Source organism: Sesamum indicum, linkage group LG10 (assembly GCF_026168435.1).
Source record: "Sesamum indicum cultivar Baizhima isolate 11 linkage group LG10, ASM2616843v1, whole genome shotgun sequence".
NCBI lineage: Eukaryota > Viridiplantae > Streptophyta > Magnoliopsida > Lamiales > Pedaliaceae > Sesamum > Sesamum indicum.
In genome coordinates this window covers 1534434-1747147 of record NC_142666.1, presented here as the reverse complement: position 1 = coordinate 1747147, position 212714 = coordinate 1534434, and the positions used below count along the sequence as shown (strand labels likewise).

Below are 212714 nucleotides of genomic sequence, written 5' to 3'. Positions count from 1 at the left end.
ACAAAATACCAAAAATACCCTTAATGAAGGCATTTTAGTCATTTGAAACTTAAGATCCACGTCTCACCAGAAGCGGGTTGGATAAACCCATCTTTGCTACCGAAGACCGAAGACCGAATTCAGGGAGGGCCGTTCGATTGAAGACGCCCATCAACCTGATAAAGACACGTGGCCCAAGCAACAGTATCCAGCTGAGCCTATAAATGTCCCGGCGCATTATTTATAGAGATAACTGAGATTAGCTATTTTCGATTTATTGTCTCCAGTTTGCATATTTTTACCTCGAACCATTCTAACTTGAGCGTAGGAGGATTGTTGTCGGGGACGCACCCGACGAGCCTCACGTTCGTTTTTATCCTCAGGACTCAAACACTCAATTTTGGGAGAGTATGTGACCGTGATCGATCCAACCAATCGGAGTCGTATATTTCGAGTGAGATCAGAGTGTATACTTGTAATGTTTATACTCAAAAACCATACTTACTGTTTGAACCCACTACCATTAGGTTTACTCTCTCACAGATCAAAAACTCCAACAACCATCAATCCATTCTTCACCCGATTATCGTTAGTATGCTGACTTGCCTGCGGACATTTATCTTCAAGTCCTCCATGGCAGAACTCATCTGCTCCAGCTCCAGCAAACCTAACCACAGGGGGCGTTCCACAATTCAACTTCCGTTTCCAGTTCATCAAGAATTTGGCCTGAATTCAAGTTTAGCTCCAAAACCCTCTGATGATCCACAATCAAATGGCAAAAACAGGGGTGAAGCCGGACTGAGAAAACTTAAGGCGATTTGAACACCACAAAGCGTGCAGATTTTGCCAGCATTTTTAAAGAGCCCGGATCTACGTTTTTATGGCTATTTATTACGAAAGCTGGCCATGCATGTTGTTGTGTGGACAGTTTTTGTTTCAATGTTGCTTTGCATTTTAGACCAGATTTGTGAGTCAGGAAATCCATGCATTAGAAAATCTTGCAAAGTTAACGCATGGATTTCTGAGGTAGAATGTACTTTTAGCTGGCATTATAGGAAGCTACTTAACTGTTTTCATGCAATAAAAGTTGTCATCCAAAGACTAATTCTTTCATTAACTTAATTTTTTGAGTAAATTACAAGTTTTTCTCAAAATTTAGCATGATTGCAAATATTTTTTGTTGTTTAAAAAATTACCAAGTACCTTAATTTTAACAATCATTCAACAATTAATCTCCATTACATTTTAGTCCATTTTTTATAATGAATCGACTAAAATACCTTGTGAACCACAAATTATAATTTTGCTTATTTTTCTTAAACTTTCTGAAGTCTTTTTATGGACTAAATTAACAATTTATCAAATTTTTTCATCAATTTTGTCTTATTTTTTTATAATTTTTTAATTTATTTTTTGGGGAAAAAAAAAAGAAAAAAAAACATCCAGTGAGGTAAAATTGACAATTTTGAACGTCATCCAAAAATTACGTAATTCAATCAAACGTTAGAAACATACTTACAATTTTTCAAATGACAAAAAAATATCCACAATTATGTTAAATCCTCGCAAGAGGGTCATTGTAATTCATCTTAATTTTTCCAACAGTCGAACCTAATAATTCAGTACGACGAAGAGAATCATAAACGTCGGGAGAAGAACTGATGAACATTTCCCATAAACTTTGCATGTACTGCACAATAAGCAGGTGGGAAATGATCAGTGAGCTACATCACAAGTACACGTCAGAAGCATCTTTTCTACCAGGAAAAGCCAAGATCATAATAATTTATTAGTGCTACCAAGAAACATCAGTATGTAGGTACAGAGAGTCCCATTCAGGGGATCACAACTTTGTCATACATGTGGAGCACATATTTACTTGACAAAACAATTAGTTGCATCATACATGGTAATAGCTAGTGTACATCTGCCGTCATACAGTATCTATCTCAAGCAATATTTGAGAAAACCATGCACCATTAGCGTATAACGCCTGAATCAAGACTTGCTTCAGAAGATCTGTTATCTTTAGGAAAAAAATGAGATCCGAATGTTCTATGCAATATGAAGACAATTGTCATCACCTTCTTTTGGAGATAGGTCGTAAAAAACTGATGAAAAGAATATGTTTCAAGAACTTATGGTTGTCTGAAAAGAGAGATCCTTCAGCTGCTGGGGATCAACATCAGAGGGTGCACGAGTAAGGGCGCATTGGGCAGTCGTCGTCTTTGGGAAAGCTATAACATCCCTTATGGAATTCGTACCTGCCAATAGCATCGCCAGTCTATCCAACCCATAAGCAATACCTCCTGCACAATAGCATACCAGTCATAAGACTAGATCCAAATAACCTACATATCAAGCAATTAGAAAAATCCTCCATCCTTAAGAAGTTCAATTAATCAAAATAATCTTCTGATATATGCTGCTATTTTCTTCAATTAAAATTATCTTTTCCCAGACATGAATATTTTCCAACACCTGAGCAAATCCCTATAGTTGATTGAACAAAAATACAAAATGCCAATAGTTGATAACATGTAGCTTTCTACCAATTCTGGTAAAACAAGCTCAAATCTCCCAAATGCTGATTTCCCTGGTACCTTCTGCGTTTGTTATGTTCTATTAATTTCAATTTTCATGTAGGCAGACACATAGATCTGTAAGCCCCATTTGACATAAGCAGGATATTTATGATTTTAGATACTTCCAGAATAAAGTCAGTAAATACCGTGAGGAGGAGCACCCATGTCCAGAGCCTCCAAAAGATACCCAAACTTCGCTTCAGCCTACAGAAAAAATTAAGGGGACACATAATGTAATCGTACAAAAACTTACATTGATTGAATTTCAATTTGATATGTACAGCCTGAAGTTGTTGAATTTTTGTCAACTCATATTAGAAGTTATTTCCCTTTCTTTCCTACGTGTCATTCTTGGGAAAGAAAAGGAGAACCAAATATTTCAAGATGGGAAGCCGAAATTGAAATGAGCATCTGGTCAATCTCCCTAAAGAAAATTTATGACACACTATCGCTTTACAATGTAAATAGGTAACAAAAAGTTAATCTTGCTTTACAATCTACAAAAGCAGCCAAAATTCCAAAAAGTTCAAACGGTTTCTATAATCAGAAAACAATAAAACCTTCTGTGGTGATCTCAGTTCTAAACAGCATACTTGGAGAGCACAAGGATCTGCTCACCTGTTCACGAGAAATTCCAACTATTTCCAAAACCTTTTCTTGCACCTCCCTCTTGTAAATTCTCAAGCTTCCTCCACCAATCTGACAAAAGAAAGTAAAACACATTTTAAAGTGTTTTTCTCATAATTTGAACTGCTACTTCTAAAGCAAATCAAGACTCATGTACCTCAACACCATTGTAGACCATGTCATAAGCTAAGGCACGGGCAGAGGCAAGGTCCTTCATATCATCAGGGTTAGGGGCGGTGAAAGGATGATGCAAGGCCTAAAAAAGGAATAAAAACCAAGTTAGAACATCCCCAAGTTCTTTAGCCACCTTTAGAACTTGACGGTACAGTACATGCTTTCAGCTTTATCATTAAGGAAGCAACCCACACATGACAATTATACCACGATATTTCCACCCAAATCAGCATCCAAGTAAATGCACCTACTAACTTCAGTAATTGACAAATACAAAAAACAAATTATTATTTATCCAGATAAACAACAAAGGTAGTCATACTAATGGACTAAGATATTCTGACATCACAATAAAGCTCAAATATCTGAATTTAGAGCAAAATCAAGTTTAATGAGATCAAATTGTGTTGCAGCCGCCAATATTACAGTTCTATGTTTCATCGTAACACAAATGAAAACTAACAAGGTGTGTGTTAAGCAATATTCTTTCTCAATATTTCTGCTGAAATGAAATTGAGATAATAGGAACATGGCACAAACCTCAAGCCTTTCCTCAGATTCGTTCCACTCAAACATTGGAAAATCAGTAACCCAGAGGATCGAGTGCTTTGACTAATAACCACAGAGATAAACAATATAACAGTTAGAGAAGAAAAGAGCTAATCAAGGAAATCTTGTTCAGTTAAATTCATGAGAGAAAAAGTTACAAGCCAACGACTTACAGGATCAATCAAGCCCAACTCATGCGCTACATGAAGCCTCAGCCTATCTAAAATTTTGTTAACTGATGCATGGTTACCCACAGCAAACAGTACTAGATCCCCAGAATCAGCGGATAACTGTCTCAGTAATTGATTTCGAGCAGTGGTGTCCAAACTTGATACTAATGCAGGAATGCCTTCAAGGGTGCCTGCAATAGTATATTTATGTCGATAACGGCAACTTTTGCAAGGACATGCAATGCACATATGATGTATAAGGTGCATCTTTGTTACCATCATTTGAGACCTTTAAGAATGGTAAACCCTTTGCTCCAGATTTAATAGCTTCATTGTAGATATCTCCCTTTTTTAGAGCACTATTTGAGTAGCTTTTGGCTCCTGAAGGAACACATATTGCTTTAATAATACCCCCACTAGACAAGGTATCTGCAAAAACTTTGAAGGAGGAGTTCCTAAAAACATCAGATACCTGCAGATGCAACACAATTTCATCAAAAAACCCACAAAAATAAATAAAAAACCAATATAAATGTTCTTGATACACTTAAGTCACATGCAATTAAATTGAACCAGCCACCTATAAGGAGGATGAATTAGAATTTGTTAAATCCAACAGTCAGACAGGATAATTTCCTTACCAAGCCAATACAAATGACAACAAAACAGTAAGACATATCAACAAGGAGATTACATCTTTTAATTCAAGATCAAAACGCATATCTGGTCTGTCTGAACCATATCTTCTCATAGCTTCAGAATATGTGAGCCTCGGAAAAGGATTTGGCAATTCAACTCCTTTGATCTCCAGGAAAACCTGCAATAAATTTTATTTGGTCACCACTGGCCCTATATAATTGGAAAAAACAATCTATTGTATATCAGTAACTGTAGAATATAACGAAATATCCACATAATAAGGAACACACGAGCCAACATACCAGTGTCAAAAGGAATGCCACCAGTTACCAACCTTAGCATCCATGAAAAACAAAGCTAACTATTTTCAGGACTAACAAGTAATTCTGTTTACATTACACTTTTGAAGCTCCAAGAAATCCAATAGAAAATTATGCAAGAAAATGTCTTCACTAGACTAACTATAATAGTTAATTGCAGTTGAAGAATTTGAATTTATAGCATAAGGACGCGAATTAGGCATTGATCAACCAGAACTGGAGTCTGGGCCCCCTAATCAAAGACTGGTCTGACCAAGTTCTAGGCCCACAAACCTATTAGCAAACACAGGCCAGATAAGATATACTATTCTCAGGACTCTTCTCAATTAAACTCCATTCTATTATACATCAATCTTTCATTGGCATCTTTAGACCTCCAGCACTAACGAAATATTGATGAATCCATGACCAATCTAACAAACCTTTCTAATCAAATCTTCATTGAGTGTCAGCATGTTCTCAAGAGGGGTGAACGCCATTTCCATGTCCAGCTGTGTAAATTCGGGTTGCCTATCTGCTCTTAGATCTTCATCTCTGAAACATCTGCAAAGCAATAATACAAACATGAATCTGTATCATATTCATGTTAGATAGACGTATTCATTCCAATGCAAGCACATCTGCAGAATGTGAGTACTCGTCCAAGATAAACTAAAAGAATTTTTTGCTTGGAATTCAGGACACCAACCAAAATTATAGGCACTACCTAGATTGCAAATTGCAAGTGGGGGAAATTGGTGCAGCACAAATGGTAGGTTGATAGCTTAAAAAAAGTGATGTAACAAGAAGCATGGTACGCAAAAGAAAAAGAAATGAAAGATCAAATATCTGATAAACAAATTTAATACCTTGCTATTTGGTAGTATTTATCAAAACCAGAGACCATTAGCATCTGCTTGAAGAGCTGTGGACTTTGAGGCAAAGCATAAAATGTTCCAGGCTTCATAGAGAAGACGAAAGCATCAGAACTTCATTCCATGATGAAAATCACTTACTCAACAGATTAATGAGAAGACAAAAGTATGATGATTGTAGAACTAAACTCCTCTTGATGTAGTTGCAGTGCCCCAAAAAAGACGTGTTCTTTTATTCTAAAGAAACAAATTCCGCTTAGAAGCCATTTTTATCATAGAGTTGAACAATTTTCCCATAGCTAAGCAAGTCAATAAAAGAATAAAGCCAGAAAATACTCATAGTAATGAGCAAAACATTTGATTTAGCATATTTCCATTAAAACAGCATGGAAAGGGAATTTCAATACAAAATATGATTGAATGGTACATCGTAACAATCTCAAGCACACAAATGATGGATATAGTATGCAGTCAGTGAAGCCAAAATTAGGGTGTAACACGGTAACATTGACCCTTACCTTAATTAACTCAAGGAAGAATAACATCATAACAATGATGAAGGGAAAATTGAGGCAATGCATTACAAAGTACTGATCTTTTCCCTCAAGCATATGAACCAACAGTCCATTCAATACCAGAGTATGAAAATTTTAACTTCAAGCAGTTCAATCTGAAATAAACTAGTAAAAGATACCTGAATTCTCGATGGCACTAAATAATCCCTTGCTCCTTCTGGAGTGGATCTAGAGAGAATTGGAGTCTCGATCTACCTTATAGCCATTAAGAGGTCAGGATCAACACCAAGAATTACACTAGATACAGAAGCACACTTCAATATCTGCATTTTCTTGTATAAATAAGCTTAATTTGGTATTCATCGTATCATTCAAATGAACTGAGAAACAGAGTGAATACCTCCACAAAACCATGCACATCCTCAAGGTATCGTCGAATGAGTTTCACCACTCTATGCCGCAACATTATATTGGAATTCATATGAGGACGTCGTAAGTCAAGGCAACGATATCTGTGTGAAAGTCAGAAAGTGAAGCTTTTTAGTTAGTTAGATATGGCAATGATTATAGAACTCAAATTCTTAACAAAACAACCATAGTAGCATCTGCAGGCCTCTGAATCAGAAGTAAGTTTTCCTTTCCCTACGGAGCACTTATTCTAATTAATATAGTTGTTGTTAGTGAAAGCATAGAACAGATGGGCCTACTTTTTTTCATAAGTTGGCCATAGACGAAACATTGAAGAGGAGTTGAAGTAAATAGAATTTTCATGAAGATTGAAAGTGAAGGGGCAAACTCTTTACTACTAAAACTGAAGTCTCTCATAATGTTACAAAATCATGGTCATTCCTTGTCTCACGACCTCCAACCCTCATTCCCAACAAGAAACAAGCACAGAGCATAAGCAAGATAATATCAATCTTGAACAACATCAAGTAACTTCAATCAATTTTTAATGCCATGAAATGGAAAGCTAAAAATATTCAAACACCAATTTACTTTTCACATCGATAATTTGCAGCTGGCAGAATGAGAGATTCATAAATTATCTTTATAGTGAGAACTGTAGCATATTGACTCATTCATCCAACTGATCAACTCCAGGAATGGCAATATAACTGCAGCGCACAAACTTTAAATGCTGAAGATATACAATTAAAATCTTCACTTGATCATGTACTTTATAGTCAAATGTTTTCTTGAAAAAATAAACATAGAAACAATCTAGGGAAAATTTTACAATTTAGCATACCAATTACTGACCGCAGAGTCAAAATGGTACGAGGATTACCTCAGTCTGATTTCCTCTTTAGTTGAATCTTTGGCATCGTCTGCAGTAGTAACCAAAAAAGGCAACTTAGATCTCACTGCATTCAACACATGGACATGCTCTGCGGCAACCTGGGCGTATAACCAGTGCATGAAACTGATTAAAGAAGTGGTAGTTGATCAGTCTAAACCATTTTCATTAGCTCATGTCTTGGCAAATAACAAAGTACAAAGGACTAGGTTCTCAAGGGAAAGTTCTCTCCTATCCTTCATTTCTGCAAAGAAAATCCCACTGCAGCCTATCGTCTATAATTGATTAACCAGCTCTGAGAAAATAATATAATTTCTTTGCTATTTTAGAGTTTAACCACAAAAGCACGAAAGAGGCCCGTACCATCTTGAACAAAGTTAACCCATTAGATTTTAAGTGCTCCACAAGGAGCCCGGCTGCAAGTAACTTATGCATTTACAAATAAATGCGCCTCAGAATGTAGCAGAAAACCAAGGGAAAATTCACCTCTATGAAGCCAGTCTTCATTTTTTTATTGATTGACTCAATTGGCCGCAGCCTAACTACACCTTCCACTGCGATTACATACTCGAGCCTCAAGTCATTCACAACCAAATGAGCCTCTGGGAACTCATCTGGAAGCGTAGTAACCTGATCATATTTTCAAAAGACAAAAAAGGGAACAAGATGAAAAGAAGAAATCATCAAAGACAACAATCAGAATTAATCGACAGAATAAATGAATGTACAGAGAAAAGGGGGAAAAGTAGAAGAAAATGAACCTGAACAATTCCGGTATGGTCACGGAGACTAAGGAAAGTGAGACCACCATGAACACGGTGGAGGGCCACCCACCCACAAAGGCGAACCCGTCTGCCAACGTCAGGTTCGGACAATTCACCGCAGAAAGCAGTGCGGCCGACCCATTCGAGTGAATTTACATTGGTGTCAGCGGAGGAAGAGAGGGGTTGTGTGGGAGGGGGGACACTGAGAGTTTCGGAAGAGGAAGCAGAAGCAGATACGGAGGAAAAAGCGCGTCTCCGTAGGAGTTCAGACGGAGTCAATTTGGGGCGCCGGAAAGGGAGGAAGAGAAGAGGGAGAGGTATAAGAACGGAGGACCTGGCGCGAAGGGCCACGGCGGGGAGGGAGCGGAGGAGAAGGGACATGGCGAAGGTGGAGAAGAGAGAGAATTAAACAGGCTTATCTTTTGCAATTGCGAGGGTTTAAGGATTCGGGAGAGTTATCCGTTGGAAATCTCGGGGGTCCGATAGTTCAGTTCGGATCCTACAAGTTAACTAAAAGGGTCAAAAATAAATTAATAGTAACTTACGACCAGTTTTTTCATAAATTTAAATATAATTATAATTATACTTATTTAAAAAATTATTTACTTTTTAATTTGAATGAATGATCGACAATTAGTCTAATTTCTTAGTCTCTTGAAACATTTTATTTTTTTAATTAACCAAAATATCCATAACAATTATGAATTACAATTTTATTATTTTATAAATTTTTTTGAATTATTTTATGAATAAAGTGAACAAATTCTTTTATATCCATCTCTGCCAAATTGTAAATATTTAAATGTTTTAAAAATATAAAAAAAAAAGAAAAAGAAAGTTGACAATTTCATTCCAGTCCTCTTCATAAATTGCATAATTTTATCAAATAATACTGGGTTATTGATATTTTTTTAAACAACAAGGGTTTATTCATAATTATCAAATCATTGGAAGCTTGTTGCAATTTTAACATAATTCAAATTACTCGATACTTGATTGGAATCAATCGATAAAAGTTCGTTTAGATTTAATTTGTTAAACTTAACAAACCAAACTTGAACAAAAAAAATTCAATTCGATTAGTGCAAAACAATAAAATGTATTTACAAATATCAAATTAATCAAGCCCGACTCAAATTTGATTTAATTAATACTTGTTATAAGCCCAGTAATGATTTAAATATATTTGAATAATGATATGTTGGATTCGTCAAATCATTTAGTGGGTGTTCGGAAGAGCTTTTATTGAAGTAATTAGTCGCAGTTAACGCTCACGGTACTCACACGCATAGTTTTTTAACTGTAAGTCAAGACAAATACAAAAGTTCTTTTAAATGTAAATAAAATAAAATTATATATCTATGACTTGGAATTCATTTATTATGTAGATAGAATGAGTTGACATAGAAGCATTGACTTCCTATATATTATATTGCATAGTTGGTCTTTGCCATGTTTATTGTAATTCATGGTTAATTGTATGTTTTCAACGAGGAGTATTTGAAATGATCATAATAGTGCTGATTAGAAAGGAAAAAATTAAAAGGGATTAAAGAATTTTATTTAATTTTATTTTGTTTTTATACTTATACTTAAAAATTTGTGCGCGCTTTTGGTGCTAGTATGTACACAAAATGTCAAAATTGTGAAAAAACCTCTGCAGATGGACCACTATTCCCAACGAGAAACATAGTCCACAAAGATAGTGTCAGTCTCCGACGCCATGAACAGGATCGCTTCAATTTCTCCGAGGCACCCGGAGAAGTTTCAGAGGCAAAAATAGTCCGTCAAGTTTGTTAGTGTTTCTTGATTTCGCTTCAGTTTTTCCTCTGGGTTTTTCGTATTTTCTGTTTTCAGGACTGGGTTTTGATTTTGGGTTGTGTGTATGTGGTGAATAATCGGAGTATCTAAGAAGAAGTTCGGTGGGGAAAGAAGGCACAGTTTCTTGTTTGAAATGTTTTCAAGAAAAAAGGAACAATGAGAAAGATCACAGTTCAAAACCGGCAAAACTCCGAAAAGAGATTGTAAGAAATTCATGTTCCCTACGATTTCATCAGCCTCAAAGTTCAGCCCATACCCAGAAAGAAAGTCTTTTTGGAGAGAAAACGGTCTTGTTCGGACCTCAACCTTATTGTCCGATGGAAAAGCATGTTTTCCTATGACTTGTCTTCAATTCATGAAGCTTTGGAGTCAAAACTTGAAATAGACTCTGGTCAGAACCAGATTAACATTGCAGGTTATTTGGACTAAAATTCAGTGTAAAGAGAGGCTATTTCCAATTTCCAGACCTTTCAAGGGGCCAAAGGTTGAGGCGCATTGCTGATTTTGATACTAACTATATGGGTTCAAGTTTAAAGAACAAGGCTTCGTTTTCGTCCCCCTTGTTCTCTATAACACTGCTAGATTTCCATCCTTCCTTGCCTCTCTGTGATCCTAAAACCGATTACTTATCTCCAAGAGCCAAATTTCATCATTAGAAACCGGACCCCAGAATCGAAATTCTCTTGAACAAAGAAAATGGGTTGGATCCAGATGCACTCAAGCAGAAGATAGTGTTATGGCATAAATTATCTCTGAAGACTTTACACAGTCCGAGAATAGTCTGGCAGGGTCCTGACGAAGATTTAAGGAAGAAGGAAGAGCTGGAGGTTTCTTCAGCTGGCATGGTAATAAAAGCAGAGGAACTGAAGAGAAACCTCATTGTTCTGAACCTTATCAATCCTCACCAATCAGTACAACTTTCAATAATGAAATATTTTAGGATAATTTGGCACATAAAGAGGAAGAGAAATTATGGGCCCCTCTCTAGATTAACATTCTTCTCAGTAATTCTGACTTTCTTAATTGCATGTGGAACAATTTCTCTCACCCCTTGTCCCGCCCTCAATGAGCTTGTTCTCAAAGAGGTTGGCTTATCCGATTGCAGTGTTTTAGATGACCAATTAAGAATTATGTTGTTTGCAAAAGTTTAACTTTTATAAGCCAACAAGACATATTGATCAGTTCTCAGGTACAATTTATGTCTTTTATCTCTAAGCTGAATATTGAGATCAGTGAAGGTGGAAAACTAGCTCAGCAATATGATGTTTGGAACGAGGACGACTTTCTGAAGAGTCCAATCAAGGAGGAATTCTTAGAATCTTGAAGAAGACAAGTTTGTGGAGCAAACGTTGTAATAGACTCATTCCAAGAGGAAGCATATGCTGAACCTGATCCAGTGAGATCTTTGAGAAGGAACTCGGCGCACAACATGATGACATGTTAGAAACTGAAGAAATATCCTCTGGAATAGAGCTTGGTAATGCTTGCAAACTGCTGAGAGTGAAAAAGAGGTTGTCTCTTGTATTGCAACTGAACAATCTGGCTAAAAGTTCAATGACGATCAATTAGGCGCTATACTGCAGGATCAGGAAAGTAAAACTGAAGCCAAACTGGGTAATATCTGAAAGACCTACAGTTGAGAAGTTTTGTGGTGTGACAAACATCTTGGTTTTTCTGTCAGCCCTGTTATTACTTTACTGAAGAAAGAAAGCCCAAGAAAAGTTGACTCACTAAACCATTGTATACAAAGTTGGGAGATGCTGGATTCACGGAATTGGAGAATCAGTAGACAAATTTCATAAGCATTCTATCCTGGGTATTCTTTTCTTCTCTCTGGCTTTGTTGGGAGTTGCAACATTAATTTATCAGCACAAGGCAAATTCCAGCTTGGCTGGTGCTTATGGGCAATTTGATTCACTTGTTGGCGCTGAGTGTATTTACCAAGACAAGCCATTTTCTCAGGATTGGGAAATGGAGCTCGATTTGATTGGTGATTACCCTTCAGATATGACAGGTTTGCAAAGAAAGGGATGAGAGGAACAGGTGAAGTTCAAAGCTTGGAAACAAGGAAGTATTCCAAAGGGCAATCATTGGCTTCTTCAACATATCCACGGGCTCACCTTCCTATTCATATGGATGATTCACCACTTTTAAGATGACGCCAATCAAGGATGTTAGTAGAATGCCAACTTCAACTATTAGTTTTTTTGGTCATTAAATATCTCAAATATTTACACTACATATTCTATTAATTTTACAGGCCAATGGAGACAAGGAAATCATAACACCAGTCAGGTGATCAGGTCGAATAACAATTTGTCAGATGTTCGATATAATTTGAGTCGATCTCTTGAAGAAACAGCAGAGTTCTGATGCGAAACCAAATATAACCTAGTTGCTAACTTAGCTTTAGTGCTTCACTGCTTGTAATTTTGCACACTAACATATTGATTTTTACCTAAATCTTTGAATGCCTACCCTTAAGGCATTATTTTTCAGAACTTTGGGATTATTGCTGGGGCTTATTATGCCACAAGCTCTGCAGCCATTGATGTTCGTGTGGCTGATGCCGCGCCTCATTGGATGGATTCTTGACCAGGTTGGCAGTTTCTAAGTATGTGCCAGAATCATTTGTCAAATTAATTAGTTCAAAAGATGACTGCAGTTTATGAGCTTGTGATGCATATCTACATAATTACCATGCTACTTTTGTACTCCTTCATGCAGTAGATACTCGTGAGCCACGCAATCTGGTTCATGTCTGTTTTATGCATTACATCCCTTGCTTCGCAACCTGTTCAACATACTAATGTGTATGGCTACATAACGTCTCTGCTCCTTCCGCGAACATCCTCTTGGTTTGCTTATACAACATGTCATTGGGCCGTGAACAGATAATCATGTGGATTTGGTGCCATCTGCAATTGGAGATGCATCATAATTGAGGTTTCTTCTTTTGCACGCTCAACTTTTTTATCTTGATCTTGCATGAACTTTATATTATTCTTTGTTGGTATTTATAAGTCCAAGTTAAGGTTAAAATTAATAGCCCTGATCGGCTTCATGACAGTATAATTGTCGTTTCTTAACGGCTTTCCTTTTCTGTCAGGCAGTTGTAATCACTGCCCTCTATATCCACCTACAAATAAATGATATTTATATCTGTTGATCTTTCCAGGGCACACAAGCTACAGGAATGAATATTTGTTTCGACTCTAAATAGCTATGTTGTCTTCCTGCTAGACGAGTATGATGGCATCATAGTTGTTTAATTTTGACTTCATAAATTGGCAGGAGCAGTGAATTTTAAAATCTATAGATTCGAAGAATTTTATGATATTGCAGTTAAGGTGCCAAAGGATCGCCTGCTCAATCAATACAAACAAATATATTTCTCCAAATTTACCCTTTTCAACTAGTTGCTTTATGTTGTAGACACCAATCCGACATCCTAGAAAACTCTTTGGGGCGTCTTGGTGTGTTCATGAAACGACATACCTAACAGTTACTTAACTTTTCCATGCACAGGCATGGCTGTAATCTACCGGTGGCTTGAGTATAAGTACATTTTGGTGCCTTGCCTGTTCGTGCTTCTTCCAGGAAAGGCGATATCCCTGCAAAAGATTAGGTTACTCTGTCGGGAGATGACCGGTTTCCTCTAGCTTGTGTATTCTTCCATGAGTTTCCTTACTCATTGTTCCCAGATAGAGGACGGACATTTGTAAATAGCAAGCCGATGAACATTTTATGTTGTATGTATACTCATAATTGAGTTGATTGAATTACATAATTTGAGTGCCTGTTATTGCATTGTTGAAATTCAGCTTAAGGCATTAAAAAAAGAACTCATATTTGGACATAGTACATAGAAGACACATAATCAAGAAACCTTAATACTATTAATACCATTGTCTGAACAATTTTTGGTTATTTTCTTCACAAAGAAAGACCCAATTTTGAGCAACTAAAATCAGGAAAAAATCTTTGAAAATTTAAGAAAAGGGCATTGAGTAGAAAATAAAAAAGAAAGTCCCAAGAAGAAGAAAGCCCAAAAAGAAAAAAAGGAAATGGAAATTTGAATGGAAGAAGAGTGCAAGAACAGAGCAGGTGTATAAAGGCACAATCTCCGCCGCAAGAATGCTGAAAGGGGAAAGCGGAGAGTGATGAAACTTCACGTGGATGGGTTTTTTGTCAGGGCATATATAAATATTCCAGTGGGTTACAGTTTCGTCTCGTCAAGACTGCCCCAAAAACCCACCCAAAAACTCTCTGTCCCATGTTATATATATACCCTCAGAATCATTTATCATTACTACCAAACCTGCGTTACGTTCCAATCCCATTCATCTGCATTAATTGGTCCGCTCCTCTCTCCCTCTGTTATATGTATTACAGCGGCCTGCGGCTGCATTCGCAGAACGGGACCTCTTCTCTTCTGTTCCAATGTAATTCATTTTGACGCTCTCAGCCTTCCAGTTTTCTTGAAATATTGGGTGATGAAAACTTGTTAGTTTTTCACTTTTGAATGTATGGAAACTGCGCTTTTTGTTTTATCATTGGGTTGAAGAGTAGTTCAATTCTTGGCTTCTTGATTGAATTCTTGGTTGGTTTTTTCTGGAATCAAGTTTTAGAAGTGTTCTCTTGTTTTTCTCGGGTAAAAGATGTCTAGAGAACAGCACGTTTTTTCCCCCCTCCAGTTTTTAGTTTCTTTAGGGTTTTCCTTAAAGATGGTGGGTTGTTCTTTTCTTGGTTGATTTCTTTCAAGAATTTGGTTGGCCTGCCAAGGCAGGGTTTAGTTGTTTATTAACTGCTGCACCACTCAGGGATGTTCTTGATTGAATTCAAGTTTTTCAATGATCTTCTTTATGGTTTTTATTGAACTTTAGGATGTAAGAATTGGAGTGAGAATGCAGATTTTTGTTTTAACGAAAAAAATGCACCCCAAGAAGATCATGCGGTTCTTAGATAAAAAGTGGCTATTCTTCTTTCTCTTTGGGTTTCATCCATTTTAAACTGGGACCTGCAGAGGAGGTTTACCTTTCTGGTTTTTTAAGTTACAGCCATCCGCATATATCTTCAAATAAAGCCTGATTATGCATTAGTTATAGAATTTCTATGGCAAATCAAGGAAACAGAAAGGGCTTGTATGAAAATACTAGGCATGCATTTCTAACTAGGTATTTTATCATTATCACGGATCTGTTTCTTTTGATCCCTTTATTGGTTGTTAGGTATGACTAACTCCATCTTGTTGTCAGCATGGTTCAAAACTTTAATATTGGAACATATGTGGATATTGTTTTGTATGTTCTTTTGGTAGTGGTCATGACTCACAAGGAAAATATGTTATGGTCACCTGTACAACTAAATTAACAGTCGCGTATTGAATTGACAGTTGTTAATGTTTTCATTAAGTGCTAACCGAGGACATAACTTGTCTTAGCCTTATCATTGCTTTATCTGCCACTTTTATCGTATTCTTTCTCACTTCTTGTTTCTTTGCAATGAAACTGAGCTCTTGTGACAATTTGCACATTCTTAATTTATAAAATATAGAGTTTTCTAAAACTAATTTACTAATATTTTGTGTTTTTCATGGTTGTTTCAGAAATTGGTCATTTGCCTGAAATGGCCAATAACTCCCAGTCCACAGGCATGCAGGTATCAAATTTAAAATGCTTTCTTAATAATATAGTTTGATAATGGTTTCTACTTAAGCACATATTCTTGACGTATTTGGTGCACATTAGTTGATTATGTATTATTACATGTGAAGTAGTTTGCCATTATTATTACGTTAACGTGATTAAATGCTATTCCCATTCCTGTAAAAGATAGTTTAGTTATCTAACCATTTATATTTGAAGTATAATTATTATGGTCGAAGCTGCTAATGAAGTAATGTGGCTCATGTATGCTTACATCTAAACATGCACATGCAGGTGTTCGTGCATGTCTTCTGTATGTATTATTGCCTTGGAATTCTAGTGTGGGCATAGACGTTTGACGTTTTTCGTAAGGGGGGTTGACAATTGTGCAATAATAGCAAATAGTGTGGTAGTATAATGCCACGGATATTGTCAGAATTCAATGGGAACGCTTCCGAAGTACTTGGAGTTATGATTTGTCACACATGTCTTATTTGGATACATTTTTCAACTGTGTTTCCTAGATCAAACTTACAACAATTTAATTTGTTCCTCTCTTAACTTGTCAACTATATGATCCATATCATAGAATCCTTAACTTTGTTTTCATACTGTAGCATGATAAAGTGACAGGCTTTGTATTATGTTTCTAAGGAAATTTACAGCTCATAGTAGGAGTGTAAGGCATTATATTCCTTTCTGTTTATCTTCTATTCTTCTGAGGATATCCTGTGTTTTTAGTCAGGTGACACAATACACTTGCTTCTAGCTTTTGTTCTTTCTGGTCTGAAATCGGCTTTCGTCTAACTATTTTCTGTTTCTATGCTTCCTTAACTAATTACTTTTGTCTCCATTTACATGATTATTGGGAAAAGCCTGTTCGGCCCCATATAATTGGTCATGTGGGTCCTCCAAATCCTCTTCCTCCCATGTCAATGCAAGTAAGGTTACTTTGTTTCTAATTTCATATTTTGTTACTGGTAATATCCACACTGTTAATCCATTCTTTTGTTTTAGTTCCGACCTGTAGCTCCACCGCCGCCACCACAACCATTTGTTCCAGTGCCGCCTCAGCAATTTCAGGCAGGTGGACATTCAAACATGGGAATGCCACCACATCCTCCACCAATCCAGTATCCTCAAGCAGTGCCACCTCCACAACAGCAGCCACCCCCTCAAAGACCCAGTATTCCAGGACATGGTCTGCCACAAGGACCACCACTTCCAGCGCCAGATTTCCAGCCCAACAGACCTGTGATGTCTGCTCCTCCGCAGCCTCAAATCTCCAATAATTTCATGCCTAGTTTTGGTGGTCCCAGAATTTCTCATGTGTCATACAGTGTAATCCTTTTTCTTGGCTCTATTAGTTATGAAATTGGTCTAGCTAGCAAAATTTATATCCTTGAACACTTCTGTTTAGTTATCCTCGTCATCTGGTGGCCAACAACAAATCAATGTGGTCTCCACGGCACAGCATCTACCGATGTCCCAGACAGAGGCTCCCAACTTTCCCGCTGTTGGGCAACCTTGGTATCCTACTGGAAATCAGAATGTGCAACCAGTTTTGCCTATGCAACAACCTGTGGAACAAAGTGCTGGGGAACAAACATGGTCTTCAACTGTGACCCAGAACATAAAGCCTGTCACTCCTTTGCAGCAGAATGGTGAGCAAAATGCTGGGACGCAACAATGGTTTCCAAGTGGGAATCAAAATGTGCAATCTAATACACCTCAGCAGAATGAGGAACAAAGTGCTAGCATGGTCAGTCTAATGAGAATTTACAGAAGTTACTTAAATGTTTTTGTGATTAATTGTGTTCTGCCATATAACCTCATTTCTATCAGAAATAAGATTCTACATGTTTTTTTTTTATTTCAGGGGACGAATACTCTGCCTGACCTAGCCAAAACAGATTGGAGAGAGTACACCTCTCGTGATGGGAAAAAGTATGTGACTGTTAAGCTAGTTAAATTGTGATTTCAAATTTGATTGGAATTCCCTCTATCTTGTATTAAATATTGCTGTTCTGAGCCGGATAGCGACTCCATGTATGTATATGATTATGTCTCTACAACTTGAGACAGCACTCTGATAGCTTCTGCACAAAATGGAATTACCTCATAAGAGCAGTTTAACTGTTTATTTTATCATAGGAATAACAGAGTAACAAATTATGCTTCACGTTTTCATTTCATCCACGGACTATACGCCTCTTGTTCTTTGAAAGCAAATACCTTTTTGATCAATTTGTGGAAGGAGAGACATGCATTTACATTTACGTGTCATTATGAACCATTATATGCATGTTTCTTACAGCTCGTAGTTTTTTTCTCTCTTCTAGGCAAAGGATCTGTCTGTTGGGTAAGCAATAGGATCTCTCTTTTCTTGAACATGTATGGTGGGTTTTAGTGGTCTTTCTGGCGAGCTTGATATTCTTTACTAGTAAACTATAACATTGGTTTCTGGAAGCTTTGCCGTGAAACTCCTCTGAACGATAATCATTATGTTTCTTTTAAGTTTAACCAGGAAAGAAACACATGCCAACTTTCAGGAACATGCTGCCCTTAAAAGCGTACAGCCATTTTTGTTCCTTCTCTCTACATGATATGCGAAAGAGCGTTAGAGAATTCACATCTATGTTTCTTTAGGATTTTAACCATGACGCGTGGAGGCACTGAATGATCTAAAACGAGGCACATGGATTTTTCGATGTACTGCCTTTCATTGTCAATCAGTTTTTCTTGTCGTTTACTTCTTCTCTATAATTAAAGTTGACTTGGGTAATTACTAGTTTCTTGCAAGTCGTGGAGGAGCTTGCGTAGATAAAATTTGTAGCCTTGTTGAAGAGAATAAATATAGTTACTTTTAATGCTGTATATGCATTAATTGCTGTTTCTTTTTTTTATATACATGGTGCATATTGGGTTCTGTATCTTTGATCGTTTGCATTTTCTCTCTAACGAGGAGAAATATGGTTTGACATGTGGTGATGGGTTAACAATACTCCAGGAGAGATGGTGAAGTTGTAAGCGAAGCTGGAGTATTTACCCAAAAAAAGGACGTTTTCAAATTTAAATCTCTAGTCTTTACCAAGAAGTAGTTATAAAACACATGTTTTATTGAGAAAATCATGATAAGATCCTGTTTAGATTCCTGTCCTACTTCTGTTATTACATTTGTTAATATTATAGCACATGTAAAATGCAGATACTATTACAACAAAAGGACAAGGGTTTCTTCATGGGAGAAGCCTTTAGAATTGATGACGCCAACTGAGGTGAGTCAACAGTTGACCTATGCTTTAGATACCATGTTTCTGTTATGCATTGTCTTTATTGTGCTGGTACTAGCACGAGATGTTCCTTCACTATCTTTTCTTTGACACAAATGTCTATGACAACTTTTTCTTACTCTTGAAATAAGATATATTAATATTAAGTGAAAATAGAAATATATACACTTTATATAACTTGGGTCAAGGGGCAGACCTTCAACTTGGCCTATTATTCTTATACTGCATCGGCATTCAAAGTTTTTGCATCATTTACTAATACTTAGTTTCTCTAGTTCGTATGTCTTATGTGAGTTTGTAACAAGTAAATTTAGAGAATATTAATTATTTCTTTGGTGCATGAAAGTCTGCATAAAATGTAATGCTATACATTGAAATGACACATTCCTTTCCTGGAGTTTGATATTCTCCTGCTTTTTTGCATGTGCCACTGATTCAGCTTTTATGACTGCAGAGGGCTGATGCATCTACTGACTGGAGAGAAATCACTACTCCTGAGGGAAGAAGGTGTTTGTATTAATAGTTTTCCAGTGTTTGAGACTTTCTTCTGTTGCAGTTGTAAAAGATCCTATATCTACATTGTTTACATGAATTATGCTGACTCTCTTAGATTTTACTACAGGTTTTACTTTAATAAGGTGACCAAACAATCAAAATGGGCTATTCCAGACGAAGTCAAGGTATTTAATCTGATCAACTAGATATATATCATGTAAAGTATCAACAGAGAACTATCATGACTTTTGCTAGGCTATTCATTGTTTAACACTCATGAACTTGTGTATAGTTGGCTCGTGAGCGAGCTAATATGACTTCAAGTGAAGGGACACCGACAATAAAGGATGTAAATTCATATGCATCTGCTGCTGTTTCTGTTTCTGGGACCGAAGTAGCAAACCACAATGCAGATAATTTATCTTTCTCAGCTCCAGAAATGGTGTCAAGCCCAGTTTCTGTTACACCTCCTGTTAATCCTGAACTTGCAGCGGCTTCTGGATCATCAAGCATACAAGAGGAGGTTGCTAATTTAAAATCAGATGCAACTGGAGTGCACACTCCAGGGGAAATTGCCACATCAACAGTTGTGTCAGACCCTCCTGTGCCCGTTGCTATGGCCACTTCCATGTCTACACCAATGTATCACATGTTTCCTTTTACTTATTGATGTTATGCAAGGAGTCTTTGTGATTGGTTGTAATAATGGCTTGCTTTCAATGCTGTTTCATTTCAGGAGAATCTCCAATAAGTCGCCTCAGGATGCTGCACCTTCTTCTGTAGACACTTTTGCAGAGAGTGTAGAGGTTAACATGTGGCTTCTGTACTCGTTCTATTTCTTTTTTTTCTCCTTCACTGAGTAGAAAAAGATGCATTTCTTCACTGCCATTATATTAGTCATTCATTCATCTGCAGGGAGCCGATACAAGTGCAGGAATTTCTGGAAGTGGAGGCAACAATGCACCAGAAGTGAAAAAAGTAGAGCATGGACCTTTAGTCTATGAGAGTAAAGAGGTATAGCTGATTGGCCAGTGTCTTGTGACTTAATTAAGTATATGGTAACTTTGCTCAAGACCTTAAGTTGAATAAGGAAAAGACCATTAAGAAAGTTGCTTGTTAATCATTTATCTAAGTCGACATGATTGCAACTTGTCTCTTCCTCTTCCTCTCATTCTGTCCTTGGATTTTTACTTAGGGGGCAAAGAATGCTTTCAAAGCTCTATTGGAAACAGCAAATGTTGGGCCTGACTGGAACTGGGACCAGGTCTGTTGCTTCTTCTTTACAATTTCTAGTTATTAGTCCGAAATCTATATACATAAATAATAAATATAAGCAGGCTATGAGAGTGATAATAAATGACCGGAGATATGGTGCACTGAAAACTCTTGGAGAGCGAAAGCAAACTTTCAATGAGGTAAATCCTTATGATCACAACAATGAAGTTGTTTTGATGGTTATATTCTGTTACTCATGTCAAATAATTGCCAACAGTTGTGTTCTACTTTGAGCATATGATTATTCATTGTGTTTATGATCTCTGTTTCAGTTTATTGGGCAGAAGAAGAAACAGGAAGCTGAAGAGAAACGAGCTAGGCAGAAGAAAGCAAGGGAAAATTTCAAGAAAATGTTACAAGTAAGTTGATTTTTTGCTTTGTCATTATGCCAAAAGCATGTCTAATCACATATCTTGAGGAAAAAAGAAGATATTATTTATGCTTCACTCAAATGTCTGTGGCCTTTGATATACCCAGGAATCTAAAGATCTGACGTCATCGACGAGATGGAGGTCTGTCTTTGTCTTTGTCTTCGTCTTCTTATGAGTGTGTACAAATGGGCATGTATTTTTACATGGTTGTCATCTGTTATATATTAACTTCTTGGACTACTGTTCAGCAAAGCAATATCTATGTTCGAAAAAGACGAACGTTTTCAAGCTGTTGAACGAGCTAAAGATCGCGAAGACCTCTTTGAAGACCATTTAGAGGAGCTTAAGAGAAAGGTAATTTACTGTTCTCTTAGCTAGTAAGCAGATTTAGGCGGATGTCCAAGCTCCCAATTGCTGGTTTGACTAATTTGTCTATTATTGGCTAGGAGTTCTTTATATTAAAGTTTTGTTATTTATTTTTTGTATTGCTTTTTAGTAAATTTTTCTATTTTGGGGACATTTGTATCTGAATGTTCTTTTTTATTTATACTCAGTAAGCACCCTTGAGCATATACTGGGCTGTACGTAAGTGTGGGAGAATTTTCTTATCTTAATTGATGCCATCTGAAAGTGTTCTTTTTGTTACTTCTGATATTTCATCTCTGAAACACCCAAGTCCCATTCTATACTCTGAGAGATTAGATTGGATGCAACTCTTTCAAACCTCTGACCTTTTTGCTTACACATTGTTTATCTTGATTAGGAACGGGCAAAGGCTTTGGAGGAGCACAAACGTCATAAAGCTGAATATTTGGAATTTTTAAAGTCTTGCGACTTTATCAAGGTGTGCTGCTTCGTTTATATTATTTTTACTCCAATGCTTTACCAACAGATACTGTATTTGCTTCTATATTACCTTATTTACTCAGGCAAGCAGTCAATGGAGAAAAGTTCAGAATCGCTTAGAAGCTGATGAGAGATGTTCACGCCTTGAAAAAATAGAACGCTTGGAAATCTTCCAAGTAACACTTATTCTGCATTTCGATAAAATTATGAATCAAAACATCTGCAGCATGATAATTTTCAGATATGTGGTTAGTATAGTTGAATTGGCATGTTTCAGGAATACATACGAGATCTAGAGATGGAAGAAGAAGAACAGAGGAAGCTGCGTATGGTAAGTTACTCATGGATTTCCTATGGTAGTCTGGATTATTAGCATGTTCTCAGTTCTCTCTATATTTCTCTGTCTGTCTATCTCTGCTTCCCCTTACAATAAAAAAACATGCACAACAAATAGGAGGAACAGAGGAAAGCAGAGCGTAAAAATCGTGATGAGTTTCGGAAGCTGATGGAGGAACATGTTGCCGGTGGCATTCTTACTGCCAATTCTCATTGGCGAGACTATTGCATGAAGGTTCTGTTCTGTTTCCTTATCCGCATGGTTGGACGAAAATATTCTTTTTGCTTTCTGTTTGAACTTCGACATGATTTTAGGTTAAAGATGCCCCTGCCTATCTGGCTGTATCTTCAAACACCTCAGGGTCTACTGCAAAAGATCTCTTTGATGATGTTATAGATGACCTTGAGAAACAGGTAGTTGAAGTTGGCTATTCTTACTTTTGTATTTCTTTCTCTAAAAGTATCTATGTTTTGAGAATTGATCTAGAAATTGTAGAATAGACCGATAGTCTCACATCATTTTGTTGCTATTGCTATTGCTATTTCTTATGTGTCATTCCTATCTGGTTTAGTTAAATAATCCAATCACACATTTAATCACTTTTTATCCTATCATGCATATATCCCATGCAAAAAGTAATTTACAATTGTAGTCTGTCAAAATGATTACTTCTGTTCTTTCTCCTTTCACTTTGACATAATGCCATAATAAGTATTTGTTTGATAATTGAATTGCAGTATATGGAGGATAAGGAGAGAATAGAGGAAACAATAAAGAGTGTAAAGGTATTAAAATGTCTTCTTCGTTTTGGACCGACTGACACGTTGAATTGGAGAATGAATGAGCTTGACTACCTTATTTGCCTCTTTCTAATTGCGCACGAAAAAGCTTCAGGCTATCTGATCCGTAAATGATGTCAATTGAACCTCTCTCCTTTAATCTTCCCTAGTACTAATTATTACAGTTAACTAACGTCCTGCTGGCAAATCATAGTGTACCTATGTTCTAACAAATCAATTTACAAAACCTGCATGGTGCCAGATATCCTTGTCAATGAACTGGACTTTTGAAGACTTCAAGGGTGCGCTCCCCAAAGAGATTAGCCCAAAACCAATATCGGATATCAACTTGAAGGTAACATTTTCCTCTTGATAATCATTTCTATGCATGATAATGTCAAAATTATGCTTCCATAGAACATGAGAAAAAATTGTGATGCATGTTTCCCACCATAACTTTTAGTACCTACTGTTTATTTGTTTTGGATATTGAAAACCCGTGGAAGCAAGAGAGTACATTCGAAGCACTGGTTATAGTATAAATCAGTCCCCAGGTATATGTTTTTTAGTCCTACGCTTAAGTCTAAATTTGTCCAGACATGCATGATAAAAGTTCCTATATATTCTCTTATGTCCATTATATTGGTGTAAGGTTAACCAAAGATATGTGACAACTGACAAGGTTATCCACTGCTGGTTGAAAGTACAATACCAATTCGGTTTACCAATGGGTTGGAGAGTGACCAAAATTACTTTCCTGCTAAGCTTGTTTTATGGTGCTCACTGCCATAGTAGTTAATGGCGCACTAGGGCGCGCGCCATGGCGGGAGGCGGGAGAGGCAAATTTGGGTTATCGTTTTTGTTGAATGCCTTCATTTATACATAGATCTTGTATCAGATTGATTCAGAGCAAGTAGAATTTGGGTGTGTGTGTGCGCGCGCGCGTAAACACACACCCACTCTCAAACTTATTCATGTTATGGTTTTTATGCATTTACTTATCTCCTCTTTTATATCTTGAAAATCTGATTTATAAGTCACTGTTTGCAGCTTATCTTTGAGGAGTTACTAGAAATTACCAAGGAGAAAGGAGAAAAGGAAGCTAAGAAGCGTAAGCGTCTAGCTGAAGATATCTATGAATTCCTTTTTACTTCAAAGGTATACAGAGCTATGAGTTCATCGGCAGATCAGTTGCTTTTGCTTATCATTTTTGTTCTATGTATCTTTAACTTGTGCTTTTAAATAGGAAATAACATCATCTTCAAAGTGGGAAGACTGCAAACCACTTGTTGAAGAGAGGTAAACACTTTATCTGCTGACCAATTATCTAGAAAATGTTGGGTTTTTCTCAAAATGTTGATGAACTGTTTCTGCATTGTTTACTTGGGTGTTTGGTGCTTAATCCCCACCAGCTTTACATATCGAGTTAAATATGTCCTTGGACAGGTTCATAGGGGAAGAGAGCTTTTTCCGAGAAATCTTTGATAAGGTCATTATTGAACTTAAAGAGAAGGCAAAAGGGAAGGAGCGCAAGCGAAAAGAGGAAAAGGTATGCAAATCTAGCTTGATTATCTTTTGCCATCTCTGGCTTGCCATTAGAAGCATTAGCCATCCGTTTCCCAATGTGCTGAAGCTTAGCAACTTCATTGTGTGAATGTTGCACAAAATTCAGCACACCAGTTATGTTAATTGCTCTGCTCTCTGCTGTATAAGTCCTTAACTGTGTCTTCATCTAGATACCTCGGATTTCTATTTATATTATTTGAAAATTTGTAATTCTAAATTGCTAAAAGAACTGGCCATTTTGCAGGCTAAGAAGGAGAAGGAGAGAAAGGATAAGGAGAAGAAGGAAAAGGAGAGAAAAAATAAAGACAGAGGAGGTGAGAGCAGAAAGGGTAAAGAGAGATATAAAATAGACGAGACAGATAGTGATGAATCCGAGTCTTACAGTTTGGAAGAGAAGAAAAGGTCAAAGGAAAGGAATAAGAAACATCAGAAGCGAAGAATGGGTTCTTTTGATGATACGAGTTTGGATGATGATGAGAAAGACCGGTCCAGGTCTCATAGACACAGCTCAGATTCCAAAAAGCCCAAGCAGGTATCTTCATTTATCTGACTTTTTATACACGTCAAAAGCATTAATCCTTCAGCTCGTGTACGGGAATAACATTTTTAAGATGTAAATCTTTTAATTCGACAGAAGGAGAAGGAGAAACAAACATGGAGTTCGGAAGCGGATTCTGAAAGCCAAAGCAAGAGACACAAGAAGGACCATTGGGATGCCTCTGATAAGAATACTGATCACGAGGAGAATAAAGATGGGGAGTTTGGTGAGGATGGAGAGGTCCAGTAGCATGTACTTGCTGGGGTGTTCAGTGTTGACAAGCTCGCTTGCCGATTTATTTATGTGATATCGGTTAGATCTATTTCCTTCTCTGTGTACTAAATTATAACCCCGAAGAGGTTAGTTTTTCTAAATCTGGTCCTCAATCTATATAGAAGCTTGAAGCTTAATTATACAGTTTACTTAAAATTTGAACAGTGATTGCAACTTCTATTTTTGTGGGGATTTTATTTTATTTAAACAATGATGGTTGTTCAGCTGTATCTATATTTCCAGGTGCTTCATGTACTTTGTTATTTTCCTTGGTGCATGCTTGATCAATGCAATGCTCATACTGTCATATACTACACAGCACTTCTAATTTTCTATTTGCATATTTGGTTGGTGCGATGTGTATATACTTTCAAATGGTTGGTGCATTCTTTTCTTACTGCCGAGCATTTTTCAGTTATTCAGAAACAGTGAAAATTTTGGTGGGTTGAAATTATCTGCCGACTCAAGTCAGAATTTTGCTTAGGATGATAGTACTGGAACACATTTACTCTTTCTTTGGGCGATATCTGTTTCATAGATGTGTTTGTTTTGAGAAAATGCAATAGCTAGTTCTTAAGATGATCATCGTGTTGGAACACTTTTACCATTTCTTTGGGCAATATTCGTTCGGACCTGCACTTACGTCTGGTTACCTACGTCTGCGTTCGTGCTGTAGAATTATGTTGTTGGTAGTTTATGACAAGAATGGTTGCAATAGGGATATGTAACAACTTGAATTTTGTTTATGATTAGTTTTTGGTGTTTTATGAATGTAGAAGAGAGAAATATTTGTTTGTACGACTGCAGATAGGACTCACTTTGGGATAGCTGAGGGTGAGGCATTCAAGTAAAAGCGTGTTTTCAGCTACTCTGGATTATTCTAGATGATTTTGAATAACTTCTCTGGTCTTGATGTTTCAGTTTAATCATTTACAATGATTTCTCCTGAAATTTGGTACAATTATGAATACTTCTCGTTGTTTGAAAAATTACAAATACTCCCTGATATTTGATGAAATTATGTAATTCTTGGATGGAGGTATAAAATTATCAATTTTGTCCTTATTGTATTTTTTAAAAAAAATTAAAAATTTGTAAAAAAAAATTGGATGGATTTTGGATGGAAAAAATTTAAAAATTATAAGACAAATTATCCATTTAGTCCATAAAAAATTACAAAATAATAAAATAATTAAAAGGGTATTTTGGTCAGTTCATCATAAAAATAGATGAAAACTTAACGAATTGGGCTAATTGTTAGACAACTGTTAAAATTAGGGGTATTGGTAAGTTTTCTAACAACAAGTGTGTATACGTAATTATGTCAAACTTAAGGGGAAGTAATTATAATTTATCTTAATAATAATAAATTTTTGGTGCTATGTCAGATTCTAGAAGAATAAAATTAAATTTTTGTGGGTAATAAATCCCAACCATATAATAAACAATAGATAGAGATGAAAGCTTGAAAAGTTAAAATACCAATTAAATTTTTAAAAAATAGATAATTACATATACACTCCTGATTTATCGTCTATTATACAAATCATTAATATTTTTTAAAAAATTATATTTACACCCACTAAAAACGATAACACCAATATACAAATTATCTCTACTTTTTGAAAAATTAAACGTACACTCTTTAGAAACATTAATATATTACATAAACTATCTCTGTTTTTTATTATCATAGATGATTTATGTAATTATACAAAGAATATGAACTATTTATGTAAATAAATCATAGATAATGGAGTGTGAAATGTAATTATTCCTAAAAAGAAAAAAAGCACATAATATTAATGAAATTAAAGGCATAGAAGCTTCTCCCAAAATAATGTATATCTACGCTCTTACTTTTCATCTTCAAACCAACCCCACCATTATTTATATTTTAATTGTCAACTCTCCCTACTTTTCCATCCCCAAAATACATAAATAAAATAAAGATAATTTTATTTTCATTTAATTTAATTTACGTCATGGGCTTTTAAAATATATATATATATATATATATATATATATTTCAAGAATGAAAAATTATTATGTGTGTGAAAGTGAATATTTTATACGTGTGATCTATATACGTACAGCGGTATGATACAATATGTGATATTAATTCATAATAGAAGATTCGAACTTATGTTGAACAAATTAAAGAAGTATAATTTTCAATTTGACTCAATTTATTTAATTTAATTTAATTTTTATAGTATGATCCGGTTCATTTATTTTTCCATTGAAATGAGTTGTAGGCTTAATTATTTTTGTCACGGGTCTGGTTTTACGATAAATAGTAAATCAGAAATTAAGGTTAGGAATGGTACAACGTACAACTTGGAAAACATTCCACGTCTCGTGATCAGGTCTATATTATGTGAACCAAATTATAGTAAAAATTCGCTAACTTTTATTAGAAAATAATTAATTTTTTCGCATACGTAGTTTACAAAGATTAAACTTGACAAAAATGACGATTACATCATTCAGCCCATCTAGTTTATTTTAATAATTATTATAATTGTGACTTTAGTAGTAATAATTATTACTTAATTATTAGTTATTGTTAATGTTTATAATCAATATTACAGTTTATGACACTACTGTATTATTTACTTTTATTGTTGTTGTTGTGTCACAAAATATTACAACGGGTTGTCTCCGGTGCATCAGTAAATGACAGAATTGCCCTTCCCTTCCCTCCTATAAATTCACTATAATTCCCTCACTTTCCTCCTACATATTCAACTCCACAGTTACACAGCCAGGTCTTAAACTCGACCATGGCAAGAATCACCTCCCTTTGCGTGATCACAACCCTCCTCCTCCTCTCTCTAACACTATCCCGGTCCCTCGCCCGACCGGCCCCCTCGTTCCACGACGTTACTCCCATGGAAACTCACAACCAGGTACGCATCCTACCTATGTATTTCTGTCCAAATCAGATGTTTCAATATTGCAAATCTCATGTTATATTTAATATACAAACGTCACGTGTATAAAATCTTATTTGCAAATAATTATATATGGTGCAGAAGGTGAGTGTGGAAGGAGATGTGTGTGAGGGAGAGGGCGAAGATGAATGCATGATGAGAAGAACACTTGAAGCCAACCTTGACTACATCTACACACAGAGACAAAAGCAACCATGAGGAATTTTCCACTTTTTTTTCATACTATATACGTACCTATGTGTATTCTTGTCGATCTACTACGTACTTTTTTGTCTTCTGCATAGTTTATTTTGCCTACGTATACAGGGTTTTTCTTTATATACGTGATATGTATCTGTAGAGTACGTTAGTCGTTTTTAATTAGAAAATCTCTTTTTTGTGTATCATTCGGATGGTAATTCTATGTTAGTCCTAATTTTGGTATAGTATTAAACAATACGTACACCTCCCCTTGTATCTTATTACATATATATATCGTATTATTACACAGTTCTTATAATTTAATCGTCAATAATCAGTATATTAATTATCAATATTAAACACTTATAGCTAACATCAATTGCTATTAGAATAGATCTGCAATAACATGTCGATATCGAGCCCTTAATCTCATGATCATGATACCTCAACTTTGTGTACGCATTCAAAGTCGTTTATTTAGCTCAATGGTTGAGAACTAGTTGTTCAAGTGAGAAAGTCGTAAACTCAATTTTCTTTATCTGCACGGAAAAAATATTGATGGGTAATTTATAAGTATCGACATAAATGACTATTCCCCATAAAATCTATCTTGATTCATAATGATGTATATACATGTTGGTTCATAGCACATATGTATGTATGGTGAAAGCTAGATGACCATAAGACATGCCAATAGAACTTTCGGCGCAATAGCTGTCCAATTATTAATGTAGCATGCAACACATTTGGCGTCCTGTTGCACGACGTATTGTGCTTTGGTTTGCATATAAACTTCACGTTTTGGGTTATTATTATTGAAAAATTGTGTCTGATTATAAAGAAGAGATTTTGAGGGTTATAAGCTGTTTAAACTCTTTGTATGCAATTAATATGAGGATGCTTGCCTACATCATAATTTTTGGAATAAAACATCAAATTTTAATTGAATAATTTTTTATTTTTTTATTTTGAAAAAAGGAGATATTTTACATTTCTCTAATAAGTGGTTTTGGTTAAATTTTGCGAGTACAAGTAATAATGGTAAGCAATGATGGATGCATCTGTATCTGTATGTGGTGCTGCCTTTTGAGGGAGCAATTAATATTCATATGGGCATCAACTGTATGTATGACCCATCTACCAGTGAAGCATGCACCATAAACATAATCATCATCATCATCATATGCAGACAATCAAATCATATCCACTCCACCAAAGTTTACTACCAATAATAACAATTGCCCCCACATTTATCCCATGATTAAATTTAATTTTGTCTATTTGCACATTTATTTCTTTTTCACTAAGCACATAATTAAATAATTAATTAATTATGCATATATATATATATTCATTACACACATTTTTGTACAGATTTTATTATTTAGGTTCAATTTCGCTCGATAATTGTATAATTGACTATAAGATAATTAATTATGATAGAATCGATTTTGGAAAAAAAAATATGCTGGTGTTTGAATTCATAATTAATTATGTAAATAAAGATTGGAATTAAATTTAAAAACTAATATTATTTTTAAGGTTATAAATTAATGAAGGAATTAAAAAAATATAGAATGGATTTATTAATAAAGAAGCAATCAAACATACCGGTATTAATTTTGTGCTGGTAAATAGGAAATAATGGCTAGACATTGTAAATAATTAGCCTATTACATCTACAACTACTAGGATTTGAAACCCAAACATCTATTGACGATGTCTTAGTTTCATGGTTGTGGATGAGGTTTTATTATAAGTTTTTAAGTCATAGATTCGAGTTCTACCGATATGTATTTGTCAATATTGTGTTATTTGATGTGAGTTTATTATAATTTATATTTTAATTTTTTTGTTATATTAAATTACATCAATATATATATATATATTTGAAGTGAAAGCGATACATTATTATTTTTTGGTAAATGTAAGTTTTATTAATAAAACAAGATCGTACAGTACAACAGTGCTCAACTGGTGGTTTCTCTCTCGACAAACCAAAGGCTACGCCATAATCTATATAACGCACATGAACTAATAAAACAAACACTTATTAGAATTAGATTTATCATATAATTTGTTATTTTTCTTAAACTGTGTACTAAATTTGATATCAAATGTAATGTATTTATTATGTAATTAGTTCAAGTCTGATCAAAACTAATTCAAACTAAATTTTTCTTTTTGAAGAGAGAGTCGTTTCTAGTTTGAACAAAAATATAATTTAATAATAAATATGTTATATTTATCATATAATTAATTCAAATTTAACGAAACTCAACTTTTATATAGAATTTTGCCGGTCAATTGAGTCTAACCTACTTGAAACACAGCCACTTTCTGCGAACCAACGGCTAAACCGGTAAACTACCCTAATGCAGCAATGCTTATCATCGTACCTGCCACGCTTGTCTCAGGGTAATTATTCTGTTTTTCATATACAATTTAATATATTCAAAATATGAAATATTAATTAATTAAACATATTAACAGTTTTCAAATTTAAAAAAAAAATAAATAAATCAAATATTATTATTATGAAATATAACATCCACCAATACTATTTTTTCTTAAGAAAAAGTAAAAATATATTAATCGCCTTGAAACATAAGTTTTCTCCGAGTCCTAATAATTGTTTGGGCATTTATTTTATTTTATGTAAGTTAATAATAATTGATTATTTCATTATTCTTTGCGATATGATTGTCACAGAGGATTATATTGATGTATTTATTAGTTTATTGAAATATTGACGTGGCGATGAAATTATCATTTTATAAGGGTGAATTACAACGGGTCATAATTATAAATACTCCTTCATTTTTTGAAAATTTACAAATACCCTTTGAAATTATGAATACTCTAACAAATACTCCTTTGTAACAACTGATTGTAAGGAGGTATTTATAATTAAAGAAAATATTTATAATTTATTAAAATATGAAAAAAATACTTTTAATTATGACAAATTTCAGGAAATTTGTTACGATTTATCATTTGTATAAAAAAAACAAAAAAGAAAAAAGAAAAGGAGTCCTCAAAGTAATAATTTGTGGGCCATGTTTGGACCAGTTGGATTGGCTTGGGCTTATTTCAAAATCTGCTTGACCCAAAATATAGCCCAGTTCAGTGGTCTGGGCCCTTTTGAAACCAAAAGACTAAGTAAAACGAGCCTCACTAATTTCAAGTAAAGAAGGAATCGTTGTCTTGTGCAACACTATAATTCCCATTAATATAAATATATATTTATTTTGTAACAATTTCTGATTTTTTGTTTCTTTGAATATATATAATACACTACTATCCACAGTGTCCTAGAATCCCCCCCCCCAACCATCCATCAAACACGATCTGATTTTTAGAACAATGATATATATCATTTAATTTTAATAAAAAAATATGTGTCAATTATTCATAAACTTGGCATAACATTAATATTTCTAAAAAAGGAAGGCCCACGAAGCCGAAGGAAGGAACCCAACAAGGTCAGGTCCTCTGAGCCAACCACCCCATGACCTAAGGATCCACTCGAGGAGCCAGATTAGGCTCGAGAGCCCTTGTAGCCCACTTGCGTAGCAACTGACCTATGCCTGAGGGGACCGACCACCACATGGGAGAGCTCTCGCATAAACCAACTCAGTCAAGACGTCCACCAACTACCAGATGAGACTCTTGAATATCTAGGAAGTTTTTCATTTTAAATCTTGTGAAATTTAAATTTAATGATTTCGAGTTGGACTATCTGAACGAGCAACTCTTTACTCACACCAAGCATGAAAACGAAATCGAATGGGTGAGAATGAAAACGAAATCGAATGGGTGAGAAAGAGAAGGGATGCTTGTTGAGTTCCTTCTCAAGGTAAGCAGCTTATGCAATATTTGAAGAGTGTAGAAGATATTAGTTGAAGAAGAGTCATCAAAAGTGTATTCAAGAAAGGTTCCTTCTGGGGTGGGGATGCTGAGGGAAAGAAGCAAGAAATATCACACAATGTGAATATGAATGAATACCGCCACCAAATATCAAACCCACTTGCACCCGGACCCGGATGTGTTCTGTTCTCCCCCAATAACACTCTCTTCTAATGTACAAACTACAAAGTGCTCATCTCACATTTCAGACTACTATTTGGGCTAAAAAAATAATCAAATTATTCGATAATCGATTGAATCGATTGATAAAAATTTATTTAAATTTGATTTGTTAAATTTAATAAATCAAATTTGAACAAAAAAATTTATTCTGTAAACTTTTGAACTCGGCTCGAGCTTGATTCGGTTAATGCAAAAATAGTAAAATATACTTAAAAATATTAAATTACTCTAGCTCGACTCGAGTTTGATCCAATTAAAGCTCGTTTGAGCCCAACTAGAATAATAATCAAACCAAATTCAAACAAAATTTTTTGAAGCTCAATAGTAATTCAAGCAAGTTTGAACAATAATGTATTCGGCTCGACTCGAATCATTTACACCCCCTAACGACCATTAACATATTCGGAATAAATTTCTTGATGCAGATAACCTAACAATTTTTACATTTTCTGCTAGATTTAAAACTTATTGATGGAGCCGAAATCTTAAGATTTAAGAATTTTAATTTGAATGATTCGTTTTAAATCGTTAAAAAAACTCGAATTTATTACATTGTTCACTGTATATACATGTCATATCAAAGTGTTAATTTTCATACAATCAGGTAACATTAGAATTATTCTATCTAATTGATGCGAAGAATCTCTTCAAAATCAATTCTGATCGAATTGAACCAATCATATAATATGTATAATATATTTATTATATAATTAATTATTCTTCCTAAATTTGCATTAATAATTAATATATTACACTTAATTAATTAAAATCTGCCAAACCCGATTTTTGGCTATAATTTCCCCTAAATGATGTTGACAACCTAACGTAGCGTGCCCGAGATTTTATTCGGTGTAGATGCGTTTAAGTTGTCTAAACAGTTTTAATAGGATTGTTATCATAGAAAAGGTCAATTCAAGAGTCCGCACTTGACAGTTGACACACAAAATTCGGGCTGCTTATGTTCTGCCTCCAAAACAAGGCTTTGTTTACATATGTTTTCATTTTTTTATTTTTTTTTGTGATAATTACTCTCTATTTCTTTGAGACTTAATCAAATTACACGTAAATTTTATGTGGTTTGAAAAATTATATTTAATACATTTGAATGTTGCTTTCATCTAAAACAATGAGTCATCCTATTAGTTAAAATTCACTGAATTTGGTTATAGTAACAAAAAAAAAAAAAATACAAATTCATATTTACCTCAATTGACTTATTACTAATTTATTGCATGTCAGATGGAATTTTTTATGACCAAATTACCCTTATTCATCTTCCTATGTTAATACATGCACAGAGGTATATTTTCACTGTTATAAGGGTAATTTAGTTAGAAAAAAAATATTTGACTTTTAATAAGTCATTAGTAAGACAATTAAAGGTAAATAACAATCCCCATTTAGTTTTTTGTTAATATGAATAAATCAATTGAATTTCGAGTAACGGAGGGACATATTTATAAGACATAAGCAAATTCCAGAGGTACTAGATGCAATTTTAGACCACCAAAATTTACATGTAACTACATCAAACGTTAGGGGAGATGAGTGCAATTTTCTCTTTTTTTTTTTTTTTATCCCTTCTTGACAAGGTTGTTCCTAAGCCCACTAGACTAAAGACTAATCCCCACTATAAGTTTGTAGTTGCTACTGGCTGAGAAAATTTACAAATTTAGTGATTAATATAGAAAAGGGACAATTCAACTGTCTTCCCATCAAATTTAGTATAATTACATATAAACTTTACGTGGTTTAAGAAATTACATGTTAATATGTTTAACGTCTGTTTCTATTTAATAATTAGATTATTCATTAATCAAAATTCATCAAATTTGCTAATATTAGAAAAAATTGAATGAAATTCTATATTTACCATCAGTTGACTTATTAGTGACTTCTTGCAAGTCAACTAATTTTTTTCTGACCAAATTATTCTTATAAATTTTCATACACTAATGCATATGAGGAGGTTGCGGGTTGATATGAATTTCTATTCTTTTTTTTTTTTCGGGCTAATATCAAAAAATTTAGTAAATTTTGACTGATGGATGCTTTTATTTGTATTAGTAACAACAAATGTCAGGAATACTAAATCTTATTGTACTTAATAATAATGTGAATCGCATAATTAAGGGAATATTTTAGAGGTGGCATTTGGTATTCTCATCTCAAGCATGTGTTAGTTGAATCCGCCAATTGGACCAATATTCAAATTTGATCCTTCCTTCCTTTCTTTCTTTCTTTTTTTTTTTTTTTAAGGCCAAGTTGGACCAAATTTGCATTATTACACTTGTTATATGATTAAGTCATTCTTTTTTTATTGTATATCAGTTGCGTAATATCATCAATTATTGTAGTCTAGTGGTTAAGGTAAAAAATTGTCATAGTCGCGATATGAGTTTGAATCCTTAGTAACTACACGCACGTCTTGACCTGTGTGTTTGTTGATTTCTCATATGATTAAACTTAGTTTTAGAGGATAATAGATCAACTGAAAGAATCCTAACCAGCACATATGACGCAGACACAATTCTCCCCAAACGAATTTGTTGAACGCCACCCTGTTTTCTCGTTTTATAATAAGTACATATATATATATATTAATCACATAATGAATCATAGTAAATGTATTACAATTCATTTATGATGAATTTCCCCTTGATTTGGAGAGTATTAAAAGAAATGAACAATTTGGTTGCTCTATAATTAAGAAAATTAAATGAGCAGATCATACTTAGGAAAATGCCCATCTACAATTACAAAAACAACACATGATATGTACATCTGTTCATGACTGTACCTATGTTCATACCTTTGTTGTCTTTAAAGTAATAATAATATATATTTATTTATTTATTTAAAAAAAAAGGTAGCATAATTGGTGTTAAATTCAAGGAGAAAATCAATGCACTATTTTGTTGGGTTGTACAACAAGCTTTCGCTGCCAAACTGGCCTTACCTTCTTCCTGTTTTTATATGAGAGATAGATACTTTGTTTTTTACTAAAATAAATTCATTTTATTTTTATAATTGATTTTTATTTATGATAATTAGCAATAGTTCATATACTAAATTTTATGAAATATTTAAGTAAAATGGTATTTATATATATATTAATTGGGCCTGTCGATTGCATAATTAATTATAAAAGATAATAAATTTTAGAAAAAAAAATGATTATATTGTTTGAATTCATAATTTCATAATTGATTATATAAATGCAGATTGTAATTAAATTTCAAAATTAATCTTACCGAAGGATTTGCGAAATTGTATAATGGGACATAATAGATAATTAATAAAAAATAACTGCAGTTGAATTAAAAGTTATAAATTCTAATTTTTATCAGAGTGTGGTTTTGATTTAATTTAACCCAAAAAATAATTATTAAAAGACGGGCCTTACGCCATCAAGAAATTACATTTACAGGTAATATATAAATTGAGTTTGCTCAAGTACAGGCTAAAACTGTCAATGAAGTATGGTTCAATTTATGAAGTTGAGGCCTAATATCTCTTAGGTTAAGATTTTGAAGCTCACTATCGCATGAGATATTATTCTATTTTAATAGTAATTTAAATATAATTATTTAATATTGATAATTATTATATAATTGTTATCATTCTCAATATATTTTAAATAAAAATACTTAATATTAATTAAAAAATAATAATTAATCACTTTTACTTAAAAAGAGTTACAGGCTAAAAGAAGAAATAATATAAAGGTGAGTTGGTTGTATTTGTTTAGGAGTAGAATAAGAAGAGGTTCACATGGAATGCAACACGCCAACATCCTTCCTTTTACTAGTTGATGATGATGATGATGAAGATGAGGAGATTTTACTTAGGCATGAAGTCATCTGTACGCGCATTCTACACGAATACTGTCTCCCGTAATTAAAATTTAATTAAATAATTAAATAAAATTTAGCTCTCTCTCTCTCTCTCTCTCACCCTTATAAACCCCCCGTCTCTCTCGCTCTCTCTCCCCACTATACATGCGTCTCGCTCCGCCCATTTTCTCTCTCTAGATAGGAAAATATCCTCTCTATTTTCCTACTTCAGAATCATTTACATTTCTCTCTCTTCCCATCCAAAGGAAGACAAAAGGTTCAAACATAAAATCATGAGTTATTACAATCAGAATCAACCCCCCGTCGGTGTTCCTCCCCCTCAAGGCAAGTCTTTCCGATGTAATTTTTTTTTAATTATTTTGACCTGATTAAGCATTTGGGTATATGATGGGTTGATCTGTTTTTATTGATGTACAGGATATCCGCCGGAGGGGTACCCGAAGGACGCCTATCCGCCGCCGGGTTACCCGCCTCAAGGGTACCCGCAGGGCTACCCTCCCCAGGGATACCCGCCGCAGTACGCGCCCCAGTACGCTCAGCAGCCGCCGCCTCAACAACACCAGTCCAGCAGCCCCGGGTTCATGGAGGGATGGTAGGCAAACTCTGCGGAATTTGTAATCATTATTTACTGCATGCGTGTGAATTTGTTGATTTGATTGGTGGAACTGTATGCGTTGGACTCAGATCTGGGGGATCTGGGGGGCTTGTCTGTGTTTATTGTTTGACGGCGGGTCAACGCGTTTGCCTGCTCACGTTTCTTAGCCTTCCCTCCCCCGTCGGTGGGTGGATCCGTAAGGGTTCTGGCTTCCCACCTTCTACGTGAAAAAGTCAATTCCCGAAGTTGCCCCTGATTCTTACCTTTCTAGTTTTCATGGACTTTTGTTTATTCACTAAACAATTCTTGATATTTATAAAAAAAATTGACGTATAATTTTCTAATAATTTAATGTAAATACAGGCGTCTGAGTATAAATAATTAATTAAATTTGGCTAAATTATATTGTTCCTTACTTAGTTTCATATAAATACACAAATACCTTCTGTCTTTTATAAAATTATAGCTACACCCCTAAAGGGTGTTAAGTGTAATATTTTTCAAGATATGGTTGGTTAAGTTTTGTCTATGAATATAGGGTGTCTTTTATAGAGTTATAGCTACATTTTTCAGAGTGTGATTGTGTAAATTTTATCTTTGAATATGGGGTGCAGCTGAAATTATAAATATAACAGCAAGGGGTGTATTTATAATTTTGAGAAAGACAAGGGATGTTTCTGTATTTTGTCCAATGACCCTTTAATTTTGATCAATATTAATTGCTTGTATTTCATGAAAAAAGAGAGAGCCAATGAAAATTGATTGATGTTGTTGTTTGTGAAATTGGCAGTTTGGCTGCTCTATGCTGCTGTTGCCTGCTGGATGCATGCTTCTGATGAAAGAGAAAGTGTAGAGAGGGATTCTTTTGATCAGAGCAGACAAGAAAAAGAAAACAAGTTGAAAGAATTATTGCTCTCTGATTTTGCTTCCATTGTAAAGGGTCTTCCTCAAATTATCACCTCTATCTATCTTCTGCCCTTTGAAAATAATGTGATGAACTTGATCTGGATTTCTTCCTTCCTTGCGACAGTAATGGATTTTTGCGCTTTCAACTTGGTTTACTAGAATCTGTCTGCTTTGCTTTCTATTGTTGTGTAAATTTCTCGGAGATTTCCCCTCCTCTTATTGAACATATTGCCTTGTTGTTATGGTTGTGAGTTGTCGTTAATTCATCAACGGTTGTTTGTCCTGTTGGTTCTGATCGTGTCCTGAATGTCGATATGATTTGGTCTTTTGATTGAATATGATTGGGAATTGGGTATTAGGGGGTGGAATTATCCATGGTTTTAGCAAAGATTAAATTGTTAAAATGTTGGTCTAAGCTATTTTTTTTTTCAGTGGTTGGGTTAGAACATTTTAGAGGTTTGGTAATAGTGAGTGTCAGGTGTTCTGTTTCAGATTCGTGACAGTCCCAAGTCAACCCAGACATTATTATCCAATTAAAATCCCAGTTTCCTCGAAGGTTGCGCCTACCTTCTCGTTATCCACTAATATTTTTCCTATTACTTTTTTTAATGTCTTTAACGACACCGCGTGATTATTTTTTATTGCATAAACTCTTTCTATTATTAAATAAATTAATTATTACGGCAAGTTGTTCAATACAACAATGTCATTATCCATCGTTTGTATTATGGATTATATTTTTTTTAAAATTAGTATAAAAATAATAAATATACCGTTAAGATTGTAGTTATAATTCAAATACACTTTTATTTTATGGTAAATTTTGCACAATTACTCTTTTAAAAACATTACACCACTATTTGATTTAGAGGATATACGGTAATTTGTCAAAGTACATGAGATATGAGGGTAATAAATTTAATTTTAGGAGAATTGATTTAATTTATGTTTTCTTCATATATATATATATATTTTTAAATTTTATGACTATGCAAACGGTGCATGGTTCTTGATAATTCCGACAAGCAGTGTTGTCGGAACTCCAATAAGAGATTCAAAATGTGCCATTATAAGTACACTATCTAAGTTCTTTTTTAATTTAAATGCGTGTATTGATTATTGACAAGCTATGATAATATCAGTAATGAAAATATTAAAATTGGTTGGTGGAAATTATTTTTGTATTACGAAAATATGTATTTGAAGGTGAGATAAAAATATAATTTTAATAATTAATAAAAGGGGGTGTGAAAAATTATTGACTGAGTAATTATATTCGTAGTATTGCGTTGTAAACAAGCACTAGCAGCAAAGATGCAATTAAATTGTGAGTTTGAGTTTCACTAGATGTGTGAGAATTTGTTTTTTTTTTTTATTTTTTTTGTGAGTTTAAATATTAAAGTATTGATTGAACCAATATATTATTCAATTATTCAAAAAACATTGATGTCATAATGCAATTATTGCTTCTATTTAAAAAATTTATTAATATATATATATATATATATATATATATTGATATTTACACTATGTTTAAATTGATAAACTAAAAAGACTTAAATTATTACCAAAAAAATATTAAACTTATTTAGAATTTTTTTTATTACAATGAATTTTATTGTATTCCTGAACCCTCAGTTTAAGTTATTTTTTGAATAATTTGATTTTTTTGTTAAATCTTATTATTAAATTTAAATATCTTTTATTAAATATAAATTTAATAAATCTATTTCACATTACTTTATTGTACTAATTATTTCAGGTGCAGTTATTATTGGTTAAATGAACCATTTATTATTTTATTCAAAATAAGTAAATAGCCCAAAAAAACAAAAAAAAAAAAGCTTAGAAAGAGAAACTCACCATTCTTTTCACTAAAGAGGAGTGAAGAACTGAAGCTACAAGTCTACAACTACTAGTCCACCATAACCAACCAAGAATTTTAGGAGTTTTTTTAAGTTTGCATGCTCATAGTTTTACATAGCCATTCATTCCATATTCATCGAAAATAAGAAGTTTGAATGATTTATAAGTCCTAAAATTTTATTTTCTTAGCGAGATGTATTTACATGACAAAATTATGAGGTTCATACGATACCAGACTAGATAATATCTCGCGCAACGAGGCACAGATCGAGCAACAAGTACCATCAATATTGAAACAACCAGATTGAGAATTAAAAATTGAATTTAAGTACGTAAGGTACCAAAGTTTCAGAGTTGTTAATATCTTACCTTAATAAAATACCGATCGAATTGCAAACAACACCAATATTAAGACGACTAGAATGAAAATTGAAAAATGAAAATTAATTAAGTGTCTGTTACCAAAGTTGATCAACCTGCACCAAAATATCTTGATTTAGAATTTATTTTTTTTTTTTTTTTTTTGTGCTACATTAATTCAAGTTGTTGGGGGTAAAAACCCAAAAGTCAATACTCAAGTTTGTAGAAAGAGTTGTCAACTTATTTTAAGATTCTGGAAGCCCATCAAACATTGAATTATGTTAGGTGTGAACATGTAAATACGACATATATCTTACTATATTAAATCGTAAAATTTATATTATACTGATGTGGTATGATTTTTTTCAATATAAAGCGTTGAAATTCAAAATCGGAGCATCTGAACTTGATTTTACTAGTATAGAAAGGAATATGACAATTGTTATTTTGATTTTGTGTACAGATAATAGTCCCGTAAGTTATGTTTCGAGTTATTTTTTTAAATTTTTTTTCAGAATGTGTATAAAAAACAGAAAGGCCTATACAGTACTAATATAAAGGCCTTTTCAAGACGAGCAAATATATGTATTAATATAAAAAATAAAGAATAAAAATGATGGTTTGTGATACCGCGACATTTTATTGTATTAATAATATTCCCATTATTTTATTCTTTATTTTTTTTTAATTTTTTAAATAAAATATGATGTATTAATTTATATTTATCATGTATTTTAAAATATAAAATAATATTTATTATATCTTTCTACAAGGGCTAGTAAAAAAATAAGAAGAATGGGGTGCATTGGAGACACCGAGAAGCGGAGTATTTGAGCAAGTGAAGCTGTTTGTCGCATTGAACGGCACATTGGGGTGGAAGTGGAACGAATATTCTCAACAATTTGGGAGTTTTATATAAATAATATAAATGGAGCAAAGTTCCAAGCAATTTCACATGCCTGCAGCTTCTGCTGTTTAACTTATAATCACTGATTCTCGTTGCATGTGATTTTTACGAGCATATAAAAAAACATGCAGCATAAAATAATAAGAACAAACAAACTTATAATAGTGAATTGTAATAAATATGGTCAATGAGGTGTATATTTGGCGAAATTGAGGCACCATAGTCTTAGAGATCATAGGTTCCAACCCCACTTTATGCGTAGAATGTTGTGTCCACTGAATAGTAGGTGTTGTTTCTATTGTAATAGTAGTGATTTTTTAAATAGCGTCATGCTTCTTTAGTGTACGTGGCAACTCTAAGATAAAATCCATAGTAATCGTTTTCCACTTCCATTCTAATATTGATAAAGGTCAAAGTTTACCTATCGACGCCTGATGTTCTGCTTTTATCTGCTGGCATGTCATACATTTAGTTACAAATTCAGCCATATCCTTCTTCATTATCTGCCACCAGTAGTAAGGTCTTAAATTCCGATACATTTTTACAGTACCAGGATGCATAGCATATGGTGCATCGTGAGCTTCTCGCAAAATCTCTTCTCGTAACCCATTTACGTCCGGCACACAAACTCATATCCCATTTGCCATCATTCCATCACCTCTTTCGAAAAATTTGATTTCTTACCTTATTCCATCCTTTCCATCATCCGTAACAAGGATCTCAAATCTGTGCTTATCTGATCTGATTTACAAACTCTGGCTTGAGTTGCAAAGCTGCCAACACACTTGCTATCTGATCAATCTCCAATTTTGTATTCATAGATATCATCTCCAGTAGCAATGTCTGATTGCGACTCCCCAAAAATTGACTAATGTACTTAAACTCTTTCTACTCAACGCATCTGCTGCCACGTTCGCCTTCCTTAAATGGAAATCAATAGTGCAATCATAATTCTTTAAAATAGTTCTATCTTAATTAATAATTTCATATAAATAAGAATTTAAAATTTAAATTATTTTGTAAAACATAGTATAAAATAAGAATAAAGGTTTAATTTTTTTTGAATAAATCATTCAAACAGATCCCAAAAATTTGTTATTAGGGATTTAAGATCTCGGACTTCAATTCCATTCATTCGAACATAACATTAGAAAATTCCAGTGGTTTCATTTTTAAGTTTATTTTTGGTAGAACAATGTTTATTCCACAAATTCCACCAAAAATTTTGATTTGACAAAACACTAAATCGAATTTCTTGTTAAAATTATTATATATATATATATATAGTTAAAAATTTTAATAATTAAAATGACAAAAATAGTATACAAGATAACCAATTTGGTTGACAAGACGTGTATGGACCAAAATATCCTCAAATATATTTATTTTCAAACAAATGAACGTCTCTTTAAGTTTTTCTAGCAATAATGTTATATTGATGCACATTTAACATTAATAAAAACTGCTTAAGAAAATCTTAGTTATGATTAATTATTTATTTTATTTCATATAATTAAATAAAACTAATAAAATATAAATTATACATACACATTGAGTGTGCTCCGATAACCGGTATATATAAATTACAATACACAATATCAATTTACAACCAATACAAATAATTACCAGAAAAACTCTAAAAAAAAAAGGTAAATTATAACAAGAAAACGATCAATACACCAGATTAAATCCGATTTTCTATTTCAACGTCTATTACTTATTTTACTCTATTTAATATATATACATCACGTGTATAAAATTTTTTCTCATATAAAATATATGATGTTATTTTTATATACTTGCGTATATATGTTGAATGAAATAGAAAATAAAATAAGATTTGCAAGAGAATATATGATGAGTCTACCGTACCCCAGAAACATGCATGAAAAACCGTGCTTACGGCTTATATTATCATCTCAAAAATTCGTCATATCCAAACTAAACAAAAAAGAAAAAAGAAAAAAAAAATAAATACAGAAATTGTCCCTGCTTAATTATACCATGTACGACGTAGGAAAACAAACGAGACAATGAACAACTTATTACAGAGAGAGAGAGAGAGAGATATCTAGAGAGATGTGGATGTTCATGATTCGGCAGCTATTTGAACAGAAGTGGAGATGGCGGCGGGGTCTTTCTCGGAGTCGGATTCCAGCTGGCTGTAGTTTCCCTTGGCCTTGACGAGCTGGATGTGGTGGTGCTTGCAGTAGAGCACCCCCTCGTGTGCGATGTAGTTCGACGGAGATATGGTGCACCCGCCGTGGCTGCACTTGAAGCACGCCTTGTGGTACGCCGTCCCGTTCACCGACACCTTCTCGATGGGATACACTGTCTTGTTGCACCCCACGCACTTGTCCTTCGTCCCTCCGAACATGCTCGAAACCTTGCTTGCATTCTGTTTGGTTTTATGTCAATCAAAACAGTTCAAGCATATATAGCTATAATTAATTTACATACTGTTATCATGTTAAGACAATCACCTCATTTTCCAGGGGTTTTTCTGGCTTTACCACTTTCGGTGTCCCTGAAAGAATCGATTCGGCCGTAATTAGGCATGCATGCACGAATGGGGATCGAGAAAGAATAGGATGGATGATGAAAGGGTTAGGTGTATATGTACCTTCGAAACTTTTGTCGAGGCTGCCGGTTCTCTTGAAGAGCTGATCAAAGTGGGGGCGGCAGTAGAGAACGCCCTCGAAAGAGTTGTAGTTGCTGAGCTTAAGGGTGCCGTTGCAGTGATGACAGCGAAAACATGCCTTGTGATAGATGCGGTTGTCGGCGGCCAATTTATCGACCAGATAGACAGTGCCATTGCAAGCTGTGCATTTCTGGTTTGTACCTGCGAATGCCATTCTTGTTTTATTTGATTATAGGGAAGGGAGAGAAAAAGAGAACAATATGTAGAATTTCAATACAGATTAATTCTCAATTGTTCTCTTTTCCTCCTCTTTTCTACGGGACTCTCTCTGCTTTGCGAATGTGTTGTTTATGTGTTTAGTAATTGGGTGTTTTTATAAGTGGAGGGGGCAGTGAAATGCGGGGGATGGAGAGTGTGACACCATTATTTCACCGAACTCTAAGTACGTAATTCTGTTGCGGATGATTGGAGGTGGGGTTGAAATATTGTTATTATTTATGCGGAAGCAAACTTTTTCAAAAGAAATTGCAATTAACGAATTTATTGTAAAAAGAAAAATTATAATTCAAATTGAATTTGAACTAATTATACAACAGATGTAATATATTTAAGGTGGGATTAGTGTTTAGTTTAGAGAAAATTGATTAGAAAATGGTATGTTCTAAGAAATAGGAATATAATTACGTGGTCAATAATTGGACATCAAGAGGGCATTTGGTCTAGTGGTATGATTCTCGCTTCGGGTGCGAGAGGTCCCGAGTTCGATTCTCGGAATGCCCCAATCTTAATTTTTATAATATTTTCCCACACTGATTTTCTTTCTTTCTTTTTTTTTTTATAACACCGCAGCTGCTGTCTGAATTTTTCTGCGTCTCCGAGTAACAAATGTACACAATAAGTAGCTTAAAGTACAAGCCCTGGAAGCCCCCTTATGCTTGACTGAAATTCATATATACTTCAATCTCAGATAGAAAGTAGTTCAAATCAAACTCAAAGAGAAGTAGCATCCATCCATCAAGTATGAACCATTCTTGCAGGCCCCTTCAACTAAAAACCATGTAAATTAAACACCACGTAAACCAAATTTGTGTATCTTGTCTCATTTCAGACAAATAAATCGTACATGGCGCATGCACGCTGATTCACCAATTTCCCAAATCAACAAAAAGAGCATAGAAGTGAGAAAGTGCTCCAAATATATTACTCATTCATCTTCAAAAGAGATCAAAGTAGTTGTGATTGAGCAATAGGTTTTCACACTACTCCTTGATGAAAATGTTATGAGAGTGATGTACGTAGCAGCAGCTGAACACAAACACTTGTTGCCTAGCAAAGGAACAAGGGACCTCAATCTTCTTTACAACATCATCATTCTACTCACACAAGCCAAGATAACAAGAGTTGTATTAGAATAAGGAAAAATGCAATTTACTCCCATATAATACGAAAAATGAGTAAAAAAACTCTCTGTAAAATATAAAATAGCAAATCATCCTCTGTGTTTTGAAAAAAGAAGTAAATTACCCACTCTATCAATTCCATTGATAGAAAAACTTGTTTCATTTTTTGAAATATAGTAGAATAATTTGCTAAGAAAAATTTTCACATGTAGATATTTGTTCATTTCACATATTACAAAGGGTAAATTGCATTAAAACCTATAGAAATATCACTAAGTTTCATATTTCTTTGATAATATAATTTAAACAAAAACTTGGATAACTGCAGGGCATTTGGTCTAGTGGTATGATTCTCGCTTTGGGTGCGAGAGGTCCCGAGTTCGATTCTCGGAATGCCCCTTTTTCCCATCAATATCCTACATATAATAATGGTGCTGAAAATCTATCATATTCGACATAATGTTAAAAGGAGTTTGCACTAATTACCTGCCCTACCCCTACTTGCTCACATATTGCATTATGTTCTTAAATTTTTTTAAAAAGATTGCACTTTTACTTAAATACATACTTTAAAAATTAAACAATCATCCTAATTTCACCTCAAATCTTATTTTCCATACAATTTCTATTCATCCTACCTTCCCACTTAAGTTTTATTTTCGATTTATTTCCTAATGCTTCTAAACAACAATGCATCATGTCCACAAAATTTTACATACAAACCTAATTTCAAGAAGCTAAAAATGTTGTTGAATTGATCAAAACCTAACTCAATTAGTAAAGTTTAAATCCCACGAAGATTATGGACCCAAATATTATAGTTGTTTTTATTTATGTATAGTTAATTAATTACAAATAGTTAATGCTGATAATTGATATATTAATTATTATTTACTCAAATTCATAAGATAATTATAATTGATTCAATGTCTTATGCCCCAAAATATACATGGTCCAATAAGAAACCTAACATGAAAAAGTCCTAGGAGAATCCAAGATTACATGCGGACTAGGGAGGAAAAGACCTCAAGCCCAAATCTCCAAAAAGGGTTTATTCAATGAAGAAGGCTGAGGAGGCGTAAGAAAGCCCATGGAAAGCTCAGGGAGGATACTGATGTGCCGGAGAAATACCTAGCTACTCACATATGTTTGGACTCCAAGTAGACAACATGAATGACAACCACTTTGCCATTTAGGATGCCCAAGAATATAGGAGGATCTTGGACTTGTTTCAACAGCCACCTAAGAATCGGAGAAGCTTATCCCGTGAGGAGTCTTATTGTCTTGATGAAAGAGCTTCCAATAATCAATAATTCAAACGGAGAGATTACCATAATCATTGAAGTCTATCTCTTAGCAATTGCTTTCTCAAGTCCCTAGGAGGATGGACTCCCATAGCCGAAAGGAGGCGAGGACTATAAAAGAGGGTCTTCCTCTATAGTAAAGGGTAACTTGTTCTAAATCATTCACAATCATAAAACAATATGGCACAAAGCACTTCAATATTCTATACAACATTATTTGCAACTTAATTATTATTTTCATCACTGTTTACCGATTTGAGTACCAATAAAATAGTAACGTATTTTTTGCAAGTCTCTTTTCCAAAACTGGTGAAAACCCTAAAAACCTCAAATTAGACATGCCCAAATGAGTAATTTTATGGTTGAACAACATGCAAACAAAAATATTAAAAAAATAAAAACGACCAAGTTGGAAAATTATAACCTTTTCAATTAAATGTGTCAAAGTATATGTGGGCATATCCCGGACACTATCAAGGGGAAACATTTTTCTTCTCCCCACACATTATTAGTCTCTATATCTCATTCTCCAACCTATACACTAAACTTCAAATGGAACAAGTCTTTTGCATTCTTGTTTGGCAGAACACTAAATTTCTTCAAATTAGAAAATTTGTTAGTCTTAGGGTGACTGATTTTGGCTTCGTATTCGCCATGGTAAAGTGAAGCTTCAAACAGGCCCTTGGAATTTGTGGTTCCCTGCACACCATCTGCCTGAGCCCATTGCCCTCTGACCTTGTCCACAACGTTGCCGGTTGCCAAGTTTCTGAAATTGTTGTCCGTCAAACACATCCTGTAGCACCCCCGCGGACTCCATGCTGCCCAAATTATTATTCCTTGCACCGCGTAGTGCGAGTGAAGCTCCCATAGGATTTGTTCCAAGTAATTTGCCTGCACAAGTTACAAATTACACATTACCTTGTGTTAGAAACTTTGGTTCAATGTCTTCAGCAAGAGAAATTGTCCGTTTTAACTTTTAGGAGAATAATCAGACGATTAACCCATAAACACCTGTGATAAGTTGTTTGCAGATGATTTTGACCACAATGTGGAAGGACAATGAACATCATCCCTCAAACTAGGAGCTTGAGATAGCAACTAAATGTCTCAACATGCCACAAGATTATGGTACATTGTAATAAAAATAAAAATGACAAATTACATTTTTGCCCTTAAAGTTGAGTTACAATACACGAATATCTCCTATATTTTGCAAAATTGTAAATGTATATTTTGGCCTGATGTATAAGTTGAGTTACAACCAAAAATTAACATTTACCTGATTGGGGCCGGCGGAGACATCCAGTTCAGTGACCCAAATGGGCAATTTGGCAGATGCAAGGGTATCAATAGCAGACCTTATATAGGGCAGATTGGCATAAGAGAAATGGCCCTCCAGACCAATCCCCAATGGACCATTATACCCCTGGTTCCTTAGCTGATTTATCTTCTGCAAATATTTGGAGGGCGATGAAGCTCCATCCTTGCTCTCTTCAATGGTGTTGTACTCGTTCAGGAACGGCGTCGTTCTGGAGTCAATCTCGTTCGCCTTCTGGTAGAAAACGTTGGATGCGTTGTAGCCCAGCCTGCTCTCGAAGAAGTTGTAGTGCAGGTTCTCGTTCACGACATCCCAGTGAAAGAGCTGCCCTTTGTATCTGCCCACCACCGAGTATATTCTCCTATTCGCAGCTGCCCACAAGTCGTTCGTCGAAAGTCCACCGACCCACGAAGGCTGGTATCGTGGGTCGTTCCAGAAAACGTTGTGCCCACGAACAGCGGCGCCGTGGGACCTGGCGAACTGCACCAGGGCGTCGGAGACGGAGTAGTCTTCGGAGCCGCGGGATCTTTCGTTGGAGTACCTGTTTGATGTAATTCAAATTATTGGAGTTGTGTTGTTTGGTTGAATGGAGTGGTGGGGCGGGTTCGGACTATTAAATTATTGAATTACCATTTGAGTTCGTTCTCGAAGACGGTGTGTTTGAATCTTGATGACCACCAGCTCTGGTACGCGGAGTTTCGGAGGATGTTTTGGTTGATCGCGCAGCCCAATGGGAAGTTCGGCCGCCGTTGTTTGATGGAAACCGTCGCGTTTGCAATGGGCCGGCCATACTGATCCACCGCCTGGAATTTCACCCTACTCTTGCGTACCTGCATCGCGAAATATACATATTGTTTTAGGAATTTCTTCATTTGCAGAACAATCTGGAAGAAAATTAAGGTTCTTGGACTAGTCATGAATTACAAAGATTGTACCTTCTCAATGCTCTGTTGTTGGTGGGATTTCCACTCTTCGTGTGTAAATGGTTGCAAGGAGATGCTGTCTGCCCAAATATCAACTTCTGTATTGTTGCTCTGGGAAAAGAAAGGGTGTCAAAAAAATTGCGGAATTCAGACAGTCGTAATTGAGAATGATGGAAGAAGAGGCGACAAACCTGAAAGAACAAGTCTGCCGGGCCAGATGCATTGACTACAACACCACCCTTAAGCATCGACCAGCAGCCCTTTTGCGCCGTCACCCATCCGGCAGTTTCATAGCTGTGTTGTGTCTTGAAAACAGCTGCTATGTCAGCATTCCCGTCGCTTACTTGTAACCAGGCTGCAATAATTCAAACCATTTTAGCATGTACGTCATAAACGGAGGAGGTTTTATGGTTAGAAGTATCAAGTAATAATCTCCTCTCTAGCATTTTTAAGCAAGAATCTAAAGACTTCCTCTGATCCCAAATGTGACTGCTTCGTGAAATCTGAGGTTTTCTTGGATAATGTTGACAAGAAAATGTATGCATGAAACTAACACAATTAAGTACCCGAGAAGGTGTAAAGTTTATCCTTGTCTAAATCGAACTTCTGCGTGAAACTATGAAAGGGTTGGTGTCTCTTAGAAGCAACAATGTAGTTGTTGCCGTCATGGGACGACTGTCCATGCTCAACTTTCGCGTCTCCAAAAGTTGTCCAGCCCTTCAATCCATCCTTCAGTTCCGGGTTCAAAACTATCCCTCCATCATACTGAGGCCTTAGAGGCTTCGCCAAACACTGAATTCAAACACATTTCCAGGACAAAAATGAATCTTTTTGTACAATATAGTAAATGTATGTGATTAATCACTTTTTTCGAACTGTAACCAATCCCAACAGGTATAATTAATTCAAGTCTCTGGCCAAACTCGTTTCGGATTTGAAAAATGATGTATTAACTTGAAAGATCAAATTATATTTCTTGGACTTGCCTCGTGTGTGAATGTGTGATCGTAAGGCACTGCATGAACCCTAAAACCTGCAAGATTCAGACAAAAAAATACTGGTAAGTATAAGGATTTTTTCCCCTCCTTTTTTTGGTTGGAGTTTGAATGAAAGAGATCAAAATGAAATGGGATTAGTACCAAACAGGAGATTAAGAAGGAAAACGAGGAAGAAAGACATTAGGAGCTGCTTGGAAGCCATTGTTGGTTGTCTGAATGTAGGGTTTATGAGCAATGCCATGCACGTTTTATAATGGAAGATGATCACTGAAATCTTCCTATATTGGAAGAATCATACTGAAATTTCACTGTGTTTCCGTGTGCTTACCATAAATCAGAAATGTCTTTGCATTTCTTACAGAAATGGACTCCGATATTCTTGCCGATAATTCTGTTCATGCAAAGAAGAATATTAATTATATATAGCAAAGATGTTAAAATTAGCGTCCAACTAATTAATAAGAAAAGTTCTTGCTAAAATTCATTATTAATCTACATTATTTAATATAAGAAATTTCCTTACTATAATGAATTTAGCAGTGAGTTATAATTTAAGTTGTTTTCTTGTAATGTCTGCTATAAATAAACAGATGGGATTTCTTGGAATCGAAAATCTGATGGAAGTTTGGTTAGTTTAATTTCTGAAGTATGATAATTACTATGGAGAATCTAATTATGAAACTAAATTTTGATTGCGAGGTTTGTGGTAATCATTAGAAACTAATTGTAGAATAATTTGATTTCTCTGTTTGTTTATTGAGAATTAGTACTTAATTAGGGAGTAACTACTTTTCTTTATCTTTGAATTATCAATTTGATGCATATGATCTGCTTTACGTATTGTAGTAAGAGGGTTTTTACTTTAATTAATTGTATCTACTTCAACCAAATTCTGATTTTTTTTTATGATTTTATTTTTCTTGTTTCTTAAAAAAAAAAAACGTGTGATGGTTAACCATATTTAAATGTAGTTGATATAATTCCTAAACTTAGATACTAATCTATATAAAGAAATTAACGTTCATTTGAAATGAATTGAAAGGAAACTCACTAAATTCTACATTTTAAAAAAATTGATTTTTTCTTTTTGGGAGATGTAATTTTAGTCTTGTACCCTATGGGTGACAATTTTTGTTATGCGTGATGAATTAAATTTTGTAATTTAGTCTTGTAAATTAAAATTTTAATAATTTTAATCTTATTTCTGTTAATTTGGTCGAAAAATTGCATGTGGCTTGTACGGGAGAATTGCAATTTTGGTCCCATAACTTACCCCATTTTTTATTTTGGTCCCATTGTTTGATCTCTCACCACATTTGGTCCCATATGTGTTAAAAAATTTGCAATTTTAGTCTCATTGACAGTTTTCGTCCAATTATTCATGGAATGGACACGTGCTCCGTTATTTAACCCATGGTTGACTGAAAGAGTTGGGACCAGAGACAGAAATCAAGCATTTTCCCAAAATCTCGAACACAAACCTTAGCCCCTCTCACATCAGACTTGATTTGCAGCAAATTGGGTGAAAAATTATGAAGAAATTTCAGAAATCGGGAAGGAAAATAGCGTTTACTTGATAGGGGCTCATTTGCAATGTCCAGATAGTCGGCAGAATTTGTTGGGTATCCACCGCTAGATTACTATGAGTTTTCCTTTTTAGTTTTTATTTGTAAAAATTATTGTATTGTGGTTTGAGATTGTATTGGATGTTGATATATATATATATATATATATATGTGTGTGTGTGTGTGAGGGAGCCTCGAGCCCAGCACCACCAGCTGAGGGTGCCTCGAGTATGGGCTCGACACCGTCAGCTCGAGGAATTGTGAGTCAGGCACTGGGCATCGCCAGCTCGAGCAGCACCACCAAGTGCAGCTCGAGGCACTGCCTTGAGCTGGGCTCATGCTGCACTGCCTGGTGCACCAGCACCACCACCTCGAGCTAGGTTGACGCACAGCTAACGCCCATCACCGCCAAATCAATGTTGGGTGTGCTGACCTCGAGTAGCACCGCCAGCTCGAGCTGGACATCTCCTCCAACCCAACCTCAAGCTAGACTCGAGCTGAACCCGCCAAGTGCGGACTTGAGCACCCCAACTGTCGTGGTTCACCACCACCCTTTCCCTACCGTCTGACCCAATAATTTGGGCCACCTTCATTAATAACATTGGGCTTGGGTTATAAATATTGGGCTTATTAACTAGTTCAATATTGAGACAAATAATTGTTCAAACTAAGTGAAGACCTAAATACTACACCACCATTAGATATTTCATCCGATAGTGAGGGGGTATATGATGTATATATTGTTAATACACATTTAATTTCAAGAGAAAAAAAGTAATTTTTTTATATATAACCCCTGCAATAAATACATACACTCTACCATACTACATAAATTCCAACACCACTATAAATAGCAAAAATATAATTTTTTAGAAGGACCACTATTCGTTGATTGTGACTACACTTACTAAAAAATCCCACAAAAATTATGTTTTCACCTAATGAGCTATTATGTCGCGGGTAAAATTTTCATTTCATCCTTTCGTAAAACTCTCAACCACATCAAAAAGCAAAAATGAAAAGAAGAAGAGGAGGAAGCAACAGAACCTTCATTATATAAGTTTCAAATTTTATTACAGGCAAAGAAGAATGAAAAACACAAAAATTTCAAAAGACGATGCGTTTGCCGGGAGTCGAACCCGGGTCTATTGCTTGGAAGGCAATTATCCTAACCGTTGGACTACAAACGCTAGCTGTTGTTCCATAAATTGTTATTCTTAGTTACAATTCATGCCCATGTTTGGTCGATATTCAGCCACATTTGCTGCTGCAGTTCAAAAATCCAGCAACATTTCACAAACCTCTCAGCAATAATCCAAATCCATGGAGCTACCAACAACTCTCAAGAATCCACTCCCTTCCTTCCCTCCTCCAAGAACTCCCATCAAAATCCCTATCAACAACTATACACTCCCTTCATCCCCCAATCCAATCACACCAAAAACCCATCTCAAAACAAATCCATACGAACCACCCACTCCCACAATGTCCGACATCTTGGCCGCTTCCAGAGCGCAGAATCTGGACCTTCAGCTCCAGACGTTCGGCCCCTTTTTCAGGGTCACGGCTCGAAGCTTGGGGACCCGGAGGGAACTGGGCAGGGCTGAGGGGGTGATTAGGTTTTGGTTTGGTGGGAAAATTCTGCATTTGGATTCAATGAAGCTGCGAAGGGAGACGGTGGGAATGGAGAAATCGATATTTGGGATTGGTTTGTTTGTTGGAGCGGTGGCGATCAGGCATGGGTTTGAGTGTGGGTGCCGGAAGGCTGAGCTGCTCGCCATCAATGACACTCATCTTTACCATTCCAAGGTGCGTACTTGCCGCTTACCTTGTTTGCTGTCGTCTTCAGCTTTTGCGCTGCTTTTCTGTAAGCACAATTTAATGACAAATTAAATTTGTCATAATTATAAATATTTGATTGCAAAATTACAAAATGGCATTTTCCGTCCCAGTAAGTTAGCCTTTCTGTGATTGTACTCCCACTAAAATATTTAGAATTCTACGAAAACAACTTTAATTATCCTCAAAAGCTCATGCCATAGAGATGCTTTTTCCACAAAAAAAAAAAATTTAACGGAATTAAGACTTGGAATTAAAATTACAAAATTTTGAGAGTTATATAGAATGTAATATGGTGGACTGAAAAACAATGGTAATAAAATCGTAAAAAGACAATCATTTGTTTGAACTAAGATTTTGGTGTCCCACATAGGAACATCAAGACCATCTATTTGTTTAGACTATGATGATGATGATGATATAGTTGTGTGTTTGCAGCTGGTGAGGTTTTACAAGAGAATAGGGTTCAGGGAAGTGTACGAGGTAACAGGTTCATCACTTGGAGATTTCACCCACATGCTGGTGTGGGGTGGCGTTGGAACTCGGATGGACGCTGATCTTCATCATCTCATCACCAAATGGTGCTCCAGGTTTAAACCCAAATCAACTGTGGATGCGGCCTAATTTAATTGATATTGAGACGTTATTAATTTAGATTTATGGATTCAAATCACACCCATAATAGTAGGTGTTGATTAAATATAATTATATGATATTGATAATTATTGATATAAATATTTGGTATTGATAATTATAATTGATTTATTTATATGTGCTTGATACGTCAAAGGGTATTCGGATTGAATTTTTTTTATTTCATTTAGTACATACAAATTATGTGTGTAAAATTTGGGTCATGTTAGGATGGTCGAGTTTTCTTATATTCAGAAATACTAATCTAAAAATTCAAATTGCACTTTTTTAATTGTGCTTGATATGTATATAATTTTTTTCAAAATTACAAATAATGCGAATTTTATACATATAAATAGTGTATATATAAAATACAGTATGAAATATAGTATGATAATAATTTATAATAAAGGTTCATACTCTAAATTAAAATACAATAAACAAAAGGAGGAAATTAATCACTTGAATTAATTAGCTTGATTAACTACAATTATCCAATTAGTTAAGGTGATTAAGAGGATGTTTAGCTAAATTATTTACAAAATATAATAAATTAATAATATTTTATTTAATAAATATATTAAAATATTTTTTAAAAATAAAATAATAAAATTTATAAAATATTTTGAGCAGTTTATAAATTCACACAAACACTCGTGACGAACGATATCCATTGGTTCGGGCCAATAGTTCTTGAAAGAGCCCATCCAAGAGCCCAATCACTTAATCCATTAAGCAAACATAAACCCGACCCATATCAAAATATACCCAGCCCAGACCCGTTTTAGAGACGCTTCGCGATAAAAAACAATCTGAAAGTATAGTACGAACAAACTTTGATCCTCCTCAGTGGATTGGCTTTTAGGGATTTCTGCAGCCCTCCAACGCCGCAGGCGTAGAGACGAAGTGGTGTCGCGAGCTGACTGAGTGAGTAATTTACTCTCCTTTTTCTCTCAAATTAACACTAATGTCACGGCGAGAAGACCGTAGCTCGGAGTCTAAGCGCCGCCGTTCGCGGTTTGACCGTGAGCCCAGGTAAATCGAGAGTCCATTTTTGCGCTGTGTTGAATTGTTTTTCTTTTGTGTAATCTAATGGGAATAGTTCAATTTCGAATGATCCATTCTGCTGTTGTGTGATGCAAGCCCCAAGAGATCTCGGAGGGATGGTAAACCAGAAACTGAAAGGTCCGCGGCGCAGGCGGAGCCGGATAAAGATCGACTGGACCGGGATCATAAGCACCGTCGTCGGCTCCAGGACCACTTGCCTCTTGAGGCCCCAGTTTACCACGATCCGAAGGTTGAATCTGGAACCTTGGGCAAGGAATCTGAAAACAGAAATGAGGGACACCGGGGAGGTAGAAGGCATTCTTCCGATCCAACTAAAGTACCTCAGTCCCGATCGTACTTTGAGGTACTGTTGCTGATTATATACGTTATTGTAGAACCACATGATGTTTGTGCTTCCTTTATCATCTACTAAAGCATGCATGAGCTGATATTTCTCTCTGTATAATCTTTTTGGATGCCAGGTCTTTTGAGAAGCATTTCCTCTGCCATCATTGATCATTGCAAATTGCTTTATATGCTATGTTTTGAATAGTATGATTATGTGGAACTATAGCTACAGTAGTTCCGCTTCCCATGGTCTGGATATTCGGGAAGTTCTGCACATGGGTGAGCGGGTAGTATAAAAATGGATCATCCTCGTTGGAGTGTGTTCAATAGTTTCATTCTCAATTGTTATGGTCGAAATTGCATGGTGGCCTGTAGTCTAACATTTATGGTAGATCTAATTTCAACCTTTTGCCACTTAAAATATGGTATTTTCCACTCAAACAGCAACTGAAGCCAGATAGATGTTGGCTCCATCTCCTAGAATTGGTTGTTTGAACTCGATTTATTGCTAAATTACCGTTGACGTGTTCAAAAGTAGTTGAACCTTCTAAAAGTTCTGTAATGTCATGCGATGAATCTCTCAATGTTTTAGTTGAAAGAAGGGAAAAAGTGCACAAGCTTCGTCTGTGCATAGTTTGGTTGTGACCCATTCTGCAAACCCTTTTATCTGGGCATTTGCTTTCTGTTCAGCCTGGTGACTTCGAGTAGCTCCATTTATATAACAGTGTTAGGCCTGCCTGTGCATGTCTTATAACAGCACGATGACCGAGGTAGTGCTGGGCGAGATGGGAGAAGCTTCAGTCGCAGGACAGAGAATGGTAAGCTTTTATTTAATTAAGTGTTACTGAGTGATTGTTGAAGGAGTGTAGTTTGGGAGGTTATTTGATGCGTCTACTTTTGTGATTTTCTTCAGTTGTGTGGAGGTTCTTCTGCAATCTTGATTTAGAAAAAGATGAGAACATCTGTGCAATGATTTCTTTGAAACCTAAAGACAATGAGATATTTGTCAAGTTCATTTTGTTTAAATTTTAGAATTTTGTTCGGCTATTTACTCCTGCTATTGAGCCTCTCTCTTCTATATTTAATATTTGAGAAATATGTACTGCCTCTCTCTATTAATCAATTCTGAGAAGCAATAATAGAAAGTTCTTTAAGTGTTTTGTGTATCTCTTATATCAAGAACTGATCTTTTAAATCCATATTCTTCTCAAGAACGTGGATGGTGGAGAGATCCTAAGGAGCAGGAAAATGACACGGCAATAGACAAAACTGTACCAAGAGCCACACATCAGAAGGATGAGAAAGGTAAAGATAGCAGGGAAGACAATCATGTCTGGCGCCATGATGGGTACTTTGAAATGGAAGCAAATCCAAAACCTACCGTACGGAAAAGGCCTTCCTTTAGAGAGCAAAAGATTCCTGCTGATCCTGAGAAAACCAACAAAGCATCAACTGCTCCTGGGACAACCAACAATCAAGATCATGCTTTAGAAAGTGGAAGACGTGATGAGAGAGAGCATGCCTCCCGCCATTCTGACAAACCTGAGAGACCATTTGCAGGGGACAGGGAGTTGAACAGGGCTCAATCTTGGAGGGGCAATTTTTCATCCAGAGATAGGTCTGGTGCAAACGGTAGATACAGAGGCAGAGATAGGTTTATGCCCAGGCAAAGCTATCGGCCAACTGGCGGCCGTGTTGAGAAATGGAAGCATGATCTTTACACTGAGGCCAACAGGAGTCCTTCCCCAAAGAATGAAGAAGATCAGATTTCAAAAATTGAAGCTCTCCTGGCTTCATAAATGTTCTGAATTTGGTACATTTCCCCTTATGCTGCTACGCACCCTCTCCCCTTTTCCTTCCCAGAAGCTTACTTCTGAGCAGTAGTTTGGTGAAGAACTAAGTAGCTTTTTGCAGATCTGCTTTGCATTGTGGATGATATGCTCCATTTGTGTATCAAACAATTAGTCTTTTTTTGTAATTGGCTTTGTTGCCGTCTATGATGTAGGCGGCTTTACAATTGCACAAAACATCATGCTTCTAACACAAAAAGTATGTTACTCCCACCAACGCTGATAATTGTTTTGATGGCATTGATTTTGATCGCCACTGCGGTACAGGTATGCCCGGGATTAAAGCAAAAATGTTGGATAATTGTTGATGCCAACTGACACATTGGGTTCTTCCAAGAACAAAGAAGGCAAAAGAAAAGCGAACTCAAATATACACTTGTACCATAAGCAACATTACATGGTTGTTCCATAAAATCTACAATTACAACACCCATAAACGTAATACATCAGTTCTATATTGTTTGAAACAACATAAAAATAAAAGAATTAACTCAAAGGATCAAACCCATTCTGGACTCCAATTCAGGCCTTTCTTGTTGCATTTCTTCATCTGCGGTAGTTATTAGTCCTTTCAGAAACTTGATAATGTGAGGCAGAAGTAAAACCCCTATGCCTCAACCCCTTATCAGCGTTCGAAGGAGAGGCCGCGGGACCTCTGGCGGCGAAGCTCTTCGCATGGGGTAGATGCTCCGAACCCGACGAGAAATCAACGGTAGACGACGGCTGGAATTCCGAGCGAGTACGGCGGTGGGAGGAACCCTCCACGGCGTCTCCGGCGAGGAGGAGGTGGTAGCTCCGCCCGTTGGTGGAGTTCTCGGAGAGGCACCGGTAAGCGTTTTGAGGCCTTTGCTTCTTCATGGCGTGGAGAAGCAACGGGATTAAGCCTTCCATCTTGCGGCGGACGGCGGCTGATCTTGGTTACGCTCCGGCGGCGGTTTGATCTGCGGACTGATTTGATGTTAAGCTAAAGTAGAGATTATCGTACAAAATGTGTTGTGATGAATGTGAAGTTAAACTCTGGGCATAAATGAATTTATAGTTGGTATCCTGATCAGTTTAGTTGAAAAGTCAGGGGATTACGAGGGTAGTGTGAATTCATATATTGACATTCATATCCTTCAACTAGATATTTATTTATAGACAATGTACTCTGATTTGAAAAGTTCCACTCTCCTTCTCAATTTATATATTATATATATATAAAATCAATCATTAATTATGAACTAATAAAATAATTTTTCCTACAACATAACTAAAAATTCTAAATTAATGAGAAATATAACAATCAATTATATTTAAAAATAAAAAAATATTTAATTTGATACCACTAATTTAATAAAAAATAAAATTATTATTTTCATCAAATAAAAAAAATCTGTCGATTTAATCCCACTAACATAAAAAAATGCTTATAAATTAATTCACACATATTTTCACTAAAAAACTGAAAATTAAAAATAAAAACACAACCAAATATAGGGTATAATTTTCAGAACTTGTTTAGAACAAGGCTTGACCTTGACCTCATTATTCCAACAAGATAAAAAGAACAACGAAAAAAAAGAAATATGGAAGTCATTTTGCAAAGAAGTGGGGCTATTTAAGTAAATTCAAATAATGGGGAGGATAACGAAACGACAAGCACAAAAGTCAAATACGTTGACTGAATTCGCCCATGCTCATCCACAGAGAGTAGCGTGTCCGGGTCGTGATTTTATTGCTTTAGTTTTTTGACTGCTTAAATCCCAATTCCAACAAACTCCGGCGGCCAAACAAACCCTCTTTAAAGCACGTGCCGTTTTTTAACCTTAATCAATTTAAAATAAGGTACAATTATACTCTTTTTTTTAAATTTATAATAATTATATTTAATTTTTTTGTGATTTAAAAAATTATATTTAATATTTTTTAAGTCTGCTTTCGAATAATAAATAAGTTTATTCTTTAATTAAAATTTATTAAATTTACTGATATTAGACGAATCAAATTTTAAGAATATTAAATATAAATTTTCAAATTATAAAAAATTTATATATAATTATATTAAATTTTAAGAGAATAAACAATAATTAAGCCTTAAAATAATTACACCAAGCGACATATCCTTGCACAATCCAATCCAGCGTTGACTTGGAATACCAAGTGGGTGCAGTGACGTAGTCATTTTCATTAGCTGGACTGCACCGATTGATATATATGTCAGTTTCAAAACCCAGTTTCAGCTGCTAACTTTGAACAATTTTATTTTCATCCAGTTGTCATATTAAAATTGGATACTAAATTGGATCAATTCATTTATTAAAAGTAATTAATTAAATTTGTTAGCTAGGCTTCTAACGACCCATCCTTTAGGCCTCCCTAATTATTAGTGACGGGTCATAGCCCAAAGGTTGGGGGCCTAACGTGGTGGGTACTGACTTGGATCCGACTATGTCTCGGGTTCATATTTCACATTGAAATGGTGTAGCTGTTGTGTGTTTTGTCCATCTCCAACACTTTGCTGCAACTGATTTATCAATTTAAACAGATGAGTTTTCAAGTTGTAAGCATTCAAGGTTGTCAGGAGTAGGGTTGAAATTCCATTGTAATCATAATGCTAGGGCAAAATGCCAAGGTTCAAGTACTGGAAAATTTTCAGCTTTCTGTTCTTTAAATTCTTTCAGTTTGTGTTCTTGCTTGCTATTTTAGCATCTCACTGTGTGTCTGTTTGATTTTGATGGGAAAGTTTCTTGAAATTGGTCGGTTATGTCTTGAATTGGGATGAATATGGAAGTGGGTTCAAGTTGTTCCCACTTCTGTACGTGTTGTCGCCACATTCCAAATTTCAAGAAAATCAACAACTTGAAAATCTAACCTTTTGATTCTTATACTTGTTCTCTTCTGACAAAAGTAGGGTTTACATGATTGTTGTAAGAATACATGTTTATGGCGAGGTGTTAATACAGTGAGAAATAACCTGTTTGTAGTGTAGTTCGTACTAGTTTGAAGAACTGTACTTGTTCATGCGTTTTGATATTCATGGTGTAAATTACAGCATGTTGATGGATTTTGCTGTTTGTAGGTCCTAACTGCAGCTGAATACTAGCATGTAATTTCAGAAATAATCTCTATTGTATTACTCCAACTGGTGCAATAGAGGCCATGGATAAGTTTTTGGATGATTTATTCGCCAAAAGGTGCTTCTTGGTCGAGAATGATATATTTGACTTCTCATTCTATTTAAATTTTCCCAGTTCCCTTGATGGTTAATTGAGTATCTTTTCTCCTTAGGGGTTCTGTAAGAGAGGGAGCATTATCTTCGATTGTTGATGGCCTCAATTTGAACTATCTCCACCAGTTTGCTGGGAAAAAGTTAGAGCATCAACTAGATTGTGGAATGATTTTACTCTTACAAATAAAATTTGGAGTAACGTGCGTTTTTGCACTTTAAGATGACTTTCTTTCTAATAATCTACTTTGCAGTTTTGCGACTTTACTATACCGATGTCTAAATTCTTTCAAGAAGGGATCTTCCAAGGAGATTGTTTTAGCTTCTCGTGCCCTTGGTTATTTTCTATTCCTACGTAGCACTTCTTTTATATATATTTTCATTTATAACAGTTGCATTGTGCTTAGAATGACTTCTTCATTCATGTGTCTATGCAGGTCTCTTGTCAATCACTGTAGGTTGTGGGGATAATGCTCATGAACTTTACAAGGAGTCACTTCCACTTATATCACAAGCTCTGAGATCTAGGACTGAATCATTATTGTTATCTGTATGTATGATACTTGGTAATGGATGTGTAGATACAAGAGTTACCTACCAGTCAATTTTTTGCCTTGCCTATAGTGTTCTATATTTTACCCTCTTATTTTTCTTTCTGTTAATTACTTTCCTTTTCTTGTTTTTTTGTTTTTTCGTTTTTGTGGGGGTGGGGGTTGCGGGGGTGTTTATGTTATTTGTTTTAGGTGATCGACTGTTTAGCTATTGCCACTTTCGTTGGTGCAAATGATTTCGAGGAGACAGAAGCTGCGATGCAGATAATATGGCACTTTATTAATTTGAAACCAGGTGATAATGTAAGCGTGTTCCATGCCAAACCCCAAATTTTAGGCTGTTAAGTCGTATGATCAGTGTTATTTATTATATCAATAGGCTGAAGCCAAACATGGTGAACAATCAGATTTTGCAGCTAACTTTACCGAGTTTCTGCATACTTGTCTAGCACAGTATAGTATTTGTACATAGTGAATATATTAACATATATTTACTGATTTTGTTATTTTTTTCATCTATGATGTTTTTCTGGGTTTTGATCTCAGGTTGTAGTCAGTAAACAGCCAGCTTCTGTTCTGTCTGCTGCTATCTCTACGTGGTCACTTCTTCTCACAACTGTCAATGGCTGGAACCTTAATCACAATTACTGGCGGGGGTAAAGTAGATGTCATGAGTATGATGCATGTGGTGACAAACTTATATATCTTTGAAGTAACTGAGGGGCATCCATATGTAGATAATTGCTACTTATTCATGGTTCTATCTTTTGCACACGAAACTGTTATCCAGCATAAAACTTTCTTCCCTGTCCTTGAACAGAGCAATTCCCTACTTTCTGAATCTACTAGAAGTGGATGATCAATCTGTTTGCATGGTGGCTGGTCAGGCTATTGCTTTAATATGTGAAATGGGATTTCTCGAGAAATTTGCTGGTAATCTCACGACTGATGAAATTAGTTTGAACGAAAAGGGAAAAAACATTAAGGACCAGGATTACTCTATACAAGAATTACAAGAAATTGTGAGCAATCATGCCAAGAGAGTTTTGAGACAAAATTCACTTCAGAGTGCAGCTACAAAAACTGTGAATGGATGGAGCAACTTTTCCCAGAATTTTTTGGAAGCTTTAGAGGTATTACTCTACCTTGTACAGAGTTACCAAATAAAAATCTTTCTATGAGATCTATTTTTACATCTTCACACTTTTAGGATGGTCGTTTTCATGAAGCTTCTTTGAAGATTGGCAAACATAGGTTGCAGTTACATTCATTGTCCCAATTACTGCAGGTACTTATTATTTACATGACGGACAGTTTTCATTCTCCCATACTTGGTTACTTAAATCTTTTATCTTTTTATAGGTTAACTTTATCAAGCGTTTCCTAGGACGTGGATTTGTACCTCACATGGTGGTAGGTTGGGATCGTCTTTCTTACTATTTTTGTAACACTTCCTTTTGTGATAATCACCTTGTGAGTTATACCTTATGACGCCCCTATTTAAACAGGAAAATGAATTTCTGCATGATGTTTTCAACTTCACACCAAGAAAACAAGAATCAGGGGTGGAACTCTATAGTTCTGAGAGAGAAGAGGTTTAGTTTGTATTCAATTATAATTTATGAGAATCGTTGCAAAGTGTTTTGCTGATCTGAGTTGTGACTGTTGAGTATTGATTGGTTCTAGTGCTCTCTGTAGTTGCCACAAATCATCTATGGAATGATCGCGTTTGTCTGTTTTATTTGAATTTTAGGCGGTTGTCCATCTTTTTGTGCCTGAAACCAGACAAAGAGATGGCGAAGATGACTTTGGGGTAAGTTTTTCAAACTTATTGTTGCGTAGTTTTTTCTTCCTCTTCTTCTCATCAAGTACAGACTCGACCATGATTGCAGCTGTAGTTTTGGTTTTCACTTGTTTGTGTTTCTTTTCTCCACGCAATGCAGCGGGCTCACAGGCCACAGAGATCTGCTTACCGCAAAGCAAAGACTCAACTCTTGAACAAGCAGCGCATGCTAAAAGGTTATTATCATCATTCTTTTTCTCCTAAAATAATTTCTCAAGGTCTTGTTGCCAAGATAAAAATGTCCGGTTTAATTTAAAACAAGAAGAGAAAAACGAGACAGTTAATGGTAGCAGTTTCAAATACCCCTTTTTAAATGATCCAAGAAAAACTTCATGTGATGTTTTTTTGTATTAATTAACACTCTGAATGAAGTCGTAAGTTCATCACAGAAACAAGCTAGTAATCTCATAGTTGATCAAGAATCTCCAAGACTTTCTCTATTATTATACTGACACAGTTTTCTGCTATTTTATGTGTGTGTGGACAATCAGGGGAAGAACTTCGGCCATATGATGATTGATGTTGGAGACAAAGCGCTGCAATTACGACATGAATGTAGTAACTCTACCTTCAGTAGCATGTTATGAATTCTTTGCCTATTCACATTTATGGGCTCTTTGTAAGACTAATGTTTCTACCATGCTCTGCATGTTGTACTTCATAACTAGAACCAGTTGTGGACATTAACTTGAATACTGTGTTTATCAATTGCCAAGATTTCTTATTCATCTTTAAGTTTTCAATGTTATATACCATATTGTTACTGAAAATACAGTTGGAGTATTTGGAGGACTAATTCTCAAACTGATTCACTCGTTTCACTATATAGATAGATTGTTCTGCTTCTAGTGGAACAACTACTGCAAAATATTCTATACCAGCAAATTAGTGCTGAAAAAAAGTGTGTAGAAGTTAGTTTGCACTGGTGTCTTTGCTGCTTGTTATTTGATAAAATTAAGAGTGATTGAAGAAATCTGACCATATTGGAAGGACGGGTTGTTCTCTACAATGTTCATAAATTTTGTCCAATAGACAGACAGCAAGAAGCTGGAGTAGCTCAGTTGGTTAGAGCGTGTGGCTGTTAACCACAAGGTCGAAGGTTCAAGCCCTTCCTCTAGCGATCATTATTTTCCTGTTTTCATAAACCAAATTTTTACTTTATGGCATTGTCTTAATATGATTTCTATGCCTCATTTTGCTCTACTACTCACCCCTCAAAAACTCCATGCTTCCTTCCCAATTTCCATACATATAAACCTATTACTTTTACCTTTATTATAACATCAATATCATTTTATTTATTTTCATCTTTTGTCATGATATTTATTACATTATTATTTAAGTATTTTTAGAAAGAAAAAACACCAAAACTAACTTGAAGACATAAACATCTTTGTATAAGTATCTCTATAGAGCTTTGCTTGCATTACAACAAATCTCGTGGAAGGGCAGTGTAATATCGCTTTGTTTATTTATATTTTAATGAGGTGAGAATGAGATTATAGAAAATTAGACCCAAGTTCATGATGAGGAAGACAAACCATAGTGGAATTTGACGTCAAGACAATTCACGACGACTTCTGCAGTACTTAAATTGTAGATCGTTGAGGGAGAAGGTTATATGGTACATGGCCCATTCAACATATTTAGGAACTTATTTATTCTGTGGTTGATGATTTTAGAGAAACTGGCGGACGATGATGAACAAACCAACCGTGGTTACAACTAGAAAACACGGACTGTGTGCTTTATAATGATTAAGTTCACTTAGTTGTTCCTTGAACGGGGCCGTCGGATGCTTTGGATTAGCAAGAAATGGAGGAGGAAGCATATGAATATGATCAATACAACATAGCTGGCAACTCTCGCATCTACAATTTATCATAATCTGGGCCGAAAGGAATCAAAGGAGTTGTAAAATTATATAAGTACATCACTTGAGGGGACTAGAGTAATATACCTCATGAGTTCTTTATGTAAAATTTCATTATTAAATAGAGTGTGTATTCATAATTACAACTACAACATCAATTAATGTACTCATAAGTTGTAATTTTGCAAAGAACAAGAAATATTTGTATAACTAAATCTAACTAAAAAGCGTCAATTAATATAATTTACCTTAATTTATAGGCATTCATAGTTTATTTGGTTTCTAATTTTCCCTTTTAAAAAATAAAATAAATATTGGGTTTAACTTTTATGATTATGGTAATATTGCAATAAAAATTGAATAATCGATATTATCAATTATTAATTATTAATTTATTTATTTATTAACAAATATTAGATTATTGGTAATCCAATGCTATATTTGATTGTTTACTGAAAAGGACTAAAAAAAAAAAAAAAAACACGTGCAATTGATAATTGTTTTCTTTGACCTCTAAACCGACAATAACCTACCATGTATCACGTTTAAGAGAATTATTAATTTTTAGGATTAATTCTTGACCCCTTTCAAATATGAAATTATGTTTTTTTTACATAAATTTTAAAAATTATACTTACACCTCGTTCGGCTATTTACAATTTAGAATTGTTCCATCTTGACTAGATTTTGAATAAAAATAATTGATATCAACAAAAGAAGCACACAAACTTTTAATTTACCTCTTGATTCAGTATTTCGTATAAATAATTGATAATATAACTATTTTTTAATTTCTAATTTTTATCGTATGGTAATAATTTGTAAATAATATTTTATTATAATTATAATATTTTAAATTTACACCTTAATAAGCAAAAAGTTATTATTCGATATTTTTTTGTCAATAAATTATATAAAATATTAAAATGCGGGATAAAATTAAAATAATCCCTATATAATATTATCCTTTTGTCTATTCCTTAATTCACACGTTGACGACTTTCATTTCTATTTCCCACTGTTCTCAAGACAGAGAGAAAAAGAAGAGCATTCCCGTTATTGTAAATTTAACTCCCTTCTCTCTTCACCAACTCATCAAGATTTTCCATCCTTTTCAAGCCTCGATCCACCCAAAAATTCACGGACTCGCACACTTACTGCGCGTTTGAGTTGATATTTGCCAGAGTACCAGGAAAACAAAGGAGAAACCCCCTTTAAATTTCTAGAAGCTAGCAAATCTCGGATTTTTACTTGCTGCTTCTGGAAGTAGAAGGAAATGGGGTGCTCTATAAGGTTAAAATTTGCGAATTTGTTGGGGTTTTGGGTGCTGATTTTCACACAAGCGGTTGTGGGTCGGTTCGTGGTGGAGAAGAACAGCTTGAGGGTGACGTCACCAGAGAGCATTAAGGGGACTCACGACAGCGCCATTGGCAACTTTGGGATTCCACAGTATGGGGGAAGTATGGCTGGAATCGTGGTGTATCCCAAGGATAATAGGAAAGGGTGCAAAAATTTTGATGATTTTGGGATTTCTTTCAAGGCTAAAGCTGGGGCTATGCCGAACTTTGTGCTTGTTGATCGTGGAGGTACATGATTTTTTCTTGGGAGTTTCTTATCTTTTTTCTCTTTTTTTTTTTTATTTCAGGCTTTGTTTCTTTAAACATTTATCGAGATGCCCTTTTCGTTATCTTTGTTAATTTCTTAGTTCAGCTTCAATTTGATGTTTCTTTGAGGTATAGGTCGAGTATGTTTCTTCTTCTTCTTCTTTTTGTCTGAGGTTAATTTGTTAGATACTGGCAAGGACCTTTTCATCGCCGACAGTTAATTTGCTAGTTGGATTGAATTTGAAGTTTGTTCCTTCAATTTAAGTCAAATTGATTGTCTGAGGTGACTTTATAGATTTCTATTTGTACCCTTTTGATTAATTCAGATAATTTCCTTATCCATGTGAATCAAACAGTTCTCTTCTTGGGGTCGTACTGTTTGCCAAAAATTTTATTTTCTGGAGCAGCATTTGTGTTTTTAATTTAATTGAATTTTTGAAAACTTTTTGCTCGTTTAATTTACAGAGTTGGAGAGATTTCTTTAGATTTCTTGATGTTTTAGTTTGTAAATTTCCCTTTTAAGTTTGGGTTCTCGTTTTCCTTGCATTAGATGCTTGGAAATATGGCCTTCATAGTTAGAGGTGTCTTTTGAGTAATATGATTCATGTCTAAGCTGTTTAAGGTACCCTTTTGGTTGCATTCTGAATTAACTAATTTATCCGTCTTGATTGAATTCAATTTTTTGGTTCTTTCTGGAAATAGCAGTTTTGCCAATTATAGGAGTCATGTTTTACCACGCCTCTTCATTAAGTTTTTTCATGATTTCTGTTTTTTCTATAATTTCTATCGCATAGAGGTTTCAATTGTGAAACTCTTTTATAAGCACTTCTGCTTTGGATTTCAGTTTTGTGAAGTTGGGGTTGTGTGCTTATATGTATGCCTCCTTTTGTGTGTGTGTGAGAGCAAAAGCACAACCTCGAATATGTACTAAGATGGGTATTTGGGTGCTAATATATTTTACTGGATCAAATTGTACGTATCTCCATTGACTTTCTCCTGCACTGCAGATTGCTTTTTTGCTTTAAAGGTGTGGAATGCCCAAAATGCCGGTGCTGCTGCAGTTCTAGTGGCTGACGACCTTGATGAACCATTAATCACAATGGACTCACCTGAAGAGGATGCAGCGTCTGCCAAATATATTGTGAACATAACAATACCATCTGCATTGGTTGATAAAAATTTCGGTGAAAAATTAAAGCAAGCAATCAGTGGAGGGGATATGGTGAATGTGAATCTTGACTGGAGAGAAGCTGTTCCTCACCCAGATGATCGAGTTGAATATGAACTGTGGAGTAACAGCAATGATGAGTGTGGGGTTAAGTGTGACATGCTGATGGAGTTTGTGAAGGATTTTAAGGGTGCAGCCCAGGTTCTTGAAAAGGGTGGTTATACTCAATTTACCCCTCATTATATTACTTGGTATTGCCCTCAGGCATTCACCATAAGCAAACAATGCAAATCTCAATGCATCAACCATGGAAGATATTGTGCTCCAGACCCTGAACAAGATTTCAGCACTGGTTATGAAGGAAAGGATGTGGTTCTTGAGAACTTGAGACAACTATGTGTGTTCAGAGTGGCCAATGAGACCAAAAAACCATGGATCTGGTGGGACTATGTCACTGATTTCCAAATCAGATGCCCCATGAAGGAGAAGAAATACAACAAGGAATGTGCTGAAGGTGTCATCAGATCTTTAGGTAACTTTTCATGCCTCTCATTGTTAACACACATGTCTTTATTTTGGAATAATCATATACCATTGTTGCCTGCTTATTAGGGCTTGATCTGAAAAAAATTGAAAAATGCATGGGTGACCCTGATGCTGATTCGGACAATCCTGTTCTGAAGGAAGAGCAGGATGCTCAAGTGAGTATTATGATGAACTTTCAATGTAAAACGTGAATCAACAGAATTGCTGTTGCATTTATGTAATGTAATTATGTTTACATGATGGATCATGTAAAATGTCTGACAAGTAAGAGTTCTGCAGATTGGAAAAGGATCACGTGGTGATGTGACGATACTTCCTACCCTAGTCGTGAATAACCGACAATATCGAGGTCTGTTCGTTGAAAAAGGTAATTCCCATGGGGTAGTCTTAATATCATTCTTGCTAATGCCCATGCTTTACAGGGAAATTGGAAAAAGGTGCTGTTTTGAAGGCATTATGTGCTGGTTTTGAGGAAACCACCGAGCCATCTGTTTGCTTAACTGGTGGTACGTTGCCTTTAGAGTAAATGCAGATATTGATATGAGAGTATGTACATACATGATCAACTTGGAATTGTGCTTTTTAACTGCAGATGTAGAAACCAATGAGTGCTTGGAGAACAATGGTGGCTGTTGGCAAGACACAACCGCTAATATTACAGCTTGCAAGGTGCTTGTTTTGATAGTTTGCTGATTTTGTCTTTTGCATTTTCAATTTCTAACATATGTATGTGCACATTCAGGACACATTTAGAGGAAGAGTGTGTGAATGCCCTGTAGTCAACGGTGTGCAGTTTAAGGGAGATGGCTATAGCTCTTGTGTTGGTATGTTGATTTGTTGTGCTTATAGCAAATAGTTTCCATCAATCATCTGGAAAATGGCTATTGGAAGCAGCTGCATGTTGGAAGTCCTTTATCTGCTCGCATAAACTCATTATGCTTGAATCGGAATAGCTTCAAATCGCATAAACATCTATGCTTGAATTTGAATAGCTTTGCAAACATTTAATATATTTACTATGTACAAAAATGTCCTTTAGTTAATCTTCGTCGTAGGAATTTATAAACCAAATATTGTTGGCTTGACTTCCCGGTTTAACAGAATGCTTTAAAAAACATGATAGCACTAGCACTTGTGCAATGTACTATTGTCATGCAAAGATTCACCATCTGCTATTATGTATAGTTGAAGTGAACTTTTTGTTTATAGACAATTATTAAACAGATTGATTGTTATATTTAATGCTCACATCTTCAAGTAACTGCAGTGTCATGCCATATAAATATAGACAATCAGTTTCCAATCAATTGAACTATAATTCCTGATTGTTAAGATGTGCACTTATGATTCTTGAACAGAACCATTAATTCTGGTGCACATTGCTTTTTAGCATGCATATTTTTAGTGAATCATGTCTCGTCATGTTTTATCTTGTAGAGTTAAGATAGTTTATTTCTTCTACAAACTACTGTGATTCTAATCTTGAATAAATCATTCCATATGCAGCAAGTGGACCTGGGCGATGCAAAATCAGTCATGGAGGCTGTTGGCACGAAAACAGAAATGGAATCACTTTCTCTGCTTGCGTGGTTGGTTAATCTTGCAAATGCCTGAATATGTTCCAAATCCCGAAGTTAAAAATTGGATTAAATGGATATATTTTTTTTTATATTTTCTCAACAGGATAATGAAGAGGGAAAGTGTACATGCCCCCCAGGCTTTAGAGGTGATGGTGTCAAGAGTTGTGTAGGTAAAACAACTTTCTTCATTTGTGTATCACACTTTTACATCCTGGACTCATACAAGGATGATCTGCATTTTAAATGGATATTAATGCCTATACCATTTAATGTGTCTTCACCACTCAACCCGTGTCAACATATATGCTTTAATTAAGTTCCTGTTCTTAGATTTGTCAATTCTGTCACTCACTTAGAACCATATGACGCATCCCCGGTAACCGTGGGAGTCAGAGAAAAGTATTGCTAGTTGATGCCTACTATAGTCACTATTTCTGCCCTACCTATGATTTTTATCCTAAGTATCTGATACACAAAATATATGCCCTCCAGTTGAAAAATGTGAAAACCGAAGCTAATCAAGAAATTCTTGTGCAGCTATCTGCACTTTTCTGGTTGAACTGCTCTGCTTCCCTGATTCATTTTTGAACATACAGATATCGATGAATGCAAGGAGAAGAAAGCCTGCCAATGCCCTGAATGCAGCTGCAAGAATACATGGGGCAGTTATGAGTGCGCTTGTAGCGGGGACTTGTTGTATATCAGGGAGCACGACACCTGCATAAGTCGGTTCACTTGCACATTTTTGTTACTTTGTGTCTTTATAAGGTGCTCCCCTAATCTTTGATTTATATCTGTTCTGTTTCTTGTACAGGTAAAACAACAGCCGAGGTCAAGTCTGCGTGGACTGCAGTTTGGATTATTTTGATTGGATTAGCTATGGCTGCTGGCGGAGCGTATCTTGTGTACAAATATCGGTTGAGGGTATGTTTTCTACATACAGAATGTTGGAAATCAATTTCAGTCTCCAAAATTAAAGGTTTTGCTAGAAATCCCTTGTTTTTCCTTTACTAATGACTATCACCGGTTGCATATTTCAGTCGTACATGGACTCAGAGATACGGGCTATAATGGCACAATACATGCCTCTAGACAGCCAAAACGAAGTCCCAAATCATGTACATGAAGATCGTGCCTGAAAATGATGCTCAACCGTCACTCCTCCTCATGTTGGGGCTTGAGCAACTGACCATCTGTTCCCAACCAAGGTTTTCAAAGGTGGAATCATATATATTTGTAAAGTTTGTCGGATAATAAGTAAAACAAGAATCGTCCTGGTTTTTTTCTTTCATACGGAGCATATGTCCAAATCAGGATTGTGTTGGGGCACACAGGAAAAATGATAGGTCAATCTATTTAGATTCTAGGTTGTGCCCTTTTAGATTAATTACAAGTGTATGAATCATGCTCGTCTCTTGCATAGATGTATCCTTGGTCGTGACTGCATGTTTCTTGAGAGTCAACTTTATTGTTTACGCCAAAATGCTGTATTAATTAATATTGTTGCTCTCGGTGAATGGTGTTAAAATGTCCATGACAATTGATGGCTTTGTTGGAGCAACCTGGGATTTCTTACATGTAATAATCTTGGCAGTGAGGTTGTACTCTGTTCCTATGCGGATGATTTTGTGGTCGTACCCGATATTTTCTGTACTGGGTGTATCAACCGTTGCAATATCTTCTTTATTTTTAAGGAACGATGATGATGTATGTTGCAATCATCTAACTATTCAGCGTATAATCCTCAACATCGGCAGACGCATAATGCTTGAATTAATGTGGTTGAGGGATGGAAGTCTTGGTATTTGCAATTGCGGCCCTCATTTTGTTTAAGATTCAATACGGGCGAGAGATCGTTAGCACAAAGATACCGAAAAAAGAAAGATTTGAAAATATAATAAGTTAATTAAAACAGTGTAGGTAAATCCAAGGATTATCGGAAGGGCCAAAATCAACGTCTTTTGTTGAACAAGTGTAAAAAATGTTAGGGATTTGTTTCTATCTAATTCTAAGGTGTTCTTTTTTTAATTTTATTTTGAATAATATATACAAAAAAAAAATAGAGGTTTTCATATGTTGTATGGAGGCGAACTCAATGGAGTTAGCAATAACAATCCTTGTACTGTGAAAAAAAATATACAAAATTTGATGAAATTGTTCACTTAGATTGTAGGATTTTTAAATAAAATCTAATAATGTTTTTGTAATAGCTGGGGTCATGCACACATTATCTGATGTTCAGTTTCTCATAAAATCTACTGTCATACGGATATGACAATACCAAAAATTTAAAAATTAGAACACAACACAGCTATATATAATATATTTTTATTTTTTCATAAAATTAAAATATGCAATGTGGAAAAGATCAAGATATAACATAAAATAAGTATGTCTTACATTTAAATTCTTAATTAAATGTGGCTTCAAAAATATAATTAATCAGTTTATTTTAAAAAATACGTAATGAAAAATTTCTAATCATCCAGATTAATTAAATCATCACGACCATCTCTTGAATTTTTAATAATTTCATCCCAATACTTTTGTCTGAGATGAGTGATTGAATTCTTTTTTATTTTTTATTTAGCTCAAAACTCCTTTTTTTTTTCCTCTTAAGACAGCTCAAGACTTTTTGAAATTATAAAAAACCTTAAACATGTCCAAACACGCCTCTAAATCATATTCGATACCGCATCTTTTTTCTTGTATTTTATATTTGGGACATGTAAATGCCTTGTTCACGTCTTACAGTGCACTGAGTAATTTTTTAAAGTATGCGTACATTATAGAATAAGATAGTTCAAACATACAAATCTTGGAACAAATTTTTGGAAAATATAAGTATGTAAGATGAGCACATATAATTAGCCTTTCTCAGAAAATTCTTTAAATGATTAATTAATTATTTTTTATAGCAACAGAAAGATAAATGCATTAATCTTCAAAATATATTCAAATGAAACAAACAGAACCTTAAATAAAAAGAAACAGAATGCAAAAACATTCTTCAAAATCCCACATTTTATATATTAATTAAAGTTAACATCATCATATTATAATAATCACAACTCTTCTCCTCATCACACATTTGATCACCACCAACCCATCCATACAAGTGCCTAAATGAACAAAGAATGATTAGTTATGTTTTTATATTCTCTTTTCAAAAAAACATTACGAAAATTGGCAACCAAGTTTCTATCATGTGGTAGTTATTCAAAGAAAATTCAGCACCATCAAGCCATCATCTTCATCTTCATCAGGGCTGTGATTTCGGAGTGGGAATCTTTAAATCAAGCCCTATGTCCATCCCATTGTAAGCAATAGGAGCATACATCCACATATCATCAGAGCTCAAAAGCTGCATTTATGGTGAAAAAATTTCCAGCATTAGTATAACAAACACAAGTGACGCTATGCTCATGATGACTCTCATCCAAGACATTTCCTTTACCTTAATCTGAAGCTGCAAGAACTTTACATATTGGACAGCCTCTTCAAGCATTGTGCTTATGTCAACCTGTTGTAACAAGACTGTCTAAGAATTCTCTTCCACATTGAAAAGAGGCTATACATCATAAATTCAGTTTTGTTCGGCTATGCTTTCTTACCTTGGTTCCATTAGGAACGAGGTTCTGCAAGATTCTTAGCCGTTCGTTTATTCGTTCTCTTCTTTTCTACAAGATTATGGAAAGAATATCATTAGACGGGTCGACAATCTAAAATTATTGATTATTAAACACTTTTAAGATAATTACCCTAGCGTAGAGGCTCTGAGGATCGGTAGCTGATCCCCTGCTGGCTCGTGTTTTTCCGCTTAAGTTGAGAGCCCCGCTGACCTGCGAGCTGGAGCTTGAGGCCACTCCATTCAGTTCTTGTGAAGCGTTGGACTCATCTTCCGAGCAGCAGCTGCTTGAGCTCTGCCTATGAAGCATCAAACTGGTATTATTATTATTATTATCTTCGTCGTTCTCGTCATCAACTTTGACACATTTCTTGAGTTTCATGCTTCTTTTGCTCCTCTGGAACTGGCATTGCATAAAAGCGCAATAAGAAAAAGGGGAAATTATATCAGATTCCACAGCATGAGATGGGTAAAATGCTAATCATAAAATGTGAAAAAGCTCTTTTTTACTTACTCCTCCAGGGATTCCAGGTCTTTTCTTGGATATCTCCGGAGGGCTGCTGGTTTTATCTTCCTTCAATGGCTGAAAATTCTTCCCTTGAAGAACGTCTTCAGGCAGTTTCTCGTCCGACTCCATACTGTCATTGCTGACATCCTGGTTTAGGAAGTGGTTCCTTTCCATTACATTGTCAGTAAAAGGAACTCGGGAGCTATTGTTAAAGTAATCCATTGTCATGATATTGTTATTAGTCAGAAAAAATTGATGAGAGCCGCTAGGATAGTAGCTTTCATGGCTTGAAGAGGGGAAAATAACGCTACTCCCTCCACTATAACTACTCCCTTGTGCAAAAGAATACATATTAGTAATGTTAGTTTCGTCCGATGAGTACATTGCAGCATTCTCACTGACGCTGGTCATGTTCAGATTTGATTCACGAGCAGGCCAAAAAGTAGAAGAGACAGCAAAATTAGAAGCAGCACCATTTGGCACCTCACTTGGAAGTGAACAGTTACCAAGCAATTGCGCCATGAAATCAGCCTCCTCAGAAGACATCCCATTGAAGGAGGAGTTCCATTCCCCTTCAGAAATTGTTCCTACAGTTTCCATGTTCTTCTTGCAGGAATTCAAAGCCTAAAGAGGATGTCTTTCTTTGCTTTTGACTATCAAAGACAAGCTCAATGCTTGGAGATGTTGAGGAACGGAGACGACATATTTATACTCTTAGCCACAATAAAATAACGTCATCAGTAGAGATATACCCTATAGAAAAAGTTTTTTCAATTCTTAATGAATTAATTTATATATGCAAGGAGGTCCCACTTTCTTAATCAAATAACAAGAATACGAGCTGGGACATATACCAACTCAAGGAGACCAAGTTCAGCCAATAATGGGCAAAATATTGTAACCTTTCAGAACCTTAAGAAACACATTAAGATATTCCAATCATTTGATCAACCACAAAGGATTAACTGCCATCAGTTAGTGTCAAATATCAGGCTTTTTAAACAAGAAACTGGGATTCAGATATGGGGAAGGGAGGATTCCAAATCGCACCTGGCAATCTAGAGAACGTGCGGGTCCTTTTCGTAACATCACAAATTGTTTAATTAACAGGATGAGAATGTCATATCATGTAGATGAAAGAATGAATGTGGAGGTGAGTCTGAAAATCTTAAAACTGTTTGGAGCAGCCCCCAGACACATCTTTTCCAACTCCTGTCCCCAATGCTCCTAATTCCAAAGAAAATGTCGTGAGCAGACACTGCACGAGCATCTGGTCATTAACCAGTTCATTAACCTATATTGTTTCAGACTCCTCATAATTAAGATCATATACAAAGATTACCAAATTAAAGGATCTCATCATACCAGCATGACTAAAAATGCTTACTCTGTAAAACAGACTGAGCATATCAACAAAATCATAGTTGAGGAACCAATAATTAATCTTGGACATAGGCAATGATTGGAAAATTTAATCCAGTTAACCCAAATTTACAGACCACAAGTCAGGTCACTGAAAACCAACAACTTTAGAAACTACTATAGAAACCTCCACATTACATAAGTACATGAATGATACAATGATGAGATGTTAAAGAAGAACATGATTAAAGGTTACATGACTCTCTACAGGTAATCAGCTAGATTATCAAATCTATATCAATGTTTACTTGAGAAAGTTAGAGAGCCAATAACATCAAAATATCCTCAGAATCTACAGCCAATATAGCAAGAATTAAAAATCCTGTATGTTCTTTTTAAAATAAAGACAGTAGATTCAAACACGCGTAAATTGAAAATTATCTGAATATAATATATGAAATATACTTAGTTGTCACTCTACACAGAATCCAACAGCTGGGCATCTTTATAAATAAATAACTTCTCCTAAATCCTTTTGAAATAAAGGGTTATTCCCACAGAAGATATTCTAGCAAATTGACAATGTATATGATGATACACAAGTAAATGGATGCTCCATACTTTTAAGAATCGCCTTCTCTTTTACAACATTAAGATAGACTAATCACTGAATTTATCATGCGTCCGATGCAGCTGCTTAAAGTAAAGCTTATAGAAGCCACTTTTCCTGAAAATAGAATAAATTTCCTAGTAAAAACAATTTCTCCAGGGAAATCCCTATTAGCGGCAATACACAACATAAAGACAAATGAAAAGTATCATATATTTTCAGTTCTATGTGTTGTAAACCTATTTATGAAATTAAACTGAACTATGTTACACACTTCTAGAAAAATTATTACAATTAACTTAATTCAGCGTTCCAGGAAAGAAGTCGAACACCCTCTCAAAAAAAAAGAAGAAGAAGTCGACACAACAAAAAGCCATATAATTAAAAGAATATAAAATATTTGTTTTCCACTATATACTGCCGTTAATATATTGATTGTAACCAATAACATTGGCCTCGTCAGTGAGATATTATCATTTGTCAGAAGTTATAATAGAAACTAATATATATGGTCTTATATTATGCTATCTGGGGAAAGTAACATGCCTCATAATCGGGACAGAAATACATTCTAACAAGCAAAGAGTTTGGGAGACTGAATCTAGATCTAATTATGCTTCACATTCAAGATATCCTACAATGCAATAAATTCCTCAAGCAAATCCTTAATTGATTATTCAAATCAATCCCAATTCTCCTATCCACATTGTCACCAACTCAAGCATTATAATTTTTAGTGCGACATTTTGTCGTTCTTTGGGCCATTTAGGCCTGTGAAACAGTCAGGCCCGAATGCTAAGAAAAATAAAGAAACATGAGATCAAATGCCGGTATAATTGAAGAAACTACTCATTTTCTAACAGAAACATGAGATCAAATGCTTGATGAAACTCCTTTCCATTGTTTTACTCGATAACCTGATTTTATTTTCCATTATCTGATTATAAAAACTCAAGTCAAGATTCATTTGTTCCATACTTAACGATGAGCAGCAAACACATTAAAATAAAACTAAACAAGTTCATTGGTTAAGTTTTCTTCAATCCCAATAGAATAACTGAAACCACTCGTAAATTGCATCAATATATGCGATGGAAAAGCATAGGCACTACTATTTGGGGGAAGATGGCTTTCAATCGCACTGAAAAAGAATCAAGATCCATTTCCCGCCAAAAGGGGGAGGCCCTTTCATGAATATAAATATATACAGAGTGTGGATTATCGGGAGTGAAAGGCAGAGTTGGATACCTTGAAGAGTGTGTAGGGTTGGCGAAGACTGGGGGGTGGGAAAGACCCAAGATGCCGGCGCTGTTCACGGTTCAAACACGCGTCGAATCGCCATCACACGGATATCTTTGCTTCCCCGGACCCCCCCCCCCCCTTTTTTTATAATTCTGCTTCCTTTCTTTAATTCAAAATGATTAGGTGTGCATATACCCTAATTTGGTAGTGCAAATAAATTATTTGTGAATTAGGGGCGTAAATGAATTAGGTCGAGCTTGAGTTAACCTTTTTTTTTTTCTTTTTAAAATGGTAATTATGTACATAATTATATTAAATTCCCACAAACTAAACAATATATTAATTCAAACAATACATCAGTATGACAAAAAATAATTAACAAAATGCAATAACTCATATAAGTGAGACAAAAATACCCCCATAAAGCCCAAAGTGACTAGAATGCATGACATCGAACTTGTTCATGGGACCTCAACTTTAACCGAAAAACTATTTTTTGGCTCAATTTTGTGGACTACTAAACAGTTCAAATGTCTTGACCGTCTTCAAGAGAAGAGTCTAGCATTTCACTATTGTCATTGTTGAAATTCTGTCATTTTAACCACGAGCCGTTCTTTTGTTTTTTAATTTTTTTAGTCGGCTTTACTTATTCTTATCATATTTTCTATAGATATTATTTAGGCCTGAAAATTTTCTAAATTTATTATTAGGGTTTAGTGCTATTTTTTGACTCAGTTTCACGAACTTCTAAAATAGTTCAAATTTTAGTAGTTTTAGACCTGTTTCACCTAGATTAGAATTACATGAGGAGTTATGGGACGATCTATACCTATTGTTTCGATCGACTTCGAGAAGAGAATCCAACCCTTACTATTGTTATTGTCGAAATTCCATCATTTCGACCAGCCAAAACCTTTCTTTAAATTTGTCTATTTTTTAAGTTGGCTTTTCTTATTTGCATATATTCTATTAGGCTAAAACGCATTTTATCCCTTGTATTTTGTTGAAATAGTTAAAAACCCTCTGTGTTTTCAAAATAGATAAAAACCTTCCTGTGTTAAACTTAGCAAAAAATACCCATTTCATTTATAATTAATGGAATGCGTTACACTTGCTCATTATGCATTTGGGGATATTTTTTAGCTGTTTTTTTTTTATCTTTTTTGGTGTTTTTGACTAAAATACCCTCATCTTGTTTATATATTTACATGTACATCTATTACTTGTTTTGAGTTACTTTTTATGCATTTTCATCTATCTAAAAAATAAAATAAATATGAAAAAAAATATAATTTTTTTTTAATTTTATAATTTAAATTAACATCAAAGTATAAAACTTAAATAGTAAATTCAATTTTCAAATTTAAAATATCTTAATTAATATAAATGTTAGTAATTGTAAAACTTATAAAATATTAATAATTTAAATTATTCTTTACTTCAAAGTATTTAATAAATTATATTTAAATTTAAATACTTTTTATAATTATTAAAACTGAAATTAAAACTTTCCTTTAATGATATTTAAAATAAATTATTTTTAATTTAATTAATATAACTTTTTAGTTAATTTAAAATTCAAAATTAAAAAATTAAAAAAAAATAGGGATGGTGGACGCCGCAATCCCCCAAAGGGCGATGATACCCAGAACTGTCGTAGCCCAGAACAGTAGATTTGTACAACGACGAGTCGTACAAATTTGATGTTGTCGCCCCCTTATGCTGGAGGTTGGGCAGTGTGGAAGGGTGGCGACGTGTTGGGAGGGAGGGGTGGACTGTGGAGAGGGTAGTAGATGGGGTTTTAGCCTATTTTTAAAATAGATGGGGTTTTGAGCTGACTTTTTAAAACACAGGAAAATTTTATGCATTTTAGATTGTTCTATTACTATTATTTGGCTAAATTCTTTCTAACCCCTTTGTGTTTTCCTAAATTAACTGAAAAATCCCCTGTAATTTGAAAATAAGCAAATAAACAATCTCATATTTTTAAACCCCTGCCGTTAGGAATTGACAAAACGAGCTTTCACACGCTAATGGTGCAGTTGGAGGGGACTGTTTTAGCGTCCTTACATGATTTTTATTGCCATTATGATTAAAATGCTCCTATATGATTATATAATAGTTTTTGGGTATTTTTTTTACTTATTTTTAACTTATTTTGAGTGTTTCTTTTTAATTCATTTTCATCTCTCTAAAAAATTAAAAATTTCTTTTAAATATTTTTATTTAGAAATACAAAAACATTATATAAATTTGTTAATATTTAATAATTTAAATTAATAAATTAAATTAAAATAACAATACAAAATTTAAATCTTAACAAATATGGATATCAATTAATTAAAAAAATTATACATTATTATAGTTAAATTAGTATTATATATTTATAGTTAAATTAGTATTATGTATTTTAAAAAAATAAAAAAAAATCGAGGGTGGCGGCCGTCTTTCTTTTGTCTGGCCGTCGCCCTCTTTTTGTCTTTTTTTTATGGGTGATGCCGTTGTCGCTAGATCGCCCTCTAAAACAATTCAAATTTTAGCAGTTTCAAGTCTATTTTATCTAAACAGGGATTGTGGATGGAGTTAATGGATGACGTACCTATTGTTTTGATTGTATTTGAGAGAGGAATTCACCCTCACCACTGTCGTCAAAAGGGGTTACCATTCGTAACAAAATTCCATCATTTCGACCGTCGTCCGGGCCTGTTTTCAGATAGATCTCAATTTTAGTCAAATAAAATTTATTTGATATATAATAAATCAATAATAAATCATCGCAAACAAAAAATAGATTTTTATTTAATTTTCTTTCTTTAATACCAACAAAATCAATAAATTTTGACCAACTAATGAATCTATTTATAAGCATAAGCAAATATCATAGATACTAAACGTAATATTTAAAATCATAGAAAATTTATATGTAATTATATTAAATTTAAAAAAAAAATAGTGTAACTATTCTTTATAAAAAAAATAAATAAATAAGCCGCTGCTTGAGTGAAAGTAGTGATTGATATTTTAAGAAAGAGACAAGAGTAGAAGACAGTTAAAAACTGAATAATGCAGCGGACCAATACGCACGATCTTCATTATTATTATTATTATTAAATTAAAAACATAGATAGAGAGAAGGGGAATGATGATGTCAGGACGTATGATGAATCAGATTGCAACGTTGTTGGTTGTTGGGCGTTGAGAATATTGTACACCACACACACCCTGCACGTTCCCCCCCTCCTCTACCAATCACTTCTAACTACCCCCCACCCCATCCCCTATTATATTATATTTTGTTTTCGTATAAATTAAATTTAACTCAATCAATTATATAACAACTATAATTTTAATTATTATATTATTGATTGCTATAAAAAAAAATCCATTTCCTTATTAGTTTTTTGTAAAAAAAAAAAAAAAAAAAACTCGATATTTACCATTCCTAATGATTCGTCGGATGACATCATACATCAATTATATTTTTAGCACCTCAATTAAATTACTTGTAACCTACATTATTTTATTTCCAATAAAATAATAAATATAAATAGCACTTGGTAATAATTTAATTCCACTCGAGGTGCACTTGTTTAAGTAAAAGAAATTATAAATAAAAAAGAAACACATTAATTTTGTGGTGCCTAATTAAATATATGGGTTAACCTCATAATTCAGTTTTAATAATTAATTTTTCGTGGCAGAGAGAGAGAGGGAGAGTGTTGGAATGGGAGTAGCAGCATAATTATCATTAATTAATTAGTAATTATAGCTAATTCGAGTCGCCACATTAGAGTCTTGGAATAAGTACAATTAGTTATACAATTATTGGAATCGAGGAAGTAGACGTACAAATGGAATCAATTTCTCAGTCAATTCTTCATCTTGATAATCCAAATCAAGATATGCTTTCTTTAAAAAATAATATAAAATTAGTAATTATATTCTTTTATCCTATAATTATCGATCATTAGTATTTTTTATCATACAACTTACTTTATTTACACATTTAATTTTTTTTTTTGATGTATTTACTCCTAAACATATTACGTTTTGTTATTTTTTTTTCAAATTTAGTTATTTTGTTAACAATTTTGGTGCTAACAATTTGTCAACACATGAGATGTAAATGCATGGCCAATTTTATCAATAAATGACCAAATATGAGATGTTTAGAAATAAATTCGTCAAAAAAGAACTAAATGTATAAATAAAATAAGGGATGAATTGCATAATAACCCCTCGTGTTTTCAAAATTTAGCTGAAAACTCTCATGTGTTAAAAAAATAGTGTAAACAATATATATGTTAGTTGTAATTGACGGTGTTCAAATTTTTACTGAATTGTTCGTTATATGTTTCTTATATAGCCATTGAGAAAGGAGATCTTAGAGCTTATAAGTCGCTCAAACTCCTTATTTGCAATTAATGTGTAGCACTTGTCTACACTAATAAATATATTATATTATGCTCGGGATACGATTAGTTTGGAATGCAGCTTTCTATGATTTTTTAAATAGTAATTTTTTTGCTCTTGATAATATTTATGTATCTTTTTCCCATAATTCTTTATACAATAGTTTTTTTGTTTGTATGATATATATAAGGGAGACATGGGGAGCATTACAACCTCCAAATAATCTAAATAACATCATGAAAAACAAATTCCTCCATAAAAATAATGTTGTTGTGGGAGTGGTTGTTATGACACTAAAAGTTTATACTTACTATATATTGGATGTACATGTGAATTAATTTTTAAGTTTCTTTACATACTATTTTTCAAGACTTTCCTCTTATAACAATTTTCCCACTTTAAAATTCAAATTTGCCTTTTTTTTCATGTGTTCATAATATAGATGATGAAATAGATCCATAGGGATTGTTGAAAAAAATCCCTTAATCATTGAAATTATAGGATAAAATGCAGACATCCCCCTTCCCCCAACATATGGGGTCGTTTGTATTCTGCCCCCAACTTTTTGTTTTTCACAATTCTCAATTCAACTTTTAATTTTGTTGCACTTTGTAATTTTGAGAAATTAATAATAAAATATTCTGCCCACGCATATTCACGCACCTAAGAGGGATTTTGGATCGAGTATTGAAAGGGTTAAAAGCCAATTGGGGTAATTTGCACTTTGTCCGCCAACCTTTTAAAAAAATAGGAATAAATTTATCAAAAATTGGAGAAAATTTCCAAAAAGTCAAATGCCTGATTTACAGATAAACAACTTCACATTACAAGTTAAAATCAAATCAAAAAGGCATGTGCAACTTCAGGTGTGAAACCCCTAATTAAATCGGACAAGAAATTTAAGCTTCACTCACAAACCAAATACTTCAACACCACCCCAAAATCGACACAATATTACAAAGATTAGAAAAAATCCAGATGAGAAAATAAGAAACACTCACCGACCTAATTAAGAAATTAAACTCTAACAACCCAAATGAAAAAAATCACGAAAGAGTTCAATTTCACAATAATATCAAATACACTCAAATTATATAAAGGAAGCAAAATCAAACCCAAAAAAGAAAGAAAAAAAATTAAAGAAAAATCATGTGTATTTTATGTTGGTGCTATCATCAGGCATATGTGTGTATTTCAGTCGGCGCCAATACTACATTTAACTTGTAACGTGAAGTTGTTTATCTATAGATCAGGCATTAAATTTTCTAATTTTCTCCATTTTTCAGAACTTTTCTCTATTTTTCAATTTATTTTCTTTTTTATTTTATAAAAAAACTAGAGGTAAAGTGCAAATGACCCCATATGTTAGGATAGTGTTTGCATATAACCCTTATAGTTTTATCGAACCCAACTTTGCCTTCAGAGACATAAACATACGTGAATGGAGTATTCCATCATTATTCCCCAAAAAATATAAAGTGCAACAAAATTAAAAGATTGGATGAGGAAGTGTAAAAAAAAGAAAAAGAAACACATTAGGCGACAAACTGCAAATGACCCTATATATTGCGGAGATCTCTTCATTTACCCGAAATTATATTATAATTTTAATAAATTCATTGAAAAGAACACTAAATATCCGTATCGGATATAACGGCGTTTTATTTTATTCTTTTTCTCATTCCTTGATTAATGTCTTTTGGATATTATTGAATTTTATATCTGATTAAATTTGATAAATTAGCCGTTGTAGCACGCTGCTACTACTTGCATATAATAAATAATATTTTATGTTTTAAAATATATAATGAATAAATTACTGCATAAAAACCAACATATCATATTTTTAAAAAAGAAAGGAAGCAACAAAGAAAAATAAGAAAGAAAATCAATTTAGGGGTATGTTTATTGGCATAATAATAAAATTGGTGTTGTGGTATAACCATCGATTGTGAGAGAAAAAATTCTTATATATATATAGTATAGATGAAATGCAACAATATTGACTAGCGGCGATCACTATGTGATATTATTTTTTCTAAAACTACTTTGAGATTGAATTGCGATTTGCGGTATCACAAAATAATTTATCAAATTGTCAATTTAAAAACCTAAAGCCAAAGTGCAGTTTTATGTTGCTTTAAGCAGTTTTGCGGTTCAACATTTATAATAAAAATAAAATATTAAGAGTACCAGAAAGCAAAATTATTTATAATAAGAAATTCTGTAAATGACAAAAAGTAACTTTGTATCAAAATATTTAAAGTAAAATACATAATCATTTAAGAATATATATTACTAAAGCTTCTAAGCAATAAAAAGTAACAAATATTTAGAATAATCAAAATTCAAATGCACATAGTTCAACAATATGTATAGCTAAAAGTTTTTTAAAGACATTTTAAAAAATCACATTATATATATTTGATAGTTTGTGTTTCGACGACTTTCTTAGTTGAAAATTATCACCAAACCAATAAATACAGTGCAATTTTATTCTAAATTTAAAATCTTGATTTGTTCAATAAATCAAAATAAATAGTTAGATTTAGATCCCAGTTTAATCGATTTTTGAAATTTTTTTTACTATCCCTATATCTCTCTATATATATATATATATAATTTTATACATATTAATGAATTTCATTTTATATCCTTAAAATAGTAGCTTGTTGACTTTGCTTATAATAAAGTGAGTTCATGTTCTTCTCATTATGAATACTACATGATCAATTGCAAAATTAAATAATTAACATCTCATTTTAGCATATTCGAATATCCCTTAGTATTAATTACTAAAAATTAACATAAATGGAGTTCCATGTATTGGTAATTAGCTAATAATAGCTGACTTTGGACATTTTTAAGTGTTTCCAACTTTCAGACATATATTGCTCAAGACACCCAATAATCGAATAGTATATATATACATATGGATGACTTTCACATGGTTATAATATATAAAAATCAAGAAATTGCCCTTTCATTCTAAGATGTGTAATAATATACGTAAACTAAGTTTCATAACACTATAATTCGTTAATAATGTAAACATTTTATCATAAAAATTATGCATTCGAGTCCCATGAATTAATGTAAAATGTATGTTTTATCGTTGTACATAATCTACCTATTGTTGTTTCCATTATGACTTGCGCATTTCCACCTAAAAACAACATAAACTCCTTCGTCTAATCATGTGAATTAACATAACGGTAGTAAGGAACGTTAATGGTGCTACGTATGCACAACCACACGCTTGTAACACTAAATTAAATGCACATATATTATGATACGAGCATTTCGATAAATTATTTGATTAAATTATAACTCACTTTCTTAATCATGATTAGTACTATAATAATAACGGTCCAATTACAACTACTTCCGCAGGAAAATAAATGTAATTATACCTAACAAATGATCAAATTAGGAAATCCAAACTTTGTTATATAAAATATATAGACATAAATAAATTTATGGAGTCATTAAAAATTATTTGTATAATTTTATTATATATTATGATAGTCATATACACACCCAAACTAGAATGCAGTTTTCTTTAAAAAGGATCCCAACTTATATATGCCATTCATATTTATATAAGGGATCATAATATCGTAAAAGTTGAGGATTTTTTATAAAATTAGAAATGAAAGTAAATCATATTTCTTTCGCTCATTTCATGCCATTCAAATTAAAAATTATAAAATCTCTCTCCAAAAGTTCCTTAAAATTAGGAATGCTACATATTCTTGCAAGATAATGATCAGTCAACGACTCAATACACGCAAATTAAGGATTAAATTTGTGCGCAGAACAACAGACTGGATGGAATGAAGGGTACCGTCATCATTGAATTTGGAATCTTGAACAGACCGCCGATGATAAACAGGAGGAAAATAAGGATGACGTTATATCATGATGTCCCTTATGCCCTAGGCGACACACTGCTATATCTGGTATATGCTAATTGCTAGCTATGTCTCCTTATTATTAAAACGAAAAGTAAAATATGTGGCAACATCTAATTGTCATGTATACTGCAAACTTAGTGTAATATCCATGGAACCAACTGAAAATTAGCATATTGTGTGGAGATACTCACTCCTCACAACCCAAAATATACATCACTTTCAAACCTTCAATATTTGCATAAGTTTCCATTATTGTAATATATATATATATATATATATATATAATATCAATTTTTGATTGTATTGGAACTGTAAAGTTTCCTTTTGACTCAAACCTATAAGATATTAAACAATATATTTCATCAGGTTACTTGTGACTTAATTAGCTAGCTGACTAAGTTACTATTATTTCAATTATTCAAATACTGTCAATTAAGTACAATGGCTTAAGTCTTTACAACTTCCAGCAAGTATTTTCAAATTCCAATGTTTTTTTGAATTATATATAGTTTTGTGCGCAACATTTTAAAGCGTCTCTTATGTCAAATTTAAATTTTTTGTCGCTAACTCAATTAATTAGAAAATTTAACCGTTACGAAATGTCTCTCGTTCACTTATCAATAGCATGTTAGAAATTAAATTCAGTTTATGTTGGATCAAACATAAACCAGCCACCGACAACCTTTAATACACCCACATCAAATGACAAGCTCTATGTTCTCAATAAGGTTTAAACTCGTGACCTTCTAATAAAGAATTAAAACGAATATGGGGTCCGCAAACTTAGTGTTACAACACTATATATATATATATATATATATAGAAATTTTACTTTATTCTCTTATTTTTTTAAAATTTATTATATGTCTATTTGATCTCATCATACGTTGTGGAGTATATAAGTAAGGACATGGAAAGTGACGAGTAACATGAGTAGAATGAAGGCGTTGTTTGTTCTCCTTTCTTTCAATTACTAAATGTTTTTAAAGGGTTGACATATAAATTGTCAAATACTAAAAAAAGTAGATTGAAAAAAACGAAATTGAACTGTTGATGTTAATTGTAAATGTAAGAAAATTGAAGTGTCTATATCACTTCAGAGTTCAAACATTTGACATGTACAACATGGGTTCTCAGTTTCTATGGAAGACTTTTGTTGTTTGATATTTTATTCTATAGTCAAAATTCTTTTTCTTTTGGGGGGAGGAGAGAGATCTATGGCTATGCTATTTTTTTTTTTTTTACTGATAATGGTAAAATAAATTACAATAATTCAATTTCGGAACTAAACTCAATTCAATCAATGTATCAAACTGACAGTAATAAATAAACTACAAAGACTCATATAAAATGAAATAAATGCCCACATATTTAGAGGAACTCGAAGCCATAACCTCAAACTTATTCATGAGAAATCAATTTTTAAACTAGTGAAACTCAGACGATCGCGTGTTTGGGCTAGCACTCTGCAAAGATGCTTTGGTTGGTGGAAACAGCCCGCTAAATCTAAGGCTTCTGACCCAATTTGGAGATGATTTGGCGTTGGGCTTCACCAATATAAGCCTAAATTTAGCTCCGCTTGTTTAAAGAAAACCATAGCCTAAATTGGATTTCAATATATGATTAGGAATAATTATATATCTCTTGATCTATGATCTATTCACAACAATCAGTCATGTTTTTTTGTATAATTATAAAAACCACTCCTGCCAACAAAAAAAAAAAAAAAAGGAGCAATTTGTACAATGATGTTGATATTTTTAATTTTGAGCAAGAATTTTGCCCAGTATTATATAACTGATCTATATATTTCCACAACTAAATGAAATAGAAGCACAGGTGCTGAGGTACGTGTAAAAACTAAAAGTGAACCGCATTATATCATGAGAGAGAGAGGGGAGATATTAAAAATGCAGTATAAACTAGAATTTTACATGACGACCGTACTGTACTTTGACTACAGATCTCAACAATTTGCCGTGAAAAGCTCCTCGACACTAAACTCCATATAGAGGGAAGGCAAGGAAAAGAGAAATAAGGGTCGAAATGATCTTATGGACACTACTAAAACATGGTACTTTATGCTCTATCACACACAATTCAATAAATCCTATTTCAAATAAAGAATTCTCAAGATTTTCTCTTCTTCATTCAAAACACCCCAACCTAGCCTGCACCGCCATATATGTCGTGATAGCCCATCAAGGTTGGTCACTGTAGCCCTTCACCACCCAGATCATCACCCAGACCGCGTTGAGCAATTCTGTAATACAGAATACCCATTGTTGCCATACACGCCCTGTACATGTACAAAACAAGAAAACCTTACACCTCAACATAATTGAACCAAATCAAATATATTATTATAAAAGAGTCCAACACAAAAAATTAGCAGCAACTATATTCTATCTCCACTCCTTGCTGTAGGACAACAAATTGCTAATTATTTCTTTCTTCCGAATTCATGGCTAGAAGTCCGCCACAAGATAATATAAGTGATATACATATATCAAGAGAAACAGCAACCTGCAACCTACACTTAATTTGTACGAATCCAAATTTAAACCGTGATGTAGCTAATGTCCATGAAAGGCAAAGCTCCTTTATCAATTCACTCGAAACAAGAAACAGAGGGAAAAGTTAAGTCGAATTGCTGTCACTTAAATTTCACAAAGTTGCCAACTTCATTTGACCTATCCAAATTCCTGTAAAAAAACATTTCTCCCATATTCGCAAGGTAAAATATGCAGATACCTAATGCTCCAGTCATATATAAATTTTTAAAAGAAAAAATAAACAAGAGAAATAGGTGGGAAAAGCAAAAACAAGAAAGAGTGGAGATATTACATGATGGCTGTAACTAAGAGTATTTTCCTTGGGTCCATTCTTGAACTCCTACGATGTCTTAAACGACCTTCTGGGGCATCATCAGCATGAGAGACATCTTTTTGTGGCGGAGCAGTCACTGGTAGAGTTGGCAATGCACTTGACCAGAATGGAAGCAACGACCTAAGGAACTTGTGGCGAAATGTACCTGTAATTTATAATTCAATATGCTTGGGTGCCTCCAGTTTAGCAGAATGAAAAGACTTGAGTTTTGACATGGAAATTTTAAGTTTATAATTTACTTTTCTTTTAAAAAAAAAAAAAAAAAGAAAATCACAATGCCAAGACATAGGACTGCAGGTTCAGAATTCGTTAAAGGAAAAAGCTCATGTCCAACCAAACAGCTCCAGTTTAGCAAAGGACGAGCACTAGCCACATATGGCATGGCCAATGCAGAAGCGCAGAGAAACAATTCAGTGGAATCATAGTAAATTGAGCAAAAATTCTATTGTTTCAGAACAAAAAACACTACAGACCACAACAACAGAAGAAAGATCACCAGAAAATGCAAATAAGTTCCTTGTCTTTCCATGTACCCAAGGCAAAGCTACTAAAAGGTAACAGAAGATAAAAGGAATAAGATAGCCAAAACGGCTTCCACTGACCTCTTCGTGAGTACTTCTTTCTGTTCCCATCTTCATCATCTGCATAATATGAGGCCTCTGAGTTCTGCCTTTCAACTTGCACTGCACTCTTTCTTGTGGTTGCACCGGGCTGGGCAACAAAAGAGTGTGAGAAACCACTAGACCGACTTACAGAAATATACCTCATAAGACATGGAAGTGAACAGTGAGCGATACAAGAATGAAACAAACATCAACGTAACTTACACCACCAGCGGGATTTGTGCTTTTCATGAAATTGGAATCATGATTAGGTAAAGATGATGTTGCTGAGCTAGGTTCATCTATCTCCACAATACCCAAATCCACAGGTCTTGCAGTAGAAGCCGCATCTTTTCCAAAAGGAAAATTTCCACCATTGTATTCTCCGCCTCCAGCAGCAGAGGCCTGAATCAGTGGTTCTGAGGCAAACGCAGGTGGAGGACTTCGGGACTCTGTTCCATGCAATGGAACTGGATGGTTCCCAAACAAGTTCTTCTCCAAACCAGTCTGCAAACAATCATGGTCATTATCAGATGTGATATGTGAAGAAATTAAACTTTCTCAATGCCCCTGAAACACAGTACAGATACATCACCACTGCCCACTCACACATTAGGAAATGTATAATGAAAACATACAGAAAAGAAAACTAAAATCCCGAGGATAACAGCGTGATGCAAGTAAATCATTCATCAACTGGTAGAAATATGATTAAAGGACAATGAGTTCACAACCGAAAGTGTGTTTGAAGCCAAGGACTTTGACCTATGAAAGAAAATTGCATAACGACCTATTCCCTAGTCACATAATCTGAGGCGAGAAAGCTGAGCACAAAGATGAAACTAAGCCAAGAATCAACTGAAACATAAATGACTAAACTTGCTCAAAGGATAGCATAAATGACACTAAAATAATGAACCTGTCAGCTTGCAAAAGAGCCAGCCTCCACCTAATTAGTAGTTTATATGCATCAAAATCATGCAAAGAGACAAGAATGCTCTTGGCTGCACTTCTAGCAAAGAACAAGATTTTTACCTGCATAATTGCTTCTCTCAGCTTCGAATGAAGACGAGATCCTGAATCTCTGACGCTTTTTGGAGGCCATATCTGAAAAAGGCCACATACCAGCAGTCAGTCCAAGCTATCAATGAATTTAGGGATATTAGACAAGTACACATCCACGAAAGATTCTTATCATGGCTGGCTTAAAATATGCCATCGCAATTCAGCTATGGAGCTAAAATACTTTAATCCAAAGGTAATTAAATTCTCTAAAACTTTCAACTTGTAAAGTTAATTATCTTTATCAGTGGATGTCATACAAGGAAAACCAATTTGCCTTTTTAAGCTTGTCTCCCCCCCCCCCCCCCTCCAAAAAAAAAAACTTAACAGGTAGGTGCAAAAGCTATGGCCTTGATTTGATCTAATATCTTACGGATTATAAGTAGACAGATGACTTTTCTAATGAGGATACATCTCATCATAGGTACTGTTCCCAACTGAAATACGAAAACCAACATCGTAAAACTAATCCTGCAAACAAAGCATATGGCAATATAAACAATCTCATATTTGATTATAAGTGGCAGCAAAAATGGCTGAGAAACTCTTAAGCAAAAGGACCCACGCATTACAACTTCTCTCATTCTTGATCTCCCTTCAGGACTTTCTAAAGGTTGATGAAGAAAGGGCTCTGTACTTACCAATAAAATTATTTCTCTCTCTACATAACTTCTCTTCTATTCTTAGAATAACAGTATCAAATGACTTTTAAAATGAGAACTACCACAACATGGATGCTATTACACTATCATCATTTCCAAATTATGATTTATTATGTCATGTCCATTGTCCAGTATAAAACTCAGCTTTCATTTGCAAAGTTCATCAAAGTACTGCATGCTGAGTGCATCCTTTTCAAAGTTAAAACAGGAAACAAGACTCATATTGCGGCCTAAATTCTTATGAAAACCTCATGCAAAGAGTTGCAGGCCACCTGTCAGCAAGACCCAAGATAAAGGGTATACAAACTCAGGTTTACAATTATGTTTACACAACATTGAACATCCTAAAACAAATCAAACTCAAGAAGTTATCATCACAATGGGCTTGGACTAAACAACTAATAGTGGACAAAATAATATGAAAATGGAGAGATATTCCATGAGCAGAACATACCGAAGTTGAACAGGTTGGACAGACATATCCAGCAGGAGCAGTGTGTGGAGGAAAACTTTTAATGTGTGAAACTAAGCAATTTGTATGTATAACATCTGCATAATTCAAGCATGAGATAGATATGCAGAATCAGAGGGGGGGGGGGGGGGGGCGGAAAGCTATTTTCAAATTGAAAGCAAAGAAAAATAAAATTTAAATATATAAGTGCAGGGTTACATACGCAAGCAACCCAATCGAGTAGTTTGCGGGTCTGTTCCTTCAGCAAGGGCAGCTTGACACTGGCAGCATTTAGGAGGCCAATCATACTCTCCATCAATTACCCACTCGGAGTATGAACGCACCTAAAATGGACCAATTTTCCGTTTTCAGATTTTACTGAACATAAACATCCGCTAATAGAATTCTGAATTGAAATAAGCATACCACACAAATTTGGTGTTCTGGAAAGCATATACATTCCCCACAAACGGGCACCTTGTGGACGAAGCAATACAATTTAGTCGCCTAAAAACCCAAAAAACAATGAACGCGTTAATTCTCACGCTAGCAAAAAGCAAAACAATTCTTCATCATCACCCAATACCACATCTCGATCAATAATCAAGGCACTGAATTCCACTGCTTGAAACTACATCAATAATGGAAAAAAGCATAACTCTACAAAAAAATCACACTCGATCGATCACAAGTCACCATACAGCTCACAAATCCAAGTTTACAAATATCAATTAGGAACTAAACTGAAATTGAAAGATCTCCTGATTTCATTGAAGAAAAAAATGCGAGTACGATCTGATCTAAACCTGGCAAAACGGAGATTATACAACGCTTCATCAAATCAGAACCTCAAAAATCCAGACCAAAACTCAGTAACTAAATTCCACATCGGTGTGTATGCAGATTACAAGCAGTACCTTACGACATTTACAGACCACCATTGCATTGAGCAGCTACGGAACAGAGGAAAATGGAGATCGAGATTGAATCTAGGGGGGTTTTGGATGATTTACGAGGAGAATTTTATTGTGATGGAAAACGGAAAGTGCAGTGGTAGTAAATTAGTAATAATATTAATAGTTGATGAAATTCGGAGCATCAGATTTTTGTATCTCATTTGTTTTTGTATCACAATCTCTGATTCGGTTCTAAAATTGAACGGGAGGGATAGATGGATGAATAAGCCTACAGTCCTATGGTGTATTGATGACGTCGAAAGTGCCTACTCGGCATGGAGAGATAGATTCAGCCCATTGAAGTTGATTAACAATATATGGGCTATTTGTGTTCTATATGGGTTCATTTCTTGGCCCATCTAGGAAGCCCAAATTAGAATAGACAAACAGCCCAATATGTAGGAAGGGTCTAAGGTCACTTTGGTCTGGGCCGAATCTCACGTCAATATTGGGTCAGGCTCTTCAATTTTGGACTTCACAGCCGAATTTTAACTGAGATCACGAAAATTTTATACTAGTGTATTTTTTTCCTTAGCTTGGTTCTCTGTCGTATTGAATTTCTTTTAGCATTACGTTGAAACAAAACATTAATATATTTAGACAAAGTAATGTAAATATATATATATATGTATTTGTGTATGAATGCACACTTGTAATATTTCTATAATAATCATCGACTTCGCATTCCTCTCATGATATTGTCTCGCAACAATTTTATGGTTTATGAATAGATCATCATGCACCTAATTTGGAATGCACAAAGAGAAAAACAAGAATATATCATTCTCCTCAAGTTACTCTTCTCTATATCTCTTATATAACTGTAGGAGTAATGAGCAAACAACTTCAAATTTTCTAAGTTTATAACAATGCTAAACTATTTTTGGGTGTTTTATTTGGACAACACTTTTCTTTGATGGTCTTTTTATCCAAGCAGATGACATTAGGAAAAAGAAAACGAAAAAACATTAAGATATTTGAACTGTTAGTGATCTCTTTTTCCACAAAAATATATAACAAAGATGGCATTGGGAATTTTGGCAGTACCTGCAAGCAAATAGACAGAATATGTCCCATTCTGCAACTGATTATAAACTTAGACGGCGTCGGCAACGGTTACTGTCTATTTCACCTATCATTATGTGTAAATTGTAATAATATTCTATTTCTAACTTCTAAGCATATTACAAAGTCTCAAGTCCATCCCCCATCAAGAATCAGAGCAATCAACGAGAAAAATGATTTTGATAACAACCAATCTATAGTTCAGAAATATTACAAAACGATCTGGAAATTTGCAATGTTCATGTAGCAGGATTGGGCAGCGCTTTTGGCTTTGGCTTGACTTCTACTTCATTTACACTACGCACAAATATGGCATCTGGCTCATGGCTGCAAAAATAGTAAAAATAAAAGATATGTAGAGGGGTTAAGAGGTTAATATTGAGAGAAGCTGTAAGATAAAGGAGTTCTTACTCTTTATCTCCCTCTTCATATGTATAACTTGATGCGACTGCCAATAATCTACCATCTCTGCTAAACGACAAAGCTGCTATGCTTGTTGGGTACTTGGTATACTTCACAGCAACCAAGTCCAGGCAGATACAGAACAAAACTCAGCATATTGCAAACAAGACGGAAGAAATTAAAGCCTAGTTCCTAATTTCTTTTACCTGATACAACCTCTTCTTGTTGTTTCCATCCCATACGTTAACATAACCATCACAACCTCCAGTGGCAAAAGTACCATATCTACATGCAGCAGTTTAAAGAAACAGTGAGAAAGAGTGCACAAGCCATCTTCAGCATAAGGATATTGAGTCTCCATCACCAGCAATTTTAATTCATAGAATAAACTCGTATAAACCAAATCCTTTTTTTGAGTGAGGAGAAATCTCCAGAATTGTGCAACCATCCAACCATTTTGATGGATAGTCTGTGGCATGCTGGTCCAAGATTGCTTCAAACTTTAAACACAATGTCGAAAGCATGATCAACTGTTCACAAGACTTGCATTGGATAATGAAGCTCTAGTACCTTGTTCTCCAGATTATTTTACCCTTTCCCAAATGAGTATTCATAGTAATAATCGCTATTCTCCCTTTTTCTCTCCTTTTTACAAGTTAACATGATTCCCACCCAATATCTCATACTGAAGGTCATCATCAAAAATGTGGTCCAATTACTTTTTCAGTATTTTACGAATTGCAGCTCAGTTCTTCATGCAACCCGCACAGTGACTTTCATGAGTGAATCTAAAACTGCAGGAACATGATATCAAAACACTCTGCAACTTACATAGGGTGAAATGCAATGGCATTCACCGGGTACACAATATCTCTTCCTGCTTCTGATTTTCGATGACATTTAAATGCATACCTGCACACAACAACAGCAACAAGATGGGGAAATATTACAAAGTTATGCAACATTGAGAAAAAATGAAATTAAGCATGACTTCTGTATGAACTTGTATCTACTTCAATGTTATTTGTTAATTGTGTCATAAAAATCTTTCAACGACCAAGCAAAAGCTCCTGATATAAATTATAAGTAGCAAGAAACTAGAATCAGAATGTTTTGGCAGAAAAAGTTTGAAGAAAATTAGACATCATTTTGCTCTTCCATCAACAGTAGTATTTACAATCTATATTAATATTAGTATCTGGTACAAGGGCACACATAATAGACATTTAAAAAGATGTTAACTTGTGTACATAATCATTTTTTAAAGGGTTCACAAGATCATGAATTACTAATTTACACACTCCCATAGGATACAATGTAATACATACTTTTTCGATTGACCAGCCTCGGAGAGATCAAAAAACTCCATTGCGACACGTCCTTCAACAGAACTAAGAGCATAACCTGGAAATCATAGTAATTAGTAACAATGAAAAAGATCATTTCCCAACCTGTTATTTAGTCATTGAAGTTGCAGAAATCTTTTCTTTCCATAACTCGTTTAGGTTGGAGCCCAACTATCTTTTCTGTCTATAATCGATATAAAGCAGTGTACTTTGATACTACAATTGGCCAAAGTGCAGCAGGACAACTCATCAATTTCTACGAGTAGCATAGGTTGAACAAATACACTTTCTAGACAAGATAAGTTAATCCCCTCTAACCACTAGGCTGACAGTCAACAACATAAACAAGAATTTAGTATACACACCTGTCCCATTAGGATAACATCGAACACATCTTGTTTGGTATTTCAGAGAAGATTCCCTCCGTTGTTCAGGTTGAGACATGTTCCGAAGATCATACACATTTACATGTCTTCCAGCAGTAGCAACGACCAAACGATTGCCAACAAGAGACAAAGAATACACACGCTCAGGTTGAGAATATGTTCCAACAAGAGAGCGTTCCTGACCACTTGCACCTCTGGGGTCCCAACACTTTAAGGTTTTGTCCCAACTACCAGTAATGACTTGACCTAAACAACTTAACGCAAAGAATTAGAAGTAATAGAACTAGAACAACTCCATGCATGTGCTACATGGAAACATGGTCGGTAGAGATGGGAGATTATAGATTACCACATACAGCAAATAATTAATAACTACTCAACTTAAATTCACAATGAAAGACCTTGCAATGAAGATTTGTTTACTTGCTGAAAGGATATGTTCATTAACTTTCTATACTGACATTGCTTAGATTTTTTATTGCAGAGCTAAAAATATAAGATGCAAAATGGCACTAAATGGGTTAAATACAATTTACCCCCCTGTGTTAATGGAAAAGTGCAAAAAAAACCCTGTGAAAAAACAAAGTGCAACTTACCATCCGTGACACTAAAAATGATGCAATTTACAGGAGGGAGGTAAATTGCATCATTCTTAGTGTCACGGGTGGTAAGTTGCACTTTGTTTTTTTCACAGGAGTTTGCAGTTTTCCATTAACACAGGGAAGTAAATTGTATTTAACCTGGGGCTAAATCATAACATAAGCAAAAAGCCTTAAGCTAATCATAGGATCAACTGGCAAGTTCAAGACCTCAAAACCACATAATAAAACGTTTCTAGATAATTGATGTTATCCAGTGAGAAAACTCTATCTTTCGAGCAAGCCTCCAGATAGAAGAAGCCAAATGGTAGAAAAAGTTTCCGTCGATATTTTGAAGGAAAGACTGCAACTAAGATGACACTTTGAGTAAATATATGACAATTTAACTTCTGTAGCTATAGCTTGTTCAGTTTTGTGAATGAAACATCAGCAAAAGCATGTTCTAGCACCAAATAACCAAATAAGAATCTATTTTGGCAATCACAGAAAACTTAAGTAATATCAGTATAACAAAATAAACTGAAAGGCATTCAGTACCTGAAAGTGAATTATATGGTACTGCATGAAAGGAACAAAGGTTGTGATGCTCTAAATACTTTCCGGCAAACTAAATTATACAACAACATATAGGCACAGAATTCTGGAATTTAAGTATAGCATGGAAAATATTGACTAGGAAAACAAGAAATTCAGATATCACCATGTTGAGTTAGAGGGACAAACACAGCAGCCTCTTGTATGTATGTTGATTTCATCTGCGTAGCAATTGCTAACCAAGTACACAAATAGCTACTCCCGCACATTTTCTCATGTTTGGAATTTTTCAGGCTTTTTAAATAGTTCAAGCAAAATTAATCATCTTAGGAAATCTCTTTGAATGTCCCACTGTTCAGCAGATATGCCAGCTCAAGAAAAGGTTGCCCAGAACAATAACAAGGCAATGATAGGAAACACCCACCCGTTCCATATGAGTATTCAACACAACGAACAGGTGCATCATGTCTCCCCAAAACATCTTCCCTATTGTAGTTGAACACTAGCCTGGAGCACAGACACATCCAATTTCCATAAACATGTCAAAATCACTCCTATTACCAAATAATTACAAACATATGAAACTGCGGAATTCAATCAAAACCAAATATCAGTACAAGGAATTAACTCAAAATGGTAACCCTAGTACCAGAAACCGAAGATAAAAGCTAAATCAATTGTAAAGGTAGAAAGAACCGGGAAGAAAAGTTGGAAATCACCTTCTGACAGTGTGGTCAGCACAAGCACTAAAGCCTGAAGAATCATCATGAAAGCAACAATCCAGCACCGGACCTCCGTGCATAAACTCTCCCCTAAGCGCATTGGCGCTCGCGTCGTACAGTCGAACACTCTAACAAACAAATTAAGAGAAACTAATAATAAAAGAAAAACAAGGGAAACTCGAAAATTAAGTGGAAGATAAGTCATAGCAACCTTGTCCCAGGAGGAAACGAGGAGGTGGTCACTATGGTTGGAGAAACGGAGGTTGGAAATGCCGTCCGTGGGAGGGCTCGAGAGCTCTCTCCCCGTGGATGGAGGCGGCGGCGGCGCCGTCATAATCAAGTAGAGATTGTGTGTTAGGTCACTAGGGTTTTAGTGCAGCGAGATCAGATTAGGATTTCAAAAATAGCAGTGAGAAGGAAGAGGAAGAGGAAGAGAAGAAGGTATCCGCCGCTATCCAGAATTCAAATTCAAACTCAAAACTCACCACTTTGCTTTCCACGTTATTGCTCGACGACCTTCCTTCTCCTTCTTACTACTAAAATTTCTCCATTTATTTTATTTTTCGAATAATTACATTTTACATATGTACATACTCTCTTTATATGAATTTTCTTTATTTTTTTATAATTACTCATATATTCATAAAAAATATTATATTGTTTTTTTAAAAAATGTAGACATCATTGTATAAATTATTTCTATTTTTTTTACTGTTAACGTGTAACCAGTAATTATGTAAAAAATATAAATAATTTATTTAAATAAATCATAAATCATGGATGCTAATATAATTATTCTTTTATTTTTTACAAACAAAACTAAGAGGTTTCTATTTTTTTTATTTTCAATTTTCCAACTTGCAACGTACTTTTTAATTTATTATAAGTAAAAACGATATATGAAGTGAACAAATATCTATATTAATATAAAAAGAAAATGTACTTTTTTACGCACGAACGTGGTTATAAGACAAGTCAGTAATAAATTAATAGATGGTAAATATCAGTTTTCATTCAAAATTTTTATTAATATCAGCAAATTTTGTGAATTTTGACTAATTGATGGACTTATTTGTTAGATGAAAGCAAACTTCAAGAGTATTAAACATAACTTTTCAAACCACCGAGGGTTTACGTAAAATTACACCAAACCTCATAGAATAGGAGTGTAATTATTTCTTAATTATAAGAATATTTTTACATTTTATAATTCTTAAAATTCATTATGTTCAAAATATATTGGTTACGCCATCGATCGTGTTAGTGCCTTGTCATTCGGGTACAGGTGCTATGTCCAAATTATTTAACAGGCCATTTGAAACTGCATAAAATAATTTGTTTAAATATTATTTTTTAATACATAGTTATGTAAAAATTATTTTTTTAATTTATTTTCTCAAATTCAAATTCATCAATCCAAATACAACCTAACAGAAAATACAAATTCGAATCTAATGAGCAAATCAGCTGTATGACGACTTATCATAAACAGCCAATAATAAAACGAATTTAATACAGTTTGTAAATGGTCAAGTTATCTCCTATAAAAAATAGCATTTACTTTCCAGTGTTTTTTTTATTTTAAATATAGCAATTTATCTTCCTATCTAAGGAGGTAAACTATTTTATTTTAAAAATGGATACTTACACTCTCCTACTCCGGGATTTGGTGAATTACACGTAGACCTCATGTGATTTGAAAAATTATATCTAGTACGCCTAACACTACAAAAAAAGGCGAAATTTGGGGCGAGTTTTGAAATAATTTTTTTTTTATCTTTGGAATGATTTTCAGAACACATAACTTATTTGCAGCGAATTTTGGAACAATTTTGGAACGGATCGAAGTCTATCCTTACAGATGGCGTCGCATAAATTTAGGAACGGTTAAGGCAAAATCGTTCCTATTTGGGATGGCAACTGTAACTCTCATTGGAAACCTTTCCTAATATTGAATTTGTCTGATCTTTTTTATTTTTTGAATTAGAACGATTTTTATGGATTTTGGAACAGCTAAATTAATTTTATCGAATAACTTTTAGAACGGTATTTGTAATATCCCTGCCTAAATTTTGAAATTGGTTTTATTTGTATTGGTGATAAATATAGGAACGAGTTTTGGAACTGTACGGTGCAACGGACTTAGGAATACGTTTGTAGAACTGTTTTAGTAATGATATTAGGAACGGTCTTTCTTAGTATGGAACACATATTAGAAACTAAAATAGCAATGATATTTGGAACGCTTACCCACCAATTAAGAACACTTGTTTGAAATAGTTGTAGCAATGGTGTTTGGAACAGTAACACGTTTTTATAACTGTTTTCGTAACGGTATTTGGATGATTATTTATTTAAATTTGTAATATTTTTTTTGCCATTACTAAAACCGTTTGAAATTTTTTAATTTTGTAATTTATTTATAATTACTTAATATATTTAATAAATTTGAATAAATAAATAAATTTATAAATTTTATATATAATTAAATTAATTTTTAATTAATTATATTTATGAATTTAATTAATTGGATAAATATAAAATAATGGAATGTAATAAACATTATGAAATATGAATAATTAAAAAAAAATTATTAATATAAACAAATATTTAATTACAAAAATAAAAAATTATAAAACTTAATCTAACCCCTCCTCATTAGCGACGTCCATATCATCCTAATTTGAGCCTGGGTGGTTTGTCAAAGGCGATGCTATGGTCGAGGAGGATGCCAGCATCTCCCCCATCATGGCCATCATGTCGACTATCATGACCTCGAGGAGACTAAAGCCTATTTATCATTCTCGCTCGGGAGCCAAAACGAACACGCCTGCTACCTTCTGTACTGGACCTTCGACCAGGCACCTTTTGTCGAATCTCCACCAAGCATTACACTCGAATAGTTGACCGGCTGAAAAGAAAGACGACCTCACCTTCTCGTACATGGTGTCAGTGAGAGATATTTTAGTATCCCCCGTTGACCTTCTTTTGTAGATAGAATCTTCAATGGGCGTCCTCTATGGCGGGGTTTGTAGGTGAGGATGGCGATGGTGATGTGAATGTGTGGCTGGAGATGTGGGCCTCAGAACCAAAACCGAATACTCGGCTCATGTTCTTGCCCCCGACTAGAGCCGGCTACATTTGCTGCTCTGTCCTCGCCGTCGAAGCCTTCGATTCAGTGGGGGCATCATGGTCCTCGATTGTATGCTGAGACTGACGATCCTCCAGCATATGGACCGTCTCCTACAAAACAAATAAAGTTATTAGTACTTTTAATGAGAATTAATTTTTTAAAAAATAATATTAATTAGTTTAGCTACTTACCGCCACCTCCGCCGCCCTCGGCCCTCTCCAGCCGTCGTTTTTTTCTTGTAACACATCTTGAATAATTTCATCTACTTGGGTGGCCGGCCGAGCTTTGTCTCCTATAGAAAAAAAAAATAGTTAGCATCGTATTTATAAAATAATGATAAAGAATATAAAATACTATTATTTACTTACCAACTTCCTCTTGTGCATGTCGACAGAGGGAGACTCCCCCTAATACATAGTCAAGGACGCCATAGAATTCGCCGCCCGGGTTGCCTTATTCTTCGAGGACTCATGGTGGAAGTTCTCGTTGGCCTAGTGCGTCTGGAGCTAGAGTCATACCTCGTTAGCCAACCAAAGTGGCCTGACCAGGCTGGACCGACGACGAAAAAAGTCTTTAGATATACCTGCCGACCCACATGTGAAAGACCCGGAACATGGACTCATCTTCACAGTCCCGCCAGTAGATTATATGCAATAATAAAATTAAACATAACATTAGTAAAATTTATTAAATAATTAGATAAAATCAAATTAATTTAAAATTAATTATTTTCATGATCTCGAAACAGAGATGCTGGTGCTTTGGAGGCACCTACTTCATACACGACCATGGGTGGGGAAAATATCCTCACACGATCGCATTGATCCGCTCGTGGAAGTGACGATCAGTCTTGAAAGGACATATTATATTAGACATTTTTAAGATAAAATAATACTTAAAAAATTAGGTAACCAAATTACTTCGAGTCATTGGGACTGATGTACTGGCGCGCTAATAGTGGGGGGACTGATGGTGGTGGTGGAGCAGCCGCTGGGGTGGTAGATTGCTGTAATGTCTCATCAGCTGCCTGTGTGGCTCCAGATGTTTCAGCATCATCTAGAGTCTGTGGGGCGGGGGACAATGCAGTCATATCAGGTGGTGTGGATGGTCGAATGACTGCTTCCCCCAACCTAGGAAGCCCGATGGTGCTGGTGGAAATGGTGGGCCACGACCACGTCCTCGACCACACGATACAGGAGGCGTACTACTATACATGATCTAAACAAACTATTGAGAAATCCTAGTCTAAATTTTTTTATTATTAACATTAATATGTAAATAAAAAATATATAATAATTCTTACACATCAAAATATTATCATGAAGTTATGATTACTCATTAATTATTTAAAAATGTATAATTCCCTTGTGCACATATACATATGGGTCAAACATTGCTATAAGCTTGTTTAGCCTGTTACATGAACTTTTTGTTATAGTACTTATTAAGTTTATCCATTTTTTCTATCAAAACATTGTCTTTTGTTGACAGGTGAAAATAGATAAATCTAACGAGTTCTACTAGTGAAATTCACTTGATGGGCTAAACAAGATTAAAGACACGGGTGATCTATTTGTACGTGGTTACAAAAAAACTATACATTTTTTAAATAATTATAAATTATTAGAAATATTGTCCTCAATTTGTTTATTGAGAGTATTGTTATAATTTTTGTGATTATTATGTAAATATGTTAATATTGGAGAAGTTGATCTAAATTTTTTATTATTGACATTATTATGTAAAAATATTGGTCTAATTTTTGTGATTATTTATATTTATTATCTAAAAATATTAATATTATGGAAATTGGTTTAATTTTTTTGATTACTGACATTATTATGTAAAAATATTATTATTGAGAATATTGGTGTAATTTTTGTGGTTATTTGTATTTATTATGTAGAAATGTTAATATTGGGGAAGTTGGTCTAATTTTTTTTTATTATTGACATTATTATGTAAAAATATTATTATTAGAAATATTGTCCTAATTTTTGTGATTATTATGTAAATATGTTAACATTGGAGAAATTGGGCTAATGTCATGTAAAAAAATAATATTACACATAAATTGCATAAATTGCTCAATAAATTATACATAAATCGCATAAATTACACGAAATTACACAAAATTTCTATAATTGCAGAAATTACATAAAATAAATTTTAAAATTACAGTAATTCTTATACAACTATATATTTCTATAATTGCAATAATTACATAAAATAAATTTTTTTACAGAAATTTTTTAAAAATCACCCAAAAATTACAGAAATTTTTTAAAAATCAGAAAAAGTTGATAGAAAAATTTTAAAAATACAAAAAACTTACAGAAAATTTTTAGAATTACCAAAAGTTATGAATTTTTTTTAAATTTAAAAAATGTATAAAAATTATAAAATTTCAGAAATATATTCTGAAAATTTCAAAGAAAAATTCTGTTATATTTTATAAAATATATTCTGAAAGTATTTTTAGAATTTTTTTTCCTAAAATGTCTGTTCAAAAATTTTCAAAAAATGGGAGAATTTTTTTTTTTTACAAGATGGAGGTATATATTTTTACGAAAATGGGGGATTTATTTTTTTACGAAAATAGGTGAAATTTTTAGACGAAAATGGGGGGGAGGGGGGGGAAAAATGTGGGAACAAAAAGAAAAAATGGTGGAGGGATCAAAACACAAAAAAAAAAAATGAGAAGAGTGAAAGACTTATCTCTACAGTCGTGAGGACAGCGTGGGAGGCGAAGGGTCGAGAAAGGGAGAGTGAGGGCGAGAAAGTAAGGAAGAAAAAAAGAATATGTTAAGTGTTGTATATATATATTAATTTTGGAACGTGCATTTTTAAAAAACTGTGCTAAACATCGTTCTAACAAAAATTGTTTCTATTTTATAACGTATCCAAAAAAACCGTTCCTATAATAAATAAGTAATAAATCAATTGGGGGTAGATATAAATTTTTTTATTTTTGACTTTTTTGTGAACATTGGTAAATTCGGTGAATTTTAACTAATTAAAAGACTTATTATTAATTTACAATAAGAGAAAAGTTCCTTACATTTTTTTCATAAGAAAAAGACATAATCGGTATCCAAAAGAAGTAGACACAAGTTCCTAAAACGAAAAAGGGAAAAAGGGAAGACAAAATGTGTATTGTAATTGTAGGTAGGTAGATGCATGAGTCGGTTTTAGTTGCAAGAAATACGGACCACTACTTCATCAAAACTCATCTAGCTACGTACTTGGATGTCATTAATTACACGTTAATCACCACCAATGGCCTTTCCCTTGCCTTGCCTAACAACATTAATTTTGTTCTCTTTTTCATGTACCTAACTATGTGTATTAGTGGCTCAGAAACAATTATATATGGTTCGTGGAAAGAGGTTTTATGCAACTCTTTTTCATTTGTTAGGACAAAAGTCACCCAATCTTTATTCTTCAATGTTGATGTCCTCTCTTGTGTTTATGTCTTACTCCCCCTACCCTTGTAATAATTTAGGGAAAACCAAATTTGATAATTGCATGATTAAGAAAAATGTAATTTAGAATGACGAGAATAATAAGATTTCATACTAGATGGATAAAAGCTGAAATTACTCATTGGTCCCTCGATAAGAAATGCCAACCATAAGAAGAGAATTAAATAAAGGATAAAAACGGGATTACACACTTGTTACTGTGAATGTAATGAAGGATGGAGACTTGAGGAACAAAATCCTCTCATCTGATGTTAGGACCTTTATGAGGGATATATCAATGCAAAATACTCTTTACAAAATAAGGATTCGCGTATTTTGAACTCTTGTAAAGGCACACTCATTTTGACCCGCGAACCCATAACCACAACTATTGATCATCAAGTACCTACGAGTTCGAGATCAAGGCAAGTAGAATCGTAAAAGTATGAACACCCCACAATTATTTTGAACCACAATACATCATTATCACTTTCCACAAAGCATTTTTTCACTAACTTAAGCATCAAAGGATTCTTTATGTGGACCACCCAACAGCCCTGCCAATCTGCTCTTGTTTTTCAAGTTTCCAAAAATCTCTAATACGAATTATTCCCTTGAAATGACCTAACTCCAATTTGGATCAACATCTGTTCAATTTTAAAAATTTTGAAATGAACAATTTTTAAAATTATTTTTATAAGTATTTGGATTATTTCTTGTAAGAATGTCGATAATATTGCACATGACGTCACGAGGTCGCAAATGGAGATGCTAATAATCAATTACTGATGCAGTGTGGGTTTTTAATTAAATTCGGGTAAGGGCCATATCATGTGTGTATAGGGTATTCTTACCTAGACAAACACCAAGTGCCACGTGGCCTGGCCGGTCAACCGGGAAGGTCCGGTGCTGTTGTCGTCTCCAAGTAATTAAACAGTTACCTTCCGCGCTTTATTTTACTTGTCCCAAGCAATCAGTTAACGGCCAAAAAACAAGATGCAACCTCCACGTGTCCAGTAAGAAATTCGCTCCTGTAATGAAGAGTTCCACGTGTCGTTGCGTGCCGTGTGGTGGAGCCAGGCGTCCACTTGCCTGCCGGTGACGTTATCAGTTGTTCAGTCCTCTCAGTTGTGTGAGTGAGCCACTCTCTTACCTGTGAATTGACAGAATCACCCTTGGATTGTAGCTGTGTTTGAAATATATATGGTTTGAAATTTAAAGCTTTATTTTTCATTTCAAATATATGGTTCAAATTATATTTTAAGAGATATTGTTCAATTTTTTTATATTAAAAAAATAATTAGATGGTTTCGACTCCAATCCCCCACAAGAAAAAAAACATATCCAGTAATTATAAATGTATTTTTTATTATTTGAGAAATTATAAATACCCTCATTAAATTAATAATTATCTAATAAATATCTCTTATAATGAATTGCTCGATGGAGTATTGGCTAAACAACTATTAATTTCAAAGAGGTATTTATAATGTTTCGAACAAGAAGTAAGTATTGACACCCATCGTTGATTAAAAAATTACAAATACCCCCTCAATAAAATTAATGATTGTCTAACAAATACCTCCATACAATGGCCTGTCACGAGGGGGTAATCGTTAGACAATCATTAATTTCATATATATATTTATAACTTTTTAAATAACATGAGAATATTTATAATTATGACAAATTTTAAAAAAAAAATTTGTAATTCACCCAACAAGATAAATATTGTTCATCATATAATAATCAGGGGAGGAGAAAAAAAAAAAAAAAAAGGACCATAAGGGTAACAACGGTAATTCGTAGTAGTGGTGGTACGCCAAATCTTTTTCATATATATTTTGGATAGAAGAAGAATAATAGGAGTTCACTTCCGTAAAGTTCTAGAAAATGCGAGGAGAAGGATAGGTATGGCCAATCATTGCACACGTGGCCACCATTGGATGTTTCTTCTTCACACTCAAACTAACAAGTGGCTTTCTAGATACCCGTACCCGTAACCAAACCCGAACCCGGTTCCAATACCGAAAAGCGCCTCTCCTTTCTGAACTGGGAAAGTGAAACTTCTGCTTACTTACATTGAATATTCTTAATTTAAGAAGAGCGTGTCCGTGTGTGTGTGTGTGTGTGTGTGTGTAATTGCGATAAGGATCAAACGCTGGAGCGGCAAACTCAAACAAGTAATTAGAAGCTTAAACCAGCACATGATAATAACCGTCAAAACAATATTTTATTTTAATTTCATATTATTTTATTTCCACCTTATTTCGATTATTTACTGTTTTAATTAAAAAAAAATAGGGTAAATGACATTTTTCCGTATTTTCATTTCAACTTTGCAAAATTCATACTTAATTATATATGACTATTTTTCAATTGATTTTTATATTGAAAATTATCATTGTAATGCATATGTGGCTTTTAAGGGTAATGCATGAGTAAAATAATTGCGAAGTGCATGTGATGTTTTTTCTAGCCAAAAGATCGATCGAGAAATAATCATACATGATAAAGTACAAATTTCGCAAAGTTGAGATAATATGATAACCAACAAAAGAAAATTTAAATGACAAAATATTGTACAATTGACGTTATTCTAATGAAAAAATATAATTAACCCTCGAAAAAATTATTACGTAAAAAAAATTATTTAAATAGTCATAAATATTAAAAAGAAAATTCCAAAAAAAATCGAAAATCGAAAATCAAATTCAATTGAATTTTGTTTATTATGTAAATTGTGGTGAAATATCAGTACTACTTGCATTATTTTTGTATTTTTATTTACACAACAATTTTTTTATTTTTAAAAATTAAAATTAAAGTTGAGTAGACGCGTTGTGTTAGTTTTTGAGGTGGAAAAAGTCCTTGGAGTGGAAGCAAACTTATCTCAACTGTGGAGGCGGTCGGTCACCAGTCTTCTCTCACAGTCACACACACCCACACTTGTACACATACTCGGTGACGTCCACTACACCACCCTCATATGTCAACATACCCCCACCATATCATCCTCTCTTTAATTAATTATAAATAAATAAATAAACTATGTCAACACCTTTAAGATTAACTCTAATTACACTATTATTTTTTCGGAAACACTCTTTCAATAAAGTTTTGCAATTAAATAATTAAATTTATTTATAATTACAATTATAATGTGTTTTTAATTTTGTCTTTGACAAATTAAATATATATTTTTTGGATGTTAATATAATTTCAGCTTGAAAATTATGAGTTTGATTTTCTTCATTAGTTTGAGAAATTAATAAGTAATTTAAAAGGATGATCCAATTACAAGTTCGATTTATGATTTATTTATAAAAATATTCTTTTTGTCTTAACAACAAAAAATTAGGAATAGTTTCTTTAAAGTTATTGACGTTTATAGGGGTATATATATAATTTTTAATAAAAAAAAATAATTTGTGTATTTACGACAACGTTTTTTATGGGTGTATGTTTAACTTTTCAAAAGGTAGGAATAATTTGTACAAATAGACTATAGATCAGTAGATATAAATATAATTATTTTTAATTTTAATTTAAATTTATAATTTCATGATTTATGGTGGTGATTGAAATTAAAGTGAGTCAAAATTTTATTTTAAAATAATAATAATAATAAATAAAGTTAAACTTAGTTGAGAAGTAGTGTAATTTGTGGGAAAAATAGAGAATAGTAGATATCGTATTCTAGAGTTATAGTAAACCTTTCCTTCCTCCACCGCCATTCCAACGCAACGCAACTCCCACTTCAATTCCTCTCTCTCCCTCTCTCTCTCTCTCTGCGTATATATATATATATAAGGGGATACTCTCTCTCACTCTCCCTCCACTTCACACCTTCGACTTCAACGTAATCTCTCTCTTCACGCCTTTGGATAATTCCGGCGTCTCCAGTTTCTCTTCACACACACACGCAGTCAATCATGACTCTCGAAGCTTTGACTCGTCCGGCGCCGGCGGGGACGCTGCCTTCTTTCCGCCGTCACGATTTTGAGCCTGAATCGTGGAGGAGATCAGCCAAGCGCTCCAAGAGAGTATCAGATGAGGAGTATATAGCTGGCTGTCTCGTTATGCTAGCTAGGAGCGGCGGAGACGCCTCCCCCTCCGGCGATCCCGCCGCCGATGATTCCGAGAAACAGACGGAGGTTGTTTCTCCTTCTCCGGTTCTCCATTCGTCCCTGAAGGATAATTGTTATAGGTGCAATGTTTGCGAAAAGGTTTTCCCGTCGTACCAAGCTCTCGGTGGCCATAAAGCCAGCCACCGCAGTAAACCGCCGACGGCGTCCGTAACCGCCACCACGGAGACGTCTAATTATACATCTGGTACCAATTACTCAAGTGGCCGGCCTCACGCGTGCTCCATCTGCCACAAGACTTTTCCGACCGGCCAAGCATTGGGCGGCCACAAGCGCAAGCATTACGAGGGCGTAATCGGCAGAAGCACCGGCGCTAAGGGTGGTGTAATTTCCACCGACGGTGGCAGCAGCTTGAGCGGCGTCACCAGTTCCGACGGCGGCGCAACCAGTATCTCCCACGGCGACGGTGATGGGCATCATGCGACTCTGATCCGCCGGAATTTGGACTTGAATTTGCCGCCCCCGCCAGAACTTGATTTGAGTCTTTACTTGGCGTGAATCGTTTAGATTCTTGGTTTTTTGCGGCAAATTCTTTTGATTGTGTGCAACTTCATGTGTAGTTACCTCAATTTGCAGTCAATTGGTTTGATTGAATTGGTTAATTCAGCAACGCAAGTAGAGTTCCGTATTTGGTAGGGAATTAGTTTGAATTTGGATGCAGATTTGAGCATTTCATGTATAGTACTCACACATTTGTTTCTATTAGCTTGAGGCTCAGGTACGAACTAAAAAAAAATATTTACGATTGTCTAAATTAATATAAAAATATTCCTCGTGACTTTTAATTGTGCCAAAACTCTTTAGGGTTACATTTGATTGGAAGATCGATTTCAAATAATTTTATATTAAAAGTTCTATAATCTAAACAAATTTAAAGGCTTTGTTTCGAGGGAGTTGTAATTTTTACCTTCTAAATCGTAGAGTGTATATCAAGAATCAAAACTAGAGGAGATTGGTAAAATTTGAAGACAAGTAATTGGATTTGGAAAAATTCCCATTTGATTCCACCACACGGTCATTATTCACTTTTAGCTTGACACTTTTTAATTTTAAAATTATAAAATTTTGATACTATGTCCTTAAATATTAACAAATCATTAATCAATGATTATTGACTTAATTATAAATGTCCAAATTTTTATTTATTCCCATATATATATAATTTTTTTTAAAAATTAATATTTAACATACTAAGATAATAATGTCAAATTTTAGAATTTTTGGACTAAAAGTGTCAATTCCGTAAAACGAAGTCAACAGTGAGGATGGTCTTATCTATGAGACCAAAAGTGTCATTTTGCCTCTTATTTATAATCCGATATTTGGATTGATGAATTTGAAAATTACAAATTTTTCGAACCTATTAGGATAAATTATGCTATAAAAGATTCTAGATATTTAAACTTTCTTTTTGAACTATATATTGAATTACTATAATGAATCACAAACTCATTTGAATAGAATTATTTAAAATACTTACTCTAGATTTATTTAAAATTAATGTCGTCTAGAATACTTTTACTAGTTTTCAATATCTTTCTTTATTATTATTGTTATTGTTGTTTTGATTTGTTTTTTTTTAAAAGAAAAAGTATACTACATATAAATCTAAGTTTTTGAACACTTTATATTGTCAAAAAAATTATTTAATGTGAAGCCTTATGATCAAAGTCCTACCCCTTCCACAGCAATGAATGTTTGATAACAATATTCCCAAAAATCTTTTTTTTGAATTAATTATTTGAAAAACATGATGTTAATTATGAAATAATTTGATTGGAGTGGAGAGAACAACAATGATATGATTAATTAATAATATAGATATATAGATATTGCATATGAGGAGAGGTCCAAAATTGCCCTCCGAAAATTAATTAAATGCTGAGATAATTATGCCTAATATGAGTCCCACCCCAACTCAATTAAAGCTCAAAGTTCCTATGTATAAAGTGAGGTAGAGTGTTTGGCTAAATGTATTTAAGACATGGTATAACCTTTTTCATATTTTAAACCCTTATAAAATGTTGAATTTTATTATGGAAGGAAAAACTATAATGGGATTTCTTAAGGTTCAGTACAATTATAAATATTTTGCTCGTTGTCTGAAAATTTATGAATATCTTTTTAATTTTTGATGAAATTATGTAATTATTTGGTGAAGGTTTGGAATTGTTAACTTTGTCCATACTAATTTTTTTTCTTGAGAGATTATATAAATAAATTGGACTAGATGGATGGAAAAATTTTAAAAATTATAAAAATAAAATCTAATTAGTCCTTAAAAAAATTAAAAAATAAGTAAAATTATAATTTATAATTCACAAGACATTTTGGTTAATTTAATACTATAAAAAATTGATGGAAACCTAATGTAGACTAACGAATTGAGCTATGTGTTAGACAGTCGTTTAAACCAGGAGAGTTTTGATGATTTTGCAGCCAACGAGGGAGTATTTGTAATCATGTCGACTCTGGAGAGCTCATTGTAATTTATTTATTATTAAAGTCCAACTTGCATATTACACCCTTATGTTTTTAAAAGTCAGCTAAAACCCCCTTGTGCTATAAAAATAGGCAAAAAAAACCCTCTCTATTTTCTAAAACTTTGTGCAACTCCTTCCGTTAGAAGTTAATATAATGTAAAGTGTACCCGCTGGTGGTGCGAGTGGGTATGATTTTCTCTGCGAATTTTGATAATTTTTTGCTATAAACTGACAAAATACCCCTATATTGTGTTTTAAATTACCATGATCTAATATATGTGTTTTAACTTTATTTTTAATTGATTTGTTTTTTTGTATTTTCATCCCTCCTAATTAAATATATTTATTTAAATATCAAAATACAAAACAATGTATATATTTTTTTATAAATTTAATTTAAATAAAAATTATATTAAAAACACAATACAAAGTATATTATGTTTTAAAATTTAAATATTATATCAATGTAATGTTAATGAACAACAACAGGATATTTGATTAACTAATTTAAATTAATATTTAAATAAATTATGTACTATAAATAATTTAAATTTAAATGACTATTATATGTATTTACAATGAAAATTTAATACTTGTTTTAATAATTTTTAAATTTTTTTATCATTTTCAAATTTCTCTTTCTCTAAATTAAATTTTAAATTTATTAGAAAAAAAAAATGAGCGACGGCAACGATCGTGTCACCGTCGCCCAAAGTACCGCGATGGTCGCCCATTTCAACACAATTGGGGGGCGCCCATGGGGATTTTGGCGACTGCGACCGCATGCAATTGGGGGTAATGTAGTTGTCGCCCTCCTCTGCGCTGGGCTGGGAGAAGGGGGGAACTGGTGGCGGGCGGCCTATTTTGTATTTTTATAAATAATATTTTATATTTTATAATTATAAATATATAAAAATTGATTAAATCTTAATCTTAAATAATTTAGATCTAATAGTTGAGATGTATTGATTAAATTTTACGGTTGTTACTCAATAAAAAAAATTCAACAGTAATGAAAAAAATAATATATAATTGATAAGGGCATAACAATCTTTTGATAAAAAAAAATTAATGTCGTTAGCTTCAATTAACGGTGAGGGGTGAGTCTGCTATATTTGAAAAAATAAAGAGAATCTTTTACCTATTTTTAAAACACAAGAAGATTTTTAACTAACTTTTGAAAATACAGAGGGTAATATGCAATTTGGCCATTATTAAAATATGAAAAATTACCCGAGTCTTTGTATCGCAATAACATATGTATATTTATACTAGTCGAATATTAACATTGATGCATAATTGATATTTGTAATTTAGCCCGAATTTTGGAGTGTACGTAAAGCACATAATTAAACTCTTGCTTTCTCTATTGTTCTAACCCGAATTGCCACCTCTTACTCTCCCTCTCTCTCAACTTGTAACTAAATAAAAAAGATTGGAATCAAAATCCAATAATACAAAATAACAATATATTATTTATAATTAATATAAAAATCTTTAGTGTACAGCTCAAAAATACAATTAAAGATATACACTTTCTATTCTTATCTAAATCCTTAAAGAAAACTTAAACCCTAAACGTTATCTTATAATTCGTCACTTATCTTCTCTCTCTTGATTATTAATTTCCTTTTAAATCCTCACTAATAAATAAAGAAATTTCTTGGAATTGTGGGTCCCCCATGTGAATTTGTTACCATATAATAATATACTTAATTCTACATAGTTAGTTTCTGTAATATAGACATCTTACTATTACCTACCTTAATTGGAAGCCAAAACACGCATATACACCTTCAGTAGGTGTATTTCATGTTCACTACAACACTCCCACTCCCACTCTTCCCCGAATTAATCAACATGCACTGGAATAGAATTTGAGGAGTTTGGATTTATATAAGTCCCTCCCAATCTCTCACCATCATTCCATCATACGTTTATCAAAATTATTATTATAATTCTTTTTCGGTTTCGATGCCATGAGTTTTTAGACTATGAATGTCATGCGTACTCTACCCGTGGTGTTGCCTCCCACTCAGCCCAGCCTCCGCTATTGCTGTTTTGATGATGTTGATCAGTTTTGGAGTGTTGATTCATGGCCTGAAGCTGAGCAGTGCAAAATAATGGATGATTGTCTGTCGGAGGAGGAAGAGATTGTGGCGGAGTGCCTACTCATGCTCGCCCAAAGTGGTGGTGGGTTCTGCGTTTCATCGTCATCGCTCGAAGCTTTGACTCCTCCGGCGCCGGCCCAGACGCTGCCTTCTTTCCGTCGCCACGACGTTGGGCCTGAATCGTGGATGAGAGCCAAGCGCTCCAAGCGGGTATCGGATGAGGCGTATATAGCTGGTTGTCTCGTTATACTAGCAAGGAGCGACGATCATCCCACCAGTCCCGCCACAGATGATTCGGAGAAACAGACGGAGGTTGTTTCTCCTTCTCCGGTTAATTGTTACAAGTGCAGTGTTTGCGATAAGGTTTTCCCGTCGTACCAAGCTCTCGGTGGCCATAAAGCCAGCCACCGTAGTAAACCGCCGACGGCCAGCGATACCGCCACCATCGAGACGTCTAAATATACAGCTGGTACCAGTTACTCAAGTGGCCGGCCTCACGCGTGCACCATCTGCCACAAGACTTTTCCGACCGGCCAAGCATTGGGCGGCCACAAGCGCAAGCATTACGAGGGTGTAATCGGCAGAAGCGCCGGCGCTAAGAGTGGTATAAATTCCACGGACGGTGGCAGCAGCTTGAGCGGCGTCACCAGCTCCGACGGCGGCGCAACCAGTATCACCCACGGCGATGGTGATGGGCATCATGCAACTCCGATCCGCCGGAATTTGGACTTGAATCTGCCGCCCCCTCCAGAACTTGATTCTTGGTTTATTGGGGCCAAATTACCTTAATTTGTATTGCAATTGGTTGAATTGAATTCGTCAATTCAGCAAGCAACTAGAGTTCCGTAGTTGGAATTTTTGCATCAAAATAATATATATATATATATATATATATATATATAATTGATATTAACACGGATACATAATTGATATTTCTTTTTTAGTTAATTACAATGATTATTTTCATTCATATAACTCAAGTAGCAAATAAAATTCTGAAAAATTACGTAGGAATAAAATCATCATCCGCCATTATGTCTAAAATAAAACTTAAAACCATATAGATATATAAATGCTATTAAAATTTAATATAGCAATAAGGATATTTTTGTGTCATGAAATGTTGTTCTTATAGAGTCCTATTGAAATTGAATTTAACAATTAAATCTGGTCTACGATTTAAAATAATCCGCACACGTACTGAAAATGGAATTAGTCAAAAATTGCAATGTGGTCAGAATTTTGGGCTCTCGAGACGCACATACTAAAATCCGAGTAGATTTGTAATTTTGGAAGGATTTATTCTTCATGTACCAAATTTTTTAAGTTGTAGAGCTTACTTATTAAATTTAATTCTAACATGACTAAAATTGCCACCCATGAGATCAAAATTGCCAAATCATTCCTAATGTGTTCCACTATGACTTTATTAGGTATATTAAGCCCTGAAAATTTATAATTTTAGTCTCGTAATTATAGAGTGATAGTAATTTTGGTTATATTGGAATTGAATTTGGCAATTAAATCTTATAATTTAAAAAAATTGGCACATCAAGCTTAAATACCTCGAAGATTGCAATTGGCAATATTACCAACTCATATGAACACCAAATTACAATTTTCAGCAAATTCATCCTTAGGGGTGGCAATTGGACCCAAACACGCCCTGAATGGGATGGGATCAAGTACACAAAATAGGGCTCGGGGCGGATAGCAGGTTATAAAATTAGGACTAGTTCAAAATCAGGATTGGTCTTGAATCCAGTTTTGATTCTTGATATACACTCTACGATTTAAAAGAATTGTAATCCAAACTATTTATTTTGCAATTTTATAACTTCTTTAAAAAAAATTGCCAAACATTTTTTGAACTTATATTAACATCTCAAACGATCCAATAAGAATGTCTTAAAAGCTTATTAATTCAACCAAACACCATCTTAATTAAATAAAAGCATTGTAATCAAATCCAATCATATATATACATATTATAGATAACATTAAGCATTTCTTATCGATAAAGTTTATAATTATATACATATATTAAATCTAAAAATTGAAGCTAATGAGGAGTCATCGCTGGTCAAACTAACTTTTTTGTAAAATTAATAGTATAACAGTATCTGTAATGCACAGTAGAAGAGTTTAATTAAGAGTGTAATACTGTAGGACAGCTTAATTAAGGAAAACATGCTTATCCTAAACCTTACCTTGTAATTCTACAGTCTCAATCTATACAGTTGTATTTCATGCTCACTACAACACTCCCACTCCCACGCTCACTCTCACTCTATCTCTTCTTTACCCAATCGGGTTAAGATTAGGAGTTTGAGTTTATATAAATCCCTGCCAATCTCTCATGATCCTCACTTCACACTTTTTTTTTCAAAAATTATTGTTCTAATTCGCTTTCGATTTTGATGGTATGGGTTCTAAAATTGTGAGTGCTATGCCTCCTTGGGCAGCGGTTGTGCCGCCCACTCAGCACTGCCGCCGCCGGTTCTTTGATGATGTTGATCAGCCTCCAAGTGTTGATTCATGGCCTGAAGCGAAACGAATCAAGATAATGGATGATTGTGTGACGGAGGAGGAAGAGTTTGTGGCGGACTGTCTACTCATGCTCGCTAGAAGCGGCGGTGGGTTCTGCATTGCATCGTCGTCCACTGAAGCCAATTCCTCCTCTGTCGCCGGGAGTATGGAGGGAAATCAGCCAACTGCGGCCGTTGATACCAAGAAAGATCAAGAACACTCTTATTCCACCGATGCAGCCATCATCACAGCCTCCAGTTCCGCCGCCGAAAGAAACGCGACCGTGTCCAGTGATACGAACACTAGTTCCACCACCGTCCGCTCCTCGGCCCTGAAAAATTCTCACGAGTGCAACATATGTGGTAAAATTTGTCCATCACACCAAGCACTCGGCGGCCACAAAACCAGCCACCGCCCCAAGCCGCAAAGCACCCCCCTCTCGTCATCCAACAGCCGCCAACGGAACGCCGTCCCAAGTGGCAGGATTCACCAGTGCATTATCTGTGAAAAGATTTTCCCCACCGGTCAGGCACTCGGCGGCCACATGCGGAAGCACTACGAAGGAACAATCGGCGGCGGCGGTTCCAGTCGCGTCACCGTCTCCGTCAACCGAAAGTTCGACCTAAACCTTCCTCCGCCACCGGAATTTGGCTCTGAAGATGTAGAAAGTGCTTAATTTCCCGCGTTTTTCCGAATAAAGTGGTTTTTCTTTAATGAAAATGTAATAGCAGAAAAGTAGGTTATTTTGCAATTTTCCCACAGCTGAAGGGTTGATGTGTGAATTCTTGATTCCTTGACGGAACAAACAGTTATTGTAATTTCAATAATAAAATTTGTATTATTACATCTTATTATGTGTCACCAGTGTTAATTGCTATAATACTTCAATGCCTGAAAAAAAAGATTTGGAGAACATGCACTCTTCTTTGCATTAGCATCGAATTTAAATCAATTCTATGAAAAGCACAATACACTTTATAGTATGATTGGAATGATAGATCTTTTAATTTGATTCAATTTGAATTAATCATATGATACTTCTTTTGGTGTGATTGATTTAAAATTCTCAATCATAAATTCTTTACATTTGTTTGAATAATTCAATGATTTACACGATTTTTAAATTTTTCAATTCTCCTTTTCAACTATATTTTAAATTCTTTTAATATAAAATTATTTTATTTCATTTCAAATTCATTCCTCAAGTTCAGACCATTCCATCCAAACATACATAAATCTCAGTGATGTTGCCTTATTGTATATGAGGAACAATTTTCAGCACAAACACAATCATTTACTAAGGATAAAGCCTAAATTATTTTTCTTTTTATCCCATTTGTTAAAAAGAGTTTTCAAGTTAGTTCTCTATAATTTTTATTGTCAATTTTTAATGACGAATATTATTATAATCGTTAATATCAAATATGAATATCTAACAAATACCAACAACAAAATAATGATATATTTGTTTAACAAATATCTACTGTTAAAGTAGAATTGCACATACTATTAAAATAGAAGTATTCCGCACATACGAGGAATTCAAACCCAAGATTTTAGAGTCATAAGCCTCAATCTCGCCAATTAAACAAGACCTGATCCGCAGTTGATATTTAAACTTGTATTGCACAGTTGAGACAAGGTAGCCCAATTGGGCGTAAACTTGTAGAAGAGGGGCAGTATTAGCCCATAAACCAATACAAGAGAGCCCAGATCTTGATAGACTTAAGCCCAATCCATAAAAAGAGAGAAGCCCAAGCCCAAGACCGATCTTGTGGGTCACTACATATTGTTCATGTTTTTCTTCATATATAATAATTTTCAACTAATATTTCATTTTTTCTCTCATAAAATGATTAAATTTGAATTTACATGAATAAAATGTAATTTATATAACAAATTAATTTTTAAGGAAGAAAAAAGTATAAATAAACAATAATGTGGTCGATTCATATTTTGCCTACAAAACGTAATTTTTCCAAGGTTTTGAGTTTTAATACGGACAGTATTAAAATTGACTTATTATTGGATTTTTTTTATCAATATATTTAACCAAACTTTACTAAAAAAATATATATTAAATTGTTATATTTATCTTTTACTTAAAATTGTGTTTTGACTCCCCCTCTTTTTTTGGCGGAAATAATCATTATTTATTTTATTTTTTATTCTAAAATAATATTTTATATTGCATATATATATATATATATATTATGCAAGTGAAAGTAGTTTAAAATATGTTTTGAGAGCTACCTACTCCCGGAGTAAGAGTCAAAAGTCGCGAGACATGTTGTGCAGAAGGCGCGCGGGCGCACATGGCGACGAACTAAAAGTTATAAAAGAAGTGCGACTTTTGGTGAGGTACACATGAGACATTAATTTTTTTCATTTTAATATGTGTGAAAGACAAGACATTAGTTGTCTTTAATCCTTCGACGACTAACTACAATTAATTTGCGTAATCCCATCCTAATTCTTCTCGACAGCTCTGTCTCGTCTTTTTGGGATTGTTTTAAGTATAAGCCAACTCATATATCATATAGTCTTTAAGACTTATTTTTTTTAATAAGCCATTTTTCAGAACAAACACTACAGTGTATTCATAAATGGTGAATTGTGGCGTAACAACACCAAATTTTAAAATATCGATAATAATATTATTATTTATTTATTCAAATTATACACGTTATTTTGCCGTCAATTTATTATTTTTTTATCCCTAACTTTCTCTCATATTTATCACTGATTTAATTTTTAATTTTTGGATTTAGTTTTTTAAAAATTTGGATCGCTTTCAGTTGAGAAACTTTAATCAAATCAAATTTGGTGGAGTTGAACTATTCCTAACAAGGTATATTATATTGTCATATCTATGTTGCACAGATGCTGACACGATAGCTCAAAAAATTTCAAAATATTAAGACATGATAAGACACTCACACGGCTATATATATTTGTATATAAAATAGTTTTTCATTATATATATTCTCATTTTTTTTATAAAACTAAAATATTCAATATGAAAAATATTAAAATTTAATATAAAATAAGCATGTCTTATATATAAATTTCTTACATGGCTTCAAAAAATATACATACTCAATTTATTTTAAAGAAGTATGCAATGAAAAAATTCTAATAACCAAATTAGTTAAATTTTCGTGACCATCTCTCGAATTTTTAGTAAGTCCATTACAAAATTTTTAGTTTGTACTCTTTTTCTTTTTTATAAAATTATATATAAAAAAAAATTCTAGATGTGTTCAAGATGTGTCAGATATCGTGTTTATTTAACTTTTTTTTATTTTATATTTTTGAATATACGAATGCCTTGTCCGATATATGTGTGAGTCGTTTCTAATGTGCTCATATCCGACCCATGTTTGATATTATATCAAGTAAATTTTTAAGAGTGACTTTTCTATTCTAATTAGAAAGATAAATTAATTGCATATAAGTATAATATATACATATATATATCAAAATCGAGTTTGAATAAACAGAAATTCCAAATGGCACATTTGTAGAAAAATAGGTGATTAATTTTTTTTTTTTTTGAGAAATACTATTTGCCATGGCCTAATTTTATCCAAATTAATAATTGAATACCATAATTTTTACTAAAATTACGGGAATAAAATATAAAAATAGTTGATTGTATATAATGATAAAAATTAAAGTCCATCATTGCCAGCTATACATAATAATTAATGTAAATTTATTTTAGACAAGATCGATTTTAGTTTAGTACAAAAAGATGAATGAAAAATTATCATAAATAATTCAATCTTTATTAAAAAATAATAATAATTCAATTCATCAAAATACAATCTCATGAGTTACAACACAAATCCACTGATCAAATAATACAGACATCCACACTTGTACACTTTGATTTCGGTACTGATTTCATGATATAAGATATTTTTTTATTTAAATTAGGTTTGATCGATTAAATCAATCATTGAGTAAGTGTATACACTTAATATGTGATTGTCACTTTATTTAAATTGTATACTAATTATATGATAAATATTTTTTTTTATCATATAATTAGTTTAAATTTGACCAAACCTAATTTGAGTTAAATTTATAATAGAGAGGAAAAAAATAAAAAATGCATGATTTGGAGCTAATTTTCGTTGTAAACAATTTAATTTAAATCTTATTTTGACTAGTAATTGCCATGAGAAGGTGGCCCACCATGCATTCCTCCGCCCGCTGCACTGATTTCTCCGCTTCCATAACCATGTGCCGGGACGGCAGCGCCGCCAATTTCTCCTCCATGATGACTGGAAGCTTCTTCTGGTTCACATGAAGCAGCTGCTGCTGGAACCATGATAGGCTTCTTTCTTTTCTTGGCTAAGCAAAAGAGGCCAACTGCAAGGAATGCGAGGAAGAACAAGCCACCCAAAGAAACGCAAACTGCAATTATGGTAGTGTGGTTGTTCCCGCCCCCGCCGCCGCTGGGAGGCGGCGTCACAAGAGTGTTAGACGGTGGTGAAAATGGGGTGAGGGTGTTGGGACTTGGTGGAGAGAATGACGATGGAGGTATTGGTGGGTAATGATCATATGCAGGAGGATATGATGGGGCTCCTGGCTTGGTTGGTGGATGTGGATAATATGGCGGATAAGCAGGTGTCTCCGGTGGATAATTTGGTGATCCTGGAGGGGATTTTGGCGGCGCAGCCGGGCCACCTGGTGGTGTTTTCGGTGGATAAGCAGGTGTTGGTGGCTTTTCAGGAGCACCAGGCTTTTCTGACGGCGACGGTGGATGCTTTGGTGAACCTGGCGGCGATTTTGGGGGCGCAGCCGGGCCATTTGGTGGTGTTTTTGGTGGATAAGCAGGTGTTTCGGGCTTTGGTGGCTTTCCAGGAGCACCAGGTTTTTCTGATGGCGACGGTGGATAATTTGGTGATCCTGGCGGCGGTTTTGGTGGCGAAACCGGGCCACCTGGCTGTGTTTTTGGTGGATAAGCAGGCGTTTCTGGCTTTGGTGGCTTCTCAGGAGCTCCAGGTTTTTCTGCTGGCGAGGGTGGATAATTTGGTGATCCTGGTGGCGATTTTGGTGGATAAGCAGGTGTTTCCGGCGTTGGTGGCTTCACAGGACCACCAGGTTTCGATGCTGGTGATGGTGGATAGTTTGGTGATCCTGGCGGCGATTTTGGTGGTGCAGCCGGGCCACTCGGTGGTGTTTTTGGTGGATATGTTGGTGTTTTCGGTGGATGCGGGGCAGGTGCTTCCGGCTTTGGTGGCTTTACAGGAACACCAGGTTTGGCTGGTGATGGTGGACAATTCGGTGATCCTGGCGGACTTTTTGGCGGCGTAGTCGGGGCACCTGGTGGTGTCTTTGGTGGATACGGTGATTTCGGCGGCGGTTTTGGTGGCGCAACCGGACTGACTGGCGGCGTTTTTGGTGGATGAGCAGGCGTTGCCGGCTTTGGTGGCTTCACAGGAACACTCGGTTTTGGTCCTGGTGATGGCGGGTTATTACACGGTGGTTTTGACGGCGTTTTCGGTGGAGCACTCGGGACAGCTGGTGGCGTTTTCGGATGCGCAGAGGGGCTGGGAGATTTTGGTGGCCGGTGATGAGATGGCTGCGGGGTTGGTGGTGTTACAGGACTCCCCGTAGGTGTTGGCGGAGAAGCGCCGCCTGGTGGGTGATGGTGACCACAGTGTTCTTTGTGGTGGCAATGTGGAGAATGTGGAGGAGGAGGTGGAGGAGAAGGAGTACATGGAGGAGGAGGAGGAGGGGTATCGCACGGCGGAGAAGGTGGCGGAGGGGATGGTGGCGGAGGAGAATAGTATGGATAAGCCATTTTCTTGATGCTTTTGACAGCAGGCATTTTCGTTTCTTTTCCCACTTGAGGGCTCTGTTTGGATAACAGTCTCTATATATATAGGCCATGGACGAAGAAACCACCAAGAACCTTAAGCTTTCAAAAACAAAATAATAATAATAAATTATAGAGAAGTAGTAATTAATTACGTAATCTTTTTAATTATTTGCTCCAAAAATTGGTCATATTCAATTACAAGCTCAGAATTCAAAAATATAATTCTTTGACGTTCAATATTTTTTATACAAATATATAATTACATGAGTTGTATTCATTCAACTTGAGCCTAATTAAATTCTTGAAAACCTCAATTCAGACTTTAGAAATAGTTGATTCCTGTAATCATGTCATTTGCATACGACTTAGAGAAGTACAGCCTAACTTTGGTGGACCACAAATTAACTATTGCATGCTCCAATTATTGCAAATTCATCAAGTCGCTCATTTTTATTTTTTATTTTTTATAAATTAAAGTTGTCAAAACCACATGTGAAAACACCAAAAAAAATAAAAATAATTGAGGAATAAATTATTGAGATTGAGGAATTAGGGCTGCTTTTGCATTATTCACATGTCTAAAACTATATATATATGGGTAGGTGGCTTCATTTTCATGTACCCTTAAGTCACAATGTATTTGATTTTAAGGCCAACAGCTTATATGAATTATATTCATAAATCAATTATTGAAAAATAAGAATTTGCATGAAAAAGAATATTATTGCATTACACAGTCTCGACTACTATTATCCTTTCCTAAAACGTTTAAACCATTTTTATTCAACAATTGTGTCTCTACATTATTTGGAACATGCATGTTTCATTTTCCGCGTTTTAACCCACATAACAGATTCGAAATTACTACAATTGATTTGGCGCACATTTTCAGGTGTTTTTTCAGTGATATTTGAAGTCGTGATATAAAAAATAGTTATATATATAATTATTATTATTATTATTATTATTGTAAAGATAAACTTGTAGAAAAGAAAAAGAAAAAAATAATTAATAATAGAGAGAAGTGATCCATAAAAAAATAAAGAGAACTAATTATTTCATGTGCTTATTTGAAGTTTGGACCACGAATTGAGTCTATATGTATATGTAGACAAAAATAGTTCACCTCAGTGCATGAATTTTAGTACAAATTGACAACTCTATTGGTGGACGTCAATATCCTACTTTTGTCCAATGTTTTTCTTTTCTTTCGGTTCTGCAATAATAATTCATGTCGATTTCGGAATCAAATCATACCATACAAATGTACGTGTGATATATGTGACCTTTCAAGGATATTTTCGGGCTTGATTTAATTTGCGTGAATAACATAAGTATGAAAACGTACAAATTCAACATTTTGTTGTTAATAAATTTGTTCTCCTGTGTCGGAAAAATTCTCATTCAAATCAAATTTCATTTCATAAAATTAATTACATTGTAAGTGTTTTGAACTCGTTCTGTGATTAGTTGATTTTTTTTTAAATTATATTTTAAATTAAATTTACACTCCTTGAAATTATATCAAATTATACAAACCACTCCATATCTTTTATAAAATTACAGCTATTGATTTTGAATTAAAATCAGGGTTGGTTATACTTAGACCCCCCTCTAAACATGCAAACTTATCTATTTTCTTAAATAAGGTTTGAAATTACAATTACAATCCATCTGAAAATTCTCCGAATACACCTAACTTCTGTTAGGGTTTGAACAAAAAATGTTGATGTTAACAAAAAACATGCATAAAATTTTTATTGTGCCCTTCATTTAACCTTCTCATATATATATTTGTACTATAAAGGGATATATATATATATATATGGAGTTTACTGAGGAGAAATTTTTTTAATTTTTCTCCTCATTACACTTTGTTCCTTATATGTACAAAATTATTACATGATAATGTTAAATGGGGAGTAAAATTAAAAACTTATGTAATCTTTTTGATAAAATCAGCATTTTTTGTTGAAATCCTAACGAAAGGGAGTCGAACGTAAACAATGAATTTTGGCCCATAGGGATGTAAGTGTAATTTTGTATTTTTTTTTTTTTTGAAAATTTAAATTACCCACTATGAAAATTATTTTTCTTTGATTATGAGCCACAAGAAATATTTTTGCCGTGATTTTTATCCAGAATAAATATTTTAACCACGCACATAAAAATCACGATCAACAATCATTATATAATTATAATTAATAATTATTTATTTTTAACCATAACAATTATGATCGTGAAATGTCAAAATTCTTGTAGTGATACTAAAACCAGAGCCTGTTAAGACATGCCCACCTTCTTCAGGCCTTGGCCCAAACCATAGTTACTACACAGCATCATCACAAATTAATGAATTATTTCATGTATATGATAAAAGTTAAGCAGTCAGACGCGATGAAATTATAATTGTGAGTTTATTAAAATATATAAATTTATAAAAAAAAATAAATATAGAAGACATGAGAAAAAAAAATAGAATAGTGGGTTGAGAGATTTTATTTAATAATTTTAAAATAATTAAAAATATTAAAATTACTATTACGGGCCATTATTTTTTTTAAAGAATAAAATGATAAAATGGGACGATCAAAATTTGATAAGATTAATGAATTTTTCTTTATAATAATATATATTACAAGGATAGAGAGACATGTTTTGATGCAATTTTGGAAGTGGTAGAGGGGTAGTATTGTAAATTAACTAGAATAACAATCGAGTTAGTTTCTATAAGCCCCTTAAGTCTTAATAAATAGTATAGATTATTATATGTTAAAAATTGTAATATATTTATTATTTATTAAAAGGTAAAATGTAGATTGCCTAAAATGCCCCTAACTGTATTCATCCACAAATTATGATATTTTTCATTTATATATATTTACTATTAATTTATTTTATAGTTTTGATAGATTACTCAATATATATTTCTTTTTTAATTTATGCAGATGTATTGAATATGTTTCAACTGCTGGTCTGTATATTGATTGAACGAGAGCAACATACATTAATTATTATTGGTCGAAAATGTGTGGACTAAAATACCCTCAAATATATTTATTTTTCCACAATCTCTTTATAATTACTTTTTATTTATGAATATTTAAGGTTCGATTGTTTTGTCATTTATATTTATTAATTAATTATTTTGTATTTCTTTATTTTATTAAATTAAATTATGTACATTCATTGAATATGCTTTGCTCCGTAAAATAATAATTAGAGTGAGGGGCGTGTGTGTAATTTGGATTCCAGCAAATATAAAAACCCAGATTTAACCCTGATAAGAATTTTGTAATCGAAGTGGAATCGCGCAAATTAGTAAGAAATTGGAAAGGGTATTATCGTCTTTCGGGTGCCTTCTTGCTGTTCCAGCACTCCTCTATATATTCCCCCATCTTGAAATCTAGGGTATAAAAAGCCCCAATTCCCCTCCCTCGCTTTCCCTCTCTTCTCTCTCCCTCTCTCTCTAAAACCCCTTTAAATTTCTGAATCAATAAGGACAAATCGAGCGGAATACGGGGTGAATTTTGTATTCCTTTATGATTAAATGTTTGATTTGGTGATTTTTCGGGGAGCTGACATAATACCTTTTCGATGCGGTTTCTGTAGGGTAATACTGTTGTTGGAGAAGGATGGCGACTTTTGAGCTTTATAGGAGATCGACGATCGGGATGTGTTTGACGGAAACGCTGGATCAGATGGTTTCCAGTGGAGTTCTCAGCCCCGAACTCGCCATTCAAGTTCTGATTCAATTTGATAAGGTGATAGCTTTCTATTGTTTTATTTATTATTGGTGGTTACGGCATCCTTGCGCTACGTGGTTTAGAATTAATTATCATGAAACAGGTCGATTTCATTGTAAAATTATTAATTGATTGTTGGAAGACCGAATTAGAAGTAAATATCAGCACTCCTCTTTTGAATCTAAGATTTGATGAAGAGAAGATAACGGAAAGTACAATCAATTTCACTAGCTTTTGGTTGCTAACAAAATTGAGTAATATTTTTTTGTTTACATTGTAAATGTAATTAGCATCATCAAAATGGGAACGGAATTCAGGTGTAGATTACCAAGGATCTTTCCAGCTATATTTTTATGGTATGTGGTCTCTTCAAAAACTACACCCAGTAAAATGTTTTCTTCAATGTTTTCATCACTCAAGTTCCAAAGTCCAATGGTAAACTTGTACAGGATGGAGATTGGAGATTTTTGGAGTATGGCCTATTAGAAATTGTCCAATGTCATATAGTCAAAATTTGAACAACTATCATGCAAGAATGGGTTTGAAACTTGATGGTTAATGTTTACTTGAAGTTTGGTTCCTTGATTATTTGCTGGCCCTCACCTATTAATTGCACACGCACAGTGCGCTTAAATTAACTTTAATCTTGTTGCTTCCTTGGTTTGCAGTCGATGACTGAAGCTCTAGAAAGTGAGGTGAAGAGCAAGGTTTCAATTAAGGTAAATGGCTTTGCATTTTATGGAAAAGGATATTGTTAAGAACTCCATGTCTGTGCATCTGCATTGATTACAAGTGATGTGAATTAAGTCACTTAGTGGCTGGGGAAGTTGACTTTTTGGATATCTGTGCCTTTATGCTTGTGCGTGTGTATTGTTATGCTCCTGAGAGCATTGGTTGTTTGAAACTGAAAATCAGTTCATTGATTTATTGTGGATCTTATTATTATTATTATGAGACAATAGATTGAAGAGTATGTTCTCAAGTTAATGACTAATATTGTTAGTAGTGGAATAGATGTATGTAGTCACAACTTCTCTATAGGTAACATTGATTTATTTAATGTTATTGTATAAAAGCAGCAAATAAAGTGAACAAATGGTAATATTATGTGAAACTAAACCAGTGGCTAAGTTTCAAGGGGATATGTGCATTATGGTGCTAAATCTGCAAATTTCCAGCAACTATTCCGGTGATACTTTTGGTTTAAGCTCCTGTTGAACTTGGTATGTATTGCCTCTCATCTTATATATTGTCATGCTTCGTAGAAAATAGTTTTTGAATCTCGAGTACTTTCTCTGGTGGAACTGGTCCTTGATTAATTGGTTAATTGCTTTACACCTTATTTGGCTTCATAGATTATTTTGCATTTAGTTACCTATTTGAAAAGTGTGATGTTAACAAGAAAAAAGGCAGAGCTGCCACTGAAGATACCAACCAATCTTTTGGAAGTTCTTTGATGGTAGCACGATTATTTGGCTTCCGCTTTCTCCAATTTTTATAGTCTCTCTCTATTTTAGTGGGCTTAAAATGTGTAGTCCTTGTAATTGTTTGAAGCCCTCGTACATGCATTGTCTCTGTTTGTTCTTTCTGCTACTTCAATTTTGGGGTGGAAGTGCTGAATGATACAACTCTATGCATTTTGTCTTCTCCATCGCCTTGCTGCTACAGGGACATCTTCACACCTACCGATTCTGTGACAATGTTTGGACCTTCATCTTACAAAACGCTCAGCTCAAAAGTGAGGAAGGCCAAGAAACTGTTGATTCTGTCAAGATTGTGGCATGCGACTCCAAGTTACTAACTCAGTAAAAGATGAATTGATTATAGTTTTTATTTGGATCTGCTAGTGATGGAGAACGATGTCTCAACACTCAGCAGAGGAGATGCTGTGAGAAAATCTGGAGTTGACTCCGAACTGTATTATGTGGTAATATAGTCGAGGAGGGGAGTTCGTGTACTTTCTATGCTCGCGAGCTAAACTTATACTCTACTGTAATGGCTCTATCCTGAATGGGTATATTTCGTCTTATTCCCCTTGAGACCCCTATAGTTCATTTACCCGGAATTCTTGATGCTGTTATTTTCCACCATGTGTTCTTTCCCTTATATAATTTTCGTAATTCTCAGGTGTAATTCTCATGTTTGCATGTCCAAATTGGGAACATTGGCCTGGGCCACGACAGGTTTCATTAAAAAAAGTTCATATGGAACTGGCAGTTAGGTCCTCTAAGAGCCCGATTGCTCAGCCCTCTTACATTAGTTGAAGTTAATAAAATATACGGTAAATTATATTTTACTATTCGAATTATACCCGTTTTTACATTTCGTTATCGAAACTTTTTTTTATGTCAACTACCATTTTAACTTTGCGAAATTTGTACTTTCCAAATATGATTGTCTTTTTGTTGATTTTTTTTGTCGGAAAAAACATCATATGTTGTGCATATGTGTTCACGTCACATAACTCTTAAACATCATATGCACATTGCATGTGATGTTTTTTCGATAAAAAAATTAATAGTTATAAATGCCAAAGTATAAAATTTTATAAAGTTGAGATGGTAAGTTAACACAAAAAAATTTAGATGTCAAAATTTTAAAATAATAATAATTCAAATAATAAAATATAATTTTGAATGAGTTTGAATATAAAAAATTTAAGTGTTGAAACAAGACAAGCTCATTGTGATTGGGGTGGATGTGATTTTAAATTAATCAATAATTTTAAATCAAATAAAAAAATAATATACAAATATCATTATAAAAATTAACTAAATATTTATATTAATAAGATTCAAACTCATAATTTTTTTATGGTGAAATCTCAATTTTATTACTCAAAGAAATTTGGTTGCACCAACACTCAATTGAAGGATGTATCAAGTACACATATGACATCTAAGCCACGTGCATTAAACGTAGTGAAGTACACTTTTTTAATTAATTGCATTATTATTGATGCCTAATACGAATTTGTGAGACGTGGACGTTAATATTGCTGCATGAATTCGATCTAATTAGCTGCTTCTAAAAAAATTTGAGAGTTTCGATTGAAGTCCTTACGTGGACAGTTTACTTTCGTATGTTTCGAAATTTCTTTTTCTTTTCTATTTATGTGTGACGTAGCTCTCTAAGAGAGCGTTCCTTTTTCTTTTTTCTTTTTTTTTTGGTAAATTTACATACTTTTAAACAAAAAAGATATTTGAAAGTTTATAATAAAACACTGAAAAATCTTTCGTGATTTTTTTCCGATAATGAGCTTATAAGATAAAAAAAATAAGAGGGTACGAGCTTATAAGTCTTTTTAAATAGACTAAGAGTATTCTTCAGTTTATTTTTAAAACTCTTACAAGATTTTTTTATTCTGGACACATTAATTATAAATTATTATTACTAACATCTAATAAACTTCATAATCTTATTTTATTTCATTTTTTTATAAATTTATTTTTAAAATAAGATCTAAAAATATTTTGTAAAATGTACGAGCTTGTAAATATTTTAAATTAGTTAGCCAGACACTCTCTATTTATTTTTTGTTTCTTTTTTTATGTGATGAGCTGTAATAAAAAATTATTAAATAATAAAAAAATAACTTATGCTTCCATCCATTGTTCAAGTGCTACTTTTTTGGGGATTTTAATTTTTTATATTTATATAAAAATGGTATTTACATGATTATAATAATATTTTAATAAAATTAATAGTATATTGATTTAATCGAGACATCAATATAACAAATAATAATTAAATGATTGCATGATAAGTATCCATATATTTAATGAAATTTCAGTCTTAATAACCAAATTAAGGCATTATTAATATTTTTTTAGAGAAATTAAATATCTAACAACAACAATAATAATTAGTAGTTGTTTGAAATTTCTGACTGTAATCATAGTGGGCATAGTCAGCAGCATGTGTAAATGTGGCGTGCAAGAATAAAAAGCTTGTAATATACACTATTATTATAAATTTCAAATATATATATATATATATTTAAAGCCAATAACAGATTTGATATCGAGAAATAAAAATTGAATTTATTTCACAAATTTATATTTTCAGTCCTGTAAATATAAATATATCGTACTTTTATTTTTTTTATTTGTTAAAAAAATCATATTTAATTCTATAAATTATATAATTTTGATGTGTAATTACTTAGTTATCAAATTAAGTCCCGTATTTATTTGTATAAAATTGATAATTAGTTCTTTAATTAATTAAATTTGAGGCTTTAGGAAACAAAAACATGTAATTCCTCTTTATGTAAGAAACAGAGAGAATAATTGAGATGATGATATGTACTATGAAAATGCCTAAAAATTTGACAGGAAATAATAAATAAGTCAGAATGCTGTTTCTTGTACATGATGATGGGTTTCAAGACACAGAGTTTGAACTCTCAACGGTAACTAACCAAACTGAGTTTGTCAGTAAATTACTTGGACAGGTCTTTGTAATAATTATTACTTTTGTAGTGAAAGTAAATTATTAAGAAAAAATGGGTTTGCTTAAAAATTAAATAAAGTTGGAGTAAGTAATAATTGTTTCAGATTGAATTATCTCGTAATTAGTTATCATGCAATCTTCCACCCAAAATGACCCTTTTTAAATTCACAAATAAACTCTAAAAATTACTACAAAATAACTCTTCACCTTTGGCTTAAATTAGTGCGAATTAGATAGTTCAAAAAAATATAAATAATAAGTTAAGAATTTTCAAGAGAAAAATGCAAATAAATCCGTTGTGAATTGTGATACTGCCAATGTTTTAAAATTCGGATCAGTTATCAAATCGAAAAATTCAGTGGATTATGGGTCACTGGTTCAATCGTTGGTTCAACCATAGTCGAACCGGTGACGTTATATATATATATGTAATAAATAATTATAAAATAAAAAAAAATAACTTTAATAATTAAATAATATAAATATACTTAATCATTTTGTCTTTTTTAAAATATTTTTCTCTTTACAATTTATATTTTTAATAATATATGCTTATAATTAACATAAAATAGATATGTAATAAACTAATACAACAAATGTAGTATAAAAATACAAGAAAGGGGAAGAAAATTAGGACTTAAGCCTATTTTTAAAACAGGCAAAGATCATACCGGTTCACATGACCCCAAACCGGGGTCCAACCGTCTGGTCGGTCGATTCTCTACAAAAACACGATTTTTGGCTCTCACACCAAATTTTGCCTTTCATCCAACCTATTTTCGGTTAACAGTTTAGGAGGTTCGACCTGACGGTCTCGATTAAGTTTTAAAATATTGAATACTGCAAATGAATAAATTATTCTCTTATAAAAAAAATAATAATTTATCTTCCTGTATTTTAAAATGAAGTAATTTATCTACACGAAGAGGGAAGAAAATTGCAATTCACCCTTATTTTAAAAGAAAAGTTGATATACTGCGTAAATTACGCTGGTTATAAATCTCAAACACTGTTCACTGTGGACAACTTTGTCTCCGAAATAAAATTAACAGTAATTTTAGTTGTAAACTAAAAATTACAACTAAAAAATTATAATGGGTTTTCACCTTTATTTTTATCTTGGCTAAGAAAAAAGAAAAGGGAGAAATTCTCGTGATTTTCTTGATTCACTCTTCGTTGGTGTCTGTGCAAAATGATTTTCGGTTTGCCATAAACTAGTAAATTGAATGCGGGTTTAGTTCCATTATTGCTAGTTCTTGCGAATGCATAAATTATTATATATAAAAAAGAGTTCTTGGAGATTCTTGGCGTTCTTAGTGGGTTTCTTGTGTTCCCATGCACGAGCTGTTCATGTAGACAGTCAGAGTGGAAACGGGGCTTTCTGGGTTCTAATATCTTGAAATGCATTATTGATTCTTCTACTTATTTTCTCCGATCTTGCGTGATTCTCACAGCACATGCTGATGCTGGTCATGTGTTGATAATTTTTTTTTTTTTACCCTCGTGGGCCTGATTTCTGCGCTTTTTCTGAGATGATTCTTTTTCTGTTGCTGAGATTCTGATGTTTGATTTTCCATAAATGAGATTGGTACTTTTTAATAATGCATTAGAGAAATCTGTATATTCTGTGATCCTCGCTTTCCGCCTTGGCAATACCTATACGGAGAGATGCTTGTTGTCTACCGTTTTGGTGGTTGATTTCTATTGATACCAATGTGCTGTTTTGCCTTTGCAGGTCTTCTTCTTCCAATCTTGAACTGCAGAAATAATTGCATGCCACATGTTTGATGTGTTTCCGATTTGTTTATTGGGGTTTGGGACTTGAACCTTTTGAGCCCTCCTTTATTTGGTGAAGTAAATCTTTATGTTATGATGTGTTTTGTTAAAGAAATGCTGTTAACGGAAACAGAGTAAAGAAAAGGGTGGTGTGAGAGTGAGAAAGAAAGATAAAGAAATAGGAGTAGTCAGCTTGAGTGGTAGTGGCAGCTGCCTCTGGCTTTGGGGAATAATTTAGTGTGTAAGTCTGTTGGTAGTGTCTCCTGTGCTGACTAGGCGAGCCCGGAGTCCGTGGGCTTTGCCGCCGAACAAGGAAACAATCTCTTCTGTTTCTCTCTTCATACTCAAGTTGAACCATTTCTTTAAAAACTAAAAAATCTGTACTATTCTCTATTCTCTATATCTCTGGAAATTGCTCCTGCTTTGGTTGGTGTTAAGAATTGGTCTTATAAAGCATGTATCCTTCTTCTCTTTGAGTCTCCATTGCTTTCCTCCTGAAGTTCAAGAAATTGGCTATATTCAGAAATTTGGTCCCCACGCCTAGAACCCTTCATTCTTTGCCATTTACAGGGCTTGTTTCCTTGATTCGAAACATGTTGGACAATTGGGGTTGAGTTATACGTGGTAGTGTGTTTTGCTGTGTGGAGTTGATTTAGTATGCAAGCGTAGTTTTGAAGTATCGGAGCGAAAAACGACTCGTTGAGTTGGCAGGATGAAGTTTATGAAGCTTGGGTCGAAACCTGATTGCTTTCAGGGTGATGGGAACAACAGAAGGTTAGATCTTTATTACCCATCTCAAAATGGTTGATATTTGTAGTTGTTTCTTAGTGATATTATTGTCATGTAGTTCAACTGCTAGTAATTGCTTTTGATTTGTGGTTTAAGGCCTATCTTTGCTTAATAAAAGAATTAGCTACTGAAGTCGTTTTAACTGTATCCATTTCTGTTGAACTTCCATCTCGTGATCCTTACACTTTGTATTAGTTGTCTAGTTTCTTTCATCATTAACTTTTGCCTCTTCCAGGGAAGTGTGGATCCGTGGGCTTACTTGTAGACCCAGAATTCAGTATTATCTGAAAGATGATTTTTCTTCTTTATAGACTTCCATTGGGTTGTCCAAAGTTCATTAAATTACTGTCTTAAGGAATGATGCGAGTCCAAGTCTACAAGATTTATGATAGGAAAGTATATGCTATTGGTTTCAAACTCAAGTTAATTATGAAACCGTGTATGTCACTGTCGATCACTCTCCCTCTAGACATTTCTAGTCAACATGGTTGATTTTTTTGTTTTCGTGCATTTGTATTTAAAGTCAAGAGTTGTTAACACTTAAAGCCAACATTTTCACCAGCAGATATGTGGCTACTGAGATGGAGACAGATTTTGTAGTTCATGTAGCCGATGTGAAGTTCCACCTTCACAAGGTATGATTCTTGCATTATCTTATATATAAGCAATCACATGCAGCAATTCGTCCTGTGTCTCTGCTTTGTTGAGTATGAATATCGTGGCCGCTTTAACACTTAGCAACGACTTCTTATTGATCAATTCGGAGAGACAGGAGTTTCAGATCATGCATTTTAAGAAGTGTTCTTTTTTTTTTTTACCTTGTTCACATTCTTACTGAAGTGAAACTCAATGGCGTATAGTGTTCTGAAATGCTGATTTGTTGCTAAAATGGATTCTGCAGTTCCCTCTTCTCTCAAAATGTGCATGCTTACAAAAATTGGTGTCATCTGCTAATGAAGGAAACAGCGACGAAGTCCACATCCCCGATATTCCTGGTGGTCCCAGCGCCTTCGAAATATGTGCCAAGTTCTGTTATGGGATGACCGTCAATGTAAATGCTTATAATGTCGTGTCAGTACGTTGTGCGGCTGAGTACCTGGAAATGAACGAGATGATCGAGAAGGGTAATCTCATCTATAAGATTGATGTTTTCATCAACTCTACCATTTTAAGAAGCTGGAAGGACTCTATTATAGCTCTTCAGACCACAAAATCCTCACTACCGTTGTCTGAGGAACTGAAGTTAATAAGCCGCTTCATCGATGCTATTGCTTCCAAGGCATCGGTTGACATTTCAGACGTGGATTGGTCTTATACCTATAACCGGAGGAAGAACGTCGAGGAAAATGGGAATGATCCCAGTTGGAATGGCGTCAGAAGCCGAACAGTGCCAAATGATTGGTGGGTCGAGGACTTATGCGACCTTGAGATAGACTTGTATAAGCGGGTTATTGCCAGCATAAAGAACAAAGGAGTAATGCCCAATGAAGTGATTGGCGAAGCTCTAAAAGCTTATGCTTATCGAAAGCTACCAAACTCTGGCAACAAGGGTGTAATCCAATATAACGATGTCTTAAAAGCGCGTGCAATATTGGATACAATTGTGTGGCTTTTACCTGTGCAAAAAGGCAACGTCTCATGTAGTTTCTTGCTAAAGTTGTTAAAAGCAGCTGTATCAGTAAATTCAGGAGAAATGGTGAAAATGGGGCTAGTGAAAAGAATAGGGCAGCAATTGGAGGAAGCCTCTGTTAATGATCTACTAATCCGAGCTTGTGATGGGGAAGCAATGATGTATGATGCTGTTTTAGTCCAGAAAATACTTGAAGAATACATTATACAAGATCGGAATGCTCAAACTGAAATGGAGAATGGCGATGAAATTGAGGAGATTGGAACTCCGGGAATCTTGTCAGATGCTTCAAAGCTGATGGTGGCGAAGCTAATTGATGGTTATCTTGCTGAGATTGCCAAAGATCCTAATCTACCTCTGTCGATGTTCGTTGGTATAGCAGAGATGGTCTCTAGCTTTCCGAGACCGGTACATGATGCTCTATATCAGGCTATTGATACATATCTCAAGGTAAGTTCCTCTTCAAATATTTAATATTCTATGCAGTTTCTTGAGAATCATATCTGGTCAACTGATCGGGTTGTTTTCCGGCAGGAGCATCCAGGGATCAACAAGAGCGAGAAGAAAAGAATATGCAAGCTGATGGACTGCAAGAAGCTCTCAGCAGACGCCTGCATGCACGCTGTACAAAACGAGAGACTTCCTCTACGTGTTGTTGTACAGGTGCTCTTCTTTGAGCAAGCCCGTGCTGCCACTTCATCCGGCTGCAGCACACCCGATCTAGCCAAAGCTGTCAAAGACCTGAACTGCGGCTCGTACAGGAGCTCAAGATCAGCAACAGCTAATGCCGATGAAGACTGGGAGGCTATTGCCTCAGCGGAAGAACTCAGAACCCTCAGAGGAGAGCTGGCAGCCTTTAGACTGGGAAACAGCGATAGAAGTAGTGCAGAAAATAGGATGAGCAACGCTGACAAGACTGCCATCGGTAAAATGAAAGGTTTAATCATGTCGAAGAAGATGTTGTCGAAAATCTGGTCGAATAAAGTTGGTCAGGCTGAGAACAGCGGCTCGGATTCATCGGACAGTCTCGGCTCGACTAACCAAGACGACGTTAAGTGTACACCCCCGCGGAAAGGGAGGAATTCTGTTTCTTAGTATGAATAAACCTAGAAATATTTAGATTTTGCTGGTCATGCTTTGTTCTCTCAAAATGACATTAGAATGCTACAAGATTAGTTGTTCTTTTGCTTGAATCAAGAATATAGGCTATGGTCTGGAGGACTTAATGATGTCTCTAATGCAGAAAAAGCAATTGGTGCAAAAATCACTCTATTACTACATTTTGATTGTCAAATGCTCTCTGCGACAAGAAGTAATGTAAGACCAAAACTGGCAATCACTACATGATTGATTGGGGTATTTTCATTATAGATAAAATTGCAAATTACACTGATATTTAGTGTAATCACTAATATGCTAATTTATGTTTTAAATTAGGTTAACATTCCCTCTAAAACTACGAAATTATACTTTTTTTTCATTCAAACCCTAACGGAGGGTATCAATTGTAATGGAAGAACTTTTGAAGGGCGTACAAATATAATTTCGATTTTTTGTATTTGTTTATGTTGCATTTGGATTAATAGATATTTGATTTCAAATCATTAAGGACATTACAATATATTTAGATCGACGGATTTAGAATTCTATTCTATCACTACTCGACAAAATATAGTTTAAAATTAGAATGGAATGATTTTGAAATAATTTAAAATCTTCCAAACAAATTAAAAAGATATGTATTTGAAATTCATAAATCCAAATACAACTTTAAATTATTCCACATTCCAAATCTTTCAAATATACAACTATAAATTTTAAAACTATGTTTTATGAAATATTTAATAAATTCAAATACATTTAATACAAGAACATTTAAAATACTTCTTTTTCTTCTTTCAAATCATCCAATCCAAATAAAGCATTAAATAATTTCTATAATAGTTGCATTATAAATAAATTCACATTGAAATTTTTTTGAAATTAGATACACAACAATTACATGTTAATATTTTTAAAAATAAAGTATTTATATCCTATTTTTAACGGTCTTTTAACAACTAATCAAATTCGTTAGTCTCCATTAATTTTTCATCTATTCTTTATAGTAAGTTGATTAAAATATCCTTGTGGACTAAATTATATCTAACTGGTTTGATTTTTTTAAAAAAATGATACAGAGTAAAATTGACAATTTCAAATTTTTATTTAAAACTTAAGTAATTTTATCAAATATCAATGATACTAGTAATTTTTTAAATAATGAGAAATATTTATAATTAGACAGTATATGTGAGAAGTTGGTTGTAATTTACGTGAATAAATTACGGATCAAGCTTTACTTTCAGTTAGATGGAGAATTGTATGTTTTTAGACATTTATTAAAAACTTTGGTAGTCAATCTACAAATATGTGAAATTTTGGGCACCTAATAGCAATTGTACTTTAATGTAAGGACCAGAACGTCATTTCCACGACGGACAACGGGAAGACGACGAAGCAAAGCAGTAAGTAGCTAGCTTTTTACTGCAAGGTTTTTCCCGTCTGGTAAAACTGGCTTTGTTACTTAAGAACAGTAAATCCTTGAAACCGCGTTCGTGAACTGAACTTGGCCCAAAGCAGAAATTTAACTGCAGATAAAAAGCTTCTCTGAGTGCTGAATTACTTCTCTTGTTTGTGAAATCGTCATTTTTTGCTGTAAATTTTTGTATGATTTCATCGTAATAATAGAGTCGAAATATATTCCGCGATCTGTACAAAGCTTTGCCTTTCCTCTCTCTCTCTCTGTCTGTCTGTCTCCGTCTCTCTGGAAGACCGCCATAATTCTTTCGTGCTCTGATTTTGTCTCTTACAGGGAGCTCCGCCGTTGTTGGTCCTTGTTTCTGCCGAGGTGACTTTTCTTTTTCTTTTCCTATGTTTCATTTGTGTTGAATTGATGGCTTTACGGTTACTTTGATCAATCATTCTCTGTCACATTCGGAATCATTCAGTTAGTAATTCGATGAGGAGTTCATGATTTAGCTGGACTTTTTGCTGCATTTATGGTTTTTTGTTTGAACTTGTTTCGTTATTCTGTTCATGATCTAAACGATGACTGTAAGGCTCTGGTGGTTTTTAGTGAAGTAACTGTGAATTTTGCTAGGTTATATGACAAGCTTTTGGTGAATGGTAATAATCAATCTTTTAAGTTAGGGCGGAGGGTTTTACTGCTCATTTTTGCGGTTGATTTTTGTCGTGATTCACCTAGGTGTTAGAAGTGGAGAATTTTCTACAGGATAAATACTATAGCAGAACTTGTTGAAGGATTTGTAATTTCTACAGATGACAAGAAATCGAGTAGAGAAAAGAAGAAGTTAACAGCTCACCACATGCAATAGACCCTATCACTTATCGTTTTTGCTTGTGTATGAGAATTGAGCCTAAACCATTTGCTAGCGGTTACATGTATCTCTCTCTGTAGTTGTGTGTATATATGTGCGTATCTTAACTTTGCTGGCTGAGCTTTATGAATAGACATTGATAAAGTTGTAGTATATTAGATCAAAATTTAAAACTGAACTCCCTTTCTCTCTCTCACTCTCCCCTTTCTTGTCAGTCTTTTCTATTTCTTCTTGTTATATACTTTTTGGGTCCATGATCACGGACAAGAATTGGCTTTTTCATGTTAATTAATCTAGTCATAGAGACCGTGGGCATCTTGTTATCTTGGTGGAATAGACTGAAAGATTGCCTGATAATATACTTTTAGAGTTTATTGTAATAAGGTGCAGGACTGCATTTCTTGAAAAGAATTAATGGACTAAGCAATTAGACATTTAGCTTGGATTCAGTCTATTAATCTACTTTAGATGTTGAATTGAAATCTAACTGATTTACATTTTTAGTTCTTACTATATGGGGTTATATGAATGGAAATACATTCTTGCAGGCCCTGTTTCATTTATCAGTCAAATTTTGGTTCAAATTGCCACATTGTTTTGATTTTAACTCCTGTTCACTATCAAGTTAGTAAAAAGTTTCAGACTCGACATGCAGTATTCTACGGCGTTCTAGCGTTTTTTAAAATTATCCGCCTTCAGCCTTCTGCAAACCAATTTGTAGCCTCCACTTTAGCATCCTCCACATTTCTGATTTTACGTAAAATAGGGAACAAAACTGAAAACTACTTTATGTGGTTCATAATTTCAATTTAAACAGTTGTACCTCTCAATTTTGAGCTGTTCCTTCAAAGTTTGGAACTTGCTGGCTACTGCATTATGTGGATGCGGGATGCATGCAGATCATGAGTTCATATGTTTGTGGTCAACCAGAAGTCATGGTGCTACGCATTTTCAACTTGATTAAGTTGATTCTGATTGGACATCTTTTATTTAGTTTATAGTTTCAAGTTATGGGTGGTGAAGGCTTTTGATATTTTGAATTGAACTCAGATGAAAGAGACTAAAGGTGGGACAAGGACTGATAGATTTTCTAAATCTCCATCAGCTGATTCCGGTCCACTTGTTTTAGACATTGATGATTTTAAGGTGATGCCTCAAACTCTTGTGAGTGTGTGCGCGTGGCCGAATCTGTGTATCTAGTTCGACTTTACCCATTCAGCTAATTATGCTGCGATCTGCTTGTCTATATCATGTAGGGTGACTTTTCATTCGATGCCTTGTTCGGAAACTTAGTTAATGAGCTGCTGCCTTCTTATTTAGAAGACGATACAGATGCTACCGATGGACCTGGTGCAAGTGATGCTATGGCCAATGGTCATTTGCGAACTCCTTCTGATTCTGGAAAATTAGCACAAGGGCTATCAAGCCCGTTATTTCCTGAAGTAGATGCTCTATTATCTTTGTTTAAGAATTCATGTAAGCAGTTGACTGACCTTAGGAAACAGGTAAAACTTAACATGATCTTTTCAGTTTTGTGTTACTTGCTGGATCACCTTTCTAATATTGATGCCTGCCTGAAGATTGACGGGAAGCTCTATGATCTCAAAAAGGAAGTTGCTGCCCAAGACTCTAAGCACCGAAAGACACTTGCTGAGGTTAGTTAGACACTGTTATGCACATATTCCTTTTAATTACTCTAATGGCCGTACTACCTATAGAATACTTTTGATATCCTACTAATGATCTTGGTTTCTTTTCCATGTATATGCAGCTGGAAAAGGGTGTTGATGGTTTGTTTGACAGTTTTGCAAGGTTGGATTCACGTATATCAAGTGTTGGCCAAACTGCTGCTAAGATAGGTGACCATCTGCAGGTAAAGCTTGCCATAGACTATATTTTGTTTCTTCCTTTAGTTTTTTTTTTTTTTTCTTGAAATTTATTCTGCGTAAAACTAATCCAGAACCTCATCCCTCTTCTTTCTCCCCTAATGCTATTTCAACTTATTGCCTCAATGATTTATTCCCAGACCCCAATCTTGGTTGATTTAAATTTTGATATTTATTTTTTCAGAGCGCTGATGCTCAGCGAGAAACTGCCAGTCAAACTATTGATCTCATTAAGGTAAATACTTGATAAATGGGTTTAAAGATATGACAAGCAATGTTGTATTCCCCATAAGTGGCACTAAGGAATTGTATCCTGCAGTACTTGATGGAGTTCAACAGCAGTCCCGGTGACCTAATGGAACTGTCACCTCTATTTTCTGATGATAGTAGAGTAGCTGAAGCAGCTGCAATTGCACAGAAATTGAGTAAGATGTCCTTTTCCTGCTGGACATTTTAGCATCATACTACCCTTGGTATTTCTGTCATACTTTTACAATTCTTGGTATTCTGTTAAATTGTGGTGCGTTTCACAGAAACATGTGATTTTATATCAGTATCAGACACTAGGGACTAGACATCTCAATTCTGTAAGTTTGTGTATTGTATTTGCTTTTTACCATTTTAGTCCTGAAGGCTCAAGTGGTGAGTTGATTCTGATCTGATACAAGCCATAGGGTGTTTCTTTTGGTAACCTTTTGTTCTTCATCAAAATCTAGCTTAACTGCTCTAGCAAATTGGATCCACTTCTGTATTTCTTGATTCTACTGACAATTCTTGCCGCGTTGAAGCTTTAGTGCTGATAATGCTGATTATTGTCTTAATAATTGTTTTCAATAGTTACACCCAGTAAACTACAGCTAATGGATTACTCAGAGAATTTGCTATTGAATTCTGAAAAAGGACATAGAAGTAGAAGAGTGATAAGTACATAAGATGAAAGACATAGTGAAAATTGATTTGCAAATGCACGAGCACTTCCTTGAAGCAAATACCGCTCTTGGTGTATTTGATTGTAAATACGTGAAAATAACAAGCTCTATTTTAGGATCATTTGCCGAGGACGATATTGGAAGACAAGGCATTACTTCATCAGTTGTGGGGAATGCAACAGCAAGCAGAGGATTGGAAGTGGCAGTTGCTAATCTCCAAGAATATTGCAATGGTATGATATGTCTCATTTCTTATTTATTATTTTAGCATCAATAAATATTGTTAGAAACCCTAAGACTTATGTTTGCTATTCCGCAAATGCGCATCCAGAACTTGAAAACAGATTGTTGGCCAGATTTGATGCAGCATCGCAGAAACGGGAATTGTCTACAATGGCAGAATGTGCAAAAATTTTGTCACAGGTAATTTGGTAATTTATGTGCCAGATTATGTGTAGCTATCATTGTGCTGCTAAACTTATTCAGTATTCATATCAAGGAACTAAAACCCATGATCTTAAACAAGGAATAGTGGTCCTTTTCTAAAGATTATTTATTGTACGGATAGGGTCGTTTTTCTTATCCCCCTTCCTTTTCTCTCATTTGGTAATTTTTTTGGGTGGCGGGCAATGCTTAGGCAGCTCTTTATATTTTTATTGAATTATATGTATAGGTTTGTGTTTCGTGAAAACTTTCCTTTCAGCATATTGCTTCATATATGCTGACTGGATTCTCTAAGAAATAATGAAACTTTGCTGTTTGTCATATTTGTTAAAAGTTTACCGTTTGACATGTTACTTTTGGAATTCAGTTCAACAGGGGTACCAGTGCTATGCAACACTATGTGGGATTACGTCCGATGTTTGATTTGGAGGTTATGAATGAAGATGCCAGATTGGTTCTCGGTGACCCCGGTTCTCAGCCTAGTCCTAGCAATGTTGCCCGTGGACTCTCTTCATTGTACAAAGAAATTACAGGTTTGAATCAGAATGACTCAATTGATATGATGAAAGTTGCAGGCTTTGGAATCTTTCCCTGATTTAGTATGATGGGCTTGCAGACACTGTACGGAAAGAAGCAGCAACGATAACAGCAGTATTTCCTTCACCAAATGATGTCATGTCAATATTGGTTCAGGTATTCCTGCATATCTGTTCTATTCTTGCATTTGATAGGCCTTGGCATTCTGTGTTCAGCGTTCAGGTTGTTCCACATAAGCATCAGGGTCGGATGCACCATTTGATATTTTCTGAATTTTATACCTCTCATTTGTACAGAAGAAAAACTGATATGGAAGTCCTATTAAGAGATTTATATAGGTGGTTCAGCACTAACTCTCTAAGGCCAGATAGTAACATGATTTCTGGAAGAAGAAATAAGACCTGACAACAATAAAACCCTGCATCCTTGAAATGAGTAAATGTCTCTATTGGCAAATTGTATATGAGAATGCTTAATACAATATGCAAACTTAAGCAAATCAAGAATAATGTTCATAGTCACGCAAACAACCAAAGCTCTCCAAACTTTTCCCAAAGAGGCAAAATTCTGTGTACTTAATATGTTCCCTTATTTCGTTGTTCCCGTATGATCCTTTATTGGAAGCATCCGACCCAACATCTTGTACCAAACTTATATTTTGAATTTATGATTAAGTAAATAACACCATTTGTATGCTTTTCCTTTCAAACATCTCACTCCAAGTCTTGCAGGTTCTTTTCTATGTTCCTTCTTTGCATAGAGTTTAAGAGGATTTTAGTGGGATGTATGAATACAGTGGTTTCGAGATTCATCTTTTACTATTCTTGATATTTTTCCATGCAGCGCGTTTTGGAAGACAGAGTTCCTAAGCTCCTTGACAAGCTGTTGGTAAAACCATCTCTACTTAATCCACCGCCAATGGAAGAAGGGGGACTTATATTAGTGAGTTCCATCTGCAGCTTCTAACTGCTCTTATGAATTCAATATTGAGCTGTTTTAACGCAGCTTTGTTTTATTCTCCTCAGTATCTTAGGATGCTAGCAGTGGCATACGAGAAAACGCAGGACCTTGCTAAAGATTTAAGTGGTGTGGGATGTGGTGATTTGGATGTTGAAGGTACAGATATGGAATTTCTAGATACTTATTAGTCAAAAGGCTTCACCACAAGAATTGAACTTTTTTGGTGATCTGATGCTTTATTCAGCAGATTCACTTCACATATAAATTGTTCTCCTGATGATACAAAAATTTAGTTTTATGTACTTATATGATTTACTAATCATTTGGTTAAATTTCCTATGCACTATCCATATTTTGAAAAATCGAAGTGTCAATACTTACGAAGTTGGGGAAAAAGTATGATAGTCAGAAGCACATATTAAGCTGTCAATTCTTGCGCAAATTATGACTATGTTGATATGGTTTGAGTATGGGAAACTTGACAAACACCCCTTTTGAAGGGGGAAAAAGGAAAGAAACTGAGTGGACATTTTTTGTATCTTTTCCTAGCAAAGCAGAGTGGAACAAACTCTCTTAGCAGTCACTGTTGACAAGTGTTTGAAATCTTTATGCTCACATGACTTCTGAACAAGAGATGTGGTATTAGCAGAGTGTTGGAGGCATTTACATAAATGTTGTTTATATGTCTTGTTCAGGCTTAACAGAGTCACTATTTCTTCCCCATAAAGATATATACATAGAATACGAGCAGGCTTCTCTCAGGCAACTGTATAAATCAAAGGTGCAGTCAAAACTGTTGATCTCTATTTCTCCATCCTCTCATGCACTTTAGCCTGGTAGCTTTTACCTACTACAATCGACATGACAAATTGCTTTCCATGAATTCTTTTTCAATGGGAAAAAATGATATTGTGCAGATGGAGGAACTACGTGCTGAAAGCCAGCAGTCATCTGAATCAACGGGGACAATTGGGCGTTCAAAAGGAGCTTCCATATCATCTTCCCAGCAGCAGATATCCGTCACAGTGGTTACTGAGTTTGTACGCTGGAATGAAGAAGCTATATCTAGAGCTACTTTGTTTTCATCACAGGTATATATGCTTTTTGTGTTGGGTATTTTGAGGTTGATGATTATTATAACTAAGTTTAGCTAAAATTTGGAGTGTAACCTTGAGTCTGGCAATTCATTCAAGTTGGATATAAAAGGTGATTTTCAAACTAGTATTATGTAGCCTGAATAATTGCGTAATGCATAGAGCTCAACTAGGATGATTGAAGTCAGTTCTGTGTATTCTGGTATACAGATTCCTCTAGTGCTGTGATTGGAGTTTATGGAGTTGTAGCTTACTTTTTCTTCTTTGCTTCTTTCTCCTTACTGAGAGGGTGGGGCATGTAAGTCCCTGTCTTTGGCTGGGGCTTCCTATTCTTCTAGTTCTTGTGTATATCTGGAAGAAACATATCCATGTGCTGCATATTGGGGATCCAGAATGGTGATGATTGCTTGTAGCATAGTTTTGCTTGCCACCTTCAATCGAGAGGCTATGTATCTTTGTTTGCATCCCCTGTTTTTATCTCCTTTTGTTAGCTTCAGTTTTATTTTGCAACCAGAAAAAGAGCAAAAAGAAAAGATGTTGGCACCAAAAAACCATGATTTTCTTCAAAGATTAAGTTCCTGTTAAAGTGATTTATGAATCTTCACATTCCTCAGTGTAAGTCTATAGTTAGTTTCCATAGGTTCATATCCCTGATTCTAACTCATATTCTGTTAGCTTAGATTTACTTAATAACCAGAAAGCTGATAAATCAATAAGTTGAGGACCACATATGTCATGACTGCATTATGTCTTCACACTTGAGTCTCTGTCACCTTTCATAAAAAGAGACTTCTGGTATGAGTAATTATATGAATTTTGGCATCACACATTAGTTTGAATAGGTAATTGTTTTTTCATGGGTTCATAACTTAATGAAATCTCTTCATTATGCAGCCTGCTACCCTTGCCGCTAATGTGCGGGCTGTTTTCACTTGCCTTTTGGATCAGGTAATTCGCTCCCCCCCCCCCCCGGCTTTTGAGTTTAGCACCCTCCTTCCATATTCTAGCGCCTTTCTTCTTGTATACTTCTAGTGACTATGATTTGGCCGATTTTCATTCTCTTCACCATCTTCAGGTCAGTCTATATATAACAGAAGGTCTGGAAAGAGCTCGAGATAGTCTGACTGAAGCTGCATCATTGAGGGAGCGATTTGTATTGGGAACTAGCGTTAGTCGAAGAGTTGCAGCGGCAGCTGCTTCAGCTGTACTGAATCACTTCATATCTTTTGTTTTTATTTCACTTTACATCCTTTATTTATAACCTCTAGTGTTTTGCAGAATGTGTAGTCTGCTAGACAAATTTAAGCAGCAGACTTCTTATTATATGAAGATTAGTAAGTGTTCAGTTTGAGATCTTTATTGTCCTATGTAGGCAGAAGCTGCTGCTGCAGCTGGTGAAAGCAGTTTCAGATCTTTTATGGTTGCTGTACAGCGCTGTGGAAGTAGTGTTGCTATTGTTCAGCAAGTAAGTTTTGCTGGCTGTTATATTGTTCCCTGATGATGTTCATCAGAATTGGGATATATTTCATTAGTGTTGCACTCTTATCGTGCAGTACTTTGCAAACTCGATTTCTCGACTGTTGCTACCTGTGGATGGTGCACATGCTGCTTCCTGTGAAGAAATGGCCTCAGCAATGTCCAGTGCTGAAGGTGCCGCCTACAAGGGGCTTCAGCAGTGCATCGAAACAGTGATGGCTGAGGTTTGTAACTAAGGTTTCTTCCTGTGTTTGAAATGCTGAATGAGACATTTCCACCCTTGCTATGAATTTGAGAGCTGGTTGCACCAATCTGCTTAAAATTTTGATGTCTCTCTCTAGCCTCCTTCCATTACTTGGATTTTTAAGTACTTGACCCTTGAAAATCTTGAAGGTTGAGCGATTGCTATCAGCTGAACAAAAAGCAACAGACTATCGGTCACCTGATGATGGCATTGCTCCTGATCACCGGCCAACAAATGCCTGCACAAGGTGTGAAATTGGGTCACTTCTAGTTTTTGCTATTTATGAAATGATATGAATCAATCAAAATTTTGTTTTTTTTAGTGCTATGTTTCATGAATCATCATGTGGTAGCATTTCTGGATTTCCATCGTGGATATTTTTCTTCCTTTATTTTCCTAATTTATCATCAAACAACATCACCACATATGTCCACTCATAATATTACACTTAGCACGTCTGTTTCTCATACCAGGGTTGTTGCTTATCTATCCCGGGTGCTTGAGTCCGCTTTCACAGCCCTTGAAGGCCTTAACAAACAAGCATTCCTAACTGAGCTGGTACGGTACTTTCTTTTGAGCAATATAGGGTTCTGGTTAGCAGCATGGTTTTCAGTTGCTACCTAATGTTAGTCCACTGATCTATCATGTTTAGAAAGATTTCCTTCATGGCTTTGTCATGTCTCACCTTAAGTTATAGAGTCATTGAGATCCTTTCCTTAAATTCATTTCAAATACAAATCTCCCATCCAAATATAATATTAGGTAATTCACAAGTATAATGTGAGGCTTGTTCTTCCAATTGAACTTTACCTCGTGAATCAATTGATGGTTATTATTATTTTTTGAACTGTGTGCTACAGGTGAAACTATCCAGTATTCACCAGAAAAATTAGTAGCCTATATTTGAAGCTTCATCGACTAATTTGACATTTAAGCAAATGATTTAAATGGAAATTGCAGTATCATTGGACAATCTGAAGCTTCTAACATAAATGGGATTTTGAAATAGTAACTTGTGGAATTTTCAGGGAAATCGCCTGCATAAGGTGCTGCTGAATCATTGGCAGAAGTTCACTTTTAATCCGAGGTAATTCCTGATCTATGTGTAGCTTGCAATTCAAGAGCTACCTTCTGGTTGCATACTTGATGAATACACTATTCAAGACCCCTAGGCATGAATCTGCATTACCCCCTTCTGTCTTCAAGGGAAGCATTCCCTTAGCTCACACAGTGATCAAGATCAAATGCTTTCCAAAACAAATGAGATACTGAAGAAAGGCATCAATTATGTCAAATTGAACCTGAAATCTTATAGGAAGGGAAAATAATCAGTATTATGTTAATGTTGCTTCAAGAATTATTTTCTTGTTGCTGTTAGCTTGAGTGAGAAGAGGTGCAAGTTTTTTTTTATCTGAGTGTTAACTACTACATCTGTAGGCAATGTTCTTTCGCATTAATTCCCCTTCCACCCATCATATCTAAAAATTATCTTTGCTTCAACGAAACGACAAGAAAAATTATAACAGATTCTGGTTATATTTACCTTGCAGATTAATAAATGGCTAAATTCAGTTTGATGGTTTGTTGAGCCCATTAACTTGGGGAAAAAAAAAAGTAATTCTAGCTTCCCCCTCTCTGCTGCTTTTTGAAACTATACTGCCTCATTTTTTTCATGTATGTGACATCTGCAGTGGAGGGTTACGGCTTAAGCGTGATATAACAGAGTATGGGGAATTTGTTCGCAGTTTTAATGCTCCCACAGTAGATGAAAAGTTTGAGTTGCTGGGCATGTAAGTAACTTCATTACATGTTCACTCTATCCTACAGAAAAAGGAAGCAAGCTACGATCTAATACTTTTGTATTGATTAACTGCCATAATTATCTCCAGCATGGCCAATGTCTTTATTGTTGCTCCTGAAAGTCTGTCAACTCTATTCGAGGGAACACCAAGCATCCGAAAGGATGCGCAAAGGTAGAACTTTTCTCCATCATATCTGCACCTAAACATTACATTAAGGGGGTGTTTGGCTAAGCTTATATAAAATATTTTGTATGCTCATACATGTTATGACATTTATTTAGAGCTTAGTAGATGTTACATCTTATTTTAAAATAAGTTATGTAGTGTTTGGATAAAATAAGATGCAACCTATTACTCCATTTTGTAATTAATTTGAAGGAGTTTGACAAAATTTTAAAAACAAGTTAAGAACTCTCTTTTTTTTTTTTTTCCAAAACGAGCTTATAAGTTCTTAGTATCTTGCTTTTGGATTTTATAAGCTGTTTTTCTAAAAAAAATTATCAAATGTTTTGTAATATCTTATTCGACGTCAAAAACATCGTATAAGATGTTCTGAAGAAGCTTACAAGCTGACCCTAACACCCTCTAAATATGGCCCAAAACTACACATGCACATGAATACCTGCATTTGTTATTTATGCACTTTCCATTGGAGAATCTCCAGAATTCTCGACCACTTTGTGCAGTTACTGCCTAAATTTGTGAAAACTTGCTGATATATTTGATTTAAGTTGCCATACTTCCTATATATATACATATATTCTTTTATTGGTCTTTCCTATCACTCATTATTTGTTTGTATCATGACAAATTGGAATGGCTGCAAATCAGGTTCATTCAGCTCAGAGACGACTACAAAAGCGCAAAGCTGGCAGCTAAGCTCAGCTCTCTGTGGCCTAGCTCTAGTTAATGTGGAAATGGCCTCCTGCCGAAGTGAATAGATATCTGTGTACCATTGCTTAGCTGTTCACAGAGTTCTCCACCCCATGTAGGAAAGCTAACTGTGTTTGTGTGGAAGCGAGCAGCCATGTAGTTTTGCGAGGTCAGCCACGAGCATTCGTTCGTACTGTGAATCGTCTCTTCTGTTGTTAGAAATTATTTCTCATTCATCATCTTCTAAAAGAAGTCATGCGTGTAGACTATTTAATCTACAGGGTGTAACTCAGAAGGCTTGTATTTATGTGTTGATAATTACTTTGTATGTATGTAATTGCTCTGCGAGTAGTGTTGTAAGATTGAGTTACGGGCTTGCTAATTGCGAGTGCAGAAGATATATCCTCTTCTGAAATGCATCGGAAGTCTACTTTTAAACTGTTGATTATCATATTCTCTCTGCCCTTTTTTCTCTCTTGGGCCTTTCATTTAGGGTTATAAATGACTTGAATTGAACCGAACACATTTTAAAATTTTTGTTCAAGTTTGATTATTAAATCTAATAAATCGAATTTGAATGAGTTTTTATCAATCGATTTTATTCAATTATCGAATAATTTGATTTATTAATTTAAGTTGGTAGAGCATGGGGTGAAACTACAAGTCAAATCCACTGGCAGTTTTCTCGTTTTGCTTTCCATTAAAATAAGATGCCATTGATTGGTCGAAACATAAGAAAATGAGTTTATGATAAAAAAAACCATTTATGGAAAGTCGGTATCATGCCACCTTGATATTACGTCATAGCCTTTTAGCCTAACACCAATTATATTCACAAAACAAAAATCCTTAGGAATCTACTAGAAACCCATCAAACTAACAAACCATAATTTCCATAACCCCCAACGCATGTGTAATTTATATTACTTTAACATATATGTGTTGTCAAACTTATTATATATCGATAATCTATAGACATTTTCAGTTCAAAGTTTCATAATCTGAACACCTCCTCTGCAATATAAAATATTTATTTAGTTCCCTCAAAAAAACTATTTTTTTTAAGTTCAAGTAACGAATCATTATTTTTTAAATAAATAAATTATAATCATCAATATTAAATATTATTATTAAAGCATAATAGTATCATACATATTGATGAATTTATAGTAATGAAACCTCAATTTCATTAATTAAATTAGACATGATCAACTTATTTCCTTCAATTGAAAACTGGTCCCCACATTGCTTCGAAAATATACAAGTGAGTGCATGCGAACGTGGGGGGTTGAATATTTGCTTATGAACTACAAATTAAATAACAAATCTAAAATGTTATCCACAACAAGTTACAAAACTTTGAAATAATCGACTCATAATTTTATTTTGGGTGTTTCCCCAAACATTTCTCCGCATATCCAATGACCTTGTTCTATAAATTTAATCAAATAAAACTTGACTATATATACACTAATATAACAAGAAAAGCCCATCCATACTCACAAATGACCATTAATGACACCGTCACATCAATTTTTTGTGAGGTGAAAAATGCTTCATAACAAAATAACTGACTACATTAATTGATAATTTTTTTCTTCCTTTCTTTTTATTAATGTAATGTAATGACTTATATATTTTACTCTTATTTATAATATATTTTAAAGTATGAAAAATTATATTATATGCACACAAAAATAACATGTCACAATAGTTAGTATATCTCAATATTAACCGATAATTAAATTCCAGAATAGGGTGAGATCAACCGTCTTAATATTACTCATCTAAAAATATTTAATTTTGAAGTTCTGATGGGATGCGATGCATTAGTACTGGTATAAAAGCAGCGTGGACAGACATGTCATTGTTATGATGGATGGATGAGAAATTGTTGCATCATGAAAAAATTACAATGACTAGTTGTGGCTCTCTAGAGAGTGTAAAACATTACTTGTCTCTCTATTCCTTGGAGGGTCAAAATTCTTGCAACAAAGAAGCCATTTAGCAACCCCCCACCCCACCCACTTCAAATCTTAGCAAAGACAATATTGTGGACTATATGAGCTGCTCAAAATTCAGTCACAAGTGGTCCACTCCCACATTTTATAACACCCAAAACCAATCATCAAAGTAATGATTTCATTAATTATTATTACTATGATTCTTGATTCATATGTGGATTAAGACATTTCGGATAGGGTTAAGAGGACACGTACACTAATCAAAACTACAACTTCGATGATTTTTTTTTGTATGTTTATACATGTTGGGAAATATATATATATATATATATATATACACACAATTATACACCTACAAGATAATTTAAATAATTAAAATTTTGTTTGAGGTGGGAGGATTATTGAAATTCATTGATTTATATATATATATAGAACATAGACAAAGACATGAAGTCATTTCCCATCTGACCCAATGAGCTTGGGGCGGTTTGTCCAACAAATATATATAGTCAATCAAGAATTTTGAATTCATTATTTTAATTATAGATAATTATATTTACATCCTTTAATTTATGATTTATTTATATAAAATGTTCTTGTATTTTTAAAAATTATACATACACCTGCTAGAAATATTAATATTATTCACATAATTCATCTTTGGTTTTTAAAAAAAACGACACATATATCTCCCAAAAGTATTAATATCATTACACAAACCATCACTGTTTACGGAGAAAAACAGAGATCGTTTATATAAATAAACCATAAACAAAACATATAAATGTAATTATCCCTATTAGTTATGTTGTTACTTAATGCTATGATATGATGATGAAGTTTAAGATTATTTTATTTAAAAAAGAAAAGAAATAAAGGTTGTAAGATTCTTACAAGTACAAATTAAAGGCTAGAAGATTCTTAAATGAATCATTGATCCTCGAGCAAGAAGAGGAAAATGGATGTCAACCAACGTTCCAACTGTCGCACTTTCTCATGCATTAATGAGTGTACTAAGTTCATATGAATAATGGCTGGTCCCAACACAAGTATTTTATTACCAAAATTTACGTAATTTGTACAGAAAAATATACTCATAATTATAGTCCAGACAATGGTTGAAAGGAAAACTCTTACTCAAATTAGGTTGTCCAGCCAAATCAATTATATTGGCAAATATATTAATATATTTGTTATGTGATTGATTATTTTGTTTGAACTATACACTTATAACGCAATAAGCGTATTACAAATTTATATATATCATATAATTGACTCTAGTCTGATCAAACTCCGGAACAGATTAAAATTTTCTTGATAAGGGAAAATACTTGCCACATAATGCATTTATTCATATACCCTTGTCCTAAAATAATGATTCCAATATATGAAAGTTGAGAAATTTTCAAATTTTTATAGAATTCTATTGTATAATTACTAAAGTTAATAGTCTTAATTTTTATTACTTTAATTGATACAAAATTTTTACAAAAATAAAATAATTTAAGAAATGAAAACCATATATATATATATAATAATTTCTCAAATGGCTTCCAATTAATTATAAAAACAAATTACATGTATATTAAATAATTTTAATTAAAGTAGAAAAGTAAGTGGGGAAAGGGGTTTTAAAAGGAGGAAGTGAAAGATGAGTCATATATACATATATAAGTATGTATCTAACACCACACTATATATATGTAAAGACAAGGAATATTACCTAAACTTTGTCCTAGAAATAATGAGTCCTTACATGCTACTCAAAGGTCAATCTTTGTTGCATTCTTATTGAATGGAAGAATATTTGTGAATAAGATAACCTTATACATTATTACTGTTGGATAGTTTCAATTCAATTTTATTAGTTGAATGCTCTCAGAACTCTCGTCGCCCTCACAAGAACAAAGCTTTGCCAAAACATGGGAGAAAGCGCAGCCATTCTGATCCTAGTTGGCTAGAGTAAGAAGTAATCGAGTGATGTTGAAAAATCAACTAATCGATTGTGATTATGGGTGAAATGACGTCACTCGAACCCATAACTAGTCCGTTCTAATCCCTGAAATGTGTTGATATATGTTATTTTTATAATTTCTTTTAAATATATAGATGATACGAATTTCGTGTATGCACATGACATGTATGATCACTCGAGTTAATATGACTTTCAACAATGCAGCAGTGTTGTGTTCACATTGTCATTACCAACAATTAGTGACACATGTACGATAATAATATGTGAAAATAAAAATAAAGAATTAAATTACAAGGTAGGCATGTGTTGCAAACTAAGGTACGTAGTACTACATAATAAAAATAATGTATATTCTGACAAGAAAGGAAATAGAAATGGAAAGGGGCGGAAAGAGAAAGCCCACAGCCTTTCGCGGAGACACGGAGCCGTTCTCTCTTGCCCAACACCTTTGGAACCCCCTCCAACGGCCGCCTTCCCCCAATGTTTATTTATTTATTAAATTATTTCTTCAAAACCCTAGTTGCTTTTAACCTAATTTTATTAAATTGAAAACCCTAAAGGGATTACATAAGATAAAATCAAAACTTACCCTAGTTTAGTTTACTCCGTCGATTTTTTAGAATATTAGAATTGCATGGAATGGATTTACCATTTTCTCCCCACCACAAACAAGCATGAATTTACCATTTTCTCCCCCACCACAAACAAGCATGAATCTCCCCTCTATATATTCCTCATGCTCTCCTCCAAATTCTTCCCTAAAACACACATACACACTCTCTAACATTTCTCCGCGTATTCATATACCGATCTTGGGTTTCCGTTGATATAATAACTCGAAAGGGATCAAGTACAAATCTGCAGATAACTTTTGTTAGTTTGATATTGAGATTTCTCTTCATTTGTATGTATAGCTGAAGGAATCACCATCATGAGCTGCAACGGCTGCAGAGTACTCCGAAAAGGCTGCAACGACAACTGCATTCTCAGGCAGAGTTTACAAGGCATCGATACCCCTCAAGCCCAAGCAAACGCCACCGTTTTCGTCGCCAAGTTCTTCGGCCGCGCCGGGCTCATGTCATTCCTCTCTTCTGTACCTGAATCCCAACGACCTGGTATTTATTTTTCACTCCTTTGATTTTCTTTTTTTTTAAAAAAAAAAAGAAATTGGAGTTGTGAATCGATTTTTTGCTGATGATTATTTAATTTGCAGCTCTTTTTCAGTCGTTGTTGTTTGAAGCGTGCGGGAGGACAGTGAATCCGGTGAACGGAGCGGTGGGGTTGTTGTGGACGGGGAACTGGCACGTGTGCCAGTCGGCGGTGGAGACTGTGCTCCGAGGCGGAGTTCTCGGCCCCTTGCCGGAGTTCTCCGTGTCGGACGAAAGTTTGGAATCTAATAACAATGACTTGTACGGTTCGCGCGATTTGAACATGAGGCTCAAGAGGAAAGTGTTTGATATTGAAAATCAGACGACGAGCGGACTGGATCTCCGATTGACGGCCAGTTTCCCGGCGAGAATGACAGCCGGAGGGAGGGTGAATCGAGTTAGAAACAAGCGCAGACCGGCATCGCCGTCGGATGAGTCCGATACGACGACGTTGGAGAGCGGGATCGTGTGCCACCAAGGTTCACACCAAAACCATGGACATCATGAAGCCAAACTCTTGCAGCTGTTCTTTTAATTAAGGTTTTTTCTTCCTTTTTTTTTTTTTTCTTTTATATTTTACCAAAATGGACATTAATTTAGAGCTCCATTTTCAGCAATTTCTTTGCTCTTTTCTTTTCTCATTTGCTGTGTAAGAAAATCTCAAGAAATAGAGAGATACTTACACTTTGCTAATTTTTATCTATTTTCCATTTTCATGTCAATATGAAATAAATGTTAGAAGCAAAATTAGAAAGAAAAGAGAAAAGAAAAAAGACAAATTAGGTTTGGCTCAACAAACTAATCACAAAGCATGTGTCATACACTTGTCATGTAATCGGTCAATTCTTTTTTAATTATACAACAATCAAATAACAAATGTATTGCACTTACCATATAATTGATTCAAATTTGACCTAACTCGATTTAGATTATAATTTCCCCAATCTCCACTTATTAAATATTTTTTAAATATATACATACTATAGATTTTATACAATTAAGCATAAAAAATTATAATACTTTCACAAATATTGTCTATGTAAGATCTTCATTGCTTGTTCTGGTACAATCGAACCACATTGATTTCTTATCTAGTTTTTTTGACAATCTATTTTATGTGACTAGATTGATTCTATGAACTTAAAGTTAATTATATCAAATATATATTAATTATATAATCCTAAACGCGACATACGTGTAAAATGCAATAAGTCGCTAGTCTTTGATTGGAAACGGACTTGATTAATTAAGTATTCATATTATAATACAAAATATTTCCAATATTTAAACTAGATCCTTCTCAACAAAATTAAGGGACTGATTGTAATAGATTAACATTAATTAATTATACATAAACCAGAAACTTGAATGATTGGTAGCTCCAAAATGCCCCCAACAAGCGATGAACAAGTATTATCAAAGACGTGGTTAATTGGCGTAGGCAAGCCTCTTTGGGTTGTCATGTCATGTGCATTCAACGTTTGTAAGAAATCTTACGTCACCTCAACTACAAACTTTAAAATAAATAAATTTAGTTTGTAGGAACGAATCACTTTTTATTAAAAAATATTATATTTTTTTTGAATTTTTTTCATACCAAAAAAATAAAATAATAAAAAAAGTATATTACAATGGGCTCCAATAAATGATGCAGTGGAGAAAAGAAAGAACTAAATGAGGAAGGGAATCTGTAATGGAGTGGGAAAAGATTTATATTCTGTAATCCAATAAAGATGAATTTGGATGCTAATGATATTTAATTAATATCAGGGAAATTGGGGTCTTTGACTTTTGTAACAAGAATAGAATAATATACACATTCCTATTTCCAAGCCTTAGGGTTTACTTGACTTTTGAGTTGTCAAAGAGCCAACTTTTTCTTCTTCTTTTTCCCCCTAGAAAAAGAAATACTGACCTAATTCATGTATTGGTTAAATATATTAATAATTTCAAATTAAAAATTTTTTACTTAAAAAATAGATGATAAGACTCGAAATCACAAATCCTCAATAATCAGGATTTAATTTACGTGTGAATTATGTCCTTGAAATCATAAATCGATTGTATATTTGAAAATGTATATAAACATAGGGAAATATCTAATTTAAATCAGGTATGATTGAATTTGAATCAATTATATGACAATTACAATATACTTATCGTGTGATTGATGTAAAACTCAGAAAAAGTGACCAATCACATAGTAATTAATTTGTGTTATAATAGTAAAAATAATGAATATACATAAAAAATATTATCTAAAGAGTAAAGGAATAAAGAGGTAAGAAGAACGTGCAGAGAACATAAGGCTACGAGGAGCAAAGACCTGCTAAGAATGAAGAGCGTACGAGGAGTGAAGACTTATGAAGATTAAAGAGCCTACGAGGTGAAGAGAACATACAAAGTAAATTTTATTTTTTTTTATTATTTTTTGTGGAGATGGATAAAGAGGGTATTGGGGGCCAGAGTGACGTCGTTTTATACAGAAAAGAATATGCACTTGATGTTTGGTGGGGTTGGGGTCCAGATCCACTTTCTTTGAGTCGCTGCATTGTATATGGATTTCCCTCATTGCCCTCCACAACCCACTTTATTTTTTTTTATTTTATTAAATTAATTGTGAATTATATTATAAATTTTAATTATCAACAAGCAATCATTAATTTGTCCATCATCAATATAAAATACTTATAACCAATTACTACTGTTAAAGTAAATCAAGACTCATGCATTAGAGGAACTCCTTATATTTTTTATTATATTTGTGATCAACTCAATAAAATAAATTTATAGTTATAGACAATAAAATAATTTTACTTATTTTCTAAAGTTTTCTAAATTTTATTTATGAACTAAAAGGCAAGAAGAAAATTTCACTTTATTAGTTTTTTCTTTAAAAAAGATAATTTCATCTATTGATAATTTTTCAAATATTAAAAAATATTTATAATTATGATGTGATTTCTAATACTATGATCTAACGGTTCACACCATGTGAGGTTACTACACATGTGAAGAGCTAAAAACATGAGTATAAATAGACAAGAAGTGGTTAATGACAATGCAGTTAGAATATTACATATATACATCGGTTTTCCATTCTCCCTGAGAAGGGGAAAGAAAGTAGAACAAGAACGAAAAACAAGTGCGTGTGTACAGCTAACTACTGAGAAACAAATGACCAGTTTTCCTGTAATATCGGATGCCTGGAGGAGAACTGGACTGCGAATCCATCGGTTGAGCTGCAAAAATTCTTATTACTACTAGGTCCGAGGATTCCGTGTGGTGTTAGCATCTAGAGTAGAATGTCGAGAAACAATCAGTTCTAACAGTGTCTTGTCAGGCTGGCGGTACATGGTTATGTTGGATTATATGTGCTCTCAGGCTGCTGTCTCGAACCTGTTCAGATTCGATCGGTAAGTAAATGTGCGTAACATGAAAGCACCTGTAGGGTAGAAGAGAGAAGTGGAACAACCTGAATGGCTGCTAACAGGGAGATAAACTCTGTGCATTGTTCAAGTGATGCTCGTTCTTTGGCAGCCATTTTAGCAAGTTCAGTCACTAAAGAGTTCAGTTCCTCGACCTGAAAGCAACTGATTATGATAAGTAGATGCTGGGACGAATTATTCTTTTCTTTCTTTTTTTGGGATTATAGGCAATAGAATTGAGGCATTGTATTCATTGGACTTGACTGAAGACTATGTTGTAAGAAATGCGGGCATGAGATTACCACTGGTAGAAGCGAGCATAATGAGGATCCCATTCCCTGCATAACGTCCACTGCTGAACCAATAGCGTCCTTCAAGCTTTGTGCATCGGCCTATCAAAATCGTAAACTTTGTTAACTTTATTCATTGTATGGGAAAACAATTTGCTTCTATGATTAAAGACATTGTAAGAGGAACATACGATTGCTCCTCCAACAACTGGAAGGCGAAGAGTGCTAGCCTTTAGCGATTCGATAGCTCCAAGCAGAGAAGTCGAGTGGTCTTTCTCCAACAAAGCCCAATCTTCTAAGAACGTCACCTACACGGAAAACATAACGTCCGAATGCAACGTTACGGAATACTCTTAACCAAGAATTCAAAAGGAATTTGTTATTGCAAAAATGGGGCCAAGAGTAGAGCTTACTTGTCCTTTTAGAATGGAAGCTAATTTCAGCTTTTGCCTCAGCAACTGCAATCTGTGTCGTTTCTTGGTGACAGTATCACGTAGATCCGAGATTGTTATCCACGCATTCCATAGATTTTTCTGGTGCAGAACGAGATTTTTAGTTCTATGAAATCCCACTAGGCAAAATAATCTTACAACATAACAGCTTAGCCCAATATGCAGTAAATTTCCATGTACACAAACAGGCATCGGAAGACTGCTAATGGTTATAAATAAGCTTTGATCTCATTGGCCCGATACAGAAATACAGATTCATTTGAATTATATAAAAAGTACTTCAAAAGTAAGCAAGTAAAGATATACTAGTTAGTATTAGTATCTGCAGATTCACCTTTAGGACAAGATTATGAATCATCGGAAAGAGTAAACTAATAAACACAAGTCCATTTGATTACATACATCTGCAGTTACATTGTTGTCTTGGCCAAAGAACACTGAGATGAAATTATTGCATCATCACTAGATTATAAATTATTAGTAGCAAGATTAGTACCACCCATTTTCAAATTACAGTTCATAAAAATCTGTAAGGGGTTTCAGAAGCAAATATGTACTTTTATCAAAAAGTTGAAGGGAAGGCCTTATATGTGAACCAAACAAGAAACAGGCGAAGGTTAGACTGCTTATTCACTGAATCTAGTTTGATTAGTCAGTCAAATGTCTTTACACAGAGAAACGGAGAGGAGGACGCATGCTAGAGCACAAAAAAGCAACAGAAACTTGACAAAATTGAATCAGGTTCAGGCTGATAAAAACAGACTGCTGTGAAACTTAGGCTATCACGAGTGTAGAAATACCAATGAATCATACATCTATACACATGAAAGATGCATTTTCCGTCAACTCAAGAAAAATGCCGAAACCTAGAGTACCGTGATGCTTAGGCTAATTTGTTATTGAAATGGATTAGCCACTTTGCTGAACCTCAAGACCAAATTGAAGCATTCAGTCCTAATTCCCACTTGCTATGCCGGGTATGAGAACACATAATCCAAATTTCAAATGCCAAACCAACGTGTCGAATCAACTGATCCAAACACATTTTATTTTCTCGAACTTCCAAGGCAACAACAAATTCTTCAGATGAGCATCTAAAGTAAACTATTCTGAGACGAAAGAGAGCTAAACCAGCCCACGGAATAGGACCAAGTAGTCTTATTATCATGTCAAATAAGAAGCTTTGCAACCTACAGCTGGTGATTTTCAAAAGTAAGATGTTATATTCTGTATGCTCAGACATTAAGTAACTGTAAAACTATCTCACCTCTGCAATATGTCTCTGCACCAACAAGATTGCTTGAGTTCTCGCATTAACAAAACGCCACTGCAGGTAACGATTATACATAAGTCTCAACAAGTGCGCATCAACAATTCGGTTCTTCCCAACTTTCCCCCTCCGAACATCAACAGCAAAACTAAGGACTGAAGGTGTTTCAACAAAATTGTTACTAATGGTGCTAACTGCATTTCTGATCCGAGATGGACTATGACCCCGCGATGGAGATGATCCAACAGGTGTCATAAGCTTTCCAGGCGATGCAGACCTAATGCCTCCACGAACAGGAGACGACATTGTTCGTTGGCACGATAAAGATGATAATGGACCGTCACTTGAATACCTTCTCAATTTTGGCGGCACAATCAGTTTGGACCCAGGAGTCGGTGATAGAGGCGAACCCGGATCCTGCAGCCTCCTCAACCGACTATTTGTATCTTGCCAAAACTTAGCCGAAACAACAATCCCACGACGCCCATTTTGCCCGTTGGAAGCCCCATCGCATTCTTGAACTCCTGAAGTACTACCAGAAGAAACACTATCTGAATCAGATGCAGTGAGATCAGATGGCATGGACAACTCATTATTAACTGAATTTCCATCATCGGCTCGTGGAACCGCCTTTAGAAGCTCGGAATTTCCCAAATCAAGACTCAACCTTCCATCAAGAGAAGGCCTCCTCTCCTCAATCATCGATTGCTGCAATGCTCGAATTGACTCCCCAGATCCAATTAGCTTACTCCTCTCCCCACCACCACCACTACAGTTCAAACTCCTCGACAACGGATTAACCAGCCGATTCCTAGCAGGCCATCGATGTTGATCAGCCGGCTTGGAATTTTCCACCTGATCTCCTACCCCATCAACCTTCCCTCTCAATGGAGTACTACTCCTTCGCCTCTCGGGCGTTCCTTTCCGCACACTACTCAGATTAGGTGAAGAAGGCGCCCCCTTGGTCTTACTAATGGGCAAGGAAAAGGCTTCCCCTTGAAAGGAAACCGACAAACTCCGAGTTGAGGTGACAAGAAGCTTTGTGGCAGCTGAAACCTCGGAACAATTGCCATTCTTGGAATCAAGATCAGGTATTAAAGGTCTAGCAGCCGCCGGACGCCGCCGGTCGACGGAAACAGACCTCTTGGCGCCTAAGGAAGGTGCATTTGACGCTGGGGTTGAGTTTCTTGAAAGTAAAGGGGAGGGATACCTTCTCGAAGAAGAAGATGAAGAGGAAACCGAGGATGAATTTGAAGTAGAAGTGGAAGTTGAAGGGGACATGTATCTAGAAGAGACAATTCTTGATTTGGGTTTTCTTTGATTGTCTGCAACCGCATTGCTATTATCCTTCTCGGAAGGCAACAATGGCGGTCTTCTTGAATGCTCATCATCTTGTGAGGCGGTGGTTTTGGGGTTTTGTGGGTCACTTGTTGTTGAAGCTGCTTCAGAAACAGCAGCCACCATCATCACAATCAAGAACACATGCGCAACACTAAACGCCAAAGTTCACCTCTCCTCACATTGTGATTTTCACAGCAAAAATCAGAGAAGACCTTCTCGTACTAAAACCCAAAACTTGAAGTAAGATCAAGAAATCCCACTGTAGCTCAAGAAACCATCATCACATTCTTCTCCTTTCTTACTAAAACACTGCTCTAACACCAGCACAGGTAGCTCAGAGACACAAATCTGAAGAAAAACTTGTGATTTTTCCGGCAAGAGAACGAGAGAGAGAGTGTGGGGGGGGGGGGGGGGTGAAGTGGAAGAGAGAGAGTTGGTGGGGTGGGGGTGAGATTTGGGGGCACGGAGATTTTCGTACAATCACTTGGGGTGGGGGGTGGGGGGTGGGTTTGGGGTTTAGTGAAACTTTGGAGAGACGTTACGCTAACCTTAATCAGAAATAAAGTCTTGAATTAGAGTCAAGAAACATTTTTTAATGAAGAAATTGATATTGTTATGGGACATGATAATTGGTAAGGATAATTTAATTCAATTAAATTGATCAAGAAATAAATTTAATATATTTATTAGGGTAAATTATAACGATTTTGCGTGAGATTTCATATAAGGTTTTTTTTATAACGATTTTTTATATTGAATTAATCAAAATATTCTTATAAATTAAAAATAATAAGAATAAAATTGATAATTTCATAAATTCATTCAAAAATTACACAATTTCTTTAAACATGTTAGAGTATTCAATTATAATCAACCTCAATGGGACTTTCTCGTACTATACGGTGAATCTTAGTAGAGATTGAGGTTGTCTTTAACTCCTCCACTGTCAACCTTCCACCAGCCCATCTACGACTTGTTACCCAATGCAATTTCAATTTTTTCATTTTATTTACCCTTTTAAAATATAAATTCTATTTTTATTTTAAATTATATTTAATTTAATATATACACATTATATGTAAAAAAATAAATTAGCTAATTACTTATATTTTCTATTTGTTATCTCTAAAATATTTTTTAAGATAAATATCAAATAAAAATCATTAACTCTGAGCCACTATATTTTATGATAACAATAATAATAAAAAATCCTTATTAACTTTTGGGATAATTATATTTTCATCCCATAATTTATGATTTGTCTACACTAACCATTCCAACCTTTTGTATAATTACATAAATCACACCTAGCTGTAAAAAAAAGAAATAATTTGTATAATAATATTGATATTTCTAAATGTATATGTATAATTTTTTTAAAATATTAAAATAATTTGTGTAATAATGTTGACGTTTCAGTATAATTATCTAAAAAGTAGAAATAATTTGTACAAATAAAATATATATTAGAACGTGTAAATATAATTATTCCCAATATTTATCTAAAAGTTTAGCACTGGATCAAACAAGATGATATTCTAAGCAATTTTACATCATCTTTTAAAATTAATTTTTTATATATATATTCTCAGATAATAGTTCAGCTCGAATCGATCTGTTTACAGTTAGTAAGTATATAAGATAATTGGATATTGTGAGAATTATGAAACAAGTAAAAATGTTTTTGTTGGGACAACAACCATAATTAGAGACGTAGCATAGGTTGGTGGAGACAGCCAGACCTATGGATTATCTAAAACACAACTACATTAATGTGGGTTATGTCGACTCTTCATTTGTATTAACTACTGTAGACATACCGTGTAAATCATGTCACATCAGTATAACATAAATTTTATTGTTAATGTAATATAATTAATATCGTTCGATATTTTCATAGCAAACCCTATATAAGAAAAATCGTACACAGGGTGATGATAACAATGGAAAATTATGAAAAATTAAGTGATATTTTTTTTACTAAAAGCCCTTGATTAATTTCAAGATTTTACCATTAATTAGTTAGCAATAAGTGAAAAACTATAGTTGATGTGGTTTGCGACTCCATCAGTGTTTCATTGCACGAGTTATTATTCGTTCTAACTTTGTATGAGTCTCATGGTTTTATCTTCAAATGATGTTTCGTTAGAGAGATGGGATTTTAGAATTTATAAGCCACTCGAATTTTTCATCTGTGATTAATGTGGAACGCGTATATTAATAATATTATAATTAATTTGCTCAAATAGGAAATGATTAATGTTACATAAACGCTTTGCTTGACTAAAAGCCAACTTTTCAAGTTGAGTGTCAAAATCATATGCATTGAGCCTCAAATGTCTTTGTCAATAACTTTTTATTTGCTTGTACTAAAAATTGAAACATATTTTTTAATTATTATCATTTTTTTTTTGTGTAAAAGTGCAAGAAATACATGCTTGTATATGCATGCGCAAATATAATTAATTGTTGTGGCCTAATAATTAAGATCGATGTTGTTACATTAATAATATGAGTTCAAATTTTTACTGTTATTTCAGTGGGTAAATACACATTGTATGTTAGAGATTTGTTTTAATTAGATTGTGAAAGTGTGCAAATATATATATATATAGAGTGGTAAGACACAAGATTTACATAGTTTGCCGATTCTCCTACATCGACGATTGCTCAAAATCCATTTCCACTATGATTGTTCTTAATGAATTACAATAGAAGATCATCTATCAACTATTTATATCAGGGCACCTTGTAAAAGTTACAATTTTACCCGTGATAAAAATTCACAGTTGGATCCATAATTGGGCCAAGTTCCACACCTCCAACGTCAAGCTTGTGTGTTGTGATTTCAGTCACATAGTTTACGAGCTTAGCATATTTTGTCTCATAGATAAAAAGAAAATTGTAGCAGTTTTTGTACAAAGAATAAAGCACATTTGATCCCATAAAAAAATATAGCAATTTTTGTCCCAATTATTACAAATTTTTAGTTTATGGGACCAAATATGCTAAATTCATAAATTATGGAACTAAACGTGCAACACCCTCTATCTTATGGGTTCAAAAATGTAAATTTCCTTGTGATTTGCACATGTAATTAACTCAAAACTAATTAATTATGAAAAGTGATTTTTTGTTATTTGTTTTGCTAAAGGATGCGCCGTCGCCTTCAGTCTATGTCAACTCCTCTTTCCCTTGCTTTCAACGCATCTATATTTTATTTTATTTACATATTTCTCCTTTTATTTGATTTTTTTCCCTTATCGTTAACTCACATATTGCTCAATTAAGGTCCGGGCTATTTGTGTAAATATTTGTTGTTAGATAAGGACGTATTTATAATTACAATTATTATCTCAAGTATTATAATTTAATTTTGCAAAAACAGGTTAATATTTTTCAATTTAAATCTAACTTTAGAGGATATAAATAAATATAATTTAAACTAAGATTTAAGGTTCATATACTAGGGTAAATTTCAGACGGACGTTTCTTAAATTTATCATAATTATAAATACATACTCGATATTTGAAAATTATAAACACCCCTCTAAAATTAATGGGCGTCAAACAAATACTTCTTACAATGAGTTGTCACGAGGGGTACTTGTTAAACAATCGTTATTTTATGGGAGTATCCGCAATTTTTCAAATAATAAAAAAATAATTATAATTATGACAAAATTTAAGGGAATCCGTTATAATTTACTCTATATATTATTATGTTTGCTACTGAAATTATTTGCTTGAATCTAGAAAATTAAATTAAAAATTAAAGTGAATTATTAATATAATTAAGTGTAAAAATAAACTGATTCAATCAATATATTAATATAAATAAGTGTAAAAAAAATCACAATAAACTCACATATAATAAGATAAATACATAAATATATGATAATACTCGAACATATAATATTGAATTTATTGGTCGAATCTTCAACTTTACCTGTTAAATTAAGACATGATTGAGACAAAATGCAGTTCTTAAGCGTTAAAAATCAAACCTTCATTTTCGCATAGAATAATGTAGTGTGAAATTTGTTTGTGGTGAAGGGGGGATTGGTTTGCATGAACTGAAGGCTTCTCTCCTCTTCACACACACACACGCACACTTCCACTCTTGGGCAACAAACAAACACTGCAATTAGGACATGCGAGCACGGCATTCCACGTGTGTTCTATATTTTGTCTCCCCACCCTTTATTTATGGTAAATTACTATCATATTTCTTAAAATTTGATATAATTATAAATATTTTTTATTATTCAAAAAATTATAATTACTGTTTTAATTTTGACGTCTATCTAACAACGAATCTAATTCTATTAGCATTTGTTGGGTTCTCAATTAATTTTATAATGAGCGGATCAGATTGTCTTTTAAATTATGAATTATATTTTTTTTTTTTAGATTTCTATATATAGTGAAGAAAAATAAATTAGTGTCAGAATACAGAAACTTAGGATACTCTGACACTGAATTGAGTGACTAATTTCCAAGAAAGTTAAAATAATAAATAAATAAATGAGTGCAACAAATTGGCAGTAATGTTTAGTGTTTTGAGTTTAGAGTAATAATGATTAGGAGGGTTTTTGGCTTAGGGGGGACCATCACCATCACCATCAGCACACACACACTTAATTTAGATTAATGACTTACCAACAATAATTTGATTAGATTTCAACATTACTCATGCAAAATTAATTAACCTATTTCTTTTTTTTTTAATATTTAAGAATAAGGGATACTTACACCCCATCTCCTAAAGTTTGGTGCAAATCCCCTATAGTTTAATAAATAAGTCTCTCTATTAGTTAATATTCACTGAATTTGTAAAATTACATCTAGTACCTGTGAGGTTTGCTTCCGTCTAATAAGTAGGTCCAATATTAGTCGAGATTTACTGAGTTTATTGATATTAACGAAATAATGAGTGAAAATTGATATTTACCTCCGATTGATTTATTACTACCGACTTATTGCAGGTCAAACAATTCTTTTTTAACTAAACTATCCTTGTAATAATGAAAATATACCTCCTCACATGCATTAACGCGTAAAGATGCATAGGATAATTTGATCGTAAAAATATTTATTTGACTAATGATAAATTTTATCTAATTTTTTGTTAAATCAGTAAATTCGGTGAATTTTAACTAATGAAAGAACTTATTTGCTAGATGAAAGTAAACTTCAGAAATACTATACATAATTTTTTAAATTATAAAAAATTTATGTATAATTACAGGAGTGTAATTGTTTCCATATTGTTGGTTTGATTTTAGTAGTTAATGGTTGTGGGAAAAGTGGAAGGCATGTGACTTAAAGTAGAGTCTTAATTAAGTGGGAAAAGTAGTAATAGATTCCATCATTATTAAGTCATGTTTGGTACATAAGTAATTAGTTAGCCCACACTTAAAAGTCATCACTAACTCAATACTACACTTTCTTTTATGATAGTTGATAACCCATCTTATCTACATTTTATTATTGTCTTTTTTAATAAAAAAATATTATTATTAATTATAAGAAGGGTCAAATAGTTTTTATTTATTAATTATAAAAAAATTCCAATTGTTTATTAAATGCTACTTTGCACTAATAAAGGAAAAGAACATGGAAAAGAAAGGGTCTCTAAGTCTAATGAGAAAAAATAAAAATAAAATAATTATTTATTCAAATGGTAGATTATGAATTATATAAAACAATAAAATGAATTAAATGCACAAGCTGTATTAAATAAATAAAAATAATGGTTGAAGATAAAAAAAAACATAGGGTCGTAATTTTATAAATTCGTTATTTGAAAAATTATAAATATCATTAAGGGTAAATATTATATTTAGTCTCTTAAATTTTTATTTAGAATCATTTTAGTCCCACAAGTACATTTTTTTATTTTAACATTCTTATACTTTACTTTTTGTCCCAATTTTGACAAAAATATGGTCAGAGTTTGACTCTTTGGAGGGTAACATGGTCAATAAATTTGATTTTATCACTTTAGTCCCTTAAATTTATAAAATTATTAAATTAATCCTTTCACATGAAAAAAATAATATTTTTATATTATTTTATGCTGATATGTTGTAATTACCTTATGTGAATAATGAAAATTTTGAACTCTTGTGAACATAAAAATAATATATAGTTTAACTTAAAATAAATAGTCTCTTTTCTTAATAATTAAAAAAATTAAAATTATGAATAAATTTCATAGAACTTATCTAGCATAAGTAATTTTTTATTTCAAGAATTAAAGATAAGTTAAAAAAAGTTACACCTTGACAATATTTATTAAATATTTAGGATTTCAAATAGAAGGGGTTGGTAGAATAAGCTTTTTAACTAGATTCTTTTGGTGGATTTTATATATATATAATTCATTTTAATAGATTTTCTAAATATATAGTCACACTTTATAGAAAAAGATTTATAAAAACCCCCATTAAATGAATTTTATATATATTTGAAATCCACCAAATAATCTGATTAAAAGTATATTCCACCATTTTTTTAAAAAAAAATCGAAGCTGTCAATATTCAATAACATTGTTAAGATTTAATTTTATTTGACATAGATTAAAACATAGACTTAAATTTTGTTTATTGTATTTATAGATTAGATAAATTTTTATAAAAATTATTGATAATTTTGACTTTTTTGGTCACTTTTGAAAGTGAAAGAAAAAAAGAGACACTATTTTATTTTGAGTTAAGCAATATGTTAATATTATATTCACAAAAGTTTAAAATGTTCATGTTTCATACAAAATAATTACATCATTCACCATATAAAAATATAAAATAATTTATTTTCTTTCTAAAAAGTGACTAATTTGATAATTTTATAAACTCAATGGACTAAAGTGATAAAATCAAACTAAAATTAACCATTTTACTCTCAAAAAAGTCAAATTTCGACCATAATCGTCGAAAAATGTTTGGAGGGACCAAATTGAGATAAAAATTAAAGTTTGGAGATGCTAAAATAAAAAAATGAACTTGAAAAACTAAAGTGATTTTAAACAAAAACTTAAAGGACCAAATATAACATTTCCCCTATCCTTAAAACTACAAATATCCTAACAAATACTCTCCTACAAAGAACTATTACAAAAAAAATTTTAATAGAATATTTATAATTTTTCAAATAGTATAAAAGTATTTATAATTATTACAAGCCTCATAAGAACCCATTGTAATTTACCTTAATATAAATCACATCATTTATTGACAGATTTCTAGAAGAATGGCATAAAAATACCATCAAAATATTAACACTGTTTTTGGTTTTATGTTTTTGCAATTTCCAAAATAAGATAAAATACACTTAATGTTTGTTTTTATATTTTTATATCTTATCTATATGTTTTTTTTGTTTTTCAACTTTCTATATATATAATATATATATATACACTTATAAATAATATAAAATAGACATAATTTGACAATAAACAATAATTTTTGTCTAAAAAAAAATACAAATTAAATATATAATATTTATATATATACATATTTATATATAAAAAAATATAACTTGACAATGACTAATGATTTTTGCCTCCCAAATCCTAACATCAAATCTACAACACTTATTTTAAAATATTTTGAATTATCTCAAAACATAAATTCAAACATATAATCTATTTTCAACACACAATTATTTATCTGTATTTTTCTCTCTCTATCTCCAAAACACAAAACAAAACACTCAAACCACGAATACAAACACTGTAAGATTTTTTGTGCATATTCCAAACTTGACTGCCCATGTTAAAAATATTTGATAGGTTTTTCCTATTAAAATTAAGGGTTTACCATATTCAAGAAAGCCATGAACTGGACGTCGAACCTTTTCAGTAACAAGAACTGCTATTTTCTGCACATTCACCTTTTCTCACTGGAAACCAACTACAAACAGTTGAATAAGTATGCGAAGACGTTTCCTCTACTTGAATCTTCCGCGCGTGATGTTAAGAGTGGCAAAATTGAGGTTCAAATTTGATAGTGTATCAGAAGTACCAAAAGAAAGGCACCAAACTACTAACAATCATGTGCTAAATGGAACGACAAAAATTGAGACTGTAAGAAAAATATAATCTGTTGGTTCACAAAATCAATTCAAGTTGAGTCATAGATTAAGTAAACATTCTCATTACACAAATTTCTGAGAAAAGGCATCAAAAGCATCCCACAAAAGGAAAAAGTTCCTCCAGTGAGCTCTGGCAATACCAGCAGTGTCAGTTCAGCGATACTGCAAAGATAAATGGAGGTAAAACTTGGATCACATCAAGCGCAAAAGAAACAGATATACATAAACAAGCACTTATAGGTGAAAACACAAGTATATAGTGCAGAAAACACAGATAATTACCTTGATGAAGCCAATTTCCTTGGCATTGCTGCGGAAGCATTGTCTGCAGCACATAAGCCCATACTTTCTGATCAACCCATGGGGGTTCCCGCACACACGGCTGCCAAATTTTAACTCCACAAGATTAGAAGATGAAAGAGACAAAGATGCACAAATTCAGGCAACAAGTATCATTAACAATAACTTAAACATGCACATCAATCCAGGGCAAAAATTATCACTGTCAATAACTTAAACATGCCCATTCCATGACGCAACTGGAACAGCAGATGGTACAAGACCAAATAGTATTTTGCATTGCATCAGCACCACTGCCACTTTCTCATATTGATCAGCTTGACAGTACTAAGAACACACGAATGTCTCAGAACCAGGCAGTGGCGACATATATTGAACAGATATCTTCAATGGCAAAATTTATAAGGTGAAACAAAAAAGAAAATCAATCATTCTCTCCAAACTCAGGTTATACAAGAAAACAACTAATTTTAACCCAAGAATCGTATACTAGTTAAACAAATTAAATTTCCAACTCATAGTAAGAAAACACTTCAAAATCAACTCTAAGCAGATTAAACATGCGTAAATTAATGTTATACAACTCCTAACACCATTCATAGCACGAGGCCTAACAATACGATATGATGTAAAACTCAGGTATTAACATATGCATATATATATTGGCCCAAATTATGAAATAGGCACCAGTAATTGCGTACTAAACTGCACATACGCATGCACACTGAACAAATTTCCTGATTCCAACATCCCTAATGAATTTTTTCACCAATCCCATCATCATCATTTCCCCAAAAAGATTACGCCCTTCTCAATTCTCAATGACACATGGATAAAAGAAAAAAAATTCAACAGAAAAGGGAAAATAAAGAAAAAAAATCCACTAACAAAATCAGCAAAGCCTATTCGAAAGAACTGCAAGCAGAACCAAGGATGGAGGTACCAGGTGCGGGATCCGGGGCCGTAGTTCTTAGGGTGAGAGTTCCAGATGTTGGAGTGGCCCATTCTTCCTCTTTCCGCGTCAACCAAAAGCCGCCGACGAATTCGTGTGAGAGCTGTATCAGCAGATGAAGTGGGAGGGTCTGCAAAAAGGTTGTTGAGTGTGTATTTATATATATGTAAGCGGGCCCCAGGGCCAAAACCCTAATCTTGACTTTGAAGAGTCGGTGAATTGGGCTGAGGCTCTATTCTATTTCAGAATCCCTCTTTTGGAGGAATTCTAAAACAGCCCTTAAAATAAAAGGTAAATTAAAACGATTTCTTTTAAAATTTGGTATAAATATAAATATTTTTTTATTATTTAAAAATTATAAATACCTCCTTATTATTTGATGAAATTATATAATTTTTGAATAAAGGTATAAAATTATCAACTTTGTCTTTACAGTATTTTTTAATTTTTTTTAAAAAAAATTAAAACTTATAAAAAAAGTCAAATGGAATGGATAGAAAATTTTAAAAATTATAAAAAAAAATAATCCACCAAAAAAATTAAAAATTAATAAAATTATAATTTTTTAATCCAAAAGGGTATTTTATTCAGTTCACCATTAAAAAATGAATGAAAACCTAACAAATTTGGTTAATTGTTAGATAACGTTAAAATTATAGGGGTATTGATAATTATCCAAACAACGAGAGAGTATCCGTAATTTAATATTTTTTATCTAAATAATAATAAAATGGGATCATGTATAAACGGTGAACAACAGATTAAGGAACAGAAGCCTTGCATGCACACAAGATAGAGTTTGATATGTAAGCATTGCATTTATATTCTCATTAAAAATGCCAAATTAGGATCTCAAAGATACTAACAAAAGTTGTAGCTCTTAACCACACTTGCAGACAATACAAAGGGACCTGAATCCTGATAAACGGTGGAGACAAATGGTGGAGGTGGCTGTACGAGGTAGTCTGACCTGACAATTTTCGATCTGACCTGAAATCAAAGAGGGAATGTCGGAGTTCTGGGAGTGCCCAGGAGAGAGAAGTGGCAGAATGCTATAATCTAGTTTGCAGTGCTTGAACGCCCCAAGACCATCTCCAAGTGGCTCGGTCCATTTTCTCATAGTATTGATAAGCTTGACAGTACTAAGAACACATGAATGCCTCAGAACTCAACAACGACATATATTTAACAGATATCTTCAATGAGAGGCATAAGATGAAACAAGAGTGAAAATAAATCATCCTCTTCGGACGGGTTTTAAGGATAATTTGAGTTTGAATCCACGACGGTCGTGCCAACTCCACCAAGTGATTGAGGGCTACATGCAAATTTTGAAGACTTCAAAATTAGTAATTTTTAAAAATATGTTTATTGCATTTTCCAAATAATGATTTTACATCAAATGTATTATTTTCTATGTCAATTTTTTTTTCTCAAAATATATAAATGATTGTCACTTACTTCTCATTATTAAAAGTAGAAAATAAGTGTCAATTATGTAACTATTTGATAACTAAATACCAAATTTAACATCTAAGATACTCTTCTTTTAAAAAATAAATAGTAATAGTATTCTCAATTTAATAAATGATTCTGTCAATCACTTTATAGGTTGTGTTTGGATAAAATAATTTGAATTTGAAGTAAGAATTTTAAACTATTGCATATAAAAAATTCATTTGAAATTTATTACAATGCAAAGAAAATTCAATTTTGGAAAAAAATAATGATTTGAAATTTTTTTCATAAACTTATCTTAATTTTTTTGTTATTATTTGTTATTATGAATTTAAAATTTATAGAAAGAATTCGTCTATCCAAACACAGTTACCGAGAAAAATTAAATGAACTGATGTAATTGGTGGGCTAAAGCCCAATGCAAGGCCCATTAGCTAACTGGGCCTTTACTAAAGAGCCCACTACAAATCTATCAAAATTCCGGAATTCCACAAGGCCGGAGATCAATGGCGGAAAATGCTTCTTCATCGTCCTCTCTCCACATCGCTGGAGGAGATGATGAGTTGATGTTGGATGGGTTCGAATCGGGCTGGGTCGAGGCCCGTACCCACTGCGACCATCTGGGTTCTCTGTCATCGGATCTGATCCACATCCCACCCCCCGGCACTCCTTGCAACAGGTTTGCCTTCTTAAACCCTAAACCACCCCTTCAATTCGTGTGTGGGTTTTAGGAAAACCGTTGAATTGCAGCTGTCAATCAAATGAAATTTTAGATTACGATGTTTGTATTGATGTAATTGGGTTTCCTCTTCAAATAGAATTGCCCTCTTTCTTGTGAAAAACAATCAAGAATCAGTTTAGGTTGTGTCTTAATTGCAATTTAGGATGTTTATATGTCATACTTAACATTCCCAGACAAAAACTTTGTTTGATCATCCGCCTGTCTGTTGTAAACACGTAATCGGAATGAAGTTGCGTGTCTCCACAATCGTAGGAGGTCGATGGCGGCTTTCATAATGGGAACTCAGCATGTTTGTAGTTCAAATGTTTAATTTGGAGGACGGCACGGAGATATTTTTGTTATTGTATTTCATTGAATTTTACAAATGGCTTGTAGTAGTTTGGCTGACTGTTAGTTCTAATAGGAGATCAGATACAAGGTTAACTAGAGCTCCTTTCACTGTTTAGAACGGTGGCAAGTGTTGTAGGATGATCGAGCTGGGACGTCTCGAGCAAAATTCAATTTAAATCTGGTATTAATGTCATTTGCAAGTGCCTTCTTTTTCAGTTGTTGGTATATCATGTAAGCTTACCTTCTCATAAGAGCTCAATCAATCTTTTTGACCTGGCATTGCATTTTTTATGTAAAGTTTCTAAAAATATGTTGAATGTGTGGTGAGGCCCGACATCTCCAAGAAGGTCAGTTTGGCTCTGGTATCTGTGGGAACACGTTTCTGAAGTTGTCGTGTTGTTTCTTGAGGTTGTCCATTAGATTCTTGAATTTGAAGTTACTTATCTCCTTTGCCTACTTCGGATGAAGGTGTGAGCATCCGGAGGAGAACTGGCTATGCTTATGTTGCAAAGATGTCCTCTGCAGCCGTTTTGTGAACAAGCACATGCTAGAGCATTATCAACAGAAGCATCACAATTTAGCTCTGAGTTACAGGTTCTTCTGGGATTCTCTACCCTTTAGGATAGTGACTCTTTATATTTCTTGTTTTGTTATCTTTTGCTGCAACTGATTGATCCACCCCTCTCATTTGTTACTTGAAACAGTGATCTTTCTGTGTGGTGTTTCTCCTGTGATGCTTATCTCGATGCTCAAGTGATACTGCCGTTGCGCCCTGTTTATGAAACTGCATACATATTGAAATTTGGCAATGCCCCACCATTCCGGGCAATTGATTATCCACAGGGTGTGGATAAGGAGGCAAACACCTAAAAACGTATTGATGCCCAGTTCTGTGTTTTCTTTTTCATGGATGATGGCTTGTATTAATGAACCAAGTAGAATATATAGGTTTCTTTATGGTTCTTACTGCTGAGCCCCGACGTATAATCAATCTTTACTTTGTTTACAGTATCTCTAATTTTCAGAAATGAGATGCAAGCCCATCATTCGGAGGCTGACTATTCGCAACGAAGACGAAAACAAAAGTTTCAATACCTAAAAACGTGAGATCTTATTTTGCGAACAGTTGCTCCAATTGATTACTACAAGACAGGCAACAATACTCTATCTGGAAGAGATTTGTGTACGAGCTATTTCTTGCGGCAGTTTTCCTTCTGCTGGAAGTATGTGATGAGCATGCTTGAGGAAACCTTCGATGTCTGATAAAACACGACAAGTAGGCTGTGGAATGTCTGATAAAACCTTCCTTCTTCCATTGATGCTCATGCTGGTATTGAGAGATATGGATTCATACAACAGTAAAGGTTCTCAGTTCTCTTTTCATTTTTATACCTATGGGATGGTGTTCAAGAAAATTCAATCCAATTATTTAAATAGTTAATTTTTTTGAGGATTAAGCATTTCTGAACAATCATAATCAAACAACGGATTTTGCATAAATTTCCAACATGGATGATTATATGTTCTAAAATACTAATTTGGGACAATTTAGTGCTCATACCTCCTAAATATTATATAATAATTGAGAAAGATGAAGTGTATATTGGACTTCAAGTGTCTAATGAAATGTTCAGACGGCCAATCCATTTTTCTCTATTTTTTAGTATTTGCAACTTTTGGGCAGCTCTAGTGGAAAATTCTGAGTCAAATCAAATTTGATTGAATTAAATTAATTATAAAAAAAAAGTATGATATATTATGTAATTGATAATTTTTTTGAAATTGTGAATCAAATATACCGTGGTTATTATTATTATTTTTTTAATTATGTTAGTGTTACTGAGAGTCAATACATGCCCAGAGGCCAGACTTGGCAAGAAATGCAACCCAAGTGCATCGCCAAACACGGCCTTAACCCAACATTACACTCAGAAGTAAAAAACCGCACGTGAGAACTGATGTAAACGCGTGACAAATTTGGCTAAGTCTTACACAGGTTGTTCCGTGTTCGGCTTTGCTGTGTCCCTCATTTCAGATTTTACACTCAGAATTGAACTCAGAGAAGTAAGCACACAGGCTCGATCAAATAAGGAACTTCGAGTTGGGGAGGCAGAATAGACGAAAACAAAGAAGAATAAACTCCAAGTTCGTAGACCCATACTCTTCGAAACCAGGTCAATTCTCTTCGGTCCTACTTCAATTTCCTCTGACAATTCAATTCAAGCATTGGGTTACTTGTTCGTCAACAAAACGTTAAGCGTGTTTGATTCGATAATTGTTTATTATTTGGGTGTCTGAAGCGTTTTTTCTCTAGTTTAGTACATTCGCGTTCTGGGTTTTTGTTTTTTTCATCTTAATGTCAAATGGGTTTGGGTTGATTGTGCAAAACTCTGTTGTTTCTGAATATTTTCTTTTCATTGATTTTCTGAAGTTGATGTTTCAGCAAAAAATCTGTTGTAAGTTTTCTTTTTACTGTTTGGTTATGAAAGCTAAGGTTTCTTTTATCCCCCCCCCCCCCCCCCCGGTTCTTGGATTTGTCAAAAGGACTATTTATTTTTGTATTGCTTCCCCAGAAATAAAATTGAATCTTGTTATCATTGTAATAAGAAGAGTTCTTGCAGAACTTTAACTGAGCTGATCCATATCTGGGTGCTCTGTATTTTAATTTGTAGAGTATATTATAGTACCTATTAATTGGTAAGTATGGTAGTATGGTTGGTGAGGGGAATTCTAGATGATGTCAATGGTGCTTCTTATATTTATGTGCTGGAGTATTTATTGGGATCTGCTATTTTGGATGTTGAGCAGTTTAAACTAAAATGATGGTTGACCATCATTTTACTCGCATCGACACCATTGAGCTGAAAGATCTTATATATCAGAAGATTGGTCGCCAAAGAGCGGAAAAGTACTTCGATCAGCTACATAGATATTTAGGTTCAAAGCTTAGCAAGGTTGAATTTGATAAGAGCTGCATACAGACGATTGGGAGAGAGAATATCCCTCTTCATAATCGGCTGATTCGATCGATCGTCCAAAACGCATGTCAGGCTAAAGTTCCCCCTCAGAAAGCACGAAATGTTGACGTTAGAGTTGCAAATGGTTACCAGAGGAATTGTCTGCAGTCTGTTTACGGTGATGCATTTCCTCAGTCACCTCGCAAGTGTAGGTCTCCCTTCAACAGGGATCGCAAGGTCCGAGATCGGCCAAGCCCTCTTGGTCCGCTGGGTAAGAGTCCTAGCATCACGTGTGAAGAAACGGTTTCAAGAATACAAGAACAACAAAGTGTGGCGGAAGTGCATTGTCTGTGTAGCAGGCCTCCAATGGATGTCACATCAGTGGAAGAAGGGGAAGAGGTTGAACAGTTCTCTGGAATCCCCAGTTCTCAGAGCTGGAGATCTGTTACTGCTCCTTTTGGTGTTTCTGTTAACATGGATGGTGCTCATAAAGCTTGTCGTTCTAGTTTTTCGTATCATCACAGTTTTCTGGAGGCTTGTCAGAATAGTGGCGAGTTACCTGACACGAGATCTTTAAGGAGTCGTTTGCTGAAGAAGTTGGCATCAGAGGGAGTTGGAATTTCAATGGATAGTGCTAATCTATTAAATAACAGCTTGGATGTATTTTTGAAGAAATTAATTGAGCGCTGTATAGGCATTGCCAGATCACGGTGTACAGATCCTCATATTCTTGGAAAAAAGTTGGACAGTCAAATGATGTCCGGATTCAACAGAATAATACCTGGAAAAGATGCACAAGTACTAACACAACCGACATTTGTTAGTATGCTGGATTTTCGTGTTGCGATGGAGTCAGATCCTGTTATACTTGGGGAAGACTGGTCTGTCCAACTTGAGAAGATCTGCCATTACGCCTTAGAGTAAACTACACGATTTTGGGAGCAACTCATATGTCAAGCTAAACCAAATGAATTTCTAGATTTGAAAGTTAGCAGCCATATTTTTCACATGGCATTCCCAAGAATTGCCATGGAAAGCAAGTAGTTAATCATTAACAAAGCAGGAAATCAGTTTGCGGGCTGCCTATAGAAGTCAACAGTGTTAGCTGCTAGGAAGGGGAATATATATACAAGCAAGTTTTACTCATTTGATAGTTTTAACACCTCACAGCTGAGTTTTGTATCTCATTTATGTTGCATTGTGGAATAATTTGTTTAGTAAATATTAGCATCTGTCTTCATTGCTGCCTGTAGTTGTATTTCGAGGAAAGAAAGAAACAAATGTTGAAAGTCGTTACGAGTTTATTTCCGTGTTTTGATTGCATGAATCCAAACGATGCTTTTGCAACATTGCAGGCAGCAGCTTAAATGCATCTCCTTTTAATTCTGTTACTGCATTTGGCACTTTTCAGATATTTTATGCAGTCATCTGCCGCAGGGGAGGAGTTCTCGTAATAGATTTTTCTCTGGTGTTTTTGCTGCTGAATACCTATGACTTCGACACACTGAACTGGAGTGGTGAATTCAAGAACCATTTGCAAATCTGGGCTCAAAAGTCTTGTTTGCCAACTTTACAGAGGTCGTGAATAAGGTTGCTGGTACTGTTACATCCAAGTTTGGACAACAATCTAGTTTGATGTGTTCAGCAAGCTAATTGTAATTACTTCCTGGACAGAATGTAGAGTCATTTACGACCTCAAGAATTCGATACAAAGTGAAAAACTAGTTACATTATGGAAATATCTCAAATAATGCGTTTCATGGAGTACAACAATGCAGGTGGACAGAGCAGCTAACCTAGTACCACGAAATTAAACAAATATAAGCGGAGACAAAGAAACATTGTCGTTTACGGACAGAATCAACAACTAAATAGTCTTCATTAGTTTCTGCTGAGGACTTTAAGGCCAAGAAAATGACTCAACTCTGCTCAAACAACGAGGAAGTCTAACCCCTTCTGATCCTGCTTTGTCCACATGCACTAAATAATATCTTGCAAGGTATGGAGTTTGTCTTGAAGATTCATTACAACTTCTCAACTCGAACTAACTTTTGCTAAGCTCGCCATGTAAGTCAGGTAAACTGTCCACAGATATGAAAATGAATTGCTCACCAGAGGCTGCCATAGTCGAAAGCACAAAAACCGTTAGCCTGTCTTTGTGACATATCATTTGATATAAACCAGAAGTCACGGTATGGGAGTGAGCTGTGGAGGGAAGCCTAAAAGAGCCAATATACAGCAATCTCACCTGTAAATGAACCGGGACGAATCTGAATGTCACAAAATCACATACTGGCCAATACATAATGCCACTGATCAAAGTAGGAATCAAATCTCGTTTCAATCTCGCAACAATCTCAGAGCAACTTTCTCCTGAGAATGACAACAAAAGTGGACTCATCAGAAACTCGAATTACATGCAGCTGAAGAGCTTTGATTCCTACTTTGATCACTGTCATCTCCCCTCAAGCAGAAAACATGTTCTGCACCGCAGCTACAGAATTCATTCCAACGACATCACAACAAGAAACATGCCACAATTTGCACTCATATAAAGTGTTTCCATTCATTGTACAAATGCAAACACAACAATCATTCGTCAACACTGGAAGAATAGAAACAATGCTCTGCTAAAGCTCAAGAGCCGCTTCGACAAAATTACTAGAACTATATCTATTCACAGAATTAAGCACACCGGGACTAACAAATCAGATGCTTTATGCACACCAGTGCACACCAATGCTTTATTCACATGTTTAAACTAAAATAGAAACCCAAACTGTAGATATTGAGTGCTATAACAAAGTGAAGTTTTCTTATACCTTGTAAAGCAGCATTAACAGAGAAGAATACAGTAGTCGCCGTTGGCCCATAAACAGTCTGCCCCAAAGCCATTTTCTTCAAAGTGGATAAAAGATCACGCTTTGGGAACACTCTCGACACTAAATTGAACCAATAATGCAATGAAGGGCCTATGATTACCAACCCGTATCCAGCCATTCGCAGAGTCCTCACCAGATCATACCCCTCTGAATTTTCCGCAGCAATTGTCTGTAGGAAAAATTGATTCATCCAAATCATATTAACACTGGCAACAAAGAGAAAACCAAGAAAAGGGTATATTTTTTCCACTATTTTTTTTCGGTTTTAGAGGATACCTGAGAGGATAAATCCGCGACGGTGTAAATGAAGGCAGAGGTGATGCTTTTGGTGGCAATGGGTCGGGTCTGGATCATACCCAAGTACCAGCCTACCAACCCGAATTTAGGAGAAGAAGACGAGACCCTGGGGGAGAAAATAGAGGATATTTTGGTGGGAGCGGAGAACTGCAGCTCTTTGGTTTTCCGAGAAATGAAGTGGGGGAAAGGGGAACACCATTTGCATTGCTGGAATTGGTGCCTGAGATGATTGCCCATTTTCTTATGGGCTGAGACTGGCGGGTCGGGTATGGAATGCTTGGTGCTCTGCTGCAAGAAGCGGTGGAGGGAATGGTGGCGGAGGTGGGCTTTTAGGTGGCCGTTTTTCATCAATGCGGCGGCGGCGGCGGCCATGATTCGAGAGAGCTCTCTCCCAGTTTTATGGCGTGGGGTTTTACGCTGAGGTTTTGGGAGAAAAGTAGACGGGAAAATGTCGGGGGTTTATATGTAGGCGCGTGCGTGGGTGAAGACGCTTGAAACGTCAAACATGAGTGCGTGGCGGGAGACCGGGCAACTGGCAACCTATTAACTATCACCCACTATTGGTTGACACGTGGTGAAAACTTACAGTATTTGCTATTTAGTCCCTTGAGGAGGGGTCAGACTCAGGAGCTTTCAATTGCTAACTTTTGTGCTTTTCCCTGTCCTCCGACAACACACTACTGTATATGCTATGAAATAATTTCAAATTTTATAAAAATAATTATTTTTTTATTTTAGAAATAGGTATTCCAAGTATTAAAAATATAAATTATTAGGAATCTAATTTTTATAATTGATATATTTTAAAACTTCTTACTTTCTAAAAAGGAGTTATAAAATCTTAATATGATATTTTGGCCAAATTTCAGTTTATTGTTTTGAAAATATTAAAAGCACTTTCGTATTCTTAAAAATAAGTTAAGAATTTCGTATTTTGAAAAATTTGCTTTCAATTAGGAACTAATGGAAGTTGAAATATCTGACCTAATTAACATATTATACACTCCCAAACGCCACATAATTTAATTGCCAAAACTTAATCTTCTTACAACCTCTTTATTATAAATTTAAATCCTACAAATATGTAGGTAATATTTTTTTGTCAATATATATTTTAGGGATAATTGCACTTTCCTTTACTGAAGTTTGGTATAAATACACATAGACCCCATGTGGTTTGAAAAATTATATCTCACATCCCTGATGTCTGCTTCAGTCTAACAAATAAGTCCACCCATTAGTTAAAATTTATTGAATTTGCTGATATTTGACAAAAAAAAATTAAATAAGAATTAATACTTACTATCGATTGAGGATTACTGAAACAAGTCAAATAACTATTTTTGGACTAAACTATCTTTATAACGATAAAAATGTATCTCCTCATATGCATTAACGCGTGAAGTCGTATGAGATTAATTTGGTCAAAAAGATTTATTGGACCAGCAATAAGTTAGTAATAAGTCAATTAGGGGTTAATATAGAATTTTTTGTTAATATTAGCAAATTCAGTGAATTTGACTAACAGATGGATTTATTTGTTACATAGAAGCAAACTCGGGGATGTTAAATGTAATTTTTCAAACCATAGGGGATCTACGTATAATTGCATCAAATCTCAGGAAATGAGAATGTAATTATCCCTCTATTTTATATTAATCATTGACATAAATATATTAAGTATTATAATTGAAAATCATAATATAATTATAATAAATTCACTAAAAAAAAATATTACGGACACTCAATGATAGATTAAAAGTACTTTTATTAAGTATTATAATAAATATTTTTATTTTGTCTGATGATACTTTGGATATCCATTTTTTCTCAAGGCCTTTGGGTATCCATTTATTAAAGTCCAAAAGAACCCAATTGACCCAAGAGTCCAGCCTAATTAAGGTAAAATCACTAGACCAAAATGTACTAACCCAAAAGAACAAAGGACCACCTCAAGCCCAACTAAAATTTGTCGGCAAGATCGAGCTAGTCCAGGTCCAGTTTTAGTTTGCTAGTGGCCCAACTAGCTCAACTGATACATCAACAACACTTTCCACCTCGAATGACACGTCAACATAGCGGCAGAGATATATAAAGCTTACCAACTAAAAGTTTTGGAATTACGTCTACATGTAACTAATTCTCCCTAGCTAAATATGTTGTTTTTCTGCTAATGTGGCAGGTTTTGTTCTTGTTCGCATAAGACAGAGATGACGTAACATACAACTAGACAAATGTTATCTAATGAAATTAACTAGACTTCTTAAGAAATTTGAGGGTATCCAGATTGTGCTCCGCCGCCTCCCCAAACTCCTCATCTGACTCCTATAATAGGGTAATTTCACACATTAACTATTCACACGAATTTTTCGATCATTTTTCAAATTACGAATATTAAACCTCTCATTTTCATAGTACTCCACACTTTTTTTCCATAATATTTCAGCACTGAGCTTACTGAATTAATTCTTCAAATTCTCATTTTAATTTTTGTCAAGGCCTTTCGCAACTTAAACATTGGAGTTCTAACTCCTCTCAGCCTCCCAAAAATCTTAAAACTCCAAGATCAATCCTTCAACATCTTATAATTTTGTTTCTTGAAAAAGCACATCACCAAGAATAACATAATTTTAGAAAGTGAAGACCCTTTAACTAAAGTACGTATGTTATTTTTTATGTTAAAAAAATTAAACAAAAGATAATTGAATGTCAAAAATAGTATTTTACGTGATGAAGTTGTTAAAGCATGCAAGAACCGTTTACTTATATGGCATGAGCCCTTTATTTAAAAGTTAAATATTTCTAATTACAGTTTTAAACTTAGTCGTTAATTAATGTAAACTTGAGCTATATATTGGGAATTAAATTCCAAACTAGAGAAGCATATACAAAGGAGAGGCTACCTTTTTTTTCTCAACTCATTTCACAGCTAAAAAGGACACTTTCAAGAACTTTTTAGAAGTAATATTATCTCGAAACCGGGATTAAAAAAAAGAAGTAAGATTACGGGCAGTATGAATTTTTTGAGACTCTTTTATGTGCCTCTACAATTATAAAATTTGCCTACCTCTATATGTATTGAAGTCAATTTTCATAACTGCAGAGGCACGTAAAATAGTCGAAAAATTCTCATATTGTACTAGTGATTCCTCGAGCACGCCTAATATTGAAGTTAAATTTTATTCGAATTTTTTAATAAAAATATTTCGAAAAACTAAAAAGAACCGTAAATGTGGAGGAAGCTGCAAGATAATTTAGATGTTGCATCAAAGAATATATGTAGTGCAAAAGATTGAAAAGAAGGATGGTACAAGAGAAAAGTACATGAATTATGGTACTAAGGCACCTCCTTAGCCTGTCCAAAGGAATCCATGAATGAGGAGTTTATTAGGACCACAGATTACCCCATCGAACAACCTTATTCAAAGCAAAAAGGCTTCAATTCTTCCCGTTTTCCACACCCTTTTTCTTTATACCTGTCCTGTCCCACTCAAAACCCTACCTTCATCAGATAACATCAGAATTTATTCTACTATATTATTTCACTTATTTACACACACACACACACATATATATATAGGTGTGTGTGTGTGTATGTATATTAGTTTGCAAAGGAGGAGTCATCATATAATTTTGATATCTATATATAAATATTTGGAGTTCGAGAGCAGTAGTGATCAATCAGATAGAGGTGTATGGCCAGAGCTGGAATATTGATCAAGAATTACACTAAGGTGTTGTCTGTGGGGCCTTTCAGCTCAGTGTATGCTTCTGATCTACTCTTGTTTTTTTCCTGTCTGAATGTCATGATGCATTTCTCCGACGTCTGTGTGTTGGTACGATGCCTATTTTTTGCAATAATATGTCGACCACAAAGCAATTCTAGCTGCAATCAACCCTAACGAAAATATTATGTAAATGGAGAAATTATCCATCCCTCAAATCTAAATTCAATCCAAATGCACCCTTAAAAGTTTCATCAGCCAACCTACAGCAACGAAGAAGCATCGAAAATAGTGTCTTCATAATTACTCTCCGAAGGTTAAATTAAACCTAAAATCTCGAGAATATTATACATATTCGTTATATCATGTCTATATATATACACGCATGCAGGCCAGGAATAGGATTTCGACGTTGCATGAGCAAGACGGTGGCGGCGCAAAATCATCATACAAAGAGTAGCAACAAAGTGACGCAGGGGCCGGCGAAGGAGGAGGAGTGGGTGCGGGAGGATACGGGGAGCTGCTGGATGCCCCACCCGCGAACGGGGATATATTTTCCGAAAGGCCAAGAATGGGTGATGGAGGATATCCCGAACGACGCAGCTTCCTTTGATTGTACGTTCTGGTTGAGGAGCATTGACGGGGTTGATCATGACAAGCCAGACCCTCATCATATATAATCCCATCCACCATTAATACCCTAGTTACGGATTTGGTGATACTGTTCATGTAAATTTGTACCCACATAAGCTATAAGTCGTTGGATCAATCCAACAATTTGCAGCTTATGTGAATATAAAATTCACAAAAACAGTATCGAATTTCCCATCTAGGCACCTATATATATATATATATATCCCTTATATGTAATACGAATAATTATTAGTAAATAATTTTGTGGTGTTTTCACTACTCAAAATTTGCTTATATTTTAAGTGCATGTTTGGGAGAACTATTGAAATAGATTTTTTTTTTAAAACAAATGCTCAAATAAGTGTTTTTTTTTTTTTTTTAAAATTGTGTTAAACATGTCCTCCAAAGTTAGAAAGTGGAGCTTGTCAGAATATTACATTCAAATTTAACTATTTTTTTTGTAATTTACTCAAATAATTTTGATAAAAATTAATCTTGAGCAAACATAATTCTCACGTAAGTCTTGTGTTTTACGACAACCTTTTTTTCTTTTTTCCAATTTTTTCTTGCATACGTTAGAATTGGAATAAAAACCAATTCTTAACATGGAAGAGTAACTGCTTCTCACTCCCTAAAAGAACTTTTGAAAAAATGACTTATTCTAAAAGTACATTTAATATTGATTGCCAAATATTCTAAAAAAAGTTATCATCTTTCTTTTTAGGGAAAAGTATTATTTTAGTCCGTTAAGTATTTCTAATTTTAGTTTTAGTCCGATAACTATGTCCATTTTTGTTTAGGTCCAGTAACTTATGAAATTGCTTACTTTTAGTCATCTGGCAGATTTTCGAACAATTTTATCCCTATGAGTGCATATGGACTAAAGCTGCCTTTCAAAAGTTGCATAGGGGTAAAATTGTCTGAAAATCTATCAGATGACTAAAAGTAAGCAATTTCGTAAGTTACTGGACCCAAATAAAAATGGACATAGTTATCGGACTAAAATTAAAATTAGGCATACTTAGCGGACTAAAATAATACTTTTTCCTTCTTTTTATTACTAATTAAAATGAAACAATAGATAAACATATTAAGGAAACTAATTAGATTAAATAATTTTATTACATATTGAGAAATTTTATATATATATATATATATATATATATTATGTGATAATTTAATATAAAGGTCAAATTATATTGACATTCCATGAGATCAAATCAAAATATCGAACATCCTATATTTTTTGTAAAATTACACTCTCTATTTAAATTCAAAACTTACACAAACGCTCTGTAAAAAACGTTCACGGACACCTAAGGGGTGTAACTATAATTTTACAAAAACATAGAGTATTTGTATAATTTGATCTAATTTAAGGGGATGTCAATATATATAAGTTGTAACGAAATAAAGGTAATTGTTACTTTACTACTACCCAGGGGGAGTTTATTATTTATTAACCCCATAAGTTTTGTTTATCTTATTTTAACCCCCAAATCAAATAAGAAATAAACCCAACCATTGTTTCCTTTTGGGTGTAGTGTTCCGACATTTTCGAAGCGAAGGGTTTAGGATGAGCACTTGTAGTTTGGTAGCAGAATCAGTTTGGCAAGCAATCGAATCCACCCATTCAGGTCATTTCCATTTCAATTTTCGCTTCTCTTACTCAAAATTTTAAACTTACCGACATTGTTCTTGCCTATTTTTGGATGACCTGCGCTCCGACAGTGAGCGATGATCAGCTGTCGATGTGAGTGTCTCTGCTGCTGTTATTCCGGTGCCTGGGTACGATTTCTTTTGCGGTTTATGAATGTGTAGTAATGCTGCAGATTGCATTTTATATTTGGGAAGAATTTCGAGAGAGCGACCAGGATTGTTGATCAAGGCGGTGTGCGGAGGATTTCTGGACACTCAACTGCTCGTTCAATTTTTCAGGTTTTTTTTCCCTAAGCTGTAAGTTAGATTTAGAATTGATTGAAGGGGTGTTTTGAAATAGCTTCTGTTTTTGTGGTGCCGATGAGATTGTAGGGAGCGTTTGAAAATAAAAATTAACAGTGAAAAAAAGTTGGATTTGAAGTGATTGTAAAAACAGCTTTTAACATTTACAATTTTACCTATAAGATGCAAAAATTGGTATCAAGCAAGAACACTCATCTCAAACTTATTTTCAGCAATAAGCTAATAAAGTTTATTTTTACATTTGCAAACACCCCCTAGAACATATTAATAATTTCAAATCAAATGATGTATTAAAGAAGCACTTAAAGACTAGTCATATTTGTAGAATTCGAATTCATAGTTATGCCTAGGATATATGGGTTATTGAGTATTGGTTGTTGGAATAATTTCTTCCTTGTTCTTGAAAAGAAAAAAAAAGAAGGGATTTATAAGTATCTGAATTTTGGAGGTTTGGATTTTCTGAGAAGTATGTGTTTGTTGTTCAGGTGGTAGGAGAATCACGGAGGAAGGAGGAATATCTGTGCTTTGCGGAACACTACTGTGCCTGTTATTCATTCTTCTATGACATTGTCAACAAAGGGGAGCAGCTCAGTGTTAGATGATATTTACTCTTTTCTTGCATTGCTCCTCCTCCCGCTCCCCCAGATTTAGACATATTACAGAGATGTTCTATAATTCTAAAAAATTACACTGTCTGCTGCAATCTTATTAATTTCTTCGTTTTTCAGTGTAAGCATCAACTAGCCGCAAGACTTGCTGCCTCGACTGGGACATGCATTGATGTTAAGGTTTCTGACGAGGAATTGGCCTTGCTGCTGGCCAAGCTCTGATATCTCCCAGCAACAAATATGTCAAGACTTGCCTTTTGAGATTTTTTATTCTTTGAAGCAGTTAGTATATGTTATAGCTCAATTTTACTTGTCTCATTTCAGATTGAGTTTTAGTCTCCTGAATCTTCAGCTTCTTTACATTATTAGCAAGTCTTCAGCATTCTCTTACCTAGGACGAACAGAGAGAAAGCAGCAAAGACAGATAATCCAATCAGTATCTCAATAACATTATTAACTAAAGATTCATTGTCATAACTTATTACAGTCCCACATCAAACATTGAGATAGCATAAACATCATCTTCTGCGTTTTTCTTACACCAAGATTATTCAATAGAGTGCAGATGCACACTACCCCATTCGCCCAGAAAAACAATTACCTAGGATATGAACTGACCTAGCAAATTAAGGAACAATCTTGTAAGCTTTTACCTTATCAATCCAAGAAACAAACGAATTCTTGGAGTTCCTAAATCCTAGAAACCCATGTTCCTTGCTCTTGTTCATAGTATCCAAAAAACACTCGTTCCCAAGAATAACATCACCAAACCACCAAATCCCAACATCCTCCAACTTAGTCTGCATCAACTCCTTCTCCTTCACAATTTCATCCCAAACAGGGCCTTTATCCTTCATCAGCTCCTGCAAAGTCAGCGTCTGCCCCTCCTCATACTTCCCACACTCCAATCCAAACTGCTCCGCCAACACCTTCCAAAAATGCTTCCATTTAAACACATCACCATTGCTCACATTGAACGCCTCATTCTTTGCAAACGGATCAACCGCGGCCCATATCTGATGCTCAGCGATCAGATCAGCATCAGAGCAATCCGAGTAACCGTCCCATGCTGCCTTACACCCCGGAAACCTCAAAACCTTCCCCTCATGCTTACAAATAGCAGCGTAAACACAAAGGGTCACCATCAAATTCATCATACTATATGGGGAGAACCCGAATATGTTACCGGGTCGGTGCACAGACCAGGTTAAACCCTCCTTCTTTTTAACCTCCTCAAACAAGATATCCTCAAGAGTGTAGTAAAAATTCATGTAACTCAAACGGGGCAAGTCTTCTGTATATGGAGGATCATGGGTTTCTATCTTTCCATACGACTCAAATGGCCCCATGTAATGCTTCCTCCCAGTCTGCAAACAAATATGCTTTAACCGGGGGCAATTTGGGATAACTGCATCAAGAACATTTTTAAGCATTTTGCCATTGACTTGGCAATTCTCGGCCTCGGTGGGTTTGTTGGCCCAGGTGACGTAAAACAGGTGGGTGATATCAGTGAGAGTTGAGAGCTTGGCCCGGGTGTCATCCGGGTCGGAAATGTCACAGCGGATGTAGTTGACCCGATTATCATCGTTCCAGTTGGGGCGGGGCCGGCGGGCGACGCCGTAGACCTTCCATCGGCCGCCAGGGGTGTCAGCGAGGGGGAGGATCTCGGCCAGGCTGCTCCCAACGATTCCAGTAACTCCGATGATCAGGGCTACGCTCTGGTAAGTTACGGCTGTGTCATCTTCTTCGAATTTTTTCTGTTTCGATCAATTACGGATCAAATTCCACAAACTGACAATCATAACGAACCAATGTCTGAATAAGATATTTATAAGAAGAGTGATGGATGATGGAGGACTAACCTTTGCAGCGCCGATAGCTCCAGCCCACCACCAGCTCATTTTTCAGCCTGGGGAAATGGGAGTTCTGAGGGTTTGAAGGTATTCAGCTCTAACGAAATTCGCTTGTAATATGTTTGTTGGGAAGCACAGCTTTCGTTCATACGTATTGCTGCATTTAATCACTGCCTTAAATCTTGGTTTTCATTTTTTTAATAAATCATTATCAGCACGAGGAATGAATTTGCCTGGTGCTAAATCGCTGATATGATAAGATGCACTTGTTGAATATAATTTAAAAAAATAATTAATTATATAATAAATATATCATATTTATTTCATAAATAAATTGATTTAATACACCATAATTTGGGTAGAATATTTTATATATAAAATAATCGGATAAGTGATAACCAAATAATTCACAGAGAAAGGAATAGGAGTGATCTCGACATCAATCATACCACAACATTCTCACGTCTGGAGCTTTTCTTTTCTTTTTTTCAATTTTTGTCCCACATCAAGACGACGTATCCCCCATATAAACAGATCACGTGAAAGATAAAAGAAATAGTCAAGCAGCATCTCCATAAATAGTTGATTGGGGTTCAAAACTATACATGTCAACCTTAATTACCTAGACCACAATGTTATAACTATAGTCTTTCCCAAGCAAGCAGAGCATAAACTGAAAAGTTTGTCAATTTAGGATAAACGTTCACATTTTTAAGCAATGTTGAATGGCTGAACAAACAATGAACAGAGTTGATCCACAAGGTTAAACTTATAGGCTGGCATTAGATTTCATCATAAGAGGAGTCTTTCGTATACAAATGCTGACTATACCACCAGCAAATTACCATAATTTTCTGCCCAGCCTGCATCTTACACCAGCAGATTTTCACAACGGCAATAGCAAGCCGAATCTAAGCACGCCAAACTCAACACAAATGTTGATTGATTATATGCCAGATTAGACAAATCAAATATAAACCATAGAGCATTATAAGTGCCTAAAGATTTGAGATAGATTAAGAATGCAGACATAGATTACAATTCAAGTCCCACAAGTGGATCCAAAAGGCAAAATTACTCATTCATGAGTGTTCCTCTTGTTGATGAGCTGAGAGCTCCAAATCTCATCTGTAAAGGAAAGCAAAGCTTGTCTGCTAGTGTTTCCTAAAGACTACCAACATAAACTTCATTTACAAAAAGAGTGCTTTCCTCTCAAGATGCAGATGGCCTTAGCCCTCTTAGGCACCCAGTTTCTCACTTCAAAAAGTGTGGATTAAGCAAACCAGCAATCTCAAGGAAGCCGACCCGATCTCTTCCTCCAAAAATTTTCTTCAGTTTCTCATCACAGATGATGACCTTTTTGTCTGCAGGATCCTGAAATGAAGAGAAATCAGTTATACTCCATCTGTAGATGCACAAGAACAAAAGGTAAGCAAGTAAAATATAGAAATCACTAAATTGGCCTTGGTGGGCAAAATCAGAAATGAGCATAATACAGGGTGCAATAACTGTAGACATGATGGACTTTGCCTTTCAATTTCTATAATAGAATCTTGACTAGATAACCCCTGGGACAAAATCAGCAATATTTCAACCAAATGCAATATCAAAAAACTTCCATGTAAAACATGTATAGAGCATATCAGGAATGCAGCAAATCACCAATAACCAGCCTGGTACATAATGGTTTCATGTGCAGTCTTCAATTGGAGGAATATGAACCTACACAGGTTCCTTCTCATCCAATTTATGGTGAAATGTGTGGACACAAATGTTTGATAAAACCACATACATATATTAAAAGTCAGTTCGGTACTTAATTCAGAAATAAGTAGGAAAAACTAAATCAGAAAACATGAAAAGATGGGCTGTATGATTTATGAAAAATCCATGCTTTTTCATATAACCAAACTTGTGTGGAAAAACCGCAAAAAACACATGATTCCTTTTTTTTTTTTGGTATTTCGAACACAAAAAGATCCAAAGATAACATTGACAACTTCAAATCTGAAGCTCCGTAGATCTGTGAACTGTTCTTCTACCATACAATGTAGTGGAAGTTAATTATCTCCTTCTTCCTGCATTATATTCTACCACTGCCACAACTACATGCAGAAATGCTACTGGTTTAAAAAAATAAGCAAGGGTTGTTCCTCAAAGTCAGCTAGTTAATCTGTTGGTGAATGGACATGCAACCAACCATTACAAGAGTCAGCAACTGAAAGAATGTTGACGTCAAAAGTTATCCTTAGCAACTTCAGCACAAAATTTCATTAATGATAGGGACCCTTTGCAACAATATAAGTTCTTAACAAAGCTTCTTCCAGTACCTAGTAGCCTACTGGTACTAGAAGCCACTATATTTGTCTCAAAGTAAAATAGATATAGAATTCACTGAAAATGGCACATCATATCTGGCGAACAAAATTTAGGAATCATAAAACACAAAACTTCAAAATCCAGACTCCAGTGCACAAATACACCCAATAGTTATACTTAAGCAAATACTATTAGCTACCTATTTAAGAACCCTCTCTTGATCAATACATGAAACCGAATCTCAAGCTTAAGAACTGCATTTTAGGTAAAATATATATGTAAATACCCAATTTAACAATGACAGCATACTTTATCTACATCATATACATAGATAAAAATTGAAATAATCAGCAGATAAACCTCCTGTATAAACAGAAATAACAAGAAGCTACATAGTAACCAGAACCTAACACCTTCACTCTTTAACATCAGAATTGAACAATACAGTCGCCAATTCCAAAGACAATAATTCCCCAATTAAATTCACTAACCATCACAAATAAGGGAAAATAAATACGTCTAGCCAAATATTCCGCATACGAAAACTATAGGAGGAAAATAAATACACAGTTACACAACTGCGAAAAACAAACTAGTGTTTCGCCATACAAGTGTAGCGCAATGCATATACCTGAAGATTGTGTTGTTTGATGTAAGCCCAAATCTCTTTGAGCGCTTGAGTACGAGGAATCTCAGACACGCCGCCGAGGAACGCCTGCATTTCCGGCGACACCCTGCGCGGCTTCATTATTCCCCTCGGCTCCCGCTTGTTCGTCTCCGTAGCCGGCTTCGAAACCGCCGCTGTGATGCGCACAGGGCGCAGATTAACCGGAAGAAGCTTGACGGGGACAGAAGACGGCTTCGAGAACGACACCGCTCCGCCCGCAAAGAGACTCGAACAGACGCCCAAAGACAAAGCCATCGTGCAGCAGTGTACCACAATACGTATAATAGGGTTTATGTATAGGTTTCAGTAATTGAAGTGGAAGGCGAAGAGGTGAGAAGATAAGACTCAGGAAAAGAGTGGCAAATGGGTTTCTCTGTGTGAAGTTAAGACCCGAACCGCACATTCCGGACCGGGTCAAAAGCTTTCTGGACTATCTCCATATCCGGATTCCGGAATACTTCATCACTTAAAAAAAAATCAATATTTTGATATTCATTAAAATAATTGATCACACAATTATTTTGACATTTTTCTCAAATTTCGATCCAAGAGCTTGAAGCGTATTTTTGGGTATAAATGTGTAATCTCCTCCAAATTTATTGACAAAGTGCGTATCACCTTAAAATTTGATATTAAGACTTGAAGTTGATGTCAAGAAAGACATCGAACCTTCACGGTTGCATTGCTTGGTCATGGCATAGAGCTTTCTGGCTTCAATCATTCTGATTTGTTGTGTGCCGAATGAAATGACTTGTGTGTAATGTTGTATGTACTCTTTTGTTGTGTGATAGAGATCTTTACTTATAGACGGCTTTGACTTACAGCTTCGGCTCACTCCTATTGGATTTGGACACCTTAGACTTTGATATGAATCCATCAGCAGTCCAGTTGTATTTGAATACATTTTGATCCAATTACCTAATCCAAAATAAAAAATAATTTGTATTTATCTTGAATTAGTCCGTCAAAATACATAAAACTCAAATTTAATATAAATATTTATGCGAATTTGTCGTATGGAAGAAGAAATAAAGTTCAAATTTATTATGAATTTTGATTGAAATCTAATTATTATTGAATCTATTTTTAGCTTTTAATTGGTATTTTATTTTAGATTTTTTATATCAATAATAATAATAACCAAAAAATTCAATAAAAGTATATTACACAATTCACATAACAAAAACCAACCATTATATTTATTTATTACAGATGTATGGATACAACCTTAGTTATGAAAGTGAAATTACTGTTATGCCCTCCTCCAATAAATACATTGACAAGGTTTTTTTTTTAAAAAAAGGTGGGAAAGTGGGGTGGAACCCCAATAAACCCATCATAAATGATTCTGTATTTCGTTTTGTACAGGTGACTTATTCTCACAAAAACGAAGACGTAATTATATGGGAATCAATATATATGTTAGGATATACGTCTAATTTTATCAAATGCCTTAAGAAGGATACGAATCAACATTATAGGTGTGATAATATTCTACTTTAATTACTAGACTGCAACGATTGACGTTGTCAACGAGGCTTATTTGTCAATTCATCACAATTATAAAATTATTAATTTGAAAATAATACAATAATATAGAAGTTATTTTATGGGGTATTATTGATTAGTGTAGATTATTACGTGTTCCTTTAAAATTTATCATAATTATAAACATTATCTTATTATTTGAAAATTTATAAATATGCCCCTACGGTTAACCACCATTTAAAAAATATTTCTCTATAATGGACTATTATGAGAGAATATTCATCAAATAATCATTAATTTGAGAAGTATTTATAATTTTTAAAACAATAAAAACGTGTCTATAATTATATTAAATTTAAAAAAAATGGGTCATAATTTACCCAATTGATTGCCATGTGAGTATCATAAATTTGTTGCAATTAAATCTATTCATTACCATGTGAATGTCATTATTTGTGAAAACAAACTTCAACTTGAATTTTGTACTCCCACTTCACACTCCATACTCATTCATTAGTGTAGTATGCTTTTGTCCTACGGTCAAATAATTTAGAAAAATTAAAATAATAAATATTAATTCAAATGAATTTATATTACAAAATCAATAATTTTTATATCATTTACAAATCAATAATTCATTGCGTTTATTGCAAGTATTTTTTAATTGGAAGGACCTCAATCAATTGTCTATAAACTATATATTCAATTTTTTGGTGGTACTTAAATTAGTCATATCAATATTTGTGTTGATTGTTTACATGTGTGATGACTTGTATATTTTTACCGTTGAATGCAAAAATCCATGAGCGCATTATAATTCTATTATTTTTTTTATTTACCAGATATTTAACAATATTAAATGATATCAAAAGAAAAATAAAGAGAATTTTTAAATTTTTAAGAAGATCAATAGAGGAGAAAAGGGACAAGACTATAGTATTTCATTATTATTATTATTGTTGTTGTTGTTATTATAATGGGTAAATAGCAATTTACCCCCTGTGATATCGAAAATGAACACATTATCCCCTTATGAAAAAAAAATATAACAATTTATCGCCTTGTACTTTTTAAAATGAAGTAATTTACCTCCTTATACAGGGAGGTAAATTGCTTCATTTTAAAAATTATAGGGGGTAAATTGTTGTATTTTAAAAAATAAAGGGAGGTAAACCGCTATTTAATTATTCATAAGAAGGTAATTTGCTTATTTGCGATATCATAAGGGGGTTGCTTGCATTTTTCTCTTATTATAATTGATTCCCCAAAATGTGCAAAGCACAAACGAATCCCAATACAGAAGAAGACCCAAAGAGTGAAAAGATCCTCCAAGGGCAAAGCAGGTTTAGTCCTCAACCCCCGGAGGGGGTTCAATACGTCAAGGAAGCTTCTGGAGATCCAGGAGGACTTGTGGAAACCCATTAGGGTTGCACACATGGTAGTTAGGTCAACCCCAGAAAAAGATCAAAACGATTATGGACGAGTTTGACCATACAACTTGGAGAAAGAAGGCATCTCCCTACCACACTAGAAGATCGAATATCTAGGAAGGGTGGTTAGCCCCCATAATTGTCTCCTCGAGAAGTCAGGAGACTCCATTCGGAAAGAGAATTCTACCGGGTAAAAAAATAAATTCTAAACGATTACAACCTTAAAACTATGATCAAGAAAAACCCTCAAAAAAGTAGGAGTCTATTTTTTCCAACAAAACCCGAGTCCCAAGAGAGTCGGACTCTCACAGTCAATAGGGGGCGAGATCTATTAAAAGAGTCCCTCTCCCCTCGGTAAAGGGAAACATTTTTCTAGACTCACACATACAGAAACACAATTGTTCAAAACGCTCTTGCATTGAATTATTACACCACATTACGCCTTTTCAATTACAATTCTTATTTATAATATTATTTGTTAATTTGAGTATTAGAGTGCAAATTTGTTTTTGCAATTCCCTTTTTGAAACTTGTGAAAAATTAGGTCCAAAAACTTCAAATTAACGTACTCAAACAAGCAATTTATTACTTAGGTGTATTGTAATTATTTTATGAGAATAGGACTATAGTTGGTGGCTATTTTATTATGCACATAAATCATTCCCACTTTAGGCATATGAATTGATGGTCACACCAAACAACTCCTCCCTTTTAATTCACGCCAATAAGGTTATCACAGACTCATGTTATGGTCCACATTTATTTATTTATTTATTTATTTATTTTATTTATTATTATTATTTTGTATTTAATTCAATTTGGGATGATTACTTTTTTTTCTCATATAATTCACAACACAAATTGAACCTCGACTTTTCCAAAATTTTAATGTTTATACAATTACGTGGCCAACAAGAATTCAGAATCTTCAAATATTAATTTCTCATAATTATATCACATAAAATAAATTATTTTAGCCATAATTATAAACTTATAAATAAAAAATGTTTTTATATATTGTTCTCCTATGTGATCTTTTTTCTTTCTTTTACATTTTAATTAGGAGTGCAAAATATTTAAGTGAATTATTATTAACATATTAAAAATAATTATATTAATATAATTTTTTTATTAATAAAAAATTAAATAACTCGGTTCTTTTGTGCCACTAAAAGTGAAAAACGTGTTACTCAACCCTTTGGCGACTTTTATACAATTCGGTGTTCTGGCCCATTTACGATGGATGTATTCATAATCAGTCATCATTCACATTCGTGGTTGCCTCTCTTTATACCTTTTTCAATTTTCACCAAAGTTGGGGGTTTGTTTCAGTAATTAATTGCATATATTTTATTATTCTGTCTCACGAGTAATTATTATAAATGTGCTTACATAAACTAGGTTGGAATTTTATTGCTATATATTTATAAAAGAAAATTTTCATGTGTATGATTTATTAGTGATTCAGATATATTAAGATAAGATATTAATATTAAATGATTATTTTTTATAACAATTTGAATTTTTAATGATCTGATCATTTAATAATATATATATTATATAAGAGAAAACATCAAACTTAATCAAGTAATTTTTTATACGATTAGTTTTTACATTTAAATGATAAAATATTGAATTTACAAGTATTACATAATTACTTTATTTGATTGAATTAAATATAAATTAAGAAGATTTTTTGTCAAGTTTATTTGAAAGATTTATTAAATATATATTGATGTTTATAAAAATGAACTGGCATAAAGAGGTCAAAGTGGTCTAAAAGAAAAAAAATATCGCAAGAGTTAGGAAGGTAAGACGAGAGGTGCCCCAAAAGGCCTAGTTCCGTCAAATCCCCAACTACTCTCGAGAAGATCATTTCGGATTGAGCCCTCATGAAGTCTCACATAAGATGCTCTAGGAAATAAATTGGCCAGAAGAAACCTAAGCAACCCAAATCTGAAATGAACCAAACCCAAAAAAGCTCCATATCCACAAGCCCACAAAAAAGCTTAGGGTCGGAAATTCCCAGCCATAGTCGAAGCCCATTTCATGTGCCGTCCACGTGTGACTTAGTGACATCCACACGGGACTTTTGAGGCCACACCCCCATATAATCAAATAAAGAGTAGTCATCCGCCTCAAGCCAAAAGTAAGTCCTATTTCGATTGGGGAAAAGCATCTCCTCAACCACATTGCTGTAAATTTGAAAATTCATCTTAATTTTCAGAAGATACCCTCATCTGTAGGGGACTCCATTCGCCCCCTAGGATTGCAAGCCTTCAACCGCCAGGAAATAACCCTTCACAGAATTTGAGGGATCCTCTAGCCATTTGGAGGTGACACTCCAACCAATTTCATGAGGTATTCCGTTGTATCTAATTATGTTAGGATAATGATCTAGCAAATTTGTGGGAATCTTCCACCAAATCTTTTTATTATCCAATTCCATGAAGGTTGTTTAAAAATTGAGAGCTCCCCCAGTGAGAGAGGCCAAATTTTACTTTTATACTATAACTTTAGCTAAAAGTATTAATTTTGTTTCGTATTTAGAATTTTACTTCAATTCCAATCTCTTCGTTGTACACAAATCTCAATTTTATTCAATCACACTCTTTTTATTTTCTAACATTTTATTTCATTACCTTCTACTCTAACTAGAGTCGAACGTCATTTTTTGTTTACATCACATGTATCCTATAAAATATTTGAGATTTCAAATTTTATTTAAAAAAAAAACTTTTGTAGATTCAGATAAAAAAAGTAGTTTAAAAAGTATTAGTAATAATAATGTTATAATTAATATTATCAACTTTAGATCTATTTATTAAAATTTCAAAAATATATTACATATTTCGTATTTTTTGTTAAAGAATTTATAAATTCTTAAAATGTTATACAGCATTTCGGATTTTATAATTGTTTTTTAAAATATAAAAATAGTATATAATATATATTCAAATATTTTAATTATTTTTTAAACTTATGTAAAATTGGAGTGGAAACAGCTTTATCTTTGTTACTGTTGGGTGGGCAACCGTGTATGCTTGCTTTTTTCAGCCTTTACACCTTTTTTAACACAAAATCATATGTCTCTCTCTCTCTCTCTCTCCCCCTATATATATATATAAATATAGGCTCTTGTCTCTACCCTCTGCCTCTGTGTCTTACCCTTCACCCACGTTAACACACTCTCTCTCTTGGCGCGCAGGTTAAGCTAGGGAAGTGCCGAAGATAATATTGTGTAGCGAATTACGTCGTAATGGCCCGGGAACGCCATGTTTTCATAGCTTTGATCTGCATTGTCGTCGCCGGCGTTGGTGGACAATCTCCGGCCAGCTCTCCCACTTCAACTCCTGCTCCCCCCACCCCCATCGCCACTCCCCCTACCACCACAGCTTCGCCTCCTACAACCACCCCCACTCCACCTGCAGCAACGCCACCTCCCACGTCATCTCCGCCACCTGTTGTCTCGTCGCCGCCTCCAGCTGCCGCTCCACCTACACCGGCTCCTCCAGCTCCCGCGGCCACGCCTGCTTCACCTCCGCCGGCTGCCACTCCTCCTCCACCAGCCAGTCCTCCGCCTTCTGTACCTCCTCCCGCTCCGACTCCGACTACCCCACCGGCAGCTCCTACTCCAGCTCCGCTCTCTTCTCCTCCATCTGCGGCCCCCGCTCCGGCTCCGTCCACACCAGCATCACCAGCTCCATCTCCGTCATTGTTGAGCCCTCCGGCTCCTTCGACCGGAGCTCCAGGGCCGAGTTTCCAGGCTATTTCTCCTTCTCCATCAGCCACTGATCAGGTACGTAACATTCATAGTTCATACCACCCACGCATTTCTCATATTGAACACTGAAATCCACTGCTCTCTCTCTCTACTAGACGCCGATGGTTCATTCATCATCTGTTTCATTTTCCGTTGTCATACATCAATCCAATTTCACGTACTGTCTAGCCCTAGCCACCTGAGTTTAGGAACCGCAACCGCGTAAATCCGCGCACTATAGTGAAAATGAGTCCTTGAGTAGCTAACATGAACCGGCTCATGCGCGTTGGGTCTGAGCACTTATAGCCTGTTCAGGATCCACCTAGACCCTTGACATCATAGCGTTCAATCACATGGGAAGATGTGTAGGAGGTCTGATACTTGCGGTGTTCATGTCCCAGGAACCCAATACGAAAAATTACAATCTTGAACCCAAGAAAATCTTATTCTGGCTTTAATATAACAACATTGGCCCAAATTAGCTGTGAATTAGAATTAAATTTTGCAAAAAGTTTAATTAATTATATATGTCTATATATATATATTTTAATTTATTAATATAATAATATATTTTTGGCGTATGTGTATTGGGGTGGAGGAAGTTGAGTTAATCAAGAAAGAGCAAATCACGTGATTTTTTCTGACAGGTCGGTGTGTACTGCTATTTTAGGTTTTAGGCTGCGCTTCTGTGTTTTGGATCTCGTTCCATTGGGCTGTAATGGACTCCAACATTATGCCCACTACAATAGACAAACTCAATAATGTCTTATTCAATACTTAAAAGTTCAGCTTGAACATTTGTGAATAAATTCTAAATTATGGGTTCGACTCTCATACGAAAAAATATGGATATTTATATTATTTTATATAATTTTAATTATATTCATGTACTAATTAAATTGAGATAGTAAAAGTCTAAATACAAATATATTTATATATATGTAGTGTGTATTTATTTGAAGAGTTCCGTATCTAAATTTCATCATGTGAAAAAAAAAAATTTGGGCCAGTGACAGTTACAAACCGTCGAGTGAATTTGAAACGTATCAGGGGAAAAAAAAACCCAAAAAAAAGGGTATTTGGCTTTATATAGTTTATAAAATACTATTGGATTTTGTAATATGTTAGATCCCGTTCTAATATAATTTATTGAAATATTTAAATAAAATAATATTACAAAATTTATAGGATATTAGTAAGTGCACTTTTTTAATTAATGCAGGAACTTGTAATTTTTTTTTTTAAATAACTTGGAGCTCCTTTTCTTTTATAAACTTTTAATATTTCATTTTATTTTAATACGATTTACCAAACAATGATTCTTTATGATTGCAGAGTGGAGCAAGTGGTGTTTGGTCGTTGCAGAAATTGAGTGGTAGCTTTTTTATGGGATGGGCTTTTTGTTATTTCCTGCTTTAAATTACCATTTATGGACATTTTATTTCTGATTTTCCAGCCCATATATATATATATATTGGTTGCGTGTTAGCCCATAGGATTATTATGGATCTCTGGCCTGTACTTTGATCACATACGTTGATTTGGATTCTTTTTGGGGCCTTATTTCTTATTTTCCCATTCTTTTCTTCTCATAATTATTGCAAGGGAAAAGTATTATTTTAATCTGATAAGTATGCTTAATTTTAATTTTAATCAAATAACTATGTTCATTTTTGTCTAGGTTCAGTAACTTACGAAATTGCTTACTTTTAGTCCTCTGGCAGATTTTCAGACAATTTTGCCTCTATGCAACTTTTGAAAGGCAGTTTTAGTCCATATGTACTCATAGGGGTACAATTGTCCGAAAATCTGCCAGAGGATTAAAAGTAAGTAATTTCGTAAGTTACTGGACCTAAACAAAAATGGACATAATTATCAGATTAAAATTAAAATTAGACATATTTTAAGGACTAAAATAATATTTTTCCCTTATTGCAATTATCTTTTCACGTTAATCATAATGGCTCCTTGATCCACCCAAATCACAGTTGGGTTAGACTAGCCCAATTTACTGAAATCCAGACTTGTATCATCTATATACATTATCCACTATTATTTTGCTCTTTAAAATTAAAATAATAAAATATTCTTTTAATATATTATTTTGAAGTCTTATAAGTTTTATTTTTCAATATTTTATTTAAAAAATTATAATAAATTCACTCAAAATACCCCTTAATTTGATTGTTGCACATGATATTTAACAACTATGCATGATATAAATCAAATTCAATGTTTTTTTACATGATTTTTAATTATAACAATATTTTAGTCACACTCGTAAAAATTACAATCAACAATTCATATCGAGATCAATAACTATTAATTTTTTATTACGATTATTTATTTTCCATTATGATAAGTGTTCATGACTAAATACTAAATTTTTTATAGTGTGTAGAGATTGGGAGAAAGAATGTTATGTTATTGTACGGAGTCTAATTCAATATTACATTCAAATGTCTTGACATGATATGCATAGTTGACGAACTGTCTTTTATTTTGAGAATATTATACAACTTTCTCTTGATATTTGGTATAGTTATATATAAATTTCATGTGGTTTGGCAAATTACTTGTAATACCCTTGAAATTTATTTTCATCTAATAAATAAATAAGTCTATTTATTAATTAAAATTTATCGAATTTGTTAATATTAACAAAATATGTTTGATCTATATTAAGTGAATTGAGAATAGATATAAATTTTTATTTAATATTTTTTGTTAAATACCAAGAAATCCAGTAAATTTTGATTAATTAAGTTACTTATTTGTTAAATAAAAATAAACTTAAAAAATACTAAATAAAATTTGTCAAACTATTGAAAATTACGAATAATTAAAAATAAAGAGAATCATAATTATCCCTTTACTCTAACACTTACAAAAATCATTCTTTCTATAAAAATCGATTCGAGTATTGATAAACGTAAGAGAATTCATGGAATCACGTAGTTTTATATTTTATATTTATTTTTTTGTACAAGTTCACAAAATCGATTATTTTGCATATGGGCCCACTAGTGTAATAAAGATGAAATGGAGTAAATGCGGAAATGTGGTACAATGTTGTGGGTTGAATTTGATCGGACGGTGGAGGTGGGAGGGGGGGGCAGGCACAGGAAAATATCAGACGGTGGAGGTGGGAAGGGGGCAGGCACAGGAAATATAGTGTACATCTCATTTATTACCCATTATTGCCCATCCCTCTTACTTTCCTCTGCCGACAGTTTTTACACGCACGCATTTTTACACTTACTCCACATTTTATTTATTTAAATAAGTTGTACTAAAATTCCACTTTTGCCCTCATTTCCTTGAAACACTACCAATTTGTCTTCCAATTTCACTACATTTCCTAAACTCCCGTTGCGTTGGAATTTATTACAAAATTAAGAAATTAAAAAAAAATAAAAAATCAAGAACTCAAAAGCCAATGAGCATCCCCCTCTTACAGAAATTTACTCCATTTTCATAATTAGTAGGGATAAGTATAATCTCCTCTCCTTAAATTTTAATATAATTATAATTAAATTTTTTATAATTTAAAAAGTTACATATAGTATTCTTAATATTTATTTTTGTACATACTCATTCGTTAGTTAAAATTTAATTAATTTGATGATATTAGCAACAAAATTTAAAAAGAAAACTTTATTTATCCCTAATTATCTTATTATTAATCTATTGCAGGTCCAACATATCTTTCTTGACCGAATAATACTTATACATCTTCACATGATAACACATGTGAAAATATATATCTTCACCTTTATAAAGGTATTTTGATCAGAAAAAATTTATTTGAACTGAAATGAGTGACTAATAAGTCAATCGGGGATAAACATAAATTTTCATTCAATTTTTTTCTAATACTAATAAATTTGATAAATTTTTACTAATAATTTATCTATTTGTTAGGAAAAAAAAAAAAAACAAACCTCAAATATATTAAACATAATTTTTTAAATTATAAAGGACTTACATGTAATTATACTACACTTCCAAAATCATGACCCATCAAAATTGACTTTAAAAAAATATATATAATACCAAGTATGCTATAACATCACCGACGTCGACTTAATCTAGTAGTTAAGACTAAGGTTAAAATTTCATGAACAAATCTGAAATCATGGATTAAAATCCCATCGGACAAGTGAGATCTCATTTTATGTGAGTATTTATCTCATTTTATATGAGTTATTATAATTTATTTATCATTATTAGTTATTAAATATTACTCAGTATATTAAATTATTATAATTTATCTATTATTATTAATAAAAAAAAGTAGGGTATAACGTGCATTATAAATTTATAATAAACTTAACTACGCAACAATAAATATATAGTGTTTAAGTTAAACCTAATTGAACGGAAGTGTACTATAGACAACCGAACTTGATCTTCACTGGCTACCGTCAATGGGTCCGCACAATGAATGAAGAAATTTATTGTAACCACTGAATTTTTTTTTATTTTTTTTAATAAATCTATTACAATTGTATTATAAATTTAAGGGTAAATTACAATGAGTTTTATTATTTGAAAAATTATAAATGCCCCCTAAAATTAACGATTGTGTAAGTAATACAATCTCGTGACAGACCATTATAGAGGGTATTTGTTACATAACCGTCAGGTTCAGAAGGATATTTGTAATTTATCAAACAATGAGGGAAAATTTGTGATTATGACAAATCTTAGGAGAGCTTATAGTAATTTATCTTGAATTCAATCATTAATGATTATAATAATCAATATATCAATTATCAGGATTAAATATTTATTTATAATTAATCAATAACTACTATAAAAATAGAGTAACACTTGTACGAGAATTATGAAGTAGAGGGTTGAACAAAACCATAATAACTTAATGATTTTGAGATTGAGGTAAATGTAGTTCATTAGATTATATATATATGTATGCGTCTGTACATGATTGATGAATGTGGCATACATGAATAGTAAGTTATTAACGTGGTGAAGTTAATTCGAGATAAAAAATATGATTTAACTAACTGGATGACATATTGTAATGGTTTATGATAATGTGACTGAACATAGGGCTCTAAAACAGATAGGACTTCAACTTCGTCAGCTAAACTATCTCTCACTGACCTGCAGAATTTTTTGAATTGATCTCTTTTAAGAGGATGATTATTTAAAGACTAACGTTCAAAGATTTTCGTTTTAAATGAAAAAATTATTTTTAATTTACGTAAGCTATTTATCTAATATAACAATAAGTTCTTCCTTTATTAAATTGTGTATTTGATATAGAATCTTAAATTATTTAAATATATTGAATGAAGTAAGTAATTGAATTAATTGTAAGTGGTCTGAATCTTGGGATCAAAGTGATGAATGAAAGTGTTGACTGAAATTTGTTGAGGACCACAAGTGGTTAATTGGGCCAAACACATTAAAGTGCAAGTATGAGTTAGATTCCACTTGATTTTGTTGATGTGATGGGAGGAGGAAAGGCAGTTAAGAGAGATGATGGGCCTTTAGCTACCTCTTTTGGAACCCATTCACATTCTTCTTTTTTTTCTAAGTTATACTTAAAAATTGTGAATGATAGGAGTTTAACCAAACTCAATCAATCACACAACAACTATGATTTAATTTTGTATTGATGATTGACATGACAAGTGTGTTAGTATATTATTTTACATTATTCTTAATTTAGGCGTATGTTATTAGTCTAGCCCCATTTAGCTTTGCGATTGAGGAGTCCAAATTTATTGATTTTGCTCAAACTTGGTATCCCAGAATGCATTAAGAATAGTTTGTTGTACTGGTGATTTAATAGTTGAAAATGTTGTGGATGGTAAAATCTAACTCCAAATAGGTAGAGTTAATGGATCCAAAATATTAGCAAGGAAAATAAATGATTTCATATAAAAAGCTTCTGCATTGACTGCAGAATCTAGGATGGACTGAGTTAATCTATCCAGGTTGAATGGGTGTAGCAAGAACTACCAAGGCTGGATATATGATGTCGCATTTTCTATTTTATTTAATATTATTGGTTGTACCCGTCTCTAAAAAGCTGATACTACTTTTTGACCTTCCCGGGACACCATCATAACCGGAGAATCTTCCCAACAAACAGCTGCCATTTAATCAGAACAACTTTAGGTAAGAAGAAAGTAAGAAATGTGGGGTTGGAGGGGCAAAAATGGAAAAGTAGGCGAGTGAGGATCAAAAGGGGAAAGGGAGAGATGAGAATGACAAGAAAATCACATGGGCTTGAGCAACTTTTACTATCAACCTCGCGCCTTTCTTATCAGATAACACGCTTTTGCCTCAAACGAGGCAGACTTCAGTTCTCTCTACCAAAGGCCCACATTATTATTTTTATACAAGATGCTGCTGATTTGGGATGGTGGGTTAGGGTCCAAATCCAACGGTCAGCACAAGAATTTCCAGAAAAGATTATTCCAAATGGGGAATTGGGAAAAGCAGCAGCAGCAGCAGCAGCAAGCTGCATAATATGAAAGGAAAAATTCCAACTAGCTCAAGATGCTGCATACAGCTCAACATTACATCATCATCAGTTCAGATGATACCAAAGTCCTGCTAACCAGCAACATTTCAATTGAGAATTTAACAAAATATATACATTTACACTAAATTCTTACTTAAATGCTTGAAGCAAATAGATCACAAAATAAATATAATACTTTTGACATATGATTGATCAATTCCCTAAATTATACATCAATTACATCACACATTTATTATACTTGTCATATAATTGATTCAAATCCAGTCAAATTTAAATTATCCCATATATATATACATAAACAAGCATCACGTTGAGGAAAGAAAGAAACTAGAAGAAAAACAATTAAGCATCAAGCAAACAAAATGCAAGAATACAAAGGAACATATACTATAATTAAGTTACATAAACACTAAAATCCAACCCATTTTTAGCAGTATTCCCCTTCTAACTGCCAAAGCCTTATACAATTTTAGGCAGAAAAGAGTTAGTAAAATAAAATACTATGAAAAAGGTGAATGGATTTGCCAATACATAATAGTGAAGCTTCACCATCTTCCCCCATAGCTGGGAGGTAACTAAAATTTAACCTCCATTTGCTCAATCTGTTGCCAGGAAAAGAGAGCTCAACCCCTTTCGATGGATTCTGCAGTGAGAGCATAAAGTTCCACTGGAGGAACCTATGAACGAATCATGCTTTGTAACAGAGTAATGGAGGCATGAAGAACTAATAATAGAATCCCACAATAGAGCGAGACTATTTTGTTGCTTCTACGGTGTCAGTGTATTAGAAACAGCCTACCCATATGAACATTTGCCTCATGTTGATCCTACTTTGTCAGATTTCAACCTTCCAGACTACGTTATCAATGCCACCATCATGAGTGTTCTCAAGAGCTGCAACTTTGGAGCGATTTGCAGCAACGGCCATTGCTGTCTTCCCCTTTTCCTCTTGAGGGAGCTCAGAAGCTTCGCTGATAGAACATGATCTCAAGTCAGCTGGTGGAATAAAACAGTCTACTGACAGTCCAGGAACATTGAAAGCAACCTCTTCTATTGTCCACACTTCTTCCATTCTTGTTTTCGTGTGGCTCATTGCCATCTCCCCAAACCGAAAAAGGGTCACGACAGAACGTCCTGAATGAGCAATCATGATTCCTTCAACAGGCCGATAATCATCTAAATAGGAATTAATGGTAGTCTCCCAGTAGACAGCATCCCCGCCGTTGGACTGAATACGCGTAAGATGTGAATCCTCCATGTGAACGAGAAGCCCTGTTTTCTGGCTGAAGAAGCCAAACAAGACATGGCGTATGATCTCCGCTGGTCCTTCACTCCTGGCCTTCAGTGTCTGATGGTCAGCAGCAAGTTTCAAAATGAAGCACTCTTCTCCATTGATATTCTTCTCCCCAATGCATATAGCATCTGCAAACATACTGGCCGTACTTCTGGGATCAAGGCCCTGCATAGTCAAGCCCGAAAAACCACAATAGATCATAAGGGCAAGACTAGGGATAAATCACAGCATAAAACAGATTTACTGCAAAAGCCAAAAAATTTCAACCTGAAGGGCACGGCGCAAGGGCCTAACCGGACCCTTTGCGGTGTGCGCACCGAGCCATGGCGTGTGCCTCCAGACGAGCTTACCGTTGCAGCCGGCGTGAACTTTGCTTCCCCCAACCGCAAGCTCCACATACCACATATCAGGATTCATCTGCCACAGTACAAAACCACCAGTCTCAGCAGCTCTAGCAGCATTCCTGTTCTTCACTACCTTTGTTGCGGTTTCAAACTCGGAAGCAACCATCTTCAGCTTTCCCATTGCGTAAGCATTCTTAATGGCGCTCTGAACTTTTTGCCCTCCAGAAGCAGCAGTATATTGTTGCAGAATGTACTGGGCCGAAGAAGATTCCTACGAAAATTGTATATCTGATAAGAACAGATCATTGAGCATTTCTTCCCTAACGAAAGAATGGTAATTTAAATGACAAGAAAATGACACACAATAACATCCCCATGCTTTCAAGCATTAGAGTAAAAAATGCTTAAAGAATTCAAGAATAAGACTCGGCATCAATTCGTCATCTTTATTTCTTACAATTTTTTAGTATTAATATATTGTTTTTCATGAGAGACAGAGATCACGAGAATCTACTCAAACAAAAACTAAATCTCAAGTCTACATCAGTTCTTCACCACCAAACAGAAGGAACTTGTCAAAGAAATCAATCTTTCAGTCATGAACAGAAAAAATCACCATGCATATGCAGAAAAATTCAATAGTTAAAAACAAGTCATATATCCACCAAATTCCATTTCAAACACATGATTGTTTGAACTAATGTACAACTAAATTTTTTGTATGGATGAGAGCAAGACATACGATGGGGGTGTTCTTAATACTGAGATGAGGCAGAGGGTCAGTAGTGCTAACGTGCACCGGGGCGAGGGGAGCGCCCATCACCCCTAGCAGCAGCCTCAGATCAGACCTCCTGTTCCCATACCCATTCTCAGTAACAGCTACCGAAGGGTTACGACTCAGTTGCCCGCGGACCCACTGCCCGAGACCCGAACTGACTCGCTTCGACTCCCCGATTTCACCGGCATCCGGATCCGGACCCTCCATCAACGGCGTCAGTGTCTCACCCACCGGCCTGAGGCTACCCGATCTCACAATTAACTGCTCAGCATTACTCGTACTGACCTTCTTCCTCCGGAGAAGACCCGATATCGGCGAAGCGCTCCGACCCGGACTCTTGGAGCGCGACCTTGCTGGAGACAACCCACGAACTACCTCCTCCTTCAATGCCGAGAAAAACCCTTGTTTTTTCTCCATCCTCCTTTTTTTTTTTTCTTTTTCCTGATATGTATGTACTACACGAATCAATATATGCAAGCAAACACAATCACGCAGTTCCTCCTCCACTAAAATCCCTCTAGAGATATATACATGGCATACATGATATCATCGCCGTCATTTCTCATGAGGCTTTCCACTAACATACGAGAAATGATTTGATTCTGTTACAGAGAGAGAGAGAGTATGGTGGTTTTTAGTTAGAGAAACAGGGGAGAGGAGAGTGAAGAGCAGAGGAGTGAGTGAGTGAGGAAAACGTTGAGAAGAAAGTGGCGTTATTTCTTCGGACTTTTAGAGAGAGAAAGAGAGAGTGAAATTTAACAGTGTGAAAGCGACTGCTGGGAAGAGAGAGAGAGGATGCTGCTGCTTTCTGGTAGTGGGGGCGTGAGTGTGCTCCGAAGGGTAAGGCGAGTGATTTCACGCTCCGAGAACAAAAAATATAGCAGTTCACTATTTTGTTGACTTTTCACTCTCTCTCTCTCTCTCCATATATATATATTTGGGGATAAAAAGGATATAAATTAAACAATTATGACTGGAAAAACGTGAGAGGAATTGGGTGAAATTTATTAAAGCTAAATACACTATTATATATATATATTACTTATCCAAAAACATATAATTTTAATTACAATTATATGTAAAATAATTTTACAAGTGTATCTAAAAATAACATTTTAAACATTACATCAAATGTATATGCCAAGATCTCTAGTGCTAATTAATTATTTTTAAGAATTAAAATGAGAATCAATACATAGTTCATAACGTCCGTTCATCCCGCCAGACGTCTTAGTAAGGATTCGAACTCACGTTATGGATGTAACAACTCATATTTTATTTATGGTCTTGTCATACGTACGATTTATAAATTTTTTAGATTCGTAGCATAAATTTCTGGTAAAAAATAATTATAACAGGTTAGGTGTATGTAAGTTTGCTCAGGCTTCAGAATGAGGTCATCGTGTGGAATCCGTACCTTGCTCAACTCTGTCTACCGCACAAAATGAGCTCATCGTCTCGAATCCACCGATCTTGTAATTTTATCTTTTACGTAGAAGATGATTCATACTGTAACCCCATCACTTATGAGTCGGATGGTGGTTGATAATTAAAGCACGTCTCATCTACACTGCAGTTTTTTCTTTACACGTACACACTCGCATGCATCTAAACATAAATTTTGTCCGTCCTACAGATAATATTTTTAATTATTTTCTTTTGTTAAAAAATTAATAAGAACATATTTCTCTTTTCTATATCAAAATTACTCAAAAAAAATTATAATAGTAAATAATTGTATTAAATATAAAAGAATTATAATTCTCATCTATAGTGTAATGTTATAATTATATGTTTTATAGTTAATTATATATATATATATATATTCAAATATTGCAGTTGATAATTAATTTATTTTTTAAAATATTTAAAAATTAGACAAGCATTTTTGGACACATTAACATAGATAATTTATAAGATACACATGTGTGAATTTTTTTTATTTTTTTATTTTTTTAATTTTTTTTTGTGGGGGACAACCCATACAACAAAGTACAAGTTTAGTAAGAGGTGCAAAAGGAATGAGAGTAGATGCAAATAAGTAGAGATAGGGGTGCCATAAATTTTACATTTACATGGTATGTAAAATAATTTTCTAATCAAGGGTAAGCATAAAAGGTAGGGCAAATTTTAGCTCAAAATTGATTTGTTCACACCTAAACTAATTATATGGTAAGTGTAATATATTTGTCGTGTAATTAATATATTGTTAAAGATATATAAAAATATAAAAAAAATGTATAATGAATAAAATATTTACGAATGCAATTCAATAATTCAAATCAAAAGAACACAATAACAATCCATTCATTTAATCCAAAATAAAAATAAAAATTTAAATTTAAACTTAATGGACAATATTCAATATCCAAATAATATGTAGTTGATTAATACATTTTATCGTAATGGATTGAAATTGTAATGATAAAATTCATATGCCTTATATTAAATATTTATTTACAAAAAAATTATCAAAATATATTAAATTACTGATTAAGCTTGTTATTAGATAATATAAACTAAAATAATATATTTTAAATATTTAAAGAATGAAGAACTGAAGATTGAGGAACGAGTTAGAAGAGGGAGGAGAAAGTGTAAAGTTAAAAGTAAAATATATAATATAATTAATAAAATTAAAATATATAAAAAAAATCTTAATTTTTCAATTCGATCCGATCACCGAATTATAGAAAAAAAAAAAAACCCGACCATTTTAAAACCGATTTTTTTTTTCTTTTATAAAATCTATCTGAACCGAAACTCCGGTTCGGCAGATTAACCAAAATCTGGAAACCCTTATAAAAGAGGCACGTGTTAATCAAATAGTGGTGTATTGTTAATGTTTGATGAAAGTATGATAGAAGATTCCAGAATAAATGTAAGACGCTACTTTATATTTTTCAGGCACATTTCTCATTTTCAATTAACTATTGAATTATTGATAACTATGCATTAATTATACTAAAATTTGTATTAATGACTTCATTTTTAGGTAATTAATTGGAAATCAATAAATTTTTTATTTTTTTAAATCTTGCCTTTAAAATTTATTGTGGCTTGAAAGGAATAACTACCTAATGAAATTGAATATTTGGTTGAAAAATTTACAACTAATGGATCAAATGAGAATGAAATTTTACTCTAATTGTAAATATTGGGAGTAATATAATAATAATAATAATAATCAATTAAGAAATCAGCAGTCAAAAAGTTATATAATGCTAATATTTGACTAGTCTTTATCTGAAAAGGAGAGGCCACTTTGGATGATTCCAATTTCCATTATGACTTTATTAATAAATTCAAAAAATATAAGTAAAATTCATAAATTATTTATCGTATATTTATACTAAAACATAAAAAGGGTAAATTATGATGAGCTTTGATAAAGTTTGACATAATTACAAATACCTTCTCATTGTTTGAAAAATTATAAATATCCTTCTATATTTGATTAAATTATATAAATTTTGAATGAAGGTCTGGAGTTGTCAACTCTATCATATCTATATTATTTTTTAAAAAAATTATGAAAGAATTATCCACTTTAGTCTGTAAGGACATTTTGATCTGTTCATCCATATGAATTGAGTTAATTATTATACTTCAGTTAAAATTAAAAAAGATATTAATAATTTTTTAAATAATAAAAAGATATTTATAATTATATGAAACGCAGAGACAAATTTAGTCCGACATAAAAAAAATATATAAATATATATATTTGGAACACAAATAAACATATATATTTGGACAAACATGCATGTGCGTTGCAGTGAAAAATAAAATAAAAATTTATATAATAGGAAGTAAGATTTGTTGAGCAGCCAAAGTGTGATGAACTCAGAACATGTCTTAATAAATATTATTTATAAAACGGGTTAAAGGCCAAAAGCTCCCGCGTTTAGGGGCCTAAAAACGCGTTTTAACTTTATTAAGCAAGAAGTGTTAATTTATTTGAAGTCAAAGTGAGTCCAGCTAACAATCCCACCCCACCCACACAAAAAGATAAATCTCGGACATCTTTACTAACAAAAACATTAAAAAGATCAGACATCCTTTTCATTGCTCTTCACTTATATATAATGGGGTTTTGTTGATATAAATTATTGTTTATGATGTAAGAGAGACAAGAACATTAATGTGACTTTGGGATGAAGGATCTCTCCTTCTCAATATTTTATATACGTACTACCATTTTATATTACATTTTTATTTCTTGAGATTTAATGTAATTATATATAATTTTTTTGTGGATTATGAAATTACATATAGCATCCTTGATATTTGCTTCCGTCTAATAAATTAATCCATCCGTTAGTCAAAATTAACCTGATTTGCTGATATTAACAAAATATCGATATATATATCTTCCCCAAATTGACTTATTATTGACTTATTGCAGGTTAAATATATCTTTTTATGACTAAATTGCCCTCATACATCTTCACGTTGTAATGCATGTGATGAGGTATATTTTTCACTGTTATAATGATAGTTTAATTCAAAAAAAAATTATTTGACCTACAATAAGTTAGTAATTATTCAGTCGAGGGTAAGTATCAATTCTGTTATTATTATTATTATTATTAGAGTTAATTATATTTTGGCATCTGAAGTTCCAAACTATGACTATTTTTACACTTTGACATTTAAATTTATTTTTATATCAATTTACCATCTTAACTTTACGAAATTTTGCACTTTGTCATTTATAACTGTTTTTCAACCAAAATTTTTATCAAAAGCCCACATTTAGTGTACATGTGATATTTTCCGCATATGCACAACATACGATGCTTTTCCGACAAAAAAATCAACAAAAAGACGCTCTTTTATGATTAAGTACAAATTTTGCAAAGTTGAAATGATAAATTGACACAAATTAAAGTTTTAGTGGCAAAATATAAAAACAAGCATAGTTCAAATACAAAATATAACTTACCCTTATTATTATTATTATTAATAACTTTTTAACACATCCAAAGTATTGTGTTCCCGTACAAGTATTTGAGTTTTGCTAATAAGATTACAAGCAGTATGGGGTATAAGGTTATACTTATTTGATTGGGTAAATTAGTACGAGCTTTTTTAAGGTTTGAAACAGTATAAATGTCTCATTGTGTTCTTTAGAAAATTATCAGTAATCTTATAATTAAAAATTATCTAACAACTAACTCAATCCGCTATATTTCCATTCATTTTTTGTTAAACTGGCCAAAATCATCTTGTAGAGTATGAATAATAATATTATTTATTTTTAAAAAATATAATTTTTTTATAAAATAAGTGGATAACTTTTTTTACAACATTACAAACTTTTTCATCTACCACACTCGATCTTTTATAATTTTTTAAAAGAAATACGACAATGAGAAAATTGACAATTGTAAATATTCATCCAAAAAATAAATTACGTAATTTCATCAAATATCAAAAAACATTTATAAATTTTCAAATAACGATTCTACAAAAGATGTCGAAATTCTCCAAAAAGTTCATATCTCTATTAATAAAATCCACATCCTAAAATTAATTAATATCTCTACGAATTATAGAAAATCAGCAAGCAGCATAAAGTGGTCTGTACGGACAATAATAATTTGAATTAGCATGATAAGAAATCATATTTCAATTCATAATCATAACTTAGCAATTTCTTAGTCTAGTGATTAAGTCTACAGTTGGGTTTAATAAATAAATTTGAAGTCATGAGTTCAAGTGCCACAAGACGTGTTTGTTGAAAGTTCTGCTCGTACTTATCCTTTTGTTCTCAGTATTTATTTTTTATTAGTATTCCAGTATTTAATTTTTGTCGAGTCTGTTGCCAACTAGAGTTCAAAATGAGTTAGTTTTCTTCTTTAGATATGACTCTATTCTTCATATATAGTCTCATATCTTTGTACCTTTAGAACTAGAGAGTTTAGATGAATAAAGAATTTGAGCTTTTACATGAATAAAGCTTAGTTTTCCTTCTCTAATTTATTGCCATGAATATAGTCTATTCCCCACACTTCAAATTTTAACAGTATTAGTATTTATTTAACTTTATATGAATTAATGTATCGAAATAAATTATTATAATTTATTTATTATTATCAGTAGAAAAAAATCCCAATAATGACAACTTTTTGGTTATGAAAAATAAAATTATGGGTTCGAACTTTAAAAAGAGTAAGTAAGAATTCAACTTTATTCTGCTACCAAAAAAAAAAACAAAAAACCTGACCCACTGAAAAAAATCAGCAAAGTAAAATATTGAGTTGAACGCACGTTGGTCTGTCGTTAATAGTGATAAAAAGATGAGGACCTGAAAGGGCCCCTAAAATCTGGAAGGATTTTTTGTCTGCACATTTTTTCCCCAACATTTCACGTCACAATATTGTTGTCATAACTAAGGGGGTCAATTTTAGTTACACTTTGTTAGGTAAAATTTGAACCAATTTATTGTCATTCATGGTACACTAACTAGGTGTTTTATGTACTGTAACGTGGTCGATTGGGCTGATATTTTTGAATATTCCGTTTAATAATATAATTATTTTCAATTTAAATGGCATACTTTTATTTCTTTTAGACGTTGATAAATGATGAATTATAATTCTCTCTTTGCTTGGTGGGGATAAATCCAAGTCATTGAGACCGGTACAGAGCCCTTGTTGTATCGGTCGGCCTGGGGTTCCTGCGTGGAGTAGAGGATCCCGTTAAGACATTTGTCTTTAGTTCACACATATTTTTTAACGATCACAACCTTCTTGTTTATATGGTTAGTTGAGGATGGTAGGTCGTCCCTCTTTAATGTCTTTAGTTTTTAATTTTGCTTTGACGCAAGCTACTCTAACCCCCTACAATCTTGCATCCAATTTTTAATATAGTTTCTATGATCAAATATGAAAATACAAGAATGTTGGGGGGAGGGGGGGGAGCGGGCGGGAGTTAAGACATTAACGGTTGAGAATAACTCTAAGAGCCAGGCCAAGAAGTTATCTCAAGGAGGGCAGAGGGCAGAAGGAAGAGCCCGACGATGACTGACCTCCTAGTTGCAGGGTTGGAGTGACTGGGAGGGGAGTCCTTGTAGTTTTCCGACATCCTTAGTAATAATCTTAGCACTTTATCGATTTCCCATTTATAATATTTCTGGAAATAAATTATAAATCCATCAAAAGGTTGGGAGAATTGTTTAACATCAAATTAAAAAATAAACATAGCAGTCATAAAGTAAAAGCTTATATAATGTCAACATTAGGAAATGATTATGAAGTAGGGCCAACAACAATACTACCATTATTCTAACTAATTATGTCTATATAATGCAGGTTTTGTGTGTGATTATGATTTTAATTAATAAAAGGTAATTGGTTTAGAACACTAATATTTCATTTAATGTATCAAAATTAAAGATCCTGGCCGACATATATGGCAAATGCACAATCCTCTCTTATGGTCAGTCTGTAAATTAAGGGTGTCAATGAGTAGAGTAAGATCTAGTAGGCCCATAGTTTAATTTTAAGATTCAAATACGAACCCAGTAAATATAAATTGGGTCTAGATTGGATCTCTGTCTATCAATACCCATGAGTCTAAACACCCAATGAACCCAAAACATATGTTTACTTTTCTCCATGATTCAATTGAAGAATTATTTATTAATCGATCTATCTTCAAGTATGCAAGTATAATAAACTCAAGACATCATAACATTATTTATCGTGTAATTCTTCAACCATATATATAAACAATAAATAATTAAATAATAAGTTATATAAATATAATATCATGTTGGGTATATTTTTCAATATCTTGATAGGCAATAATGATTGCTTGGATATTAGTGATAAAATTGAATTTTAAAGTTCTCTAGTATTGAATTTGCTTGCTATAAAATATGTAGATCTAATATTTTTATACGACTATTTTGTAAATGGTATAATAAATTATTTGTTATCTAAAATATTCTGAATATATATATATATATATATTTGTGAATTGATCTCAATAATTTTGAAATTTATCTATAAATTATGGCTAAAAATGGAAAATAAAAAGAAAAAAAATTATTTAATTATTTTGATTTGCAGAAAATTGGTCGGGAAAAAAAATATGAGTCTAGGTTTGCCAGAACCGTAACACTGGCTGTGGTCAAGTCTTGAGACCCATGGGTTTTGAATTGTGTTCAATAAACTGGATAGGTTCTATATTTGGTTCTTGAGTTGTGTTCAATGAATTGGATAGAATCTGAGCATAAATTAATTTATTTGAGTCTTCTTTAAATTTGAGTCTAAATAAGATAAAACTCTATCCACTAACAGACCTATCTGCAACCAATCGAATTATACGAGTCCTGGACTTCATATCTAATAGTTAGGGGCTTTTGCATTGAATATGGAGGGAACAATTGCATTTTTTGGATTTTATATATTAAAAAATTTGACATAATCACACTCTTTTTTTTTTTTTTGAGATTTAATGTAATTATATGTTAAATCCTCTGTAATTTGAAACTTTACATTTAGCAATTATGAAATTTGTTTCCATCTAACATATAAGTCCCTTCGTTAGTCGAATTCACCAAATTAGTTATCTTTACTCTCGATTGACTTATTACTTATTTATTATAAATCAAATAAATTTTTTTATGATCAGATTATCTTTATATATTTTCATACATTGATACATGTGAGG

General features: G+C 33.9%; 30 protein-coding genes, 1 long non-coding RNA gene and 4 other non-coding genes across 57 annotated transcripts; 20 read left to right on the top strand and 15 right to left on the bottom strand.

Moving 5' to 3' along the window:
* Positions 1 to 1732: 1732 nt before the first annotated feature.
* On the bottom strand, positions 1733 to 8917 carry LOC105172658 (tRNA synthetase class II (D, K and N) family protein). 2 transcript variants are annotated; one of them, XM_088886152.1, is made up of 15 exons: positions 8474 to 8917; positions 8199 to 8342; positions 7704 to 7813; positions 6813 to 6924; positions 6592 to 6663; positions 5892 to 5983; positions 5466 to 5586; positions 4779 to 4901; positions 4361 to 4556; positions 4088 to 4275; positions 3906 to 3977; positions 3349 to 3447; positions 3183 to 3263; positions 2711 to 2768; positions 1733 to 2288 (listed from the first exon to the last, which is right to left on the bottom strand). In XM_088886152.1, exons 1-15 carry the CDS (start codon positions 8855 to 8857, stop codon positions 2110 to 2112), a joined length of 2031 nt encoding a protein of 676 aa, XP_088742278.1. In that variant the 5' UTR covers positions 8858 to 8917; the 3' UTR covers positions 1733 to 2109. The 2 variants fall into 2 exon arrangements, with proteins under 2 accessions (XP_088742278.1, XP_088742279.1); XM_088886153.1 differs by lacking the exon at positions 8474 to 8917 and having other exon boundaries at positions 7704 to 7838; positions 8199 to 8337.
* A 1181-nt stretch (positions 8918 to 10098) lies between these two features.
* LOC105172659 (pre-mRNA-processing protein 40A) lies at positions 10099 to 25948 on the top strand. 3 transcript variants are annotated; one of them, XM_011094177.3, is made up of 31 exons: positions 10099 to 12470; positions 12558 to 12911; positions 13025 to 13243; positions 15906 to 15958; positions 16821 to 16886; positions 16963 to 17286; positions 17366 to 17707; positions 17825 to 17892; positions 19154 to 19223; positions 19693 to 19745; positions 19861 to 19918; positions 20026 to 20375; positions 20470 to 20539; positions 20649 to 20747; positions 20929 to 20997; positions 21071 to 21148; positions 21281 to 21367; positions 21486 to 21520; positions 21628 to 21733; positions 22143 to 22223; positions 22309 to 22401; positions 22503 to 22556; positions 22680 to 22796; positions 22877 to 22975; positions 23300 to 23347; positions 23604 to 23696; positions 24392 to 24499; positions 24588 to 24640; positions 24788 to 24890; positions 25152 to 25439; positions 25542 to 25948. In XM_011094177.3, the coding sequence occupies exons 4-31, from the start codon at positions 15926 to 15928 to the stop codon at positions 25692 to 25694; spliced, it is 3198 nt and encodes a 1065-aa protein (XP_011092479.1). In that variant the 5' UTR covers positions 10099 to 12470; positions 12558 to 12911; positions 13025 to 13243; positions 15906 to 15925; the 3' UTR covers positions 25695 to 25948. The 3 variants fall into 3 exon arrangements, with proteins under 3 accessions (XP_011092479.1, XP_020552880.1, XP_011092480.1); XM_011094178.3 differs by lacking the exons at positions 10099 to 12470; positions 12558 to 12911; positions 13025 to 13243 and adding an exon at positions 14243 to 14742; XM_020697221.2 differs by lacking the exons at positions 10099 to 12470; positions 12558 to 12911; positions 13025 to 13243; positions 23300 to 23347 and adding an exon at positions 14241 to 14742.
* A 10982-nt stretch (positions 25949 to 36930) lies between these two features.
* Positions 36931 to 38330, top strand: LOC105172660 (uncharacterized). Its single transcript, XM_011094188.3, has 3 exons — positions 36931 to 37128; positions 37222 to 37396; positions 38190 to 38330. The coding sequence occupies exons 1-3, from the start codon at positions 37077 to 37079 to the stop codon at positions 38233 to 38235; spliced, it is 273 nt and encodes a 90-aa protein (XP_011092490.1). The 5' UTR covers positions 36931 to 37076; the 3' UTR covers positions 38236 to 38330.
* A 5197-nt stretch (positions 38331 to 43527) lies between these two features.
* On the bottom strand, positions 43528 to 44412 carry LOC105172661 (LIM domain-containing protein WLIM1). The gene is made up of 3 exons (XM_011094189.3): positions 44062 to 44412; positions 43922 to 43965; positions 43528 to 43836 (listed from the first exon to the last, which is right to left on the bottom strand). Exons 1-3 carry the CDS (start codon positions 44291 to 44293, stop codon positions 43528 to 43530), a joined length of 585 nt encoding a protein of 194 aa, XP_011092491.1. The 5' UTR covers positions 44294 to 44412.
* Positions 44413 to 44787: 375 nt separating this feature from the next.
* On the top strand, positions 44788 to 44859 carry TRNAP-CGG (transfer RNA proline (anticodon CGG)). Its single transcript has one exon. It is a non-coding gene; the product is annotated as a tRNA-Pro (tRNA).
* A 947-nt stretch (positions 44860 to 45806) lies between these two features.
* TRNAP-UGG (transfer RNA proline (anticodon UGG)) lies at positions 45807 to 45878 on the top strand. The gene has a single exon. It is a non-coding gene; the product is annotated as a tRNA-Pro (tRNA).
* A 1341-nt stretch (positions 45879 to 47219) lies between these two features.
* Positions 47220 to 49379, bottom strand: LOC105172829 (endo-1,4-beta-xylanase 5). The gene is made up of 5 exons (XM_020697420.2): positions 49216 to 49379; positions 49037 to 49135; positions 48732 to 48931; positions 48063 to 48642; positions 47220 to 47674 (listed from the first exon to the last, which is right to left on the bottom strand). Exons 1-5 carry the CDS (start codon positions 49270 to 49272, stop codon positions 47318 to 47320), a joined length of 1293 nt encoding a protein of 430 aa, XP_020553079.2. The 5' UTR covers positions 49273 to 49379; the 3' UTR covers positions 47220 to 47317.
* Positions 49380 to 52705: 3326 nt separating this feature from the next.
* TRNAG-UCC (transfer RNA glycine (anticodon UCC)) lies at positions 52706 to 52777 on the bottom strand. The gene has a single exon. It is a non-coding gene; the product is annotated as a tRNA-Gly (tRNA).
* A 74-nt stretch (positions 52778 to 52851) lies between these two features.
* On the top strand, positions 52852 to 54231 carry LOC105172662 (uncharacterized). The gene is made up of 2 exons (XM_011094190.3): positions 52852 to 53396; positions 53865 to 54231. The coding sequence occupies exons 1-2, from the start codon at positions 52911 to 52913 to the stop codon at positions 54048 to 54050; spliced, it is 672 nt and encodes a 223-aa protein (XP_011092492.1). The 5' UTR covers positions 52852 to 52910; the 3' UTR covers positions 54051 to 54231.
* A 641-nt stretch (positions 54232 to 54872) lies between these two features.
* Positions 54873 to 57481, top strand: LOC105172663 (cyclin-like protein). The gene is made up of 4 exons (XM_011094191.3): positions 54873 to 55094; positions 55203 to 55470; positions 56212 to 56272; positions 56667 to 57481. The coding sequence occupies exons 1-4, from the start codon at positions 55027 to 55029 to the stop codon at positions 57251 to 57253; spliced, it is 984 nt and encodes a 327-aa protein (XP_011092493.2). The 5' UTR covers positions 54873 to 55026; the 3' UTR covers positions 57254 to 57481.
* A 2236-nt stretch (positions 57482 to 59717) lies between these two features.
* LOC105172664 (uncharacterized) lies at positions 59718 to 63641 on the top strand. Of its 8 annotated transcripts, XM_020697070.2 has the most exons (15): positions 59718 to 59918; positions 60366 to 60480; positions 60575 to 60655; positions 60767 to 60849; positions 60950 to 61062; positions 61256 to 61366; positions 61610 to 61719; positions 61884 to 61996; positions 62131 to 62196; positions 62293 to 62351; positions 62426 to 62476; positions 62572 to 62658; positions 62817 to 62876; positions 63007 to 63082; positions 63398 to 63641. In XM_020697070.2, the coding sequence occupies exons 2-15, from the start codon at positions 60446 to 60448 to the stop codon at positions 63424 to 63426; spliced, it is 1074 nt and encodes a 357-aa protein (XP_020552729.1). In that variant the 5' UTR covers positions 59718 to 59918; positions 60366 to 60445; the 3' UTR covers positions 63427 to 63641. The 8 variants fall into 8 exon arrangements, 7 of the variants coding, with proteins under 7 accessions (XP_020552729.1, XP_088741711.1, XP_088741710.1 ...); XM_088885584.1 differs by having other exon boundaries at positions 59721 to 59918; positions 61884 to 62196; positions 62274 to 62351; positions 62817 to 62877; positions 63011 to 63082; XM_011094193.3 differs by having other exon boundaries at positions 59723 to 59924; positions 61884 to 62196; positions 62274 to 62351.
* A 311-nt stretch (positions 63642 to 63952) lies between these two features.
* TRNAN-GUU (transfer RNA asparagine (anticodon GUU)) lies at positions 63953 to 64026 on the top strand. Its single transcript has one exon. It is a non-coding gene; the product is annotated as a tRNA-Asn (tRNA).
* Positions 64027 to 65767: 1741 nt separating this feature from the next.
* On the top strand, positions 65768 to 71330 carry LOC105172666 (vacuolar-sorting receptor 3). Its single transcript, XM_011094196.3, has 12 exons — positions 65768 to 66365; positions 67391 to 68083; positions 68164 to 68252; positions 68377 to 68446; positions 68520 to 68603; positions 68690 to 68766; positions 68840 to 68921; positions 69604 to 69686; positions 69781 to 69847; positions 70274 to 70402; positions 70492 to 70601; positions 70718 to 71330. Exons 1-12 carry the CDS (start codon positions 66056 to 66058, stop codon positions 70814 to 70816), a joined length of 1893 nt encoding a protein of 630 aa, XP_011092498.1. The 5' UTR covers positions 65768 to 66055; the 3' UTR covers positions 70817 to 71330.
* A 1353-nt stretch (positions 71331 to 72683) lies between these two features.
* LOC105172667 (transcription factor bHLH84) lies at positions 72684 to 77182 on the bottom strand. Of its 8 annotated transcripts, none has more exons than XM_088885552.1 (6): positions 77034 to 77182; positions 73820 to 75902; positions 73439 to 73708; positions 73292 to 73357; positions 73135 to 73200; positions 72684 to 73041 (listed from the first exon to the last, which is right to left on the bottom strand). In XM_088885552.1, the coding sequence occupies exons 2-6, from the start codon at positions 74411 to 74413 to the stop codon at positions 72940 to 72942; spliced, it is 1098 nt and encodes a 365-aa protein (XP_088741678.1). In that variant the 5' UTR covers positions 74414 to 75902; positions 77034 to 77182; the 3' UTR covers positions 72684 to 72939. The 8 variants fall into 8 exon arrangements, with proteins under 8 accessions (XP_088741678.1, XP_020552815.1, XP_020552816.1 ...); XM_020697156.2 differs by having other exon boundaries at positions 73820 to 75107; XM_020697157.2 differs by having other exon boundaries at positions 73820 to 75083.
* Positions 77183 to 87211: 10029 nt separating this feature from the next.
* On the bottom strand, positions 87212 to 92202 carry LOC105172668 (uncharacterized). Its single transcript, XM_011094203.3, has 9 exons — positions 91941 to 92202; positions 91450 to 91530; positions 91247 to 91367; positions 91027 to 91121; positions 89884 to 89955; positions 89074 to 89355; positions 88849 to 88957; positions 88205 to 88391; positions 87212 to 87656 (listed from the first exon to the last, which is right to left on the bottom strand). The coding sequence occupies exons 1-9, from the start codon at positions 91962 to 91964 to the stop codon at positions 87569 to 87571; spliced, it is 1059 nt and encodes a 352-aa protein (XP_011092505.1). The 5' UTR covers positions 91965 to 92202; the 3' UTR covers positions 87212 to 87568.
* Positions 92203 to 93037: 835 nt separating this feature from the next.
* LOC105172669 (mitotic checkpoint protein BUB3.1) lies at positions 93038 to 97602 on the bottom strand. Its single transcript, XM_011094205.3, has 10 exons — positions 97519 to 97602; positions 97245 to 97395; positions 97031 to 97161; positions 96736 to 96818; positions 95158 to 95424; positions 94775 to 94850; positions 94278 to 94358; positions 93653 to 93731; positions 93456 to 93556; positions 93038 to 93371 (listed from the first exon to the last, which is right to left on the bottom strand). The coding sequence occupies exons 2-10, from the start codon at positions 97365 to 97367 to the stop codon at positions 93284 to 93286; spliced, it is 1029 nt and encodes a 342-aa protein (XP_011092507.1). The 5' UTR covers positions 97368 to 97395; positions 97519 to 97602; the 3' UTR covers positions 93038 to 93283.
* A 2003-nt stretch (positions 97603 to 99605) lies between these two features.
* On the bottom strand, positions 99606 to 101843 carry LOC148785177 (uncharacterized). Its single transcript, XR_016067948.1, has 4 exons — positions 101087 to 101843; positions 100535 to 100789; positions 100358 to 100458; positions 99606 to 100276 (listed from the first exon to the last, which is right to left on the bottom strand). It is a non-coding gene; the product is annotated as an uncharacterized LOC148785177 (long non-coding RNA).
* A 5533-nt stretch (positions 101844 to 107376) lies between these two features.
* On the top strand, positions 107377 to 108563 carry LOC105172670 (zinc finger protein AZF2-like). The gene has a single exon (XM_011094206.3). It carries the CDS (start codon positions 107566 to 107568, stop codon positions 108274 to 108276), a length of 711 nt encoding a protein of 236 aa, XP_011092508.1. The 5' UTR covers positions 107377 to 107565; the 3' UTR covers positions 108277 to 108563.
* Positions 108564 to 112327: 3764 nt separating this feature from the next.
* Positions 112328 to 113161, top strand: LOC148785176 (zinc finger protein ZAT10-like). The gene has a single exon (XM_088885896.1). The coding sequence runs from the start codon at positions 112385 to 112387 to the stop codon at positions 113159 to 113161; it is 777 nt and encodes a 258-aa protein (XP_088742022.1). The 5' UTR covers positions 112328 to 112384.
* Positions 113162 to 114797: 1636 nt separating this feature from the next.
* LOC105172831 (uncharacterized) lies at positions 114798 to 115577 on the top strand. The gene has a single exon (XM_011094407.1). It carries the CDS (start codon positions 114798 to 114800, stop codon positions 115575 to 115577), a length of 780 nt encoding a protein of 259 aa, XP_011092709.1.
* Positions 115578 to 118985: 3408 nt separating this feature from the next.
* On the bottom strand, positions 118986 to 120778 carry LOC105172671 (uncharacterized). Of its 2 annotated transcripts, XM_088885616.1 has the most exons (2): positions 119972 to 120778; positions 118986 to 119818 (listed from the first exon to the last, which is right to left on the bottom strand). In XM_088885616.1, exons 1-2 carry the CDS (start codon positions 120744 to 120746, stop codon positions 119076 to 119078), a joined length of 1518 nt encoding a protein of 505 aa, XP_088741742.1. In that variant the 5' UTR covers positions 120747 to 120778; the 3' UTR covers positions 118986 to 119075. The 2 variants fall into 2 exon arrangements, with proteins under 2 accessions (XP_088741742.1, XP_011092509.1); XM_011094207.3 differs by having other exon boundaries at positions 118986 to 120778.
* Positions 120779 to 124119: 3341 nt separating this feature from the next.
* LOC105172672 (transcription initiation factor IIA subunit 2) lies at positions 124120 to 126779 on the top strand. 2 transcript variants are annotated; one of them, XR_016067744.1, is made up of 5 exons: positions 124120 to 124260; positions 124350 to 124501; positions 125152 to 125202; positions 126152 to 126497; positions 126611 to 126779. XR_016067744.1 is itself a non-coding variant. In XM_011094209.3 (4 exons), the coding sequence occupies exons 2-4, from the start codon at positions 124373 to 124375 to the stop codon at positions 126290 to 126292; spliced, it is 321 nt and encodes a 106-aa protein (XP_011092511.1). In that variant the 5' UTR covers positions 124120 to 124260; positions 124350 to 124372; the 3' UTR covers positions 126293 to 126570. The 2 variants fall into 2 exon arrangements, 1 of the variants encoding a protein (XP_011092511.1); XM_011094209.3 differs by lacking the exon at positions 126611 to 126779 and having other exon boundaries at positions 126152 to 126570.
* A 3257-nt stretch (positions 126780 to 130036) lies between these two features.
* LOC105172673 (phototropic-responsive NPH3 family protein NPY2) lies at positions 130037 to 134400 on the top strand. 3 transcript variants are annotated; one of them, XM_088886279.1, is made up of 5 exons: positions 130037 to 130526; positions 130674 to 131488; positions 132066 to 132138; positions 132405 to 133583; positions 133668 to 134400. In XM_088886279.1, exons 2-5 carry the CDS (start codon positions 131427 to 131429, stop codon positions 134226 to 134228), a joined length of 1875 nt encoding a protein of 624 aa, XP_088742405.1. In that variant the 5' UTR covers positions 130037 to 130526; positions 130674 to 131426; the 3' UTR covers positions 134229 to 134400. The 3 variants fall into 3 exon arrangements, with proteins under 3 accessions (XP_088742405.1, XP_011092513.1, XP_011092512.1); XM_011094211.3 differs by having other exon boundaries at positions 130037 to 131488; positions 132069 to 132138; XM_011094210.3 differs by having other exon boundaries at positions 130037 to 131488.
* Positions 134401 to 135728: 1328 nt separating this feature from the next.
* On the top strand, positions 135729 to 147196 carry LOC105172674 (exocyst complex component SEC10b). 2 transcript variants are annotated; one of them, XM_011094212.3, is made up of 25 exons: positions 135731 to 136023; positions 137564 to 137659; positions 137770 to 138018; positions 138094 to 138168; positions 138285 to 138386; positions 138584 to 138634; positions 138719 to 138824; positions 139445 to 139561; positions 139660 to 139751; positions 140140 to 140305; positions 140389 to 140465; positions 141153 to 141251; positions 141335 to 141425; positions 141965 to 142050; positions 142187 to 142360; positions 143258 to 143311; positions 143439 to 143567; positions 143736 to 143828; positions 143917 to 144063; positions 144233 to 144330; positions 144557 to 144641; positions 145112 to 145170; positions 145775 to 145873; positions 145973 to 146056; positions 146717 to 147196. In XM_011094212.3, exons 2-25 carry the CDS (start codon positions 137564 to 137566, stop codon positions 146793 to 146795), a joined length of 2508 nt encoding a protein of 835 aa, XP_011092514.1. In that variant the 5' UTR covers positions 135731 to 136023; the 3' UTR covers positions 146796 to 147196. The 2 variants fall into 2 exon arrangements, with proteins under 2 accessions (XP_088742062.1, XP_011092514.1); XM_088885936.1 differs by lacking the exons at positions 145775 to 145873; positions 145973 to 146056; positions 146717 to 147196 and adding an exon at positions 145634 to 145664 and having other exon boundaries at positions 135729 to 136023.
* A 4245-nt stretch (positions 147197 to 151441) lies between these two features.
* LOC105172832 (LOB domain-containing protein 37) lies at positions 151442 to 152538 on the top strand. The gene is made up of 2 exons (XM_011094408.3): positions 151442 to 151812; positions 151911 to 152538. Exons 1-2 carry the CDS (start codon positions 151629 to 151631, stop codon positions 152378 to 152380), a joined length of 654 nt encoding a protein of 217 aa, XP_011092710.1. The 5' UTR covers positions 151442 to 151628; the 3' UTR covers positions 152381 to 152538.
* Positions 152539 to 154897: 2359 nt separating this feature from the next.
* LOC105172675 (QWRF motif-containing protein 2) lies at positions 154898 to 159030 on the bottom strand. Its single transcript, XM_088886060.1, has 6 exons — positions 157283 to 159030; positions 155977 to 156096; positions 155755 to 155871; positions 155576 to 155665; positions 155321 to 155428; positions 154898 to 155244 (listed from the first exon to the last, which is right to left on the bottom strand). Exons 1-6 carry the CDS (start codon positions 158750 to 158752, stop codon positions 155185 to 155187), a joined length of 1965 nt encoding a protein of 654 aa, XP_088742186.1. The 5' UTR covers positions 158753 to 159030; the 3' UTR covers positions 154898 to 155184.
* Positions 159031 to 166690: 7660 nt separating this feature from the next.
* On the bottom strand, positions 166691 to 168128 carry LOC105172676 (Ribosomal protein S14p/S29e family protein). The gene is made up of 3 exons (XM_011094214.3): positions 167968 to 168128; positions 167007 to 167106; positions 166691 to 166886 (listed from the first exon to the last, which is right to left on the bottom strand). The coding sequence occupies exons 1-3, from the start codon at positions 168027 to 168029 to the stop codon at positions 166878 to 166880; spliced, it is 171 nt and encodes a 56-aa protein (XP_011092516.1). The 5' UTR covers positions 168030 to 168128; the 3' UTR covers positions 166691 to 166877.
* Positions 168129 to 169915: 1787 nt separating this feature from the next.
* Positions 169916 to 171517, top strand: LOC105172677 (histone deacetylase-like protein). The gene is made up of 3 exons (XM_011094215.3): positions 169916 to 170113; positions 170975 to 171100; positions 171211 to 171517. The coding sequence occupies exons 1-3, from the start codon at positions 169941 to 169943 to the stop codon at positions 171374 to 171376; spliced, it is 465 nt and encodes a 154-aa protein (XP_011092517.1). The 5' UTR covers positions 169916 to 169940; the 3' UTR covers positions 171377 to 171517.
* A 137-nt stretch (positions 171518 to 171654) lies between these two features.
* On the top strand, positions 171655 to 174767 carry LOC105172679 (uncharacterized). The gene is made up of 2 exons (XM_011094219.3): positions 171655 to 172680; positions 173315 to 174767. The coding sequence occupies exon 2, from the start codon at positions 173326 to 173328 to the stop codon at positions 174385 to 174387; it is 1062 nt and encodes a 353-aa protein (XP_011092521.1). The 5' UTR covers positions 171655 to 172680; positions 173315 to 173325; the 3' UTR covers positions 174388 to 174767.
* A 382-nt stretch (positions 174768 to 175149) lies between these two features.
* LOC105172678 (uncharacterized) lies at positions 175150 to 177094 on the bottom strand. The gene is made up of 4 exons (XM_011094218.3): positions 176622 to 177094; positions 176286 to 176514; positions 175712 to 175836; positions 175150 to 175581 (listed from the first exon to the last, which is right to left on the bottom strand). The coding sequence occupies exons 1-4, from the start codon at positions 177012 to 177014 to the stop codon at positions 175498 to 175500; spliced, it is 831 nt and encodes a 276-aa protein (XP_011092520.1). The 5' UTR covers positions 177015 to 177094; the 3' UTR covers positions 175150 to 175497.
* A 5387-nt stretch (positions 177095 to 182481) lies between these two features.
* SSN2 (zinc finger SWIM domain protein) lies at positions 182482 to 183930 on the top strand. The gene is made up of 5 exons (XM_011094222.3): positions 182482 to 182637; positions 182732 to 182753; positions 182833 to 182938; positions 183448 to 183555; positions 183691 to 183930. Exons 1-5 carry the CDS (start codon positions 182577 to 182579, stop codon positions 183790 to 183792), a joined length of 399 nt encoding a protein of 132 aa, XP_011092524.1. The 5' UTR covers positions 182482 to 182576; the 3' UTR covers positions 183793 to 183930.
* A 65-nt stretch (positions 183931 to 183995) lies between these two features.
* Positions 183996 to 185655, bottom strand: LOC105172681 (3-oxo-Delta(4,5)-steroid 5-beta-reductase). The gene is made up of 2 exons (XM_011094221.3): positions 185433 to 185655; positions 183996 to 185327 (listed from the first exon to the last, which is right to left on the bottom strand). The coding sequence occupies exons 1-2, from the start codon at positions 185469 to 185471 to the stop codon at positions 184197 to 184199; spliced, it is 1170 nt and encodes a 389-aa protein (XP_011092523.1). The 5' UTR covers positions 185472 to 185655; the 3' UTR covers positions 183996 to 184196.
* A 756-nt stretch (positions 185656 to 186411) lies between these two features.
* On the bottom strand, positions 186412 to 188769 carry LOC105172683 (uncharacterized). Its single transcript, XM_011094223.3, has 2 exons — positions 188374 to 188769; positions 186412 to 186797 (listed from the first exon to the last, which is right to left on the bottom strand). Exons 1-2 carry the CDS (start codon positions 188662 to 188664, stop codon positions 186678 to 186680), a joined length of 411 nt encoding a protein of 136 aa, XP_011092525.1. The 5' UTR covers positions 188665 to 188769; the 3' UTR covers positions 186412 to 186677.
* A 5687-nt stretch (positions 188770 to 194456) lies between these two features.
* On the top strand, positions 194457 to 196653 carry LOC105172684 (uncharacterized). Its single transcript, XM_088885646.1, has 2 exons — positions 194457 to 195126; positions 196426 to 196653. Exons 1-2 carry the CDS (start codon positions 194587 to 194589, stop codon positions 196507 to 196509), a joined length of 624 nt encoding a protein of 207 aa, XP_088741772.1. The 5' UTR covers positions 194457 to 194586; the 3' UTR covers positions 196510 to 196653.
* Positions 196654 to 201976: 5323 nt separating this feature from the next.
* LOC105172685 (uncharacterized) lies at positions 201977 to 204809 on the bottom strand. Its single transcript, XM_011094225.3, has 3 exons — positions 203994 to 204809; positions 203175 to 203522; positions 201977 to 203072 (listed from the first exon to the last, which is right to left on the bottom strand). Exons 1-3 carry the CDS (start codon positions 204444 to 204446, stop codon positions 202449 to 202451), a joined length of 1425 nt encoding a protein of 474 aa, XP_011092527.1. The 5' UTR covers positions 204447 to 204809; the 3' UTR covers positions 201977 to 202448.
* Between the last annotated feature and the right edge of the window lie 7905 nt (positions 204810 to 212714).

Excerpts from the sequence above, each read along its gene's own strand:
- LOC105172658 (XM_088886152.1), bottom strand. The coding sequence starts at position 8,857 with ATGTCCCTTCTCCTCCGCTCCCTCCCCGCCGTGGCCCTTCGCGCCAGG. Across the intron at positions 6,925-7,703 it reads AAAGAGGAAATCAGACTGAG|ATATCGTTGCCTTGACTTAC; the intron begins GTAATCCTCGTA and ends ACTTTCACACAG. Across the intron at positions 2,769-3,182 it reads TTGGAATTTCTCGTGAACAG|GCTGAAGCGAAGTTTGGGTA; the intron begins GTGAGCAGATCC and ends TTTTTTCTGTAG.
- LOC105172659 (XM_011094177.3), top strand. The coding sequence starts at position 15,926 with ATGGCCAATAACTCCCAGTCCACAGGCATGCAG. Across the intron at positions 22,797-22,876 it reads GGCGAGACTATTGCATGAAG|GTTAAAGATGCCCCTGCCTA; the intron begins GTTCTGTTCTGT and ends ACATGATTTTAG. Across the intron at positions 24,891-25,151 it reads GCAAGCGAAAAGAGGAAAAG|GCTAAGAAGGAGAAGGAGAG; the intron begins GTATGCAAATCT and ends GCCATTTTGCAG.
- LOC105172660 (XM_011094188.3), top strand. The coding sequence starts at position 37,077 with ATGAGTTATTACAATCAGAATCAACCCCCCGTCGGTGTTCCTCCCCCT. Across the intron at positions 37,129-37,221 it reads CGGTGTTCCTCCCCCTCAAG|GATATCCGCCGGAGGGGTAC; the intron begins GCAAGTCTTTCC and ends ATTGATGTACAG. Across the intron at positions 37,397-38,189 it reads CCCGGGTTCATGGAGGGATG|TTTGGCTGCTCTATGCTGCT; the intron begins GTAGGCAAACTC and ends TGAAATTGGCAG.
- LOC105172661 (XM_011094189.3), bottom strand. The coding sequence starts at position 44,293 with ATGGCATTCGCAGGTACAAACCAGAAATGCACAGCTTGCAATGGCACT. Across the intron at positions 43,966-44,061 it reads CCTCGACAAAAGTTTCGAAG|GGACACCGAAAGTGGTAAAG; the intron begins GTACATATACAC and ends CGATTCTTTCAG. Across the intron at positions 43,837-43,921 it reads AAAAACCCCTGGAAAATGAG|AATGCAAGCAAGGTTTCGAG; the intron begins GTGATTGTCTTA and ends AAAACCAAACAG.
- LOC105172829 (XM_020697420.2), bottom strand. The coding sequence starts at position 49,272 with ATGCTTAAGGGTGGTGTTGTAGTCAATGCATCTGGCCCGGCAGACTTG. Across the intron at positions 48,643-48,731 it reads TTCGAGAACGAACTCAAATG|GTACTCCAACGAAAGATCCC; the intron begins GTAATTCAATAA and ends TACATCAAACAG. Across the intron at positions 47,675-48,062 it reads TCTCCGCCGGCCCCAATCAG|GCAAATTACTTGGAACAAAT; the intron begins GTAAATGTTAAT and ends TAACTTGTGCAG.
- LOC105172662 (XM_011094190.3), top strand. The coding sequence starts at position 52,911 with ATGGAGCTACCAACAACTCTCAAGAATCCACTCCCTTCCTTCCCTCCT. Across the intron at positions 53,397-53,864 it reads CTCATCTTTACCATTCCAAG|CTGGTGAGGTTTTACAAGAG; the intron begins GTGCGTACTTGC and ends GTGTGTTTGCAG.
- LOC105172663 (XM_011094191.3), top strand. The coding sequence starts at position 55,027 with ATGTCACGGCGAGAAGACCGTAGCTCGGAGTCTAAGCGCCGCCGTTCG. Across the intron at positions 55,471-56,211 it reads AGTCCCGATCGTACTTTGAG|CACGATGACCGAGGTAGTGC; the intron begins GTACTGTTGCTG and ends GTCTTATAACAG. Across the intron at positions 56,273-56,666 it reads CAGTCGCAGGACAGAGAATG|AACGTGGATGGTGGAGAGAT; the intron begins GTAAGCTTTTAT and ends ATTCTTCTCAAG.
- LOC105172664 (XM_011094193.3), top strand. The coding sequence starts at position 60,446 with ATGGATAAGTTTTTGGATGATTTATTCGCCAAAAG. Across the intron at positions 61,063-61,255 it reads CTGAATCATTATTGTTATCT|GTGATCGACTGTTTAGCTAT; the intron begins GTATGTATGATA and ends TATTTGTTTTAG. Across the intron at positions 62,197-62,273 it reads ATTTTTTGGAAGCTTTAGAG|GATGGTCGTTTTCATGAAGC; the intron begins GTATTACTCTAC and ends TCACACTTTTAG.
- LOC105172666 (XM_011094196.3), top strand. The coding sequence starts at position 66,056 with ATGGGGTGCTCTATAAGGTTAAAATTTGCGAATTTGTTGGGGTTTTGG. Across the intron at positions 69,848-70,273 it reads TGGTGTCAAGAGTTGTGTAG|ATATCGATGAATGCAAGGAG; the intron begins GTAAAACAACTT and ends TTGAACATACAG. Across the intron at positions 70,403-70,491 it reads GGAGCACGACACCTGCATAA|GTAAAACAACAGCCGAGGTC; the intron begins GTCGGTTCACTT and ends TTTCTTGTACAG.
- LOC105172667 (XM_088885552.1), bottom strand. The coding sequence starts at position 74,413 with ATGGAAACTGTAGGAACAATTTCTGAAGGGGAATGGAACTCCTCCTTC. Across the intron at positions 73,709-73,819 it reads GACCTGGAATCCCTGGAGGA|TTCCAGAGGAGCAAAAGAAG; the intron begins GTAAGTAAAAAA and ends ATGCAATGCCAG. Across the intron at positions 73,201-73,291 it reads TCGTTCCTAATGGAACCAAG|GTTGACATAAGCACAATGCT; the intron begins GTAAGAAAGCAT and ends TTGTTACAACAG.
- LOC105172668 (XM_011094203.3), bottom strand. The coding sequence starts at position 91,964 with ATGGTGGTCTGTAAATGTCGTAAG. Across the intron at positions 91,122-91,246 it reads TACTCGATTGGGTTGCTTGC|ATGTTATACATACAAATTGC; the intron begins GTATGTAACCCT and ends TGAATTATGCAG. Across the intron at positions 88,958-89,073 it reads GCACAAATCCCGCTGGTGGT|CCCGGTGCAACCACAAGAAA; the intron begins GTAAGTTACGTT and ends TTTGTTGCCCAG.
- LOC105172669 (XM_011094205.3), bottom strand. The coding sequence starts at position 97,367 with ATGACGGCGCCGCCGCCGCCTCCATCCACGGGGAGAGAGCTCTCGAGC. Across the intron at positions 93,557-93,652 it reads ACAAGAAGAGGTTGTATCAG|TATACCAAGTACCCAACAAG; the intron begins GTAAAAGAAATT and ends GTTGCTGTGAAG. Across the intron at positions 93,372-93,455 it reads TATGAAGAGGGAGATAAAGA|CCATGAGCCAGATGCCATAT; the intron begins GTAAGAACTCCT and ends CTATTTTTGCAG.
- LOC105172670 (XM_011094206.3), top strand. The coding sequence starts at position 107,566 with ATGACTCTCGAAGCTTTGACTCGTCCGGCGCCGGCGGGGACGCTGCCT.
- LOC148785176 (XM_088885896.1), top strand. The coding sequence starts at position 112,385 with ATGGATGATTGTCTGTCGGAGGAGGAAGAGATTGTGGCGGAGTGCCTA.
- LOC105172831 (XM_011094407.1), top strand. The coding sequence starts at position 114,798 with ATGGGTTCTAAAATTGTGAGTGCTATGCCTCCTTGGGCAGCGGTTGTG.
- LOC105172671 (XM_011094207.3), bottom strand. The coding sequence starts at position 120,746 with ATGCCTGCTGTCAAAAGCATCAAGAAAATGGCTTATCCATACTATTCT.
- LOC105172672 (XM_011094209.3), top strand. The coding sequence starts at position 124,373 with ATGGCGACTTTTGAGCTTTATAGGAGATCGACGATCGGGATGTGTTTG. Across the intron at positions 124,502-125,151 it reads TTCTGATTCAATTTGATAAG|TCGATGACTGAAGCTCTAGA; the intron begins GTGATAGCTTTC and ends CTTGGTTTGCAG. Across the intron at positions 125,203-126,151 it reads AGAGCAAGGTTTCAATTAAG|GGACATCTTCACACCTACCG; the intron begins GTAAATGGCTTT and ends TTGCTGCTACAG.
- LOC105172673 (XM_088886279.1), top strand. The coding sequence starts at position 131,427 with ATGAAGTTTATGAAGCTTGGGTCGAAACCTGATTGCTTTCAGGGTGAT. Across the intron at positions 131,489-132,065 it reads GGTGATGGGAACAACAGAAG|CAGATATGTGGCTACTGAGA; the intron begins GTTAGATCTTTA and ends CATTTTCACCAG. Across the intron at positions 133,584-133,667 it reads CTATTGATACATATCTCAAG|GAGCATCCAGGGATCAACAA; the intron begins GTAAGTTCCTCT and ends GTTTTCCGGCAG.
- LOC105172674 (XM_011094212.3), top strand. The coding sequence starts at position 137,564 with ATGAAAGAGACTAAAGGTGGGACAAGGACTGATAGATTTTCTAAATCT. Across the intron at positions 142,051-142,186 it reads GGCAACTGTATAAATCAAAG|ATGGAGGAACTACGTGCTGA; the intron begins GTGCAGTCAAAA and ends GATATTGTGCAG. Across the intron at positions 143,568-143,735 it reads CAGCGGCAGCTGCTTCAGCT|GCAGAAGCTGCTGCTGCAGC; the intron begins GTACTGAATCAC and ends TGTCCTATGTAG.
- LOC105172832 (XM_011094408.3), top strand. The coding sequence starts at position 151,629 with ATGAGCTGCAACGGCTGCAGAGTACTCCGAAAAGGCTGCAACGACAAC. Across the intron at positions 151,813-151,910 it reads ACCTGAATCCCAACGACCTG|CTCTTTTTCAGTCGTTGTTG; the intron begins GTATTTATTTTT and ends TTTAATTTGCAG.
- LOC105172675 (XM_088886060.1), bottom strand. The coding sequence starts at position 158,752 with ATGATGGTGGCTGCTGTTTCTGAAGCAGCTTCAACAACAAGTGACCCA. Across the intron at positions 156,097-157,282 it reads TGCAGAGACATATTGCAGAG|AAAAATCTATGGAATGCGTG; the intron begins GTGAGATAGTTT and ends GTTCTGCACCAG. Across the intron at positions 155,666-155,754 it reads CAGTTGTTGGAGGAGCAATC|GCCGATGCACAAAGCTTGAA; the intron begins GTATGTTCCTCT and ends CGATTTTGATAG.
- LOC105172676 (XM_011094214.3), bottom strand. The coding sequence starts at position 168,029 with ATGGGCCACTCCAACATCTGGAACTCTCACCCTAAGAACTACGGCCCC. Across the intron at positions 167,107-167,967 it reads GGCCCCGGATCCCGCACCTG|CCGTGTGTGCGGGAACCCCC; the intron begins GTACCTCCATCC and ends AAAATTTGGCAG.
- LOC105172677 (XM_011094215.3), top strand. The coding sequence starts at position 169,941 with ATGGCGGAAAATGCTTCTTCATCGTCCTCTCTCCACATCGCTGGAGGA. Across the intron at positions 170,114-170,974 it reads CCCGGCACTCCTTGCAACAG|GTGTGAGCATCCGGAGGAGA; the intron begins GTTTGCCTTCTT and ends CTTCGGATGAAG. Across the intron at positions 171,101-171,210 it reads AATTTAGCTCTGAGTTACAG|TGATCTTTCTGTGTGGTGTT; the intron begins GTTCTTCTGGGA and ends TACTTGAAACAG.
- LOC105172679 (XM_011094219.3), top strand. The coding sequence starts at position 173,326 with ATGATGGTTGACCATCATTTTACTCGCATCGACACCATTGAGCTGAAA.
- LOC105172678 (XM_011094218.3), bottom strand. The coding sequence starts at position 177,014 with ATGGCCGCCGCCGCCGCCGCATTGATGAAAAACGGCCACCTAAAAGCC. Across the intron at positions 176,515-176,621 it reads TCGCGGATTTATCCTCTCAG|ACAATTGCTGCGGAAAATTC; the intron begins GTATCCTCTAAA and ends TTTTTCCTACAG. Across the intron at positions 175,837-176,285 it reads TGTTAATGCTGCTTTACAAG|GAGAAAGTTGCTCTGAGATT; the intron begins GTATAAGAAAAC and ends TGTCATTCTCAG.
- SSN2 (XM_011094222.3), top strand. The coding sequence starts at position 182,577 with ATGAGCACTTGTAGTTTGGTAGCAGAATCAGTTTGGCAAGCAATCGAA. Across the intron at positions 182,754-182,832 it reads AGCGATGATCAGCTGTCGAT|ATTGCATTTTATATTTGGGA; the intron begins GTGAGTGTCTCT and ends GTAATGCTGCAG. Across the intron at positions 182,939-183,447 it reads CTGCTCGTTCAATTTTTCAG|GTGGTAGGAGAATCACGGAG; the intron begins GTTTTTTTTCCC and ends TTTGTTGTTCAG.
- LOC105172681 (XM_011094221.3), bottom strand. The coding sequence starts at position 185,471 with ATGAGCTGGTGGTGGGCTGGAGCTATCGGCGCTGCAAAG. Across the intron at positions 185,328-185,432 it reads GAGCTATCGGCGCTGCAAAG|AAAAAATTCGAAGAAGATGA; the intron begins GTTAGTCCTCCA and ends TGATCGAAACAG.
- LOC105172683 (XM_011094223.3), bottom strand. The coding sequence starts at position 188,664 with ATGGCTTTGTCTTTGGGCGTCTGTTCGAGTCTCTTTGCGGGCGGAGCG. Across the intron at positions 186,798-188,373 it reads TCAAACAACACAATCTTCAG|GATCCTGCAGACAAAAAGGT; the intron begins GTATATGCATTG and ends TCTTCATTTCAG.
- LOC105172684 (XM_088885646.1), top strand. The coding sequence starts at position 194,587 with ATGGCCCGGGAACGCCATGTTTTCATAGCTTTGATCTGCATTGTCGTC. Across the intron at positions 195,127-196,425 it reads CTCCATCAGCCACTGATCAG|AGTGGAGCAAGTGGTGTTTG; the intron begins GTACGTAACATT and ends TTATGATTGCAG.
- LOC105172685 (XM_011094225.3), bottom strand. The coding sequence starts at position 204,446 with ATGGAGAAAAAACAAGGGTTTTTCTCGGCATTGAAGGAGGAGGTAGTT. Across the intron at positions 203,523-203,993 it reads GTATTAAGAACACCCCCATC|GAATCTTCTTCGGCCCAGTA; the intron begins GTATGTCTTGCT and ends CAATTTTCGTAG. Across the intron at positions 203,073-203,174 it reads CCTTGCGCCGTGCCCTTCAG|GGCCTTGATCCCAGAAGTAC; the intron begins GTTGAAATTTTT and ends TTGACTATGCAG.